The 277,560-nt window shown below is 53.4% G+C and overlaps 12 protein-coding genes and 4 non-coding genes across 22 annotated transcripts; 7 read left to right on the forward strand and 9 right to left on the reverse strand.

Annotated features, from left to right (window-relative positions):
• The first annotated feature begins 9,317 nt into the window (after positions 1–9,317).
• On the forward strand, positions 9,318–20,567 carry MYMK (myomaker, myoblast fusion factor). Its single transcript, XM_010372785.2, has 5 exons — positions 9,318–9,574; positions 14,321–14,435; positions 15,586–15,734; positions 18,973–19,089; positions 19,819–20,567. The coding sequence occupies exons 1-5, from the start codon at positions 9,440–9,442 to the stop codon at positions 19,966–19,968; spliced, it is 666 nt and encodes a 221-aa protein (XP_010371087.1). The 5' UTR covers positions 9,318–9,439; the 3' UTR covers positions 19,969–20,567.
• Positions 20,568–55,022: 34,455 nt separating this feature from the next.
• Positions 55,023–63,456, forward strand: SLC2A6 (solute carrier family 2 member 6). 3 transcript variants are annotated; one of them, XM_030920237.1, is made up of 10 exons: positions 55,023–55,540; positions 56,089–56,251; positions 57,244–57,450; positions 58,138–58,237; positions 58,863–59,074; positions 59,363–59,515; positions 60,397–60,505; positions 60,901–60,993; positions 61,251–61,396; positions 62,359–63,456. In XM_030920237.1, the coding sequence occupies exons 1-10, from the start codon at positions 55,449–55,451 to the stop codon at positions 62,512–62,514; spliced, it is 1,431 nt and encodes a 476-aa protein (XP_030776097.1). In that variant the 5' UTR covers positions 55,023–55,448; the 3' UTR covers positions 62,515–63,456. The 3 variants fall into 3 exon arrangements, with proteins under 3 accessions (XP_030776097.1, XP_010371089.1, XP_010371088.1); XM_010372786.2 differs by having other exon boundaries at positions 55,027–55,540; positions 60,901–61,086; XM_010372787.2 differs by lacking the exon at positions 60,901–60,993 and having other exon boundaries at positions 55,025–55,540.
• Positions 63,457–63,766: 310 nt separating this feature from the next.
• Positions 63,767–74,790, reverse strand: CACFD1 (calcium channel flower domain containing 1). The gene is made up of 5 exons (XM_010372788.2): positions 74,568–74,790; positions 70,933–71,005; positions 69,044–69,169; positions 66,475–66,582; positions 63,767–65,935 (listed from the first exon to the last, which is right to left on the reverse strand). Exons 1-5 carry the CDS (start codon positions 74,686–74,688, stop codon positions 65,845–65,847), a joined length of 519 nt encoding a protein of 172 aa, XP_010371090.1. The 5' UTR covers positions 74,689–74,790; the 3' UTR covers positions 63,767–65,844.
• A 582-nt stretch (positions 74,791–75,372) lies between these two features.
• On the reverse strand, positions 75,373–114,569 carry ADAMTS13 (ADAM metallopeptidase with thrombospondin type 1 motif 13). The gene is made up of 30 exons (XM_030919476.1): positions 114,208–114,569; positions 112,327–112,447; positions 111,444–111,510; positions 110,131–110,294; positions 109,005–109,088; positions 108,558–108,682; positions 108,275–108,421; positions 105,520–105,657; positions 104,546–104,708; positions 101,973–102,077; positions 101,131–101,282; positions 100,964–101,027; positions 98,226–98,352; positions 97,284–97,432; positions 96,815–96,935; positions 95,591–95,671; positions 94,509–94,690; positions 92,385–92,520; positions 92,176–92,305; positions 91,382–91,567; positions 89,876–90,065; positions 89,120–89,240; positions 86,004–86,133; positions 84,740–84,922; positions 80,126–80,330; positions 79,144–79,462; positions 78,532–78,678; positions 78,027–78,203; positions 76,668–76,840; positions 75,373–75,785 (listed from the first exon to the last, which is right to left on the reverse strand). Exons 1-30 carry the CDS (start codon positions 114,222–114,224, stop codon positions 75,579–75,581), a joined length of 4,311 nt encoding a protein of 1,436 aa, XP_030775336.1. The 5' UTR covers positions 114,225–114,569; the 3' UTR covers positions 75,373–75,578.
• Positions 114,570–116,776: 2,207 nt separating this feature from the next.
• Positions 116,777–129,052, forward strand: REXO4 (REX4 homolog, 3'-5' exonuclease). 2 transcript variants are annotated; one of them, XM_010372792.2, is made up of 8 exons: positions 116,777–117,250; positions 120,198–120,544; positions 122,289–122,432; positions 122,716–122,909; positions 124,136–124,224; positions 126,629–126,703; positions 127,942–128,016; positions 128,757–129,052. In XM_010372792.2, exons 1-8 carry the CDS (start codon positions 117,026–117,028, stop codon positions 128,874–128,876), a joined length of 1,269 nt encoding a protein of 422 aa, XP_010371094.1. In that variant the 5' UTR covers positions 116,777–117,025; the 3' UTR covers positions 128,877–129,052. The 2 variants fall into 2 exon arrangements, with proteins under 2 accessions (XP_010371094.1, XP_010371096.1); XM_010372794.2 differs by lacking the exons at positions 122,289–122,432; positions 122,716–122,909 and having other exon boundaries at positions 116,829–117,250; positions 120,376–120,544; positions 128,757–129,037.
• A 986-nt stretch (positions 129,053–130,038) lies between these two features.
• Positions 130,039–160,068, reverse strand: STKLD1 (serine/threonine kinase like domain containing 1). Its single transcript, XM_030919198.1, has 19 exons — positions 159,761–160,068; positions 157,200–157,286; positions 152,328–152,372; positions 150,517–150,591; positions 148,306–148,407; positions 145,970–146,040; positions 144,790–144,905; positions 142,036–142,154; positions 140,689–140,852; positions 139,139–139,269; positions 138,394–138,477; positions 135,889–136,005; positions 134,542–134,682; positions 133,417–133,551; positions 132,617–132,745; positions 132,396–132,524; positions 131,547–131,687; positions 131,148–131,227; positions 130,039–130,505 (listed from the first exon to the last, which is right to left on the reverse strand). Exons 1-19 carry the CDS (start codon positions 159,845–159,847, stop codon positions 130,416–130,418), a joined length of 2,043 nt encoding a protein of 680 aa, XP_030775058.1. The 5' UTR covers positions 159,848–160,068; the 3' UTR covers positions 130,039–130,415.
• Positions 160,069–160,152: 84 nt separating this feature from the next.
• SURF4 (surfeit 4) lies at positions 160,153–175,114 on the forward strand. 2 transcript variants are annotated; one of them, XM_030919196.1, is made up of 6 exons: positions 160,153–160,398; positions 169,061–169,347; positions 170,161–170,237; positions 170,808–170,851; positions 171,842–172,028; positions 172,806–175,114. In XM_030919196.1, exons 2-6 carry the CDS (start codon positions 169,242–169,244, stop codon positions 173,070–173,072), a joined length of 681 nt encoding a protein of 226 aa, XP_030775056.1. In that variant the 5' UTR covers positions 160,153–160,398; positions 169,061–169,241; the 3' UTR covers positions 173,073–175,114. The 2 variants fall into 2 exon arrangements, with proteins under 2 accessions (XP_030775056.1, XP_010371099.1); XM_010372797.2 differs by having other exon boundaries at positions 160,158–160,398; positions 169,161–169,347.
• Positions 175,115–175,403: 289 nt separating this feature from the next.
• SURF2 (surfeit 2) lies at positions 175,404–180,038 on the reverse strand. Its single transcript, XM_010372798.2, has 6 exons — positions 179,903–180,038; positions 179,523–179,677; positions 178,660–178,763; positions 176,435–176,614; positions 176,133–176,302; positions 175,404–175,511 (listed from the first exon to the last, which is right to left on the reverse strand). Exons 1-6 carry the CDS (start codon positions 179,978–179,980, stop codon positions 175,428–175,430), a joined length of 771 nt encoding a protein of 256 aa, XP_010371100.1. The 5' UTR covers positions 179,981–180,038; the 3' UTR covers positions 175,404–175,427.
• On the forward strand, positions 179,902–185,021 carry LOC104669726 (surfeit locus protein 1). Its single transcript, XM_010372799.2, has 9 exons — positions 179,902–180,173; positions 180,259–180,310; positions 181,938–182,071; positions 182,154–182,236; positions 182,933–183,124; positions 184,059–184,131; positions 184,215–184,377; positions 184,695–184,776; positions 184,855–185,021. Exons 1-9 carry the CDS (start codon positions 179,979–179,981, stop codon positions 184,922–184,924), a joined length of 1,044 nt encoding a protein of 347 aa, XP_010371101.2. The 5' UTR covers positions 179,902–179,978; the 3' UTR covers positions 184,925–185,021.
• A 364-nt stretch (positions 185,022–185,385) lies between these two features.
• Positions 185,386–189,260, reverse strand: RPL7A (ribosomal protein L7a). Its single transcript, XM_010372800.2, has 8 exons — positions 189,116–189,260; positions 188,341–188,461; positions 187,692–187,841; positions 187,345–187,485; positions 187,081–187,160; positions 186,668–186,798; positions 185,725–185,794; positions 185,386–185,547 (listed from the first exon to the last, which is right to left on the reverse strand). Exons 1-8 carry the CDS (start codon positions 189,116–189,118, stop codon positions 185,443–185,445), a joined length of 801 nt encoding a protein of 266 aa, XP_010371102.1. The 5' UTR covers positions 189,119–189,260; the 3' UTR covers positions 185,386–185,442.
• LOC115894066 lies at positions 186,178–186,245 on the reverse strand. The gene has a single exon (XR_004054118.1). It is a non-coding gene; the product is annotated as a small nucleolar RNA SNORD36 (small nucleolar RNA).
• LOC115894064 lies at positions 186,870–186,942 on the reverse strand. The gene has a single exon (XR_004054116.1). It is a non-coding gene; the product is annotated as a small nucleolar RNA SNORD36 (small nucleolar RNA).
• Positions 187,230–187,302, reverse strand: LOC115894065. Its single transcript, XR_004054117.1, has one exon. It is a non-coding gene; the product is annotated as a small nucleolar RNA SNORD36 (small nucleolar RNA).
• Positions 187,922–187,996, reverse strand: LOC115894074. The gene has a single exon (XR_004054124.1). It is a non-coding gene; the product is annotated as a small nucleolar RNA SNORD24 (small nucleolar RNA).
• On the forward strand, positions 189,246–196,482 carry MED22 (mediator complex subunit 22). 2 transcript variants are annotated; one of them, XM_030919197.1, is made up of 5 exons: positions 189,246–189,420; positions 190,584–190,744; positions 192,161–192,241; positions 193,080–193,288; positions 195,715–196,482. In XM_030919197.1, the coding sequence occupies exons 2-5, from the start codon at positions 190,622–190,624 to the stop codon at positions 195,902–195,904; spliced, it is 603 nt and encodes a 200-aa protein (XP_030775057.1). In that variant the 5' UTR covers positions 189,246–189,420; positions 190,584–190,621; the 3' UTR covers positions 195,905–196,482. The 2 variants fall into 2 exon arrangements, with proteins under 2 accessions (XP_030775057.1, XP_010371103.1); XM_010372801.2 differs by having other exon boundaries at positions 189,301–189,436.
• A 4,820-nt stretch (positions 196,483–201,302) lies between these two features.
• Positions 201,303–207,130, forward strand: SURF6 (surfeit 6). Of its 2 annotated transcripts, XM_010372802.2 has the most exons (5): positions 201,303–201,518; positions 203,255–203,464; positions 204,052–204,140; positions 205,103–205,315; positions 205,513–207,130. In XM_010372802.2, the coding sequence occupies exons 1-5, from the start codon at positions 201,425–201,427 to the stop codon at positions 205,990–205,992; spliced, it is 1,086 nt and encodes a 361-aa protein (XP_010371104.1). In that variant the 5' UTR covers positions 201,303–201,424; the 3' UTR covers positions 205,993–207,130. The 2 variants fall into 2 exon arrangements, with proteins under 2 accessions (XP_010371104.1, XP_030775059.1); XM_030919199.1 differs by lacking the exon at positions 205,513–207,130 and having other exon boundaries at positions 204,052–204,144; positions 205,108–205,304.
• Positions 207,131–277,560: the final 70,430 nt, after the last annotated feature.

The raw sequence follows: 277,560 nt of genomic DNA on the forward strand, positions 1-277,560 counted from the left end.
GCCAGGGCCAGGGCAGGGAGGCACAGGGATTCTGCAGATGTCCGGCACCAACTTGGCAGCCCCTGGCAGGCCAGGCCTGGAGCTCGAGCCCCTGTTCCTGCTGAGCCAGGGCACAGAGCAGAGCGAAAGTGGGTGGAGCGGCAGAGCTCCCCTGGGAAACCCCGGGCAGGCCCCAGACTTTGTGAGGCTTTCCTAAAGCAAGGCTGGGCACCTAGCCTCTGCACACCAGCTTCCCCAGAGCCCATCATGGGCAAACAGAGGCACCTCCAAAACGGGGAGGAGGAGGAAGCTGGGGCATCGTTCCATCAGGTCATCTGTGTTTTTTCATCCTTGCCCCTGCCTCAACGCAGCAGATGTCCTGGACCCACAGCGGTGCCTGGAAGACCCTTCTCCTTGCCTCTGTCCTCCCGGCTGGAATAACCTTGTGAGTTCCTTCAGCTGCCTTCTTGAGAAAGTTCTGCCCTGTGTCTGACCACCCACCAGAAAGGCTGGGAAGAAAAGCCACCAGTGATGTAGTGAAAGCGATAATACCCTCTGCCCTCTGCCCTCTGCCCTCTGCCCGGCTTGTCCTACGGGCCCAGACCTGTGAGGCCAGCATCCACCTCTATGATCTGCATTTCACAGGTGGAGGAACTGAGTTTCGGGGGCCGAGTCACTTCTCCAGCAGGCAGGACTGGGATGCCAGTGCTCCTGGGAGCCAGGTCTTCTCCTCTCCTGGGTTCTTTAAGTTCCTCTCCCCGGGACCCTCGGGCAGGCAGGTCTTATTCATCTCGTTCCACCTCTGGGGCCACTGGGGTACATGGTGGCTGCTCCTAGTCACAGAACCAGGACTAACCCTAACCCTAACCCAGGCCCACACTGCCCCCTGGGGTCGCTATGCTGAAGCACAGACATGGTGGCACCTGTCACCCAGCACACACACACACACACACACACACACAGGCACACACACACACAGTCCCTCTCACATGACCGGATTGCACTCACTCTGGGAGCCTCTACCATCCCGTTCCTCTCTCTTCTGGTGACCGCCAGGCCTTGCACCCCTTGGCACAGTCCCTGAACTCTGCTGGCGTTTGTGGCCTCACATCCAGCCAGCGCCAGGGTGACTAATGGTTTCCCTTGGGAGGCACCCCACAGCCTACCAACACAAACACTCCCAGTGTCTTCTCTTGGCTCAGCAGGACGGCACAGGCTGCAGGCTGGCCACCTGGGAGACGAGTTTGTGGGGCCAGCCATCCCCTGGCTCTGTGACCTACTGCAGGCATGTGACCCTCCAGGCCCCAGCTCCCCTGGCCAGCCACGCTTCCACACCACCCCCACCCCTCACCCCAGAGCTCCCAGACTTGAGGCCTGGAGGGAGTCATGACTGTCACGTAGCATGTGCTGTGGCAGCTCCTGATGCCAGGGACTCCTGGCACCTTAGGGAGTGCTGTTGAGGTGAGTCCTCCACTCTCCAGGCTCCCTCTTTGGCCTGCAAATTCCTGGCCTCCCATGGCCTCCCTCATGTAGGATGGTCTCAGCACACACCCACCGGCACTTGCAGGGGTGTTGCAGCTGTATGGCCCTGGTGCTGGAGACACCACCTGCCTTCAGAAGGGGATTGTTGGCCAGGCGTATTGGCTCATGCCTGTAATCCCAGCGCTTTGGAAGGCTGAGGCAGGTGGATAACTTGAGGTCAGGAGTTTGAGACCAGCCTGGCCAACATGGTGAAACCCCGTCTCTACTAAAAATACAAAAATTAGCTGGGCATGGTGATGGGCACCTGTAATCCCAGCTACTCAGAAGGCTGAGGCAGGAGAATCGCTTGAACCCGGGAGGCGGAGGTTGCAGTGAGCCGAGATCTCGCCGCTGCACTCCAGCCTGGGCGAAAGAGTGAGACTCCATCTCAAAAAGAAAAAAAAAAGGAGAGGATTGTCTCCACTTGTGTTTTCCAGATATCTGAAAAACTTAGAAACAGGACAGCAGGAATATGTGGAGGGGATGCCCAGGAGGGTGGGGTTCGAGGGAAAACAAGGCGGGGATGGAGAAGTAGGCTTGGGGCAGAGGGGCCGGTGGGCCATGGTCGACCATTTTGGAGGTTCCCTGGGGATGGTGTTAGGCGGCCACAGTGGGAGCAGGGCCTGTCCTCACAGCAAAGTGGCCATGGCAGGTTCAGGAGTTTAAGGACGTGGCCCAAGCTGTGGGAGGTGGGTCCCCTCTCTGGCACCCAGAGGCCTAGCAGGCCTAGCAAATTTATGTGTATAGTGTGGTTCACCTGGCTGATAGGGCTGGCCGGCCACGGGCTTGAGAGTGGCCCACCAATACCACCTTCCCTGGTATCCTGGTGCTGCCAGCCCAGGACCCAGAACATCCTAGGAGCCTCCTGGGCAGACCCAGCCAGAGTTCTCACATCCAACTGGGATGGGGCCACCAAGGGACCATGTGGCCAGCTGGGAGGTGGCTGGAAAGCCAGGAAGAGGACCAGGACTCACAAGGCAGCCCCAGGGGAAGAGTGAGGGGGCCTTGGCAACCCCAAGGGCCATCCCTCTCCCTGAGCTTCCTTCCTGGCCCAGGATAGAGGCCAGCTGTCCCTGAGGCCCCCCGGGGCTGGACATACGGGAAGAGCCTCCCCCGCCTTCCCTAGCTAGTCCCAGGTCCATGCACCATCACTGGCTGGCCAGGTCACTTCGGGCCAATTGTCCCTGACAGGCCTGGTTTCCTGATCTGTTGCATAAGGTCAAGGTCCTTTTTTAGCCCCAGACATCTTACAGGCACACTCAAGAGACAAGTGAGACAAAAGCAGAGATGAGGGCTCCTGCCTCCCCTCTTCTCCTCAGCAGCCCTGAGGCCCCTTCTGGGCACCAGGACTCCTGGAGGTGTCATCTGAAAGCTGGTCAACTGGAAGAACCCCAGCCCCCGGCAGCCCCTCGGGGGCTCTGCTCGCACACGGCCATGACCTCCAGAGATGCTCCATGTCAGGGACATCTGCTGGGGACAGGAGGACGTCACCCAGCCAGTGAACTCTTTCTCCCATGCCACCCACAGTGACCAGGGGTGGGCAGCCACTGGTGTCACAGCCGGGGGAAGCAGGAAACCCAGGACCTTGGATCCCGACACTGAGAAGGGCCCCGTCTTAGAGGCTCAGCATGCAGGCTCAGCATAGGAAGCAGCAGCTCTTCTGATAGCACGGCAACGGCAGCGTCACATGGGAGTGCCTGGAGCCAGACTCCTTGGGTTCAAATCCTGACTCTGTCTCTCTCCAGCTGGGTGACTTTGGGTGAGGGCAGACACTTCTCTGTGCCTCAGCTTCCTGACCTGTGAAGTGGGGGTGAGAAGGCACTCCCTATGCTGGACTCTCGGTGAGGCTGAAATGAGTCCGTACGGGAGAAGGGCCTGGGATGGTGGTGGAGAAGGGAAGGGCTCTGCACGTGCTTTGCTCTGAGCCCAACAGGTAGCCCAGGACCTGTGTCTACTCTGCTGTCATACTCCATCCTGACAATGCCACATCAAGTGACACTGTCACGCCCAGACAGAGAAGGAAGCTGAGACCAAGGCTTGGACCCTGCCTGTCTGAGGCCAGAGTGGACTTTCTCAGCCTGGTCCATCTCAGCCTGGCCAACTTTCTCAGATTGTCTCTTGAGTGTGCCTGTGAGATGTCTGGGGCTAGGATGGGGTACCTGTTATTGGTCCAGGATGGAATGCACCTGGGTCCCAGGAGAGCCCAGAACAGCAGGACGTGCTCAGCCTGCCCGCCAGGACCAGCAGCGGGACCCTCCCCAATAGCCTCCACTGCTGTTCCTATAGTCCAGAGCCTTGTGAGCCCTGACTCAGCTTCTCCTTTCCCTGCAAGGGGCAAGAGAGCCAAACCCAGGGATGTAGTGCCCAGGAGGGGCAAGTTTCCATGTAGAGAGGCAAGCTGGGGCAGACAACAGGCTGGGACCAACAGGGATGCAAGGCCTGCAAAGAGGGTAGGAGCAGCCTTTGGTTCACTGAGAGGTACGGGTCTGGGCTGGCTGGCTCTCCGTCCTCCCGGCACACACACAGGGCTCCAATTCCCCTCTGGGAGTACTCCCTGCCAACATCAACCCTGCCGTGGCTCAGCCCACAGGTGGTGAATGGACAGCCCTGGGTGGTACCCCTACACCCCCAATCAGAGCCTGCCCTGAGGAGGTGACTGCAGTCCCCGGGGTGACCAGCTGGTGCCAGACCGCAGAACTTGTTTCTCCTCCTCTTCCTTCTCCTGAGGAGGCGTTTTCTGTCAGGCCAATGCTGAAAGCTCGAGTTGGGGGAGCTCAGGCCTGTGGCTAGCAGAGATTGCTTTAGGCCATTCCTGGTCTGAGACTCTAGGAGAAAGAGGCTCCTCTGTCTCCAGATCTGGAGCACAGATAGGGACCAGCCCTGGTGTGGCCTTGGCCTGGGGTCGGGCAGAGCCCTGCTGTCTGGGAGACAGCTCTGGGAGGAACCACAGCAAAGGTGAAAGGCTTCCCAGCAAGCCTGCAACCTGTCCACAAGGGCTGCCCAACAGTATCGCCACCAGCTGCAACCCTGCCACAAGTCTCGTTCCCAAGGGCAGGCTAGGTCCCAGGAGCTGAATTTTCAGGTCCCCAGAAGAAACTGTGTGCTGGGGCTGCTGCTGACCCAGGTGTGGCTGTCCCCTCTCAGTCACACTCAGTGAGTGGCATTTGCCAGGCACCATCCCACAGCCCTGCAGAAGGGAGCAGGTAACAGATGTGCAGTTTGGGCAAGCCCAGGTTCGAGCCCCAACCCCTCTCCTAGCTCCTGGGTCTCTGTAAATGGAAGATGGGTCTCCCCGCCTCAGAGGGTGAGGAGTCCCTGGTTCACAGAACAGACATTAGAGAGCCCTTGCCAGAGACCGGGCTGGCAGCTGAGCTGTTCACATCTGTGCATTCTTCAGCCCCTACAGCAACCCTGGAAGGTAGGCATCCCTCAAGCTCCATTCTGCAGACGAGGACACTGAGGCTCCCAGGGCCAAGGGCACACAGAGGTCCCGGAGCTAGGATGGGCTGAGCCCCCCGCCTGGCTCACTTGGCAGGTGTTCAGAAGCTGGGGGTGGTGTGCTGCTCATCTTCAGCCTGCAGCTGAGGACAATGTCGGATTGCTCATCGCAGCCCTGGCCGCAGAGGCACACGCAGAGCCATGTCACGCTGCACGGAGGAGGACCCTGAGTGGCAGTCCAGGCAGGCATGGGGACCCCGAGGAGCAGGCGGAAGGCAGCAAAGCCTGTGCCCCTCCCAACAATTGTGGGGGAGCCTCCGTGGGCCCCATGGAGAGCCCAGGCACAAGGATTGCTGTGCTTGGGGTGACCCAGTGCTGTAGGTCAGGTGTTCAAAATGTAGAGGACGTAAATGCAGCTGCCAGCCAGCCCTCCTGGGCCGGGCAGACAGACAGCTGTTGGGAGGCGGGAGCTGCCTAACATTCCAGGCATTTCAGGGCCTCTATAAAGCAGGGGCGCTCCTGCGGCTGTGGGGGCGAGGGAAAGGGAGTGCGGGGCGGCCCCACTCCCCAGTGTGGCAAAGGACCAGCCCGTTGGAGCCCATTGGGGCCTGCCATCTGCTGGGCAGAGGAGGGCTGCTGCCGCTCCCTGGGCCTCAGTCTCCTCCTCTGTAAAATGGGGAGAACAGAGGCCTCCACCCCACCTCCCGGCTGCTGGAAGGGCCCAACGAGAAAGGTATGAAGAGTCCTTGGTACATGGCCAGTGCCAACCAACCGTCCGTCTGTGGACATGATTGGTTTTCAAGACACATTCAGTGCCATGGGGGTTCTGAGCAGGGAGAGCCCACACCCCTCTGGGGGCTCAGGAGAAGCTAAGGCTACACAGGGAACCAGGGGAGGGTCTCCTGGCAGAAGGCCATGCAGAGGCCCAGAGTCTGGAGGGCATGTGGCTGTGGGGATCCAGTTTGGCTGAAGCCTGGAGCAGGTGAAGCGTGAGGTAGATGCTGAGGACTCCTGAATGGTGGGCTGGGAGGAAGGGGCCATGGGAGGCTTCGGGGTGGGAAGGACCAGGGGTGCCAGCTCACGTCTGTGCTGGCTCAGAGCCTGTCCAGGTTGAGCAGCTCCTGGCCTGGCCCAATCCTGCACCCCCCCACCCTGTGTCTCCTGGGGCAGTGACACCCCCCACAGCAGCCGGTCTGGCTTTTCCACTCTGCCTTCCCCTCTCCCAGCTCCCCAGGCCAATCGCTTCCCCTGTTCCAGGGAGAACCGAGGGTCATTTCAGTCCTGTTCAGAGCTGGACGCCTTCCCCAGAGCCAGCTGGTCTGCGTCCAGGCGGCCAGGGCTCAGATGGGAGCCACACACAGCCCGCCTCCCCTTCACCTCCGTTCTGCACTCCACCGCCTCCCTCAGAGGGCAGCTCACGTTCCAGCCTTTCTGCAGGGGCTCCTCGGGCTGCCCCAGGCCCAGCCACCTGTCTCCCTGCTTTGGGACTGTCCCTCCCGGCCCCCACTCTCCTTAATCGCTGCAACACATGTGTGGCTCCGCTCCCCTCTCCACCTCCTCCCCCTTCGCTTTTTCCCTTCCCCAAGCTTACAGCCCTGGCCCTGGAGTTTACAGCTGCAAAAAAACACACACACACACTCATGCACAAAACCAACTGTGGAATGTTTTCCTGCTTTCGAGCGGGGTTTATGGCTCCAGAGAGCTCTCTCCTCCACTGCCTCTCATAGCACCTGACATCGAATTGTATTTCCTCACCACTCTTTTCCACTCTTACTGAAAGCTGGGCTAGGGGCTGGCGACTAGGGCCCAGTACGAGCGGGAGCAGAGGGGCCGAGAGGTGAGGATCAAGGAGGATCAGGGCCCCCACCGTGACAGGCCCACAGGGGATCGTGCGCCTCCTACCAGAGCCGCACACACAGCAGGTCTGGTTTTCCCATTTGGAGAGGGAACTGGGCTCCTCAGAGGCCAGACTGAAGTGTGCGGCAGCCCCGCCTCCTTGGACTTTCATTCATTCTTTTAACAAAGTCATTCATTCAGCCAGTGTGTGCTGAACACCACCATGTGCCAGGCTTGGGCATCGGGGGCGGGGCAGGGAGCCAGCCAGCCAGAACCCCGGGCCCTGGATCCTGCAGTCCAAGGGGGCCACAGTCCAGACAACCCAACACCAACATCTCGGCTGAGGTGGCTGCTGCTAGGTCAGGAACGACGTGGCACACAGGGCACTGCGTGGAGCCCCTCAGCTTTCCCTGGGGGCGGCGGGGGGCGGGTGCTGTTCGTCACAGAAGCCTTCCCCACAGACAGGCTGTCTAGGCTGCAGGCAGAGGGAGCAAGGCATTAACCAGAACAGGCGGGGCAGGAAGTGCCTCCCTGCAGGGGAGGTGGGAGGCTGGGAGGAGAGGAGGCAGCGTCTTGAGAGTGTGCATGGGGGCTGGGGGGACGGGTCTGGGCCGTAGATGGCCTGGTGGTCTCTGTGAGCACTTGGACTTCACCCTTCGGGCTGTGGGAGCCTCAGAAGAGTCTTAAGCAGGAGAATGAGACATATCAAGTCAGACGTTTCATTGCAAACAGCAGAAATGGGCTCCAGCCAACTTAAGACAAGAGAGATTTCTGGAAAGGTCTGTGGGAGCTCCCACATGGAGGGAAAGGTGGAACAGCCGAGCCTCACAAGGCAGGACTGGCCCGGCAGCCTCTCTTGGAGTGGCCAGTGCTGAGACGGTCCTTGGTCTTGCTGTCCTCAGATTCTAATTTCCAGGAGAACAAAGGTGCAGGAATACTACACTGGACGCCACCCACCAGCAACCAAAGGGACCGCCCACCAGTACGACAGGGACAAATCGCATAGACATTACATTGTGAGCAAAAGAAGCCAGATCCAAAAGAGTCCATGGTCTATTTGTAGTTCTAGGACAGGCAGTCAGGTATGGGGGCAGAAATCACATCAGTGGCTGTCTCTGCAGGGAGCTCACTGGAAAGGGCTCAGGAGAATATCCTGGGTGGGGAGGACGGACACTGTGGTGGTTACAAAGGTGCATTTTCATCAAATTATACATGTAAAATCTGTGCATTTTGTCCTATGTGAATTACATCACAGTGAAAAAAGAGAATGGAAGTAGAAGCTGTTCTTTTGCGAACAACAAATCAATCAATCAATCCAGGGAAAGAGAGTCTGCCTGGGTAGCTCAGACCACACACACCCATCATTCCTTGGCCAGGGGATCGGGGGCACCCTGCCAGGCAGCTCCCCCAAGACCTCTTACAAGGAGGGAAGGTAATTTCCAGAAGGCCAGCCAAAGAGCTGTTGTCAATGGAAGACGGAAAAAACACCCAGAGGGCAAGCACCGGCCTGGTGCTTGGAACACTAAAAGAGATGGTCCCCGGTTGTTTACTTATAAAGTGAAACAGTGTAACCAAGTAGAAAAGAATGTTGGTTTCATTAGTCTAGCCACCAGGGAAACCTGTGTGGGGCAAGAGCTGATGAGTGAGAAGTATATGTGGGCTGGTAAGGTGGGAAATTTATCTACAAGGTCCTTTTCATGATTCGAATTGGCGAAATCTTGGGTTCTCTCACCTCAGGCCGCCCATGGACACGTGACCCAAGCAGCAGCATCCACCAGGCTTCTCATTCTGGGGGGAGGACCGGGATGGAAAATGTCTGGAAGGCAGGGATTGTCCTATTGGGGACTTTTCCCCAAGGTTGTTGCCTCAGATAAAAGAAATATGGTCTCCCTGAATCCTTGAATTAACTCCTCTGGCCTCAGAAAGAAAGAAAGAAAGAGAGAGAGAGAGAGAGACAGGAAGGAGAGAGAGAGAGAAGGAAGGAAGGAAGGAAGGAAGGAAGGAAGGAAGGAAGGAAGGAAGGAAGGAAGGAAGGAAGGAAGGAAGGAAGGAAGGAAGGAAAGAAAGGAAAGAAGGAAGGAAGGAAAGAGAGAGAGAGAGAGAGAGAGAAAGAAAGAAAGAAAGTCGGTCAGGTGCAGTGGCTCATGCCTGCAATCCCAACATTTTGGGAGGCCAAGGCGGGCGGATCACCTGAGGTCAGGAGTTTGAGACCAGCCTGGCCAACATGGTGAAAACCTGTCTCTACTAAAAATAGAAAACTTAGCTGGGCGTGGTGGCAGGCACTTGTCATCCCAGCTACTCCAGAGGCTGAGGCAGGAGAATGGCATGAACCCGGGAGGCGGAGGTTGCGGTGAGCTGAGATCACACCACTGCACTCCAGCCTGGGCCACAGGGCGAGACTCTGTCTCAAAAAAAGAAAAGAGAAAATCAGAGCAAGTGCTGGTCACGTGGCGCATCAGCTGTCAGCCCTCTCCATGTGTTGCTTGACATATGCACGCACATCCCCGCCTCCATCCAGGGCATTTAAACCCTCTCGTGGGTGCTCCCCGCAGCTGCCATCAGAGCCCTGCCCAAAGGGAGCTGGCCTTCCCCCTTCGTGCTCCTGTGCTGGGGACCCAGGGCGCCAGCACCCACCCGGCCCCAGCCAGTGCTTTCCTCCAGGCCTATGGGGACGCTGGTGGCCAAGCTACTCCTGCCCACCCTCAGCAGCCTGGCCTTCCTCCCCACTGTCAGCATCGCGGCCAAGAGGCGGTTCCACATGGAGGCCATGGTCTACCTCTTCACCCTGTTCTTCGTGGCGGTGAGTCTGGGGGCCAGGAGGAAGACCCGCACATGGCCCATTCTGGAGCTAGAGGAGAGGCTCTCTGTCCACAGCGTTCTTGTATAGAGTGATGGGCAGAAGTGATTTGAAAATGAAAGCGCAAGCCCAGGTGGGGTCTGGAGACTGAAGAGAGAGGACTAGGGGAGTCCCTTCCCCTCTCTGGACCTCAGTTTTCCCATCTGTGCCAGGAAGTTGCTCTGGGATCACTGCCTGTGTGAGACCAAGCCCGGGGTGGAGCAGGGCCGTTGAGTTGAGGGTAAGCCCTTCCAGGGTGCCCCTTTTCTCAGCTGCTAATCAATGCCCCCACGGCTGCCCATGGGCCACCTCTGCTCCCTACCTCTCTTCCAGCTCTACCCATAGGCCACGATGGAGCAGAGATGGATGGGGCAAGCCAGGCCTGGGAAAGGGTCTGTGGGGTTTAGGGAGTGTGAAGGCTGGGGTGAGTGAGTCTGATTTCCAGAATCCTGGAGCTGCCCTGGTTCCAGAGGGCCTGCTGGTCTCTCCCTCTTCTGGGGCCTACTTCTCTCTCTGTGGGTCCGTCTTTTTCTATTTATATGTCTGGCTGGCTGACTGTCTCCGCTGTCTCTCTCTCTCTCTCTCTCTCTCTCTCTCTCTCTCTCTCTCTCTCTCTCTCTCTCTCTCTCTCCTCTCTCTCTCTCTCGCTGTCTCCTGCTCTCTGTCTCCTGGTACCTGTCATTGGGTGATTTTATCCGTCTTTCAGTGGAGCGCCCAGAACCCCATCTGTCTTTGTTTCTGAGGTCCCTGTTTCTGGGACCCCTGTCTCCCCTGTCTTCCCTCTCTGGGTCTCTTTTACTCTGTGTTTCTCGTATTGGTTTTCTATGTCTAGTTTTCTCTGTTTATCTTTTTTTCCTTTCTCTCTGTCTGGTTCTCTTTTGATTTCTGGAACTCGATTCCCATGGAATTCACTCTCTCTAAAACTCTTGATCCCACCCTCACTGGTTTTAGTCCCCTGACTCTCCATGTGTCTCTCTGGTGTCGATCCACCTCTCCAACTTCTCTCTCTCTATATCTCTCTATCTATCTCTCTATCTACCCATTCATCTACCTATGATCTATTCGTCTATTACCATCTCTCCATTCAGCCATTATTTATTTATTTATTTATTTATTTATTTATTTATTTATTTATTTATTTTGAGACGGAGTCTCACTCTGTCGCCCAGGCTGGAGTGCAGTTGCCGGATCTCATCTCACTGCAAGCTCCACCTCCTGGGTTCACGCCATTCTCCTGCCTCAGCCTCCCCAGTAGCTGGGATTACAGGCGCCCGCCACCTCGCCCGGCTAGTTTTTTGTATTTTTTAGTAGAGACGGGGTTTCACCGTGTTAGCGAGGATGGTCTCAATCTCCTGACCTAGTGATCCGCCCATCTCGGCCTCCCAAAGTGCTGGGATTACAGGCTTGAGCCACCGCGCCCTGCCTCAGCCATCATTTATGTGTCTCGGTACCCCCTGCCTTCCTGCCTCTGGGTCTTTCTGACTCCGCTAACATGCCCTCACTGCTGGACTCCTACAAGTGGTGCCCCACCTCTTGCTCTCCCGAAACCTTCATTGTTCACCTTCCATCAGACCCCTCCTTCAATGACAGCCCAATCCCCAGCACAACACCTGCTCTGGGGAGGCAAGCATCCCACCAGCCTCCTTCTTGGGGCAGTGCTGGGCCCAACCTGTGAAAACTCCACCTCCTCTCCCCAGACAGCCTCCTTCTCCAGCAGCAGGGCCTCTATGGGCAAGAATGCCAAGTGCATGTGAGTGCACACAGGCAGTCCTGAGCCGGTGAGGCCCGTGAGCTCACACATGTGTTTGCAAGCATGTATTCACATGTTATACCTGCATCCTGAATTGGTCAAGTCCAATTTTGCCTGCAATGGCAGAAGTTGAGTGTGTGTACGTGCACTGGGAGCAAGGCATCCCCTCCAGTGTGTGCCGCCCCTAAGGGTGACAGTGGCCTGGGGCAGGCTGGGTCCTTTGTTGAACCAGCCCTGGAGCTTCTGATTCCACCTCGAGAGCCAGCGCCCAGGGTAGGGGACTGGGCGGGGCTCTATGCACAGCATCTGATTCACCTCCCCCACAAGCCCAGGATCTTGATTCCCATTTGGCAGATGAAGAAACCGAATCCCAGAGAGGCAGAGTCACTTGTGCCACTGTGAGATCAAACTCTTCAGAGCTCCCGACTCACCCAAATGCCACTGCATTCACTCCTCTGGGACTCCAGCCTGGGCTAGGGCTAGGAAGCCTCTTGGACAGATGAGAGACTGAGGCCCAGAGCAGAGCCAGGATTTCTCTGCAGGTCCTAGGGCCTTAGCACAGGGAGAAAAGCTGGGGTCTTATTCTCAAGACTCCTGTTAGACCTGGCCCAGCAAACCACAAGCACCCACCAGGCCACCCCTCCCTGCCTGGGCCTCGGCTGGCCCCACAGCTGCCTCTGCACTGGTCTCAGAGGCCCCACCCTACCCCACCCAGAGTGGCAGGGGCAGCTGCCTCTCGTGACAAATGTCCTCCGGCCTCAAAGCCACACTCAGACCCTCTCAAAGCTCTGCCGTCCGCATGGCGTCCCTTCCCTTCCAATCAGGCCCCTCCCATGACAATCTCCATCTCTGTGCCAGACGCCTTGCTGTGGGTGCAAACCCCACAGAGACGGTGTGCTCATCCCCATACAGCAGAGGAGGCTCCCCCTGCCAGCCACTCACCTGAGCTCCCACTGGGAGCATCTGTGAAGTCAGACTCCCAAGCCTGAGCTCTGACCCACCGGGCCCCCAGCCACACCCACCCCGCCAGTGCCCCCAGCTGGGCCAGGTCTACCCCTGCACTGCAGGATGGGAAGATGCCAAGCACTGCTCTGTTTCACCTCTTTGGGCAGGCAGTGCTGCTCTGAAGTTCACTTTCCCCACCTGTCAAACAGAACTAAGTTCCCACAATCGGGAGGAGACAAGGGCCTAGTGGCAGAGGCTCTGGGTCCCCAGGGTGAGCCAGCTCTCCTTCAGGCTGCTCAGAGCCGGGCCTCCCCACCCCTGAACACACACAGCAAACACTCTATGCTGGGAGCCATCCATGCAGCTGGGACCAGACAGAGCCATTCCTGCTCCTGACGGGGCAAAGGAATCTCACAGTGAATGCCTTAATCACACGTGACGAACTGTGCTACAGGGAGGTGCACAGACAGCAGGTGATGGGGCTGGGGTGGGGGATGGGAGGGAGCCAGGAGAAGAGGAGAACAGCCTAGGGCCGGAGTCCTCCTCACTCCTGTCTCCCACAGAAGTGTAAGCACCTTGATCAGGCCCCTCCTGAAGCTTCCCTGTCCCCAAGGTAAACAGTCATGTCCACCGCTGGTCACCCTCCTCTAGCCGCATCTTTGCCAGTCTCACTTCAAGAAAGGTGCGCCACACACAGTTCAGCATAGTCTTCTGGATGAACCTGACAAGAACAGAGAGAAGCAGGGCTGCCTCCTCCCTTGTTTTAGATGCTGGATCTCTATTAGTGCCTCCTAGGTGCACCTTCCCTTTAGGCTGTGTACAATTGCCATTGGTAGGAGCACTCCACTTTGACCCTGACTTGCCCGCTCCCCAGATCACCCAGGGCCCCCGCTCCGTCTGTGGTGTCCCTGTCGCCTCCAGACACGGGCTGCTTTCCAGCATGCCTGCTCCTCCTGCTGAGCTGGGCTGACCAAGAATCCCCCGTGCTGATTCCCAAGCTTGTTTGTGCCAGTTGAACCTGTCAAAATAATTATGTCATGTAATTAAATATTACCTAAAATGATGAAATGCGAATGCAAAAGGAGAGAGAGTTGTTTTCCATAGAAAAGTAGTTAACTGCTTGAAAAACACTCCCTTATAAGCGTTTTGCTTTAAAAATTGCCATGAAAGTGGGTGTTGGGGAGGCGACTACGAGAGTATAGGGCAGGGATGGACGAGCCTAGGGGGCTGTGTTCAGCTTCTGCGAGGGGGTCTCCGAGATCTTCATCCACATTAAAGCAACAGAAACCAAGAGCTGCAACCCGGCTTTCAGTGTGGGCCCTGCCAGCCGCAGCAGTGCCACAGGGAATCTGTTCAAAATGCACGTTTTCTGTTGAACCCAGCCCTCCCGAATCAGCAACTCTTAGGCAAGGCTCAGCAACCTGTGTCTAAACCAGGCCTCAGGTGTTCCGATGCCCACTCAAGCCTGAGAACGCTGCTGCAGTGTAGACCAGTCACCAGAGGGGTAATGTGTGCAAGAAAAGGTCCCAGGAGCCCCCGAAGAGCAAAGGAGCCCCCAGAGAGGCTCTGGCCTCACATCCGAAGATTGGCGAATGAACTTGCAGCTTTGTGCTTCCAGGAAGCGCAGATGCTGAAGGTCCAGGGAGAGCCATGTAGGGTCCCCCCCAGAGACCGCCCCACCTAAGCGGGCTTCACCTGAGGGATCACTCAGTCTCCACCCAGTCCTGCCGGTGCAGACGAGCGAATTCTGCTGAGGTGACATTCAGTGAACCCTTGGCACACCCCAGCCCCTGAACACCTCACTGGCATGTGCCACTTAATCCCCACAGGACCCTCTGAAGGAGTGCTCAGCAGTACCCCCATTTTTCAAATGGGGAGACTGAGGCACACAGTCATTAAGTGACACCCCGAAGTGACTTCTCACAGCCAGCACATGGCCTGGCGCTCTGGGGGCCGTGGCTCGGGGACCAGCCCCGGCCTCTTTTTGCTGTGACCGCCTGTGGGTTTTCTGGCAGCTCCACCATGCCTGCAACGGACCCGGCTTGTCTGTGCTGTGCTTCATGCGACACGACATCCTGGAATACTTCAGCGTCTATGGGACAGCCCTGAGCATGTGGGTCTCGTTGATGGGTGAGTGGCCACCCCCTGCAACCAAGCCTTGTGGAGGAGGACCGGCTCCCCAGTGTCCACATGCCCACCCTCAAACCAGCCCCGTCCCAGCCCTCCAGCCCCACTCACCCCCATCCCCAGGAACCTCTTCCCTTGTCTGGGTTTCAGGGTTGTGTTTAATCTATGAAAAAGAATATACACCTTTTAAATGCCTTGATGCCGATGCTCATATCCATTTAAAATGACTCATTTAGTAAAAGCTTGTTGTGACACATTTCAGCAGCAGAGGCAGACAAAGGAAAAATTATAAGTGTTCCCTCCTGTCGCTCCTTCCCTGGGAGGACCGCTGTTCACTGCTCAGGGAGTTGGCTTCCCAGACTTTCATACAGACATCCACACACACGGGTGATATCCAGCCTGGGAGACAGGACCGTTCATAAGCCCCCCGACCCACCATGTTTTTTTCCACTTACTGTTGTCTGTGGCAAGGTCCCCATGACCTGAAGGCTCCCTGCCATCCAACCAGGCCTGTGAGGGGCTTCGCTTCTTCTCGTGAATCTTCGTGTCTTTGTCCTGCGATCCTGTGGGATAGATTCGATCCCATTCACTTTGCATAGTGATTATGGATTTTCAGTCACAGGGTCTCACTCTGCCACTCGGGCCGGAGTGCAGTGGCATGAGCACAGCTCCCTGCAGCCTCGAACTCACAGCCTCAAGCCATCCTCCCACCTCAGCCTCACAAGTAGTTGGGATGACAGGCATGCACCACGACACGCACTGAATTTTTTGTGGAGATGGGGTTCCCGCTATGTTGCCCAGGCTGGTCTCGAACTCCTGGTCTCAGACGATCCTCCCGTCTCAGCCTCCCAAAGCACTGGGATTGTAGACCTGAACCACCACAACCAGCTGTGGTCTATTTATTAAAACAAGGTGCTGGGAGCACAATCCAAGCTGTTGTGTCCATGGGGGAAGCAGCAGGCTGCCTGTCCTCTCAAATTGGCTGGAATTCAGACCCCCTCAATGACCAGGTTGGGCCTCAGGGTCTCGCTGGCTGAGGGAATGCCGAGAGAGGGCACCTATAATTTGCCTCCTGGGGGCTGGGGGGTGGGGGGCAGCCAGGAGGAGCGAGAGGGACCACTCACCTCCCCCTGTGTCTCCCTGGCCCCTCCAGCACTGGCTGACTTCGATGAGCCCAAGAGGTCAACATTTGTGATGTTCGGCGTCCTGACCATTGCTGTGAGGATCTACCACGACCGCTGGGGCTACGGGGTGTACTCAGGCCCCATTGGCACAGCCATCCTCATCATTGCGGCAAAGTGGGTGCGTACTGTGTGAGCCTCGATGAACGGGGACCCAGGAGGCCCGTCACCTCTCCCCTGTCTGACTCCTCCTGCCTTGGATCTTCATTTACCTCCTGCCTCATAGGCAAATGGGTAGATGCAGGAATTCAGTGAAAACACATAGAAAATGGCCATCAGGTGCTCCGGCTGTGCAGTGTGTGACTCTTGTCTGTACTCATCAGCTCCAGACTGAGCCCAAGTTATCCAGCCTCTCACCTCCATGCCCGTACCTGTAAAGCAGGTGTTGTCATTACAGCCCCCTGCCTATCTCATGGGGTGGTTCAGGCACCTGAAGTCCTGGCAGGCAGCCTGGCTTCCAATGTGCTCCACACACAGGAGCTGTTTATTATCACTCTCATCATCACTCTTACTACCAGCTGCTTTAGAGATATAACATTAACTTGGAAAATGGCCTGGGGTAATCTGGGAAGACTTCCTGGAGGGAGTGAGCCTTGACTGGGCTCTAGCCAGGAGGGAGAGTGTGGTATGAGAGGGAGGAAGCCTGGGCCAGAGCTTCTAGCACAGACAGCCTCTTGCAGAGCAGCGAGGCTCTGGCACCCATGAGGCCCTCACACAGTCCTCAGTGCTCCCTGCTCCCTCCGTCCTATCAAAGCCCTCCTGGCTCAGGACCAAACCCCACTCAAACTCGCCCAAGCTAAAGAGAGATCCTAGGGCAGAATAGACCCGGGTTATCTCCTGGGACCCCAGAACAGGAGGGACCTCACCTTTGCAGGGGTCTCGCAGACCTGGGGGGCCAGCAGGCTTCAGCCTGAGCCTGCCCTCCAGGCCTGCCACAGCCCAGGTACCACCTGAACATCCGTCTGCTGCATTTCACCTCTTTGGATGCCACCTGAAGTCTCAGGGTCCCAGCTTCAAGTGCCATGAAAGGACCTGGCCTGGTCCAGCCCAGCCACACTGCCAGCCCCAGCCAGGACCACAGGGCACCCAGCAAGCCAGAGGGCAGCTGTCAGTGCAGGAGGGCCCACGGCTGTGAGGAGAGCAACCGAGTTCTGGCAGGCAGCTTGCAAAAAGCCTGTCCCAATCCTCCCCGCAGCCAAGGAGCACAGAACTGATTTGCCATTTGGCCTATGACGAAACAAAGGCATAGAGGTCTCAGCAACTTAACAGGACATCATGGCAGGGCAGTCGCTGGGTCAGGACCTGACTTTTTTTTTTTTTTTTTTTTTGAGACGGAGTTTCTCTCTTGTCACCCAAGCTGGAGTGCAATGGCGCCAACTCTGCCTCCCAGATTCAAGCGATTCTCCTGTCTCAGCCTCCTGAGTAGCTGGGATTACAGGCACCCGCCATCATGCCCAGCTAAGTTTTATATTTTTAGTAGAGATGGGGTTTCACCATGTTGGCCCGGCTGGTCCTGAACTCCTGACCTCAGGTGATCTGCCTGCCTTGGCCTCCCAAAGTGCTGGAATTACAGGCGTGAGCCACCATGCCTGGCTGGACTTGACTTTTTGAGCAGGAGACAGAGGACCTACTTTCTGTCTCCAACTTGAGGAAGCAGAGCTAACCCTGGGCTGACCCAGAAGGCCCCTGGGAGTTGCCTGGCAGGGAGAGAGGGAGCTCTGGGCATCAGTGGCCTGGACCAAGGTGGGTGGCGGGAAGGAGCATGCTGAGGCCCTGGGCCCTGGCCACCCACCTCTCGCCTCCTTCTGCCCCCGAAGGTTGCTCCTCCCGCTGGTCTTGGCCAGGTCTGAACTGGGCTGAATTGTGATTGGCCAGAAGAGAATTCACTGGTGGGTTTCCCACCAAGAGCCACGAGACCGCCCAGGCCCTCAGACTGCAGATCCGGCCACAGGAGCCCAAGATGGGCCGCCCGCCTCCCCGCATCTGGGACTCAAATTGTTGTTTTCTAGACCATTTATTGTGGAGTTTATTTTAGATTTTCAAGGGCAATTGTTTCCTGGAATGAGGGTGGATTTTTCTCCCTGAGCCTCGTCCCCTCTTGGGAGGGGTTGAGCAATGACAGTCCTGGAGGAAGAAGGAGGGAGGGTTGGGTGATGGTGCCCTTTCAATAGTGCCAGGCCCGCTGCGTGACCTGGGGCAGGCACCTCCCTTCTCCCTGGTGTTACCACTGCAGGACTGGCCCGAGGTGGGCTGGCAGCCCTGGTCACTGCAGCCAGGGTCACACGGTCCAGCTGTCTTCACGCTACTGCGCGACTGCAGGTGCCCAATTCCTTGTTGGCAATGGAATTCCAGAAAACGGAAAGCCGGGCATCAATTCATCATTCACTAGGTGGCAAAACCTGACCTGACCCAGCATAAGGCTTTTCGTGCTCTTTGCGTAGGCCACTCAGCAATGGGTGCAGTTAGGGGTGCTGCCCCCACCCCCAGGGGCTTATGCCACATGCTGTGTGTCTGACGGTTTATCCTACTGAAATCTAAAGCCTCCTGAGTGTACCCCATGGGCCTGGCCCACTCTGAGGCTGCCAACACCCAACCCTCCCTCCTTCCTCCCCCACAAGGCTGTCGTTCCCCAGCCCCTCCCAAGAGGGGACCAGGCTCAGGGAGGAAAAATCCACCCTCATTCCAGGAAAAAACTGCCCTTGAAAGTCCCAAATAGACTCCATGTAAAGTGGTCTAGAAAACACGAGGCGGGTCCCAGGGATGTGGCCCCACACTTCCCGCATCTTCCTCGGAATGCAAACCCCTCTCTAAGTGGAAATGGCCACGTGAGCCTTCCTAAGCACTGGGACCTGAGAAGCAGCACTGGCCAAGTTTGTCTAATGAGGACTGAGATAGGTCCTTTAACTAGGAAAGCAAACGATGCTTGTCCGTGGCTCAGGGACCACCACAAGTGCCACTCCCATGGGCCACACTGGGCTGGCAGGTCCAGTACCTTCCTTGGTAAGCAATCATAGAGTCTAGTCCCCCTGGGGCTCCCCTCTGGCGGAGAGGAGACATGCAAGGGTGGCATTGTCACATCCCAAAGAGGCGGGAAGGCAGCAGGGTCCTCACAGGGCACATGGCCCAGAGGCTCCCTTCCCAGCCATCCCGTGTGGGGTCTCTGCTGGGTCCCACCGTGAAGGGCCCTGTCCAGCAGAAGCCATCTGAGGCTGGGTGCGGCGGGAGGCTCCTGAGCCTCCTCTCCTGCCGGGAGAGGGCTGGGGTGAGCCTGTGCAGGGCCGGCTCTCGGGCTGGTTTGGGAAGGGGCGTTCCCGAGTGCTGTGACCTGAAAGCTTTGCTGTGGCCTCCTGTCCCTGCAGCTGCAGAAGATGAAGGAGAAGAAGGGCCTGTACCCAGACAAGAGCGTCTACACCCAGCAGATAGGCCCCGGCCTCTGCTTCGGGGCGCTGGCCCTGATGCTACGCTTCTTCTTCGAGGTACCAAGCCCAGCGGGGAGGTGTCCTGTGCCCCAGAGCCCACTTGGCGTGGCTCTGCTCAGCTGGGAAACCAGGGCTGTGCCCACGCTGGGGGGACTCTGACAGCTCCAGGCCAAAGTCAGGCATTAGTCCCTGCTCACTAACCCTTCCCAGGGCTATGTTGGGGGCACTGCCGTCCCCGGCACCACCAGCACCATGGCCTGTGTGGACCTGGAGGCCACAGAGAGACCAAAGCCGGCCGCCTACAGAAAGCTGGCATCTCAGATGGCAGCACAGCCTGAGAGAGGTCTGGGGCAGGTGCCCAATGCCTGGGGCAGGTGCCTGACACCTGGAGGAGGGGGGGAGGGAGGGGAGGAGACAGGGAAGGAAGGAGGGAGAAAGTGGAGAAGGGAGGGAGGAGCAGGGGAAGAGGGATAAGGAGAGAAAAGAGGGGAGATGGAGGAAGGGAGGGAGGGTAGGAAGGAGAGAAGGATGGAGGAAGAGAAGGACAGCAGAGAGAAGGGATGGGGAGGAAGGAAGGAGTGCAGCCTGGAGAATGGCACAGGCCCTCACTGCTCTGGGGTTAGCTGGAGAGAAAGGCCACCGCGAGCGCGACCGTGGGGGAGGCTTCCTGCAGGTGTCCCAGTGCCCAGGAAGAGGCGCGGGCCTCAAGGGGCTCGGCTGGGTCTTGCAGAGGGAGGAGCCTCGGGGAGGGGCTGAGGCCCCAGACTGACCGCCTGCCCCCCGCAGGACTGGGACTACACCTATGTCCACAGCTTCTACCACTGTGCCCTGGCCATGTCCTTTGTTCTGCTGCTGCCCAAGGTCAACAAGAAGGCTGGAGCCCCGGGGGCCCCGGCCAAGCTGGACTGCTCCACCCTGTGCTGTGCTTGTGTCTGATGCTGCGCCCAGCCCGGCTCTGAGCCCCTGCCCTCCCCAGCTCATGCTTGGCCAGAGTCCCAGACAGTTTCTCCTCCTGCAGCTCCTGCTGTCCTTCCCTGCCCCGGAGCATCCAGGAGAAACATCTCTTGCATACCCTGAGAGGCCCCTGGGGGTCTGTGAAGGGCCCATCACGCTGCACTAAATGCTTCTTAAGAACCCACTTATTTCGTTGTGACGGGGTGCACAGCAGCAGAACCAAGCTGGAAAGATAAGAATGTTCTCCTCCCAGGCCTTGTCACGACCCATTGGCGTGTCTGGTGGAGCCCTAGGTCTGGCGTCTGCCCACCCTACTGCTGGCCAGCGGCCCAGGAGTCCCAGCTGGGTGCCAGCCATGACGGGGGGGCTCTCATGTCTTCAGTTTTCTCCTGGAAACTGCTATCACCATCTCTGTCCTGTGTCTTCAGGCTCCGAGCGACCCCATTTAGGAAGCTGGGACCAGCGGGGCCAGCTGGATCCCTGGCCCAGGCCACTCTGGCCCCACCCCTTCCGCTGGGTCCCTGAATCAAGCCGTTTTCATAATTACAACCAATAAGAAGTGCCTCAATGTATCAACCTCACTGCATCGCAGACACTTTATATACGTCCTAACCCTTAAAACAAGACTCAGCCAAGCGTCATCCCACCCCCACCAAAAGCTTGTTCAGGGCCCGGAGAGGGGGCTGCCTCTCTACAGTGGGCAGTGTGGGAGGTGTGAGCACCGCTTCTGGTCCTCAGCACCCAGATGCTGGCTTTTGGCCCTGCACGCCGTCCCCAGCGTGGAAAGGTGATGGATTTGGGTGCAGTGCCCGTGAGCAGAGGCCGCAGGGCCCAGATACTGGGCTCCCTCGGCTGGGCCTCCCTGCTGTGCGGTGGGCGGTCCTGTCTGTGAAGGACTGCGGGGGTGGCGGCAGCAGGTCCCAGACATCACCTCACAACCTGCGTCCCCCGGCACCCAGCGATTCCAGGCCCATCTGTCAGGCAGGAAGTTACCTACACCTGTCTGGGGCCTGTTTGTGTTTCCAGACGGTGCCACCGGCTTGGGAGTGGTTGCCCAGGTCCACTGCCCATGGAAAGAGGGCGGTGATTTGTCCTACAGTCACCCCCTGCTCGCCTCCAGGGCTGGGAGAGAGCTGGCTCAACTCCTGGGCTGGGGACAGGGCGGCCCTCTAGGCTCCTCCCCCATACGGTTGCTCTGACTCCCTGGCCTGGTGGCCCCATCTGCTGCCCTCCCTGACAGCCTGGCATCCCCCAAGTCTCAGGGGCCCCTGGCCTGCCCCTTCCTCACACAGCGACCCTCCTGGCCTCGAAGGGCAGGCATAGAGGACAGCCAAGCTCAGCCCTTTCTTGGCCCTGGAGTCTTTGAATACAGAGCAGCCCACGGCTGGTGCTCTCTCCCCAGCTCTCAGGGTATGAGCAAGCTGAGGCTCCAGCATCCAGGGCTCCAAGCCCATCCACCCAACAGGGGGGCAGGGACATGTCCTATGTGTCCCCATTATAGGGCCAAAGACACCCAGCTTCTGTGCCCTGACCTGGGGTTGGGGGACAGGCATGGCGCTGCCTCTGTGGGCTTCCAGTCCATCTGAGGAGGTGCACACATGCGTTTACACACACCACACATACACACACTCACGTGCACACATGTACACACTCCATACACCACACATATGCACGTGCACACATGTACACACTCCATACACCAGACATACACATGCACACATGTACACACTCCATACACCACACACACCACAGATACACACACATGCACACATGTACACACTCCATGCACCACAGACCACACATACATGCACATGCACACATATACACGCCATAAACCAGACATACACACCACACACACACGTGCACACATGTACACACTCCATACACCACACACACCACACATACACACCACACATACACGCACATGCACACAGGTACATGCTCCATAAACCACATGTACACGCATGCACGTGCACACATGTACACACTCCATACACCACACACACGTGCACACATACACACACTCCATACACTACACACAACACACATACACGCATGTGCACACATGTACACACTCCATACACCACACACACCACACATGCATGCACGTGCACACATGTACACACTCCATACACCACACAAATGCACACACATGTGCACACATACACACACTCCATACACTACACACACCACACATGCACATGCACACATGTACACACTCCATACACCACACACATACACGCACATGCACACACGTACACACTCCATACACCACACACATACACACATGCACGTGAACACATGTACACCATACACCACACATACCACACATACACACACGTGCACATATGTACACACTCCATACACCACAAACATACACACACGCACATGCACACGTACACACTCCATACACCACACATACACACACGTGCACACATGTACACACTCCACACACCACACACATACACACACGCACCTGCACACATGTACACACTCCACACACCACACACATACACACACGCACCTGCACACATGTACACACTCCACACACCACACACATACACACACGCACCTGCACATATGTACACACTCCATACACCACACACACCACAATACACATGCACGTGCACACACGTACACACTCCATACACCCACACATACATGCACCTGCACACATGTACACACTCCACACACCACACACATACACACACACACCTGCACACATGTACACACTCCACACACCACACACATACACACACGCACCTGCACACATGTACACACTCCACACACCACACACATACACACACGCACCTGCACACATGTACACACGCCACACACCACACACATACACACACGCACCTGCACACGTACACACGCCACACACCACACACATACACACACGCACCTGCACACATGTACACACTCCACACACCACACACATACACACACGCACCTGTACACATGTACACACTCCACACACCACACACATACACGCACGCACCTGCACACATGTACACACTCCACACACCACACACATACACACACCTGCACACATGTACACACTCCATACACCACACACACGCACCTGCACACATGTACACACTCCATACACCACACACACCACACATACACACGTGCACACACGTACACACTTCATACACCACACACATACACACACGTGCACACATGTACACACTCCATACACCACACACACCACACATACACATGCACGTGCACACATGTACACACTCCATACACCACACACACCACACATACGTGCACACACGTACACACTTCATACACCACACACATACACACACGTGCACACATGTACACACTCCATACACCACACACACCACACATACACATGCACATGCACACACGTACACACTCCATACACCACACACACCACACATACACATGCACGTACACACTCCATACACCCACACATGCTGCACACACTGAGAAAAGAGAGGGCGTCCTTGAGCCAGCGTCTTCCCCTCTGGCCCGGTGTGGAGACCACATGAGCCTCACACCAAGCATTGTCGGGGACAGGCTCTGGGGGCCCCGCAGCTGGAGAGCCCTGGACATCCCTGCAGAAGCAGGCACCTGCACGGTGGCCACCCCACCTCCCTCCCCGCCACAGCTAGCAGCCAGCACCCCCCCTTCCCGCCCAGCAGCAGCAGCACATGGAAAGTTGGAGGCGTCAGGCCACTCCGAGCAGGGCGGCGGCGAGGGCCTTGCCAAGCGCGAAGGGTCACACTGGCAGGCTCCTCGCTGCAGCGATTTACGAAGGCCGTCCGGAGCCTGGCCAAGTCTGTAAGTCACGGACAATTAGGAGGCGCGCTCCAGCCCTCAGTCCCTGCCCACCGCTGCAGGCTCCCGGGCTCCAGGCCCAGCCTCGCTCCTCCCGACGGGGGCAGCCCCCTCCTCTACACAGGCAACCCCTCGGGGACCCCAGGCCACAGTCCTGAGCCCAATTTGCTAATAAGGATACCGAGGGCCAGGGATGTCACACAGCTCGGGATGGTGGCTGCTGGGTGGGAGACGGTGCCAGGATCTTGCCAGTCCCCCCAGCTGTGTCTCCCTCCCATGGCCTCAGGCACCATGGCCTACTTTGACATCTTGGGGGCTTTGACCAGGGAGCCAGGTAGGGAGTACCCAGGAGGGGGCCACCCTGCTCCCTTGACACCAAGAATGGTCACCCCAATACTGCAAGATAACAAGAAAGAAACGTCATGGCCTGCAGATGCAAACACCTCTGAATCCCTGTGTCTGCCAGCCCCAAGGGTGTCGTGTCCCTGGAATCTGAGAAAGGGCCTCCAAGGCCGCCCCAGCCAGAACTCCTCCCCGGCCCTGATCGGGAGACCCGGGGACTGTGAGTCCAGTGCTTGGAGCAGTAGTTCTAGATGTCACTAGGAGCCCCCAGATAGCACTGGCCAAGAGAACTTGCTTTAGTGGTGGGGACGCTCGGGGCTGCCCAGCACGCCTGGTGCCTGGGCATTTGCAAAGTGGCTGGTACAACCAAGAACCCGGATCTTTAAATGTTAGCTCATTTTAAATAATTTAAATTTAAATAGTCACATGGATCCGGCCAGGCGCGGTGGCTCACACCTGTAATCCCAGCACTTTGGGAGGCCAAGGTGGGCGGATCACGAGGTCAGGAGATCAAGACCATCCATCCTGGCTTACACGGTGAAACCCCATCTCTACTAAAAATATTAAAAAAAACAAAAAACAAACAAACAAAAAAAAAGTCACATGGGTGGCATTGCAGATGAAATACAGGACGCCCAGTTGCGTTTCAATTTCAGATCTATAGCACTGGAGAGACACTTGCATGAGACACACCTACACCAAAAAATGATTCATCGTGTATCTGAAATCGACTTTAACTCAGAGTTTTCTGTTTGATCGGGCAGCCCTGTCCATGTGGCTGGTGGTTACTGCACAGGATGGTGCATCTGCTGGAAACAAAAGGGATGGGACAGCTCTGAGGACTCTTGGTGACTGAATGGCCATGTGCTTCCCCAGCTGGATCATTTCCCACTCTGGGGGGATGGGTGGGCACACACCCAGCAACAGCCTCCCTGAACCTAGCAGCAGACACAGTCTGGTCCTCACCCATCACAGTGCCAGGGTCAGCCACACCCCAGCCCCATGCCCCGGCCCCGGCCTGCCCACGCTTGTGCCCCACGCTGGGGCACACACCACACCCCCTCCTGGCACACATAGCAGGAGCCCAGCTCATGGGAGAGTGCGGCACACCTAGGCAGCACCAACGCGGAGACCGATTCTAAACACTTAACAGCAACATAAACAGAACAGGCACCTTCACCTCCCCGCAGCTGGTGTGAGGCTGGCACGGCACGGGGCAGTGCTTGGGCCCCCCGCCAGGCCGTCCTCTGTTTGCACAAGCGGAGGCGGTTTTTGTCTGAGGGCAGTCTGCGTGCTGTGGCCTTTGTCGTGTCTGCTACTGAAATTTCCTGTCTCTGTTATTCTCTTCTCCAGTAAGACGATCTGAAACCCAAAACTTTTATTGCCCCTTTTAAAAAGGCTTTACAGCTCCCCATCTACTTCATAGACTGTCCTGCTCTGGGATTGTAGTTAGGGCAAGCACACACTGGACTCCGGGAAAGGAATTCACCCTGGTCTCAGCCGCAGGGGCTTGGCTGGGAGGACATGGAGGAGGAGGAGGAGGGGGGCAAGGGATGTTTCTGCGGAGTCGGCAGGAAGCCCCGGGGTGTAAATCTCCTTTGCCGGTGAGCTGGTTACCAAAGCTAGCAGCCTAAGGTGGTTAGAGGCAGCAGAGAGTGCGTACAGCCCTGGGGCCCCCTGCCAGGCCACCTCTCCGTGTCTAGATGACCTTGAGGCCATTTCTGCCCAGCTCAGCATCCGGATTCCCCACCTGTGAATGGGAACAGCAGGCTCGCCCTGCCGACCATACAGGTCCCTTTGAGTAAATTAAGTCAGTGGCTGGCTGGCTGGAAAGGTGGCAAAGGAGTTTAAAAGGCAGAAGAGGCAGGAGGCAGATGGGGCAGGTCAGGACCCCAGCTCTCCCTCTATGAGCTCAGGCAAGTTCCCTGCATTCTCTTGGCCTTGGTTTCCCCTTTTGTAATAGTGCCTGCCTGGTATGGATGCTGTTAAGATTAAATGACACATTTATTATAAAGCATCCAGCACAGTATTTTTTTTAAAACTTTTTTATGGCGATCATTATTATTTTCATTATTATTGGTCAAGGGCAAAAAAATGAATCTATCTATCTATCTATCTATATATATATATTTTTTTTTTTAAGACTGAGTCTCACTCTGTCGCCCAGGCTGGAGTGCAGTGGCTCAATCTTGGCTCACCACAACCTCTGCCTCCCGGGTTCAAGCGATTCTCCTGCCTCAGCCTCCCAAGTAGCTGGGACTACAGGCGTGTGCCACCATGCATGGCTAATTTTTGTATTTTTAGTAAAGACCGGGTTTCACTATGTTGGCTGGTCTCCAACTCCTGACCTTATGATCCACCAGCCTCAGCCTCCCAAAGTGCTGGGATTACAGGTGTGAGCCACCGTGCCCAGTCAAATCTCTAGACTATAACAGGGGTATCTATCCTCACCATCAGGGAGTATTCACTGCAGTTAAGGCACCAAATACCCACATTTGCCAAGGAAACAAATTGCTTCATACCAAATGCCCAGGAATTAATTATGGATTAAGAAAGTAAGGAAGGAAGGCTGCCTGGAAGAGGAAGGTTGGAGACTGAAACTAGAAAAGCAAAGTGGACTGAACCGTGTGAGCCTGCAGATGCCCAACTCTCAGGCCATGTCTATGATGGCTTCTTCATTCCATGGTTCTGAGTCTAGCCATGGCCCTGTGCCCCGAACCTCCCCAGATCTGCTGTACCCTTCCCATCGGGGCACCAAGACAGCCGCCGCTGCCCACGTGGAGAGAACGGTGCCAGCAGGAAACCATGTGTCCATTGCTGGCTTCTGTCCCAGGACAGGGAGACAAACTGAGTCTGGGGTGTGTCTGTCCTGTGTTCATGGTCACCTGTGGCCAAAGGCGGAGGAAAAAGGTGACTTTGCTGGGCTTTTCTACTGCCCTCCCTCAAGGGGGAGGATTTGTGGCCAACTGAGCCCATGAGCAGGACTTGGGAGGCAGACGCAGGCTGGCCTCGTGGTGTGGCCTTGCGTGTGAAAGTACTGACAGGTGACCGTTCCCCTCCAACCACCTCAGGTGAATCGTGCCCTGTGTCACATCACCAGCTCTGTCCTGGGCTTTCTGTGGCGCCCCAACACCTGAACTGAAACAGCAGGAAACAGGGGGCTCGGTCCCAGGGCCCAGTTTAAACGTCACCCCTTCCTGAGTGTCTCCATGTGCTGCACAGCTTTCCCAACCCCAAGGAATCACACGAGTCCAGCAGACCCAGGCTCTGCCTTCCGATGGTGCACAGACTGATGGGGGAGGCAGACCCAGAACTGAGCCATTGCAGGGGGTCAGGGGAGTGAGGCGCTGGGTCAGAAAGGCTGCCCAGTGCGGGTGCTGCTGGGAGACCCGAAAAAGAAGGGGCCAATGGACCAGGGAGAGGGAGAAAGATCTAATGGGGTTTGTCTGGGAACTGCAAAGCTGGGCATCAGTGGGCAGGTCCTGAGGATGTGAGGGTTTTAGATGGGGGAGCCTGACAGTGGGGTCTGGCTTCCATGAAGAGGTGGGCAGTGGCAGAAAGAGACCAGGAAGGCTGCTGCCCATCAGGAGGGAGCCAAGCCCACCAGGCAGGAGTGTGGGGAGGAGGGAGGTGCTGGGAGAGCGAAGGTGGCATCAGCAGGGCTCGCTGGGGGTCCACCAGTGCTCCAGCTGCTTTTCCAGTGGTACAAAATCCAGTCACCAGTCACTGGTGGTGCCTGGGACATGTGTCCCTCCTGCAGTTCTCAGCCATGGCCCCCAGTCTGCAGGGAGCTGCCCTGGTCTGGAAGGGGTATTGAGGCAAACTGGTGCTAGCACTCATAGCTCAAAGCTTTTGGACAGCCGGCTTGTTTCTTTTTTTTTTTTTTTTTTTTTTTGAAACGGAGTCTTGCTCTGTGGCCCGGGCTGGAGTGCAGTGGCCGGATCTCACCTCACTGCAAGCTCCGCCTCCCGGGTTCACGCCAGTCTCCTGCCTCAGCCTCCCGAGTAGCTGGGACTACAGGCGCCCGCCACCTCGCCCGGCTAGTTTTTTGTATTTTTTAGTAGAGACGGGGTTTCACCGTGTTAGCCAGGATGGTCTCGATCTCCTGACCTTGTGATCTGCCCGTCTCGGCCTCCCAAAGTGCTGGGATTACAGGCTTGAGCCACCGCGCCCGGCCTCCGGCTTGTTTCTTAAAGCCACACAGAGTCAAGGTCACCCCCAGTTGCCTAGTCATTCATTCCCCTGCAGCCTTTGCACGATGGGGGTGGCGGGAGAGCCGTCGCTCAGGGCCCAACCTACATTGCACAGGCCAAGACCATGCCCAGCAGGCCAGGGACGGATGTGCTCCCATGAAGCCTGGAAGCTCAGCCCAGGCTGGGAGTGTCTCGATCAGCATCGCGTTCCCGCGCTCCGCCTGGCGGGCCGTAGGCAGGCACTTAACAAATATTTGTCAAATGAATGGATGAGTGGATTTTTCCATATCTGTCTTGGCAAGGGCAGGTTTATGCCTCCCTGACAAGTCCACATGCAAAAACAGTTAGTCAGTGACCACAGAAGGCAGCCTTGACCCCGCTGACCTGCACACTGGCCGCAGGCGGGAGCAGGCCATGAACCGGAAAGGAACTGGCTCTGGAGTACCCACCCTGGGGCTGTGTGACCTTGGGCAAGGCCCTTCACCCCCCAAAACTTCTAGCAGTGACACCTGCTTATCCTGCCGGGGCCATCCAAGGGAACACCACCAGTGAAAGGACCAGCCCCACCCACCCCGCCACTGAGAACCTGGCCTGGGTTCAGTCCCGCCCCGGGCCGGGAAGGCAGCAGAGGTGCACAGGCCCCTCAGTCTCATCAGCAAACTGTACCACGTTGTGAAGATGCCATCCTGTCTAGGGTGATAGGGACATGGCCCCCACACCCCTCACCCGCACACACTGTGGAGAAGCAAAAGAGACAAAAGCTGCCTCCTGCTCACAGGGGAACCCCGTTAGCCCAGGGGGCTCAGTTTCACCCCAGGAGGAGCCCCGAGGAGCCAGCAGACGGCCGTGACCACCCCAAGCTCAGGGCCAGTGGCCGGGCCTGGCCAGGGCTTCTGCCCGATCGCTCCCTTCCCTTCCGAGAAGCTGGGCCCCTTGGGCCTTCGTTGGGTTTTGTTTTTCTAACAGCTCGGCTAACAGGAGCCTGCTGGCCTAGAGCCCCGGCTGGAGCCAGGCTATCGAGTAGCTGCGGCCACATCTGGAAGACGTTTGGGCAGAGTTCGCTGCCCCCACCCCCACCCCACCACAGCAGACTGATAAGCGTCTGCTGCTGGCTTGGAAGCCGCAGCCTCAGACCCCCGGCCCTGGCTGCCTGAGCCTTCCAGAGGTGGGAGAGGAGGGGTAGAGGAAACTGGGGCGTTCTCTGGCCCCTGGCCTGCCAGCCCATTCCAGAAACCACAATGGCAGAACCAAAGGATGTCAGCACAGAAGGCAGCCTCAGAGGCCCCAGAGCTCCACTTGTCCCTCCTGCAGACACCTGCTCTTCTATGCTGGGTCCCGTGGTGCCTTCGTCCTGCCAACTGTCATGATCATTCCCATCACGGTCTTTGGGCCTGGACCAGGCTCTCGTACCTGGCACCACTTCCTCATCACCATGCATCTTAGTCATCTTGGCTTCCCCATTTCACCGGCTGGAAAACCAAGGATCCACCGAGTGTCCGCACAGGTGAGAACCCGCGCTGACAGAGCCAGGACACAGCCCCAGGTTTGGGGTCTCCGAGTCCTATGTGCTGTCCACTGCACTCACAGCCTCCTTTGTCCTGCCCTGTTCTGCCACTGGATGGCCCAGTGGAGGTCTTCACTGTGGACCATCCAAGCCCCTAGGCACTGCCTCCTGAGCTGTGAGCACTCAGGGATCTTGGCTGTTGGGCTCATCACAGTGCATTGGGACAGAATTCTGGGCAGCCAAGTGCCTGACTGATCCCACAGATAGCACCCAGCAAGTTAACAAGTACATGAACCAGAAAACAAGTCACGAAGGAGGGAGAGGAGGTTGAGTCACCCGTCACTGGCTCTTGCAGTGCCTGCCAGACACTGTTAGAAGTGCTTTATGTGCTTGAGCCCAGGAGTTCGAGACCAGCCTGGGTAATCTAAGGAGACCCTGTCTCTACAAAAATAATAATAATGATAATAATGATTTTAAAATATGGGCTACGTGCAGTGGCTCACGCCTGTAATCCCAGCACACTGGGAGGCTGAGGCAGGTGGACCACCTGAGATCAGTAGTTTGAGACCAGCCTGGCCAACATGGTGAAACCCCGTCTCTACTAAAAATACAAAAATTAGCGGAGTGTGGTGGCACACACCTGTAGTCCCAGCTACCGAGGAGGCTGAAGCAGGAGAATCGCTTGTACCTGGAAGGTGGAGGTTGCAGTGAGCCGAGATCATGCCATTGCACTCCAACCTGGGCAACAAGAGCAAAACTCCGTCTCAAAAGTAAATTAATTAATTAATTAATTTAAAAAATTAAGAAGTGTTTTATGGATAGCGGCTGTTTGGTCTCTCAACTGCCCTGTGAGACAGGTACCACGACTGCCCTCCTAATATTCATTATGATGTCTTCTTCCTTAATTTGCAGATAAGGGGGATTTCAAACTATTTTATCGCCATCATCATTATTGTTCTAACCAGTACTGAGGTCGGTCAGAAAGCACAGTCTCCGAGACGGCAAGCCTTCACAGCGGCTGTCTCTCTCTATGGCCCAGCATGTGGTCAGCTTCCATAACAGCCCCATGTAGTCCTGCCCTTGGTCTTCTGTGTGAGTCCGTCAAGTCAAGCTTCTTGATGGTGCTGCTTACATCTGTCGTTACCAAGTATTTGCCTACTTGCTGTCAACTCCTGAGAGAGAGGTGTAAAATCTCCCACTCAGGCTGAGGGCAATGGTTTATACCTGTAATCACAGCACTTTGGGAAGCTGAGGTAGGAGGATTGCTTAAGCTCATGAGTTCAAGACCAATCTGGGCAACATAGTGAGATCGCATCTCTACAAAATAGATTTTAAAAATTAGCCGGGTGTGATGGCACACACCTGTAGAGTCAGCTACTCAGGAGACTGAAGCAGGAGGACTGCTTGAGCCCAGGAGGTCGAGGGTGCGGTGAGCCACGATCTCGCCACTGCACTGCAGCCTGGGTGACAGAGCAAGACCCGGTCGAAGAAGAAGAAGAAGGAAAAGGTAATAGAAAAAAAAAGAAAAGAAAGGAAAGGAAAAGAGAAATACCCCACTCTGCAAAGGACAGCCTTTAACACAAATAATGCTGGAACAAATGAATGTCCCGAGGCAACAAAGTGAACCTCAACCTTTTCTTCACACCCCACCCCAAAATTAACTACAAAAACTAAAAAACTTCTAGCAGAAAACATAAGAGAAAATCTTTGTGGCCTTGGATTAGGCAAAAATTTCTGAAATATGACACCAAAAGTGTGATCCATCAAAGAAAAAACAAACTAGACCATCAAAATTATAACATTTACCCTTCAAAAGACATCCTGAAGAAGCAGACTGGGAGGAAACATATGTAACCCTTTAAAGGGTTAGAATGTATACGCTAATTCCATTCTTTTAGTGCTAGTTCATCAAAGTCTGTAATAAATTCATATCTTTACTCTCCCCTTGAACATCACAGGACCATAGAACGTTTTAATTCCAATTATTTCCCTCTTAACTTTAAGACCATTATTACCTTGTATTTTTCTTTTCTTTTTTTTTTTTTTTTTTTTTTTTTTTTTTTTTTTTTGAGACAGAGTCTTGCTCTGTCGCCCGGGCTGGAGTGCAGTGGCCGGATCTCAGCTCACTGCAAGCTCCGCCTCCCGGGTTCACGCCATTCTCCTGCCTCAGCCTCCCGAGTAGCTGGGACTACAGGCGCCCGCCACCTCGCCCGGCTAGTTTTTTGTATTTTTTAGTAGAGACGGGGTTTCACCGTGTTAGCCAGGATGGTCTCGATCTCCTGACCTTGTGATCTGCCCGTCTCAGCCTCCCAAAGTGCTGGGATTACAGGCTTGAGCCACCGCGCCCGGCCGTATTTCCCAGTTCTTTATCTTTCAGGAGTGCAACTTTCCTAATTTTCTTTTGCCTTATCCTTCAGTTCATCAATTCCTTCTCTAGTTGTGTCTAAACTGTGGTTAAACTATCTTTTGAGGTTTTCATTTTGATTGTCATGTTTTTATTTCTAAGAGTAAGCTTGGTTCTTTTTCAGGTATGCTTGTTCTTCATTAATATATTCAATCCTCTTTTATTTCTCCCATAAAACACATTTATTTTCCAGTCCTGATATTTTTAGTATCTAAATATTTGGCTGATCTGATTCTACTGCTTGTTGTTTCTGTTGACTTTCCATCATGGTGTCTTGCTTTCTTGTATATTTAGTGATTTTTTTTTTTTTTTATTCTGAACTGCTCATTTGCTGTGGAACTTTATGGAAATTTTCTGAGGCCTGAGGTAAAGGCAGAGTCCTTTAGAAAGTAATTGTAGTTACTTCTGTCAAACAAATGAGGCACTGCCAATCTGAGACTCCTTTAAACTAAAATTCCGTATTTTGGATAATTGAGGAAGTGTGGATTCAGGCTACATACACACACATGAAGGTCAGGTTATAGTTATTAATTCTTAGAGAATACTTTTCCTCCTCCACTTGGCACCAAAGTGTGCTGCAGGCAGTGTTGATGTCGTATCCAATGGGGAAACAGATTTTCTAGTTTCCCATGACAGTGAGGTGGAGCCCATGCAGTCCCACACTGAAGGAAGGGTCTTCCACTAGACTCTCCTGCATGGCCAGGCTCTGTGCTTTGTCTTCTGACCTCTAGCCACAAAAGTAGTCAAAAAATGATGCTCAGGTTTGCCTATGATAATAAAAAATTTCAATTCTCCAACTTCAAAAAGAAAAGACAGGTTGTTGTCTGGCCGCAGCAACAAGCAAACACCAGCATTATGTCCATCTCAATCTAGTAGTGACCACTTTCTTTGATCAAGCAACCAGCAATAGCCCCTCTCCAATAACTAGTCTCCCTCTGTTAAAGATCAATCAATCCCTAAGCTCTCCCACTTCTGAAAGCTTCCTATGCCTGAACTCTACTCTTCCTGAAATGCTATGAAGGCCAGCAGTTTGCTTTGTTTGGGGAGTCTGACCCTTACAATTATAGCTCTCCCATGCTTAACAAGCCATAAGTTCAGCTTTTTGTTTCAGAGATGGAGCAGTGGCCACATCTTTCCATACCTCCCAGCAAAGCCAGCTTCAGTGTCCACCTTCCTCTCTGGGTCCCATCTTTTCTCCATCCTGGCCTGAATACTCCATACTTCCTAGTCAGCTCAAGATAATAATCAACAAGATAGGCATTTTTCATTCTATCCACAATTTCTAGCTGCTGTTAGTGAGAGGGTTTGTACAGGTTCTTAAGTGGCCATACTGATAAGAACAGAAATCTTTTGACTTTATTTTACAGATGAGGAAACTGAGGCATGGAAACATTACACAAATCACTTAAAATTATGGAACCAGTGTATCACAGATTCAAACTTTGGAAGCCAGGCTCTAAGGTCTGTGACCTGATGCTCTACCACACCCAACAAGTGAGTCAGTAATTAGTAAATTCATCCATCCATCCATCCACCATTTATTGAGCTCCTTCTACCAGCCAGCCACAGCTTGAGGCCTTGCACATTGTATTAGTCCATTTTCACACTGCTATAAAGATACTACCTAAGGCCAGGTACAGTGGCTCATACCTGTAATCCCAGCACTTTGGGAGGCTGAGGCGGGTGGATCACAAGGTCAAGAGATCAAGACCATCCTGGCCAACATGGTGAAACCCTATCTCCACAAAAAACACAAAACTTTGCTGGGTGTGGTGGTGCACTCCTGTAGTCCCAGCTACTCAGGAGATGGAGGCAGGAGAATCACTTGAACCCAGGAGGAGGAGGTTGCAGTAAGCCAAGATCGCACCACTGCACTTCACCCTGGGGACAGAGTGAGACTTTATCTAAAAATAAATAAATAAATAAATACTACCTGACACTGGGTAATTTATAAACAAAGAAGGTTTCATTGACTCACAGTTCCACAGGGCTGGGGAGGCCTCAGGAAACTGACAATCATGGTAGAAGGGGAAACATGCACCTTCTTCACAAGGCAGCAGGAGAGAGAGTGAGCACGAGCAAAGGAAAAACTGCCACTTTTAAAACCATCAGATCTCATCAGACTCACCCACTATCAAGAGAACAGTGTTGGGAAACCACCCCCACAATCCAATATTTTCCCTCCCTGGACACACAGGGATTACAATTCAAGATGAGATTTGGGTGGGGACACAGATCCAAACCGTATCACACAGACAGCCAAATGAGAAGGGCTGCATTCTTGCCTTCATACTGTGTACATTTCAGGGGGAGCCAGCACAAGAGGGCGTGGAGGATGCCTCGGAGCCCCTCGGAGTGTGCAGAGGCACCAGCCTTGGAGCCCCTCGGAGTGTGCAGAGGCACCGGGAGGAACCTGCAGTCAGGATCAGAGGCAGCAGCCAAGGGGACACACAGCTGCCATTCAGGCCGGGTCTCCAGGTCACGACCCCTCCACTAAGTCCCCAAGACAGATCCCATATGCCCCTGGGAGGCAGCCACAGGGATGAGCTCACAGAACCCACGCGAACCCGGAGGCACAAAGGTTTGCAACTTTCCCAAAGTCTGTGGCCTGGCCAACATTTGAACACAAACTCACAGGTTCTCCTCCTCCCTTTGAAGACAAATGCTCCAACAGGGACTCAGGGAGGAGCTTCTGGGCCAAACACCCCTGGAGTTAGGGAGGGCAAAGGTAACAGTGGCTTCTCTCTGCCAGTAACCCTGGAGGTGATGATGAGGAAGTCACAGTCTGTCTCATTAGAAGCCAGGCCCTTCCCTGACTTCACAAGCCTGAACGTAGGGCATCTCGTGGAGCTGGGCTGTAGACAAACCTTCTTAGCTATTGATATCCCCCGAGGCCTTTAAGAAGTCAACACATTTCCCCAAACTCTGCAAGCCAAGCAGGTCTTGGCCTCTGTCCTGTTACCCTAAGGGTCATGGGTCGCCAAAAAGGCTCCCACAAGGTGACGGATGGTCGGCAGAGATGCAGAGGAGGGGGCGGGTTTTCTACACTGTCATTTGGGGAACAGCTGGGCACAGCTGTGTCCTGAGGACACTGCCCCAGCCCCGCTGGGAACACAGGGTCAGATGCCATTCCCAGCATGGACCCCACACCAGAGGCCAGACCAGGGGACAGCATGTCCTGGGGCTCGGCTGGCCCCATCTCAGCCTGACAAAGCAGCCTCCCCTGACTCCAGGCCCAAGCCGGAGGAACATGTAAGCTTTTTCTCTTAGGTCTTCCCAAGCTGGGTGCTGTCTGTCCAGCAGGGACAGGGTACTGGTGTTCTCCCAGAGTGGCAGGGGTCCAGCTGGATGGGGCTTTGAAGCGTCTGGAACCTGCACTGTGGCTCTCATCAACCTGCTTTGGAGCCACTTGGGGGAATCTGGGGACCTAGTGAGGGGTGTCCCGGGACCCACACATGCCAGCGTGAGCCAAGGCTCCCCTCTGGTTAGAGAGAGCTATTCAGGGAGACTGTTCTCCTGCCCCGCGCACAGCAGGGCCCCATTTGCCTCAACCTGCAGCCCCAGCTCCAGAACCTCTTACAGCACCAGGCATCCCCTCCTGCCACCACTGTGCTGACCCTGGGCACCTTCCAGCAGGCTGGCCTCCCTGCCCTCCTCCCACCTTGTCTTTCATCAGGTCTCAACTCCAGCCCCAGCATGCACCTCTTCCTTCTGTGTGCACACACACACAAACACACATGCATGGATGCATACACATGAATCCACTCACACACCTGTATGCAAGCACAGACATGAGTGCACACACACAAATGCAAGCACACACATGAATGCACACACGTGTGCATGCACACGTGAATACAAGCACGCATATGAATGCACACACACACAAATGCATGCACACACATGCGAATGCATGCACACAAGAATGCACATATATATAATGTATGCACGCACACACAAATGCACACACTATGCAAGCACACACATGAATGTACACACACAACTGCATGCACTCCAGTATGCACGTGCACACATGAATGCACACACATACATAAATGCATGCACACACAAATGCACACGCGCACACACATATGCACTGTTCCCTGCACCTGGACACCTTTGTGTGTGCCTCTGCTCCCTGCCTGTCGAAACCTTACCCATCCTCCAAGACCTGGCTCAAAGTCCACCTCCTCTACAGCCCCTCACTAGCCCCTTCAAGTTGCCCTCTTCCGAGCCCTCCCTCCACTCAGCCCTCACCTTGGGGAGCATCCCACCTCCACAGGTGTGTCTCCCCCACCTGACAGAGCCCTAGGGAGCCAGGACCAGCCCCACTGACTCGGTCTCCCCTCCAGCACCTCAGCACTGCAATCAGGTGCTACCCCGCCAGTGTGTGGTGGGTTGAGAGCTTTCAGATGTTTCTTATTTTTATTTTTACTTTTTTTTTTACCCCACAAGCAACACATGGGTCAATGATGATTCTAAGTTTGTTCAAAGCAACCATCTACCTTTTTCAAAATTACTCCAGTCATTCGTATAAGTTGTAGAAACATTCAAACATGCAGATAAACAAAATGAAGACCATTAAAATCATCGGAAACTGTAGACATTTGTCTCTGTGGTCACTTATGTAGGGCTGGTGATCTAAGTTTGTTCCACGTATTGACTCATTTAATCTGCGCAATACCCCTGAGTGACAGGTGTGGGCATCATCCCATTTGGCAGCTGAGGGCACTGAAGTGCGTGGCTGTTTGGCAACGTGTCCAAGGTCAAGGTCATCTGGAAAGTGACAGAGCTGGACTTGAACCCTGGCAGCAGGCTCCAGTGCCCACAGTCTTGACCGCTGTGCCCTGTCCTGTGCATAATTAGGATCATACAGCACTGTCTTCTGTAAGTAACTCCCCACCTGCCATGTCTTAGCATGCAGTCTCTCATGAACACCCTCCAGGCAGGATCACCACATCATTTTTCAAGCCTGTCACATCCCAGACCTCCAGGTCAGCCCACGCTGAGACAGGGTGGACAGGAACTCCTGGGAGGGCTGCACCCTCAGTCCATCAGTCAGAGCCCTCGAGTCCCTCCCAGACACCTGGACACTGCTCCACCCCCAGCCCCCAGCTGGCTGGTGAGAGTCGTGGATTTCAGCTCCCGATGGAGGAAAGGCCAACTCGGCAGCAGCTCAGCTTCTCAGAGGCCAGGGGCCGGCTCCAGGTCATCGAGTCTGCATTTCAGGCCAACCGGCTTCAGGGGGAGAGTCGGGAGGCCCTGAACAGCGAGAGCGCCACCCTCAACTTATGCAGACACTGTGGAAACGTCTAATCCCATGAAGCCTCCTCCTGCCTCACCCTAAGGACCACCGTAAGTGCATGGACGTGTGCATGGACACGGGACAGACGGGAGAAAGCATTGGCTTCAACAGTGGACCCGGCTCTCAGAGCCTCAGACACCAGAGAGCCTCCCTAGCTCAGGCAAAGCTGCCGGGGGGGGGGGGGTGCGTGCCCCCGCCACGGAGAGGCTCCCCAGCCATCATCTGGAGAGCTACAAGTTTTGAAATATCAGCCACCCAGAGAGAGGTGTGGGGCTGGCTCCCCCAGATCTGGGGGGTCTTCCCATGAGCCCCTTGTTCCAAGTGCATCTGGGGGAGATTTCAAAGCCAGAGTGTCACTGACCCAAAGACCACCTGCCTGGCCATTTCAGGGCTAGACCCCAGGCGTGGCATGCCTGACTTAGACACATCATGTCCGGACTTTCAAAAAGAAGGAGGGAGGCAGTCTGGGGACGACTTCCATTCCTCAGGAAGACCAGAGGGGCCCGACGGGCACTCACCTTCTGTTCTGATAGGAAAGAGTCTTGTGGAAAGAGAAGACGCAACAGGACGGTTGAGCCCTGGGGGCTCCAAAGTGGTGGAGGCAACGGCATCCCTGATGGGCCACATGAAACACAAGCATCCATGGCTCTAGCCTCAGCCACAGATGCAACGCGGACCCCGACTCGCTGGGGTACTCGCTGGGGACGGTGCCCAGCAGTGGGGCTCTGGGGCTGTGCACATGCACACATGCATGTTTGCACACACACACATACACACAAGCTCACAAACACACAAGCCCACACACACACACACAAGCTCACACACACACAAGCTCACACACACACAAGCTCACACACACAAGATCACACACACAAAGCTCACGCGCACACACGACACAAGTTCACGCACACACACAAGCTCTCACACACACACACAAGCTCACGCACACACTCAAGGTCACACACACAAGCTCACACACACACACACAAACTCATGCACACACACAAGCTCACGCACACACACAAAGCTCACACACACACACGACACGTGACACATAAGCTCACCCAAAACACAAGCTCCCACACACACAAGCTCATCACACACACAAAGCTCACACCCAAAGCTCATACACACACACACAAAGCTCAGGCACACACACATGACACATGACACAGAAGCACACACGACAAACACATAAGCTCACACACACAAGCACACGCACACACACACAAGCTCACACAACACACAACACAAGCACACACACGACACATAAGCACATGCACACACGACACATACGCTCACACACATACACAGGCGCACACATAAGCTCACGCACACACACACAACACAAGCACACACATGACACATAAGCTAACACACACAAGCTCACGCACGCACACACATAAGCACATGCACACACATACATAACCTTGCACACAGGTAAGCTCAAGCGCACACACACACAAGCACACATACACACATGACACAAGCTCATGCACACACACAAGCACACACACACGAGCTCACACAAGCACACACACTCACGCGTGAGCTTACTTGAGCGCACACACTTGTACACACAGGCTCACCATCCCCTGGGGTCCTTGGGGCTTCTCACTAGGTGAGGCCCATTCCACAGACAGAACGAGACAGCCCTGATTGTTGTCCCGACATAATCCAGATGAAGAAAACACAGAAAGAGAGCCAGGCAGTGTCTGCACACTGAGGTGCCTGCTCTGGCCCTGAAGGGAGTCCAACCGCACGCGTAGATGGGCCACAGGCAACAGCCAAGAACTTCGCCCGACTCACCGCATCACCACAGCTCCTGGGGCTCCCACCAGGGTCCACAGGAGCACACTGAGGCCATGTTCTGCCCAGGCCAGGGCTGTCAGACCTCCGTGCAGGGGTCCTGGGGAGACACAGCTGGAGGTGTCTGGAAGCTGCGTTCGTGTGGTGAGCCCATCTTTTTCACTCGGATGGTACATTCATAAAGCCCCTGCCCACACAGGACCCAGGAAAACAGGGCCAGGAGCTGGAAGAGAAAAGGCCACATAGCCACAGCGTGAGGCCGCCAGCCTGGGGGACGCAGGGGAGGCCGGGGCTGGGTGAGTTCAAGGTCGGTTCGTGTCCCAGCCATGGGGGCAGGACACCCCTGCAAGCTTTCCAGCCCCCGCTCTACCAACTGAGCCTACAGGCCTGTCCCTTTCAGGACAGCAGAACCCTGTACCCATCCTCCAGACGCGAGAAGCAAACCCCACTCCTTATCTGCAGGAGGAGCCGGGCTTCTGGGTTGATATGGGCGGGGTTGATATGATCAGGCAGATATTCCCATTCTTCCAAGATGAAGCTTTCAAACATTTTAGGAGGCAGGCAGGCACCCCATCTCCTTCTCCCCCTGAAATCCCAGATGTAATTACAATACATGTGGCAACCCAGGGCAACAGGACCAGCGGGAAGCTGGACCCTGGCCATGTGGACACAGGTACGCGAGACACGCAGTGGGCACACACACGCAGACAGCCACACGGCCCCTGCAAGCATCGCCCACACCCAGGCCAGCACTGAGCCACCCAGTCTGGAGTCTGCCTTGGCAGGCACCAGGCAGGTGCACCTGCCGCCAGTGACCCCAACACCCATCCAGGGCCACCTCCCTCCCAAGTACCTGGGGCAGCCTCGCCCTGCGTAACCTGATCCCCTAGCTGGCCCCACACTTGTGTTTTCACTGAGCTCAGGCATCACCTCCTCCAGGAAGCAGACTGTCCCTGCTCTCCTGTGTCTGGGTGCCTGTGCCCCTCTGCCATGCCCCGGCTCTCCTGTGTCCGGGGGCCTGTGCCCCTCTGCCCTGCCTGGGCTCTCCTGTGTCTCGGTGCCTGTGCCCCTCTGCCCTGCCCCGGCTCTCCTGTGTCTGGGGGCCTGTGCCCCTCTGCCCTGCCCCGGCTCTCCTGTGTCTGGGGGCCTGTGCCCCTCTGCCCTGCCCCGGCTCTCCTGTGTCTGGGGGCCTGTGCCCCTCTGCCCTGCCCCGGCTCTCCTGTGTCTGGGGGCCTGTGCCCCTCTGCCCTGCCCCGGCTCTCCTGTATCCGGGGGCCTGTGCCCCTCTGCCCTGCCCCGGCTCTCCTGTGTCTGGGGCCTGTGCCCCTCTGCCCTGCCCCGGCTCTCCTGTGTCTGGGGCCTGTGCCCCTCTGCCCTGCCCCGGCTCTCCTGTGTCTGGGGCCTGTGCCCCTCTGCCCTGCCCCGGCTCTCCTGTGTCTGGGGCCTGTGCCCCTCTGCCCTGCCCCGGCCTGCCGAGGGTGTGATATTTTCAGTTTGTCCCCCTTCTGGACCTGGGGTTCCCTTGAGGCAGGGTTGCCCTCCATCGCAGTGCCTCGTATGAAGCTGGGCCTGAGCTTCCTCAAAAACGTTTGATGCACAAGTGGACGTGGTGACAATACCCAGGAAGGGCCACCCTGAGCCTGTCGGATAGGAGGCGGTGTTGCTTTGCTGAAGTATGGGAATGTGCACAGGTGTCTGAGCATAAGCCCTGGCCCTGGACCGCCCCGTTCACCCAGGCCCTTGCTGGTCCTTCAGGCCCGAGAACACGACATCTGCAGGCTCCCAGGAACTGCAAGCGAGCAGAGTGACTGGGAGCCGTGACCCCAAGACAGTAGCTGAGCAACAAGGGGCCCTCAGCAGGTCAGGCAACCCAGGCCCCCAGGTGACATGTCCCCTCGCCCCAGGCACCCCTCACCCTGGCCACGGCCAGCGTAGCAAGCCACTGCCATGAAGCCTGGGGGGCTCCAGGCGCCCTGGGCCAGAGGGAACTCCAGAATGGCTTAAGGTCCTGGCAGTGACTCTGGAATGGAAGTTCCAGGGAACAAACTCCAGCACCACCCCTTACCCATGACCTGCAGGGCCGTGAGCAGGCAGGAAGCCCCCTTGTGCCCAGGTTTCTTGAGGGTACCATGGTTTCATGGCAGCATCTGCCTCCCAGGGCTGCTGCGGAGGGAGAGGAAGGGACACGGAGCGCTAGAGAGGTGCTGCTTGCCAGTGGGACCGCAGTGGATGGAGAGAAGTCTCAGGATAGCCCCCTCTGACCTCCAGCCTCCCCCCCAACCTCCTCCTGCATCCCCCCGGCTGCCAATTGGGCAATTCCCATGAGGGTGAACAGAGCAGCCAAAGCCCGAAACACAGACATTTAATTTAGGAAAGATCTGATTGCTTCGGACCCCCCGCCTGCCCCGGGCAGTGAGAAGAGGGCCTGGGCAGACCCTGCCTTGTTCCCCGTGGCCTCCCCAGCTCCCCGCCCCTGCCATCCCTGAGCCAGGGAAATCCTTCTGGGCTGGAAGTGCGGCAGCCCACAGAACAGAGAGTGCAGCCTGGGCATGCCCTCGGCCCCTTCCCTGAACCTGTTTCTTCTTCTGTCAAGTGGGAGAGAAGGACACGCAGAGTTGGCAGAGGGCACAGGGAGCATGACCACCAGCCGAGCATACTGTGCCTGTGGGAAGCAGCCAGTGGCAGCTACAAACAAGCAGGCTCCAGCTCCCCCGTCCTCCCCCTTCTCATCAGCAACCCCAAAGGTCTATTCCGGGGACCCGGCCACAGCTGGGCTCCCGAGCCCCACATCCCCCACCCGAGGTGCCCTCAGGTCTTCCAGTGGAACATTTTTGACATAGTCTAAACCATCAGCAAAACAAGATGAAAATTCAGTAATTGCTTTTGGCAGGGAGTCCATGGGCCAGCACAGAGGCCAAAAATAACCCCGGGGAAGTTTCCTGGGCCACCTGCAGCCCTGCGGGCCCGATCTAGGCTCCGTCTGAAAACAGGCCAGAACGGGTCTCGGCCTGGCCCTGCCACGCCAGCCTGGACAAAGCAGGGAGGCGGGCAGGGACTCGGGGGGCAGCCGGACAGAGTGAGACTGTCACTTAGCACACTTCAGGCCAGGAAGTGTCCGGCCATCCGGAAAAATGTAATGTCATACTTTAGCAAGAAAAGCAGCTGTCATGCTACTTAGCAGCCTACAAATAGTTGGCTGAGTCCTAGAGAGGGTGTTAGCTGAGCCTGGGAGAGCAGAGATGCCAGGCTGGCAGGGCGGTGCGGGCCTCGTCCGGCCAGGTGGTATTCCCTCCCAGCTCCTCGCTCCCCCAGTCTCCCCCAGGCCTGGCCAGTCCCCAGCAGGCTGTGGGGGACGCGAACCCCTCAGGGTTACAGCCCAAGGACACTGCACATCTGGCCAGGGTAGTGGGACCTGGTCTGACCCCTCCCTTAATGCCTGCTGGGGAACCCCGGAGGGGGCAGGAGCTCACTTCACTGGGTCAGAATCAGACCTCCCACCCACATCCTTTCCTCCGGGCCTCAGGGCCTCATCTGTAAACCGAGGCTGTCGAAGATGGTGGTCCAGGTAATAGAAACCCATTAAGTAGCCAGACAGCCAGGCTCAGGGCTGACCACCGCGCCCTCCTCTCACCATTTTACAGATGAGGAAACGAAGGCTCACGGAGGGAAGACCACACAGCGAGGATTCAAGCCCGGGTGGGACCCCAGGAGCAGCGGGGGCAAGGACAGCGGTGTCCCTAGGAGGGGCTGATGTCCAGCAGAGGGGACGGGCCAGCCTCACACTTGCCTCGTCCAAGTCTTTCTTCCTCCCCCTAAATGGGATGCCCAGAATCCCCCTAAATGGGTTGCCTGAAGCCCCTTGAAAGGCCCCAGAGTGTCGGATGGGGGGTGTCCAGCCAGGTTTTTGGTTGAAGGAAAAGACGGGGAACCCACCAGAGCACAGCCCCAGGCGGGCTTCGCCTGCAGGAGGAGCCCCGCCCCACGCCGTCCTGGTGAGGAAGGCAGGTGACACCTCTGTGCACCTGGCCGCCTGCTGTCTGCGTACCTGCTCCTGTCCCGTCTGAGTGTCACTGGGTGTTTTTCATTCTCACCTTCCAGAGGATACCGAGGCCGGAAGAAGCACAGTGACCTGCACAGGCCCCAGGGTCCTGGGTTGTACTTGGTCTCGGATGAACGCACGACCTAAAGCCACCCACCTCTCTGGGAACCTCCTTCTTCTCTCTCCTTTTCCTCCAACTCCTCCTCCCCCCGTCCTCCAGCTTTTCCTCCTCCCCCTCTTCCCCTCCAACTCCTCCTTCTTCCCCCTCCTCCTCCGACTCCTCCTCCCCCTGTCCTCCAACTTTTCCTCCTCCTCCTCCTCCCCCTCCAGCTCCTCCTTCTTCCCCCTCCTCCTCCCTCCGTCCTCCAGCTTTTCCTCCTCCCCCTCTTCCCTCTCCAACTTCTCCTTCTCCCTCCCCTCCTCCCTTTCCTCCTCCCCCAACTCCTCCCCCTCATCCTCCAGCTTTTCCTTCTCCCCCTCCTCCCTTTCCAGCTTCTTCTTCTCCCTCCTCTTCTTCCCTTGCCTCCTCCTCCAACTCCTCCTCCTCCCTTCTCCAGCTTTTCCTCCTCCCTCTCTTCCTTTCCATCCTCCTCCAACTCCTCCTTCTCCCCCTCCCCTCCTCCTCCAGCATCTCCTCCCCCTCTTCCTCCTCCTCCAGCTCCTCTTCCTCACCTTCCCCCTCTCCTCCTCCTCCCTGCTTCTCCTTCTCCAGCTCCTCCTCCCTCTCCAGATCCTCCCCATCCTCCTCCTATAGCCTTGAAGCAGCAGGGCCCAACTGTCTCGAGAGCACCCCTGCACACCTCTGAGGATTATTCCCCAGTGCCCCTCAGGGTGTGGCAGTGAGGAGGGTGCCTAGATCCAGAGCACACCCATGAGCCAGCCCCGTCCAGCCTCCAGGTCCCTCAATCCCCAGGTGAAGAGAGGGTGACATCAGGTGTCCAGCAGGAGTGCATGAGGCTGCAGCAAACAGAAGCCAGCCCCATCACTCCACGTGGACATCCAGACACCAGACACTGCCTGAGAGCCCCTGCCTGCGTCCTTCCCCGGCAGCGTAGCCTGGCTCCCACCCTCCTGCCTGGGTCTCGGCCTCATGACTGGGTCTCACCCTCATGGTTACCAGTGAGCAGCTGTCTCCCCAGGCCACACGATGGGATTCCAGGCAGGAAGAAGAGGGTAGGACCCAAAATGTTTTCCAGTGAGACTTTACCTCTCTAACCAGGAAGAGCTGCCCCAGACCCTCCCGTCTAGCCCTTATGACCTGCACCGACACGTGGCCACCTGGCCGCAGGGAGGGCTCATTGCCACCCCCAAGCAAAATTAGGGTCCTTTTGGAAGGAAGCAGAAAAGAATGGAGGTAGCAGTGTAGATCCACAGCCCCCAGTGACTGACCTGGAGGAAGAATAACTTTCCCAAAGCCACTCAACTAGGGAGTGCTGGAAATATGGGCTGGATTGGAGCCCATCGTGGAGCCCACGCCCGCTCTCTCAGCAATGGCATAGAGTAGCCTCTTCCCTGAGCGGGGAGCTTGCCTTGCCCCTCTATGGGCCACTTTAACCTGACCTTGCAAATACCCACCAGCCCACAGCCAGGCTGGTAGAAAGGATGCCAGTGTCACTCCATACCCAGCTTCCTGGCTAAAGACACACATCCATACACACAAGACACATGTACACATAAACACACACATATACACATGCACACACACAGGCACACACACATGCACACATAGGCACACATGCAAACACACATAGACACATCCCTACACACAGAGACACACGCACACACTCTAGTGGGCTGCCTGCTCTCACACCTCTTTGCAAACCAGCTTGAGCTGCAGTCCCGCCAGCCCCACCCCAGAACTCTCTGGCCAGCTGAGGCCCATCCCCAGGCCCACCCTATCACCCTTTGCACCGTCTAGCCCAGCAAAAGCACATACTTTCCTAACCTCAGGCATCTGGCTGCCCAGCAGCCCCTGGAAGGTGGGGAGTGGAGGTAGGAGACAAGGCGGGAAAAACCCCAAGGTAGAACCACAATGTTGATAAAACGGGTCGCTGAATTACACAGAACAATATTTTCCTTGCGGATGCGATTCCTTCCCAGCCAAGCTGCACGCAGATGCCTGCTCTCGCCCCAGGCCCTCTCTGTGAGGGCTTGGCCTGCAGGAGCCACCAGAGCTAGGCGGGTGGAATGAGTTGGCCCCTGGAAATGCATCGGAAACCAAACGGCCTTCTCGTGGGCGCTGGTCAGAAACACAAACGCACACAGCAGGCACATGCTGCCCTGGTCGGCCTGCGTTTCTCGTTAGCACCTGGCCTGCAGGCAGGGCTGAGGCCCAGGGTGGCAAGGACCAGAGGCCATCCTCCCACTGCCCTGCTCCAGGGCAGACACGGGCTCCTCAGCCTGCGTACCTGGTCTTCCCTGCAGCCCTCGTGCCCAGTCCTGACGGCTCCTGGACAAGGCTGGAAGCCACTTCTAGGAGTGCGAATGCCTGGAACTTTCGGACCTGATCTCAGCACTTGGGAGGAAGAAGCCGCAGGTTCTGCCTCTGCCTTGAGCAGCCTCTGAGGGGGTGCGAAGAGGGACGTGGGTTTGGGATCTCCCACAGCCCAGCCCAGACCACCCTGGCAGACTCTAACAGCCTATACTGTGAGTTACTAACACCACCCCCCAACCTCAGAAGGTGGGTCTCAGGGTCTCCATTTTTCCTTTTTTTTTTTTGAGACAAGGTCTTGCTCTGTCGCCTATGCTGGAGTGCAGTGGTGCGATCTCAGCTCAGTGCAACATCTACCTCCTGAGTTCAAGCGATTCTCCTGCCTCAGCCTCCTGAGTAGCTGGGATTATAGGCATGCGACATCATGCCCAGCTAATTTTTGTAATTTTTTGTAGAGACGGGGTTTCGCCATCTTGCCCAGGCTGGTCTCGAACTCCTGGCCTCAAACGATCCACCTGCCTCGGCCTCCCAGAGTGCTGGGATTACAGGCCTGAGCCACTGCACCCAGCCTTCGGGGTCTCCACTTGATAAGATGCATTGAGGGGTGATCACGGAGAGGCAGAGAAAGCTGGGGCCGAGTGGAGCTGGGGGAGTCAGGCACCTGCCTGCAGCCACTTTCCTCCGCCAATAGGGAGGGGACGTGACAGCAGGAGCAGAGAGGAGAGCCCCCAAGCGGCACCTGCTCCCTGGGCAGAAGGCCAGAGGCTCCGGGGCCGTGCTTCTTACCTCCCCCAGGCCATGTGCTGCTTGGGGCCATGAGGAGCCTGACTCTGACTCTGTAGCATCCCCCATGTAGGTGTGTGGGACAGGGAAGAGGCTCATAGAGAGGCTTGTTGGGGGAGGCAGGGAGGATCAGCCTCAACATTGCTCTGCCAGGAACCAGCCTCCCTCCTTCCTCCAGGTGTGCCCCTCCTGTAGCAGGCAGGATAGTCAGGGAAGGGAGGAGCCTCCATGGCCCGCCCCCATGTCCTGTCCTGCGCAGGACGGCTCAGGGAGGCCCCGGTTTAGCCTGCAGGCCTTTGCTCTCTCAGTTCCCCCACCTGAAAGGCCACCCCACTGCTTCAGGAGGTCCCCCAAACCTCCAGGCTCTACCTCCGTCTCCCCCTCTCCACGACACCTCTAAAGCCCCCGCCTGCTTCCCGGCTTGGCTTTTCCAGAGCAGCGGGGACAGCCTGCTGGACTATGGTCCGCCCAGAGACAGAGACAGAGGAAGCATACAGCCCCCCCAGCTGCCCCCTCATGGATACTGAGGTATGTACTTTGGCTTCGGGAAGCTGGAGGAGGGAGAAGAGCCCCACCTACAGGGACCCCGGGAAGGACAAAGCTTGGTTTGGGAACGTGGAACCACAGCCTTGCCGCTCACTCGCCCCTTCACGGTGACTGCTTCACGGAGGCTCCAGAGGGCTACGGTTCCCCGAGGGGAGCAGTAGCTGGTGCAGAAGAACAGAGTGGCCTCTGAACTCCCCACAGTCTGTTCCTCTGCCTGGAACAGCCTCCCTGGCGATCCCGGCCCTGGCCCACTCCTCCTATACCCCAGAGCTCATCTGCCCCTTCCTGCAGACCCTGCTTACCCAGTCCAGCCTCAACGCGCTGCAGTGAGCCAGCTTTTCCCATTCCCAGTCAGATCCCAGCTCCTTCGGGGATCCTGTTTACCCTGTTTCCCCACAGGGGCTGGCACACAGTAGAATTTATTTATTTATTTATTTTTTATTTTTATTTATTTATTTATTTTTTTAATGAGATGGAGTTTCGCTCTTTTGCCCAGGCTGGAGTGCAATGGCACGATCTTGGCTCACCGCAACCTCCGCCTCCTGGGTTCAAGCAATTCTGCCTCGGCTTCCCGAGTAGCTGGGACTACAGGCGGCCGCCACCACATCCAACTAATTTTGTATTTTTAGTAGAGACAGGGTTTCTCCATGTTGGTCAGGCTGGTCTCGAACTCCTGACCTCAGATGATCCGCCCACCTCGGCCTCCCAAAGTGCTGGAATTACAGGCATGAGCCACTGTGCCCAGTCCACAGTAGAAATGTTGACAAGTACTTGTTCCGTGAGAGACGGGGGGTCTTGGAGCCTCCAGGAAACCTTCCAGCCCGAAGGTCTCCCACACTCCTCCCAGCCCTAAAAATGCTTCCCTGCTTCCTATGTCGAGGTCAGGGATGGAACTGTTGTGGGGCAAGAAAGCACCAGGGCCCTGGGCCAGGGCCACAGGCAGCATTGTCTGACTCGAGAGCCCGGCTCACAACTTACCTCCGCCTATGATTACCTTTTGTTAGGGAGATTATGAATATGGAGATGGGGAAAGAAGATAAATAGACAATGTTAAGAATCTGTTCTCTCTGGGTACCAGGATTTGTGCTTATCCACAATCTCAAAATGTTCTGCATCAAAAAATAAAAAGCCTTCAGCATTTCAGCCCTGGCCTGGGCTACCCAGAGGGGACCATGCAGGAGACAATGCGATTCTGTCTGTAGCCACCAGGTGGCGGCAAAGACCACAGCATCCTCCTGGCCCAGACCCAGAGTCCCACAGCACCTGCCTTCCCAACAGGGCCCAGAAGTGGGTATTGCGAGTCCCATTGGATGACCAGGGAAACCAGGATCTAGGTGGGAAAAGGCACTTGTCCATGTCACAGCCCAGCACGGGCAGAGCCTGTACTAGAACCCCCATCTTCCAATTCACCTGCTCATTTCACCAATACCTAGGGGTCACTTGGCTTTATCTGCAATACCCAAAAGGACCTTGCAAAGATTCAGACAGGGCCAAGGCCCTGCAGCCAGCCTGGAGAGGAGGTGGATTTGAGCCCGATCTGCCTGAGCACTGGGGCTGCCCGAGCCTCTCAGCCCAACATCCGGGGTCATCCCCAGATGCACGCTCCCTGCCTTCAATGGCAGAGTCTGGTGCCACCCAGGGTCCCACTGGGGAGTCTTGGGGTCCCGCTGTGGCTGCTATGGAAAAGGGTGGAATGGAGCTGGCCCAGGGTGTCACTGGGAAGCCCGGCTGTGCCTCCCCAAATCTGTGCCAGGCCCGGGCCTCAACCCTGCCCTGGAGCCCACATTAGCAGCAGCCTTGGCAGGGCCCGCCCCACACCAGCCAGGCCGAGAGCAGGAGGAACAGCAGGATAAGGGCTGCAGCCAGGGTCATGGAGGGCACCAGGTCCGAGTCTTCAGGGCCAGGGATGACATCACCAGGGACATCTCTGGGGACATTGGGGACACCGGACAGCCGGGCACCAGAGACCTTCTCCCCTGGGGGCCCTGGGCGGCCCATCTGTGGGAAGGAGGAGGCAAGGGGCAGGCCCTCCTCGGGGAAGGGCCCCACCTGCCCACCTGCCCACCCTCTGCTGTTCCTCTGGTCCGCTCCCTCAGGAAGGCCTGATGTGGGGGGCATAGGCCAAAGCAGGGGTTATGAGGTGACCCAGAAGTGACCCTGGGCAGCAGCTCTGAGCCTCAGTCTTCTCCTCTGTAAAATGGGGTGAAGGAGACCCCAAGGGTTGGATGAGCACCCCCGGCATCTGCTCCCCGCCTCCTACCTTCCCAAGACACCGCAGCCCTACTGTCCCCTCGAGACCTCGGCCCTGGTGTCAGGTCCTGGAATGCAGCTCGGCCCGTTCCCAGGGAATTGGGAAGCTGTCAGACTGGTCTGGGGGGACCTTTGTCAAACCGCAGGGACTGCATCAACGCAGCCAGCTGCCCTCCCCCCGCACGGCAGCTGTGAGGTGGGCACAGGTGACATCCATCCTACAGATGAGAAAAGCGAGGCTCAGCGGGACCAGTGGTTCCTGAGAAGCCCCAGAGATTGGTAGAGGCCCCTATAGCAGCCCCCATGGAAACCTGGGAAACAGCTTCCAAGTGCCAGGCCTCAGCCCCTCCCCTGCAACAGGGCAGAGTCTGGACCAGATCCTTTAAGACCCAGTGCCCTGGACCAGCAAACCAGCACCAGGGATGCTCTGCCCAGCCCCCTCCAGATCCTGCCCCCAACCTGAACTCCAGGCCCCTCCCTCTTAACCCACCTGGGTATGCAAGGCCCGGTCACCTTCCAGCCACGGGGGTCCCACGTCCTGGAGGGGCCTGCCCTCAGCTGCCGTGCTCCCCAGGGACAGGCGGCGGACAGTGGCAGCTGAGTGCACCTCCTCGAGCTTTCCTCTACAGGACTCACCCCCCTGGGGCCTTCCTCGGGGAGGGGCCTAGCAGGAATGACAGGAAAGGAGGGAGACCTCGCTGTGGGTGTGGCCAGCACAGAGAAAGGGGCAGTGGCTATCCCAGGCACCAGAGCAGAGCCAGGGTCCCCCCAGATCAGCTCTCTTTCTGCTGCTCTGAAGTGAGATTCCTGCCTGGGGTGGGAGGCCACGGAAGGGGAGAGGACTCTGAGTTCAAGTCAGCAAGGGGCTTCCAGACACCCTTTGTGTGCTCAGCACTATGGATTGGGGGGTGCCTCCACACCCCCTCAGAGGCCAGGTCCCTGGCAGCCTGTCTGCCACAGACCCAGGAGAGAAGGACAGGAGGAAGGTGAGCTTCCCCATGAGAAGGTTAAAACAGGCTTTAGAGGTCACAAAAGCAGTCCCTGCGGAAAGAAATCATTCTTTAAAAACAAAGATGTTCATCATGTTAATAATGTCTTTTTGTTTTTTTTTGAGATGGAGTTTCGCTCTTTTGCCCCCAGGCTGGAGAGTGCAATGGCGTGATCTCAGCTCACCACAACCTCCGCCTCCTGGGTTCAAGCAATTCTCCTGCCTCAGCCTCCCAAGTAGCTGGGACTACAGGAGCCCACCACCACGCCCAGCTAATTTTGTAGTGTTAGTCGAGACAGGGTTTCTCCATGTTGGTCAGGCTGGTCTCAAACTCCCAACCTCAAGTGATCCTCCCACCTCGGCCTCCCAAAGTGCTGGGATTACAGGCGTGAGCCACCACGCCCGGCCCCATCATGTTAATTTTAACAGCAAAAATGGTTTGTTGGGGTTCAGACCATGATCCCCACAAGCAGGGTGCCTGGCACGAGGATTCAGGACTAAAGGAAACCAGAAGTCCTCTGGTGCATCCCAAGTCTTCGGCCAACCTTCTCCTCCTCTCCTGTCTCCCGCCCTCTTTCTCCCCTGCAGCAAGTCACAGAAGCCAGAATTCCTCTTTCCCCAGGTGGGTCATGGACAGTAGAGCCCCTCTCTCCCAAAGCCAGCCATGAGACCTAGACACATGACTCGAACCCTCCCTGCCTTTCTGGGGAGGAGATGGCCATGCCCACCTTGTCTGACTGTGGGTCATAAGACCCTTGCTCCGGGGGTTCTGCCCCATCCCCGGGGGAGGAAGCACTGCACAGAGAGGTCAAGGGGGATCTGCACAGCTGGCCTCGCCAGTCTCCCCACAGTCCATCCCCACAGGCATCCCATGCCGTCTGACACCTGTCCACACGGCTGCCCGTTCTCCACTGACTCTAAGCACAGGAACCCACAGGAACCATCCTCCCTGGGTCTCCGAGACTCCACTTCTGATGGCTCCCTGTCACCTAAAGCTTTGATTAAATAAATCTGGTGTGCTTTTCTCTTGTGAACCTGCCTTTTGTTATAGAACTGTCACCCATGGCGCTGATGATGATGAGACCATCCCTATAAACTTTATAAAATTAATCAAGGAGGAAGAGAGGAGGAGAAATGAGAATAAACCAGGCTTGTAGCACATTCAGCATCGATCACTAGGTCTACTTGCTCACTGACCTCCAAGTTTTTTGGTGCCCGTTGCATTAGAATCACATAGACTCTGTTACAAGATTGCAGCTCTCCCTCACTACCCTATAGATAACTTGAACACTACAAAGGTTTCCTTTTTTTTTTTTTTGAGACAGAGTTTTCCTCTGGTTGCCCAGGCTGAAGTACAATGGTGCGATCTCGGCTCACTGCAACCTCCGCCTCCTGGATTCAAGTGATTCTCTCGCCTCAGCCTCCCAAGCAGCTGGGATTACAGGCACCTGCCACCACACCTGGCTAATTCTTTGTATTTTTAGTAGAGGCGGAGTTTCCCCATGTTGGCCAGGCTGGTCTCGAACTCCTGACTTCAGGTGATCCGCCCGTCTCAGCCTCCCAAAGTGGTAGGATTACAGGCGGGAGCCACCACTCCCAGACAAAGTTCCCATTTGAGATGTTCTTTTGGGTCCTGTGTACCAATGAAACGACTGACAGCGGCCAGGCACGGGGTCTCCTCCCATCTCCTTGCTCAGAGCCCTGCAATCACTAAACTCTTCCCTGCTGCGAACCCTGCTGCTGTGGGGTACTGGTGTGCCACGGAGTCACTGCGGAGCAGGCACGTGGATCTGCTGGTCTTGTAATAATGGGTGAGGAAACAGATTCCACCTTTTCTACCCCTACAGTTTGAAACAGCTTTGATGCCCATGACAGAAGATTCATTACAAATTCAGGTTCATCCACCCAACCTTTAACGTTAAAAGGCTGGTAAACAGGGCCGGGTGCGGTGACTCACGCCTGTAATCCCAGCACTTTGGGAGGCCGAGGCAGGCGGATCACGAGGTCAGGAGATCGAGACCATCCTGGCCAACCCAGTGAAACCCCGTCTCTACTAAAAACAAAAAAAACTAGCCGGGTGAGGTGGCGGCGCCTGTAGTCCCAGCTACTCAGGAGGCTGAGGCAGGAGAATGGCGTAAACCCGGGAGGCGGAGCTTGCAGTGAGCTGAGATCCAGCCACTGCACTCCAGCCTGGGCGACAGAGTGAGACTCCGTCTCAAAAAAAAAAAAAAAAAAAAAAGCGTTAAACAGGGTTCTGTGCAAGAAGGCTCACACCGGCTCATTCTTTTAGCAAAAAACTGTGCTACATCCGTAAAACACTACACTACGCGGCTGCAAAACAGGACACACCACTGAAAAATCGGCATATGGATAAATCTCACAAACATGCTAAAAAAAGAAGGCAGACAAAAGAGTACTTCACATAGGTTCTCTTTATAAGACCACTCTAATCTATTGTCACAGAAAGCAGATTAATAGTTCACTGGTGAGCAGGGAAAGGAGGTTGACTTCAGAGAAGCACAAAGAAACCTTCTAGAAGGGTGGAAATGGGCTAGGCGCGGTGACTCACACCTGTAATCCCAGCACTTTGGGAGGCCAAGGCGGGCGGATCACCTGAGGTTGGAAGTTTGAGATCAGCCTGGCCAACACAGTGAAACCCTGTCTCTACTAAAAATGCAAAAATTATCCAGGTGTGGTGGTGGGCGCCTGTAATCCCAACTACTCGGAAGACTGAGGCAGGAGAATCACTTGAACCCGGTAGTCGGAGGTTGCAGTGAGCCAAGATCGCACCACTGCACTCCAGCCTGGGCAACAGAGTGAGACTCCATCTCAAAAAAAGATAAAGAAAGAAACGGTGGAAATGTTTTATATCTTGATTGGGGGTGTTCGGGGTTATACAATTGTCAAAACTCATCAACCTATACTTAAAATGGATTCATTTTACTGTATATAAATTGTAGCTTAACAAAGTTGATTTTTCTTGTATTTTATTTTTTCAAGAAGGCTCTCCCTCTCACTCCAGCACACAACAGGCTGGAGTGCTGTGGTGTGATCACAGCTCACTGCAGCCTCAAACTCCTGGGCTGAAGCAATCTTCCCACCTCTGCCTTCCGAGTAGCTGGGACCACAGGCACTCGCCATCACACCTGGATAATTTTTTTTAGTTTTTTGTAGAGACAGGGTCTCACTTTGTTGCCCAGGCTGGTGTCAGACTCCTGACCTCAAGCAGTCCTCCTACCTTGGCCTCCTAAATGCTGTGACAGGCACACACCACTGTGCCTGACCTAAAGTTGATTTTGAAACAAAAAAAATACATTTTAAAAAAAGAGAAGGCCAAGTGCAGTGGCTCACACCTGTAATCCCAGAACTTTCTGAGGCTCAAGCAGGAGGATCACGAGGTCTGTAGCTTGAGACCAACCTGGCCAACATGGTAAAACCCCGTCTCCACTAAAAATACAAAAATTAGCTGAGTGTGGTGGCACATGCCTGTAATCCCAGCTACTTGGGAGGCTGAGGCAGGATGATCACTTGAACCCAGGAGGCAGAGGTTGCAGTAAGCTGAGATAGCACCACTGCACTCCAGCCTGGGCAACAGAGCGAGACTCCGTCTAAAAAAAAAATACATATATATGTTTATATGTAAAAACACATACATATGCTTATATGTAAAAACATACATATATGCATGTATGTAAAACAAAACATGTATGCATTTATGTAAAAACAAACATGTATGCATGTATATAAAAACATGCGTGTATGCATGCATGTAAAAATACATGTGTGTATGCATGCATGTAAAAATACATTCGTGTATGCATGCGTGTAAAAATACATATATGCATGCGTGTAAAAATACATACATATATGTATATATAAGGCCATGAGGACTGTGCAGCCTGATCACCATACCGGGTGTGCCTGAGTCCAAAGCCTATAATCTTTATGGGAAGAAAACGATGATGTAAAGGGGCTACAGGATTTAATGGGGGCCCCAATAGCAAATACGCAAAATAGGCACATGGGGAAAAGACTGGAAGGAAAGAGGCTAAAATGCCTTCAAGGTCAGGCTGACGGGAGATGGATGTGATTCTCCTTATTGTTCTATTATGGTTTTATTTCAATCATAATAAGGGGAATTCTAACTTTTAAAAACGCTTTACTACGTTAATAGCTAAACATGGGAAATGACCCAAATACTCAGCAACAAAGGATCCGTTTAAAAGCGTGTGTGGCACGTCCATCCAGCAGAGCAGGGCGTGATTTCGTCCTCTTCCCGAAAAGGCCCAAAGGGAGAGGTGGAACTGCTGTGGGATTTTTTGAGGACGGGCTTCCCGGGAATTTTCCATTTCTGCTTTTCTTATTTTTCAATGTTATCTTACTACCTGGGTGACGTGTCACAAGTTCAGGTTATTTCTACCATCAGAGCCTGGGGTGGAGGATACAGACCTCGCCCACTGCAGCTGCCCACAGCGCCCCGCCCGGCCCCTCCTGCCTCCTTCGTCCCGCACATCCGCTGCTGCCCTGACACACCGCGATTTCCTGGTGCCAGGGAGAGCCAGGGCAGAGGTGGCCCTGAGACGCCACGCAACAGGGAGGGCTAGAGCATAAGGCGGAGCGAGGTGCGCACTCGCTGTGACCTGGCAAACGGCTTCACCTCTCTGGGCCTCGGTTTCCATCCCGCGGGAGCAGGTACGACGAGGCCTGCGCGCATTGCCGCAGTCAGGCCTGCAAAAGCCGCCCGGGTGAGCAGCTCCCGGCCCTCCGCGAGGACCCCGGACAATCGGGCAGGGGCTCTGCCCTGGGACCCCCCCATCCTGTCTCGGGGGCGGGACCTTTGGGTGCGCACGCGGTGCGGGCCGCGCCCTGGGAAGCCGGGTCCGCATCCGAGCATTGGGACAGCGTGCGGCCGCCTCATTGGCCGGCGCGGCTCTGCAGGGCCCTCCCGCAGCCAATCGCGGCCGAGGGGCGGAGCCTGGCCGGTGGAGCTGCGGGCCCGGTGCGGCTGCTCCAGTCTGAGCGCCCTCCGCTTGCCCGGAGAGAGACCCGGCCATGCAGGAGCCGCTGCTGGGAGCCGAGGGCCCGGACTACGACACCTTCCCCGAGAAGCCGCCCCCGTCGCCAGGGGACAGGGCGCGGGTCGGGTGAGTCGCTGGGTTGGGGACTGGGGGTGAGGCCTGGGGGTGGCTCTGGTTCCCTGCAGCCGGCGGCACGCTCCCACCCTGGGCCTCCCCTGACCTAGTCGCCACCGAGGGGCCATCTGGCTCCCTCCTGTCGCGGACACGCTACTCCTATTTAAGGAACCCGTCCCCCTAAGGGAAGGAACGATCCACGGGAGTACCGGGCCCAGCCCCCTACTGCCACAGACAGGAAGACTGAGGTCCCAGCGAGCAAGGGGTCTGCCTGAGGTCACATAGCAAGCCTCCAGCCGCAGACCTGGGGGCAGAACCAGAGCCTCCTCTTCCGGAAAAAAGGCCCCAGCACCAGAGGCTCAGCCACCGCGATGAGCTAACAATGGCCTGGGAATTTCCCAGGGGAGCTGGGGCTCAGGCCCTGGGAACCTGAATGGCCTTGGACCCAGGCCTCCCCAGCACTGCCCGCTGAACTGGGCAGCCACTGGGTTCAGAAAAGGCAATGGTTCCTGGAGGAGGGACTCAGAGACCCTGGTCCTTTTGTCCGCCACCATCACCAGGGCCCTGCAGAACAAAAGGGTGTTCCTGGCCACTTTCGCCGCAGTGCTCGGCAATTTCAGCTTTGGATATGCTCTGGTCTACACATCCCCTGTCATCCCAGCCCTGGAGCACTCCTTGGATCCCGACCTGCATCTGACCAAATCCCAGGCATCTTGGTTCGGGGTAAGGACCATCCTCAGAGGAGGGTGGGTGCAGGGAGCAGGGACCTGCTGAGCCTTGTCTCCAGCTAGGGACCTCCCAAATTCTCTACCTTGGGAGCCCCTCCAGGGCCCTGGTCCCCCCTCCCCCAACCATCCAGGCCACTGGTGGGTGGGGTAAAGCTACAGGATTCCTCTGAAATGAGGAACTGAAAGCCAGTGGAGAGAGTGAAGGAGCAGGTGGGGAGGTGGCTGTCAGGGTCTACACTAGGTGGGGTTGAGGCTTCCCCAGGTCCCCACACCCACAGTTGGCTGGATGGGGGCAAGGGTATCAGGTGTCAGTGGGGAGACGCACTGGCTGGGGCAAGGAGGGTCTGCAGGACAGATTGTGGGCTGATGGAGAGGAAGATCCCAAAGTCCTAGAGTCTAGAATTACAATCTTAATAGTCTCAAATGTAGTTACAACATAGTAGTTAAGATAAGGTTTACTGAGCACTTCCTATGTGCCAGGCACGTGTTGGGCACTGAACGTTCATTGACTCCCAGGGCCAACCCCACGAGGTAGAACTTGTGCTCTCCCCGTAAGACAGCCCAAGAAACCGAGGCTCAGACAGGCTGGGCAATGTGCCCAGGTCCCACTACCAGTTAGCAGAGTCCAGAGGGGGTCCCAGTTGCTGCTGTACAGGGAACTTAAGAACCTCCAAATCTTAAAGCCCAGGGCCTTCAAGTCACAGAATTCTCCTGTATTAAAACATTAGACATTTAAACATCAGGCTGGACAGAACCACTGTGTATATGTGGCAGCGCCTCTTCCTTAGAGCAGAACTCCCTGTTTGAGCATCCCTAACAAATGGCTGTCCCTTGAAGACAGGAGGCTCCCTGCTTCAAGTGCATGACTTGGCCAAGTGCTTGACCAGCTCCTGGGGTCGGCCTAGGGAAGAAGCTGTCCCTGGACTCTGATGAGAGTGGAGTGTGCAGTGCCCAGACATATGTGCCCTGCACCCCCTTCCCCTGCAGTCCGTGTTCACCTTGGGAGCAGCAGCCGGAGGCCTGAGTGCCATGATCCTCAATGACCTCCTGGGCCGGAAGCTGAGCATCATGTTCTCAGCTGTGCCGTCAGCGGCCGGCTACGCGCTCATGGCGGGTGCGCACGGCCTCTGGATGCTGCTGCTTGGAAGGACGCTGACGGGCTTCGCCGGGGGGCTCACAGCTGCCTGCATCCCGGTAAGGCCAGGCCTTCCCACCCAGGGGCCCCAGTGCCTCCGTATTGGTGCTGAGCCTCCATCTGACTAAGGCCTCCCGGCCTCCATGCCTTCTGGGCAATGAGAATTGTTTGCCTTCCCTGCGGATGCCCTCAGCTCACCCCCAGCAGGGCAGCTAATTTGGGGGAAATTGTCTCCAGGTCCCCAGCTGCCCCCACTCTGGACTTTCCAAGCCTTCTACCCCATTTCTTGACTGGTCAGATGTATTACTCAATTGGAGAGAATCCGCATTGAGCAATGGGTAGGAGAGGGAAGTCCCTGCCCTACACCCTCCCTGAGACCTTCTTATCTTATCCGGTACTCCACACGGGGCCTGGTGAGCCCAGTAGAGGAGACAGAACTCACTGGGAGGCATGGACTCACCTGCTCAGCCCTGGAGCCTGGGAGCCCTCGGGCCTCCTTCCCAGCATCATGCTGCTCATTTCCAAGCTAAGTCCTTCCACCCACCTCACAGTTAGGGAAACAGAGGACAGAGGGAGATCAGGCAGGCCGCCCAAGGTCCTGCAGTGAGTCATGACCAGGACACAGCCCCACCAGAAAGCCTCCACTTCCCAGTTTCCGGGGTTCACAAGGGCTGCCCCTCCCATCTTGGCCGGGCCTTGGAACCTGCATTCTCAGCAAAACCTGGTGCGGCGGTTGTGTCTTGCAGGTGTACGTGTCTGAGATTGCTCCCCCAGGCGTTCGTGGGGCTCTGGGGGCCACACCCCAGCTCATGGCAGTGTTCGGATCCCTGTCTCTCTACGCCCTGGGCAAGTATGGCCCTGCACTCCTGTGTGCAGGCTGGCGGGAGGGGTGGGTGCCGCCAAGGTAGACATGGGTGGAAAAGGAATGATTTGCCCCAGAACAGATCCTGGGCTGAGAGGCAAGAGATCTGGCATCCCAGCCCCACTCAGCCAGCACCTTGCTGCGCACCTCCAGGCAGGGCCTGCCCCTCTAGCCACAGGCCCAGTCCCTAGCTGGGGCAGCCAGGGCTTCTCCTGGACCCACAGTCGCCAGACTATATTTTAACGGCAGAAAGCTTCCATCAAATGCCATCTCAGATGGGAAGTCCAGATAGAAAAGAAGTCACAGTGCATGCAGCTGCTCAGTTGAGGGGGCACGGAGGTCTTGGGTGGAGGCCCACGGCCTTGCCTGCCCAGCCTAGTCCTTCCTCATCCTGCCCTGGCCCTAAGACCTTCCAAGGACTTCCCACTATGTGCCAGGGGCTGAACAATACCTGCAGCCCCACCCTGCCTGGGGCAATCAGGGTAGGCTTCCTATAGGAGGTGGCCCTTGGACTAGACCTTAAAGGGCAGATGAGGTTATTCAGAGGCTCCAGAGGGAAAGGGCTCTGCCAGGCCTGGACCTGGCCCCTCACCCACTCCTCGCCCCCAGGCCTCCTGCTGCCGTGGCGCTGGCTGGCTGTGGCTGGGGAGGCGCCCGTGCTCGTCATGATCCTGCTACTCAGCTTCATGCCCAACTCGCCGCGCTTCCTGCTCTCTCGGGGCAGGGATGAGGAGGCCCTGAGGGCGCTGGCCTGGCTGCGCGGGACGGACGCTGATGTCCAGTGGGAGTTCGAGCAGATCCAGGACAACGTCCGGAGACAGGTGCAGGAGGGTGTGCGCACGAGCCTAGCAGGCCCGCCTCCCACACTTCAGCTCTGTGTGGCCATGGAGGCTTTTCCTAGAAGACAGGACCACAGTAGTTCCCACTAATCCAAGTGCCTGGGTTGGGGTTGGGGGGCTGTCCCCAGAGCCTGGGTGGCCTGGTAAGCTGGTTCTTTCCTGGAGAAGAGAAAAAAGGGGGTCTCCCACCCAACCCCTGGCAGTCCAGGGCAGGATGGCGCCTACTGGAGAGGCTGGCCCAACACCCTCAGTGGCGGCCTTGTGTTTCAGAGCAGCCGAGTGTCGTGGGCTGAGGTACGGGCCCCCCACGTGTGCCGGCCCATTGCCGTGGCCTTGCTGATGCGTCTCCTGCAGCAGCTGACGGGAATCACGCCCATCCTGGTCTACCTGCAGTCCATCTTCGACAGCACCGCTGTCCTGCTGGTGAGAGCCCAGCCTTGGCCGGCGCCCACCCATGGGGTACCCTGGAGGCTGGCAGGGCAGGCCCGGCTTTGGAGGCACGGCCTGCTCCTACATTTACCCAACCCCCGGCCTTATCCACACCTGCTCTGTGCCAGGTGTCAGGGATGCCACAGCAAGATCTGAGATCTGGGCCATGTGGAGACAGTTCCTGTGCCTTCACCTCTTCTCAGAATGTTTTTAAGAAAAGCTTAAATGTTTTAAAATAAAATACTGGCATAATCCCAACACGAGACTGAGGCAGGAGGATCACTTAAGCCCGGGAGTCTGAGACTCCAGCGAGCCACGATCTCACCACTGCGCTCCATCCTGGTGACAGAGCGATACCCTGTCTCTAAAAACATACAGAAATTTTTAAAATTAAATAAAATACATGGGATTACAAAGGAAACCAGCTTTATAGAAACGTGGACCCCTTGAGGCCATAGACCCCAGGTTCAGAGCCCTGTGGCATCTGCCACTTGATGAGGGAAGTCACTTTCCCCTCTGAACCTCAACTTCCTCCTCTGCAAGAAGATAGCAGCACATCTCCATAGGCCTGCCCCAAAGCTCACAGTGAGATGAGATTTGGAGATTAGTAACAGCATGGTTCGGCAAGTCATCATCACGCCTGGATTCTGTGCCAGCTGAGTGTAGTGGTGGGCAGAGCAGACGTGTGCCTGCCCAGGAGGCCCTATAGGCTCGGACAGTGTAGATGCCCAGCATGCTACAGGTGCCAGGCCACTCAGTCCTGCGCTGAGCTTCTGGCCTGAGCCCCTGCAGTGCCGGCAGGGACAAGCTGGGTCCTGGAGGGGGACGGGAACAGTAGGCAAGTCCTTCAACCCTGGTGGCCTCCCTCCCCATAGCCCCCGAAGGACGACGCAGCCATCGTTGGGGCTGTGCGGCTCCTGTCTGTGCTGATCGCTGCCCTCACCATGGACCTCGCTGGCCGCAAGGTGCTGCTCTTCGTCTCAGGTAAGCACCCTGCAGCCAGCCCTCCTGCCCCACTCCTCCGCATGGGTCGGGGCTGGGCTGGGTGTGCAGGCCTGCCTCGGGGTGGGGCTGTGTGTCTGGGAACTGCAGGGCACCTGCCTCCATAGCATCAGCAGGGCCCTGGCCCTGGCCCTGGCCAGTGGCTCCAGAAAGGTCCACTGGGGCTCCGAGTGGATACACTGGCTGTGACACTCCATGGTGGGCATGGTGGGAACCTGACACGTGGCTGGAGACAGAGCTTGCTGCCCTGCTAGGGGTCTCTAGTCCCAGACACGGGCTGGACCACGCAAGTATCAGGGGGCTCTGTAGAAAAAACTCTGAGAGAAACAGCTGGCTCAGAGGGTCCTGGCCCCACAAGGCCACCTGTCTGTCCACAGCGGCCATCATGTTTGCTGCCAACCTGACTCTGGGGCTGTACATCCACTTTGGCCCCAGGCCTCTGAGCCCCAACAGCACTGCGGGCCTGGAAAGTGAGTCCTGGGGGGACTTGGCGCAGCCCCTGGCAGCACCCGCTGGCTACCTCACCCTGGTGCCCCTGCTGGCCACCATGTTCTTCATTATGGGTAGGTGTGGCGGTGGCTCAGAGGGGCAGGCTGTCTCGGGTGTTAAGGGATGGGTGATGTGTCCGGGGTGGCTGGAGAAGGGGGTCTCCAGCAGCTCAGTGGAGACAGACACAGCCGCCTCCAGTCGCCCCACAGGGCCTCAGCCTGCCTCCTCCTCCGAGCAGGCTATGCCATGGGCTGGGGCCCCATCACCTGGCTGCTCATGTCTGAGGTCCTGCCCCTGCGGGCCCGTGGTGTGGCTTCGGGGCTCTGCGTGCTGGCCAGCTGGCTCACCGCCTTCGTCCTCACCAAGTCCTTCCTGCCAGTGGTGGTGAGTGCTCAGCCCTGGGCCCCCAGGCCCTCTCTGACTGACTAGGACCCTTCTCAGTGCCAGGGGCTATGCCAAAGCCAGCTCTGTCAGGCTCCTAACTCTCAGTGACCCTAGGAGATGAGCACACACCCCCTGAACTCAGAGGCCCCAGAGTGGTCACGCGACAGTCCGGCAAAGGCTCTTCATTACGAGAAACAGGAACAGGCTCAGGAGACTGTTCTGAGAAGTCAGGTTACCTCCCAGACCAGGGCAGGACATGGCCCAGAACCCTGCCAGGAGCCCAGGAAGACCACCTCCCCACCGTGCTCCATCTCCCGCCCTCCTGGGCACTGGGTCTCAGCCGCACCCCCACACTACCCCCTTCCCCTCCCACACGCTTCCCCAACCCCTCCCACTCCCCCTGCCTCCTGATTCAAAACTATGGGCCCTGTGACCAGCCAGAATCCGTGAGGCCCAGGGTAAGTTCCCATGAGGGAGAAGCTGGCTAGGGCAGCCCAGGCCAGTGCCTAACCTGTCCCCGCAGTGGTCCCCTCAGTGGGGCTGGGGGAGGGCAGGCAACCCAGAGTGAGTCCATCAGCTTAGAGGGTCCAAGAAGAACCTGCGTGCCTACCAGGCTGTGGGGCAGGCCTCCTGTAGGCTGCGGCGTGGAACAGCTGGGACGCCAGCGCTGGGTAAGGGGAGTGGAGGGGCTACCTGAGCTGAGGCCAGAGGGCCCAGCCTCTGAGGAAGGCTGAGGGGCAGATGGGATGCAGACTTCAAGGACCACAAACGGGGCTAAAGCCTTCAGATTTGTTCTGGGGGCAGTCAGGGAGCCCTGGTGTGGGGGAGCCGTCTCTGAACACAGGAAGGACCAGATGACGCCCCACACGGCTGGTTGCTACCAGCAGGGCCCATGAGCTCCTCCTGGGGCAGGAGGACCCTGGATCTTCTCCCTGTGACCCGGCCCCACTCTCCACCCACAGAGCGCCTTCGGCCTCCAGGTGCCTTTCTTCTTCTTCGCGGCCATCTGCTTGGTGAGCCTGGTGTTCACAGGCTGCTGTGTGCCCGAGACCAAAGGACGGTCCCTGGAGCAGATCGAGTCCTTCTTCCGCACGGGGAGAAGGTCCTTCTTGCGCTAGGTCAGGGTCCCTGCCTGGAGGGGGCCAAACCCCCAGTGGCTGGGCCTGTGTTGGCTGCAATCCTGCACCCTGGGACCAAGAGGCAGCAGTCATCCCTGCCACCAGCCAGAGCACAGGAAGAGCAGCGTGATGGGGCCTCAGCAGCGCGTGGCCCTGGCTCTGGACAGGTAACACTGCTGTCCAGCCACAGCCCTAGCTCAGGCGGCCCACAGTGCCGCACGTAGCCATGGGCCACAGGAGAGCACACAACCCTGCGTCCAGGGTCACGGCCCTGCTGGGTGACCTCAGACCTAGTCCTTTACCCTTGCGTGAAGGACACACCCCACAGAAGGCTACGGGGAGGACTGAGAGAACAGGGCTGGAGGCAGCCAAGTAATGTAGTCATATCGTCGCGTTCTGATCTGGTGGCATCTGGCTGTGCAAGGAAGACCCAGCTCTGACCGCCCCCCCCCCCCCCCAAGTCTTGTGGACACCACAGGGAACATCCTGGACTTCAAAAGCCAGGGCAGGCCAGGCGCAGTGGCTCATGCCTGTAATCCCAGCACTTTTGGAGGCCGAAGCAGGCGGATTACCCGAGGCCAGGAGTTCAAGACCAGCCTGGCCAACATGGTAAAACCCCGTCTCTACTAACAAATACAAAAAAGCCAGGTGTGGTGGCGCACACCTGTAGTTCCAGCTGCTTGGGAGACTGAGGCAGAATTGCTTGGACCTGGGAGGTGGAGGCTGCAATGAGCTGAGATCATGCCATTGCACTCCAGCCTGGGCGACGAGAGTGAAACTCCATTCCCCCTGCCCCCCCCCCCCCCGGACACACACAAAATGCCAGGGCAAAGGACCTGGTGTGGCCACTTCCTCCTGCCCCAGCCCAACCTCTGGGAACAGGCAGCTCCTATCCGCAAACTGTGTTCACCCTTTTATAAAAATAAAGGAACTGGGCCTGTAGCCCTAGCGAGGAAAGAGTGGGGTCTACTCCAGGAGGGAAGCCCCCACAGCAGCCAGGCTAGACCCGAACCAGCCAAGGTTGCCAGGGCCACTGACTGCTGATCCACAGCCAAGCAGGGCAGGGAAGAGGCTGCTGTGAGGGGAAGCCTACAGCGAGGCCCGCCCTTAACAGGCTCCTCTTCCTAACTGTGTGACCTTGAGCAGGTCACTCTGTGATGCCAGAGGCAGCCTCGGGATAGGACCTGTAGTTGTTTCCTGGGCCAGCGGCTCCTGCGTGGCTTCCACACACACACACACAGGCACCAAAGCAGAAGGGAGTAAGGACAGGCACGCAAGCCACGGCCGTACTTTATTGCTCAAGACGCACACAGAACCCAGAGGTGCAGACAAGGGGGAAAGAGCGCCACACACAGCCCAGACGAGGCAGGAGTGGCCCGGCCGCTGGAAGAGACGTTCCTTGCAAGGCAGGGCCCCTGCTGGACAGCACACTCCCTGGGAGACAGGGTCAGAGGCCCCAGGTCCGCACAGCTGCAGACTTGCTGGGAACCTGGGACAGGTGACCCACCCGCTCTGGCCTGTGGCTGAGGGCCTTCCACCTCTGCATCCAGCAGTGCACCCACCATTTCCCCACAGGGCACAGGGGCAGCCTTCCTTGATCCACAGCCAACCCTTCTCCTGCTGTCTCTGGCTGTCACTGAGGCCCCTCTGGCAGGGGCAGCAGCAGGCAGGCCAGGCAGAAGGGGACCCGGGGCCCCACTACCTGGGTAGGAATGAGCAGAGGGCGGGCAGAGCCCTTGCTTCTCGTGGGAGGTAGACAGGTCTCACTCACTGCATACATGGGACAAATGCGTGCACGCGCACACATACATATATATACACACACACAGCCCTTTGAGCCCAGCACTGGCCTGAGGAAAGTGGCCCCGGAGGAACCCTGAAGGCACGTGTCCACCAGGCTATAATGCCCCTGCCACCCCGGGGCTCAGCTGGCCAGACTCCCGGGGGTGGGGTGCTGCTGACCCAGGAGCCCACAGACAAGTCCCCAGGGCAGTACTGGGCAGGACCCAAAGAACCCCACACCCAGCCCACCAGCCTGCCACTCCCAACCTCAGACACAGATGGGCCCAAGAGGTGTTCCTGGGAAACAGTCCACTTAGCAAGACCCAGTACCTCTGCTCCTGAAGCTCAGCACAGGCCCAGCCTGGGGTCAGACCCAGATGGAATATCTTCCATGCCCTCCCACTTCTGCCAAGCCCCACCCAGGCTAAGCCAGGCCTGACCAGGCACCTGCCTGATGGCCAAGAGCCAGCCTCACAGTCAGGCCAGCGGGCTGAGGCCACGGGGCAGAGGGAATACGGGGATGCACTTCCTGGGCACCAGCTCTCTGTGTCCTCCCTGGGTAGGCCTGGCTCCAGATGGCCTGGCACCCGGGGCAGTGAGGACAGCTCTGTGTGGGGAGGTGACTGTGGCCTCTGCCCAGTTCTTAAAAGGCAGAGGCTCCCTGAGGGCAGGGCTTGAGCAGGCCGGCAGGAGAACCTGAGTGGGTGCTGAGGTCAGACCCACTGGCCCACGGGGCTGGGCTGCGGCTGACATGATGGGGCCACAACAGGGAGAGGGTGGGCACCCTCAGTGATGCCAGGGAGAGCCTGCTCTCCCCACTTCCTTAGCACCAAGGCCAGCGGGTGGGGGGGAGTGATGGGCAGAACCTAGGGGCCTTAGCAGGCCCAGGGAGCAGGGGCAGCTGCGGGGTCTTGGGGTGGCCTGTCCAAGGTTCCAGGAGTTGGCAGGGAGCATCCCCCACCCAGCTGTCCGGTCACTGCCAAGGCTGCAGTTCCAGGTACAGGGATGCACCTTAGGGGCCCTGTGGGCTTCTTGAGAAGGCGGGGTGGCAGTGGGGGCTGCACCCTAAGCAGCGGTGGGAGGTTGCTGGCAGTGGCAGGCTGTCCCGGACCCTGGGGCTGTACCTGCCAAGAGAGCTGGGGGAGGTCCCTCTGCCCAGTGTCCAGGTGGCAGGGTCCCACTTGCACCTCCCCTCAAGCCAGGACCAGCATCTCCAGGGGAGGCTGCTCCCAGGTCACTGGCAGCCCTGTCTGTGGTGTGAGGTCTGCAGACCCACCCAGTGGAGGAGCAAGGCCAGCTGGTGTCCACACAGCTGCTGCAGGCTCTGCTCGGCTCTGCCTCAAGTCCAGCAGCCCAGACTCTCACACCAGCAGCCAGGGGCTCCTGGCTTAAGCAAGTCTGGAGAAGAGAGCAGAGGACTCCAGGTGTAGGGGCAGGTGCAGAAGCCCCTCTCCAGGCTGTGCCTCAGTGTGGACAGTCCAGGCCTCACTTGGACTCACACAGAGCCAGAGGAGGGGGCAGGGAGGGAGGGGTGCCCAGCCCAGCCCTTCACAGCTCCCCCTCCAGAGTCTCCGCGAGCTTCTCCTCATCTGCCTGCTGCCTCTGCTGCTGGATCCTAGCGTAGGAGATCGCATCGCCCCTGGGGAGAGAGAGAGGCAGCGTCACGTGGAGCGCCAGCCCCATGCCCACAGCCCTCCTGACCACTGCCCGCTTCCTGCAAGTGACCCAAGTGTGACCTGCAGGCATTCTGATTTCCCCAGAGACAACTGCTGGGGTGGCAAAGGCCTGTCTTGTCCCCTCTGAGAGGGGCCCAGGCTTCTTGGGATGATGGGCTGAGAAGGAACCAGCCTCAGTCTGGGCTCTGCAGGAGAGGGTGGCAACTGACTACAATGCCCGGTGCAGACCCGGGAGGGGAAGGGGCTCCCACCAGTCATATGTCTGCTATCCTTGCTGCAGGCCGTGACAGGGCAAGACTGGGCCACGCAGAAGTGTTGTGAATCCTCTGTCTTCACCTGTTAGAGCTGAGCCCTGGAAGCACCGGGAGTCACTGGGACCTCTGCCTCAGTCTCCACTGGCTAAAAGGGGCCACTCTCAGACCCTCCTCACTGAGGGACTTCGGTGGGGGAGGCAGCGGGGGGAAGGAAGGCCCTGCCCAGGGGCTGGGCCCAGCAGACGCACTTTTTGCCCAGAGCAGAGAGTCCGTACAGCACCCCCGTGGCAAAGGCGATGGCGTTGCCCAGCAGCGTGGTCAGGGTCAGGTTGATGATGATGGGAACAACTGCCATCCTGGGGGGGAAGCAGAGGTCAAGGGGGGCTGTCCAGCCCCACAGCCACCACATCCTTCCCTGCTTCCCAGACTCGGCCCAGCCCCCTTTCTAGACACCCAGGGCACAGGAAGGATCCCAAAAAATCAACTGAGACACAGCTTCAGAAAGTCCTTGATCGGCCCTGAACTTGTCTGTAAAACTGTTCCATTCTGGGAATAGGATCCAACGCTTTCATCAGATTTTTGAAGGGGTCTGTGGTCCCAAAAAGGGCTAACCAGTAACGAGATGGTCCAGTGCCCTCACTATGACAGAAAGAGGCTGTGACAGAGAATCTGGCTTCCCATCCAGGCCCTACTAGCTTTGCGGGCAAGTTACTCAAAATCTCCACCGTGGAGAGGGGATCAAACTTTGTCTGAGGTCAGGCATGTTAACTACACAATGCTAAACACCACAGGCACTAAATAAATGCACTGAGTCCTAGAGTAACACCAGCTACATCGCCACAAATAAGGTCCCCAGAATTCAACCACATGGAACACAGGGTCTCATGATGGGAGGGTCTCATCATGGGAGGGCTGCAGGCTGCGGGGTCTGCAGGGTCAGCCTAGATCTTGCTGCTGTTTGGCATCACCTGGTGGCAGGGTCCACTGGGGCGTACGCATCCCCGGGGCTGATTCTCCATCCTGGCTGGAATTTCCAGGCCAGCAGCAATTCCTAGGCTAACTGGGCCAGGAGGATACCTGCAGGTTGGAGAACAGCACTCTGTCCTGTCGCCTTCCTAGAGGAGGCTGCCTGTGCGGGAGGACGAGACTCATGGCCAATTGCATTCTATCTGAATTTCCATTCTTGTAGACATGTGGTTGTGAGATTTTTGTCATTAAAAAACTTCAAAATGATAACATAATAATAGAAATTACAAAGAAAAAGAAAGACCACAGAGGGGAACCTTCTGACAAATAATTAAAGGCAGACAACAGGCTGGAAAAATAGTTGCAGGAAATACAACCAAGGATCATTGAATCTTTAATACAGAAAACACACTGAACTTGCTAAGCAAAACACTGAGGTTCCCACAGGTTAAAAAGGAAACTTGAAAATTTTCAAATCAGAAAATGCAATGGGAACATGCGGGAAAATATTTTTCCTCTTAGATAACAAATAGATAAATGCAAATGTGAAGTGGTGTGCAGCCCTGGGCAGGGGTGGGGGCGGGGGAGAGACTCAAGGGACCTCTTTGGAAAGCAACGTAGCCACGCGTCTTAAAATATTTTTAATGATCAGAATCTTTGACCCAGTAATTCCACACCTGAAAATAGATCTTAAGGAAATCATCATAAACACAGAAAAAGTTTTAGCAGACAGATGTTTACCACAGCTCGATTTACACCAGTTAAGAAATGAAGAAAATCATCCAGCTGAACGCACATTCCTGTATTGAAAGAATGTTATAAAATCTGTGGCGATGTTAAAATGCTTGTATCATTACACTACGTGAAAAAAGCAGGATACAAACTTATTCATGATGGTTATAACTGTATTAAGAGCAGGCTTTTAAAAAAATGCCTGCAGATAGGAAGCACACACATCAGAAGATTAGCAGGCAGTGGGCTTCGAGTAACATTGTTCTATTTTCCAAATTATTGTTAATGAATTTCCATTATGGCTAGCATTTTTAAAATAGTTTTTTAAACCCCTAGCGACATGACACTGCGTGTAGATAAGAGCTCTGTGATCCTGTGTCCTTCGTGATTTAGATACGGCAGAAGATGGCTCCACAAGTAAGCATGTGGCTTGTGCTCTTACCATCAAAACTACCAGGCCTCTCTGAAGGGAAAGCAAGCTTGCATCTAGACTTCTTTCTAAAGATAACCTAGACAATAATAAATACTGTTGCCACCAGCCTCCTATGCACTAGAGGCATTCTAGAAGCTTCCATGTATTACACTTATCCTGAAATCAGTTCCATCTTATGACTCAGAGAAGTATTACATATTGATTTCATTGTTAGAAATGGGAAAATTTTTAACGAGCGTATTTAGAGGGCAACCACATTTTCTGCTCTGCAACCTGCTTCTCCCCTTTCACGTCAGGACATCTAGATGAACCCACTCTTCGCAAAGGCTGCAGAGAAACATGTCCTACAGACCTACTATCATCCGGTTAACAACTCCCAGGGGATGGACCAAAATTCCAGACGCTTCCCATTTCTCTCAACTGCACGGAATGCTGCCACACATGCTCATATACCTCTGAACCTTCCAGTGACTACAGCACAGCGACAGCTGAGTTCCCGGGTGCAGCACCACTGGGGCATGTTTTGGCAGCTATCAGCAAATCACTGTGCACAAAGGCAATCCCAGTTTACACTTGTACAGAGAAGAACTGAATACACTGCCCACCCTCACCTGACTTTTGGGTCCTATTTTGCCAGTGGGGTTTTGGGGAACTGTGTCACAGGACCCTGCCCAGTAGCCCCTCACCCGCAGTAGAAGACAGCCTTCTGCCAGGAGCGCAGCCGGTCCACCTTCTCCGCCACCGTGTTTGCAAACTCGATGAACTGGCAGCAGAAGGGCGCCTCGCACAGCAACAAGATGAAGGCATTCATGCTGCAGGGACCAGGGTAGGAGAAAAGCAGCAACTGACAATCCCAGGAGGATGAGGGCGGCCCCCAGTGCCAGTGCCATAAGGAATGCCACCTCTCTCACCCTCCTGCCCTCATCCCTCCTCCTCTGGGAAGCCGCCCGGCTGCTCCAGGGCACCTGCTTGTACCCCTTGAAGAGCCTGTGCTGAAGACTCCAGCACTCCCCAGCTGCTCCTGCACCCATCTCCCCAGCTGAACTGAACACTCCTAGAGGGAAGCCCCTGGGCTTCAGCGTCCCTTTCTCCTCCTGTGTGAGAGGGAGGAAAGAGGACCCCACATCATGGCACTGCTGTAACACTGCAGCGGGTTCATACGCAGATGGAGCACTGGCAGCTGCGTCCTCTGTCTGCTGTTAGTATTATTGCCATGGCCATCAAGAGCCGTCAGTGGCACCACCACCAGGAAGGCTGCCCCACCAGGGAGGCAGAGAGCTGGAGCCATGCAGTCCCGAAACAGTCACGGAGAGCTGCCCACACACCCAATGCCACTGGCCCCAGGCTCAGGGACACCCAGGGGAAGCCCACGCTGGGAAGGAAGAACTTTAGCAAGTCCTTGCGTCCAGCCCCATGTTTGGGGTGGGAACAGCTACGCCACTGGTGATGGAGGGTGTCTGCTGTGGTCATGGTATTCTCTATGCGTGGGTAACAATCAGTTACCAGACACTGAGCCAGGCCCTTCTGTCTGTCCCCAAGCCTGGGAGAAAAGTGCCATCATTATGCCTGTGTAACAGAAATGCAGGCTCAGGACACCCAAGAGCCACCCCGAGCCCGGGGCAGGCACTCTCTTTGCAACTCTTAACCACTGCACCCCGCCCCAAGCCTCCCACACACCAGGCCTCCAAGCACTGGCTCACTCTGTGCTGGGCCAGCCCCTTCCACTTCAAACTCGGCCAGGCTCCGACTCCACCCCCTGAAGCTGGGCCACGCGCCTCTCTGTCCATCCCCTTTCCCTATCCACCACTGGCCAGCACAGGCGCTGGGGACCCCGCCACAGCAGGCCCCCGAGGCTCTCCACTGGCCATAGGTCTCTGAGGACGGGATCTGAATCGTGTCCAGCTCTGTGCCCCTCAAGGCACCAAGCCCCACGAGGACAGTCAATTCCTGGTTACAACCACTTCTCATGTGCCCCAAGCTGCATGGGCCTGCCCTCACCCCACCTTCCCTTCCGATGGGATGGCGCCACCCTGGCAGGAGGTGGGCATGGAACGCACATGAGGGTGTTCTGACCGCGGGTTCCCGTGACAACTCCGACCCGCCTTTCCCATCTATCTTTAGCACAGCTCCGACTTAGAGCGTCCTCTCCCAGCAGACCATCCAACCCAGTGCTCAGCCAGCCCCAACGAATGGCCTTCCCCACTCCAGTCCTGGGAGCTCCCAGAGGGTGAGGGCCCCAGTGTAGTGCACTTGGCATCTGCGGTCTCAGCGGATGCTCCAGAAATGTCTGGAGCACTGATGGCCTCGCCCCTGCACTGGATGAAGGCCAGGGTGGGCGTTCCCTGGGCCCTGACCTCTCATTAGGAAACCAAACATGGTGGGGATATGAAGGGAAAGAAGCCCATGCTGTGGCCAGAAACCCACAAGCCCTGAGGCGCCCAGGCTGGAGCCAGTAACCATGGCAACCACAAGGATGCCCACTCCCATGGCCCCTGCCACTCCTCTGCCCCAGGAGGCGCCCCACAGACTCCCGACCAGCGAGACCCCTGGGGCAGGACGGCCATGTGCTACTCACATCATCCACACGCCGGCCGCAATGTTCACAGGGTGGATGGTGATGCAGTTGAAGAGGCCAGAGATCGCGCAAGCTTGAAACAAGAGAGACGGGCAGGAGTCAGCAAGGAGTCAGGGGGAGCCTGCTGGGATGGCAGCCTCGGGGGATGACTGGAAAGGACGAGAGTCTCTGCGGATGCTCAGCACACAGTTCTCACAGCACCCAGAAGCCTGCCCTCTATCATCTGAGATAGGTGAGGAGATGCAGAGAGGTGCAGCAGCTTGCCCCAGGCCCCACAGCAAGGTGGCAGCAAGGTGGCAGGTGGATCTCACGGCACCCTCTCTCCGCTCCAGGGCTCAGAGGAGCTGGCCCTTTGACCCCAGCTACATCAATATCCACCTCAAAGGGAGGTGAGGATTAAAGGAGGATTAAAGAGAGAATGTCCCTCAAGGATTCAGGCCAGTGCTCCCCCAAGACTCAGCCTTTGGCAAGGGTCACTTGTCACCATTCACAGGGCCAGCCACATAAGAAGTCCTCTGACTCAGAAAATGTGGCTTGGATTTTAGTTGGGACAACGGGTACCTCTCTCAGAACACAGATGGGAACCAGGTAAGACCGAGCAGCAGTTCCAGCTCTAACTTCCTCACCAGCCCTGTGCCGCTGGTATGCTATCTTCATCTTCCGAGGCCCATTTCTCCTCTTGCACATGAGCAAGTCCCACAGCCCAGCCACACACTGCTACAATGCCATGAGGCCAGGAAGGGGAGGGGGCGTCTTCCTCCACCCCAGAACGTGGCTTCTCTGATGCCCAGATGTGCAACCTTGACTCCCCGCCTCCCTGCTGCACCTCACCAGCAGGGTCTCTTGCACCCAACTCCCTCCTCTACCCACAGCCTGCAGCCCGGCTTCACCAGGAACTCCAGGAGCCTTCAAGGAGGGTCCAAGGAGCTGGCTGCTGGGCAGGGAGCAAGCCCAGGCCATCGCTGAGGGGGGGCCTTGGAGGCAGCAATTAGCAACCAGCTCATTAAACTTGCAGCAGCTCCTCTGCACCTGATCCCTCCACCTGGGTCTGGAATTCTGCCGTTTTCCATTTTCCCAGGTAACCTTATGCAGACAGCAGGCAAGGAAGCCAGATAAAGTGAGCCGAACTGCAGTGGGACTGCTTCGTGGGCCCCAGGGTCTCCTTCTAAAACAAAGGACTCAAGCGTTGCACTGCTCCTCAGCACAGCCTTAGACATCTGCCTTCAGACAGCAAGGGGTTCCAGAACCACAGGTGCAAAGGGGCCTGCCTGCCCCAGCAGAGTGCCCAAAGGGCGACACGGCTCCCTGCCTCTCCGCTGTGCCTGGCCTCACCTGACAGCTCGGCTGTGCTTCCTGCTGCAGTCAGCATTTGGTCTCCAGCTCCAACCCTACCCCAGCTGTCCAACCCACAGTCAGCCTTGGGGGAGGACCAGGTGTCAACCCAGACCAGCAGGCTCCAGCCAGGAATCCTTTAGCAATAAAGGGCTGGAGGATGTCCACTTGGAGACCTCATTGCTGGTATCTTCCACATGAGGGGGCTGTCACCATACAATCCTGTCCCCTCCCAAGCTATCACCTCCAGATGCTCTCAGGACCCAGGGTAGACCCTCTCCAGCTCCTCTCTCTGATCCCCTCACCCTGGAGGAGGAAAACTTTACCCCAAGGACCAGCCAGGCACACAACCCTTGTCTGAAATCCTGCTGCATCTCTAAAACACGCTGCATTTTTGCATTCTACCCTGGAATACAGCATTTAATATTCACATAACTGTGCCCCCAAAATTCTGCAGATGCAACTGACAACTCAGGGCAATGCCACAGGTCTCTCCTGAAGCTTCATCTGTAGACCCAACAGAGCCCCACGTACTCCCGCGAAAGGCACAGGCACCTCACTTGGAGAGTCACAGAACTGGCCGGGTGCGGTGGCTCAAGCCTGTAATCCCAGCACTTTGGGAGGCTGAGACGGGCGGATCACGAGGTCAGGAGATCGAGACCATCCTGGCTAATATGGTGAAACCCCGTCTCTACTAAAAAAATACAAAAAACTAGCCGGGCGAGGTGGTGGGCGCCTGTAGTCCCAGCTACTCGGGAGGCTGAGGCAGGAGAATGGCGTAAACCCAGGAGGCGGAGCTTGCAGTGAGCTGAGATCCGGCCACTGCACTCCAGCCTGGGCGACAGAGCGAGACTCCGTCTCAAAAAAAAAAAAAAAAAAAAAAAAAGAACTGAATAAGACTCCAGGGCTAATCTGTGAGTCGGCAGGGTCACTGACCAAGAAGGAAGGAGGTGTGGCCTACAGGCCACAGTCAGGACCTTTCCTTTCTCACCACTAACCATGTCACCCCTCTGCACTGCTCACCCTAATCTGCGGGGAAAACAGCTAACCAGACATGAGAGGACTGGAACCAATGCCTAACTTCAAGCCCACCAGTGTCTCCTACACAGTCAAAAGTGTACTTGCCCTGAAGAGCAGTGGCACAAACCTGGGGCCTCTTTGTGATTGGGGGGTAGGGCCTGTCCAACTGTATCCAGTTGCCTCCGGATAAGGGCATGCGTAGCAAGGGCAGCACACTCCTAGCCCCGCACCCTCCTGCCTCAACATCCCTCCACCCTCAACCTCCTTCCACCCTCCACCCACCTGGAAAGGCTGTGGAACCCAAGGTGAAAAGATGGTCCTTCTCGCAGGAGAGCTGATGGGGTCTGCCCTGCCCAGGCCCAGATTTAGCCCTCTGCGCCAGTGTTTAAACCCTGCAGACATCCTCGACAGACATTCTATAAGACCTTGCCCACTCCAGTAATTCACAAGGTTGAGGGCAGACAGGAAAGGAAAGGATATCATTCAGACAGACTTGTCTTTCCCTGGAAGGCCAGCTGTACAGCTTCCATTCACTCCTGGAGCAGACCTGCCTCCCTCTTTGTCCTTTTCTGGCTGCGCTTAAGAGCCTAGCTTCCCTGGGAGCCTAACGTCAGGGTCTGTGCCTGGGATGCGTACGGAGAAGGGGAGGAGGGCCGGTGATAGGCGGCCAAGGCAGCAGCAACGGGGGAGAGCTGACAGCGGACAGAGGACCCAGGGAGAGGCCCGACCCTCAGCTCACTGCCCCGCGGCCCCCGGGGGCCACCTATGCCCTGACACCACCTGACCCTCAGCAAACTTCCGCCCAGTGGCTTCCTGCCAGAAATCTAGCTAGCCGTGCACCCGCCTCCCTTATAAACAATCCTCGCGCAAAGGTTAGCAACGTGGCTGCCGTCACCTACGCCCAAGTCAACAGTTGACGCTTACTACGGGCCAGGTGGGCATGCGCTCCATGAGCATCACCGAGAAAGTCTCACAAAAGCCCCTGGGGGGCGAGGGAAGGGCTCAGTCACGTGCCCCAGGCCGGTGCCCCCCGCCATGGGGTTTCTGGTCCCTCCAGGAATGTTCCCAGAAGCGCTAGCCCAGCCCAGGCTACCAAGGCGCCCAGACCCGAGCCGGTAACCATGGCAACCCCAGGACGCCGGCTGCCGGCGGCCCAGCCACTCCTCCGCCCCGGGAGGCGCCCGGCAGGCCCCCGACCCCCAGCGGGTCCTTTCCCCTGGGGCCGCCGGGGCGGGGCGCGCATGCGCGGCGGGGCCGGCCCATCTCCCGGACCGGGTACTCACAGACTGCCCCCAGCACCCCCGACAGGCGACACAGCCAGCGGTACCACCACGTCATGCCCTCTTCCTGCGCGGGCGGCGCAGAGCTGGCGGGCGCCGCGGGCGCACCACCTGAGCCGCTCATCTTGCCGCCGTCAGGCGCAGCTCACAGCCCTCACAAAGGGCTCGGTAGCCGGCCGCGTCCGAACCGGCGCGCTGCCTTGTGGGAGAAGGAGCATATTAGCATAGGGGGCGGGGCTTTCAGGCTGCGGCGAGGCGCGCCCGAGGGGAGGCGGGTGCTCATTAGCCTAGGGAGCGAGACCCTCAGGCCGCGGCTAGGTGAGCTCGAGGGGTAGCAGGTGCTCATTATTGTAGGGCGCGGGACCCGCAGGCTGCAGCGAGGTGCTGCGGGGCCGGGGGGAAGCTCGTTAGCATACGGGGCGGGGCTCGCAGGCATCGGAGAGGTGCGCCCGAGGGGGCGGGCGTCATTAGCATAGGGGGCGGAGGCCCGCAGTTTGCGGCGACTTGCTCGCGAAGGAGGCGGGCATCATTAGCATAGGGGGCGGGGTTTGGCGGTGCGCGGACACCTTAGCGGTCAGACCCTCACACCAGGACACACGGGTGGGGCTTCGCAGGGAGCTGGCAAATGCGCCAGCCTCGGAGTGGAATCCTGATTGGCTTTTCTTCCTGGATAGGAAGATGATAACTAGGGATGTCCAGCGGCTTGCGCAGATCAAGATAGAGCCAAGCGGGGCCAGCGAATCCCTGCTTTGCCATGGGATGGGTTTTCAAGCCAGGTCTGGACAGCTTATAAGAAAAAAAACGCCGGTCAGTCTGCATGTTTTATTTATTGGTACCCGAGGAAATGGGGGCTGCCTTTCCAGAATCCCTACCTCCAACCCCCTAGCCTTTTGGACATTGGAGAAGACTCTAAAGTAGATATCTAAGATTGGAAAAAGTTCGAATTGGAAAGCACTGAGACCAGAGGTCAACCCTCCAGGGCTGGCCAGACACGTAACAAATGTTCAATGACCGTCAGGTCCCTTCCTTTCCCTTCCAGGACGAGGGTCCTGGTCCTCCGGTTACCCATGATTGGAGGGTCCAGTACTGGCCCCGCAGGCTGGCCTGAGCCTTAAGGAAGTCCTCGCTGAACTCCATCTCAGCCTGGCTGCTCTCTGACTCCCAATAGAGCACCTGCTGCCCATGGAACGTTGTGGTCCTCAAGCTGTGGATGTCCCGGATCTGAGAGAAAAGGGGCAGCCCAGAAGGACCGGCCATAAGTGATCATTAGCACTCACATTAATTAGCCCTTAATGTGCAGAGGCTCACAGATTCCGGATCACATTTAATGCTTACAAAGCCCTCCTAGGAGTACGCTGTTACTCTACCCAGAAAACTGAGCTCCAGGGAAGTTACATCACTTCCCTGAGGACACACAGTCAGGGTGCCAGAGCGGGGCCAGGCTGCCTCGTCTGGGGAAGCTGATACCCTGCAGAACACAGTTCTCCCAGGACACAGGAAACCTTGGGGAGGGTGCAGGGTGCTCCTCTGTCCAAGTCATATCAGACTGTAAAATTATGCTTCAGTCCTGGGTTAGCTGTCAGTCTGCATCAGAAAGGTCTTTACCATTCTTTATCATTTTGCTTTTTTTTTTTTTTTTTTTGAGACAAAGTCTCACTCTGTTGCCCAGGCTGGAGTGCAGTGGTGCGATCTGGGTTCACTGCAGCCTCCACCTCCCGGGTTCAAGTGATTCTTGTGCCTAAGCCTCCCCAGTAGCTAGGATTACAAGCACACGCCACCACATCTGGCTACTTTTTGTATTTTTAGTAGAGACAGGGTTTCATCATGTTGGCCAGGCTGGTCTCGAACTCCTGACCTCAAGTGATCTGCCCTCCTCAGCCTCCCAAAGTGCTGGGATTACAGGTGTGAGCCACTATTTCACTCTTGTAGGTAGCTCAAAAAACATTTCTTGGTGAATATGTGGAGGAAGCACTCTTCTCCCATTCTTTCACTAATGATTTGGAGGGTTTGAGTCTGAGATAAACTGAAGGGGGTCTCCTAGTCCTGCCCCCGCTAGGGAAAGCTGTCCAGAATCACAGCACAAGTCCCCATGCTGGGCCTCACCGAGATGTAGCTGGCATTGGCTCCCTTGGTCCCATTGTCCATGTCGGTGGCCAGGGCATGGATAGCAATCCGGGCGTGCGGAGCCACATTAATGAAGAGCCGGCAGCCCCCTGCCTTACTCGTGGCTGGACTCACGATTTCACCCCAGGGCCCAAAGAGCTGCATGTCACATTCTGCAGGGGGAGCAAGTGGGACATAGAAACCCAGACAGACCGCTGATGCCACAGGCCAGGGCAACTCACAGCCAGGAAGCAGTGCAGGGCTGCATGGCACTGTGGTCAATATCGGGGTTCCCAGGCAAACCCTGCTGAACCCCACCTCTACCACTTCTTGGCCCAGTGACTTTAGGCAAAGGCTAAATGTTCTGGGCTCTGGTTCCCTCCTCTGCAACTGAAGGAAACAATGGCATGCACTGAGCAGAGTGGTCTTTAGGACTCAATGATGTCACGTGTGCAAGAGTGTTTCACACTGAACCTGGCACCAAGGATAGGCTCCACCCATGGCAGCCACTGCTGTTCCTCAGAGCTCACTAGAGCCACCACCTGCCTGTACCTCCTGCACCTCTTTCAAGGCAGGTGCCTGTGTGGGTGGGGCTGGGCTGGGAAGCGAGAATCAATGTGAACGATGACAGTGGGCTCACAGCCTTTTGGCAGGACCCAGCAGCGCCTGTGCACTGAGGCATGTACACAGCTCTCTGCCCAGGCAGGTGCTGGGGCAATGAGGAGGCGCACTAGGTCTCTGCAGAGGCTAAGCCCATTGCCGCTAAACCCCTGACACCTGAGGGAGCCGAGGAACCTCTGGAACCCACTAGGGAAGCCAACTTCAGCCAGCTTGGACTGTTGGGAGAGGGCAAGCCCCCCAGGACAACCAAGAGGGCTATCAGAGGGTATCTAGGGGGCCATGGGCAAGGCAGGGGTCCCTGAGGTGGCATCCTCTGAGGTGTGCTTGTGGGTGCACACACATGTACAAGCATGTGTGCTCACACCAGTGCACTAGAACAGGGCCGAAGGACAGTGGCTCCCACAAAAACTTAAAGGGCCTTGAAAGGCTGGAGGGTTGGGGGCGGGGTGGGTGGGTGTGGGGCAGAGGCCTGAGGGACTGACTGAGGATGTGGACCACATCCCACATCCATCCATCTTGCTGCACAGTCCCAAAGAGGAGGGATGTAGCACTCATCCTGTGACCTCTCCCTGGCATGTACAGACTGACACTGGCCAACCCCAGCTCCTTCCATCTCAGTCAGCTCCCTCTGTATCTTCCCACTACCCCACTGGGACTGGCCCTATCCCCAGCAGCACCCACCCAGCCTCCCTGCCAGGACCGGAGCACCCAGGGGAGGTGGAGAAGGCCTGGCCATACCTCTGTAGAAGGTTTCAGGAGCAAGCTGGCTCCCATACCGCAGCAGCACCCCACCTCCCGGCTGCCTGCAACGCTGCCTCACCACCAGCGTGTTGGTCTTGGAGCTGAAAGTCATGCCCAATAGCCTCCTGCACATCTTCCTCCAGGTGAGCCGGCCCCAAAGCAACAACATGTCCCCTAGGAAGCAGCAGGGCAGTGAGGGTCCAGCACTACCATGCCTGGTCAGCAGAGGAGTGGCTCCGGGGTAGACTGAGCCGAGTTCAAGTCCCGCCTCTCCTACTGCTGGCTATGTGACTCTAAGTAACTGAGCACGTCACTTAATCTCTCCTAGCCTCAGTTTCCTCATCTGTAAAATGCAGATCATCACTCCCCAGTCATGAGATGGAATGCAAACTAAAGTTGGGAATGTACATGGGGCTCCTGCCAGGAACAGAGCATGCAGCGTTGTGCTGGCTCCCGGCAGGGGCCATAACTGGGAGCATCGCTTGTGTGGCCCTAGACATACCCGCACTGCAGTTGAGAGAACTCTCAAGGATGCGGAGGGTCACCACCTCCCCAAGGGGCCGCCCAATGGCCACTGCACAGTCTGCCTGCCCTGGTCCTCGCATGTCAATGGTTCCTGTTGGCTCAAGGTGCTGCCTGCCACAGGCACCTGAAAAGGGAGCAGGAGACAGGTAAGCAGTGCTTCCGGGATTTCCAGCAGGGCAGGCTCCGGGGCTTCCAAGCTGAGGAAGGAGACCAGGAGGTAGGAGTGGACCCTGTCCACCAAGGCCCAGCTGGAAGCCTTCTCAGGACAGGGACGGGGGCTAGGTAGGTCAGAGCATCACCCTCAGGGCACAGGGCTGCTTCCAGATGCTCCGGCAAGCAGGGGCACATGCAGAGCAGCCCAGAGGCTAGAGGGCTCACAAGCTGGGTTCCTAACTTCAAGTTACTTCCCCTTAATAGTAGTAAAAGGGACGTTTTGCTTTGCCAGGGAGGAAGAGGGCCAGCCCTGATCCTGGCCTCCCAGGCACACATCCCAGGGACCAAGTTCTTGTGCCAGTCCTTCCCAGAGGAAGATGCCTTTGCCCACCCCTCCTACAGCAGCTGCCCGACAGGAAGGAGGACAGGACGTAACTGGACTGCGCCGAGCTTTCCTGGAGCCCGGGCAGGAGCCGCTGAGGCTGGGGAGCCGGGGAGAAGAGCAGGGCCCGGGCCTGGGACCACTCCAGGGAGGCACCAGCAGGGGTGGCTGTGGTCTGTCCTGGAGCAGTGGCTTCTTCGTGAGGCACCAGGTTGGGCGTCCCCTGTCCCACACAGGGCCCAGCCCAGCAGCCACGCACAGTCACTGGCTTGGGCAAGTGCTGGCAGAAATCAGCCGGCACAGGCGCCTGGGCCTGGGGTCCGAGGCAGGTGTCATGCCGGCGCTGAATGCCATCCCCACAGGAAACAGAGCACTGCCAAGAGAGGGGAGGAGGAGTCACAGCTGACCCTGCCAGAAAGTGACAAGGACAGTGGTAAGCACAGGCCAGGAGTGATCCAATATAATCTTTGTACAAGCTGGGAGGCAGGTAAGTGTCTCCATTTCACAGATGAGAAAACTGAGGTTCAGAGAGGGCACCCAGCACAGGTCATGTAGGTGGGAGGAGCTAGAATTCAAGCCTGGGTCCCTGTCACCCTCACGGCCTCTCTGTCTCTCCAAGCCTTAGAGCAAGCAGGCCTGCGGGGCTGCAACTCATCTCTGTCTGCTGTGCCTGTGCCCCCTCCACACCATGAGCGAGCCCCTCCAGGGGGCAGCCTGAGCTCCATTTACCATTGTCTTTCCTGCCCTGCCAGGTGTGTGGCACAGCTGGCATTCCGTCATCTGTATAGAACTGAGTGGCCTGTTGTTCATCTTCCAGTGTCCCCAAACCTAAGAGCCTCTTAAGTCCTAGCTGCCCACAGGTCTCTAGGCCTTCTGTGTATCTGCCTCTAGGTGCCCCCTCACCAACAGACCCAGCTCTCTCCTTCCTTTCTGGGGACACAATGAACCAATGCCCCCTAGACTCCCTCACACATAAGCAGCCACAGCTGATGCCCGCCCCAGCCCCATAGGGATCCCAAGCATCCGCTGTGCTCACCTCCGTCCAGGTCCCGACATACCAGCGGTAGGTGCAGTCAGCAATGAGACAGGGGACGCTGGCCTGGGGCCGCACCAGTGCTGCACAGGCCACCTCGTCCACCTCCACATCCTGGCCTTGGTCGAGCTGCACACAGGCCACCGAGCGTCTAGCAGTGCCAAGGCCACAGCTGGCCGAACATGGGCCAAGGGACATGACTTTCCACCTGCAGGAAGAGAAGACCCCAAAGAGAGGCTGGGTCTCCCCAGAAACGGTACTGCCCCATGCGGGCCCCTCTCCACCCGCGTGTCCTCGAACAGTTGCCTAGACAGCTTCTGTGGCCAGGCAAGATGGGAAGTGCAGCCACAGAGCCCCTCCTGTCTGGGGCCAGGGCTCACAGGCACAGGAGAGCTACCAAAAGGCCCTGGAGGAAAGAAGCTTCTTTTTCCCTAATTGCATATCCCCCTCTCATCGCCTTTCTCACAGAACACCTGTCAGCACCCCAGGGGCTGCCTATGGACCCAAGTAACAGCAACAGGAAGCGAGCCCCTGGGTAACAGGAGACAGATCTCACCACCCCACGTTCTACAAGGGGGAAGGCCGAGGACCTTAACCCTGCCCATGTTGATCTGTAATCATTCAATAACTAATTATGGCCCACGTTCTTCAGAGCCCAGACACGAACCCAGGCGCCTGCAAGGGAGCTGGGATCTTCATCACAATACTGTTCTCCCCCATGACCCTGCAGCGCTGCCTCTTGGACCCATGCCTTCTGTGGCCTGGCGCTGTTCTACATGACACTGGGAGGTGGCAGTGAACCAAGCCAGACCCCACCTCCTCTTGGAGCATGGATTGTTCTCCATTTGGGCATCACTGGCATGAGCGACTGGATGCTGCTTTGCTGTGGGGGCTGTCGTGTGCATTGCAGAAATTTTATATTTTAGTTTATTTTAATGGTTTTCTTTGAGACATGGTCTCATTCTGTCATCCAGGAGGGAGGACAGTGGTGCAATCATAGCTCACTGCAGCCTCAGCCTCCAGGGTTCAAGCCATCCTCTCACCTCAGCCTCCCAAGCAGCTGAGACTACAAGCGTGTGCCATCATGCCCAGTTAATTTTTGTAATTTTTGTTTGTTTGTTTCTGTTTTTGAGACGGAGTCTCGCTCTGTCACCCAGGCTGAAGTGCAGTGGTGCGATCTCAGCTCACTGCAAGCTCCGCCTCCTGGGTTCATGCCATTCTCCTGCCTCAGCCTCCCGAGTAGCTGGGACGACAGGCGCCCGCCACCACACCCGACAAATTTTTTGTTTTAGTAGAGACGGGGTTTCACCATGTTAGCCAGGATGGTCTCAATCTTCTGACCTTGTGATCTCCCCACCTTGGCCTCCCAAAGTGCTGGGATTACAGGCGTGAGCCACTGCGCACGGCCAATTTTTGTATTTTTTGTAGAGACGGGGTTTCACTATGTTGCCCAGGCTGGTCTAGAACTCCTGGGCTCAAGTGATCCTCCCGCCTTGGCCTCCCAAAGTGCCAAGCAGAGCGTCACAGGAGGGACGAGCGTGCCTTTCTGGACCGATGTTCAGGGAGGGCTCTGGGTCATTCTGGAGTTGTGGTGTATGAGCCAAGCCTCGGGGAGGGATATCCAGGGCCTCGAGGATATCCACAGAAGACATCAGGCAGCGAGAGCTAGCACAGAAGCCCTAAGTCAGGGGATTATCCCTGGAATGTTCCAGGACAGTGAGGCCAGGGTGGCTACAGCAACGTCAGAGAGATAGCCAGAGCTCATGTGGTGTGTGCCTGCATCCCAGCTACTCGGGAGGCTGAAGCAGGAGAATCACTTGAGCCCAAGAGTTCAAGTCAGGACTGGGCAACATTCAGAGATAGTGAGACCCCATCTCTGAAAAAAAGTGAGGGGAGGCCCAGTGGCCCAAGAGGCGGTCTGTAGAGAACAGGGCTACCTGGCAGGCTGTGCTAGGTGTGGGAGGTGAAGTTTAATCACCATGCAGGCAGCGTGCAGTGTGAAAAACCCTGCAATTCCCATAAAATCCCAGATCATCTCTAAATGTGATGTGGAAAAATAAATGCGACACACAGCCAAGGGACTTTAGCACAGGCAAAGAAATCAGGACACACTTGTGACACAGATGTTAAATGGCTATAAAGCTACAACATTTAAAACAATTTTTTATGGGCAAGACAATAGCTAGAAAAAAACACACAAAACAAACAGAAACTGGCAGATCACTTGAGGTCACGAGTTCAAGACCAGCCTGGCCAACATAGTGAAACCCTGTATCTATTAAAAATACAAAAATCAGTTGGGTGTGGTGGTGGGCACCTGTAATCCCAGCTACTTGGGAGGCTGAGGCATGAAAATCACTTGAACCCAGGAGGCAGAGGTTGCAGTGAGCTGAGATTGTACCACTGCACTCCACCCTGGGTGACAGAGAAAAACTCTGTCTCAAAAAAAAAAAAAAAAAAAAAGGAGAAGAAAAAAACCTAGTAGAAAGCCTAGACATAGATTCTAACATACACCAATACCACCAAGGAGCCACCTGGGGGCATCAGGGCTTGTTCAACAGATGCTGGTTAACAATTTAGAAAAAAAAAAAAACCCTTGATCCCTACTTTGCAAATACATTAGTACACGGTTTAAATGTAAGTAAAATTTTTTTTTTTTTTTTTTTTGAGACAGGGTCTCACTCTGTTGCCTAGGCTGGAGTGCAGTGGTGGTGTGATCTCTGCTCACTGCAGCCTTGACCTCCCAAGGCTCAGGTGATTCTCCTGCCTCAGCCTCCTGAGTAGCTGGGAATACTGGCATGCACCACCATGCCCAAATTTTTGTATTTATAGTAGAGATGAGGTTTTGGCATGTTGCCCAGGCTGGTCTCAAACTCCTGGGCTCAAATGATCCACTCACCTCAGCCTCCTAAAGTGCTGAGATTACAGGCATGAGCCACCACGTCCAGCCTAAATTTAAGTGAAATCTTATCTGTAACTGCATTTATTTAAAACTAAGGAGACTGGCTGGGTTCGATGGCTCACGCCTGTAATCCCAGCACTTTGGAATGCTGAGGCAGGCAGATCTCCTGAGATCAGGAGTTCAAGATCAGCCTGACCAATATGGTAAACCCTGTCTCTACTAAAAATACAAAAATTAGCTGGCTGTAGTGGTGGGTGCCTTTATTCCCAGCTACTCGGGAGGCTGAGACAGGAGAATGGCTTGAACCTGGGAGACGGAGGTTGCAGTGAGCCAAGATTGCACCACTGCCTGGGCAACAGAGCGAGACTCCGTCTCAAAATAAATAAATAAATAAATAAATAAATAAATAAATAAATAAATAAATAAATAAAGTAAGTGGACAGGAAGGAAACATAGCAGTAGGGTGCTATCTATTAAACCTGAGTGCTGGAACACACATGTCCGTTACATTCTTTTCTGGACGTTTCTATATGATGTAGAAAAGTACTTCTTTATTAAAAATGCAAACCTACAAAAAGAAACCATTAAAGAATTATAAATGAGGTAGGCAAATGTTGGCCCTTTACCACTGGGCTCTGGACCTCACGGACTTGAACATGATTCTGTCCCATGTCCAAGTGTGGCTGTGTGTGTCCCTGCAGGAACCTCCATCCCTCCCGTCTTCCACCTCAGAATGCTGGTGCTCACAGCTTCAGGCTCTGCTCAAATGCTGCCTCGTCTGTCCCCCAGGCCTCCCCACACCGCACCCTGCCTGCACGGTGCTTAAACTTCACCTCTCACACCTAGCACAGCCTGCCAGGTAGCCCTATTCCTTACAGACTGGCTCCTGGGCCACTGAGCCCCCCACCCCATCTTGTTTTGTTTTGTTTTTGAGAGGGAGTTTCACTGTGTTGCCCAGGCTGGAGTGCAGCAGTGTGATCTCAGCTCACTGCAACCTCTACCTCCCAGGTTCAAGCGATTCTCCTGCCTCCACCTCCCAAGTAGCTGGGATTACAGGTGTACACCACCACACCCAGCTAATTTTTGTTTTTTTGTTTGTTTGCTTTGTTTTTTGAGATGGAGTTTTGCTGTTGTTGACCAGGCTAGAGTCCAGTGGTGTGATCTTGGCTTACCACAACCTTGGCCTCCCAGGTTCAAGCTGTTCTCCTGCCTCAGCCTCCTGAGTAACTGGGATTACAGGCATGTACCACCACACCTGGCTAATTTTGTATTTTTAGTAGAGTGGGGTTTCTCCATGTTGGTCAGGCTGGTCTCAAATTCCCGACCTCAGGTGGTCCACCCACCTCAGCCTCCCAAAGTGCTGGGATTACAGGCGTAAGCCACCACACCCGGCCTAATTTTTGTATTTTTAGTAGAGATGGGGTTTCACCACGTTGGCCCGGCTGGTCTCAAGCTCCTGACCTCAGGTAATCCACCCACTTCGGCCTTCCATAGTGCTGGGATTATAGGCGTGAGCCACCACACCTGGCCCCATCTTGTTTTTTTTTTAGAGATGAGGTCTCACTGTGTTGCCCAGGTTGGACTTGCGCTGCCGGACTCAAGTGATTCTCCTGATTCAGCTTTCCAAGTAGCTGTGATTATAGGAGCACACCACAGCACCTGGCCTGGCATCTGCACACACCAGGAGCTGCCCCTCCCGTCACCGGCTGACTCACCTAGGTGGGCAGGGCTCCAGGCTGCAGGCCTCCTGGGGTTCTGGGCGAGGCAGCCCCTGGCATTGGGTGTCCAACAGGATCTCCTCCTCATCATCCTCCCCATGGGCCCGGGCACAATACAGGATCCTCCGCATGACCCCTCCCCCACAGCTCACGCTGCAGGCCGCCAGCTTGTACTGCCACCTGGAGCAAACTGAAGTCAGGAACCCAAACAGCCCCAGGGCCTGGGAACCCAGGGGAGTCAGGTCTCCCCCTTCATTTCCCCAGACCAGGAAGAGACAGGAAGCTGGGAAGGGCCTGGAGAGGTTCTCTTTCTGGAGGCCCCCTTGTGTCCTCACCAAGAGGCTTGGCAGAGTGGACAGAATATTTGGACAAACCCATTTTACAGAAGGGAGAGGTGAGGGCAAACGACAGATGTCGTATCCCAGAGACAGTGGGGACAGGGGTCCAGGCACCCAAGGGCCCTGCGTGTCTTTCTTGAACAGTGATCCCAGCACCACTGCCCTGGAGCCCACCTCGCTAGCTCTCCCCTCCTCCCCTCCTGCTGTGTTTGGCTGCATCACACTGAATACCATCCATCAAACTGCATTCCCCCTCTGTCCTATTATTATCTGTCCTCTTTTCCCCCTCCATTTGCTCCAGGAGGTCAGGGACATTTCTCTGCCTTGTTCTCTGCTGTGTCCCCTAGCTCCAGGACAGCCCCGGGGCCTAGGTGGTCCATAAAGAGCAGTTTATGAAGAAATATCCCAGCAACCACGTGTGCCCACAGCATCCCAGATCCTGTGCAATGTACTTTACACGCATTGCATCTAGCATGCATTTTACACTCTTTGTGTTTAGCATATACTTCACATGCATTTAATCCTTTCATTAACCCCCCCGCCAGTCTTCTGGGGGCACAATATGACCTGCTCCCACTGGTGAGGACACTGAGGGTCAAAAGATCCGGTTTGGAGGTGAGGGAAGAGCCAGGATGCAGACCTAGAACCCCCTGTCTCCCTTGGAAGGGCAGGGCTCTGGGCTGCAGTCTTCAAAGGGGCTGGGCCGGGGCTCTGGCCCGCACTTGGAGTGAGACAGGGGAATGGGGTGGCCATGGTCTAGCCTCACACAGTGCACAGCCAGCGGCACCTGCCCCCCTCCGCAGGTCACCGGGCATGGAGCCAAGGCTCGGGTCTCCCACCTGCAGGGAGAAGGCCAGCACTCTGTAGGAGGCCACATCCCAAGGCCAGACTTTCCCCTGCACAGTCTTGCTCCCCTCACTCACCGAGCAGGGCACGGGACAGCCTGGCAGACCTCCCGCCGGCTTCCAGGCTTGCTTGCCAGGCCACACAGCTCCTCCTGGACAGGCACCCCGAGTGCAGAGTCCATGCACAGGAAACGCAGCTCCATCAGGCCTGCGTGGACGAAGCAGAGACCCGGAGCCCCAAGGGGCGGGCTCAGCAAGGACTGCAGCCTGGGCTCACTGGGCAGCTCTAGCACGTAAGGCCTGCATGGGTTTCAGTCCCGGCTCTGCCACTTACCAGCTGTGTGACCTCAGACAACTGACTTAACCCTCTGAATCTTAAATTAAAAAAAAAGATAATGGCATCTACCTTGCAGAGTCATTTATAAAGATTTTTAAAAGGGGAGATGAAAAGTGCCTGGCACATAGTAGATACTTGACAAATGGTAGCTGTTATTGTTTATTGAGAGGCATTATAAGAATTGCAATATGGGCCGGGCACAGTGGTTCACACCTGTAATCCCAGCACTCTGGGAGGCCGAGGCGGGCAGATCACAAGGTCAGGAGTTCGAGACCAGCCTGACCAACATGGTGAAACCCTGTCTCTACTAAAAATACAAAAATTAGCTGGGTGTAGTGGTGCACACCTGTAATCCCAGCTACTCAAGAAGCTGAGGCGGAGAATCACTTGAACCCGGGAGGCAGAGGTTGCAGTGAGTCAAGATCGTGCCAGTGGACTCTAGCCTGGGCGACAGAGCAAGACCCCATCTCAAAAAAAAAAAAGAAAAAAATAAATCTCAATATGAAAATCTCTGTGTCTATCATAAAGATGTTATTAGGGCCAGTTTTCTCAAGTCTCTCCTTTAGGAATAGCCTCACAAGAAATAGGCAGGCTCAGTGGCTCATGCCTGTAATCCCAGCACTTTGGGAGGCCAAGGTGGGCGGATCACCTGAGGTCAGGAGTTTGAGTCCAGCATGGCCAACATGGTGAAACTCCCTCTCTACTAAAATAAAATACAAAAATTAGCCAGGTGTGGTGGCAGACGCCTATAGTCCCAGCTACTCAGGAGGCTGAAGCACGAGAATCACTTGAGCCCCGGAGGTGAAGCTTGCAGTGAGCCAAGATCGTGCCACTGCACTCCAGCCTCGGCAACAGAATGAGGCTCTGTCTCCAAAAAAAAATAAAAATAAAAAACAGAAATAAAAAGTGTTGGCAAGGATGGGAGGACATTGGAACTCTTATGCACCATTGATGGAAATGTAAAATGGTGCAGCCACTGGGGAAAACAATCCAGCAGTTCCTCAAAAATTAAACATAGAATTCTCATCTGACCCAGCTAGCACACTTCTGGGTATACACCCAAAAGAACTGAAAGCAGGAACTCAAACAGATATTTGCACACCCATGTTCACAGAAGCATTATTCACAATAGAATAGCCAAAATGTGGAAGGAAGCCAAGTGTCCACTGATGAATAAATGGATAAACATATAAAGGATACACTCACAGTGGAATCTTTTTCAGCCTTAAGAAGGAAACACACGGCCGGGCGCGGTGGCTCAAACCTGTAATCCCAGCACTTTGGGAGGCCAAGATGGGCGGATCACGAGGTCAGGAGATCGAGACCATCCTGGCTAATACGGTGAAACCCCATCTCTACTAAAAACTACAAAAAAAAAAACTAGCCGGGTGACGAGGCGGGCGCCTGTAGTCCCAGCTACTTGGGAGGCTAAGGCAGGAGAATGGTGTAAACCCAGGAGGTGGAGCTTGCAGTGAGCTGAGGTCCGGCCACTGCACTCCAGCCTGGGCGACAGAGCCAGACTCCGTCTCAAAAAAAAAAAAAAAAAAGGAAACACACATGCTACAACATGGATGAACTGTGAGGACATCACACTCAGTGAAATCAACCAGTCACGAAAAGGTAAATGCTATATGATTCCACTTCTACAGGGTCCCTGGAATTGTAGAATTTGGAGACAGAAAGGAGAATGGAGGTTGCCAGGGGCTGTGGAGGAGGAAATGGGAGTTTGTGTTTCACAGGGACAGAACTCCAGTTTGGGAAACTGGAAAAGTTCTGGAGAGGATGGTGGTGATGGCCGCACAACAATGTAACTGTGCTTTTATGTCACTGACGTGCACGGGGAGAAACAGTTATGATGGTAAATTGTATAATATGTGTGTTATACTACAATAAAGCAAGATTGGGAAAATAGAAGAACGCTGTGTATCTTTTTTTTTTTTTTTGAGACGGAGTCTCGCTCTGTCGCCCAGGCTAGAGTGCAGTGGCGCGATCTCCGCTCACTGCAAGCTCCGCCTCCCGGGTTCACGCCAGTCTCCTGGGACTACAGGCGCCCGCCACATGCCCAGCTAGTTTTGGTTTTTTTTTTTTTTTTGTACTTTTTGGAGAGACGGGGTTTCACCCTGTTTGCCAGGATGGTCTCCATCTCCTGACCTCATGATCCGCCCACCTCAGCCTCCCAAAGTGCTGGGATTACAGGCGTGAGCCACCGCGCCCGGCCTAACGCTGTGTATCTTAAAGCTAAGGTTTCTCTGCTCAGGTCGTCAACTGGGGCCCCCTCTGGCCGCTCTGCCGGGGCCATCAGGAACGGCTCTGGTGCCGCACTGCTCGGCACTGTTGTCTTTTCCTACTTTTCAGCCAGTCAGCGCTCACATTTGAAGTGGCTGTCAGCTACTATACTTGATCTCCTTGTATTACGGCGTGTTCCCGTATAGTCTGGATTTTCTGCAATCCACCTCAAATGCTCTTTAGAAGGAGGCAAGATGCGGCCGGGCGCGGTGGCTCAAGCCTGTAATCCCAGCACTTTGGGAGGCCGAGAGGGGCGGACCACGAGGTCAGGAGATCGAGACCATCCTGGCTAACACGGTGAAACCCCGTCTCTACCACAAATACAAAAACTAGCCGGGCGAGGCGGCGGGCGCCTGTAGTCCCAGCTACTCGGGAGGCTGAGGCAGGAGAATGGCGTAAACCCCAGAGGCGGAGCTTGCAGTGAGCTGAGATCCGGCCACTGCTCCAGCCTGGGCGACAGAGCGAGACTCCATCTCAAAAAAAAAAAAAAAAAAAAGAAGGAGGCAAGATGCAAGTGGATAAGAGAGTTACCATGAGTGCTGGTCCCCAGGAGCATCCCGGGGGCCCTCACCTCGCCCGCAGGAGACGGAGCACGGCCCTGCCAGAGGGGTCCACACGTGTGCAGCTTGAGCCCCTGTCCTGATGCTGCCCCATGGGGAGGGAGCCTCCTCCCCTGCAGAGGTGGCATCCAGCTGTGGGAAACAGCAACAAGTTCATGGGTCTGGGACTCCTCTGAGCACCCAGCGACCCCCGTCCCAATCTTCTTAGGAGGCAGCAGAGAGAGCAGGAAGTGGCATGTGCATACCGGGGCTCCCTCCCCTGCTCCCTTGGCTCCCCAGTCTCCCAGCGGGTGTCCTTGCTGCACACCCCACCTTTGCAGGCTCCTCAGCAGCACAAGTGCTCACTGTGGGCCTGGTTGAGAGCTGGAACCAAGAGTGGGACATGGGAGCATGACTGGCCCTGCAATCCTCCCAGCCATGAGGGGCGAGGGTTGCCAGCACCCAGGCCAGAGAGCAAGGCCAGTCAGCCTCCAGTCCCTGGACACCGGGCGGGAGCCCGGCAGCATTTCTCTGCACAGCAGCTACATTATACTCTCCTCAGATGCTTCTCTCAGCCCGGCTTGCAAGGGGAATGGGAGCCTCCCGAGGGGCCCTGAGCCCTCTTTCTAAGCTTCTTTTCTGAGCAGGGGTGGCCCTCAGACAGCATTCCCACAGAAGCAAGGTGTTTTCGCTCTGGCCTAGAGGACAATGGCGACGGGTGCTCTTCATTCTCTCAGCCAGGTAAAGGACTCAACAGCCCCAGCCACTCTCATGCCCAGGGCACTCACATGGCCCCAGCCTGGAGGGCATGACATCCCGACACAGGGTTCAGGGGCAGGCAGCTTCTCATCTATGGAGTCAGGCCCTTGAGTCGCTGGAGCCTCCAGGCCATCTGCCCCCGGCACACAGGTCTCATTCTGCAAGGCCGGGCCTGCTCCACTGGCTGATGTGCATGGGCTGGGCTCTGACATCTCCCACCTGAGGATGGCATGAGACAGTCATCAGGCCCTGCCTCTGCCACCCAGTGGAAGGTACAGCCCAGCTGCTAGGGGCAGGGAGGCAGAGGACATGCTCCCCAACATCCAGGAGCCCAAAGGGGGACCCCACAGAGAAGTGAAGCTCAGGGTCTCTCCCTGAAGCACTGGGTTCTCCATTCATTAGCCAGCAGGTTCCCATTCAACAAGCACTTGCTGCTCAGCAGTCAGGCACCCCACCTGCCTCCAGGGTGCAGAGACAGAACCTATCCTTGGCCGGGCGCGGTAGCTCACACCTGTAATCTCAGCACTTTGGGAGGCTGAAGTGAGCAGACTGCTTGAGCCCAAGAGTTGGAGACCAGCCTGGGCAACATGGCAAAACCCTGTTTCTACAAAAAATACAAAAATTAGCTGGGCTTGGTGGTGCACACCTGCCGAGGCAGGAGGCTGCAGTGAGCCAAGATCATGCCACTGCATACCAGGCTGGGTGAGCGAGCAAGACTCTGTCTTAAAAAAAAAAAAAACAAGAGAACCCATCCTTCCTACCCTCCAGAGGCAGAGACCGACCTCCAGCCAGGCAATCACTGACTCCATGCACCACAGCAGGTGCAGAGAAACAGGTGCCACATGGAATCGGACCACCAGGTTCAAGGGTGGCCAATGGGTTTCAGCTGTGAGTCAGCCCTGCGCTGGAGTGGCTGCCCGGAGAGCTGTGTTGAGAAGGATTCTGAGGCCCCATCTAGCCTCAGCGGGGAAAAGTGGTGATTGCTTTGTCTGCCACAGATGAGGGGGCAGGGAAAGGAGTCCAGAGCTATGAGTGGGCCACCAATGATCCAGACCAATCCCCTCCCACCAGACAGGTCACAAAACTGAAGCCCACAGAGGAGAGGACTTGCCCTGTCACTCAGCTGGTTAGTGGCAGGGCAGGATGATAAGCCACTGTCAACTTGGACACTGAGGGAATGAGATGCAGCCATGTGGGCACGGTGGAGATGGTGGTGATGAGCAAGTGATATCTCCCACTCCGTTCAGTTTGACCTCATCCTCGAAGCCACCCCCTCCCCAGGCAGGTCGGCCTCCCCATTTCAGAGCAGGGGCTCGGAAGCTCAGAGAGGGAAACGATGGGCCCAGGCTCTCCTGGGTAGTAAGGAACTCCGACACTGGCACTTACAACCACCAGGTGACACTGCCCATCACCCTGGATGGTGAGGCTCCACCAGAGGCCTCAGGAGGAGGGGATTCTCAGAAGGACTGGGGCTCAGCGCAGGGACGAACTCTGCCAGGGAGGCCCTCTCCCAGGCCCACCTAGCCCTGGCTCACCTGGCGGGGCAGGGCTGGGGGTTACAGATTTCCGCTGTCACAGCTGGCTGCTGGGCCCCTGCTCTGCACCGGGCTGGGGGCAACGTCTTCAGGAGGCTGCCCTGGGCCTCCACGCAGCGCACTGGCCGCTCCCGCAGGCCACCCCCGCAGGAGACACTGCATGGGCCGAAGTCTCCCACCGCCCAGCTGAGGAAGGAGACAGAGCGTTGGGGCCCTGGCCAGGTCCCAGGCTAACTTGGGGTGATGGGGTGGTGGGTGCTGACACACTTCCACTGGTCTGGGACAAGCAATGGGCACTAGGACCAGCCTAGCCTCTCCAGGTGGCTGAGCCTGAGGACACCCGAATCACATGCTGGTGGGCAGCTGCCCTGTCCTGCACCCAGCAGGGATGGCCTTGTCCCTAACAGTGTGCCCATCAGGTGCAGTGACAGCCAGGGGCTTTGCACCAGAGCTCCCCAAGTCTCCCCACAACCCTCCAGGTAGGCAATCACCTCCATCTCGCCATGAGCGCCTGAGCTCAAGAGAGGCCTCGGTGACCCGGACAATGGCAGCAGGTGTGGGTCCCACTGGGCTGACATTGTCACCGTGTCTGCCCTGAGCCTCAGTGTCCTCACCTGCAGAACGGGGCACTCACAGAGCCCCCTCACAGGGCTGTGAGCAGGCGTAGTGAGAGCCTGCACAGAAGCAGCTCAGCCCAGCCCTGCCACATGGGCCCTATAGGCCAGGAACAGAGCCCAGCAGCCCCAGCAGAACCCTCTCTCCCACCGGAGCTGCACAGATAGCACCACACTCACTACGGAGGGCAAGGTTCCAGCACGCAGGCCTCTGGCCACGCTGGTGGCTGCTGGCTCCCTTGGCACCGGGCAGTCTCCACCAACTCCTTCCTGGCCTGGTCCAGGCAGCTGTAGTTTACCCAGCGCAGCCCTGGGAGGGAAGCGGGAGGGCTAGGCTACCTCCCTGCAGGGGCAAGCCATGCTGTGGGCGAGCCTTCCCTGGGTCTCACCTGCCCCACAGCTCACCGAGCAGGGCCCACGCACAGCGGCCCACACCCAGGCCTGCCGTGGCTTAGGCTGGAAGTAGGTGAAGGTGATGTCTGGGCAGGTGAGGTTGCCATACTCCTCGCCGTACCGCCTGTAAACCTGCAGACAGACAAAGAGCTTCAGGCCTTGTCCGGTGGGTTCCCTGAGGGTCACTGTCATGGCCACCTCCCCTGGGAAGTCTCGCAACTTCTTCCATCCCTATAATCTTTCGTTCAACAAGCAGTCACTGGCCAGGCACAGTAGCTCATGCCTGTAAACCGAAAACTTTGGGGGCCTGAGGCAGGCAGATCACTTGAGCCCAGAAGTTTCAGACCAGCCTGGGCAGCATCGTGAGACTCCATCTCTATTTTTAAAAAAAGTTAAAAAATCAGCTGGGCATGATGGGGCATGCCTGTAGTCCCAGCTACTTGGGAGGCTGAGGTGGGAGGATCACTTGAGCCCAGGAGGTCGAGGCTGCAGTGAGCTGTGATAGTGCCACTGCACTGCAGCCTGGGCGATAGTGAGACCCTCTCTCAAAAAACAACAAAAACAAAAATAATGACAGGCAATCGCCGACACTGACCTGTACCAGGCTCTGGGTATAGCACAGTGCACAGGACACTAGCTAAGCCACAAGGAGCTCTCAGTGGGTTGGGATAGGGGGCTGGGGACAGGTAATTGGTAGGTTAGGGGATAGGGTATTCAGGCAGCACAGAGAAGGCTCCCTAAGCTGGTTGGGTAAAGGACAAAGTACAATGGAGAAGGCAGGCCCACCTTAGGCTGAGCTAAGGAGCCCAAGAAGGGCTAGGGCAGGGCCAGCACAGAAGGCTTCTGGAGCCAGAGTTGAGGCCTGTGGGGTTGGCAGAAAGAAACTGGATCCCTGGGGCCCTGGGGCCGGCTACTGGCTTAGGCCTGGCCTGGAGAGCACTGGGAAGAATTTCAGCAGGTTCCTGGGCCTGAGGCTCTTCAGGAGGGTAACTGGGTCCTGTGCCCAAGGCCAGCCCAAGAAAGAGGCCAGCCTGGAGGCCAGAGCCCAGGGCGAGGTGACATTCAGCACCTGCCCCCTTGATGCCCACATCTGGCCACTGCCGCAAGCCTGTGTTGGTTACAGTGGGGCTTCTCAGGCCCAACACAGGGAAGTCTTGATTCAGGGAATATGCAGAGGACCCAAGAATCTGCTCTTTTACACACCGCAGAGGATGATGGGAGAGCCACTCAGCAGCCAGCATCTGGAGACAATGTCCCAGGCAAGGGGAGGGCAGGAAGGGAGCCCTATTGGGGTAAGGGAAGGGATGAGCCACTCACAGGGGCTTGCTCTGGCCTGGCCTGGCCTGATACGGGGGAGGCCCTGCTGTCTCTGGCAGCTGTAGGGGCAGAGGATGCTGCCAGAGCAGCCAGCTGGGGCCGCTGAGACTGGGCCCCTCTCCCAAGGTTCTCAGGTCTGTTTCAGCCTGCGCTCATGTCTCTCCACCCTCCACGTGCCTTCCTCAGCAAAGCACCAATGGGGACATACAGGGGCGAGCACACATCACCAAGTACACACCTGAACAAGGCGTTCCAGTTCCCACGCACTCTACCCCAAAGAAGCAGTGGGAGCCAGCATCTGTTCTCAGCATCCTCAGCACCAAGGCCTGCTCCCCAGATGCCATTGCACCTGAGTCCATGCCTTCATCTCCCCACAAACCCACACAGTAGGACCTTCCTTCATCCCTCCCACAATGACACTGTTCCCTTGGCCATACGCTTCCCTCCCTGCTTGGCCCGGCAGTATCTGCTCATCTGAGACCTCAGCTCCATCACTCTTTCCCGGGGAGCCCCGGACCCCTGCCTGGGGCCCTCCAACCTTACCTGATCCCAGAACTACAGGGCCTTCTTCCACAGGCTCTGGGCACAGGCACATTTGGATATTTATTTGTGGGACCCTAAGCCCCTGGAGGAGCTAGCTGCATTTCACTTAGCACGGGGCCCAATACATAGTGGGTTCCCTGTAAGTGGCCACTGAATGAATAAATGAACAAATCAGGGAATGGATGGATGGACAAACGTGCAAGCAGCCATAGCCCCCAAGAAGAAGCCCCCACTGGCCTCCCCCAGGCTCTCCTGCTAACCTGGATCTCAGCATCTTCCTGGAGGGGTCCCCAGATGTGGATCTCCTCCAGGCGGGGCAGCCGGTCCTCGGTGAGGGCCACTCTATACTCAACACGGCCATCCTCCAGGAGGGAGGGGTAGATGGTGTTAGGGGAGATGCTCGTCTTCCCAGCCACGACGTAGCGCCCTCCGATCCTCACCGCTGTCGGAGAACCAGCCCTGTTAGCCCTGTGGAACTGAGCACCCATCCTCCTCACAGGCACGTCAGTGACTCTCCTTCCCAGGGTCCCCAGCCCTCCTCTAAGGAGCCGCAGGCATCTGAGCCAGAGGCTTCCCCACAGCGGAGGCTCTGTGCCTCTTTCCACAACCTGGTGAGTGCCATGAGCAAGTGCACTCATGCACAGAACTCGACAGGCTCAGGGCTCAGGGACCCCACGGCAAGGGCTGGCAACCAAGGCTTCAAAGGTCAGGTGCAGGCACACTCCAGAAAGAAAAACCCACTGTGGCCCTGAACAGCCAAGAAGCAGCCTTGCCGAGAGAGAAGCCCGGCCTTTGCTGTTGGCTTCCAAGAGGAGACACAGGTCACACCAGGCAGAAGTGTCTTCCTTTAGGGCGGGGGCTGGCTGTCCCAGAAAGACCAACTATGTGATTTAGGATAGATGCTTTGGGTCACCAGGAGACTGAGAGTATCCACGTGGTCAATTAGTCAATCATGTCTTTGCACTCAAATCCCAGTAAAAACTCTCACCTCCCACTCGGTGGGCTTTCTGTGTGGGCAATACTCCATGTGTATGGCCACGCTCCAATGCTAGAAGGGTGTCACATCCCTGAGACATCAGGCCTCCTGTTTGGACCCTCCCAGACTCTGCCTGCATCTCTTCCCTTGGACAATTCTACCCCAGGTCCTTCTGGAAGGAGCCACAGCCACATGCCACAGCTCTCAGTGAGCTCTGGGGGTCTTCCTAGTCAATTATCAAGCCTGAGGGTGGTTTGGGGAACCCCTTGAACTTGCAAGTGATGTCAGAAGTGAGGGCATCTTGGGGACAGTGTCCTGCATCTTTTCAGTCTAGCTAACTGGGTGGGAGTCCTCCAGTCAACTCACCCAAGTGTGTGAAGAGAGGCCTGTGGTTGGCAATGTAGACACTGGTCAGGTTGGGGGTAACCGTCAGAAATGTGACATATTCTAGAAAGAAAAAAAGAAGGAAAGATGCATGGACCTCACGGCCACCACATCACAGACAAAGGGAGCTGATCTTAGCTGGTCGGGAAAAACTGAACAATGCCATGGGGCTGGCTCCAGCAGCAGTGAGTCCCCTGTCATGGGGGCAATTAAAAGCAGGCTGGAGGACCACCTGCCAAGGCTCTGCCCTGGCTGGGAGAAGGGACCAGGGCCAAGGTTCTCCAGCACAGTGGGGCACGCCAGAGGGAGTCTCTGCTCCCTCAAGTCTCTACTCTCCATAGAAGCACTGGCATTTACAAATGATTTTTGACCTCGTATATACACCAAAGTCAAAGATTTTCCAAGTGTAACTACCATCCCTCTCATTCACTTGTGTCCCTCTCAGTGGGATTTCTTGAGCAGGAGAGAAGAGGCTAGCTGCTACAGAATGCACGATGTCCACATTATTATTATTATTTTTTTAGAGTGTCTCGCTCCTTTGCCCACTCTGGAGTGCAGAGGGATCTCCACCTCCCGGGTTCAAGCAATTATCCTGCCTCAGCGTCCCAAGTAGCCGGGACTACAGGCGCCTGCCACCACGCCCAGCTAAGTTTTGTATTTTCAGTAGAGACAGGGTTTCACCATATTGGCCAGGCTGGTCTTAAACTCCCGACTACAGGTGATCCACCCGCCTCGCCTCCCAAAGTACTGGGATTACAGGCGTGAGCCACCACACCCGGCCAATGTCGCTGGTAGATCAGGCACTGACATCCCATCTCTGAGTCTCAATTTCCCATCTGTGAAATGGAGATAATAGCAGTAAGCGCGGTCCTGGTCACTACAAGGATTCAGGGAGATAATCGGGAAATACCAAGTGTGTTCCTTGGTTCATAATTCTGTTTTTTTGAGACAGAGTCTTGAGCACAGCTACAGTGAGCCACCATTACTGAGGCACCACAGTCCCAGCAGCATCAAGGCCAAAATCTGAGCCTGCCACAGGAGGGTGGCGAAGTGGAAGAGGGAGCTGCTGACACAGCAGGAGGCATCCAGGACTGAGTGAGTGTTGCAGGCCCTGTGACCTGAGCAGCCCCTGCAGCAAGGCTCTGGGCTGTGGCCGTCTTGGAGGCTGGGGGAAGCCCAGCCTCTGCCCTGAGGGAGGCTGCCTACCTCTCACTCTTCCAGCTGTGAAAGAGCCGTTCCGTGGGCTGCACGTGCTGTTGTCCCCACCACACACCTGGCACACGTCCCGTACCTGCTGGGAGTCCATCCTGCCATCACAGCCAAATGTCTATGCAAAGGGAAGGACAGGGGGCCAGTGTCACTGGAGGGTGCTGGCCTCAATGACACTGCAGCCCTGCCAGCTCTGAGGTTCTGGGATCCATAAAACCAGCAACACTTCTGTAGCACCCCAACATCTACACAGGAAGCAAGCTTAGAGGGCTCAATGACTTGCCCAAGGTCACACTGCAGCCCTTAACCCAGGCTGACTCCAAGTCCAGATCCGTTTCCCCAGCACCACTCCCCTGCAGACTGCACTGCAGCTCCACTGGGGCCAGCACCCACCGACCTGCCCCCAGGAGCCTTCCGATAGGACAGGCAGGCCCCAGGGCCATCGCCAATGTCCACACATGCCTACCCTGCAGCTGCCCGACACGCACAGGCTTAGGGTCCCGTCCTCCCGGGAGCCACTTGGCACACACCGGGTCCCATCCAGGAAGCTGTCTCCACGCTTCATGATGAAGTTCTCGCCAATTGCCCGGCACATGTGCCTGCACAGAGCATCCCCTGGGAGGGCAGAGTGAACAAGGGGTCCTGAACTAAGCAGGAGGGGCAGGCCTCCCAGCCCCCACCCAGCTTCATCCTTTGCATCTGGGGCAAGGGTTTCTATCTTCCCCCCATCCTACCTCCTAAGGCAATAATCCTAATCACAATCCTAATCTAATCTAATAACTAATGGTATTGAATTATGAACCAAAGGCTGGGCGCAATGGCTCATGCCTGCAATCCCAGCACTTTGGGAGACCAAGGCAGGCGGATCATGTGAGGTCAGGAGTTCAAAACCAGCCTGGGCAACATGGTGAAACCACATCTCTACTAAAAATACAAAAAGAATTAGCCGGCGTGGTGGTGCAAGCCTGTAGTCCCGGCTACTCGGGAGACTGAGGGGCAAGTATCCCCTGAATCCCAGAGGCAGAGGTTGCAGTGAGCTGAGATCACGCCACTGCACTCCAGCCTGGACAACAGAGCAAGACTCTGTCTCAAAAAAACAGAATTATGAACCAAGGAACACACTTGGCATTTCCCAATTATCTCCCTGAATCCTTGTAGTGATCAGGGAGGGGCTTACTGCTATTATCTCCATTTCACAGATGGGAAATTGAGACTCAGAGATGGGATGTCAGTGCCTGATCTGCCAGCGAGGCCTGGCCACTATGTGATCCACGGTCTGTGGGACACCAGAGCCTGAGCCGCTTTGCCCAGTGCTGGAGGGATAGGAGGCCAACCCCCCACGACTCTACCCTGTCCAAGGGTCTCCAGGGCTGGCTCCTCCCCTGACCCCACACTCCGCAGGCCTCACCTTGGCTGTGTGGTACAGCAGCACCCCAGTGGTAGAAGGAGGCACCGCCAGGGGAGGAGTGCAGTGGCTGGCCGTCGGTCCTGGCGCACTGTTCCGACATGAACTCCAGCTGGGTCTTCTCACAGGCCTGGCCAGGAGGAGGCAGAGGACAGGAAGAGGAAAGGGATTGGGGGGTGTTGTCACTGGGAGACTGCATGGCACCCTGCAGTGTGGGATCAAGATATGGGTGTGGCCTCAGATCCAGGCTGTGCCTCGGTTCCCTGCTCTGTAAACCGGGGTGACAAAAGTGCCTGCCCCTCTCTATTGATGGGAAAACTCCGGGGAATCCATAAAGAACACAGGGCAGCAACGAAGAAAGCCGGGAAAGAGCATTATGCTCAGAGCCTCTGCTTCCAAGGCCTGAACTCAATAAAACAGTGATGGGGATGTATATTCTTTAGGTAGTGCACCTAGAGGCAGGTAGCCAAAGCATGGAGCAAAGACCTCACCACCGGAGCCTCTGCACTCAGGCAGGCGTCCTGGACTTTTATGCACTGACAGAAGATAATCGGAGTTGACTCCGTGGACGGGAGTCAGGGAGTCAACACTGACCACGCTGCCTCCACGAAATCCCACCACCCTCTGCTCTAGCCGAAGACCTTCCCCTTGCGATCTGGGGAGGTCTTGGGGACCCATTTGGAGAAGGAGGAAAGGGAGGGTCTCACCATACAGAACGCGTAATACATATAGGGCCAAACCTACACCCAGGGCCATCCAAGCAGGGGACAGAATTTAACTCAATGTAAAAAAAAATCTTTCTACCATTTCACACCACTAGGATGGCCAAAATCAAAAAACAGAAAACAGGCCGGGCACCATGGCTCACACTTGTAATCCCAGCACTTTGGGAGGCTGAGGTGGGCAGATCACCTGGGGTTGGGGTTCAAGATCAGCCTGGCCAACATGGCGAAAACCCATCTCTATTAAAAAAAAAAAAAAGAAAGAAAAGAAAAAAACAACAGAAAGCAGCAAGGACTGCAGTGGATGTGGGGAAACCAGAACCCTCGTGCAATGCTGGTGGGAATGCGAAATGGTTCAGGTACTATGGAAAATGGTTTGGCAGTTTCTTTAAAAGTCAAACATAGGTTGGGCGTGGTGGCTCATGCCTGTAATCCCAGCACTTTGGGAGGCCGAGGCGGGCGGATCACCTGAGGTCAGGAGATCCAGACCATCCTGGCCAACGTGGTGGAAACCCCATTTCTACTAAAAACACAAAAAATTAGCCAGGCGTGGTGGCACGTGCCTGTAATCCCAGCTACTCCAGAGGCTGAGGCAGGGGAATCACTTGAACCCGAGAGGCGAAGATTGCAGTGAGCTGAGATTGCACCACTGCACTCCAGCCTGGCAACAGAGCAAGACTCTGTCTCAAAAAAAAAAAAAGTCAAACATAGAATTCCCATATGATCCAGTAACTCCACTCTTGAGCATACTGCCAAAAGAATTGAAAACAGGGATTCAAACATGTACCAGCACGTTCATAGCGGCTCTGTTCACAGAAGCCAAAACGTGGAAACACCTCCAATGTCCATCAGCAGATGACTGGATGAAAATGTGGTCTATCCCTGCAGTGGAATATGATTCAGCCAGAAAGAGGAATGAGGCGCTGACAGGCTACAGCACAGGTGAGCCCTGAGGACGTGCCACTGGGGGAGGAAGGCAGGCAGGAAGCACACCTGTTGTCTGGCCCCAGGTACGTGGCATGTCCGGAACAGGTCAATCCACAAAGACAGAAGGGAGATCAATGGCTGCCGGGTGGCGGAGGGGAAATGGGGAGTGACAGCCTACCATATGGGGTTTACTCCAGAGTACTGGAAACATTCTGAAACTTTCACACCTGTAATCCCAGCACTTTGGGAGGGTGAGGAAGGCAGATCACGAGGTCAGGAGATCAAGGCCATCCTGGCTAACACGGTGAAACCCTATTTCTACTAAAAATACAAAAAATTAGCTGGGCGTGGTGGCGGGTGACTGTAGTCCTAGCTACTCGGGAAGCTAAGGCAGGAGAATCGCTTGAATCTGGGAGGCGGAGGTTGCAGTGAGCTGAGATAGCACCACTGCACTACAGTCTGGGTGACAGGGTGAGACTCTGTCTCAAAAAAAAAAAAAAACTCCTCTGCAGCCATGCAGCAGGGCACTGTACTCCTAGTGGGGAAGTTCTCCCTTCAAGATGTGCTCTGGAGGGCAAAATGACACTCAGGGAGGGAGGCGGGATACTTCAGGGGCTCTGTGGACATCAACAGGACTGGCCTGGTTTACGAACGGGGTTCCCAATGTCCTTCTCTCTCTTTTTTAATTTTTATATATTTTTTGAGACAGAGTCTCATTCTGTCACCCAGGCTGGACTGCAGTGGCCCAATCTCGGCTCATTGCAGCCTCCACTCCCCAGGTTCAAGCGATTCTCATGCCTCAGCTTCCTGAGTAGCTGGAACTATGGGCGCCCGCCACCATACCTGACTAATTTTTATATTTTCTGTAGAGACAGGATTTCACCATGTTGTCCAGGCTGGTCTTGAACTCCTGACCTCAGGTGATCCACCCATCTGGCCTCCCAAAGTGCTGAGATTACAGGTGTAAGCCACCTCACCTGGCCCCAAAGTCCTTCTCAAATGTGTCCTGGTGTGAACCACAGATGGTCACTTTGGCTCCCCCAGGGCCCGGTGCCACCAGCTGCCCCCTCCTGCCCCAGGAAGCAGGCCTACCTGAGTGTTGCACATCTCGGCCTGCAGGTCAGCACCAACACACGCACGGCCCCCAAAGGCAGGTCTGAAAATGCCCAGGAGACAGGAGGGTGACCACTGCCTTCAACTAGGGAATGTGGTGTGGCCACCCTCCCTGACGGAAGAGCACCCCTCCCTGCGGGCGGTACCTGGGGTTGTTGCACTGCCGCCTCCTGGTGACCACACCTCCTCCACAGGAGCGGGAGCAAGGACTTTGGGGACCCCAGCTAGACCAGTGCCCATGCACCGCTGCTATGGGGGTCAGCTCCACCAGGGAGCGGCAGCGACCCTTGGAGCACCACTGCAAGACAAGGACGGCTTCATCTCCCATCCCACGGCGACCCCACCACAGCGACACCCAACACACACAGAGAGTCCCCCAACATACTCGGGTCTCTCAGCACACACAGGGACCCTACCCACAGTGACCCCCAAACACACACAAGGAACTCACCCATACGGATCCCCCAACACACAGGGATCTCCAACGCACAAAGAGACCCCCCCAACACACACAGGTAGCCCAGCAACATGGATCCCCCAGACCACGGGGATCCCCCAATACCCAGAGACCCCCCAACATACACACAGAACCCCCCCAGGGACCCCTCGACACACAGGGATCCCCCAACATACACGCAAGGACCCACCCACAGGGGCTCTACCCTCACAGGGATCCCCTTACACAGGGATCCCACCCTGAGACACCCCATATCCACGAGGACCTTCACACAGGGACCCCACTCAAAGGAACCCCACACCCATGGGTACCCCCCATACAAACAGGCAGCCCACACTCCCATTCTGCATGGGAGCAAACGCTAAAGGAAAGAGTTCAGACCACCAACCCAAAGGAAAGTCACCAAGGCCAACTCCAAGGCTCTCTGCCCCATACTGGTCCTGCCTCCCCACCTAAGAATAGGGTGGTCTGGCTGGAGGCGCCCACGTGCACATGCTCACAGGAGCCCGCTCGTTCACTCTTGGCTCTGACCTTCTCCACGCCACATTCTGTCCCGTCCAGGAGAGGAACGAGGAGGCGGCTGCAGCTGCTTTGGTCCAGCGGGTCTGTGTGGCAGGAGAGGGCCTGGCATATATCCTAGGAGGATGGACAGGTGGCGAGCTCAGGGGCCACCAGGGCCTTCCAGGTCAGTGTCCGACCTTAACTGTCCCTCCCAGACCATAGGACACACTGACACAGCCAACACTCTGCGCTGTGGGCACTGGTGCCCCCAAAAGACAAGGCATGACCAACCCATCGATGGGGAACTGGGACCATGACCAGGTCCTGCCACACCTTTTGGAGCCCATGGAAATGTGGTTTTTGTGTCTTTTTTCTTTTTTTCTTTTTCTTGTCACTGACTTGAAGTTCACCAGGGAACTGTTTTAATTTCTTTTTCTGAGATGATTTCGCTCTTGTTGCCCAGGCTAAAGTACAATGGCGCGATCTCAGCTCACAGCAAACTCTGCCTCCTGGGTTCAAGCAATTCTCCTACCTCAGCCTCCCGAGTAGCTGGGATTACAAGCACGCACCACCATGCCCAGCTAATTTTTTGTATTTTTAGTACAGATGGCGTTTCTCCATGTTGGTGAGGTTGGTCTCGAACTCCCAACCTCAGCTGATCTACCTGCCTTGGCCTCCCAACGTGCTGGGATTACAGGTGTGAGCCACCACATCTGGCCTAATTTCTTTTAAAATCATAAGAAAAAAGGCCGGGCACGGTGGCTCATGCCTGTAATTCCAGGACTTTGGGAGGCCAAGGCAGGCGGATCACGAGGTCAGGAGATCAAGACCATCCCGGCTAACACAGTGAAACACCGTCTGTACTAAAAATACAAAAAATTAACCTGGCGTGGTGGCGGGTGCCTATAGTCCAGCTACTAAGGAGGCTGAAGCAGAAGAATGGCATTAACCCAGAAGGCGGAGCTTGCAGTGAGCTGAGATTGCACCACTGCACTCCAGCCTGGGTGACAGAGCGAGACTCTGTCTCAAAATAAATAAATAAATAAAATAAAATAAAATCAGAAGAAAAAAATGAATTCGACTGGGTGTGGTAGCTCATGCCTGTAATCCCAGCACTTTGGGAGGCCAAGGCGGGCGGATCACCTGAGGTCAGGAATTCGAGACCAGCCTGGCCAACATGATGAAACCCTATCTCCACTAAAAAATACAAAACTTATCTGGGCATGGTGGCACATGCCTGTAGTCCCAGCTACTTGGGAGGCATAGGCCCAGGAATCGCTTGAACCTTGGAGGCGGAGACTTCAGTAAGCCAAGATTGTGCCACTGCACTCCAGCCTGGGTGACAGAGTGAGACTCTGTCTCAAAAAAAAAAAAAAAAAAAAGATAAAAGAAAAAAAAATGAATTTAAAGGTTCAAATTAATGTTGTAATATATAATATTAATAGATTTGCTGGTCAGGCATGGGTGGTGGCTCATGTCTGTAATCCCAGGGCTTTGGGACGCCAAGGTGGGAGGATGGCTTGAGGCCAGGAGTCCTAGACCAGCCTGGGTAACAAAGGGAGACCCCATCTCTACAAAAAATTTTAAAATTAGCTGGACGTTGGGGCATGTGCTTATAGTCCCAGCTACTCCAAGGCTGAGGTGGGAGGATTGCTTGCGCCCAGGAGGTTGAGGCTACAGTGAGTTATAATTGAGCTACTGCACTCCACCCTGGGCAACAGAACGAGGCCCTGTCTCAAAGAAGAAACAAAAAAAAAAGACTTGGCCGGGCGCGGTGGCTCATGCCTGTAATCCCAGCACTTTGGGATGCCCAGGCGAGTGGATCACCAGGTCAGGAGATCGAGACCATCCTGGCTAACAGAGTGAAACTCCGTCTCTACTAAAAATACAAAAAATTAGCCCGCCACAGGCGCCTGTAGTCCCAGCTTCTGGAGAGGCTGAGGCAGGAGAATGGCGTGAACACAGGAGGTGGAACTTGCAGTGAGCTGAGATGGCGCCACTGCACTCCAGCCTGGGCAACAGAGAGAGACTCCGTGTCAAAAAAAAAAAAAAAAAAAAAAAAGAGTATTAAAATATAATTCTCAATTTTTTTTATGGAGGAAGGGGCCCGCCAAGGCAAAAGTGGCTGGAGTCCATGAATGTCCTATGCAACCCTGCGAGGAACTCTGTCTTTTGGGGTGCCTGCTCTCCTTCATCTCCCCTCCCCCTACCAGTCCCACTTCTGCCGTGGGTTCAGTTTGGACGCCACTTCCTCCAGGAAGCCCTCCAGGCTGACTCCAGCCACAAGAGATGGGAAGTCCTTGGTAACTGTTTAAGATTGGTGTCCTTACTCAGCCAGAAGCCCTTGGGCACAGGGGCCCTCCCAGGACTAGCTACATAATTTGTGGGGCCCAGTCAAACAAAAATGTTGGGGCTTTGTTCAAACATTTTAAATAATTTCTAGAGGCCACAGACAGCATTAAACTAAGCCGCCCTGGGGGTACCTCAGCCTAGCACTGCACCCAGCAGGTGCTCATGGTGCACGTTGCGGGGACATGAGTTGATGAGTTGGGTGATGCCGAGGAACCTCATGGCCAATCCCAGGCCACCGCCGGCAGACTTACCAGGTGCTCCCTGGCGAAGGTGCAGGCGACAGCCTTAGGGCCGAAGGCCACGCGGCACTGCTCGTTGGCGCTGTAGTAGAGGCCAGGCTGCGCCTCCGGCGGGCGCCCCGTGGACCCAGGCTGAGGCCGCGGGGGGTCCCACACGCAGCGGGCCCGTCCTGCGCTGCGACAAGGCCCGGCTCAGGCCCGGGGTGTACACCGGGAGGAGGCGGGACAGAGGAGTGTGCACGGGCATGGAAGCGTTTGGAAGCGTGGCCTTTTGTGAGTGGGAACAGGAGTTGTCGGCCCGAGCCCCCCACCAGGAGCCAGCTCTGGACTGGGACCAAGACTAAGGCTCCGGTCCACGCGGAGGTGGGTGGCCAGCAGAGGGAGCGGCGACAGAGGCACAGGTCAGAGTGGGATCAAGCAGATGCACGTTAGGCCCGGGAGCAGTACGGTCGGTGAGAAGGGGACGCAGGGGTACATGTACGCGGGCGGGGGAGATAGGGGTGTGGGGCTGATGGAGCATGGAGAGTGGACGGAGGGGTCGGCGCGGGTAGAGGCAGACGAAGCTTATGGTAAGGGGGTGAATTGAGGGGGTGGGCGCAGGAACCGGGTGGGTGCAGGAATGGGGTGGGCGCAGGGGGCCGAGATGGGGGGTGGATGGAGGAGGGTAGGATGCAGGGGTGGGTGCAGGCAAGTGGGAGAGAATGTGGACGGAAGGGTGGCCGCAGAGCGTGGGACAGCGCGGGGGGAGGCGCAGGGAGTTGGGCAGGTGGGTGGGACGGAGGGGTGGGTGCAGGGGTTGGGACGGTGGGGTGGGTGCAGGGGCTGGGACGGAGCGGTGGGCGCCGGGGTTGGACGGAGGGGTGGGTCTCGGGCGGGGACAGGAAGAAGTGCTGAATGCGGAGTGGGGAGGGACGTAGGGAGGGGTGGCGCGGGAGGCCCAGGGGGCTGGTTGGAGGCTCGCGCCCCTCCCGCGGGGCGGCAGCTACCTGAGCAGGCTCAGCAGCTGCCGGCGGCTGCAGGGGGACCAGGCGAGGCCAGCGCGGGGCGCAGCGCCGTCTGAAGCCATCACGTGTCCGCTGGGGCCGCAGCCGCTGCCGGGCGCGCCGTCGTGCTCCAGGCCGAAGCTGGTAGGTGGGGAGCTGCGCTAAGGCGGCCGGCTGGGGCGGGGGCAGGATCGGGTCGGCGAGTCCGGGCCTGGCGCCCTAGTGCCGCAGGGCCAGCGACTTTTCGGACCCGGGTCGACCCCTAACGCCGCCACCTGCTAACCGGGCGCAGTGCGGAGGGCCTTGTGCGCCCTGCGTCAGTTTTCCCCAGATGGGAGCGCTAGCCCAGCAGGGTGGTTCCCGCATCTTTTGCTAATAAATATCAAAAGGCTTTAAAAACGTGCAAGCCACATTAATTCACGGTGTTAGGAGTCTGTGGAGAGGTGGGGACTGGTCGGGGCCTTGAGGGGCTGCTCTGGCGACTGTTTACATGGATGTGTTGAGCGTGAAACTCACCCACTGTGAGTAAAGCACGACTTTAAAGTTCAGTTAAAATGTGCTTGCCCTTGGCCATTGTTTGCATTCCTAGGCCAGGAGGGTGAACCGTTTCCAAACTGTCACAACAGAGCTTGCTTTCCCCAAAGCAGAACTGATGGAGGACTACTAATGAGGTGGGAGAAGCCAGGCACCTGTGCGGTAGGAGGTGACTCCACTCTGGAGGCCCCGCTTGGACACCGGACCAGAGGACTAGCTAAAACAGGGAGGGGTGGGAAGCCCCCTTCCATAAGACAGGCCCACCAGTGGCCATGTCAGTTTACCATTGCCATGGCAACACCCAGAAGTTACCGCCCCTTTTCCATGATGAAAACCCGAAAAGTACTGCCCTTTTTCTAGAAATTTCTGCATAATCTGTTCCCTTAATTTGCATATAATTAAAAGTGGGTATAAAAATTATTGCATATAATTAAAAGTGCAGCCCTGCCTTTGAGCTGCTCTTTTGGGCACAGTATCTATGGGGTAGCCCTGCTTCAAAAGGGCTATGCTGCGCTGTACACAGTCACAGGGCTGTACACTCTGACCACTGCTATGTCAATCAAAGTTGCTGTCTAACACCACCTGCTTCCTCTGGAATTCTTTCCTGGGTGAAGCCAAGAACCCTCCCAGGCTAAGCCCCTGTTTGGGGACTCATCTGTTCTGCATCACAGGAGCAAAAGGAAACTATGCTCCCTGTGAGGGAGAAGGAGCCCTGCCTTGCCCCACACCCAGGAACCCTGCCTCAACCCTTCCAGGCTCAGAGGGGTTGAAAGGGGTCGGGGGCAGGGTTGGTGGGCAAGGAAGGTAGAAATTCACTTTTCAATTTAGAAATCTCTGCACTGGGCTGGGCGCAATGTCTCACGGCTGTAATCCCAGCACTTTGGCCGGCCGAGGTGGGCAGATCACAAGGTCAGGAGATCGAGACCATCCTGGTTAACATGGTGAAACCCCATCTCTACTAAAAAATACAAAAAATTAGCCAGGCATGGTGGTGGGCACCTGTAGTCCCAGCTACTCAGGAGGCTGAGGCAGGAGAATGATGTGAACCCGGGAGGCGGAGCTTGCAGTGAGCCGAGATTGCGCCACTGCACTCCAGCCTGGGCGACAGAGCAAGACTCCGTCAAAAAAAAAAAAAAGAAAGAAAGAAAGAAATCTCTGCACTGTTTGAATTTTTACAACAATTGGGTGTTATTTTCAGACTTAAAAAACTAAAGAAATGAAAAGAAACCCATCACTCTACGTAAATGGTTATAGGTAGGAGTGAAGGTTTGCACACAAGAATGTATAATGTTCACAACAGGAAGATGTGTTCAGGCAACCTAGACATCCCAGGAGAGAGGCCTGATTAAATAAATTATGGTACATAACTGTAAGAGACCTGGGATAATGTTTGGGATATATTACTACATAAAGAGCAGGTAAATCCTGCATTCATCCTAGGAAGAAAAAAGAAAGGCTGGACGCAGTGGCTCACGCCTGTAATCCCAGCACTTTGGGAGGCCGAGGCAGGTGGATCACCTGAGGTCAGGAGTTCGAGACCAGCCTGACCAACATGGAGAAACCCCGTCTCTTCTAAAAATACAAAATTAGCTGGGCATGGTGGCACATGCCTGTAATCCCAGATACTTGGGAGGCTGAGGCAGGAGAATCACTTGAACATAGGGGGCGGAGGTTGCGGTGAGCTGAGATCACGCCATTGCACTCCAGCTTGGGCAACAAGAGTGAAACTCTGCCTCAAAAAAAAAAAAGAAAAAGAAAAAGAAAAAAGAAATAGCAGGTAACAAAGCAATGAACAGCATAATCACAATTTTCCTTTAATTCAGGGATCCAAACTAAATCCCAATTTTGCAAATAAAAAATATGTGTGTGTGTGTATAAAGAAAAGACTGAAATTAAATACAAAACGTGAAGAGACGTTATCTCTAAATATTGGGATTTGAGATAGTTTTTACAGCCTGCTTTTTCTTTACCTGAATTTTCTACAGAAGTTATTTTCTACCTGCTAAAGGTGTTTTGCTTGTCTTTTGGAAAAAAAGTTTCTTTAATCAAACAGTATCAGGTTCCCATGTCCTCACACCCACCCTTCTGAGTCTATTGAGGTGAGGGGTACAGGCTCCTCTGGCGAAACTCTACAAGGACCCACTGTTTGCCAAGACCACCTCTGCCCTGGGTACCCAGGTCAGCTCCTTGCCAGAGCCTGGGGACAGCTGGTGGGGCTGCATACCTGTGCCCGATCTCATGGGCGATGGTGACTCCCAGGTCGAAGCCAGTGTCCTCGGTAATGAGGCAGCTCCAGGTTGGGGAGCAGGCACCACCCAGCTGAGTGACTCCCCGCACCTGCCGGTTACCATCAGGCAACTCCAGGTCAAACCTCGGTGAGAGAAAACAGTCACTCGGGTGGTGCCAAGGCACGTGGCTGCCCCAGGGTCACCTTTGTAGAGAGCAGGAGACCGAGGGTGCAGCCTTCCCAGGCTGGCTGACCAGCACCCATCAGAAAGCTCGGCTACCTCGTGATATAGAGGACCAGGTCAGCGTGGCCAGGATCTGTGTCGTCCTCGGGGTTGATGGTCCGGCTCCACCCACAGACGCTCAGCAGGGATGAGGTAAGGTTGGCTGTGATATTTGGAGCACCCTGCAGATCCACAGCAAAGCCTGCGTTTAGGACACCCCAACCAGGCATGGTGCTGACTGCGGTCAGTGTGTATCCCAGTTAGTCCTCATAACAACCCTCTGACTAGCCCATGTTAGGGGTGAGACAACTGAGGCTCAGAGTAGTCAGGCAGCCTATGCTGAGTGCTGGATAGAGCTGGGAGGGCAGCTGGTCCGTCTGGCTGAACGCATTCTGTGACCCATGCTACTTGGGGCATCCAGGACAAGAGGTTAAAGAGGATGGAGATACGATGACTTGGGCTTCCCGCTCTGTATGGCATGCTGAGCTCCAGCTCCATGCCTACCTCTGGCTCTGTCAGAATGACCATCTTCACCAGGTGCACCCGAAACTGAGCCCCCAGGGACGGGTCCCGAAGCAGTTCTGCCCCCTGTGGAAGGGCAAATGAAAGAGGTAACCTGTCGGGTGGGCATTGCCAGTCCTAGGCAGCTGCTGACTCCCAGGGTCCCCAGGGTGCGAAGGGCTGGAGAGCATGTGTGGGAAGCATGTGTGGGAAGCAGGGGCTCCTAAAATGCGATGCACAGTCAGCCGTGCCTCTGCTGCTCCTCAGCTCACGGCTCAGGAAGGCCAACTAATGCAAGGAAAACAAACTCCAAAGCAAGAGGATGAGAGCACACAGACGGTCACGAGTTGGATATTCCGGTCAAATGCTGCTCCTCTCAGACCACAGACTCCTCTCAGATTACAGGAGCCTGCCATCATGCCCAGCTAATTTTTGTATTTTTAGTAGATACGGAGTTTCACCATGTTGGCCAGGCTAGTCTTGAACTCCTGACTTCAGGTGATACACCCGCCTTGGCCTCCCAAAGTGCTGGGATTATAGGCATGAGCCACTGCGCCCAGCCTTGTTTGTCTTCCTGAGACAGCCGATAGTGGGGTAGTGCTTCCCTGCCCACCCTTCCCTTTCAAGTGAAGGGGGGCTGCAGGGGTTCAGGTGCTAGCAAGAAATTAAGGTGGCCATCTCCTTTGCCAGCAGTCTCTGTTTAGACTTCAGACTGGTGACCTGTCCTCGCCACTCTGAGAGAGAGAGGGCAGGGTCGGGGTACAGAGGGCAGTGTGAGCAGCCCACACCCTGTTTGCCAGGGTTGTGTTAGCTGAGCCTCCTGGGGGTCAAATGGATACTGAGGAAGAGGCCAGGCTTGAGGGTGGCCCCAGGTGAAGGGACTTGAGTAGTGAGAGGCTGCAGGGTGTGCGTGTGCTATGGAGCTGAGAGGGGGTGTGGGACCTCACCCACCTCCACCCAGGGGAGGGAGGGAGAAGAGGAAGAGCCCCGAGCCATTCTACCTGAGTTTAACCCACTGTATTCAGACCACCAGATACACCAGCCCACAGACATTGGTCACCAGCCCGGGCCATGGGGACCTGCACAGGCCAGCGCCATCCCTGGAGGTCGTTCCTGTGGGGGTACTCACGATGTTGAGGTTGGTGAGCACATAGCGCTCCGTGTCCTCCTGGTGAGCCTGGAAGACATCGGGGCCCACGGCCACCAGCAGCTCCAGGTGTAGGATGCTGCCTGCAGCCCTCCTCTGCCTCTGCCTCTGCCTCTGCCTCTGGAAGCCAGGGGAAGGAGGGCGGCCTGGAGGGGCAGGGGGAGAGCAGAGGGCAATGGTTCTAGAAAGCAAGTAGTGGAAAGCTAACAGGAGAGAGGCTGGCGGGTCTTGGAAGGATGGCCTTCCAAAGTCAAGACATTGCGTGTCACCCCCACCCCAAGAGCTGGACCCCGTTAGTGACTGGGCATGCAAAGGGCAGGGCCCAGGAGGAGTTGTTGGGCTACGGTGTCCTTTAGGTCACCCCATCAAGATAAGCTTCCTACTGCCCTGGTGGCTCTGCCCAAAGGGGAAAGCCCCTGCCCTGCCTCCCGGACCCTGCTCTGGGCACAATTGTTTCATGAGTAACATCATCGACCCCAACAGGAAACTGAACACAAGTGGAGCCCGGTGGTCTCTTGGGAAGCAGGGGCCCAGGCCAGCCCTCACTGTCCTCTCCCAAGGGAGCCCTTAGAGGGCCAGGGACCCTGGGCAATGATCTCCCAGTCCTTCAGGAGCGGCGGAGCTAGAAGGACCCAGGCTATGGGTACCCAGACAGCATCGGCTGCATCCAGCCCCCCGGGATGGCCCCAGGCACTGGTCAGTGTGCATCTGGCCTAGACCACAAAGAACCAGGTCACAAGATGGGCCTTGCCCTCCCGTTCCCCCTGACCACTAGCCCACCTGCCTCTGGCCCCCATCAGCCGTTAGTCAAGTTGTCAATGGCCCTACTGGGAAGGGGGCTCACACCTGGAGACGGTCACACACAGGGCCTGTGGGCAATGGGGACAGGCCTTTATCATAAGGAAATCCATGGCCTTAGGAGGGAGCCTGAGCCAGTACCTATCTTGTTTCCCACAGAAGGAATAAATATTTACATCCACGGCCAGAAACCACAAGAGCTCCTGAAAACCAGCCAGCTCAGCAGAAGCCATGGGGCAGAAGGGGCCAGCCAATCGGTGACCGTTCCCTTGTGATATTTAACAGAAGCTAGGGTGAGAACCCTGGCCTGGCTGGAACATCCAAACCAGCTTTTATCAACTTGGCCGGAAGTAACAGAGTTAATTAACAGGGGTGACAGCAGCTTCTCTGACCTCCTGCCAGATCCACCAAAAATCCCAGACCACTGACTCAATGGTGAGATACCCCTTGAAAGTCCTGAGACACTTCCCTGGGACAGAAGACATCAGGACAAGTACCTTTTAAGGGAGCACCAGGGCTCAAGTAAGAAGACACAGCCTGTGGCTCCAAAGCCTGAAGAAAACTCTGCAAGACAAAAAGAGATGGATGGGGCTGGGTGCAGTGGCTCACGCCTGTAATCCTAACACTTGGGGAGACCGAGGTGGGAGGATCACTTGACCCAGGAGTTTGAGACCAGCCAGGGCAACATAACAAGACCCCATGTCAGAAAAAAAAAGGAAGAAGGAGAAGGAGAAGGAGAAGAAGAAGAAGGACAGAAAGAGAAAGACAGAAAGACAAAAGGAAGGAAGAAAGGAAGGAAGGAAGGAAGGAAGGGAGGGAGGGAGGGAGGGAAGGAAGGAAGAAAGGAAGGAAGGAAGGAAGGAAGGGAGGGAGGGAGGGAGGGAAGGAAGGAAGAAAGGAAGGGAGGGAGGGAGGGAGGGAGGGAAAGAAGGAAGGAAGGAAGGAAGGAAGGAAGGAAGGAAGGAAGGAAGGAAGGAAGGAAGGAAGGAAGGAAGGAAGGAAGGAGGAAAGAAAGAAGAAAAAGAGACGGATGAAGAGACAGGAAGCAGGAGGTGGGTGAGGCCAACCAAGAAGGAGAGGGGGAAATCAGAGACAGGGAGCGGGAGAGGAAGGGAGAGGCAGAGAAGAGCAACCCACATAGTTTGGGACAAACTAGTATCTGTCTGTTCAGTTTCACTGGATGAGCAGGTCGTACTGAGACACCAACTCCCTCTTCAGTGAGCACACTTCATCCCCCAAAACCCCAAGTGCAGACTTCCCTGCCCAGCGCAAACCCCAAAGCTGATGTAGTCAGCTGTTTGGCACTCCCCTCGCCCCAGGTAGCTCAGAATACCCCACCGAGAGGCTCCCAGAATACCCCCGCTCCGCAAATGCGCCCACCTGCTGGAAATGGGAGGGTCCCCAGTAGCCCAGGAGAAAGCCACAGGCAAGGATTCCGGCCACACAGAGGGAAGGGCATCTTGCCCGGGGGTGATGCTGGCGCATCCTCAGGAGAGCCAGCCTGCAGAGTGGAGCAGAGTGAGAGGGGGCCTTGGTGACTGGGAATCTGGCCAGCGTGGAATGGACAGGCCTGCTCGCTGGGCGGGACGATTAGGCAGTGTTTACTCTTGGAAGCTTCCTGCCAGGGCAGGGCCATGGCTAGGGTGGGCGGCCTGCAGCTCCTCCTGCTGCAGCCTGGACCTTGCTCTAAGATGGCTGCAGTTCAGGGTACCCCACAGCCCAGTCCTGGACTCCAGAGAGCTCTCTGGATGTGCACGCCCACCTCAGAGGAGGCCTAGCCATCTAGAAGGGACACTGGACCAGAAACCTGCTGACGGGGGTTCACGAGGATGCCAGGACCTTGGGCTGGCTCTCTCTCTAGGGTCCCCGCTCCCATCTGACAGATGAAAGGCTGTGCCAAACACATCGCGGTTCTGGCTCAACTCTCCGCCTACTCTGTGCCTGTGCCTGATGGGGAGAGTCGCAGAAGCAGGCTGCACGGCACCAGATCTTGGCATCATCACAAACCGCCTGGCAATCCCCCTCACCTCCTGGAAGGCTCTCTTCACATGCTCCAAACCACTCTTTTACACCCCTCACACCCACACAGCCGCACAAGCTGATGACCATCAGGGGGATTCACCTTGTGTTTCCACCCCTCAAAGTGCAACCTCTCTCCTCCTCGGCACTCAGGGAGGACGCACCTACACTCCCTGCCAGGCCCTGGCTCTGGATCCCTTCCCAGCTCTCTTCTCCTGCATCGTTAGTTTCTGTCCCTCTGCTAGAGCCATTCATTCATTCCTTCAGCCAACAAATGTTTCACTGAGCCCCTGAAACAGGCCAGGCTCTGTGCTAGACACCAGGAAAGCAGCCACAAGCCAGGCAGACAGCAGCGTCGGCCTCTCACAGCTTAAATGCTAGGAAAGAGAGCAGACAGCACAGTTGCTAGACAAACACGTGTTGCGTATGTACTCTGTTCAAAGATGGTAAGTGTCATGGGGAAAAATACAGCAGAATAAAGGAATGGGGGGCTGGAGGGGAGGGTGTGCTTCCATGCAGGAAGGTAAGGAGGCTCTTGGAGAAGGGGGCATGCTTAGATGTCGAGATCCTAGTACCTGGCTCACCCTATCAGCATACATGATTCTGCTGTCTCTTTTTTGGTTTTTGTTTTTTGAGACAGAGTCTTGCTGCGTCACCCAGGCTGGAGTGCACTGGCACGATCTCGGCTCACTGCAGCCTCCGTCACCCAGGTTCAAGTGATTCTCCTGCCTCAGCCTCCCTCGTGGCTGGGATTACAGGTGCCCGCCACCACGCCTGGCTAGTTATTGTATATTTAGTAGAAGTGGAGTTTCACCATGTTGGCCAAGCTGGTCTCAAACTCCTGACCTCAGGTGAGCTGACTGCCTCGGCCTCCCAAAGTGCTGGGATTACAGGCATGAGCCCCAGCACACCCAGGCACACTGGTGTCTCTTGATTACAATCAGCAACCTTCCCTTGACCCACACTGTCCTCCCACCATAGCCCTGTTTCTGGCTTTCTTTAAGAACTTGGAAACATTATTTTCAGTAGCTATCTCCACTTCCTTGCCTCCAATTCCCACATCCCACTGAAATTAATCTTTAAAAGGTCACCAATAATTTTGTGAACCCTGAAAGAGCCAATCCTTCATGATAGTTCCCAAGTCACTAACTGGGTCTAAATTCAAAGTAGGACCTAGAAGCCATTTGCTGACTAGGGTCACACACACATTCTGCATTCTGGAAAGCCCCCACTCTCGCTTACCTCTGGGATGGTTTCATAGCTTTCTGTTCCTATTTATGCCACCAGAATCAACCCATCGACTGTGACCCACATCGACCAATCTGAACTCGGTAAGTATTAACCAGTCAGAACTAAGCAAGTGTGCCTTCCTCATTTGCATAAGTGACCAAAGTGGGAACCTGAGCAGAAGTTCTCTACAAAAGACAACCTATTTCTTTGTTCTCTTTGTTCTCTGGAATGCACCTTTGTACAGAAGGCTGCATCGCCCTGGTTTGTAAACTGCTGGAACAAAGTTTTTTTCCTTTTTTAAAAAGAAAACCCGGGCCAGGTGCGGTGGCTCACGCCTGTAATCCCAGCACTTTGGGAGGCTGAGGCAGGCGGATCACAAGGTCAGGAGTTCGAGATCAGCCTGGCCAGCGTAGTGAAACCCCATCTCTACTAAAAATACAAAAATTAGGCCAGGTGTGGTGGCTCACGCCTGTAATCCCAACACTTTGGGAGGCCTAGGCGGGTGGATCACCAAGGTCTGGAGATCGAGACCAGCCTGGCCAACATGGAGAAACCCGATTTCTACTAAAAGTACAAAATTATTCAGGCATGGTGGCACATGCCTGTAATCCCAGCTACTCGGGAGGCTGAGGCAGAAGAGTCACTTGAACCCGGGAGGTGGAGGTTGCGGTGAGCCGAGATTGCACCATTGCACTCTAGCCTGGGTGACAAGAACAAAACTTCGTCTCAAAAAAAAATACAAAAATTAGCTGGGCATGGTGGCATGCACCTGTAGTCCCAGCTACTCGGGAGGCTGAGGCAGAAGAATTGCTTGAACCCAGGAGGTGGAGATTGTGGTGAGCTGATACCACACCACTGCACTCCAGCCTGGGCAGAGAGCCAGACTCCATCTCAAAAAAAAAAAAAAAAAGAAAAGAAAAAAGAAAACCCTTTTCAGTGGACTTGTTGACAATCTCAGTGCCATATCTGCTTCCCATCTCTCTGTCCCCGTCTTTCTCAGCCTCTCAGCAGCATCTGACGTGGTTTATTCTCCCCCTGGATTCTCTAATGCCACTCACATCCACCTCTCCTCCCACCACATTGACTGCTCCTCCTCAGCCTCCTCTGCTGCTTCGCCCCTGGAGAGCCCCAAGCACCTGCCATCTGGTCTTAACCCTTCACTCCCTATATTGGTACTCTCTCCTTGGGTGAACTAACCCAGGCTCATGGTTTCAACACTAATTATATGCTGACGATTTCCAAATTACATCTCCAGCACTGACCCTTCTCTAAGCTTAGGAATCTTAGATCCTGCTGCTGATTAGACGTCTCTCGTTGGTGACTGAAGGCCCACTCAAACTCAGCAAGTGTGAAAAGGAGCTCATGGCTCCACTCCCATACTTCACCCTGCCTCTTGCAGACATTTATTGAGAAGATAAATGGCCACACCCAGTTGCTCAGACCAAAATCCTAGGAGCCTCACCTCCCTGTTACTCCATCAACCTTTGCCTGTTACACACGCACATCGAATCTATCCACTCCCAGCCGGGCACGGTGGCTCACACCTGTAATCCCAGCACTTTGGGAGGCCAAGGCGGATGGATCACTTGAGGTCAGGAGTTTGAGACAGCCTGGCCAACATGGCGAAACCCCAGGTCTACTAAAAATACAAAAATGAGCAGAGCATGGTAGCATGCACCTGCAATCCCAGCTACTCGGGAGGCTGAGGCAGGGGTATTACTTGAACCCAGGAAGCAGAGGTTAAGGGAGGAGACCACCCCTCATATTGTCTTATGCCCAATTTCTGCTTCCAAAGAAAGAAGTAAAAACTAAAAGGCAGAAATAAAATCCACAGGCAAACAGCCTGGCGCTGTGCCCTGGGCCTGGTTAAAGACTGACCCTTGACCTAACTGATTGTTATCTATATATTTCAGACATTGTATGGAAAAGCATTGTGAAAATCCCTGTCCTGTTCTGTTGCTTTCTGATTACAGGAGCATGCAGCCCCGAGTCACGTGCCCCCTGCTTGCTCAATCATCACGACCCTCTCACATGACCCTCTCACACGGACCCCCTTAGAGTTGTAAGCCCTTAAAAGGGACAGTAATTGCACACTCGGAGAGCTCGGTTTTTGAAGACCTGAGTCTGCAGATGCTCCCAGCTAAATAAAGCCCTTTCCTTCTACAATTCGGTGTCTGAGGGGTTCTTGTCTGCAGCTCCTCCTGCTACACAGTGAACTGGCGGGAACGCCTCCCTGTGCCTGGGCCTCAGTTTCCCCACTGTATATAGAAGATGAGCCGCTGTGAGGCTAAGCATGGAGCAGCCCGAGGCGGGAAAGGCCCGAGAGTCCAGGACGCAGTCCAGGGACCAAGCCCAGCTCTCACTAGCCCGAGGGCCCAGTGCCCCCACGCGCTGCTGCCCCACCCGGTGCTACACACACAGCGGCCCACCAGTTCCCTTCTGGCGTCCGCATCTCTCATCCCCATCCCGGATCTTGGGGAGGTCCTCGGCTAGCCCAATCAAACTCGAGGTCGATGACCCCGGATGCCGCTGGCTAACGCGGCGACCCAAGTCCGGTGCGGGCGAACCGCCCAGGCTGCGCGGAACCAGAGGCGGGGGCCCGGTTTCCAGCCGGTTGCGGAGAGACAAGCACTTCCGGGGACTGAAGCGTGCGCGCTGAGGCATGCTGGACGTGTGCGGGGTCTCTTCCGGAGTCTTTTCCTGGGCCAGGTCGCTGAGGTGAGTGTGTTTCGGCCTGGCCTGGGCAGGCCCTTGTGCTGCCGCGGCGCCGGGCCCGGGGAGGCCGGGGTGTCGGGCGGCCGCCGGCCCAGGCGCTGGACCGCGCAGCAGGATGGTGAAGGCGAAGGTCCCCGCCTCCAAGCGCGCCGCGAGCAGCCCCGTGGCTAAGCCGGGTCCTGTCAAGACGCTCACTCGGAAGAAAAACAGGAAGAAAAAAAGGTTTTGGAACAGCAAGGCGCAGGAAGTAAGCAAGAAGTCAGGAGGCGGCCCTGGTGTTGTGGTGCGACCTCCAAAGGCACCAGAAGACTTTTCTCAAAACTGGAAGGCGCTGCAAGAGGTGAGGCTTGAGCGGGCCCGGGCGGAGCGCTGCGCAGCTCATTCCCGCAGAACGCGACGGAGGGAAAGACTTGGGTAGCCCCCAAAAGGACCTGTAAAGGCAGATTTAAATCGAAATCTTGTAAACGCCTTTTCACAAGAAAGGTGGCCTGTTGAGGGAGGTCTCGAACTTGTTTGCATGAAATTGATGAATTATTTCAAGTACAAAAAAGCAGATAAAACCTTGTACCTTTTGCATAATGAACTAACTAGAATAGATTTTACAAAGAGAAATTTAGCTTAAAATCCCGAAAGCAGCCCAGGCGCGGGGCCTCGCGCCTGTAATCCCAGCACTTTAGAAGGCCGAGGCGGGCGGATCCCCTGAGGTCAAGAGTTCGAGACCAGCCCGGCCAACATGGTGAAAACCCATGTCTACTAAACAAATGCAAAAAATATTAGCCTGGCGTGATGGCGCGCGCCGGCGCAGCTACATGGGGAGGCTGAGGCAGAAGAATCGCTTGAACCCGGGAGGCAGAGGCTGTAGTAAGCCGAGATTGTGTCACTGCACTCCAGCCTGGGCAACAGAGTGAAACTCCGTCTCAAAAAAAAAAAAATCCCGAAACCAGATGAACCACCCAAGGACAGTGAAAAGAACACACTCGTGGCTGGGCTCGGCGGCTCACGCCTGTAATCCCAGCACTTTGGGAGGCCGAGGCGGGTGAATCATTTGAGGTCAGGAGTTTGAGACCAGCCTGGCCAACATGGTGAAACCCTGTCTCTACTAAAAATACAAAAAAATTAGCTGGGCGTGGTGGCGCGCGTCTGTAGTCCCAGTTACTAGGGAGGCTGAGACAGGAGAATCACTTGAACCCGGGAGGCAGGGGTGCAATGAGCAGAGAATGTGCCACAGCACTCCGGCCTGGGCGACAGAGCGAGACTCCATCTCAAACAACAGCAACAAAAGAACACACTGGTCTGTGTAGCAAGACAGGGAGAAAGAAGATCCCTGTGTAGAGGTGAAAAGCAGATAGCAGACATGTGATAGAGAGGGTTCTAGCAACACTTATGATCTTGAAATAAAAATTGAGCTCCTAAAATGTGCACTCTACCATGTGCTCTGTGCCGTGTGTGTTGCAATCCCCACAATAAGACTGTGAGGTGGACACTTTCATCATGTCTATTGTACAGGTGAGGAAATAGGCTGGAAAAGGTTAAACAGATCGTCTAAGATTGCGGCTGGGAACCAGGTGGCTGACTCTGGAGTCCATGCTTTAAGACTGTGTTGTACCTGCTGTCTCTCTAGTGACTGGTGCTTCTCTAGAGGTTGCCTGCTCTCTCCCAGACACTCTTCCGCATGTGTCGCTCGTACATTCTTACCACATCCCTTGGAGCTCCCTTGAAGCTACTGTTAGGATCGTAGCTCACTGCTGCCTGGGCTCCAGTGATTCTCCTGCCTCAGCCTCCTGAGTAGTGCATATCTGTAATCCCAGCACTTTGGGAGGCCCAGGCAGGAGGATCACTTGGGCTCAGGAGTTCAAGTCCAGCCTGAGCACCATGGTGAGATTCTGTCTCTAAAAAAAGTAAAAAGTAGTTTTTCAAAAAAGAAATGTGATCCCCAGTGTTCGAGATGAGGCCCATAGGAGGTATTGGGTCATCGGGGTAGATCCCTCATGAATGACTTGGTGCTCTCCCCTCAGTAATGAGTAAATTCTCACTCTGCTAGTTCATTCGAGAGCTGGTTGTTTTAAAAGAGCCTAGCACCTTTCTTGCTTGCTCTCTCGCCATGCGACACACCTGCTCCCCCTTCACCTTACACCATGATGGGAAGCTTCCTGCGGCCTCACCAGAAACAGATGTTGGCACCATGCTTCTTGTACATCCTGCAAAACCATGAGCTAAATAAACCCGTTTTCTTTGTAAATTACCAAACACAGGTATTCCTTTATAGCAGTGCACAATGAACTAATACAGATGGGGTTTCACTTTGTTGCCCAGGCTGGTCTTCAACTCCTGGTTCAAGCAGTCCTCCCACCTCAGCCTCCCCGAATGCTTCTTGAACCTCCTAATACTCTGCACAATATCTCAGTGCAGGCTTTCCTAATGATTTTCCTGTCTTGACACACGGGACCAGTCAAATTCCCATGGGCAGCCTCAGGGTTCTGTGGGATTTCTTGAACACCAACTCTTCTTCTCCCAAGAAAGAAAAGCAAAATAAGTGAATGGAAGGGATGTTTGCTATAGGGAAACTTCTGAGTTTTTTCTAATTCATCCAAAAAAGTCAGCTCTTCAGTTCTTTACCTATCACAGGAACAGGTGAGTAACACCCTCCTCATCATCGCACTGTGGTGGAGCCCGTTCCAGCTGGGGATTTGAACTTAGGGAGGAAGCTGGGCTCTAAGACCGCAGGAGCCTCTGCTTAGATGACAGCCAAGCTGTGGCTGCCAGCAGTTCTTCAGCCACTCCAGCTTGACGGAAGCTTTTCTTTTCGTTTATCACACCCCCCACCTCCCTGAGACCTTCACAGCAGTAGCAAACCAGGGAATCTTGTTAAAAAAAAAAAAAAAAAAAAAAAGTGATTTCTGTGTAGCAGGGTGTTGGCCCAAGCTGTGAGGGAAGTTAACTCCAAAATTCTTTCTAGATAAACTAAGAAGGGAAGTGGTCTGCGGTGTCCAGCCACTCAACAGGTACCTAAGGTGTGGAATGAGTTTGAAATTTTGTATGCCTGAAGGAGCAGGTGTAAAATGCATTATAAGATAAGCAAAGAAACAGTATTTCACCACAAGTGACTCATGAGAATGAAAAAGCTTTTTCCAAACTGTTTGAAAATGAATTTCAGTGATGCGAATGGGAATTGTATAGATGTGATTGGTGTATATGTGTGTATATACATACACATGTAAGTTTTTTTTCAATCTGCTGTGTGTAATTTCCAAATTCAAATGTAGCATGTATTTTATTTTGGGTCCTAGTGGCTGCTGAAACAAAAATCTCAGGCCCCAGAAAAGCCTCTTGTCATCTCTCAGATGGGTTCCAAAAAGAAGCCCAAAATTATCCAGCAAAACAAAAAAGAGACCTCACCTCAAGTGAAGGGAGAGGAGATGCCGGCAGGAAAAGACCAAGAGGCCAGCAGGGGCTCTGTTCCTTCAGGCTCCAAGATGGACAGGAAGGCGCCAGTACCTCGCAGCAAGGCCAGTGGAGCAGAGCACAATAAGAAAGGAACCAAGGAAAAGACAAATGGTGATATTGTTCCAGAATGGGGGGACATCAAGCATAAGAAGCGGAAAGCTAAGGAGGCAGCCCCGGCCCCACCCACCGAGTAAGTACGGGCCACCTCACCACTGAGAACCGAGGCGCAGCGACCTCACCAAGGCCTGCCTCCTTATGGAGGCTGGTGGCCTCACCGCAGTCTCTCCATCACCTTACCCTGATGTCGTCTGTTCCTTGTTTACTTGCTCTTACTTGTATTCCCCTAGAGTGTGGGCATGATAAGGCAGGGCCTGCTTCTTCCAAGCGTTGACCAGAGCTCAGCATTTAGTGGGTGCCAGTACACGTGTGTGGAAGGAAAGCATGCTGAAGCCAGAAAGACCCCACTATGAGGCCTGTCCCTGCTTCTCGCCAGTTGGGTGGCTTGAGGCAAGTTTCTGACGTCCTCTGTGCCTTGTGTTAGTCCTGGTGGCGTCACAAGGAGATTGCGAGGTTGGCTCTCTTGGCTCAGTGCCTGGTGATTACTTCAACCCTGTGATGGAGCCAGGTGTGGTGCCTGTTGCCTGTCGTCCCAGCTTCTCAGGAGGCCAAGGTGGGAGGATCACTTGATCCCAGGAGGTCGAGGCTGCAGTGAGCTGTGATTGCACTTCTGCCTCCAGCCCGGGTGATGGAGCGAGACTCAAAAAAACAAGTGAAAAGAATAAACCCTGTGCTGGCCACCCACGTGGGGTGGACCAGGAGTCAGTGGCTATCTCTGAATGGTTCAACTGGAGGTGACGTGTTCGTAAGTCACAGCTGGCTTCGTGTCGCCTGGGTGTTCAGGACATGGTCGCTGACGGCTGAGGAAGGAGCCATTGGGGGGCCTCCCTGTGTTGTGCTAGGCAGGCTGTCTGGGATAGAGTTCAATGAGGCGGGCCCGCTGCTTCCTTTTGAGGCTTATTATCAAGTGCGGTAGACAGACTGTACACGGCAGCTGTTGCCTAAGTGTGGTCAGGATAAATCTGGTGAGGAGAAGGTGTTGGGAGCCTGGGACAAGGGGGACGTGTCCATTCAGTGGGGCCAGGAAGGGCTTTTCTAAGGAAATGACATTTAACCTTAGCCTAAGAGACAGATTCCCCAGGCAGGTGTTATGTACCTGCGTGAGCATCCGAGTATGGAGGGCAAAGGGTTCTGTGTTTCCATCTTACAGGCATTGTGTCTGTCTGTGTTTCCTAAGTGTTTGATAATGAACCCGTTCCTTTCATTATTAAAATGCTAGCACTCATTACACCTGGGTTATATGTTTCTGTTTTATATTCTTTGTGCTTGTCTGTGTTCCTAAATCTTAAATAATGAGTGTATTTTCTAATTAGAAAAGAAATGAGGCCGGGCACTGTGGCTCACACCTGTAATCCCAGCTCTTTGGGAGGCCAAGGTGGGCGGATCACTTGAGGTCAGGAGTTCAAGACCAGCCTGGCCAACATGACAAAACCCTATATCTACTAAAAATACAAAAAATTAACCAAGTGTGGTAGTGGGCGCCTGTAATCCCAGCTACTAGGGTGGCTGAGGCAAGAGAGTTGCTTGAACCTGGGAGGCAAAGGTTGCAGTGAGCCAAGATTGTGCCACTGCACTCCAGGCTGGGTGACCCAGTGAGACTCCATCTCAAAAAAAAAAAAAAAAAAAAAAAAAGGAAAATGTCAAGATAATCAAAATAGCAGAAGCAGCAGGGCCAGCGGTCGGGGTGTCTGGGGCCAGCCTGTGGGAGAGGCAGGCTGTGCCATCGCTCCACTCACCGGCACAGTCAGCCGCACAGCCCCGCCCCGCCAGTTGCACTAGGCCCTTCTGGTGATCAGCTTGTTACCTTTGCCTTTTAGGGAAGACATCTGGTTTGACGACGTGGACCCGGCGGATATCGAAGCTGCCATAGGTCCAGAGGCGGCCAAGATAGCGAGGAAACAGTTGGGTCAGAGCGAGGGCAGCGTCAGCCTCAGCCTCGTGAAAGAGCAGGCCTTCGGCGGGTATGCTGGGCTCAGGGAGCAGGATCTGCTGGGGATGCTTAGCCGTAGAGGGTGGGGCTTCTTCAAGGAAGAGGATACTTTCCTCTCCCCGAGGTGAAGGGAGCAAGCACCTCCCAGGGTCCTGCTAAGAACCAGGACCAACCACACAGAGCTTGTCACATGGGTGCAAATGAGTGAGGGGCAGAGAGCTTGCTGACATTTTGCCCATGGATCCCTGGGGCTCTGACCTGGAGCCCTGTGTCCTGCTGTGTTTATTAAACTAGAGCCTTTGGTTACCCTTCAGCCTGACAAGAGCCTTAGCCTTGGACTGTGAGATGGTGGGCGTGGGCCCTAAGGGGGAGGACAGCGTGGCCGCCCGTGTGTCCATCGTGAACCGGTATGGGAAGTGCGTTTATGATAAGTACATCAAACCAACTGAGCCCGTGACGGACTATAGGACAGCGGTCAGTGGGATTCGGCCTGAGAACCTCAAGCAGGGTATGTCATCTGCAGCTCAGGAACTTAGAAGGGAAAGTCGTAACTGTGGATGCATTTTCTCCCTTTTGTTCCCTTTTCCTTCTGAGACCACTCACTGTAGCTAGTTTCGATGCGTCTTGTCTCCTCTTGGGGCAATGGGTTTTCAGATACAAAGGGCATTCTTAGACGGCTCTACACCCATTTCTGCCTTGCACTTCATTGCCTCCTGTCCACCAACTTGAAGACCAGGTCAGTAGCCGGGCATGGCGGCTCGTGCCTGTAGTCCCAGCTACTCAGGAGCCCAAGGAGGGAGGACTGCTTGAGCCCAGGAATTCAGGTCCAGCCTGGACGACATAGCGAGACCTCGTTTCTAAAAAAAATTTTTTTTTTTTTTTTGAGATGGAGTTTTGCTCTTGTTGCCCAGGCTGAAGTGCAATAGCATAATCTCGGCTCACTGCAACCTCTGCCTCCTGGGTTCAAGCGATTCTCCTGCCTCAGCCTCCTGAGTAGCTGGGATTATAGGCATGCGCCACCACACCCAGCTAATTTTGTGTTTTTAGTAGAGACAGGGTTTCTTCATGTTGGTCAGGCTGGTCTCGAACTCCCAACCTCAGGTAATCTGCCTGCCTCGGCCTCCCAAAGTACTGGGATTACAGGCATGAGCCACTGCGCCTGGCCTTGTAAAAACTGTTTTTAAAAAATTAGCTGGTCCTACTTGGCTCGGGCCAGCCTTGGTCTAGTCCGCCCTGTTTGGGAGTACACGTGGGGTTGGTGGTGGGGTGGTCACCAAAAGTAGGCAGGGCTGCCTCTGGAGCCCAGGGCCTAGGGCAGCACATCTCTGCCCGTTTTTGTGGGGGCAGTTTTGTTTTTATTTCCATTAGGAAAATTGTCAAGTAAATTATGAGGTTGAATAGGCAGAACCGTGCTGCCAGGCGGCTCTAAAAGTTTCTTAGTGCCTACACTCAACATATGCTCTCCTCCAGCCACGAGCCGACTTTGCAGACTGTGAGGAGCACTTTACTCCTCTCCTCAGAGGTGGTCCTCGCAGCCACCCCTGCCAGGGGCCCGCAAGGCACTTCTCCCAGGGGGTGGGTGGGTGTGGTGGCTTCGAGTCACCCTCTGCGGTGGCGTTGCTGGCCTGACCCTTTGTTTTAGGACTGACCAGAGGTGGGAGCGGGGCTGCCTCCTCAAAGAATGATGGTGATGTGTGTGTTGCAAAAAACCGCTGCTTTGTGTTGATTTTCCAGGAGAACAGCTTGAAGTTGTTCAGAAGGAAGTGGCAGAGATGCTGAAGGGCAGAATTCTAGTAGGACACGCTCTGCATAATGACCTGAAGGTACTGGGTTCCCTCCTGGGGACTCAGCCCGCCCCTGCTCCGTGCGTGTTACACTCACCCCCTTGTGCTGTGTTGTGGAGTTTTTAAAAATGGTTGGGTTTGTGCCCTGTGTTGGGAATACTTTGGTAATAATATCAGATACCACGTGCTGAGTTCTTACTGTGTTTTAGGAACCATGCGAGGCTCTTGTTTTGAGAGCCTCCAGCAAAACTGGGGTTCCCGTACCAGAGCGGCTGGCAATCCCACCCTAACAAGAAATGAAGGTGCTGATACCTCTTTTACCTGGAGGAGGGCCTAATGCCCAGTTGTCCTGTCCGTGACCAGGGTCCCTCTGCAGGAAACTAGTTTATCCTGGCAGATGCCCTGTGGCCCGTGTTCAGGTTACGCCTGCCTGACCATCACTCTGGCCCTGGGAGTTTGCCTTTGCCTTCTTCCTGGCATCCCGAGGAAAATCCCGCCTGAGGCAGCCCCTGGTTGTTCAGATGGAAGGTGCAAATTCAGACACCAGCACTGTGGGAAACAAGTTCAGAGACATATACAGACCCTGGGCAGGGCAGGCCTCATGGGTGGGGAGGGCAGCCTGCCATCCCCTGGTCATCCGAGGCAGGAATGAAGAGTCAGGCAAAGCGAGTATGCGTATATTTACAGGAGAACAGGGTGGGGGTCACTTTGAGTTTATGGGCAAATGCCTGGATGTTGGTTTAAAGGACACAGTGGGAACAGCGGGGAGGCCAGTCTACTAGATGGGAGAGATACTTCTTAAGTTCTCACCTCTGCCTACCGGCTTGAAGCACTTGGGTGTGGTGAGGAACTTGAGGCCGTTCAGAAGGAAGTGGCAGAGATGCTAATGGTCAAACAGCAGCCTTTGCGGTCGTGCTCCCGTTGTGGCACTACAGAGATCTCTTGAATCCATTAAAGATGCCAGAGGTGTTCATGCTTGTTTATAGAGGGTGAAACTGAGTTGAGAACCATCCGGGCAATATCCTCACAGAAAGTCTTGTGTGCTCCTGTCATATCCCCTCAGAGACTGCCACTGTGGTAACTTGTCCTTCCCTCCTGACTCTGGCTCCATCCCTGGTAACTTGTGCAACACATGTTTAAGTCTTTCTTGAAGATTATGCTAAGGACCAGACACAGTGGCTCATGTCTGTAATCACAGGTTTTTGGGAGGCTGAGGCTGGAGAATTGCTTGAGGCCAGGAGTTAGAGACCAGCCTGAGTAACGTAGGGAGACCCCATCTCTATAAAAAATTTTTAAATTAGCCAGGTGTGGTGGCATGTGCCTGTTGTCCCAGCTACTCAGGAGGCTGGGGTGGAAGGATCAGTTGAGCCCAGGAGGTCAAGGCTGCAGGGAGCCATGATTACCCCATAGCACTGAAGCCCAGGTGACAGAGTGAGAGCCTATCAAAAAAAAAAAAAAAAAAAAAAAAGGCTAGGTGCAGTGGCTCACTCCTGTAATCCTAGCACTTTGGGAGGCCGAGGCGGGAAGATCATGAGGTCAGAAGATCAAGACCATCCTGGCTAACATGGTGAAACCCCGTTTCTACTAAAAAATACAAAAAATTAGCCAGGCATGGTGGTGGGCGCCTGTAGTCCCAGCTACTCAGGAGGCTGAGGCAGGAGAATGGCGTGAACCCAGGAGGTGGTGCTTGCAGTGAGCCGAGATCGTGCCACTGCACTCTAGCCTGGGCGACAGAGCAAGACTCTTGTCTCAAAAAAAAAAAAAAGATTGCATGCTAAGATTGCAAGATGAGCTGTTAAAATGTGTTATTTCCAACTTCCTGATGTGCAGAACCAACTCAAAATACAAGTATAATATAGGAATAAGTTGGTTGCTGGTTCATTGTTGACTGTTTTTCTCCTACTTCCTTGATTTCAAGATTTTGTTTTTATTGTCTCTGACTGTTGGGCATCAGCTTAAGTCAGTGTGATAAATTTCCTCATGGAGTTTAAGTTCGTATCAATGCCTCGTTTCCGTGTGTGTGTGACATACTTGGATTCCCTACAAGATGTTACTTGCAGGGCAGCCACAGTGGCTCACACCTGTAGTCCCACCACTTTGGGAGGCCGAGTCAGGTGGATCACCTGAGGTCAGGAGTTCGAGACCAGCCTGGCCAACATAGCAAAACCTTGTCTCTACTGAAAAATACAGAAATCAGCCAGGCGTGGTGGCGGGCACTTGTAATCCCAGCTACTTGGGAGGCTGAGGCAGGAGAATCCCTTGAAACCTGGAGGCGGAGGTTGCAGTCAGCCAAGACTGAGCCACTGCATTCCAGCCTGGGTGACAGAGCAAGACTATGTCACACATACACAAAGATGTTACTTGTAAAAGGTGGCGGGGGGAGGGGGTTCTGCTACTATAAACCAAAAATGAAAATTATTATCATTATATTTTCTTTTTCTAGGTACTGTTTCTTGATCATCCAAAAAAGAAAATTCGAGACACACAGAAATATAAACCTTTCAAGAGTCAAGTAAAGGTACTTAAGACGAGTGTGACTCAAGATACCGTATTTCTGTTTTGCTGGTCACTTCATTGTTTCTGGTCACTGGTGGCTGACTTGTTGGTTAAAGGGTTTTTGTTTTTCCTTTTAACCTTTAAAACTAGAAGGAATGTTTAAAAACAGAGTTCTGAGGCCGGGCGCGTTGGCTCAAGCCTGTAATCCCAGCACTTTGGGAGGCCGAGACGGGCGGATCACGAGGTCAGGAGATCGAGACCATCCTAGCTAACACGGTGAAACCCCGTCTCTACTAAAAAAAAAAAAATACAAAAACTAGCCGGGCGAGGCGGCGGGCGCCTGTAGTCCCAGCTACTGGGGAGGCTGAGGCAGGAGAATGGCGGGAACCCGGGAGGCGGAGCTTGCAGTGAGCTGAGATCTGGCCACTGCACTCCAGTCCGGGCGACAGAGCGAGACTCCGCCTCAAAAAAATAAAAAATAAAAAAAAATAAAAAAAAATAAAAATAGAGTTCTGCTAATTGCTGACCTTAAAAATGATTGCAACGGAGGGCAAGTTATTTCCACTGTAACCTCTGAAACAGGGTCACTGACTAAGGGCCTGGTGCCACTGTCGTATCTACTGTAGAGGGTGCCAAGGGCACAGCTGTTCTTCATCCTCCTTTTTTTTTTTTTTTCTTTCTTTTTTTTTTTAGTCGGGGACTTGCTCTGTCACCCAGGCTGGAGTGCAGTGGCATGATCTCGGCTCACCGTAACTGCCGCCTCCCAGGCTCAGGCAATCTTTCCACCTTAGCCTCTAAAATAGCTGGGACTGCAGGCATATGCCACCACCCCTGACTGATTTTTTCATTTTTTTGTAGAGATAGGGTCTTGCTATGTTGCCCTGGCTGTTGTCAAACCCTGGGCTCAAGTGATCTGCCCTCCTTGGCCTCCTAAGTGCTGAGATTACAGGTGTGAGTCACCGTGCCTGACCAGAGCTGTCCCTCTTGAAATCAGAGAGGCCTCAAGATGGGAGATGGGGATGCTGATTCCTCCCCTGGCCCTCTCCCTTGATTGGCTGATGGGGTGTATCACCAGCCCATCATGCTATAAAGAGGTTGCAGCTGGTGGCTGCCACCCTAAGTGCCATGAGCGCTTCCACTGAGAGGCAAACTGTAGGTCGCTTGGGTGAGGTTCAATAGCCAACCCCTCCCTGCTGGGTGCGGTGACCCTGTGTGGGCAGAGCCTGCAGAGGCCCCCACCCGCCTCTTCCCCCTTTGCAGAGTGGAAGGCCATCTCTGCGACTACTTTCAGAGAAGATCCTTGGGCTCCAGGTCCAGCAGGCAGAGCACTGTTCGGTGAGTGTGTCCTGGGGGGCAGTCCATGGGGTTTGGGGTGGTTTCTCACCAGGAACCAGACATAAGTCACCTCACACAGACATGGGTGAGGAGGGGCCTGGGCACCTACTTTTCTTACAAGGCTATTGGTCCAAAAAAAAAAAAAAAAAAAAATGGCAGAGCAGAGTTACGGAATTTTGGTTAAATTCTAAATATGCACATTTAACGAATTTAACACAACACAAAAGAACTGCATTCTCATTATTTGGAGAAAAAGTTGCCAAATAATTACAAAGCCCTCCCACCCCAGCCCTCCAGCCCTGCCCTGACCCGCCCGCTGAGCAGCTGGCTCCGCCTCTGTGGAGCAGCCACTCCCTGCAGCGTGGCCTCAGCGCTTTGGGCCCTTCGTGCCCGTCTGCTTGGTCCTTGTGCCCCTGTGCCCGGCGCCCAGCCTGCCATCACCCTGCACTCAGAAACCTAAAAAGGCAGCGTGTTTGTTGCTTCACCTCTTTCGGTTCCCCTTTCTTCTCCTGGGAGGGGTGTCTGAGTCACAGAAGTGTGGGGACCATCAGGTCGTTGCTCCCTCTGCTTCTGTTGTGTCCTCCCTCCCCATCTCGGTGACATTTTTTGGCCAGGTCCACATCTCACTCAGTACGTCCTGTCCCTAGCAGAGTGGCTAGTGAGAGGGCTCAGTCATTGCGGGGTTGACTGTGGGCCGCAGCTATGCCTTGTCACCTGCTGGGATGTTTCGTGTCGTCTAGATTCAGGATGCCCAGGCAGCAATGAGGCTGTACGTCATGGTGAAGAAGGAGTGGGAGAGCATGGCCCGAGACAGGCGTCCCCTGCTGACCGCTCCAGACCACTGCAGTGACGACACCTAGCAGCCCTGCCCTGCTGCTGCTGCTGCCCCCCTACAGAGGCAATGTGACCAGTCACAGGGACAGATCACATCTCCCCACAGTGTCTACTCTGGTGAAACCTTTTCAGAATCATGGCAGGGGGCATGGCATGGTGTTACTGAGAATGTCCTCCTTCCTCTTGACTTCGTGGTCTGAAACCTGGTCTTACTGTCCATGTGTGTTCGGGCCCGGATGGTCGGGGTGGGGAGCAGGGAGGAAGCCAGGATGTGGACAGCAGGGGCTGCCATGAGCATGCCTGGCCATGCTTTACCAACTGCTGACTGCCTGTGCGAGGCGAGGATGGGGCCTGTGGGCTGCCAGCTTGTACAGTGCTGTCACCGCCCATCTTCAGTGACCACTCACCCTGGGGTGAGGTGCTCAGCACCTTCCTCTTGGGGGGCCACATTTTCCTCCTTTGTCTTAGGGGACATAACAAGCTCCGCTGGGCTTGAGGGGCCCAGACCTGGTGTCTGCAGTCAACTCCTGAGGCACGGCTGGCCGGCACAACAGGTGTTACATCGGGCTTCTGTGGCCATTTGGACTTTGAGCGTTTATCTAAATTGGCCCAGGGTTGGCTGGTGGGTCACCCAGCAGAGGCTTCTCCCCATAGCGTAAGGATGTGTCGCCTGGGCACGGTGACCACGGTTATTCCTGGAGGTCGGCAGACGTACCGACCTTGGGCTATTTGAGCTAGAGAAGCTATGTGACGCTAGCTGGTGGCTTGCTTGGCTAGGCCCCGGTTTGAGACTCCCCTGGGAACTAGAGTCAGGAACAGCCAGTGGCACTGACTAGGGGATGGAGTCCAAGGCATTATTGGGCCACCTGACAGCTGGAAAGAACAGGTGCAGATGCACCGAGGATGTGATTTAAAATAAACGCAGCCCGGGCGCGGTGGCTCAAGCCTGTAATTCCAGCACTTTGGGAGGCTGAGACGGGCGGATCACGAGGTCAGGAGTTCGAGACCATCCTGGCTAACACGGTGAAACCCCGTCTCTACTAAAAAATACAAAAAAAGCTAGCCGGGCAAGGTGGCGGGTGCCTGTAGTCCCAGCTACTTGGGAGGCTGAGGCAGGAGAATGGCGTAAACCCGGGAGGCGGAGCTTGCAGTGAGCTGAGATCCGGCCACTGCACTCCAGCCCGGGCGACAGAGTGAGACTCCGTCTCAAAAAAATAAATAAATAAAAAATAAAATAAATGCAGATGTTTACTTTGAATGGAACCTAGGAGGCTCAGTGTTGACTCTCATCTAGAATGGTCTGGAAGGACTTCCGTGTCCAGGGCGAGGTCTATAGAGACTGCAGAATTAGGTACCCCACTGGCCAGTCACGGCGTCTTGCCAGAAAAGATTAAGGCAGAAACTGGCCTTGTATTAGTCACCTAAGAGGAGTGTGAGGTGTGCCTTCTGGTCCCAGACGACCCTCCCCCCCCACCCCAAGGGAAACAGTGGCCCATGGAAAGGAAGGGCAGGGAGAGGGCACACGTGGAGGAGGGGCCTGTGGGGTGTCTGTCTTCTCCCCAGCATCAGGGCTGAGCTGCTGCTCCACCCGGGGGGCTGGGAGAGGTGGCCGCCTCCAGCCTCAGGAGCACTTTTTCTGCGTAAGAAACCAGCTCCTGGAAGGAGGAAGCAGGCAGGTCAGTTTTCATGGACAGTCCCCGGGGTCCAGGAGCAGTTACTCATGTGACTCAATCCAGTAGTCATGGACAGGAAACTCTTTGGAGAGGTCTGATTACCCCTCCTGTTTACGATTGATTTTGGCCCAGTCATAGAGACAGGATAATAGGCAGGCAGGAGAGCAGTCTTAAAAACTATACATGTGGCCGGGCGCGGTGGCTCAAGCCTGTAATCCCAGCACTTTGGGAGGCCGAGACGGGCGGATCACGAGGTCAGGAGATCGAGACCATCCTGGCGAACATGGTGAAACCCCGTCTCTACTAAAAAATACAAAAAACTAGCCAGGCGAGGTGGCGGGCGCCTGTAGTCCCAGCTACTCGGGAGGCTGAGGCAGGAGAATGGCGTAAACCCAGGAGGCGGAGCTTGCAGTGAGCTGAGATCCGGCCACTGCACTCCAGCCTGGGCGACAGAGCGAGACTCCGTCTCAAAAAAAAAAAAATATATATATATATATATACATGTGGAGATCAAGGTCAGTTCCATGCAATCATCTGTTCCAGGCCCCCAGACGTGGTGCACCCCGGCTGGGGGCTTCCACCTGGAGGGAGGCCTGGTTTGCTGAAGGCGCTGCTGTCACTCACCAGGCTGGAGGTGAAGCGCTCCTTGATCTCCTGGACCAGGGCCTTCATACTGCTGGACACCAGCTCCGGCAGGATCTCCTCTGCGGGTGGAGTAAGGAGGTCCTGAGGCCAGAGCCCCTCCTGTGCCTCTTGCCAGGAGCCCCAGAAGGACGAGGGTGGGTCACAGTCCCTTTGGGCTTGGCATGCACAGAGCCACCTTGCAGTTCCGGAGCCCCATGCGTCCCCCTCAGCCAGGACAACCCCTGGTGTTCAGAAGATGCCAAATGTGTGGGAAGTTTCAGAGGGCTGAGAAGCGGGGTTGAGCCTGTCTTCTGTGCGCTCCTTCCCTGTCAGTTACAGGGGAGCAGGCACCCCTGACCACTGGGCTCTAGGGGGTGTGATGCGAGAAGGGGTTCTCACCATAGGAAGCCAAGTGAACCAGCAGCATGCCCACGTTCTCTACCACCTCCGGGTCATCCTTGTGGAGCTGGTAGGTCTCTTTGACGAGGCTGAGGCCACTGCCACCCTCCTCCTGCACCACCACCTTGAAGGCCGCCAGCTCTGGGGGATGGGTGAGAGTGGGTTCATGCCCCACTGTTCCCCTGAAAGGGAAGAGCCTTCTGCCCAGGACAGGGGATGGTACCCCAGAGCTCACACACAGGGGGCCCCATCAGCTTGGACGGGCCAGCAGGATGGCATGGCCTGAACAGGGCCACACAGGAACAGAGGAGGCAGCCGCCCAAGAGCCAAAGGAGTTGTTGTCACTCTGAGGAAGGCTGGGTAGTACAGAGGGCAAGACCATGAGCCCGGAGTCGCTAGGCACCAGCTGGGGTCTGGGCCGGGCCCCAGGTGCTCTGCGAAGGACTGTGCTGTGGGTCGAGCCTCGGTTGTGCTGTGCTCAGCACCGGGCCCAGCCTATCTTGCTGAGTAACAGGCAGGGTTTGTGTTGTGGGGAATTGGAGACACCGACTCCAGAGCTGTTTTGATCAGTCACGGTGTGCCTACATGTTGGGAAACATGCAGATGTGATGTGTTTATGGACAGAGAGGGTCACAGGGTAGCATAAGGCAGAGATAGAATTTATCAAGTGTGCATGGAAGTCTTGATGGTGATTTCTGGATGACTGGACTTTAGATCGTTTTTAATTTATTTTCCTTTTTGATTTCTTGCTTCTGTTTTTTGGTTTGTGGCACCTGGCAGATGTAACTGATGGAGGCTGATTCTTGTCCCCACCTGTAGGTGGCAGCCTCGTCCTGTCCCCAGGCTCACCTGACACCTTCACCAGGCTGGCCAGTCCCCGGTAGGCATTGTTCACCAGTAGGACTCTGTTCTGGCACAGCCGGATGCTTTGCAGGAGCAGTGCCACCACTTGTTCAAACTGCCGCTCCTTGATGCAGCCTGCAGAAAGGGGCCAGGCTGCCTTGTACCTGCTGTGTGCGCGAGGCCCACGGCTCCCAGCCCCAGGGGCCCAGGGCGCCCACCCAGCTCACCCAGTAGGGACAGCAGCCAGAAGACTCCGCAGCTGGCTTCCGCCATTTCCCCATCCGCAGGGTAGGTGGCCAACACCTGGCTGATGAGGTCCGGGACCTTCTCCAAAGGGGCCTTGTTCACAATGATACCTGGAACCAGGACAGGGATGGACGGGGACACCCAGGCCTTGGTTGTGTGCAGGGGGGCCTTCCACCCCCAATCTGCTGCCTTCCTCCAGCTAAGGACAAGAGCAGAAATGGGGTGGGAGAGGTCAGCTGTCCTCAGAGAGTTGCGGGGATTAACCCAGGAGAGGCTTGGAGAATCCCACACTTTGGGTGCTGGCAGGGTTGTTGGGTTTCCTGGGCTTTCCATGGTTTGGAGCTCTCTTTTTCCTGGGGCACTGGAGTGCCAAGATGTGGTCTAGAGGAGGGGAAGCAGCACAGGCCGGAGGGCCCCCCTACTGTGAATCAAAAATCAAAACAGGGCATCCAGCACCACCGCTGTCCCCTGGAACCAGGACTGCCTGGAAAATTCCAGGACGTTTCCCTGGGCAGGAGGCACTTAAAACTGAGGGGTCTGCCCATTGGGCAAGAAGTCCTGAAGCCTGGCCTCTGTGAGAAGGCCTTTCCTCCCCCACCTTTTTTCTCTCTGCTCCTTGATTTTCTTCTGTTGCAGGCTCTCAGAACAGCCTTTCCCAGACCATGGCTGTCGTGCTTCGGGGACAGGACATGGAGGTCCTCAAAGGCACTCAGGGGCAGTTGGGGAGCGACTAGGGGAGGGCTCCCAGCCCCGGTGGGACAGCAGGAGGAGGGCCCCTCACCATCCAGCAGGAGGGCCCAGAGCAGGCCCAGGCCACTGACGCAGACGTCCCTGTTTTCGAGGGAGCTGTTGAGGTGCTCCAGGATGTGCTCCAGCAGCCCGGCGTTCTGCAGCTCCTCTGACACTGACTCTGACTCTGTGGGTAGGCCAGAATGAGGGCCCCAGGGCCCCTCCCTCCAGGAAGCCTTCCTGCCTCTGTTGTCCTTGGGCACTGCAGTCCCATTTGACCTGCAATCTGGGGGGTGCCTGCTCTGGGCCAAGTCGTGCACTCAACGGAGCCCTGAACAGGAGGACATGGGACTGGCCCCAGAGGAGTCTGTCCATCTCATGGGCCACCAGTCCCAATAGCTGCCATCCCACTAGCAGGCTGGGTCTGACCTCTGTAGCTTCCCATCCAGGGGGCCTGGCCCTGCCTCCTGGGCCCACAGAGCCAGACTGTGCCTTCCAGGATGGAACCATGACGGGGCCCTATCCTGTTAGGATGAACTGACATCCATTTTGCCTGATGGTTCCAATTGACATCTATTCCTAGTGCCTCCTTTCACTCCCAAAAGTGAGATCAGTCGTGTATGATCAGCTATCCAGTCTATGCAGTAAAGAGGGTGCTGGGACCCAACCCTGACCCGTGCTGCATGGGACTGCTGGCGGCTGTCCTTAGGCTCTCTCAAGGCCCAGCTTCCTGTTGGGGAGAACAGTGCCCACCCAATTTGTGGGTGAGGCTGTGAGCGCTTTGTGTGGCTCTCTCCTTCCCACAGTCCTGGCTGGCGGCTTCAGAAGCCTACTGGGCCCTATGGAATGGAGACGGGGCATTTGCCCTCCAGCCTCCCAGAACGGGCAGGAAGTGTGGGAAATAGATGTCATTGGTGTGAAGCCCACAGCCGCGCCTGGCATGTCTGTAGAGGGAACCAGTGACTTCAAGAGTGGAAGCTTGTCATCAAGATGGAAAAGGATGCGACCAGCATTTGGGGTGACCGAATGAAGATGGCCAAATGCCGCTGTGCATCTCAGGAGGAGGCCCAGCCCTGTCCTGTCCAACCCACCTGTACCCCAAACCAACCCTTCCCGAGACCCCTGGGAAGGGCTGTCCTGGAGTGTGGGTGGGGCAGGAGGTGGCTGGCAGACACACCCTGGGTTGTGGTGATGGCTAGCAGGCTGTAGACCAAGACAAGGAGCGACTCCTCCTCGGGGTAGCTCCGAAGAGCACTCAGCACGGCGGAGGTGATGGCTTGGTTACAGGGAGCCTTGGCTTCTGGGTGATGCACCAGCGCTGCTCGGGCCAGAGGAAGACGCCTGGGGTTAGCCCCACACCTGGGGCGTGGGACGAGACACACGAGGCTCACAGGCTGGGGGATAGCATCTCCACTTTGCATGAAGGAAACCGAGGTCTGCCTTGTTCTCCTGGCCTAGAGCAGGCCTCCGTGAATCTGTGTGCCCTAATGGAGTAAAGGGCTGGAGGGGAGCCCTGCCTGGCCAGGCCACCCATCCTGGTCCCTGGGAGCCGGCCAGGCAGCACTGAACACAATTTCAACATTGTATGGAACTCCAAACTTCAACAGTGAAACTGGAAAGGTGGGCGGGCATGGTGGCTCATGCCCGCCACTTTGGGAGGCTGAGGCGGGTGGATCACGACATCAGGAGTTCAAGACCAGCCTGTCTGACATGGTGAAACCCCTCTACTAAAAATACAAAAATTAGCCAGGTGTTGTGGTGGGTGCCTGTAGTCCCAGCTACTCAGGAGGCGGAGGCAGGAAAATCGCTTGAACCCGGGAGGTGGAGGTTGCAGTAAACCGAGATCGTGCCACTGCACTCCAGCCTGGGTGACGAGCAAAACTCCATCTCAAAAAATACACAAAAACTAGAAAGGTAACTAAATACTTTTTGTTTTAAAAAAAATCATCAAAGCTAATTCAACTTTTTTAACAACCCAGGTCTCTCATAGGAGGTTCGGACTGTCAGCTCCAGCCTCTTCCATCAGGGCAGTGAAATCAACTCAGCACTGTCCTCCTACCAGCCCTCTTCAGAGGATGCAGCCCGTCCTCCCTGAGGGTCACTCCAGAGGACCTCGTGTCCAGCTCCTTGCTTCATAGCTGGGAAACTGGCGGGAGCAGCAGGAACTTGTCCAGGGTCACGGAGCAGGCAAAAGGCAGGCGTGGGTGGGATCCGCATCTCTAGGCTCCTGGCCTAAGCCCTCTGCCATCCAGGATGGGGTCCAATGGGCACAGGATGGCATGGACTGTCCAGAGGGTCAGATGCCAACCAGGTAACAGGTGGGGACGGAGCTAGGCCACCAGGAGTGTCTCCCCCACCTGGCCTGGCCCTGGCATCCACCTTGGCCTAGAAGGTGCAACAGCAGGGAGCAGGGCATGGATTCCCCCAACCCACCCGGCCTGGTGCCCACCTTGGCCCAGGAGGCACAGCTGCAGGAAGGAGCACACAGCCTCCCTGACCCCACCTGGCCTGGTTTGGCACCCACCTTGGCCTAGGAGGTGCAGCAGCAGGGAGCAGGCACACAGCTGGATGTCAAGGACCCTGTCATGCAGCTGCATGGTCGTGACCACCACCTCCACCAGCTCTGGAGACCACTGCAGACCTGGCAGAGTGGGCGGCACAGGGGAGACTCATTTTGGGCCAGGTTGGGGGCGTATAGAGCAGACCAGGGCCCCCAGAGGCTGGTGGGAGCCTGCAGGACCCTAGGTGGATGAATAGAAGGGGGAAGGACAATGAGGATTAGTGCTAGCCCTGTGGAGTGCATGCCATGCACCGTCTGCCACGGGTGCATGTTCTGTGCTGCCCACAGCCCTGTGAAGTGGCCCCTCCTGGGCCTGCCCTCCTTGTGCAGATGAGGAACCTGGGGTCAGTGGGATGAAAGCACCTGCTCTCCAGCAGTTTGAAACCAGCCAGTCTACTCCAGAGCCCTTGGCTGCAACTGCCTTGAGGGTGGGCATGGGTGGGCTCCATCCACCCTGCCACTGTGCCAGGAACTGTTGTGGGCTGGGGACTGGGTGAGGGGCAGTGGCCAGCCAGCCATCCCTCCACTGTAGGCTCATGAGAGCAACAAGGATGAAGTCCTGGCACCCGGAGTGCGGAGCGAAGCAAGCGCCCCTCCCCACCTTTTTTTTTTTTTTTTTTTTTTTTTTTTTTTGAGACAGAGTCTCACTCTGTTGCTCAGGCTTTTCTGTGGCATCATCTCAGCTCACTGCAACCTCCACCTCCTGGGTTCAAGCGATTCTCCTGCCTCAGCCTCCTGAGTAGCTGAGATTACAGGCATGCGCCACCACATCTGGCTAATTTTTGTATTTTTAGTTGAGACAGGTTTTCACCATGTTGGCCAGGCTGGTCTTGAACTCGTGATCTCAAGTGATCCGCCCACCTCGGCCTCCGAAAGTGCTAGGATTTCAGGCATGAGTCACCGTGCTCAGCTGCAAGCCCATTTCTAAGCAAGACGTGGAGGGAGGTGTGGTTCCGGGTGGTGGGAACGACCTACCCTTTGGGATGGGGCCCAACAGCTTCCCTAGTTTCCCCAGGGAGGCAAAATCTGTCTTCCCAGCGTCTCTGTCCTGGTCACAGCTGAGCTACAAAAGGGGTCGAAGAGGAGGAGGGGAGGGAGGGAATGGTAAATTAGGCCCATGTGAGGCCTCTGCCACCTACTCGAAGGCCAGGGCTGGGCCTTGTCATCTCTGAGGCCTGAGCCACTGCAACAAACCTCAGTGGATTCCTAATCCAGGTCTGATGGATAGATGGACGGATGGATAGATGGATGGATGGATGGATGGATGGATGGATGGATGGATGGATGGATGGATGGATGTGTGAAGGTAATGTTCAGGCAGGTGAAAAAGGTTGAACGATTTTATGAAAGTATGTTGTGACACAAATGTTTTAAAAAGTGGCCAGGCACGGTGTCTCATGCCTGTAATCCTGACACTTTGAAAGGCCGAGACAGGCAGATCACTTGAAATCAGGCATTTGAGACCAGCCTGGCCAACATGGTGAAATCGCCTCTCTACTAAAAATACAAAAAATTAGCTGGGTGTGGTGGCATGCACCTGTAGTCCCAGCTACTTGGGAGCCTGAGGCAGGAGAATCACTTGAACCCAGGAGGCGGAGGTTGCAGTGAGCCAAGATCACACCACTGCACTCCAGCCTGGGGGATAGAGCGAGACCCTGTCTCAAAAAAAAAAAAAAAAAACCCACTGCTTTTCCCAACACTCTCCATGAATGAGTAGTAACAACCTTTTTGAATTTGGTTTTATTTTCTGAGACAGGGTCTTCTAGGCTGGAGTGCAGCGGCACAAGCATATCTCACTATAGCCTCGATTCCCTGGGCTCCAGCAATCCTCCTGCCTTAGCCTCCAGAGTAGCTGGGACAACAGACCTGTGTCACCACACCTGGCTAATTTTTTTTTATTTTCTGTAGAAACAGGCTCTCCCTTTGCTGTCCAGGCTGGTCTCGAACCCCTGGGCTCAAGCAGTCCTCCCGCCTTGGCTCCTCAAGGTGCTGGGATTACAGGCGTGAGCCACTGTGCCAGGCCATGCATTCTTAATAGGTGGGCAAGTTGCTGTATCTATGAAAATTTAAAGTATTCACACCCTTGAACATCTACGAATCTGTGCTACAGAAACATAAGCGCACAGATACATATACACCAGGGTGTCTGTTCCAGTATCATTCATAATAGTGGAAACTGAGAAACAACTCACATACCCCTCATAGAGACAGTGGGGTAGATGGGATGTCTATGGCTCCATTAAAATCATGTGAGGGCTGCCACGCCACCCATTCCCCTTCTCTGCTGCCTTCCCCAGGCAGATAGCAGAGACACAGGACACTTCTGGGGACACATGCACACCTCCACGCTGCACTAAAGCACTGGCAAGGAGAGCCCAGGGTGAGGGCCAGCCCCAGCTCCCCACAGGCCGGACCATAGCTTCTGCCCCTAGGGGAGCAGCTGGGAAAGAGGTGCAGGGTGAGGCCTACCTAGCTGATCTGCAGGCATTTTCAGAAGCCTCTTCATGGCCCTGAACTGGACTTCGGGCCAGCCAGAGAAGTTCTGCATGACCTCTGCAGGGACAGGAAGGCAGGGGAGGGACCTTTCTGAGGACCAGGGCCTCAGGGCCCTGTCTCTGGGCACCACACTGGCCTGGCTGCTGTGTGTGCATACCCTCCTCGGATCTACAGGTTCAGGATGAGAGGGAGGGGCTGTTACCATCCCCACTTTACAGATGAGGCCACTGAGACGAAGCGACTTTCCCTTAATAGAACCCAAGTCTCTGTCTTGGAACACACAAAGAGTGGCGCGCACTTCCGCTCATCCTGGGCACATAGGAGGCACACAGGGAGTGGTGCTGTGTGAGGAAGACGCCCCGGGACCGCTGTGTGCCACCCAGGCTGTGGAAGCAAAAGCAGAGGGTTGTGGGAGGCGCGGGCAGTGACTAGGCCACTGAACTACATAGAGGATTTGTGTAGCAGGAGGGGAGGGAAAACAGGTGGGGGCCAGGCTATGGAGAGGAACTTTGTGTTATAGGTAGTTGGGAGCTATGGAGGGTATTTGAGCAGAGCAGTGTCCTGGGCAGTGTGTAGGGATGGATAGAGGGGAACTGTTCCTACCCACTGGTTGTACGTGTGGAGCAAGGCCAGGGGCATAAATAATGAACCCTCTGGAACTAAACAATAGGATGCCAAGGCCATGGACAGGAGCTGTCTGTCCCCAGCATCACATCACCTAAAATGCTGGCCACGTTGCCTTCTAACAGCATGTCGGTGATGGACGCAGGCACCATCTGCCGGTACAGGGTCAGAGAGATGCACGAGGACTTGAAGGAGCCGCTCACGAAGGTGATGTGCACCACGTCCCTAGCAGAGGAGCAGAGAGGGCTGAGTAACCCAGCAGCGCCCCCTGCCGCCTCCCCGTGGGGCTCTCCCTCTGCCTCTGGCTCCAGGCTGCCCATTGGTGCGGACGCCGGACACTGACCTCCCTGTTTTGGGATCCATTTGGCAGGGTCTCTCATAGTGTTCCCAGTGTGTCCGGCAAGCACTCCAGCAATTCCACACCCAGGGAAGTACTCCATGGAGGCAGGGCCTCAGCCCATAGAGCTGGGGGACAGTCCCGGGCCCTGGCATTTTTGCCCTTGTGGTCCCCTGCCTCCATGGAACCATGAAAACCCAGATTTTACAACTGCATTGGTATAAAGATGGATACGACCCAGGCTGGATTCCTTGCTATATTGTTGGGGGTTTTTTTGTTTTGTTTTTTTGTTTTGTTGTTGTTGTTGTTTGTTTGTTTTTTGAGATGGAGTTTCACTCTTGTCGCCCAGGCTGGAGAGCAGTAGCACGATCTCGGCTCATTGCAACCTCCGCCTCCCAGGTTCAAGCAATTCTCCTGCCTCAGCCTCCCGAGTAGCTGGGACTACAGGCGCCCGCCACCATGCCCGGCTAATTTTTTTTCTATTTTTAGTAGAGACGGGGTTTCACTCTGTTGGGCAGCCTGGTCTCGAACACCTGACCTCAAGTGATCCACCCACCTCGGCCTCCCAAAGTGCTGGGATTACAGGCATGAGCCACCATGCCCGGCCTGGATTCTTTTTTATTTTTGAGATGGAGTCTCGCTCTGTCGCCCAGGCTGGAGTGCAGTGGCACGATCTTGACTCACTGCAACCTCTGCCTCCTGGGCTCGAGCGATCCTCCTGCCTCAGCCTCCCCAGTAGCTGGGAACACAGGCATGCACCACTATACCCAGCTAATTTTTTTGTATTTTTAGTAGAGACAGGGGTTTCACCATGTTACCCAGGCTACACTCAAACTCCTGAGCTCAAGTGATCTGCCCGCCTCGGCCTCCCAAAGTGCTGGGATTATAGGCATGAACCACCGCACCCGGCCAGTGTTACGTATTTACTTTTGTCTTCCGATTTTAACACAAGTTAGAATGAAAAATTTAAAGGTGACCATTGTCTTTAGGAATTTTTTTTAATGTAGAATGAAAATTTTTTTCTGGAACCCTAAAAGTGTCGTGGGTCCTGGAGGCTGTGCCTCCTGTGCCTTCTGGGAGTCAGTTTGCTCACTCCAGTGTTCAGAGAGGTGCATTTGGGATCACTCGCCGCAGCATGGTTTGGGAGCGCCAGAACTGGGAAAAGCCCAGCAGTGCAGGGATAATTAGGGCATCCGTGATGGAGTTCTTTGAGGTGTTACAGAGCCAACTAGTTGTGCTTGTATTAGGGTGGAGAGGTGTTGAAAGATAAATCCATAGGGTAAAATAAACCCCAACCCTGAGCTCACTTTATCGTTATTCGATCCGAGGGGTCGATCTGGAGCATCCCGGGCAGAAGATTCCTGAAGATTTCTGCATCCGGGATCTGCTTCTCCTCCATTGTCTTCAGGACGGTCTTCAGGCTGCCCGGGCTCTGGCGGAGGGACTTCCGCAGATACATGGCTTCTGTGCTCTGCACGGAGAGAGGACAGCTCTGTGCATTACCTTAAGTAAATGGAAACTAGGCCCCAGCATGGGCAGAGGGCAACCAGGGACCAAGAAATCCAGGAGGAGACCAGGGAGAGCCAGGTGTGGCCACGGCCTACAAGAATGCCCAGAGACCCCAGGGGCCCTGAGCTCTTCCATAAGAAGAAATGGAGTTTCGGAGAAGCCAACGGGTTGTCTCCCAGGGTAGAGTCCTGCCAAGAAAGCCCCTGATCTAGACCCAGCCAGTAAGACAGCATGCCCATTTCACAGAGTGTGAGCGTGTCCAGGGTCACGCTGCCTGGGCTGGGGCTGGAGCTCAGGCTATTTCCAGGATGTCACACAGCCTCTATAGTGGGAAGGCTCTCATTTCCCTGGGAGTCTTCCAAAGGAAGGGAGTGGCAAGGTGCTTCTCAGAGGTGAGTCTGGGGGTCTGGGAGAGCATGAGGAACCTGGGCCCAGCCAGTTGTCTGTCCTTTCTGGGGCCCTTGGTGCCTGCAGGTGGCGCTGCGGAGAAGGGGAGCTTCCTTGTTTGGGGCATGGCAGGCCTTCCCCACTTTCTCTTCTGCATATAGAGGATAGGAAGCAACAGGCTGGACTTTCCTGCCTCCCTGCAGCCAGAGCGACCTCGGAGTGCTCACGGGGCCAGTGGGGCCCTCTGCCTCCCCTCCTTCCTGCCCACAGGCTGTGGCCATGGTGCAGGGGCCCCAGCAGGGATGAGAGAAAGAGGTACGTGCTAAGGATGTGCAGGAGGAGAGAAGGCACCTCCACACCAGCCTGGGGCTTGTGCATGAGGCAGCCGGGTGTGTTCAGGCCCACGCTGGGTTTCCATTGCTTGCAACTCCGTGCAGCCTTCATGCTCACAAGGGCACCTGAACTTGGCTTTTTTCCATTAAGAGTCAGTGACACCACCTGGAGGGCTGCTGCAAGGGTCGCGTGGGATGGTCTGAATATTACCACTGCTGTCATCCTGCTAGAGCCCAGCAGGTGCTGCATGCTGGGGGGTTCTGAGGAGGGTAGGCCCCCCACAGGTGGAGGAGGGGGCTCCATGTGGCCTGCAGAGAGCCAGGGGAAGGGATGCAGAGGGGAGGCAGGGTGAGGCCAAGCCTTCTCCCCAGGCCTCGGTGCATGGGGAACAGCATGTGGGGTGTGGGGGAGGGAGGGCAGCTCACATCCATGAAGGAGCAGCTGGTCATGTCCAGAATGATGCAGCCCAGGGACCAGATGTCTGATTTCTGGCTGAAGGAGAAGTTGAGGGCTTCAGGGGCCATCCAGGACTTATGAAAGGGGTCTGTTGGTAAGAGCAAGGTGGGATCCCTGAGTCCTTCGCTCCCTGGGAGCAGGGGCTTGACAGAGTCATCCTGCCTAGCATTGTATCCCCTGTGGTGGCCCCTCACAGGCAGCTTGAAACACAACATGAGCCCTGCAGCTCCTCTTCTCAGAAGAGGTGGAGAATATTAACTGTGGGGAGGAAGAGGCCCCAGTCAGCAGGAGCTTTGCGTTGATCTGGAGCCACTGAAGCTGTCCATCTTGGCGGGTGCCCACCAGGTTGGCCCATATGGGTGGTGTGTCTGTGTGCCCAAGATGGCTGTAGAAGGAGATGGAAGAGGCACGTGCCAAGAAACTGTGCACCCCTCTAAACTTCTTGCCCCTTCTAAATGTCAGGACCTTGGGGGCAAAGTTACAGTTGCTCTGCCCTACCTTCTAAACTGGAACCCCAGACAGGGAGGCAAAAGAGCAGACTCCTCCGAGTCCATCAGTCCCTGGCTGGCCTTAGGCAGCCCCTCCTTCTCTGGACCTCCATTCCCCAGCCTAACAGTAAAGAGCTGGACTCCAAGGACGCGTGCCATCTACACCTCCAATAGAAACAACCATCTGCCTGTCTGTTCACCCACCCATCCACACACACCCCATCCATCCATCCATCCATCCATCCATCCATCCATCCACCCACCCACCCACCCACTCATTCACTCACTCGTCCACCCATCCATCCATCCACACACCCACCCATCTACCCACACACCCACCCATCCATCCATTCATCCATCCACCCACCCACCCACACATCCATCCACACACGCATCCATCCATCCATCCATCCATCCATCCATCCATCCATCCATCCACCCATCCACTCACCCACCTACCCACTCATTCACTCACTCACCCACCCATCCATCCATCCACACACCAACCCATCTACCCACACACCCACCCATCCATCCATACACCCACCCACCCACCCATCCATCCATCCATCCATCCACCCATCCACTCACCCACCTACCCACTCATTCACTCACTCACCCACCCATCCATCCATCCACACACCAACCCATCTACCCACACACCCACCCATCCATCCATTCATCCATACACCCACCCACCCACACATCCATCCACACATGCAGCCACCCACACATCCATCCGTCTACCCACCCAACCATCTGTCCACAACTCATGCACTCACCCATCCGCCCACACACCCACCCCTCCAACCACACACCCATCCACCCATCTATCCATCCATCCGTCCACTGACCCACCCACCCATCCATCCACTCACCCACCCACCTGCCCACCCACCCATCTACTTACCCACCCTCCCATCCATCCATCCATCCATCCATCCATCCACTCATCCATCCACTCACCCACCCACCCACTCATTCACTCACTCTCATCCACCCACCCATCCATCCACACACCCACCCATCTACCCACACACCCACCAATCCATCCATATACCCACCCACCCACCCACACATCCACCCACCCACCCATCCATCTACTCACCTACCCAACCGTCCACAACCCATGCACTCACCCATCTGCCCATACACCCACCCATGCAACCACACACCCATCTACCCATCCATCCATCTACTCACATACCCACCCATCCTCTCACCCACCCATCTATCCATCCATCCATCCACTCACCCACCCACCTACCCTCGTATCCATCCATCCATCCATCCATCCATCCACCCACTTATCCATCCATCCATCCACCCACTTATCCATCCATCCATCCACTCACCCAGCCCACCCATCCACCCACCCATCCATCCACTCACCCACCCACCTACCCTCGTATCCATCCATCCATCCATCCATTCACCCACCCACTCACCTATTCATCCATCCATCCACCCACTTATCCATCCATCCATCCACTCACCCAGCCCACCCATCCACCCACCCATCCATCCACTCACCCACCCACCTATCCATCCATCCATCCATCCATCCATCCACTCACCCACCCACGCATCCATCCATCCATCTATCCACTCACCCACCATCCATCCAGTCACCCACCCACCTAACCACATACCCACCCATCTATGCACCCATCTACTCATTCATCTTCTGTCTACCAAGGACAGAGTGCAACCAGCCACTGCCACCCTGGGACTCTGGACTCCGGACTCCTCCTCTGTGGTTACTCTCTCCAGCCTCCTTTCTCCGGCCATCTTTTTGGAGGAACGAAAACTCGTCTCCCCTTGCCACCCACCCTGTCATCTCCTGGGTTGTTTTAGGACTCAGTGATCTACACGCAGTCAGTGCGTGGCACCCACAGACCCTCCGTCCTGGGCATTTTCATATCCTTCCTTCCGAAGCTTTCTTTTCCCTCCCTGAGAAGCAACATTTTCTGGGGTACCACAAACAACCACGACTTTGTTTCTCTCAAATGTTGGGTATCTTTGGGGCCCTGCCTCTGCCCCTGGTGGTGGCACGCCTGCTCAGTTACAACCCAAAGGGCGTCTCTTTGGGGTCCACACAAGGCTAGGGCTTTGTGGGGACCTTCTGAGCAAACAGCTGTTTGATGTTGCCTCACTCCACACCCAGAGTGGCCACCACCGTCTGGATTCTAGGCGCCAACCCCCTCTCCCACGACTTAGGGGAGCCCCTGCCACCTTCCTCCGCACGGATATTCCATTTGGCTTTGTTCGTCATTAGCACGTTGGAGCTCAAGTCCTGCAGTTTGCAGTGGTCACTGCTGACGAGGATTATGTTGGAGGGTTTGAGATTCCTGAAAAAAGAGGGGGGTTCGCCTCTGGGTGCCAAGGGGCCACCTGGGCAGCCACCACCCCCGACCCCAGGTGGGACCAATGTGCGTGCTGAGCCTGATTCTCTGCTCCCTGCCCCACCTGGTTCTGAGGCAGCAGCCCACACCCTCCTCCCCTCCACAAAATGCCCCATCTCAGTCTACTTTTTAAGCAGTTGTTTCCTATGTGCAGAAATGTACTCAATTATTTTAAACCGAGGGAAGAATCTCCAACCACAAGTAGGAACACACCCAACACCCGGAAAAGGTCCCTTGGTTGACATGTTCACCTCCTTAGATAGCCCAGCTATGCATTTGACCGGGAATTGATTTTTGGCCATTGTGCGATGTCTAGTGACATGACACTGAATGTGGAATGTGAAGCATTCCCTTTGTACATATGGTCTGCATGGTGTGTGTGTGTGTATGTGTGTGTGTGTATCTGTGTGTTTTAAGTCAGGGCTGCCCAGGCTGAAGTGCAGTGGCACGATCATAGCTCACTGAAGCCTCAAGCTCCTGGCTTCAAGCAATCCTCCCACCTCAGCCTCCATGTTGCTGGGACCACGGGCATGTGCCACCACGCCCAGCCACATGGTTTCCCTCTTCCTCTTTAAATAAGATATTGGTGTTCAGAATTGGAGCCATCTCCCAGCCCCTTCAGACCATGGATTCTCCAGCCTGATGCTGTGCCGCTGGGTGGTCAAAGGCTCAGCAGGGCCCACTCAGCCCACACTGGCCCCACGGCAGGCAGCCCGGTCTCTCTTCCTGGCAGGGCTGTTGCCTCCTTCCTTTCCATGGACTCTAGAGCAGCCCGCCTGAGTAGCGCACACCCCATGCAGCTGTGCGTGTGCACACGGCTTGAGACCACTTGGAAGAGCCTCTTTTGAGCCCGGGAGGAGGTCTGGAAGGTCCCCATCCTATCCTGGCTGCACTGGCCCAGTGCGCCTTTCTCCCCAGATCCTGCCCACGGGCACTGGCACCCGAGTGGCCTCAGTGCCTTTTCTCCCGAAGCAGCCCACCAGTCCAGGGAGGTCAGGGGCCCCACTCACCTGTGGATGATGTCCAAATGATGCAGGTATTCCAGCGCGTCCAGCACCTGGCCCAGCACATTCTGCATCCACTGGGGGAGAAGCAGGGGGTGCCAGGATGAGAGGGGCGCCCTGTGCTGCTTTCAGGGGGGTGACACTCAGAGCAGCCAGCAGGATGGTGGTGTATTCTCTCCCTGCATCTTGAGACAGGCCTGAAGCCAGCCAAGCGCTCAGGGTGGAGGAGGCTTCAGTGTGGTGGCTCTCCATATGGTAAAGCCGCAGCGGCAGCCAGAAGGACCAGAGTTTCCAGACTCCACACTGCTGTCTCCATACCAGAGGCCCCGGGTGCTGCAGGGCCCCATCCCTGCACCCCACCCTGTGGCCCGCACTGCCCCACACTTGCCAGGAGCTGGAGGCAGATTGGCCTTGCGGGTATGGGAGGGGTGGAAGCCTTCAGTGCCTACACGAGCTCGCTCCTCTAAGTCATTCTAATGAAAAGAACCCTGAGAGAGAATGTTGGGAGTGTTCGGCGTCAGAGACAAGCTCCATCAAGTACCCAGGGCGGTGGTTCTGAAGCTGGGCTCCTAGGGTCCCTGGATTCAGGGCCACCCTGGGGTGTCAAAGAGGGGCTGAGGGGGCAGGACGTGGGCATCCTCTCACTCTCCCCAGTTAGAGTAGGTCTGCTGCACTTACTGGGTTTCTGGGAACATTTCGTGTTTTAAGGGCTTCACTCACAAAGTCTGAAACCCACTTCGGGCCTGCCTCTGAGGCCCACGGTAAGAGAAGAGCTGTGTACCCCGAAGAGCCCCTCAGGGGCACATGGTCCCACCAAACACAGTTCTCAGGGCAAAAGCAGGCAGCATTCTTCTGGGGGAGATGAAAGATCTAAATGCGAAGGCAAAAACGACCAAGCTTCCAGAACGGAGGAGAGTATCTTCATGACCTTGGAGCACAAAAGGCTTCCTAAACTCCGAAGGCACTAACCATAAGAGACAGCATTGGGAAAGCGAACTTCATTACAGTTAGGACTTTCTGTTTTCAAAAGACATCAAGAAAGTGAACTGGTCGGACGCAGTGGCTCACGCGTGTAATCCCAGCACTTTGGGAGGCTGAGGTGGGCAGATCACTTGAGGTAAGGAGTTCGAGACCAGCCTGGGCAACATAGCAAAACCTTGTCTCTACTAATAATATAAAAATTAGCTGGGTGTGATGGTAGGCACCTTTAGTCCCAAGTACTTGGGAGGCTGAGGCAGGAGAATCGCTTGAACCGGGAGGTGAAGGTTGCAGTGAGCCAAGATCGTGCATTGTACTCCAGCCTGGGCGACAGAGTGAGACTCCATCTCAACAACGACAACAAGACTGACACAGTGAAGCACTGGCCGCCACATGGACCAGGAATGCTCACAACTTGTGAGAGTAAACATAGGGCCAACCAAATCATGTTGGAAATCTGTTTGGAGCATCTACTAAAGTTACACACACACCTACTCTACGACCCAATAATTCCACTCCTAGGTATTCATCCCAGAAAAGTGAGTGCCGGCCGGGCGCGGTGGCTCAAGCCTGTAATCCCAGCACTTTGGGAGGCCGAGACGGGCGGATCACGAGGTCAGAAGATTGAGACCATCCTGGCTGACACGGTGAAACCCCGTCTCTACTAAAAAATACAAAAAACTAGCCGGGCGAGGTGGCGGGCGCCTGTAGTCCCAGCTACTTGGGAGGCTGAGGCAGGAGAATGGCGTAAACCCAGGAGGCGGAGCTTGCAGTGAGCTGAGATTGTGCCACTGCACTCCAGCCTGGGCGACAGAGCGAGACTCCCATCTCAAAAAAAAAAAAAAAAAAGTGAGTGCCTTCCAGCAATGCTCATAGCAGCCTTATTCACAATAGCCCCAAACTGGAAGCAGTCCAAATGCTTATCCACATAAGACTAGGTATACAGCCCGCCGGGCAGCCAGGCAGCAGAGTGGCAGCAAGCAATGAGCACAGATGCTTTGCTGGTGCATGCAGCAGCTGAAGGAAGGAGACCAGACAGGAGCAGCGGCATGCCGGAGGAGTCCATTTACGTGAACTTCAGGGACCAACCGGCAGAACAATGTGGAATCACGGTCACCGACTGGGAAACTTCTGTGGTTAGGAATGCCTTCTGCCTTGATCTGGGTGGAAGTTGTATGAGTGCATCAAACTGTGCACTTAAGATCTACACACGTCCTAGGGTGCAATGCCTCGAGACATACATTTAAGAAAAAAACAAGGCTGGACTCCATGGTGCCTGCCTTCCTGCTGTCACTTTGCCCTGTGCTGCAGGGCCTGTGTCACAGGTCTAGGTGGGCCCCAGGCCTGATGCCAGAGGATCTTACCTCAGAGTCAATGATTTCCTTGGCCTTCCTCTTATCCTCAATGACCTCGTGGAAGCTGAGCTTGTTGAACTCCATCACCAGGCAGAGGTACAGAGAAGAGATCTGCTGGGACAGGAGGCCCTTATCCAGGGGATGCCCAGGCCCCCATGCTTCTACAGGCTCGCCTGCTCCAGGTCCTCCCTGCACTCAGCTGCCATCCGCAGTGGTCGTGGGAGCACTGCCCAATGGAGGGGGCTACAAGCCCCTCCCGCCCCACCTTCAGTTTCCTCTCTCTCCTCTCCCCATTCCCAGGCCCCACCCCCACTCCACACTCCATCCCCACCAAGCTACTTGGACTTCCCCGAAAGCTGCACTTGTCCCCTGGCCACTGCACACCTGGACCCCTCTGCCTGGACCACTACCTACCCCCTTCACAGGGATAACTACTCACCCTTTAGGGCTCAGCTCAGATCCATTTCCTCTGAGGAGCCTGCCTTGGCCAGAGCCCCAGCAGACCAGGTCAGGGCCCCCAGTTCTGTGCTCCCTCCCATAGGGAGATGTCCTCTTGGCTTCTCTGCACCCTCCTTGAGAGCATTAGTGGGTGCTCAGAAAAGTCTTTGGGAGTGCATGCTGTGAGGTCCCCTCCCCAAGACCCAGCTGGAGCAGAAGGAGCATGTGAGGGGTCTTTCCTGCTCAGACCCGGGATTGTTGGCCCCAGGTGGGAACGCCAGTGTGGACATCTCATGCAGGCTGGCGCCCGGCAGAAGGCTTCTCGGCCTCTCTTTACCTCCAGCACCCCTTGTGCCTTCTCAGCCTCCCGCTGTCTGCCTCAGACACATTGGAAGTGACTGGAAAGCTCCCGGCTCCTTGTAAAGACAAGAAGTCATCCAGCCTACAGGACCCGCCTGCCGGACCTGAGTCTCCATCCCCAATCAGCTGTTTACTAGCTTTGTGGCCTTGGAGAGCTCCTGAACCAGAGCCCTAGGCCCCATCAGGAGCCCAGGGACCGTGCTTCCTGCCCTGCAGCCCTCCTGGCACGTGATGACGGATGTGGTGCTGGTCAGTAAGCTGCACAGGGGCTGCAGGAGGAAGGGGCGCACAGGCCCAGGACAGCACTTGCATCGGGTGGCTGTGGAGATGGGGGTCAACTAGCTCCTTCCATGAAAGTAGAAACTCTGTCATCAGAGGCACAGGCTCACCAGGACAAGCTCTGTGGCTGTGTGCAGAGCCCGGGAATCAGGCCCACCTCGCCTGGCCCTCTGACTTGGTCACATACTAGCTGGGTAAACTGGAGCAACTTGTTTCTGTTAGCCTCTGTCTCTTCTTCTGTCAAATGGGTTAAGAACCCCTCCTGGGGCCAGGCGCGGTGGCTCAAGCCTGTAATCCCAGCACTTTGGGAGGCCGAGACGGGCGGATCACGAGGTCAGGAGATCGAGACCATCCTGGCTAATATGGTGAAACCCCGTCTCTACTAAAAAGAAAATACAAAAAAAACTAGCCGGGCGAGGTGGCGGGCGCCTGTAGTCCCAGCTACTCGGGAGGCTGAGGCAGGAGAATGGTGTAAACCCGGGAGGCGGAGCTTGCAGTGAGCTGAGATCCGGCCACTGTGCTCTAGCCTGGGCGACAGAGCGAGACTCCGTCTCAAAAAAAAAAAAAACAAAAGAACCCCTCCTGGCCAGGCGTGGTGGCTCAAGCCTATAATCCCAGCACTTTGGGAGGCTGAGGCGGGTGGATCACTTAAGGTCAGGAGTTCGACACTAGCCTGGCCAATATGGTGAAACCCCGTCTCTACTAAAAATACCAAAATTAGCTGGGCGTCATGGCACGCACCTGTAATCCCAGCTACTTGGGAGGCTGAGGCAAGAGAATCGCTTGAACCCGGGAGGCAGAGGTTGCAGTGAGCCAAGATCACGCCATTGCACTCCAGCCTGGGGGACAAGAGCGAGACTTTGTCTCAAAAAAAAAAAACAAAAAAACAAAAAAACAAAAAACAAACAAACAAAACCCTCCTAATGAGGTTGTTGGGGCTCCTATGAGACTACACACGGAAAGCCCCCAGCATGGTACCTGGCGCCAGTGAGTGTTAAGTCAGGTATGGCCACGTTTAGAGGCAGTGCCATTGCCACACGAGCTATTCTGATGGTGGGGGGTGGGCGTGCTCTGGGCTCACTCGGCTTGGTCCCACAGCCCACCATGCGGCGGCTGAGCCCGTAGATGTCAGCTCTGACCCACCTCCCCATTCCACGTGATGAACAGCTCCCGGTACACAGAGATGTGGGCGTGCCGCAGCTTCAGCAGTGGCATCAGCTGCCAGGATGAGAGCAGAGGAAACGGAGAAGTCAGCGCCTCTTCTCAGCGCCTCTTCACGCCTTTCTCAGCTCCGGCTTCTCTGTCACACATCCCAACAAACATGCAAGCCTCGGGCTCCGAGCCGGGCCGGGGAGCGGGCTCAGGGAGGCTGCACGGTAGTTAGGAGCCAGGCAGTCCAATGTGAGTCCTGTCTCCAGCATGTGCTGGCTGTGCTGGGTGACTGGGCCTCATATTGTCATCTGAAAATGGGGGTCCCAGTGGAATCTGCCTCACAGGGATGCCACGGGGACTGAGTGAGCTGTGGCAGGCAGTGCCAGGAAGGTGGGGATCAGCCACAGCCAGGGCTGGCTGGAGGAGGTGGTACAGCCACCGGGAGGTGGGCCCACAGAGAGGTCCCAGTGCCCCCTGCCCTGGTGGAAAGTGCTTTGAAACATGCCCAAACAGGAGCAGACAGGGCTGCCTTAGAGACATGGAGCCAGACAACTGCTTGTGGTGGAAGGTTGGGTGTGAAAGCAGCTGGCCTAGTGGGCCGTGGAATTGAATCGGCAACGTGAAAAGCCATGGTGGCGTGGGGCTCTGGGTGGGCCCCCATGCTCTTTCTTCCCATTTGTTACCGAGTAGCCTGGGCCCACCACTGTGCTTCAGTCACACTATACACCGAATAATGTTTGCTGGCCAAGCTGCAGAGCCAGCAATTCCAGAAGACAAACAAGTGACCATGAGATCCAAAGGGACACCTTCAAGCTCATGGGAAATTCAAGAAACACAAAGAAAGGCTACTCAGAGGCGTTGCCAATCAAACCAAAGTGGAGCTGTTATTGCTATTATTGTAAATGACTATGTTACTGCTGGGCAGCTCTGAATGGTAGAATGAAGGATAATTTACATTTGCTTTGTTAAACAATTCTGGTATGGGCGTGGTGGTACATGCCTGTACCCCAGCACTTTGGAGGCCGAGGTGGGAGGATTGCTTGAGCCCAGAAGTTCAAAACTAGCCTGGACAAAATGGTGAGACTCCATTGCTATGAAGGAAAAAAAAAAAAAAAAAAAAGGGTAAAAGCAAAAGAAAACCCAATTCTGTATTTAAAAAATTTTCTTCTGAAATTAATAATTTTATATTGAAGAAAAAATATTTAAAAAATAGTTACTGGTAGATTAACCTAGGGACCTGGCCAATATTTATTTATTTTTGAGACGAAGTTTTGCTGTGTTGCCCAGGGTGAAATATAAATGATGTGATCTCGGCTCATTGCAACCTCTGCCTCCCAGGTTCAACCGATTCTCCTGCCTCAACCTCCTGAAGCAGCTGGGATTACAGGCACCCACCACTATGCCCAGCTAATTTTTTTGTATTTTTAGTTGAGACGGGGTTTCCCCATGTTGGCTAGGCTGGTCTTGAACTCCTGACCTCAGGTGATCCACCCGCCTCGGCCTCCCAAAGTGCTGGGATTACAAGCGTGAGCCACTGTGCGCAGCCCAATATTTAAACTTTATGTTCTCTGGGAATATATGTTCTAAGTTGTTGGCACCTGCATTTAGCAGTGAGTGTTTGGGGCACGGCCTCCCTTCACGACCTGGGGCTGCTGGCTTCACAGCTGAGGCAAAACTGGTGCTGATGCTCTATCCCTCCCTCTAGACTTTCCTTCACCCAGGCACTCAACAAGAAGGTACAGAACACAGTCCGTGTGTGCTCCATTGAGCTCTTCCAGAGGGGAAACCACCCTGAGAGTTACCTCCTCCAGGGCCTGACTGGCGTGATGGTCATCCATGCATTCCACCTGCAAGGGCACAAGAGCATGAGCTTCATAAACATGTAGCAAAGCATCCCCATTATCACCACCATCACCACCACCACCATGACCGTTACCATCATCACCACAACCACCACCTCCACCGCAACCATCACCATCATTACCACAACCACAACCATCACCACCATCACTGTCACCATCACCACCATCATCACCATCATTACCATCATCACCATCACCGCCATCACACCACCACCACTACCATTACCACCATCACTCCATCACCACCACCATCACTGTCATCACTATCATTAACATCATCATTACCACCATCATCACCACCATTACCATCACTGCCATCATCACCATCATTACCATCATCACCACCATCACCACCATCATCACCATCACACCACCACCATTACCACCATCATTACCACCATCACTCCATCACCACCACCATCATCATAATTAACGTCATCATTATCACCATCATCACCACCATCACCATCACTGCCATCACCATCATTACCATCATCATCACCATCACCACCATCATCACCATCACCACCATCATCATCATCACACCACCACCATTACCACCATCACTCCATCACCATCACCATTACCACTATCATCACCTTCATAACCATCACTACCAAAATCACCATCACCACCATCATCAGCATCATCACACAATCATCACCATCATCAAAATCATTACCATCATCACCACCTTCACCATCATCACACCATCACCACCACCACCACTATCATTACCACCATTATACCATCAACACCACCGTCATCATCACCACTATTATCCCCATCATCATCGCCATCACCAATATCATCATCATCATTACCATCACTATCACACCACCACCACCATCACCATTACACCATCACCATCATCACACCATCAACACCACTGTCACCATCACCACTATCATCACCATCATTACCATCATCACCACCATCATCACCATCATTACCACTATCACCATCATACCACCACCACCACCATCACACCATCACACCATCACCACCACCATCACCATCATCACATCACCACGACCATCACCAGCACCACTATCACCATCACACCATCACCATGACCACAATGACCATCATCACAACCACCATCACCACCATCATCACCATCTAGCTGCTACCACCATCACCACCACTACCACCATCATTGCCACTGCCATCATCACCACCATCATCATTATTTAGCAGGAGTGACAGGCTCCCACCATTCCTGCCCCCACCATATGGCACAAACGGAAGATATTCCTAAGGCAGAGATCTAAAAATACTTAGAGCAATGAGAACATCTCTGCTCCTGTTGCAAGGATAAGTTTAGGACAGCATAATATAAATTCCAAGAAATCAGTTAAAGGATCCATTTTCAGACCATCTTTAAACAGGAACATCTTGTTCTGGTTGGGAAAGCATCAATTGCACCACTTCATTCCTTACCCACATGGGGAAGGTTGTCTCCATGCATGGAATGTGCGGTGCTCTTCTCTCTTTCCTGTGCCTTCTCCGGGTGGAGGTGGGCGGGGGGGGGGGCATGGAAAGGGAAGGGTACCCAGTGGCAAGGGAAGCACAGAGCTTTGAGTCTGCAGCATGCTTGGTGGCACAGGCCCTAGGTGTATACTACCACTGGCTCTAATACCAGATCTTCACCCAGAATGTTCCTCAAAAGACTTATGAATGAAGTACTCTTATAATGGGGTGATTGCAGACCATCATGTAAAGTTAGTGAATTGTTTCCAGATCTATAGAGAGACCTGAGATGCCAGTGGCACTGTCCCATGGAATCCAGGGCAAAGACACTGCGTGAGCCTTCCTGTCTTCCTTTCCTCCTGTCCCAGGGGGCATATGAGGAGGTGAAGTTGGCCAAAACATATAGAAAGGCTTAAAAATGTTACATCATGGCTGGGCACAGTGGCTCATGCCTGTAATCCCAGCACTTTGGGAGGCCAAGGCGGGCGGATCACCTGAGGTCGGGAGTTCGAGACCAGACTGACCAACATGGAGAAACCTTGTCTCTACTAAAAGTACAAAATTGGCCGGGCACGGTGGCTCAAGCCTGTAATCCCAGCACTTTGGGAGGCCGAGACGGGCGGATCACAAGGTCAGGAGATCGAGACCATCCTGGCTAACACGGTGAAACCCCGTCTCTACTAAAAAAATAAAAAAAAACTAGCCGGGCGAGGTGGCGGGCGCCTGTAGTCCCAGCTACTAGGGAGGCTGAGGCAGGAGAATGGCGTAAACCCAGGAGGCAGAGCTTGCAGTGAGCTGAGATCCGGCCACTGCACTCCAGCCTGGGCGACAGAGCGAGACTCCGTCTCAAAAAAAAAAAAAAAAAAAAAGTACAAAATTAGCCAGGTGTGGTGGCACATGCCTGTAATCCCAGCTACTCAGGAGGCTGAGGCAGGAGAATCACTTGAACCTGGGAGAAGGAGGTTGCAGTGCGCCAAGATCATGCCATTGCACTCCAGCCTGGGCAACAAAAGCGAGACTCCGTCTCAAAAAAAAAAAAAAAAAAGGCTGGCTGTGGTGGCTCATGCCTGTAATCCCAGCACTTTGGGAGGCCAAGGCGGGCGGATCATCTGAGGTCGGGAGTTCGAGACCAGCCTGACCATCCTCTCCATGTTAGTGGAGAAATCCTGTCTACTAAAAATACAAAATTAGCCAGACGTGGTGGCACAGGCTTGTAATCCCAGCCACTCAGGAAGGCTGAGGCAGGAGCATCGCTTGAATCTGGGAGGCAGAGGTTACAGTGAGCCGAGATTACACCACTGCACTCCAGCCTAGGCAACAAGAGCAAAAGTTCATCTCAAAAAAAAAAAAAAAAAAAAAAAGTTACATTGTATGACCCAGAAATCTCACTCCTAGGAATTTTTCCTAAGGAAATCATGGATGCCAAAAAAAAAAAAAAAAAAAAAACCCATAATGCTATAAGCATCTTTATCAGAGCTGTTTACACAAAGAGAAAAATTGAGAACAAGCTCAATGCTCAGCCCGTGTGATAGGGATGACTTGGGTCAGCTACAGCACATCAAGCAAGACGGGAGGCCACACAGCTGCCAGAGCCAGGAGAGGAGGAGGCTGTGGGAATGCTTGCAATATAAAAAGCATGCTATCAACTTTAACAATACCATTCTCCTAAATCCAAAAAAATTTACAAACTCTCAGGAAAAAAAGACTGGAAGAATCCATAAACTCCTACCTACACTCTCCTTCCCCAATTTTTATTTAGAAATAATTGACTGATATTTTTATTTTTAATTTAATTAATTAATTTAGACAGAGTCTGGCTCTGTCACCCAGGCTGGAGTGCAGTGGCGCAATCTCAACTCACTGCAACCTCCGCCTCCCGGGTTCAAGTGATTCTTCAGCGTCAGCCTCCCAAGTAGCTGGGGTTACAGGCACTCATCACCATGCTCGGCTAATTTTTGTATTTTTAGTAGAGATGGGGTTTCACCATGTTGGCCAGGCTGCTCTCGAACTTCTGACCTCAAGGAATCCACCTGCCTCAGCCTCCCAAAGTGCTGGGATTACAGGGATGAGCCACCGTGCCTAGTCACGGCTGCCATTTTTAAAAGCTCCTCAGGCTGTGTGCGGTGGCTCACGCCTGTAATTCCAGCACTTTAGGAGGCCGAGGCGGGCGGATTGCCTGAGCTCAGGAGTTTGAGACCAGCCTGGGCAACACAGTGAAACCCCGTCTCTGCTAAAATATAAACAATTAGCCAGGCGTGGCAGCGTGTGCCTGTGGTCCCAGCTGCTTGGGAGGCCGAGGCGGGAGAATTGCTTGAACCCGGGAGGCAGAGGTTGCAGTGAGCTGAGATCGCACCACTGCACTGCAGCCTGGGCGACAGAGCAAGACTCTATCTCCGAAAAAAAAACACACACACACACAGAAAAAAGCTCCTTAATTGCTCAGAGAGCAGTCAGCCACCCTGCCTCAGTGGCTTGTGAGATAAGGGGGCCAACCCCACAGACATCCAGCAAGGGAGCAGGGCAGGGGCAAGGACTCCACGCCCAACCATTCAGGGTGAGGCTGCGGAGCTGCACAGACTGAGGCCTGGCCCGGTAGCGGCTTCTGACAAGGCTCCTCCTGCGCAGCCAGCCCTAAATCTGCTGGGTCCCTGCCACCACCACAGAGAGGAGGGTGTGCCAGGGACTCTTGCAGCAGCTCTCTCACCCTAGTCCCTCTGTTGATCTGGACCTCCCTGTCTCAGACACACAAAGGGCTGTCCTCCTGCAGGCCTACACCTCCCTATGCCCTGCTAGCCCTGGTGAGGAGTGCGGTGGAAGGGCTCAGGGCCTGGTGTGTGACCTTAGCCCTGTGTGACCTTGAGCCAGTCCCCATCCTCTCTGGGCCTGGCTCCCTTTTGGTAAAACTGGTGACCCAGCACTGGGTAGCATGGTGTCCCCCAGTGAGGTGGCCTGAATTCAAATCCTCTGGGAAATTGTGTGACCTTGGCTAGTCTGGTGCTGCCTTGAGCCTCACTGTCTTTGGCTACAAACACGGTCGTTGTTTCTGCTTTACAGGGTTGACGGGAGATGAAGTGAGTCGGTGCCTGGCATACAGCACGTGATGTGTAAATGGTAGGAGGTGGTGGTGTTGGAGTAAAAATTAGCATTGCTTCCCCATCAAGGTGACAGAGCTACACGCACCCCCACGTCTACCCCAACCAGATTTGTCTCTGTGAGTGCTGGCAGCGAGGAATCCAGCTGCCGCACCAGGAAGCTTCTCCAACATGGGAAGAGCTTGTATTGGGGAAAATCACAGCCACAGAGCCACCTGGCATGGGATGCACAGGCTTGGCCTCTTACCTGCTTTATCACACGCTTGACTTTGGTTTCCATTTCCTCCACCACCAGGTTCACCCCCAAGGCCCCAGGAATCAGCTGGTACAAAACCTACCAGCAAGGAAGAGAGAAGCTTTCAGGAAATGCACACAAATCATCCCTTTCCAGAAGCCCAGCTCCAACTCCTTTTCCAGCCCCGGTAACTCCCGTCAGGCTGGCAGAGCAAGTGGCTCCACCCCATCTTGCAATAGAGGAAATGGCCCAAGGAGGGCAAGAAGCCTTCCAGTGGCAGGACTCTGATCTCACCTATTTGGGGCTGATTCTGGAGCTCTTTCTTCTACAACCCTGTATCCCTCCCCCCAAACTGCAATGAGGACCAGCTGGGCACTCAAAAGCAAGAACCTCCCAGAGGAAAAGGGCTTATTCACTCTCTGTAGACCCCTGTGACCTCAGCTTCCAGCATCCACCTCCAAACTGGCTTCAAACAAGAAAGTAACCAGTCTTGTGGCTGGTACAATCAGGAAGCCATTGTGTGCCTGGCATGGTGCCAAGCACTTCACAGCCACCCTATGCAGTTGACACCATTGCTACCTCTGTGTTTACATTGGGGAAAACTGAGGCACAAGGAGCTAGGTCCTTGCCTGAGGCTATGTCACTAGAAAGCAGGACACTGCCTGGGGTAACTCTGGGGGTCTGACCTTAGAGCCTGTGATTTGAGACAAATTTGCAGAGAGATGGCCACCAAGTCAGAACTCTGTGCAGAGACCAAGTGCTATGGGGCAGGGGGCTGGGCCGGAGATTGCTGGAGGCTAACATGCATCTGAGGATTGGGGGAGGGAGGGCAGGATCCAGAGGAGGAAGCCTGAGCCTAGGGACTCTCGGAGCCTATAAAAGATTCAGGAGTCTGTAATCCAGCCTTGTGAGCAGCCTGCTGGATATTCTAAGCTGGGGTCCCCAACCTAGTCTGTAACCTGTTTAGGAAACCAGGCTGCACAGCAGGAGGTGAGCAGCAGGCAATGGAGCAAAGCTTCATCTGTATTTACAGCCGCTCCCCATGGCTCGCATTACCACGCAAGCTCCACCTCCTGTCAGCTCAGTAGCAGCGTTAGATTCTCATAGGAGTGTGAACCCTATTGTGAACAGTGCACGTGAGGGATCCAGGTTGCACACTCCTTATGAGAATCAAATGCCTGATGATCTGTCACTGTCTCCTATCATCGCCAGAGAGGATTGTCTAGTTGCAAGAAAACAAGCTCAGGGCTCCCACTGATTCTACATTATGGTGAGTTGTGTAATTATTTCATTATGTATTACAATATAATAATAGAAATGAACTGCACACTAAGTGTAATGTGCTTGAATCATCCCGAAACCATCCTCCCGCCTCCGTCTGTGGAAAAATTGTCTTCTACAAAACTGGTCCCTCGTGCCAAAAAGGTTGGGGACTGCTGGATTGTTTTGTTTTGTTGTATTTTGTTTCTGAGACAGAGTTTTGTTCTTGTTGCCCAGGCTGGAGTGCAATGGCGCTATCTCGGCTCACCACAACCTCTGCCTCCTGGGTTCAAGCAATTCTCCTGCCTCAGTCACCCGAGTAGCTGGGATTACAGGCATGTGCCACCACGCCCGGCTAATTTTGTATTTTCAGTAGAGACGGGGTTTCTCCATGTTGGTCAGGCTGGTCTCGAACTCCCAACCTCAGGTGATCCGCCCGCCATGGCCTCCCAAAGTGCTGGGATTACAGGTGTGACCCACCAAGCCTGGCCGGGGACTGCTGTTCTAAGCCACAAGAGGCTGAGGGCAGAGCTGGTGTGAGAGCGTTCAGGCTCAGGCAGCAAATTAAACAGTAAAATGGACCCGTATCTTGGATCAAGTCTATTTTTTTTTCCAAAAGCAGGTATATTCCTGAAAGATCTATTTTTTTTTCTCCAAAAACTAACTTTATTTTAAAAATTATCTGGCCACCAGAAGCTCATCTGTGTCACCGCTGGCAACGCCCTACAGTCCTCTCACACAAAGACAATTCTTCCCAAGTGACAAAAATCTAATCCGCAAACTGTTTCCAAGCAAATACGTTTTTCACAAATGCTGAATCTAACATTTAATAAAGTTTACATATCATGTATAGAAGCATTTAATTAAACATTCACTTTTATTTTGCAGCTTTCCTTTTGTGTTTTGTAAATTTTTCAGGTCTCAAATACTTTCAAAGACCCACGCTGCAGGGGTGTTTTTAGGGGACTGGGGGCTCCCAATTACGTACTCGGGATGTTTTCGGGGGTCCTGCCTCGGTGGACCCAAGCGCCCAGACCCCGGGCACAAAGGATAGAGGAGCTGCCCCACGCCCTCAAATACTCAGCCAGGGCTGGAGAATCCTTAGTCAATTCACAAAGGGGGAAACTGAGTGGCAAAGGGCACCCAGGAGGTCACCGTTGGAGGCCCCTCAGGTTCAACCTAGGAGCTGGAGGCCAACACTGACTAGGGGGCGGGTCCCTCGCCGCCCTCGGTCGGAACCGCCGGCCGCAGCACCAGGGTTGGCGACCGTTACCCCATGGAGCCCCCGCCTCCCCGCAGGGAACACTCGGCACCTGGTACTTGTCCATGGGCTCTCCGGGGTACCCTGGGCCTCGCTCCCCCTGCGTGGGGCGCCTGCCATCGGACTCTGGTCCAAGCATGTTCAGTAGCTACCGCGTACGGGCGAGCGTCCACCCCTGGCCCCACCCCGTGTGGGTCATTGGGACCCGCGAGACCCTCCCCGCCCGAACGGCGTCCTCGAGGCATCCAAACGTCCCTCCCGCGCGCTGGCCCCAGACCCCCAGGCCTGCCCCCTCAAAGGTGACGCGTTCCGCCGGGCTGGGAGGTGCCGCAGGGCCTGCGCGTGGTGGGCGGGGCCTCCAGCGTGAGAGGCGTGGCGTCGAGCGCGGCGGGGGTGGCTTCGAGCGGACCCGTCGGGAGGCTGGGGACGGTGCATGGCCCCTTTAAGACGCGCCGGGGCGGACCCGGGAGGCGCGCGGCCCCTTTAAGGCTTGGCCTACGTGGCAGCCGCTGGAGTCGCAGCCGACGCGGAGCGAGGCCGGCCGCCGGGCACTTCCTGTGGAGGCCGCAGCGGGCGCGGGCGCCGACGGGCGAGGGCCAGCGAGCGAGCGAGCCGAGCCGAGCCCAGCCTCCCGCCGTCGCCATGGGCCAGAACGACCTGATGGGCACGGCTGAGGACTTCGCCGACCAGGTGCGGCCTGCGGGCCCCTCCCCCGGCCCCGACCCAGGCCGCGCGGGCCGCTCCGGAGTCGGCCTCCCCGCAAAGGGCGCCAGGCCCGGGCCGCCCCCCGACTCCTTGTTCCCGCAGAGGGACCCACCGCCCGGGCCCTCCGACCCGGCCTGGACACCCCCAAACCCGGCCTGCTGGCCCGGTCTCCCCTGCCCGCCGGGCCGCTCCCGGGGCCCGGGCCAGCCGCCCCCACCCTCCACCTGGGACGCGGGGCTGTGGGGGTTTCCTCGCGGGCCGGCGGCGCGAGTTCTAGGGTTGGGTCGGGTCTGAGGCTCGCGGGGAGCGCCTCGGCGTTTGGAGCTGCTGGGTGTTCCCCGCACGTTTTTCCTCTCAGTGGGTCTCCTGGAGGCGGGCTGGGAGCTCGGGGACGAACGGGGGCCGGGGGTCCTCCCAGAGGAAAGGGGGCGCGCTGGCGTGCGCCCCAGCTACAGGATGCCACAGCACTTTTTCTCTTTCCCAGATGTGCTGGACTCTTGGGGTCCCTTTGACCCTGTCTGCATCTCTCCCTCGCCGTTTGGACTCTGCCCTGAGCTGGATTGAGTGGGGACCTGTACACAGCCTGGGAGGAGGGGAAGGTTATCTCCCTGATGGTTTCCTTCCAGAAGTGTCCAGGTGGCATTCTGAGCAACAGGGAAGCCCTTGAAACAGGCAGTTGGGTAACTGTTGAGAGCATTCGGAAACGGGGTGGACAGGATCCGATCCTACAAAGTGAAGGGACACGCAACTCCCTTCCCTCTTTCTTAATTAAGCTTGGCAAAAAAAAAAAAAAAAAAAAAAAAAGGTGGTGCTGGTTACGCAGATTTATGCCTTTTACTTCTAAAAGAATCCCGTTATGTCGACAAATTAACAGGGAGAGCCTTCTGTGGCCCACTTGCCGTTCTTTCCTCGGTTTACTTAATGTGTGTGTGTGGCTTTGCTAGAGTTTTAAGTAGTGATGGTTAAATTTTTAAATTTTTCTGGAGGTGGTAGTGAGTCATCAAACTCTGAGGCCTAGACTTATTGGAAGGCTTGTGTATGTGTGGTTTAAAAAAAAAAAAAAAAAAAAAGAGTAAGTGACCGTTTTCTAATCAGCTATCGAGCTTTTCCGTTCCTCCTGAGGGGTGATCTCTTTCTAGTGTGACCTCACCATCGGTTCTCATTGCAACACTGTCCTGTGAGCCAATATTTTAAATTTTGGGGGAAAAAGTGTATCAACTTGACGAAGCAGTTTTTTCTAAGGTCCTGATTTTGTGCTTAAATGTACAATTTTATTTAAAAAAAATTTTTTTTTGTTGTTGTTCTTTGAGACAGTGTTTCCACCTTGTTGCCCAGGCTGGAGTGCAATGGTGCGATCTCAGCTCACCACAACCTCCGACTCCCGGGTTCAAGCGATTCTCCTGCCTCAGCCTCCCGAGTAGCTGGGATTACAGGCGTGCACCATCATGCCCAGCTAATTTTTTTTTTTTAGTAGAAACAGGGTTTCTCCATGTTGGTCAGGCTGGTCTCGAACTCCTGACCTCAGGTGGTTCGCCCGCCTCAGCCTCCCAAAGTGCTGGGATTACAGGCATGAGCCACGGCGCCCAGCCTTTAAAGACACAGTTTTAAAACTGTGTCCCTTACAAAAACGATTCCTATCAAAAGCCCTCAAGAACCAGGTAGACCTTTTAGGTTTGTCAGTTTTCATTGACATCATTTATAGTGACCCATTTATATTTCTCCAAGTCACAACTCTCTAAGAAGAAGACTCCTCATAGCTGAGGGAAGGATGACAGTTACATCCACTCACTCTTTGTCCTGGAAAACCTGGGATTTGCAAGTGAATTTCATAATCAAATCTAGATCAAATGTCTCCAGTCAAGCTGGTGCCCACTAGCAAATGACAGACTCTCCTCCTGACAAAAAAAAGTTCCCAGTCTCTTCATATACTCCTTTCTTGATGATTTTTTTTCTTTTTTTTTTTTGTTTTTTTTTGAGACAGAGTTTCACTCAGGCTGGAGTGCAATGGCTCAATCTTGGCTCACTGCAACCCCCACTTCCCGGATTCAAGCAATTCTCCTGCCTCAGCCTCCCGAAAGCTGGGATTACAGGTGCCCGCCACCATGCCCAGCTAATTTTTTTTGTATTTTTAGTGGAGATGGGGTTTCCCCATGTTGGCCAGGTTGGTCTTGAACTCCTGACCTCATGTGATGCTCCTGCCTTGGCCTCCCAAAGTGCTGGGATTACAGGCGTGAGCCACCCCGCCCAGCCTTTTCTTCTTGTTTTGTTATTAATGGTTTTTTTTGGAGACAGAGTCTCACTTTGTCACCCAGGCTGGAGTGCAGTGGCACTCAGCTCACTGCAACCTCCACCTCCCGGGTTCAAGCTGTTCTCCTGCCTCAGCCTCCTGAGTAGTTGAGATTACAGGTGTGCGCCACCACGCCCAGCTAATTTTTGTGTTTTTAGTAGAGACAGCGTTTTGCCATGTCATGTTGTCTAGGCTGGTCTTGAACACCTGACCTCAGGTGATCCGCCTTAGCTTCCTAAAATGCTGGAATTACAGGTGTGAGCCACTGCGTCCAGTCTTCTTCATGTGTTCTGTTATGTTTTAAATGAAAGAAGCAGTAGCTTGGAACTGGAAAGGCTCTTCAGGGGGCACAGAGTCAACCTCTCCTAGGTTACTGAGAGGAGGCCAAACCCACTCAGGCTCCTAGACTTGCCTGTGGCCACTGAAGAAAAGCCGGGTCTTGGTCCCCAGCGCCCCTTGCCCCTGGTGTTGCTCTTCTGGCACAAGTCAAGGGAAGAGCACTCGCGGGTGAAAGGGCTGCTCATATACAACACCCAAGTGGGTTAGGACCATGTCTGTAAGGCAGCGCAAGCTGCCGCTGTCAGATGATCTCATTAGAGTCCGCCTGGGTGGTGGCAGAGCATGGCTGCAGGAGCTTCCGTGCCCTTTTGCCGGCAGCTTGGGAGCGCAGCGACTTGTATTCACCCAAACCCCAATCAGATAGACACAGGCAGGTTAATAGGGTTTGAAGTCAAAATATGGCTTCTTATGGAGAATCTGACCAAGCCCAGGTGGGGCTTTGTTTCTATTTATCCACATAGTATTTAAAGCTGCCAGACCAGGCTTTTACATCAAAATGACCTAATTTGAAGCCAATAGGGGATTACCATGGAAGTCACTGATCAGATAAAGTGACATATCCACTTTTTCTCATTTTCAGAAAACAAGAGCAAAGCCGAAGTGACAAGATTTGACCAGAAAGTGTGGGCTGCTGAAAGCAAGACCTAAATAAGCTTAGTTTCCCAGGCCCAGTGTCTTCCGATAGTATGACAATGACATTAAGTCTTTCACTGGGCCAGGTGCATGATAGACATTCCTTGTGTGACCTTCCTGACTGCAGGAGGTGGACCAGAGCGTCTCCATCTTCGGATGGGCAGAGGGAGGTTGGCTGGCTGCACTGGCTCGTGGTGGGCTGGAGACTGAGTCCACATCTTTTTACCCCAAAGGCTGGGTTCCTCACTGCTTGGTGGACTGTGACCTTTCCTTCTGGTCTGCAGAGGCTGGTCCACGGGGACGAGCAGTCCGGTTAGTTTCTGCTGGCAGGCTCCCCGCAGCTGCATCTCTTGTCTCTCTGCCTCTGGCATCAAGCTCCTTGCTCTGGCAGCCAGGGACAGTGTCCTCTTGCTCCCAGGAGCCATGTTCTGTAGAAACTGCTGAGACATGCTGTATGCAGGAGCTGGGCATTTGGAAGCCATGGGAAGGGGCCAGAAACTCTAATGAACTCAGCAATCCAAACTAATGTCCATGCCTGCAGCTGCTCCTCATTGCCTATTAGACCCTCTGCAAAATGTAGCTTCTAAGCAATTTATACCCATAAACAGCAATATTAGCACTTAATGGGTTCTGCCTGGTGGCTCATCACCAAGGTGACAGAAAAGCTGCATGGGGCCTTCCTCTCCAGTGTGGCCTTTGGTGTTTTTAACCTGTCCTCAAGAGTGGCAGAGCTAGTCCTGGGCCTTGGGAGCTGGCCTTGGCCCTAGCTGAAGTGCTGGGGAAGCGAGGATGGGCCCGAGGACACCTGAACCCACAGGTGGCACAGGCACTGCGAGGCTCCCAATGAACACTGTGCTGGTGGCTGTCTGGCGTGGCAAGGTCCTGTGACAGTGGCAGGCTCTGTCATATCCTGCCCTATACCATGAAGGAGTGGGGAGAGAAGGCAAAGAGGAGCTGACTCACTTTTCTTTGTGCGGTGATCTTAACGGGAGGTTAAAACACAGCCACCTTGCTCTTTAGGGGAGTGCGGGGGAGAAGCAGGGGAGGTTGTGGTTAGCGAGGCTCCTCCCAGAACATGGGGCCCAGTCGTTCTCAGTTACGTCTTTCCTACAATTGGGATTTTGATCACACAGTTTTTTAGTAAAGCCAGGCCATCATCTCCCACATTGGGCTGCCGACACCCTTTCTGGCCCTGCAGGGTGCGGTGTGAACCTATAGAGCAGCACGGGAGGGAGGCTTGGGGAAGTTCTGGAGCTGCAGTGAGCCAGTGAGCTGGAGCCGGCTCTGACAGGCTGATGTGAGGGAAGCCGCTGGGCCGCAGGTGCTCGTGTCTAGGATGTGTGGGACCTGAGTTGGGCTTTGAACGAGGCAGCCCCAGTCCTTGGTGATCAAGTGCCTTTTTCCTCGATGTTCTCATTCACCACTAATTTGCAAGCCGCTTTCTGTCCTGAGTGTGAAGAGAAAGTGGAGTTTTGTATGTGGCGTGGGAGCTGCAGGTGGCTGTGATAGTGATCACTAGATGCCCACGAAGTCATCTCTCAGGGTGGATATCATTAATTACGTTTCTAAAATCCCCTTCAGTCGTCTAAAATAACCACCCCTTTGAGAGAAATCTCAGTCTTCCTGTTAAGCCCCTCAGATGCTGTCACTGCTTATGAACCATATCCTGCTTGATGGCGTGGTTCTCGGAGAGACTTAATGAGAAGCTTGGCCACAGAGGTGAGCTAACTGTGTCATCTCCTTCCTGCAGCCTGCCAGGTCAACAGCCACCTCTGGCTCTGCTGTCACAGTTCTCTGGCAGGGGGGGAGGGGGACTGTCACAGGTTTTATGTGCTTGCCATGTTTACACAGGTCACCTGTGTGCTGGCTACCAGCAATGGCCTGAGTGCCTGCAGTGTGGCTGCTCTTGTCTGTCCTGGGGTGCTGTGTGTCCTTCCTGTGTTGGGGGCTCTTCTCTGCTGTGCTGAGGGGACACTGGCTTTGGGACATGTTCTAGAGTGGCATGACATGGTTCCAGTGTCCAATTTGAAGTAGTTGTGACCAACATGCGTGTAGGAAATAAGGTTAATGTTGGGCCCTGGTCTTTAAACATGGCTTTTTCAGTGTTCAGTCCAAACAGATGCTCATTAGATAGTGGTTGGTTTTTTTTTGTTTTTTTGTTTTGTTTTGTTTTTTTGAGACGGAGTTTCGCTCTGTCGCCCAGGCTGGAGTGCAGTGGCCGGATCTCAGCTCACTGCAAGCCCCGCCTCCCGGGTTTACGCCATTCTCCTGCCTCAGCCTCCTGAGTAGCTGGGACTACAGGTGCCCGCCACCTCGCCCGGCTAGTTTTTTGTATTTTTTAGTAGAGACGGGGTTTCACCGTGTTAGCCAGGATGGTCTCGATCTCCGACCTCGTGATCTGCCCGTCTCGGCCTCCCAAAGTGCTGGGATTACAGGCTTGAGCCACCGTGCCCGGCCGATAGTGGCTGGTTTAAAGGAAACTGCATCAGCCTGACTTACAGCTAGTCAGCCTTCAGTCTAGACCAGGCTTGCCTTTGAAAACCAGAACAGCCAAGCAGTAGATGTGCTCAGTTCAGAATGCAGTACCTACATTTTTGCATATTTTTCCCCACAGCCAAGAGCTGTGTCTCTCTCCTCACCATGCTCGCGCAGGGAAGGAGGTGTGAATTGCCTGTCCCACCTTCTCTCCCTTTTTTGCTTTTTAATCCTCTTGACCCAGACACTCCAATTAAGAGTCGCAGACTCATCAAAGAGACTTTTAAACACTGCCTCAAATCTTGTGGGCTGTGCACGTAGCAGATGAGCATGTTAAATGTGGGTCCTGCAACTGGGGGAAGTTTAGACCGCAGCCCATGGCTGGGCTGGTTTGCTCATCTCGGGCCAGTGAGTGCCTCACAGCTGTCATTTTAGAAGCAAGTCAGGACACCTCTGGTATCTGTCTTAGGTGTGGATTGCAGTCTACCTCTCTGCTGCTGTTGGGGTCCCCGCCCCACACCCACACCCCACCCTGGGAGTCCCGCCACGGCTCCGTCTCATCTCAGAGGTCTGCACAGCCTCTTGTTGAGCTCTTCCTTCCCAGTGGTTGCTTTTCCCTTGGTTCAGATGAGGTAAAGGCCTGTGTCCTTGCTGGGGCTTCCCAGCTGGGCCACGACGTGAGGCCATTACTTGAGAGCAGTGGCACATTGCGTGCCGTGGTGGTATGCTTTATTCTTCCACGGAATATGGGTGATTACACTGTTGCTGGGCATTTAGAGAGCAACGGGGCCATGAGGCAGAACCTGGGGAGGGTGTGTGGCGTCACCTTTCCCACCGCCCAGTGCGATGCGGGTTGCTTACCCTGTGCACACGGGCATCTTGTGCTGGTTCTCTGCATTGGCCCTAAAATTCACAGGGGAGTATTTGGGGCCTTTTAAAAAATGAAAAGTGAAACAAGGTTTTCCTCCTAGTAAAGCTGGAAAGAATCTTACCAACCATTAGTTCAGCTGGCCTCACTTTACTGTAGGATAGTAGAGACGCTCTCAGAAAGGGCGTGGCCAGGTCACACAGTGTGCTGGCTGGACGGTACCAGGGCAGGGTGAGATCACAGGGCCTCAGAGCCTCCGCCTGCGCTTCATCTCCCGAACCCGCTTGGTGATTCTCTGGGTATCTGTCGGTCACTGTGATTTCTCCCATCACTTCTGTGGAGTCAAAGGCTGAGTAAATGAGTGTAGAACTGACAATGCAGGGCACAGTGGATTTGGGGAGAATGGCCACCTGGCTTTGTAATCTCTGCCTTTGCTGTCTGCCACATGGGAGCCAATCCACAGTGCTGACCTAGCCAGGGCCCCACCTGACAGGCTGGAGGGTGATCTGAACACCCAGGGGCGTGGTAACAGATGGGCAGCTTCAGCAGTGTCTAGGACTTTGAAGCAACTTTAAAAAATGCTGAAAAGTAAGAAACACGCACATCTTCCTTTGTTCCAACAGTAGGTTTAGTCAGCCCTAGGAGGCCTGTGCAGCTGACTTTCGCTCACCTCCCGTGGGGGTCAGCCTCTTGGGTGCTCTTTAGACTCTGGCTTCCCAACATGCATTCGTGGGTGGGTCCCCTGATCTTTCTCCAAAGGACTTGCTGTGTTACAGGATTTCTTTCACTTTGTATCTCAGTTTTGCATGGGTGATAAGAGAGAAGTGCATGGGGTAAAGCTGCGTGACATTTGTACCTGGCATCGGTAGTGCATGTTGGCTACCTAACCCAGCCGTCATAAATGACCTGACTCATAGCACAGCAGGAAGTCATAAATGTTTTCTTTCCCTTTGACATTTGACAGTGATTTCACGCACTTGCATTTCATTGCTGTTGAAACAGCTGTCCATCCTATTTGTTAGTGTGTTTTAATTTGCTCGAGATTATGCAGGCTTTGACAAAATCCCAGTGCTTTCTAGCCATTAGCAGTACCAGCTTCATACTGTGCTGACAGTTGCTGCACACACAGTCCCCAAGTCAGATCCTGAGCTTGCAGGGGAGAGCTCCGTCAGGGGCGGGGAAGCACTAGCCCTGGTTTGTAACAGTACACATGCGCTGTCCAGAGCCTGGGGCTTCCTCCTGCGCTCTGGAGATTCTCGGATAACTGGAAACACGTGATGTTACTATTCAGTCAGCCATGTGGCCATCTAGGCCTGGCACCCTGGCTGTCACCTAAGCCAACCCTTGTTCTGTCAGGGTACTCTGGGCGTCACTGGGCAGGCTGGGAGGTCCAGGCCCTTGGCACCTCAGCCATGTGTGACCTGCAGGCTGGGGTCAAGTCTTGGCATTGCACCATCAGGTCTGCGAAGCCGGGGGAACCCCTTCCTGCTGGGTTTCATATGCCCATTTGTAAGGTGAGGGGTTGGACCAGAGCAGCAGAGATGCCTGGCAAAGTGTAGTGGTGCCTCAGTAGGGAGGCTGCTGCCGGCATGTCGTGGGCAGAGGCCAGGCTTGCTGCGTCATAGCCTGCAGCACCCAGGATGACGCACGGCAGAGTGGCCTGGCCTCAGATGCCGGTAGTGCTGAGGTGCAGAAGCCCTGGATAGATGACCTCTAAGTGCCTTTTCAGATGTCATTCTGTGATCCCAACTTGTAAGTGCCTTTGACCGAAAAGAGCAGCTCTGTGTCTTGCTGCGGTGCCACCTTCGATGACTGTAGTTGCCTGCCGAGGCACCGGGGGAAATCACAGTGGCAGAGTGTTAGGGCTGCCGCCCTCTGGGGTCTGCCCCAGAGGGTCTAATGTCAAGTCATGCATCTCCGGGACTGATCCTTGGATTGTTGCATGCGTCCATACTCACAGGGTAGTGCTCAGGAGCAAGCACTGAGAGCCCCCTAGTCTGCCCTGGGAAGGCACCGAGGCTGACAAGAGCTCTTGCCTTCCGCAGCGTCTGTTCCTCACGCACACCCCGTCCAAGGACATGCCCGGCAGCGGCCTGGTGCTCCCCGCCGCAGCCACCTCACCCTTGGGTTTCTGTGGCCCTGCAGTTCCTCCGTGTCACAAAGCAGTACCTGCCCCACGTGGCGCGCCTCTGTCTGATCAGCACCTTCCTGGAGGACGGCATCCGCATGTGGTTCCAGTGGAGCGAGCAGCGCGACTACATCGACAGCACCTGGAACTGCGGCTACCTGCTGGCCTCATCCTTCGTCTTCCTCAATTTGCTGGGACAGCTGAGTGAGTGGCTCTGAGGGTGGTCAGGATTCACTGGGCGTCTTGTTCTGTGATCGTTAGCAGTTGGGAGGCTGTGTGTGAGCTCGGGGGTCTCCTGAGACTGCTGTCCCCCGTCCATTCCCCTCTTCTCCAGCTCAGCTGTGCCAGGCCAGGAGTCTGGTTCTGCAAGCCTTGGCAGGGACGCTCAGTCTCTAGCCCTGGGCTCACTGCTTTAGGGCTTGCTAAGGAAATAGGACATGGTGTCTGTCAGGGACCCAAAGCAGGAGATGCTGGAGTCTGACTGGTCTGGGTGGATCAGAGAGGAACTAAGGCTGTCAAAGACAAAGGTGTCTACAAAGGATAAGTAGATTGAGGTAAATGGAGAGGGGAGAGCATTCATGAGCCCAGAATGAAGCTCGTGTTGGCTCAGGTCTGTCTTATGGCCTTGGTGGACCAGCTTCTGGTGGCAGTCCTCCCTCCTTTGTACATTACAGGCCAAGGGATTTGCGCTTCCCCCCTGTTCAGAAGCGCTCCACAGTAGAGCAGTTAATTGCCTGCCTCAGGTAGGCGGCTGATTTGGGAGCTGACTGTGGGAAATGGCCCGTTCTTTATTACGGCAAGGGCTCCACTTTCTGGTGTTTGTGATAAGTCTAGTCAGACTTACCATGTGTGGTCCTTGCCTATCATTAATTCTCCCAGAAGTTGCCTTTTGCTTGGATAGGTGGTTTGGCTGCCTCTGGATGAAAGGGCCAGGTGAGATGGCAGTGTACCGAGACAGTGCTCCCCCCGGCCCCGGCACCCACCCTCAGGCCCCCTAACCCTTGTCCTTCCCTCCAGCTGGCTGCGTCCTGGTGTTGAGCAGGAACTTCGTGCAGTACGCCTGCTTCGGGCTCTTTGGAATCATAGCTCTGCAGGTACACGGGCTGCGTGGTCGGGGCTCCCTTCTCTTTGCTCTCGTGGAGCAGAGCTTCTGAAAAGACATCCTTGAGGGTTCATTGTCACTCCCCCTTCAGCCCCTTGCATGTCTCTGACTGCCTGGAGCTCCTTTCTCTTCTGGGGAAGTCGTGAGCCCAAGCAGGGCTGTAGAGGCAGGTCATTCGGTACTGGACCATCTTTTGTCCCATTCCTATGATTACCGTGACAAGGGAAGTCCCGAGCTTGGTTGCAGCGAGGATGCTGTCTTGTCATCACGTTGCTTCATAAAGAAGAATACCTGGTTATTCAGAATGAAATGCTGGGAACAGAGTATCTGAATCCATATCAGTGGTCTCAGAATAACTTTGTTCTCTGGAACATCATAGCACATTTCTTGAGAAATACAGAACCACATTTTTGAGCTTAGATTTGTCCTTGGTCTCCTGTGATGGTTTTGTGTGTTTTAGACTCCAGCTGACATTGGAGAGACTGTCTAATGTATTATGAAGTCTGTGGAAATGCCTTTGGAAAGGCCGAGACTCAAGTGTCTCTCTCTTCTTTCCCCTCAGACGATTGCCTACAGCATTTTATGGGACTTGAAGTTTTTGATGAGGTATGTGCATTCTGGTTGGTTTTAGTTGGTTTTAGTATACGCTGCTCATACAGGTTGAGCATGGCAAATCCAAAGTCTGAAATGCTCCAAAATGGCAAAAATCTTGGGCACCAACATGACACTCAAAGGAAGTGCTCATTGGAGCATTTCAGGTTTTGGATTTTCAGATTTGGGATGCTCAGCTGATAAGTATATAATGCAAATATACCAAAATCTGAAACACTTTGGGTCCCAAGCATTTCAGGTTAGGGATACTCAGGGATACTCACTCTGTAATTCTAAACTCAGTTAACTATTGGTTGGAGTAGACTTCTTTGGGTCCAAACCAAGCTTGTCCAGCCTGTGGTCCACGGGTTGAATGCGGCCCAACACAAACTCATAAACTTCCTTAAAACATTGACAGCTTTTTTGCAATTTTTAAGTTTTATTTTTTAGCTCATCAGCTATCATTAGCATTAGCGTGTTTTATGTGTGGCCAAGACAGTTCTTCCAGTGTAGCCTAGGGAGGCCAAAAGATTGGACCCCCTGGTCTAAATTCCGCCTCTTAGAAACAAGTTCTAAAGAGGATGTTGCAGAGCCCCTATAATAGTAGAGACTGAAACCGTCTCTTCTGACCCCTTATTTCACGGGCATGGGGACTCAGGGTCTGAGTGGAGGACAGGCCTGCCCACGGGGACCCAGCTGGTCAACACTGAAGCTGTGACTAGGACTCGGTTGTGTGTGTGTTCAGGTAGCCCATTGCTGTCGAGTTGTAAAGCCATCTCTGTCTCTTCAGCTATGTAAGGAACTATGTAAGATTTTACATGGGTGTAACTTGAGTCTGAGGTCCTGTGCGCATGCCTGCCTGGTCCTGCTTGGCAGATCACTGGGTCTGGAGAAAGGGAAGTAAGGGCCTTCCAACACTGGCAGCAAGTTCTCCCTGCACCTGGTCTCACAGACAGGCCAGATCCTGGTGAGGCTTAGCTTCCAGCCCACATATCTGTTCCTCAGGAACCTGGCCCTGGGAGGAGGCCTGTTGCTGCTCCTAGCAGAATCCCGTTCTGAAGGGAAGAGCATGTTTGCGGGCGTCCCCACCATGCGTGAGAGCTCCCCCAAACAGTACATGCAGCTCGGAGGCAGGGTCTTGCTGGTTCTGATGTTCATGACCCTCCTTCACTTTGACGCCAGCTTCTTTTCTGTAAGTATTCCTACTTGCCTGAATGGGTCTGGTTTCTTGTCCTTCAGAGAGAATGCTGTCCGTCCCCCACCCCTTCCCTGCTCACCTCTCCCTGGTTGGGTACTAACCACAACCTGGGGGAGCTGCTCAAATGGAACAAACTTTTTGATCCCATTAAAACAGACCAAAACATCATCAATCTCGTGTGTCAAGCCTTCCTTCCAGCAAGTGAAGGCCAGAACCTCTGACCTTGGTGGAGTGTGCTTGGCCGTTGGTAGGGCCAAGGCTCTCCACCCAGGCTCCCCTTACTCTTCTTTCTCTCTTCCCTGTTCATATCTTAAGTAATTCCTGTGTGTCAGGTGTCAGAGGCAGGCCTACAGGAGCTTCCAGAGCACATCTCTGGAGCTGACTGAGAGCCCTGGCTAGACGGTGTCCAGGAAGAGCTCCTGGTGCCATGGGGAGAAGAGAGAAGATGTTTCTGGCCTGGATGGCTGGGTGGGCCAAGAAGCACTTGGGAATTTAGTTATGGATTAGAGATTCATCTTGGTAAATCACAGCCTTTTACTAGTTGGGAACTTCAATCTTCCCCAAACGTTCCACATTTCAAAGCTGGTGCTTTATTGCCTCCTGCCTCCTCCTAGCTTTTATCTCCCCTCTTGCACCAGCAGCCGTCTCAGCAGTAACTACATCAGCCTGATGGATAGAGACTTCATGATATGCAGCAGCTGGAACTTTTGTTTATAAAGCATCTCTTTTCCTCACGTTTATTTTGAATTTCTTACGTTTCAACCTATGCAGATTGTCCAGAACATCGTGGGCACAGCTCTGATGATTTTAGTGGCCATTGGGTTTAAAACCAAGCTGGCTGCTTTGACTCTTGTTGTCTGGCTCTTTGCCATCAACGTATATTTCAACGCCTTCTGGACCATTCCAGTCTACAAGCCCATGCATGACTTCCTGAAATACGACTTCTTCCAGACCATGTCGGTGATCGGGGGCTTGCTCCTGGTGGTGGCGCTGGGCCCTGGGGGTGTCTCCATGGATGAGAAGAAGAAGGAGTGGTAACAGTCACAGATCCCTACCTGCCTGGCTAAGACCCGTGGCCGTCGAGGACTGGTTTGGGGTGGAGTCAACAAAACTGCCAGCTTTTATGTATCCTCTTCCTTTCCCCTCCCTTGGTAAAGGCACAGATGTTTTGAGAACTTTATTTGCAGAGACACCTGAGAATTCATGGCTGGTCTGCTCTGGAGCCACAGTCTGGCGTTTGACCCTTCAGTGCTGGCCAGCCTGGCAGTTGGAGGCCTCCCCCATGCCAAGGCTTTGGAGTGAACAGCCCGCTTGGCTATGGCATCTCAGTCCTATTTTTGAGTTTGTTTTGTGGAGGTGCAGGAGGGCCTTCAGGCTGTGCTGTGAGCAGACACATTGGTATCACCATTCAGAGCAACAACCTCCCTCTTATTTTTAAGTTTGTTTTTAGTGAAAACTACTAAATGATTTTGGGTGGTTCAGCCAAACTTCAGAACGGTTAAATCTCCCTGGTTTAAAATCACACCAGTGGCTTCAATGTTGTTCCTGCCCCTGTATTGTAGTATTTTATAGGAACAGTGAAAACATTTAGGGACACCCAAAGAATGATGCAGTATTAAAGTGGTGGAAGCTGCTGTTTATGATAAAAGTCATCGGTCAGAAAATCAGCTTGGATTGGTGCCAAGTGTTTTATTGGGTAACACCCTGGGAGTTTTAGTAGCTTGAGGCAAGGCCGAGGGGCAAAGGAGTACTTGGGAAGCTGCTGGTCTGGGTGCTGCTGGTCTCAGAGCTGGCAGTGGGGAGGGCTAGTGAGACCACACACGGGGTGGCCCCAGCAGCAGCACCCCGCAAGCCAACCTGGCCAGCTGCTCCTCGGACCAGCTTGGGGAGCTGCAGCCGCTGTGGGCAGGGGGTGTGGCGGGAGCTCCCAGCACTGGAGACCCACGGACTCAATCCAGTTACCTCACATGGGGCCTTTTCTGAGCAAGGTCTCAAAAGCGCAGGTCACCCTGGCTGAGCAGCATCCTCCTTTCCCAGCTGCACTCGCCCTGTGGGCAGCCCGACACGCCACTTTCCCGAGGCTGTTGCTCACTCAGATTGTCCGTTTGCTATGCCGAATGCAGCCAAAATTCCTTTTTACAATTTGTGATGCCTTACCGATTTGATCTTAATCCTGTATTTAAAGTTTTCTAACACTGCCTTATACTGTGTTTCTCTTTTTGGGGGGTTTAACTGCTTGTTGCTCCCTGTCGTCTGCACCATAGTAAATGCCACAAGGGTGGTCGAACACCTCTCTGGCCCCTAGACCTATCTGGGGACAGGCTGGCTCAGCCTGTCTCCAGGGCTGCTGCGTCCCAGCCCCAAGCCTGCCTCCAGCTTGGCCTCTTGTCCGTTGGCTCTGCAGGGCAGCGGTGAGGGAGGTTTCTGCTCATAAGTGCTTTTGGAAGTCACCTACCCTGAGGAGGGGACACCTTTTTAACACAGCCGAGCTAGTCCCAACACGTTTGCAAATCTTCCCCTGGTGGAAGATTTTACCCCCTAATATTGGTAAGATCAAGCAACGGCTTCAGGACATGGGTTCTTTCCTCCTGTGACCATTCAAGTGCTCACTGCACGAAGACTGGCTTCTCACTGTTTCAACCTCACCAGGGCTGTCTCTTGGTCCACACCCTACTCCCCATCAGTGCCGTATGACAGCCCCATCAAATGACCTTGGCCAAGTCGGGGTTTCTCTGTGGTCAAGGTTGGTTGGCTGGTTGGTGGAAAGTAGGGTGGACCAAAGGAGGCCACGTGAGCAGTCAGCACCGGTTCTGCACCAGCAGCGCCTCCGTCCTAGTGGGTGTTCCTGTTTCTCCTGGCCCTGGGTGGGCTAGGGCCTGATTGGGGAAGATGCCTTTGCAGGGAGGAGAGGGTAAGTGGGATCTACCAATTGGTTCTGGCAAAACAGTTTCTAAGATTTTTTGCTTTATGTGGGAAACAGATCAAAATCTCATTTTATGCTGTATTTTATATCTTAGTTGTGTTTGAAAACATTTTTGATTTTTGGAAACACATCAAAATAAATAATGGCATTTGTTGTATGTAGTGTGATCCTACAGTGTTGCCCAACCTGACTGGGGCTCCCCTCAGGATGCCAGTGGGCGAGGCTGCTGCTTTGAAGACCACTCAGAAGCCATGTCCAGAGAGAATTAGTTCCTCAGAGTCCCTGCTGCTTCCTGGGTGTGGGGGACAGACCCCCTCAGCTCTGCCTTAGAGGGCAACAGATGTCATGAGACAAGGATAAGTAGGAAGAGAAGACATGGGGACAGCCAATCATTCAGAGGACACGCGACTTGATGAGGAGTGGGGGAAATATCTGAAGGCTTTCTCGAAACTTCACGGCATGTGCTTTTATTAACCTGGCTGTTTACAGGAGCTGAAGCTCTTGGGTTTGCAGTGATGACTCTTGAACTTCTTTTTCAACGAGCCCAACTGCTTCTGTGGGATAAACAGAATTCTGATTACTGAGCCTTTCTGATCCCATGGAGAAGGGGGCCCCGGAGTGCAGGGCTTTCCCCACCCGTACAGCCTCGGAGGTGTTGGTGTCAAATACCCACAGAGGCTTTCTCCACCCCCGTTTCCTTAACAGCTGCAGGATTAGACTGCGCTCAGCAGGGCCTTAGAGGAGCATGGTGCAATGCCACACGCTAATTAGGACCTTGACCTCTTATAGCCTTGGTCCTGCTTATCTACCAAAGGCGGGGAAGTCTCTACTCCTGCCCTGATGGCGAAGGCAAAGGTGGTGGCTAGTCATCAGGTCCCTGTGCCCAGAGGTAAGGACAAACAAGCCACAGCTCATAGTCTGAGGTGGGAGGGTGTCCTCACAAACCACTGGTCTTGACCATGGTCCATGGAGCCTGGCTTCCACAAGGGGCTGGCTGGGAAGCAACGGTAGCCACTCACAGCCTTCCGCCAGCCAGCGGCCTCGGCTTCTATGGTCCTTGTGTGTTGTTGGCATGGGATTTCACTTGTGAAAAAGGTTTTCTTTTTTTAAACAAATGGAAAACCATCACTAGAGGAAGCCACTGCCACATTAACAGAGTAGAGGTGACAGCTCACCTTCCCACGCTTCTGGACCAGTCCTCGGTACACGGCTGTCTCTCTCCTGCCCTCATCAGTGACCTTCTCTCTTGGGGGCTTTGCCTTCTCATCCTCTTCATCTGTCAAAAAGTCATCAGTGCCATCCGCGTCCTCTGTGCTTCCAAGGTCCTTTCTGGTGAATAGCTCAGCTGGGAGGAACACGGATTGGCTGACGGTTATTTTAGGCTGAGTTCACCACCACCTTTGCAGGGGACGCCGCACCACAGTCTGCTCCCTGCTGACAGGAGAGGGTCAGGGAGAGGCAGGGGTCGTTCGCTTACGTGGGTACAGGTCTGTCATGCTGTCGTCACTTGGAGCTCCCCCTTCATCACTGGATGTGGGCTCCCAGAAGGCTTCCCGCGGGCTAGGCCCGTCACCGTCCATCTGGTCCTCCCTCCTCCTCCTCCGGTGCAGCAGGCAGGCAGGGACGTACTCCACCCCTTGCTTCTGACATTCTTCATCTGGGAGATAAGCCAGCACACGCTGGGCACCTCCACACCCCCCACGGTCCTCTGGGCCACAGCTAACCAATGGGGCCTGCACTCGGCCAGGGCCCCACAGCCCCACTGCCCTGGACAAAAACCAAAGCAGCTGCTGGGCGCCTCAGCTCTGTTCCAACCAGGCATGCAGGGAGGGCGGTGGGGCAGGGCTGCAACCAGGAGGCAAGAAGATGGTACAGGTCTACTGGGCCTTGACCACTTATCCCGGATCCAGCCAGGCCTAGGAAGCCATGACTAGGAGGGCACTGAGGAGGCCCAAGGCCAACTATGCCCCAGTTAGGTTGGCATGGCCTCTCAAAGGCAGCGTGGGCTGGCAGTGATGCCACCCTCTCCCCAGCAGCCTGAAGCCCTCCCTCAGCACATGGGAGGGGTCAGTGGAGGTTGGCTGCCTAGCCTTTGCTGCCCCTTAGTGGGTGAGAGGCTTCCATGGAAGGACCTCACTGGAATCACCACCGTTGTCCCCTCGTATATTAGAGGGTCTGCTGGGGCTTGCCCTCCAGTCCAGTGCAGCTCCCATCATCATCCCTCATGGGCTGCACAAGCCCTGCTGGGCCCTAGCCTAGCCTAGCCTAGATGGCGGCCCATCTCCAGGGCTCTTTCCCTCCTTGTCTCTGGCACCCACCCCCATGGCCATGCAGCAGCTTTGTCACCACCAGAACTTGAAGGCAGAGCCCCCTCACAGCCACGTTCGGACTTCTCTGGACCACTGCCTTGTAGGGACCTCAGCGCCCCAGTCCCGTCTCAGCTCCATGGTCCATCATAACCACTCTTCATGGGAACCCCGTGGCCCCCTGTAGTTAGAACCTTCCTGCCCACCCCTCGATAGCTAACATACTAGCTGGAAAAACTCCAAGCCCCAGGCTGGGAGCCTTCATGCCTGTAAGGCCTCTGCAAGGTACCCACCTTCTACTTGAGAAACCCTAGTCCTGCCTTCTCAATCCACGCTCATGCTTGGGAGGGCTAGACCGCCTCTCCGAAGACTCATCAAAAACCTGTGGATGCATCTTCCCATCCACAAGCCAACCTGAATCTGTCTGCTCCAGCCTCTGTCCATTTCCCTCCTTAGCTAGACTCCAGAAAGGCCTTCTGGTGACCCAGGACATGCCTAAGGCCAGACACTGCCCTCACGGGCTGCAGCCTACGCTCCACTCTAGCCAGGTGTCCCTGCCAAACTTCGGGTGCCTCACCAAGGTTGCTAGGGGCCTCCACGTTATCAAATACATCATTTGTCCTCATCTTCCCTTCAGTAACACGGGAGGAATTCCATCCTCTTCCTGAGGCTCAGGACCAGTCCTCTCTCCCTTCTCTAAACTCTCGCTGGGTGCTCTCAGCATGAGTGTTCCTGTTTCAAAAGCTCGATACTTCCCTAATACACACCTTTCCTAATACAGCTCAAGCTTAAAACCTTCAAAGGGACTCTGAATTCTTCCCCCAAAACCCACCGTCTTTTCCTGGATGGCCACAGTCAAGGGGCCCTCCCTTCTCAACCATGCACACTGTCCATGCAGCCACTGCAGCGCTCCTGGCCTGGCCTCCGGGCCATCCCTGCTGTGCACACTAGCCCAGCCTGTCCTTTGGAGCCTACCTCAGCTAACACATTTTTGCCTCAGACATCCATGGACCCTGGCTTCTCCCTGGGGTGCTGTTCCCCCTGATCCCACTGCTACCACATCCCTCCAGCCTCAGCCTCAAGCGAATCCCTCAGCAAGCCTCCCCAGCCCTCCTGTCTCCGCAAGCCCACCCCACATCCCTCGCCAGGTTTCTTCCACACTTTGCATCGCCACGTGCACTCACTCCCTCCCAAGCCTGCTTCTGGCTCTGCGCCTGCCTGCACTAGAAGCTGTGGGGTCAGGGGCCATCATCCCTCTCTTCATTGTGCCAAAACCAGGAATGGTGCATCAACACGGATTGCTGAAGGATGACCTGCCTTCAAGCACTCTCCATTTGGGGCAGGGCGGGCATGCACTCAGATGGCGATGCAATGATGAGGGTTCACTGGGACTTACATTTACACAGAGCTCGCTGGTACCGCCGGCCCTGGGTGTGCCTCAGCACGTGTTCTGGGCACTTGTTGATGTGCCGCAGGGTGAGTTTGCAGAACAACTGGTGCCTACAGAGCAGAGAGACCAAGTTTGTAGGGACAGTTCACAGCAAGGATTCAGACTGGTGGCTGTGTCTTGGACTCATCCCTGGACGGTCTACCGGGGACAGTGTACCATGCGGCTTGGGCATAGGGCTTTTAAAGGCTTCCAGAGCAATTCCACTCTGAAGCTGGGCGGGGAACCGCTGACCCAGGCCGACTGCTGCCTCTTAATGTTTACCGGAAAAGTAGGCATGGCAGCCTTGCTGACTGCTCCAAGATGAGTTCATGCAAGAGGACGACTCCACCTGGCCAAGTGCTCAAGGAATGGAAAGATCTCATCTCTCTTTTGACGGTTATTACCAACCCTAGTTCCCAGGTAAATCAAAGATCCCTTCTGGGGTCAAGAGGAGAACCCAACGCTGTTCACAACCTCAGGTGACAAAGCACAAGCCTCTACTCCTCTGTGAAGCAGCCACACCCCACAGGACAAACCTCAGGTTTACCGAAAAGCAAACGAGCTCACCGAGAGGCCTCGCCAGGATCGCAGGTGACTCCAGCACCCGGGCGCCCACCTGGATCCCAGGGCTCCCAACTCTGAAAGAGTGGGGGCTGCAGCACTGGCGGAGTCCTCAGGAGGAGGGAACTTTGGGGTTTACCACCCAGGACCTGTTCTCAGCCGAGCCCTCCCGGGAAGCTCCCTTAGAGGGGGCTCAGGCACCGGGGGGCACCAGCGGAGGGGCTGTCCTAATTGCCCTGGGCCTCCCCAAGCCGCCGCGGACCACCTACGGGTTCTTGGTGCTGGGCACGATGTGCGGCTCGAACTCTGCAAAGTCGAAGGCCGGAGAGGCGCGGACCAGCCGCTGGTACTTTTTGCCGCGGGTGTACACCTGGAGCTCCGGCAGGCGGCAGGGCAGCTCGTGACCAGTCAAGATGCACCTCACCTGCGGACGCATGGGCAGGCGGTCAGGAGGGCCGGGGCTCCTGCCACGCCCGCTCCCCGGTGCCCCCTCCGGCCGCGCCCCCTTCCCTCCCCTCCCCCCACCTCGCCGCGCCCTTTCTCCTGCCCTCCCCTCTCCCCTGCCCTCCCCTCTCCCCTGCCCTCCCCTCAGCCCCTCATCCCAACTGCGCCCTTCTCCGTCACTCCATTCCCCTCCCGCGCCGCGAACCTTGCGGGCGTCCGGCTGGAGCCGCAGGCTCGGGTGCTCGCGCAGGAAGGCCTGCACGTCGGCCGGCAACTCGCTCATGGCCGAGGCGCCCGCAGACCAGGCCGGCGAAAGCAGCTCCCAGAACGTGGGGCCGGGAGCGGGGCTCTGGGCGGGACTCGGCGGCGACCCGGAAGCAGATGCCTCCTGCGTCCCGGAAGAGCCCGCGGGGCCGGGTGCGATGGCGGCGGTGGCTGCACGGCAGCTGGGGCTGCGGGCGGCGGGGCTGGGACGGGTGAGCGCGAGGCGTCGGGGACAAGAGGGCGGTACAGGGCGAGGGGAGGGGTCCCGGAGCTCAGCCCGCCCGTCCGTGTCCGCAGGCCCCTGCCAGCGCCGCCTGGAGGAGCGTCCTCGGGGTCTCCCCGCGCCCAGGTGAGGGCCGCAGGCCGGGCGGTGATCTAGGCGCCTGGGCAGAGCCACCTGCTGTCTGCCCTGCGCTTTGAAGGAGTGTCGTGGGGATTGAAATGAGCCAAGTGCCGGCTGAGCGGAGGTTCCCTGGGAGTGACAAGTTCCATATTAAAATGCTGTCAGTGGAACTGTGGTCGTGTGCCGGGCATGTAGCGAGCGCTTTGTCTTCACAACAACGCGAGGGGTAGCTCCTTGGTCGTTCCTGTGTTACAGAGAAGGCTCGAGAATTACTTCCTAACGTCCCATCCAGCTAATGGGTGGCCAGCCCAGGCTGAAAGCCCAGGGCTCTGAAAGTAAAGCGCATCTAAACACTGCGGCTTACGTGTTCCTCTCAGTGTGCAGCACAGGTTATTTTGCCGTTTGTAGAGTGCTGTGCAAGCCTGCCGCAGACCTGCATTTTTTTTTTTTTTTTTTTTTTGAGACGGAGTCTCGCCCTGTTGCCCAGGCTAGAGTGCAGTGGAGCGATCTCGGCTCACTGCAAGCTCCGCCTCCCAGGTTCACGCCGTTCTCCTGCCTCAGCCTCCCGAGTCGCTGGGACTACAGGCGCCCGCCACCACGCCCGGCTAATTTTTTTTTGTATTTTTAGTAGAGACGGGGTTTCACCGTGTTAGTCAGGATGGTCTCGATTTCCTGACCTCGTGATCCGCCCGCCTCAGCCTTCCAAAGTGCTGGGATTACAGGCGTGAGCCACCGCGCCAGGCCTTTTTTTTTTTTTTCAATTAATAGTATCCGCAAGGCCCCTGGTGCTTTTCAGCGGATGGGACTCACCCTGTGAGAGCTTAAAGGCACCTTCTGTGTACGTTCTTCCATCTTTACATTTACGATGAGTTGTAAAAATGGAAAGCTGTTGAGAGAGCTCTGTGAGCCCTTACTCTGAGTTGCTATGTTTCTCTACATAACACAATAACCACTAGTGCCTGGCTAAGCTACTTAGTAACTGTAGCTGCTTATTTATTTATTTTTTTTATTTTTTGAAACAGTTTTGCTCTCGTTGCCCAGGCTGGAGTGCAGTGGAACAATCTGCTCACGGCAACCACCTCCTCCCGGGTTCAAGCGATTCTCCTGCCTCAGCCTCCCGAGTAGTTGGGATTACAGGCATGTGCCCCCATGCCAGGCTGATTTTTGTATTTTTAGTAGAGACGGGGTTTCTCCATATTGGTCAGGCTGGTCTCAAACTCCTGACCTTGTGATCCACCCACCTTGGACTCCCAAAGTGCTGGGATTACGGGCGTGAGCCACCACGCCCGGCCAACTGTAGCTGTTTATTAAATGCATTTTGAATGGATGAATGGTGCATCTTAGTGCAGTGGAATACATCTATATTCTTGAGTAAAAAGGCATGAGTTACCCAGGGTCGTGGTTGGTGGCCAAGCCAGCACTGAGCCCTAGATCTCACTCAGTTGGCAAACATACTCAGTGTGTGCCATGTCCCAGGCACCGGGTTAGGAGCTGGGCTGGATACAGGTGCTGCTAGTTGGCTCTAGGAAGCAGGTTTTGATTGGTAGTACTGGAGTCTATCTTGGAACTGGCTGCTCCAGGTATCTGTTCAAGGGCTCCTGGCCCCATGTCAGTGTTGTGAAACTTTCTCCAGGGGTGGCCTGGAGGCCAAGCAGATGTGGCAGTTCTGCAGCAGAAGCATCTGCCACAAAAGCGGAAGATGACTCCTTTCTTCAGTGGGTCCTGCTCCTCATCCCTGTGACTGCCTTTGGCTTGGGGACATGGCAGGTAAAGACTGGCATCTGGTGTGCATAACTCTGGGCCCTTGACCCTGCTGCCATCTGCTTGGGTTTATGCTCTGTCACTGTAGGTCCAACGTCGGAAGTGGAAGCTGAACCTGATTGCAGAGTTGGAGTCTAGAGTTCTGGCTGAGCCTGTCCCTCTGCCAGCAGAGTGAGTGTGTGGCTGCCCCCCAGGGCCAGTCTCACTTGAGTTCAACAGTGGAGCCCTGGCTTCTGATGGCCAGCCTGCCCCTTTTGGCGGGACTTTTAGTCACTGCCTTGACCTCAGGTGGGAGCTCTCATTATCAGTCATCCTGTTGGGTTTGCTCTGGACACGTGACTGCCCTTGTGCAGCTACCTGAGGCCACGTCCTGACATATGGAGGAAAGTCTTATTTTGCATCCTGGGTGTCACCCTTTTTTCAGGTGTAGTGAACTTATCCTCCACAGGGCCCAAGGCTCTGTGGCTGAGGACAGGGAATGTAGGTCTCACTGAGGGTGGTCTTTTGTCTGCTCTCTCCCTAGAATATGCCCTACAGAGACAGGTACATTCAACCACATTTGCCATTCAGGGTAGCAAACAGTATGCCAGATTTGGGTTGCAGGTGGGATTTTGGCCCACCTGTTTTTTAAAATTTCACTTATTCATTGAGGAGTCCAGATTTTTAGCTTCTCTTGTAAAGCTGGACTCTGGCAGTGCAGATCCCCATTCCCACATGGCACGAGGGCGACTTCCCCTTTAGAGAACATGCCCTTTGCCTTTCTCCTTTACTTGTCTGGCCCTGGTGGGCTGTGTCGTCTGCCACCCTCATTAGGGGATTCGTTTTCCAGCCAAACCTTGCTCGGCCACTGTTCTTATCTCCATGCAGCCCAATGGAACTGAAAAATATGGAGTATAGACCAGTGAAGGTCAAGGGGTGCTTTGACCACTCCAAGGAGCTGTATATGATGCCCCGGACCATGGTGGACCCTGCCCGGGAGGCCTGGGAGGCCGGCCGCATCTCCTCATCAACTCAGAGTGGGGCCTATGTGGTCACTCCCTTCCATTGCACTGACCTGGGGTGAGTAGGGTATGTGGGAGCTGGCTGTCCTGGCAGAGGCGGTCGGGGTATACTAATTTACATCACTATTTCCTTCACAATCCCTAACCTTGGTAAGACCCTGAGGAACCCAAGGTACCCAGAAGATTCAATTCCTTGCATCGTTTAAGTCCCTAATTGTGACATTGACTTAACCTTCTCAGCTGGCTCATTTATGACTGGGTAATTTCTATATGTTGACCTCTGAAGGGAAAGGAGGGATTTGTGAAACAGGGGCCCCTCCTCTGGAGAACTGTCCAGTTGCCCACACATTAGATGATGGCGGATATGAAGAGAGGCCAGTTGAAAGGAATTCAAGAGAAAGGACCTCAGCTCTACCTTGAGGGAGTGGAGGCAGGGATGGTTCCCTAGGGGGCGTTAAGAGATGGGAAGAACATTCCAGGCAAAGCAAATGATAGGTACAGGAGCACCTGTGTGATTAACTGGGGAACTGGAGGATTCACGTACAAATGAAAATACCTGGGGCTCTTGTTAACCCATGGATTCCTGTTTTAGGCCTGGGATAGGGCCCAAATGCTCATCTCCAGCAGGCTGGGGTGACAGGGTTGCTCCTCACGGCTGCCCTGGTTATGAGGGATTGGAGACAGCCATTACCACAGTTCAGGGGAGAGGTGTGGGGTCTACTCGGATGGCAGTGTTGCTCACCAGTTGCACACTGTAGTGGGTAGACCACAAGATGCAGAGAGGGGGAAAGCCGCATTTTTCAGGGAGGCTTTTACTGACCATGAAGGGGCCTCAAGAGAGGAAGACTGCCTGTGTGGCACTGCCAGGGCTCCACTAAGCCAGTCCTGTTTTAAAAGCCTTCCTTGGTGCTCTAGTTGTTCCTATGGGTGCCTGAGTGACCGTGTTTATTCAAAAACCCTCCCCACCTGACGTAGCACTTTCATTACCCTAGAACCACCATCCTGGTAAATAGAGGGTTCGTTCCCAGGAAGAAAGTGAATCCTGAAACCCGGCAGAAAGGCCAGGTAAGGGACATGGACTCTTCCTACTTTAGAGAAGGCTCTGGGAGTCCGCCAGGCTCTGTGCAGTCTCACACCTTCCTTTATAGATTGAGGGAGAAGTGGACCTCGTTGGGATGGTGAGGCTGACAGAAACCAGGCAACCTTTTGTCCCCGAGAACAATCCAGAAAGGAACCACTGGTATTACCGGGACTTGGAAGCTATGGCCAGAATCACAGGCGCAGAGCCCATCTTCATTGATGCCAACTTCCGTACGTTGTGACCAGCCCACCCCGGGACAAGTAGCTTTTGTGAATAACTGTCCTTCCTCCTAACTCTCATTGCCCAGTCACTGCCATGGCTTATGTTGTCGCATGTGTGTATGGGGGGTGGGGGGTGGGGGGTGGGGGGTAGCAACTCAGCAAAGAGGAACCTAGTCAAGCACTTAGCAGACAAGGCCGGGGGTGGACACCCAAGGTAAAGGCCATACAGGACTTCCAACTGGCCACGCAAAAATGACAGCCACTAGGAAGTAGTGCAGAGGCTGGCAGGCAGCAGAGGGTAGACTTCAAGTCTGTTGTCTCCACAGAGAGCACAGTCCCTGGAGGACCCATTGGAGGGCAAACCAGAGTTACTCTGAGGAACGAGCATCTGCAGTACATCGTGACCTGGTGAGTCCCCAGCGACCCTCTGGCTCCCTCCCCTTCAGCCCAGCAGCCTGCTAATGCCGGCTTTCTTTCAACGCCAAGGTATGGACTCTCTGCAGCTACATCATACCTGTGGTTTAAGAAATTCCTACGTGGGACACCTGGCGTGTGACAGATCAGCTGCTAAAGCCCTGTCCCTGAATAATGAAGTAAAAAGACTGCCTTTATACTGGATCATGTGGTATAAAGTTCTGGCCTTGTACCTTAAATGAGCTCATGACTGGTTGATCATAAAATCCTGGCTTGGTTTCAGTCCAAAGAACTTTCCCAAAACTTGACACACAAGTTACATCTCTAGGAAACAAAACGCCTGGTGTAAGAATGTGTAAGGGCGGGAAGGACTGGGTGCGGTGGCTCACTTGAAGTCAAGAGCTGAGACCAGCCTGGCTAATATGAATCAGCCAGCCACTTGGGATGCTGAGGCACCAGAATATCCTGAACCTGGGAGGTGAAGGTTGCTGTGAGATCACACCACTGCAACTCCAGCCTGGGTGACAATGAGGCTATCTCAAAAAAAAAGCATACTTCTTAGCCCAAATAAGATTCAATCAAAGATACTCAACAGATGCTGGCTGAAGGAAAATTTGTATTTTAATTATTTTTATGTACAGAAAACTCAACAGTGTACATTTAACCCAGCTTAGTGGCAAGTTCTTTAGCCTTTGCCTTTTCAAGCTTGGCGATACGAGCCACAGACTTGGGACCCAGGACGTTGCCGCCCCAGTGACGGCGGATCTGAAAAGACAGAAAGAGGCGGTCAGCTTGACTTGTTTTCTGATATTTTCAAGGTTATTAGTTGCGTTATTCTGTTGGACTGTTAGAAGCTGATCGTCAGAACTTCTCATAAGTTAAGCCAGCCAGTTATTTGGTAAAATGATTTGTGTATGACAATATTTTGTGTAAAGCTCTTACCTCATCGTATCTGTCGTTGTAATTGGTCCTGATAGCTTCCACCAGCTTAGCCAAAGCGCCTTTGTCTTCCCTAAAAGGCAGGAGGAAAAACAAAAGTGGGGCTTTTTTTCATCTTAGTTTCCCTTTTAGAATGCAGAAATACCTTCAGTTTTAGCTCAAGACAATTTTTTTTTTTTTTTTTTTTTTGAGACGGAGTCTCGCTCTGTCGCCCAGGCTGGAATGCAGTGGCCAGATCTCAGCTCACTGCAAGCTCCGCCTTTTGGGTTCACGCCATTCTCCTGCCTCAGCCTCCCGAGTAGCTGGGACTACAGGCGCCCGCCACCTCGCCCGGCTAGTTTTTTGTAGTTTTTAGTAGAGACGGGGTTTCACCGGGTTAGCCAGGATGGTCTCAGCCTCCCAAAGTGCTGGGATTACAGGCTTGAGCCACCGCGCCCGGCCAGCTCAAGACAATCTTTTGCCTCAGATGCAATGTTGACCACACGGTTTATTCAGGTGAAGAAATTCTTAACCATCATTGGCAAAAGTTCAGATAAAGGTTTTCATTTTTTTTTTGAGAGACAGTCTCGCTCTGTCGCCCAGGCTGGAGTGCAGTGGTTTAATCTCGGCTCACTGCAAGCTCTGCCTCCAGGGTTCATGCCATTCTCCTGCCTCAGCCTCCAAGTAGCTGGGACTACAGGTGCCTGCCACCACGCCTGGCTAATTTTTTTTTGTATTTTTTAGTAGAGATGGGGTTTCACCGTGTTAGCCAGGATGGTCTCGATCTCCTGACCTCGTGATCCACCCACCTCGGCCTCCCAAAGTGCTGGGACTACAGGCGTGAGCCACTGCATCCGGCAAACGTCATTTCTTAAACTAAAAGATTGGCCTTTAAGGCAAAAGGAAACAACTGTGAGGCATGGATTAAACGAGCCGGGGGAGGTTTGGGGCTAGGCTGTGTACTTACGAGTTCACCTGTGTGAAGGCGACAGTGGTGCAGGTCTTCCTGTGGACTAGACGACCCAGTCTGGCCTTCCCCTTGATAATGCAGTAAGGGACCCCCATTTTACGACACAGGGCAGGCAAGAAGACAACCAGCTGGAAGAAAGCATTAGCTGAAGAATATATTTTGACCAAAAGCAGTAAATTTCAGAGTTCGCTTGGTAGCAATTGCTCAGGGTTAAAAAGCTCATGGATTTGCACTTCAAGGTTGAATTCAGTGAGAGATTCACATCATTGCAAGAGCTACACATGTGCTGGATCTGTGTCAGTACCGTCCTCACCCACTTCAATCCCACCACTGACTTGGCATTAGGCCTACTCTCTCTTCCTAATACTGACACAGAAGCCCTTGGGTTAGCCATCAACAGGCAAACGCACCTCGATGGGATCCACGTCGTGTGCAATCACCACCAGCTGAGCTTTCTTGTTCTCCACCAAGGTGGTGACGGTGTTAACTCCTAGAACACACAACCACTTCGTGAGCAACCATAGGGCCTGCTCCCATCACAAGCTGCTGAGCTCAGCTGTTGGCTCAGTGTTAAAAAGCTCGGTTTTACTCTTCACAGTAATTTCAGGTGAAGAAATTCTACATCACTGCAACAGCCTGCCCCCAGTGTTCACCCTAAGGTGGGGCCTACTCACCTGCTCGAAGGACAGGTGGTCTCTTAGTGGGGACATCCCCTTTGCCAGCAGCTTTCTTCTCGGCCCGGGCCAACAGCCTCTGCTTCTTCTCTTGCTTTGTCTCTGGTCTGTACTTGTGGGCCAGCTTAAGCAGCTGAGTAGCTGGAAAAACACTCTTCAGTTTAGGCTTGCAGTCAAGGTTCTAATCCTTGTCACTTAATACAAATGCTAGACCACTGTCCTGCTATATGATGACTATAATTTAATGACAGATGCAGTTCAAGAAACCTAAGGCCATCCACCTTCATGTTCTGGATGAAGTAAGGAATCCTTGCCTGAGAACCTCTTTCCACGCCACAGAACCTCACCTGTTTGGCGGTCCAGGGCCTGGGTGAACTGGTTAATAGCAGGAGGCACTTTCAGCCGCTTATAGAGGATGGCTCTCTGCCGCTGCAACCTGATATAGCGAGGCCATTTCACAAAGCGGGTGAGGTCTCTTTTGGGCTGGATGTCCTGTCCTGAGAAGTAAAAGGTGACATCGAGTGAGGTTCAAATCCCACGTCAAGTTCACGTCTGGGGCCACCAAGAAGGGTGTTGGTGCATCAGCGATCTTGGTGGTTTAAAACGTCATCACCATCTTTCAGATAGCAAATATTCTTTTACATCATCTGCACACAAACACCTGAGAACACGACAGCACGATGCTTTCCCTCATCTAACAAGCCAAGGTGCCACCAAGTACAGCAGAATTGTTCTAGTGTCTCGCCGTGACAATGCTACTGTACTTGTTTCCGGATGGCTAAGCTGAATCCAAGGTCACTGCCCTATTGAGCTGAATGCTCACTCAGCAACTCTCAATGAAAGCAAGGAGCATGTATCATCATTGCCCCGTCTCTAAGGGACACGGGTTAAGGACTGCGACCACTTTACACCCACTAAAACCTACAAAATACGACACAACCCAATTACCATTTTCCCTTGGGAGAAACAAACCGTTTTCATTCTGCCGTTACTCACCAATGCCAAAATTCTTAGGTCTTTTCTCAAACAGGGGATTCACCACTTTCTTGGCCTCCTGCTTTTTCACGACAGCAGGGGCCGGAGCCACCTTCTTTCCCTTGGCCTTCTTTCCTTTCGGCTGGGCAAAGAGAAAACGTCAGTTAAACCGCTGCCTCCACTCGCTTCGTCCGGGGTAAGTCTCAGGCTGGCTCCTCCAAAACAAGGGGCGCCGACAACCCCCGCCTGAACTAGGCCGGCGAGCAGCGTTCTGCAGCCCCCCAGCACCACCCTTCGACAGGAGCGTCTCACATCAGCCGCACGAGCACGCAGCCCCAGGAACCCCGAGCGGTCGGAGCCCGGCTAAGCCCGAGGCCACGCTCTCTTCGCGTCGCCAACCCAGGAGACGCCCCGAACTCATGACCCCTCCGGGTCGCGGCCTCGCATGTTCTAGAAGCAACAGGGCGGGCTCAAAATTCGTCGCTCAAGACCTCTGGAGCGGCCCCCAGGAAGCCCGGGAGACGCTAAGGCTCCGGGCGCCTCGGCCCTGTCCACTCCCAGCCGCGCATTGCGGCGCTCCAGGCCCTCCTCCCCCAGCCCAGCAACACCGAGATCAACGCATCCCGCTCGCGGCCGCCCGGGGCACTAGTCCATCTCAATGTCTCCGCGCCACACCGGGTAGGGCTCTCCTAGCGCCAGGCAGAGCAGGAGGCCCTCCGCGGCCGCGCCTGGAGAAGGATGGCAGCGGATACACTGGAGACCCGGCTACAGTGCCACAAAACTACCACTCACTCACCATCTTGGGCGGCGGGAGGAGAAAGAAAGAAAAGGGAATTGTGGGTAATATGTATGCGGCCTTGGAGATCGCGAGAGTTGATACCGGCACGGGATTTCAGATTTAAAGCAACAGCACTCTTATAAATGTAAAAATCAAGGCGGGGCCGAGAGGCTGCGGCGGCGGACTAGGTTTTCCGACTGCGGCTCGGCGGGGAAGAGAGACTGCGGCTGGCGGGCCCGGCCGGGGGAGAGACGGGGGAAAGTGCGGGTCCCAGAGGCACTTGTCCACCCCGCCCCAGGCCGACCCAGCGGACGCGGCGTCTGGTGCGCGGGCGCTGGGGTGGGTATGAGGGTGTGGTGGGGAGTGGGGATGGAGGTGGGGTGGGTGTGTGGGTGGGTGCGTAGGCGCAGAGATCGGAGATCCACTTTCCTACGTGTGACTTAATTCCCCCACCCCATCAAAAATGGGCACAAACAACGCGAGTGCTTCTAGGAGTGTGCTCGGCCGTGCGCCAGGCCGCGAACCTAGGGGGCCCCGGACCCTCCCTGAGCACCGCGCGCAGAGGCCCGGCCCGAAGGCCAGGCAGGTCCAGCGCCGAGGCTGTCCAGTGCGGCTTACGGCAGAGGCCGAGAGGCGCGCGGGGCTTGAGCCCCTTGTCCCAGTGGAGGAGCCATGAGGGATGTTAAGCGAGGGAGTGGAATGACCCCCCCGCCTTGTTTTTGTGAGACGGAGTCTCCCCCTGTCGCCCAGGCTGGAGTGCAGTGGCGCGGTCTCGGCTCACTGCAACCTGTGCTTCCCGGGTTCAAGCGATTCTCTTGCCTCAGCCTCCGGAGTAGCTGGGACTACAGGCGCCCACCACCACTCCCCGCTAATTTTTGGATTTTCAGTAGAGATGCGGTTTCACTATGTTGGTCAGGCTAGTCTCAAACTGCTGACCTCAGGTGATCCCTGCCTTGGCCTCCTGTGCTGGGATTACAGGCGTGAGCCACCGCGCCCGGCCGGAATGACCACTTTTTAGGACCTCTTCTCTGCCGCGCAGAGACTGGAGGGAGCGGGGCAGCCGAAGTGGGAATGGAAGGAAAGCGTGGATGTAGGCGGTGCAGAAGGACTCCTCGGATGGGAGGGCGTGGTGAGGGTGGCGGCGGGCTAAGAAGTTATGCCAGGGGCTGGTGTTGAGCTTGCAGGCCTCTCTGGGACACTGTGGGCCTGGATATGAAGTCTGGACTGCAGCCCTGGACAGGGCTTGGAGGGCTGGCCAGGAGTTCCAGGATGAGCTTGCTCTGGCAAAGGCGAGGCCAGAGGAGAGTCCTGGAACTGGAACCCCCTGCAGTGCCTGCTGATGGACTGAGTTCATCTGTGTTTCAGTGATTGACTTTATTTGGCAGAAAGGGAATCCCCAGAAATCTGCATGTTCTGCTAAGGTTGGGGCATAGAGGGTGCCTGGGTTGACTCTGCCTGCACTCAGAGGTCTGTGCTGCACTCTAAGGTCCCAGGTCTTCCCGCTGCGCTGCCTGAGGCTCGGCCATGGCCCAGCAGAGAGCCCTGCCCCAGAGCAAGGAGACGCTGCTGCAGTCCTACAACAAGCGGCTGAAGGATGACATTAAGTCCATCATGGACAACTTCACCGAGATCATCAAGACCGCCAAGGTGGGGATGGGGGGGACCACCAAGGGGAGCAGGGTTTGGGAAGAGATGGAGACAGGAGAGGCCAGGGGCTGAGCAGTGTGAGTGAATAGTGTTCCAGGCAGGAAGCATCCAGTGCACAGGGAGCTGGTCAGTAGATACACCAAATAATGGCACGTCCTGGCAAAGCAGCGCAGGGGACTCTGGCTGGACCGCCGCAGCCCCACGTCCAGCCCTTACTAACAGTATGGGTTTGGGTGGAGATTTCACTTTTTAGTGCCTCAGTTTCTCCTGCATTGTGGGGTCCTTATGATGACCCCACAATGACCTTATGGCTGGTGAGTTTACCTGTGTAAAACAGTTACTTTGGGCACAAAGCCAGTGAGCAGGAGAAAAGCAGACTGAGGGGAGAAGGGGGGGGCCCTCCAGGCAGGTGGAGCAGTCAGCATTGGGGCCTGCAAGCCTGCTGACTGCTGCAGCTGCACTAGATTGGGCTGGATCCCTCCTGGCTGCTGCAGACCTGGCAGGCTCCATAAGCGATGATGATAAGTATGGACGCTAGCATGTACTAAGTGCTTGCCATGTGTCAAACCACGTTGTGAGGCTGTCTGTGCCTGTTCTGCTGAATCTTCATGAGGACTCTGTGAGGTGGGCACTGTTGTCCTCTTCATTTCAGGAGGAAACCCAGACCCAGGAGACTTAGTGATTTGCCCAAGGTGACTCAGCTCATAACTGGCTGAGCCCGGATTTGAACCCACAAATCTGGGTCTTAACCACTGAGGGTACCTGACACCCACCCCGAGCTGAGCCCTTGCAAGACCTGCTGGGAAGCCCTGTCCAGGTTAGCTGAATGCACTGGCTGGGCTCCTGGCCCCTCTGTTCACCATCTGAGACTCCTTGACCACACCAGTCTGTCCCAGCCTCACTTGGCCACCTATAAACCAGGGGTGCCAGGCCAGGCTTCTGTGAAAATGTCATGGGCTAATGGTGGTCAAGTGCGTGACACAGCCTGGCACCTGGGAAGTGATCAGGAAATGGTCGCTGAAAAAAAAAATACATCATCCCTTCACTCATCCAGCAGTTTACCAAATGCCAAGCAAGTGACGAGGGTTCCTACCAGACAGGGCTCCCACAGCCCAAAAAGACTGGTCCGAGATAAGCCCCCATCCCTGCATCTAGCACAGCAAGCACCGTGAGTTGCCTCCATTTGTTGCAAGGTGCCTGTTGTCTCCCATGGCCAGAACAAGAGAGGGTGGAATTGAACCTTGCCAGAGGTCTGGCTGACAGCACTCAGGTCTGTAGACAGCACCACAGACAGGTTATGGATAGTGTGGGCATCTTGGGCAGATGACAGTTACCGTAAGCTGGGCTGGGCTGGGCCGGGCCAGGGGTGCGGATGCCTTGACTGGTTTGATTCTAGGTTTTCTTGTTTGCCCCCAGATTGAGGACGAGACGCAGGTGTCACGGGCCACTCAGGGTGAACAGGACAATTACGAGATGCACGTGCGAGCCGCCAACATTGTGAGTGGCCAGGGTGGAGGGCACGGCCTGGGCTCCAGGAGCATCAGTCCCGGCTGGGGTTTCCTGGGTGGAGTGTAGGGGATTCTGGGGCTGGTCTGCTCTTCTTCCCCTGAGAAGGAGCAGAAGGAGGCAAATGTAGAGATGCTTTGGTTTCACCACTCAGCAGCTTTAAAGAATGAGGTGGGGGCAAATCATTTCTCAGGAGACTGTCCTCACGTAGGGCACTTGGAGGAGGGCTGGGCAGAGAGCCGCCCATACCCATCCTGTAGCTGTGCAGTGGCCAGGAAGAGGGCAGCCCTTCCTGCTAACTCACGAGTTCCTAAGGTCAGTTGTGAGTGAAAAGACAAATAGCCGAATGGAACTGTAGGCGCCATTGGATTCCTTCGGATCACAGGAGAAACACAGTAAGCAGATATTCCCACAGGTGCACGTCCAGGGCTCAAAATGCACGGCAAAAGGTCTCACAGGAGCTCTGCTCAGCTGGCAGCCATGTTACCCCTACCCCGGGGCAGGAGGCAAAATGGGATCATAGTTTTATCTGTGGGGTTTGAGTTTTTCATGAGCAGGATGTGCACCTGCATAATTGGACTGGAGGTCAGTCCTGCAGGAGTGGAAGCCAGAGGCTGAGGGAGGGGAGGGCCTGCCCTGCAGAACTGACATCCTAGTTTTCTCACTTAATTCTCACAAATGAACCTGTGGAGGTCAGGGGTAGAGTCTCACTTTGCAGATGAGGAGCTGAGGTTCCCAGAGAGGCCATCCCTTGCCCCACATCAGCCACCTGCAGGCAGGGCCGCTGTTACCCCTCACCCTGTGCCCGTCCTGGTTCTGATGGCCACAGGTCCGAGCCGGCGAGTCCCTGATGAAGCTGGTGTCCGACCTCAAGCAGTTCCTGATCCTCAACGACTTCCCCTCAGTGAATGATGCCATCGACCAGCGCAATCAGCAGCTGCGTGCGCTGCAGGAGGAGTGCGACCGGAAGCTCATCACGCTGCGAGACGAGATCTCCATTGACCTCTATGAGCTGGAGGAGGAGTATTACTCGTCCAGGTATAAATAGCGCTGGACTCCCCATGCAGAGCGGGAGCCCGCCTACCTGGGCCTAGCCAGCAGGCAAGGCTGCCTTCTGCTTTTTCAAATTCTTGCTGGTCTTGGCAGTGGAGCCGTGCCTGGGTTTCAGAGCAGAGCTTCTGACCAGAGCATTTGATCGACAGACAATTCACAACCATCTGCCAGGGCCCTGGGCCTTTCCCACAGTGCAGTGTGATGAAAACCACAGGACTCAATGCCAGTCGCATAGGCCAGGTCTGGAGAAGGGAGGCGCCTGGCTGTATCCCCCGCAGGGCCTCTTCCGAGAGCCTTCCTCCTCAGGCAGTGCCTTCTGGGGCTGTGCTGCTCCTGTTAGCTTCTGAATCCATATGTAGAGATTTCAGCCAAGGCTGGGCCAGCCCCTCTTGGGCAGTCAGGTCCACACCTATGTCCAGGGCACCAGGGTTACAATTCCATGTGGATGTCACCAAACCCCAGTGTGGAGGCAGGGACAGTCATAGGAGTGTGGGGGGGTGAAGCCCAGGCAGGGAATGAGGGAATGGCCTTGAAAGCCGTTGGAGCTCCAGTTTCTGACCCTCTCAGCCTCATCCACCGAGCTGGAGCCAACCTGCATGCCAGGCCTCGTGCTGGGCCCCGGGGATGCAGAAGGGTCAAAACCCATATCCTGACCCCCGTGGGGCCATGTAAGAAGCTGAAACCTTCGGCCGTTTGAGCTGGAGGGGGCTTGAGAAATCAGAGTCCACGTATCATTTACCTGGGGTAAACTTAGGCTGGAGACAGGGAGGCCCTCCACTCTGCCCCATTAGCTTAGAAAATCAAGATTCAGTACAGCAGGCGCAGTGTCTGTGTCCATCTTGTGCCTTCTCCTGGACAAACCTTCCTGGTGGTGGATTTAAAATGCCCTTTTCTGCCCAGTGGCCATGCTGGGAGCCACAGCTGTCCAGAGCCAGCATGACCTGGGACTTGGTTTCCCTGTCCTGGGCTCAGTGGCACTGCTCAGCTGCAGCAGTTCTAGAGTTTTCCAGGGCGTTCTGGGGAAATTTTGGTCCTCAGTACTCATTAACTCAGCAGATACGAGGCAGCATTTCCTCCACACTAGTGGCTGAGATGGGTCCTGGGGTGTTTCACACCCTTCTGGGTGTCTCCTTCCACAGCTGTTCGGTTTGTCTGTCTCTTTGAGGCAGCCACTGTCACTGAGGACCCCTGGACAGAGCAGCTGTGGGCCTGTAATTCAGCCTGCCTGCCTTGCCTTGGGGCAGGGAGAGAGGGAACCTGCCCACGGCCCTGCAGCAAAGCAGGGGGCAAACCCAGGACATGTGTGCCAGGCTTCCCATGCCCTCCCCCAACAGTCCCTTGGCTTCACCCAGAGGGGCTTCCAGGCCAGCCTGTGTCTCCTCCCACAGGCATGCTGTCCACACCAGCGCCCCGGGGGGGCCCTCACATAGCTCCTGTGGCAGAAGCAGTTGCTCCCTCCTCTGTACATCTCCTTTAAGCGACAAGGGCTGGGCTGAGTTTCCTCTGTCCCTTCCTGTTGGTGCCCCAAAGGGCGCTCCACTCCCCACCCCATCCCGCATGAGCTGTGCCTCCGTGCTCGCCTGCCCCCTCTCCGCTGTTCAGTTGCTCTTTCTGGCTCTGCCTATCCTCCGCTTTCCTCAGGATGCCACTCTGTGCCCAGGACGGTTCTGAGACTGAACACTGAGGGCAGGAGCAAGAGAGGAAGCCAGGGGCGAGGCAGGCCGCGGGAAAGCCAGGGCCCCTGCCTGCAGGTTAGCGCGAGGCGAGCATGGACTGTCACAGCTGCGGGCATGGGAGGGGCTAGCTGTGCTCTTCACCTGCATCCTGGCTGCCGCGAGGATTCCCTGCGTTAGAGGTGGGGGCGCCTGCTGGAGGCCACCTGGCTGATGTAGCACTACCCGGAAGTGCCAGGGCCTGTGTTCCCAGCTGTCACCCCCTTCAGGCTAAGTTTCAGGCAGCGACCGACCCAGAAAGAAGACACAGTCTCTGCCCTCCAAGAGCTCTTTGCAGTGCAGTGACATTGGGGTTTCTGCAGTCAGGGAGAAGGGAGGGCTGCCAGCCTGACAGCTTCTTGCAAGAGGAGGGGGACCAGCACCAGCTGGGAAGCATAGGCTAGGACAGGCCCACGTGGAGGCTGGGCAGGAAGGGCTTGCTAAGGTCACACAGCTGTTGGTGGTTGGGCCAGGGCAGCTTCCTCCTTTAAGAATGCTAGGGGGCCTCTCAACGCTGGCCCCCTCTCTCTGCCAGGCCTGCCGACTCAGGGGTCAGATGGAGCAGGAGTGGAGAAAGGGAAAGGCAGGTCTCGGGTGTGGTCATGTTTTCTTAACTCTGCTTCTGTCTCGCTCTCCCCTCCCTTGGCTTTCCTCTCTGCCTGCTCCTGTCTCTCCCTGGGGTTTCTGGTGGTGGAAAAGCTCAAGCCTTTGCGAAGCTAATGACCTGCCTCTGTGCGAAGCTTACGGGAGGCTGGACCTCGACACAGACTCTGCTGATGGCCTCTCGGCCCCTCTGCTGGCGTCCCCGGAGCCCAGTGCTGGCCCCCTACAGGTGGCAGCCCCTGCCCACTCTCATGCTGGTGGCCCTGGCCCCACTGAGCATGCCTGAGCCTCCGGGGCCACCCTTCGTTCTCAGGAACAAAACCTGAGGCTGCCCTCTGGATGGGATGCCGCCATAGCCTTGCTTCTCTCAGCCTAGGTTCCCATTTGGGGACTTCCTTGGGAAGCTTGTTAGCCCAGGTTGGGTCCAGCCAGGACAGTAGGGAAACAGTTGTTTCCCTAGCCATTTCCGAACAGCACATCATTCCCTGAGTCGTCATCTCTGTTTCCTGCCTTCCTGGCCGACCAGGTGAAAGGAGGTTTCCAAGCTAGGTCTGGCATGTTGGGGATCTCAGCAGTGGGGCAGGAGGGCACGTGATTTCAGGGGAGTTCTGACCTGAGCCTGTTGTCAGAGTTGAGAGAGGCTCTGAGCAGTGTTGGGCAGGCTGGGTTTCCCATTCCGAGGCCAGGGTTCCTGTGCAGAGCCCCACCCACTGGTTTTTGCCCTGAGCCACGTCTGTGCCATGGGCTGAATGCCACGACAGGTGCGTGTGACAGCGGCTGCCCACACATGTGGAAGCTAGGTGGGACTCATTCCTAATTCTGCCTTTGTAATGAGACTTGATTAAAACACCACCACCCTTTTGCGTTGCTCCTCTTTCTTCCTCATTCCTCGTCAGTTCAGGACCACCCTTGGTCTCCCAGCAGCTATCCGAGCAGCAGCTCCTCAGCTCTGCCTGGACAGCCTGGCCTGAAGTCACCCTCTCCCCATTGGCACCTGGTAGGTCCCCAGTATTCAGTGAATGGACCTGCTGCCATCATTGTACATCCAGGCACCTGTGCCTCTGCCGGCATCTCATCACTGCCACCGGAGCCGGTGCTCCTAGTGCCGATATTTCAGAGAGGAGAGAAGGGGTGAGGTGTACCCACAGCCACAGAGCTAGGAAGTGAAGTGGCAGAAATCAGAACTTGAACCTGATGGAAGTCTAGACCCAGTGTCTTTTGGTGCCAGGCTCACCTTAGAAATGTAGAAGTCACAGCACTGGGCAGGAAGTGTGAGGGGAGCACACCTGTCCCCTAACTCCCCCACCCCCAATTCCTCCACCACCATCCATGTGCTTCGTCTTCTCATGGGGAGGCCATCGTCTTCCCCGATCTGTGAATGAGGTGACAGCCCAGGATCCAGCCTTAGGGACAGGTAAGAACACAGCTGACCCGTCACCACGTGAACCAGAGAACCTCAGAGCCAAGCAGAAGGCACTAGACAGACAGGAGCCTGAGGCCTAGCCCTGACTCTGGGTCTGGCTTTTGGTGTGGCCTAGGGAAGTTGCTTCCCCTTTGAGGGATTATTTCCCCACTGATATGTGTGGTGATCTCCTGCACTATTTTAGCTGTGGAAATGCCTTGTACTTAACCACTAAGGAAGAAAAATATTACAACCAGATGGAAGCATATATGAAGGGAAAGCCCGGAAGGAACTGGCCAGACTTTGTGGTGGGATCCCACTTGTCCTGCTCCTAAAAACCTGAGCAGTAAGACCTTCTGCCGTCAGTTTTGTTTTCTGCTCGACCAGGACCATCATTCACATCAAGTCGTTTCTCCTTAGAGCCAAGCCGCTCTGCTGACCCCGTTTCCTCTCCAGCTCCTGGCCCTTGGCAGCAGAGCTCCATGGGGAAGCAGCTGATACCCGTTTGCGGTTCTCTCTTGGGCCTGCGTCGGACAGGTTTTGTCTCCATGACTCTAGCAAAACTATGCGTATTAAGGTCACCAGTGGCCTCCATGTTCCTAAGCCCTGGCCCATCCTCAGTCTATGTCACTCTTTTATCCCAAGCTTTTTATTTTGAGGGCAGTTGAGCTCATGGAAGTACTTGTCAGTTTGCCTCTCTGAGCACATTCTCCTTCTCCCATCACCACAACCAAAATGGATGATGATTCCATATCCTCTAGTATCTAGTCACATTCAGATTTCTTCAATTGTTCCCCAAATAGTTTTTTTAATGCCTTTTTTTTTTCCTATTCCAGAGGTCTTTTGTCTTTTTTTTTTTTTTAACACCTATGATGCCATGAATTCATAGGGAAGAGGTTCCAGCAGCTCAGGCTCCTTCCCAGTGGTTCTCACAAAGGGCGCTTCTGTGGGTGGAGCAGGCTGGCGCTTCAGTTGAATCCGGGTACCTTTCTCTTTGGCTTCCTTCTTTTTCTGATCGTTTTCCTTCACGCGTTTCAAGAAGCCATCTCGGCTCTTAGAGTCCTTCATGTGCTCATTACACATATTAATTCTCTTGGCAAGAATCTTGCCCTTGTTTGTTTACAATGCCAGCAGCATGCTGGGGAGCACTGTAGACTCAGTTGAGCCATGGTAACACTCGTGGGCCATTCCTTTTTGAACAGTCCCCATTCCCTTAACGTCTACAATATTACCCTTCTCATCGATTCACATATACGTGGCCAAAGGAACACCTGCATGTTTTCCAAAAGGCTTAGAGAACATGGATCAGGTACCTCTCCTCTTTCCCTTTGTGTTCGTCATTTTGGCCAGTTACTGGAAGATGGCGGTTCCAGCTGAAAAGCTTTTATGCCTGTTTTTATTGTGTGTTGCACTTGGTTGTTATTTTGGAGTCTTAAAATGTAAAACAGGACCAGGTCAGGCATGGTGGCTCATGCCTGTAATCCCAAAACTTTGGGAAGCCAAAGTGGGCGGATCACTTAAGGTCAGGAGTTTTGAGACCCGTCTGGGCAACATGCCAAAACCCCGTCTCTACTAAAAAAAAATATATAGAAATTAGCTGGGCGCCGTGGCTCACACCTGTAATCCCAGCACTTTGGGAGGTCGGGGCGGGCAGATCACCTGAGGTCGGGATTTCAAGACCAGCCTGACCAACATGGAGAAACCCCGTCTCTACTAAAAATACAAAAAATTAGCCGGCCGTGGTGGCGCATGCCTGTAATCTCAGCTACTCGGGAGGCAGAGGCAGGAGAATCGCTTGAACCCAGGAGGTAGAGGTTGCAGTGAGCCGCGATCGGGCCACTGCACTCCAGCCTGGGCAACAAGAGCAAAACTACCTCCAAAAAAAAAAAAAAGAAGAAGAAGAAAGAAAAAGAAATTAGCCAGGCATGGTGGCACGTGCTTGTAGTCCCAGCTACTTAGGAGACTGAGGCAGAAGAATCACTTTAACCCAGGAGGTGGAGATTGCAGTGAGCCAAGATCATACCATTGCACTCCAGCCTGGGAGAAAGAGTGAGACTCCCTGTTTCAAAAAAATAAACAGGACCAGAGTGGTGGTGAGATGGGAGTGAGTCCAGTCGGATTCTGGAGGTGCTCTGAAGGCACAGTTGACAGGATTTGCTGAAGCATTGGATGTGGGGAATAAGAAAGGAGTCAGTGGTTTCAAGGTCTGGCCCAAGCACCTGGAAGGATGGAGCCACCTTAACTGAAAAAAGGGTTGGCAGTTAGAGGAAGAGGTGGGGCTTGGGGGGTCAGATGCCCATTCTGAACTCAGTAGGTGATGGTGTTAAGATACCCAGCAGTTCAGGGGAGTCATCAGCAGCATCACACTCATCCTCCATGCAACATCACCTCTAGCCTGGTCTGAATGGCAGTGGGATGTCAGAACTAATTAACCTTAGTATCATTGTAGTTGGCATTTAACCCCCATACTGCTAAATTTGACTGCCTTTTTTAAAAATGAAAAAAGTATGTTTCTTGAGACAGCCTGGCACTTCAGGCTAGAATGCAGTGGTGTGATCTTGGCTCACTGCAACCTCTGCCTCTCGGGTTCAAGTGATCCTCTCTTCTCAGTTTTCTGAGTAGTTGGGACTACAGGGGCTGGCCGCCATGCTCGGCTAATTTAATTTTTTGTGTGTGTGGAGACAGGGTTTCACTATGTTGCCCAGGCTGGTTTCCAACTCTAGGACTCAAGTGTTCCTCCCGCCTTGGCCTCCCAAAGTGCTGGGATTACAGGCGTGAGCCACTGTGCCCGGCCAAAAAAAATTTTTTTAATCACCTCATGGCAGAAGTTAGGAGAAGAAAGTTTAGTTCTGTTTCAAATACAACAGTTCTTACTGTTTCTAATATATATACATTAGCAGCCACCTTTTCAAATTGTAATTTAAGACTCTTAAGTTCTCCCTTCTCGACCAACAGGGTGGCCCTGGAAGGCGCTCTGGGTCCTTAACGAGCCTGTAATTTTCCAGTGCAGGAACTGGGGTGTGGTGGTCCCAAGCCTCAGACCATGACCTCTCCTTTCTCCTGCCCCTAGTGAGTTATTATAAAGGCCACATCTTGTGTTAAAAATCGTAGTGTGGGCCAGGCACAGTGGCTCATGCCTGCAATCCCAGCACTATGGGAGGCGGAGGTGGGTGAATCACCTGAGGTCAGGAGTTCGAGACCAGCCTGGCCAACATGGTGAAACCCTGTCTCTACTAAAAATACAAAAATTAGGCCGGGTGCGGTGGCTCACGCCTGTAATCCCAGCACCCTGGGACACCGAGGCGGGCGGATCACGAGGTCAGGAGATCGAGACCATCCTAACATGGTGAAACCCCGTGTCTACTAAAAATTACAAAAAATTAGCCGGGCGTGGTGGTGGGCGCCTGTAGTCCCAGTTACTCGGGAGGCTGAGGAGAATGGCATGAACCGGGAAGGCACAGCTTGCAGTGAGCCGAGATCGCGCCACTGCACTCCAACCTGGGCGCCGGAGCGAGACTCCATCTAAAAAAAAAAAAAAAAAAAAAAAAAAAAAAAAAAAACCTAGGCGCGGTGGTACACGCCCGTAATCCCAGCTACTCGGGAGGCTGAGGCCAGAGAATTGCTTGAACCCGGGAGGCGGAGGTTGCAGTGAGCCTAGATCTCGTCACTTCACTCCAGCCTGGGCGATAGAGCGAGACTCCTTTACCGGGGCGGAAGGAAGATCGTAGTGTGTAAGTCTATTTTTCAGAGCAAAAGTCACTGCGCAGGGGCTCTTCCTTGAATACGCCGGCTCCCTCCCGCCCAACACTTCTCCCTTTTCCCCCTGGGGCTTTCTTTGGCGCTGCCCTCAGCTGACAGTCACACGCTTGCCAGGTTTATCAGTCACCTCTACGGCAGACACTATCCAAGAACACATCTGTGTGTGTGACCCACTGTTTGTGTCCCCTAGGACTGAACCTAGGGCCTGCCACGTGCCAGGCGCTCAGTCTGCGTCCGCCTGAGACCGGAAGCCCCCCACTCCAAAGGACTGAATGAATGTACTGCTGACCATTCACTCATTTCGTCCCTACTCAGGAGCGCCTGCCGTGCCGGGTGCCGGGGTGAGGGGAGCGCAGGGACACGTGCGGGACGTGTGATGGAGGTGATGGAGGCGCTGAGGCCCGGCCTCGGGGTCCCCTGCTGCACCGCCTCCGGGCGGAGATTGGCTGCCCTCGGCCCACAATGCTGTGCGCCCCGCCCCGCGCGCCGCTTCCGGCGGAGTCAGGTCTGACTAATCCAGCGCGCGGGCTGGCGGCTCGGCGCTCGTCTGGCGGCGCCTGCCCGTGTGGTGGTTTCCGGCGGACGTGGTGAGAGTCGCACGCGCAGCGGGGAAGGTGTGAGTTGTGAACGGCCCGGGTCTCCGCCATGGCCTCTCTACTCGCCAAGGACGCCTATCTGCAGAGCCTGGCCAAGAAGATCTGCTCCCATTCGGGCCCGGAGCAGCAGGCGCGGACGCGGGGTAACGCACATGGCCGGGCTGGGACTGAGGGGCCTGCGAAACGGGGACGCGGCCGGAGCCGGTGTAGACGAGTCTGTAAAGTACTAGAAAAAAAAAATCCAAGTGACTTGTGAAATTACCGCCGTTTCCCTTGCTTTTTTTTTTTTTTTTTTTTTTTTTTTTTTGAGACGGAGTCTCGCCCTGTCGCCCAGGCTGGAGTGCAGTGGCCGGATCTCAGCTCACTGCAAGCTCCGCCTCCCGGGTTCAAGAGATTCTCCTGTCTCAGCCTCCAGAGTAGCTGGGATTACAGGCGCGCGTCACCACGCCCAGCTAATTTTTGTATTTTTAGTAGAGAGAGGGTTTAGTAGAGACAGGAGTAACGGTCAGTCCGTGGTCAAAGACCCTTTCAGTCCCTTCACTACGGACATGGTGCGGTGTGGGGAAGAGGAGGATGGCAGAGGGCTCCTGCGCTTAGGGTTCTCATGGCCTGGTGACCAGGCTGCACAAGGGAAGTAGATAATCGGGCGGGGAAGCCGACAGCGGGGACTTGTCAGTGCTGTCTGGGCCCAGGAGGAGAGGAGAGCAGCAGGGTCTCTGGACCCACCAGAGGTTAAACGGGGTTTCCTTTTTATTCAAGGACGGTATATTGGTGATAGCAAATCCAAAATCTTGTGAATTTTCTCATTACTCAGTATGTCTTCCGTCTGTCTTTCTCATCCTTTTTCAAGTTTTTTTTTTCATTTATTAAAACGATTCAGCTCCTACTTTACATACTGATTTCTCCCATTTAAAAAGTAAACATTGTCGGGGTATGGGGCCTCACGCCTGTAATCCCAGAACTTTGGGAGGCCAAGGCAGGCGGATCACAAGGTCAGGAGATCGAGACCATCCTGGCCAACATGGTGAAACCCCGTCTCTACTAAAAATGCAAAAATTAGCCGGGCACAGTGCTGGGCGCCTGTAATCCCAGCTACTCGGGAGGTTGAGGCAAGAGAATTGCTTGAACCCGGGAGGTGGAGTTTGCAGTGAGGAGAGATCGTGCCATTGCACTCCAGCCTGGGCAACAGAGCGAGACTCTGTCTCAAAAAAAAAAAGTAAACATTACCCCCAGCAGCTAAAATGAAAGCCCTTGTCATTGTGTTTGATGGCAACGTGGTAGCTTATTGTGAAGCAGGGTCAGAAATTGTTAGTAGAGGTGGATATTCAGGTTTTTCTAATTTTTCACTCAATATGATGAACGTCCTTGAAGCCTGGTCTTTGTGCATGATGGATTCTCACAAGCAGAACTACTCGGTCAAGGTTGTGGTTCGGAGCTCTAGGATCAGTGTGTCTCTGGCTCCCAATCCTGATCCTCTTTCTGCATCCTCCTAGGATCAAAGCCTTGGTGAGCCTTTCCTGCCTATTGAATGGGCCATGAGATTGGGATGGCAACTTTTTTTTTTTGAGATGGAATCTTCTTCTGTTGCCCAGGCTGGAGTGCAGTGGAGTGATCTCAGTTCACTGCAACCTCCGCATCCCAGGTTCAAGCTATTCTCCTGCCTCAGCCTCCCAAGAGGCTGAGATTACAAGCGCCTGCCACTACGCCTGGGTAATTTTTTGTATTTTTAGTAGAGACGGGGTTTCACCATGTTAGCCAGGCTCCTCTCGAACTCCTGACCTTGTGATTCGCCTGCCTCGGCCTCCCAAAGTGCTGGGATTACAGGCGTGAGCCACCGCGCCCGGCTGGGACAGCAACTCTTTCTTATTTTGCATTTCAGCTGGCAAAACTCGAGGCTCAGAAGCTGCAGGGCCCCCAAAAAAGAAAAGGAAGAAAACACAAAAGAAATTCCGGGAGCGGGAAGAGAAGGCTGCTGAGCACAAGGCCAAGTCCTTGGGAGAGAAGTCTCTAGCAGCCTCTGGGGCCAGGAGGCCTGAGGCAGCCAAAGAGGAAGCAGCTTGGGCTTCCAGTTCAGCAGGGAACCCTGCAGGTGAGAGGCGTCAGGACATGTTGGTTCTGTGCAGGGCAGGGCTGGGGCTGGGCTTGGGCTTGGTCCCCTCTGCTGTTAAAAAAAAAAAAAGCATTGTCAGGCACACAGGGATAGCACAAGACTTCCCCAGGAGCAAAGATCGCAGGAGCGCTAGGGTGGATGGGACCGAAGGAACTGTATGGCGTTCCAGGCCACATGGCTAGCAGGATGTCAGGGGGCAAGCCCATGTCTCTCTGAGGACCTGGAGCAGCTTGACTTGAGCTTCACTGCCCTCAGGTCTCTGCAGGGGCGTCGTGAGAGCCAGCTTGTTCTGGGGCGCAGGCTACAGAATGTGGAGGAGGTGGTCTGGCTTGCACCATAGGAAGTGTTATCTCATACCACAGTGACCTACCTTGCAAGGCACTCAGTTACCTGTCGTGGAGGATGTTGTAGGAACCAGTCTAGGTTGAAGTGGTGGAGTAGAATTTACTGAAATTGCCCTGCAGATCCATGAGTGGCCACAGTGGGACAGGGATTTGTGGCCCTAGGGAGAGAGGGAAGGGGAGAGGGAGAGAGCGCCCCCTGCAGTCCTGTCTCCTTCCCTGCAGATGGCCTGGCCACTGAGCCTGAGTCTGTCTTTGCACTGGATGTTCTGCGACAGCGACTGCATGAGAAGATCCAGGAGGCCCGGGGCCAGGTAGGCAGGCAGGTTTGCTGGAGTGCTGTCACTGCTCTGCCTGTGTTCTCCCTGGGGTCGGCTCTCAGCAAGGGGCTGTAACCCCTGTTCTCCCCTCTGCAGTGAGTCTGCCAGGGCCCCAGCAGCTGTGCCCTGGGAGAGCAGTTATTTTCTTGGAGAACCTCAGTCACCAAAGTTATCGGCCTCTTTCCTTCTGGGAAGCTGCCTTTGCTGAACTGACACTGGGATAGGCACCTCCTGTGTCAGTTTCTCCGAATGTCGTGGTAGTCCTGCGAGTTGAGCAGGGACCTGAGCTGAGTGGCTAGGCACAGGAATCGCCAGTGCAGCTCTTTGTGCTGAATAGTGCTGTCTCCTCTGTGTTGGCCCCTACCCACCCTTTCCCTGGGGCCCTTCCTTAAGGCCTCATGCTGTGTGGGGGACAGTCCCCAGCTACTCTCCTCCGCCATCCCAAGGTACAGTGTATGGTTCCTAAGAGGCGATCAAGGCTCCGGGCCCTTGTTCCTGAAGCACAGGCCTCATTTGGGCTGGTGTAGGACTCTTGTTGGCCTGGGGATGGGAAAGGCCACTGGGGAGAGCTTAGTTTGGGTACCTCGTAAACAGAATAGGCAGCGGTCAGGACAGGTGTTCAGACCCCAACTCCAAGTTCTAGGCAGTGGTGTTGACCCTCCTCATCTATGAAACAATGTATTACATGTGGAACCATGTTTGTAACGTATCCTGGCACGGGGTAAGCACCTGGGAATTGGAAGCCGTGATTCTTATTTGGGGGTTCCTTCTCCCTTTTGGGGTCATTTGCATTTTTGAGGAACATCCTCTGTTGTGGAACATTGAACTCCGTGGGCCCCTTGTTCTGCGTGAGGATTTCCTCACCTGCCTTCCAGCCCTGATTCTTCTCAACCGTGGGCCAGGCTGGGGGACCCTGGGGTCGAGAGAACTTTAATGAGTGGGCGCCTCTCCCCCAGGGCAGTGCCAAGGAGCTGTCCCCTGCCGCCCTGGAGAAAAAGCGGAGAAGAAAGCAGGAACGGGACCGGAAGAAGAGGAAGCGAAAGGAGCTGCGGGCGAAAGAGAAGGCCAGGAAGGCTGAGGAGGCCGCGGAGGCCCAGGAGGCGGTGGAGCCAACGCCAGAGGGGGCCTGCACGGAGCCGCGGGAGCCACCGGGGCTGATCTTCAATAAGGTGAGTGGGAGCTGGGTCCTCGGGCGGGCTGGGTCGGCTTCAGGCCTCAGCATTGCCCCTTGTTAGCTTCATGACCTCCCTCCGGACCCCATCGCGTCTGTAAGGTGGTGACAGGGACAGCGCAGGTCCCTTAGGGTGCCGGCCAAGACGGGCCTAGTGTGGGGCTGGCATGAGCTCATGTCATACCTTCTTCCCAGGTGGAGGTGAGCGAAGACGAGCCGGCCAGCAAGGCTCAGCGCAGAAAGGAGAAGAGGCAGAGGGTGAAAGGGAACCTCACGCCGCTGACCGGGAGGAACTACCGGCAGCTGCTGGAGCGCCTGCAGGCACGGCAGAGCCGGCTGGACGAGCTGCGCGACCAGGATGAGGGGAAGGCGCAAGAGCTGGAGACCAAGATGAAGTGGACCAACCTCCTATACAAGGCGGAGGGCGTGAAGATCCGCGATGACGAACGCCTGCTGCAGGAGGCCCTGAAGCGGAAGGAGAAGCGCAGGGCGCAGCGGCAGCGCGGGTGGGAGAAGCGCACAGCCGGCGTGGTGGAGAAGATGCAGCAGCGCCAGGACCGGCGTCGGCAGAACCTGCGCAGGAAGAAGGCGGCCCGCGCCGAGCGCCGCCTGCTCAGGGCCCGCAAGAAGGGCCGCATCCTGCCGCAGGACCTGGAGCGCGCAGGCCTGGTCTGAGCCTTTCCCACCGGGGGTGCCGTCTCTGTCCTGGGAGGCTCCAGGGGACCCTCTGAGTCCTTGATGCAGGCTCTGTCCCAGGATCTCCACAGACCGCGGCCTCTGCGTGTGAGGGGGACACTGTCGTGCTCTGCTGAGTTGTGAGGGCTCAGATCACGTGTGTGAAAGAGAATGTTTCTGCGTCATCCTTGAAAACAGGGTCTGGGGCCTTCAGACCCAGGGAAAGGGCGAGCCACACTGGGGCCCAGCCTGCTTTCCTGGGCCCGAAAGCTTCCCCGAGGTTTGCAGGGTCAGGGAGGAGGAACGGTGGGGGTGGGCAGTCACTGCCCCTTCCCCCCTGCCTGTGTTCTCAGGGGCCACAGGACAGAAGAGGGTGGCCTCTGCTGCCGAGCCACGTTAGTCCGCAGCTGACTAGAACAGAGGACAGCCCTGAGGTGTGGCGTGTGGGCACCTTTCACTCGGGAGTGGTGGGAGCACGTCCAGGCGTGATGCGTCCTGGGGCAGAACGCCACGTCTCCTCCCCCTTCTCTTGGCTTCTGCCTGTTGGGGTCTCATTCCTTTCTGTTCCTCAGTGCCTCTGGGCGGCATTTCACCTCCGAATTCAGAGGGAGGGAGGGAGCAGTACCTTCCCAGAGTCCACGCGTGTGAGTTGGGTCAAGTGCATTGGCCCAAGGGAAAGACAGAGTAAAAGCTGGAGAGAGTGAAGTGAATGGAAGATACAAAATGTAATGGAAGAATTAAATCCAAAGCTCCAGGCAATCAAAATGAATGCAGGTTGAATAAACTCAGGTGAATTTTAGTGGCACGTGGATGATAACGCTGTAAATAAAATTCTTTTGATGAAACTCTCCAGTTAACTAGACGAAAATTGTAATCTAAAGGGAGCTGGTGTGACTTTTAATAGTGTCTACTGATGAAAAAGCCCTGTGAAAGATCAGATGTGAGATGGGTATGAGCTTGAGCCTAGGAGACAGACACAACAGTATCTGGAAAGAATACATAGTCCTTCCAAGCGTATATGGAACATGGATGGGAATTGACCACCTACTTTGTCTAGAAAAGAAGTCGTAAGATATTTCAAGGAATCAGTGTCGTTACCTGACCATATCCCAATGTCGTTAAAAAATTTTTGAGCTAATTCTTTTTTTTTTTAGACGGAGTCTCTGTTGCCCAGGCTGGAGTGCAGTGGCAGGATCTCGGCTCACTGCAACCTCCGTCTACCAGGTTCAAGCGTTTCTCCTGCCTCAGCTTCCCAAGTAGCTAGGACTACAGGCACCCGCCACCATACCCTGCTAATTTTTTGTATTTTTAGTAGAGACAGGGTTTCACCGTGCTAGCCAGGATGGTCTCAATCTCCTGACCTCAGGTGATCCACCCGCCTCGGCCTCCCAAAGTGCTGGGATTACAGGCGTGAGCCACTGCCTCCAGCCTAAACTAATTCTTAAAATTTCATATTTGGAACTTCTAAAACATAGTTACAAATTACCTATGAGTTAATTCCTAATGGATGTTAGAAATATTTGGGACTAAAAGATAATGAAAATGCTGTGTATTGAAGTTTGTGGAGCAGGGCCTGGCACGGCGGCTCATGCTGTTAATCCCAGCACTTCGGGAGGCGGGTGGATCACTTTAGGTCAGGAGTTTGAGACCAGCCTGACCAACATGATAAAACCCCATCTCTACTAAAAATACAAAAATTAACAGGCATGGTGGGACATGCCTGTAGTCCTAGCTGCTTGTTAGGCTGAGGCAGGAGAATCGCTTCAACCCGGGAGGTGGAGGCTGCAGTGAGCCAAGATCGAGCCACTGCACGCCAGCCTGGGTGACAGAGCGAGACTGTCTCAGAAAAAATTTATGGAACAGGATTAAAGCAGCATAAGCCGGGCGTGGTGGCTCAAGCCTGTAATCCCAGCACTTTCGGAGGCTGAGACGGGCGGATCACGAGGTCAGGAGATCGAGACCATTCTGGCTAACACGGTGAAACCCCGTCTCTACTAAAAATACAAAAAAACTAGCTGGGCGAGGTGGCGGGCGCCTGTAGTCCCAGCTACTCCGGAGGCTGAGGCAGGAGAATGGCGTAAACCTGGGAGGCGGAGCTTGCAGTGAGCTGAGATCGGGCCACTGCACTCCAGCCCGGGCGACAGAGCAAGACTCCGTCTCAACAAAAAATAAATAAATAAATAAAACTTAAAAAAAAAAAAAGCAGCATAAAAAACATTTCATAGCCCCTAAATGTATGTGCATCTACAGATAGATAAATAGTGCCATTCGTACACGTATATGCTGTATGTCTGTGTTTTTAAGGGCCAGAGATAAACATGCAGCTTAAGTTGGAACAACTCAAAGTAAATGGAAGAAAGGTCTCCAAAACTGACCAATGGAAAGCCTGAGTTGTAATCACTGATGAAATGGAATCAGTAGTTAAGAATGTTCCCCTAGACAGTTACAGAGAAGTTCCATGAAATAGAGAACAGGTAATTCCAGACTTAGACAAATTCTAACAGAATCAAATGAGAGAACACTTCATGAATTTAACTTTGTTACCAAAACTAAACAAGAAAACTAGGTAAGAGGAAGGGAAGTTACCAAATACCAATGTCAAAATTTTAATGATAATAAACCAAGTTTAACAAAGTGCCACGCTGGATTTAACTCAGAATTGCAAAGCGGTTTCCACGCCAGCGAATCGCGTGTAATTCACATCAACAGATTAAAGGAGCAAAACCCACATGACCATTGCAATGATTGCAGAGCAGGCACCCAGTAAATGACCCAACTGCCATTTATAACAAGAGTTCTTGGCAAACTAAGAGTTCAGGGGATTTCCTTACTCTGACAAGGGGATTTGGAGCCAGGCGTGGGACTCATGTTGAAACCACATTCTGGGTCAGGCAAATGTAGATGTATGCGAGGGAAAGACGTCCCCATGGGTTCCCGACAGGTGAGGTCATCTTCATAGTGAACTAAGGGGCCTGTGAGGGTCTGGAAAAGGCCACGACCATCACCTGGCCATGGAGACCAAAGGGGCAAGGGGGTCTCGTCCTGAGCGGAGACAGGACAGCTGGATGGGTCAGTGAGGGCTGCAGATGGAGGGAGCTGAGAGTACAGCAATGTTTTACTGTCACTGGATGTCTGTGCAAGGCACCTATGCCAGCCAGGGAGGTTGAGAGCGAGGCTCGGTGGGGACTGGCATACTGAGTGGATGCAGTCATTCGGCAATGCATGTCATGCATGGCGTGGGCCATCGCCGTGCTGGATGAAAGTTTCAGGAGCGAATGAGACCCAGCCCTAGCTCTCAAGGAACTCACAGTCTCATTGATAGTGGTCCTGCAAAGTGGGCAGGGGAAGGATCAGGGTGTAGGGCCCTGAGGTCACATGGAAAGTTGTGAACGTTGCCGGTACCAAAATGGAGTCACTAATGTCAAACTCTAAAACAGTCGGAGGTGATGAAGCAGCCCTCATGCACACATTCCTGTAATAGGACTTACCACAAGACATTTCTACAAACAGACCAATAACAGGACTCACTGCAAGATCATCCTCAACCGTTGTGGTATTCCAGATAAGCTGCTATTCCCAAATCCATTTATTTTAGAGAGTCTATCTCTGGATGTCTTCATTGGTTGACAGTGTCATGTAGGATTCAGTACAATGAACAAAGATTGGGGAAAGGCAGCCCCCAGGCAGAAGACCAGAGGCAAAGGGGACAGGCAGGCATTTGTAAGGTCTAAAAAGTTGAGTCTGCTTTCGTGATACCAGACGAAGTTTAATATGTTGTGTTTTCATTCAGTTCAAAATACCTGCTAATTTCCCTTTGATTTATTCTTTGACTTACGAGTTATTTAGAGGTGTGTTATTTAGTTTCCAAATATTGAGGAATTTGCCAGAGATCTTTCTGTTAGTGATTTCTAGTTGAATTTCCCTGTGGTCAGAGAACATACTTTGTATAACTTGAGTTCTTGGCTGGGGCATGGTGGCTCACACGTGTAAATCCCGATACTAGGAGGCTGAGGGAGGAGGATCACTTGAGCCTGGGAGATTGAGACCAGCCTGGGCAATGTAGTAAGACCCTGTCTCTACAAAAAATTTTAAAAATTACCCTGGGGTGGTTGCCCACGCCTATGCCTATAGTCCCAGCTACTCAGAAAGCTGAGGTGGAAGGATCACTTGAGCCCAGAAGGTTGAAGATGCAGTGAGCCATGTTCCTGCCACTGCAGTCCAGCCTGGGCAACAGAATGAGACCCTGTATCAAAAAAACAAAACAAAAACCACTTGAATCCTTTCGAAGTTAACAGGGTTTGTTTCATAACCCAGACTGTGGTCTCTCTTGGTAAATGTGTGTGTGCTTGAGAAGAATGTTTTCTTTTTTTTTTTTTTTTTTTGAGACAGAGTCTCGCTCTGTCACCCAGGCTGGAGTGCTGTGGCCGGATCTCAGCTCACTGCAAGCTCCACCTCTTGGGTTTACACCATTCTCCTGCCTCAGCCTCCCGGGTAGCTGGGACTACACGTCGTCCGGCTAGTTTTTTTTGTATTTTTTAGTAGAGACGGGGTTTCACCGTGTTAGCCAGGATGGTCTCGATCTCCTGACCTTGTGATCCGCCCGTCTCAGCCTCCCAAAGTGCTGGGATTACAGGCTTGAGCCACCGCGCCCAGCCGAGAAGAGTGTTTTCTGCTCTTGTTGAGTCAAGTGTTTTAATGTCAGGTCCAGTGGAGTTCAAGTTCTATGTCCTTGCCAATTTTCTTTCTTTCTTTCTTTTTCCATTTTGAGACGGAGTTTTGCTCTTGTTGTCCAGGCTGGAGTGCAGTGGCGTAATCTTGGCTCACTGCAACCTCCGTCTCCCAGGTTCAAGCCATTCTCCTGTCTCAGCCCCCTGAGTAGCTGGGATTACAGGCCTGCGCCACCACGCCCGGCTAATTTTGTATTTTTAGTAGAGACGGGGTTTCTCCATGTTGGTCAGGCTGGTCTCGAACTCCCGAACTCAGGTGATCTGCTCGCCTCGGCCTCCCAAAGTGCTGTGATTACAGGCGTGAGCCACTGTGCCTGGTGCCAGTTTTCTGCCTACTCATTCTGTCAATTATTGTACTTCATCAGAAATTAAAAATTAGGAACACAGATGAAAAGGTTCACAATGGGAGATGATATTTGTAAAACATACAGTATAATAAAGGACTTATGGCCGGGCGCGGTGGCTCACACCTGTAATCCCAGCACTTTGGGAGGCCGAGACAGGTGGATCATGAGGTCAGGAGTTCAAGACCAGCCTGGCCAACATGGTGAAACCCCATCTCTACTAAAAATATAAAAATTAGCCAGGCGTGGTGGCACGCCTGTAATCCCATCTACTTGGGAGGCTGAGACAGGAGAATCATTTGGAGATGAAATGATTGTTTTCACGGGAAAACAGGAGGTTGCAGTGAGAAATGGAGGTTGCAGTGAGCCGAGCTGTCGCCACTGCACTCCAGCCTGGATGACAGAGCAAGACTCCATCTCAAAAAATAATAAATAAATAAATAAAATGGCGTAACTATTTTGAAGGTTCATTTGTTTTTGCATAAAGATGTCCAGTGTTCCGGCCGGGCGCGGTGGCTCAAGCCTGTAATCCCAGCACTTTGGGAGGCCGAGACGGGTGGATCGCGAGGTCAGGAGATCGAGACCATCCTGGCTAACACGGCGAAACCCCGTCTCTACTAAAAAATACAAAAAACTAGCCGGGCGAGTTGGCGGGTGCCTGTAGTCCCAGCTACTTGGGAGGCTGAGGCAGGAGAATGGCGTAAACCCGGGAGGCGGAGCTTGCAGTGAGCTGAGATCCGGCCACTGCACTCCAGCCTGGGCGACAGAGCGAGACTCCGTCTCAAAAAAAAAAAAAAAAAAAAAAAAGATGTCCAGTGTTCCAGCACCCGTTGCTGAAAAGACTGTCTTTGCAGAATTGCCCTTGCATCTCCATCTGAAATCAATTGGCCATAAATCTGTGTAGGTTGGCCAGGCGCAGTGGCTCACGCCTGTAATCCCAGCACTTTGGGAGGCCAAGACGGGCGGATCACAAGGTCAGGAGATCGAGACCACGGTGAAACCCCATCTCTACTAAAAATACAAAAAAATTAGCCGGGCGCGGTGGCGGGCGCCTGTAGTCCCAGCTACTCGGGAGGCTGAGGCAAGAGAATGGCGTGAACCCAGGAGGCGGAGCTTGCAGTGAGCCGAGATCGCGCCACTGCACTCCAGCCTGGTGGACAGAGTGAGACTCCGTCTCAAAAAAAAAAAAAAAAAAAAAAAAATCTGTGTAGGTCTATTTCTAAACTGTGTGTTCTGTTCCCCCGAACCTTTTGCCAATGCCACACCAGCTTGATCACTGCAGCTCTGTAGTAAGTGTTGACGTCAGGTAGCATGAGTCTTCCAACTTTGTTCTTTTTGAAATTGTTTTACTTCACATTTACTGCATATAGTCACTACTTGATCAGCATTCTTTGCTTTTAAAAAATATAGCTTTTCTAGTTTTTAGGAAGGCTTGATTTTTTTTGGTCTAGTCGTTACTTACTGTTCATATCCTTAAATAATACCTTTAGTCCCCTCAGTTTTTTTTTTTTTTTTTTTTTTTTTGAGACAGAGTATCGCTCTGTCGCCCAGGCTGGAGTGCAGTGGCCGGATCTCAGCTCACTGCAAGCTCCGCCCCCCAGGTTTACGCCATTCTCCTGCCTCAGCCTCCCAAGTAGCTCGGACTACAGGTGCCCGCCACCTCACCCGGCTAGTTTTTTGTATTTTTTAGTAGAGACGGGGTTTCACTGTGTTAGGCAGGATGGTCTCGATCTCCTGACCTCGTGATCCGCCCGTCTCAGCCTCCCAAAGTGCTGGGATTACAGGCTTGAGCCACCGCGCCCGGCCTAAGTCCCCTCAGTTTTTAAATGAGATCTAATAGTTCCCTACTATGAAATAATTTGTAAACCTTTCCACTCTCTCCCTTCTCTCTCTTTTCTACCACCCATGTTTTTTTTGAGACAGGCCTCTCTCTGTCACCCAGGCTGGAGTGGAATGGCACCATCTCAGCTCACTGCAACCTCCACCTCCCAGGTTCAAGCGATTCTCCTGCCCCAGCCTCCCCAGTAGCTGGGATTACAGATGCGCGCCACCACGCCTGGATAATTTTTGTATTTTTAGCAGAGACAGGTTTCACCATGTTGGCCAGTCTTGTCTCGAACTGCTGACCTCAGGTGATCCACCTGCCTCGGCCTCCCAAAGTGCTGGGATTACAGGTGTGAGCCACCATGTCTGGCGCACCCATTTTTAATTAATGCTATTATTTTTCTTAGTATTTGCCTCTGTCCTCTTTAATATACTAAACTTCTCAGTTTGTCAGCATTAAGTGATGTCTTTAGAATCCAACTAAAATATGAAGCAAGCAGCAGGGCAACTTTTTTTTCTATCCTCTCTCTGCCTTCTGTCTCATAACATTTTTGTTTTTGTTTTGAGACGGAGTTCCACTCTTGTTGCCCAGGCTGGAGTGCAATGGCTCGATCTTGGCTCACTGCAACCTCCACCTTCCAGGTTCAAGTGATTCTCCTGCCTCGGCCTCCCGAGTAGCTGGGATTACAGGCATCTGCTGCCACGCCTGGCTGATTTTGTATTTTTAATAGAGATAGGGTTTCTCCATGTTGGTTAGGCTGGTCTTGAACTCCCGACCTCAGGTGATCCTCCCGCTTTGGCTTCCTAGAGTGTGGGATTACAGGTGTGAGCCACCATGCCTGGCCTTGTCTCATACTGTTATAGCTGCCACCATAAAATGTTTTTTTTACATGTTCTGTTACCTTTATATATGAGTTTGCTAGGGCTGCAGTAACAAAGCACTGCAGGGCAGCTTAGGTGAGAGGAATTCCTTGTTCACAGTTCTGGAGGGCAGGGATCCAGTCCAGGCATTAGCAGGGTTGGTTTCTTCTGAGGTCCCTGAGCAAAGGCTGTTACCGGGCGCTGTCCTCGGCCTGCAAACAGCATCTTCTCATCTTCCCTCTGTGCCTGTCTGTCTGTGGGTCCTGATTGCTTCTTCTTATAAGGACACCAGTCACATTGGATTACAGCCCACCCCAGTGACTTCATCTTTACTAATAACATTTGTGATGACCCTATTTCCAAACGAGGTCACGTTCTGAGGTGCTTGGGGTTAAGACATCAGTGTGTGGATTTGACAGGAGACACAGTGTACATAGTACCCATCACAACTTGCTGCCGTTGTTGTTTTGGTCCTTGTCCTCTAGTTGACTATGTGAGTGCTCACTCCCCGTTCCTCTTACTAGCTGTGATCATCTCTCGGTTAACTAAAATTCATCCTCTAGTACAGTGGTACTTTTGACCAACCTTTTTTGCCCCAGTGACTGGTTTCTTGGAAGACAATTTTTCCATGGACAGTAGGGGCAGTGGGAAGGATGGTTTGGGGATGAAACTGTGCCACGTCAGATCATCAGGCATTAGATTTTCATTAGGAGTACGCAACCTAGATCCCTTGCATGCACCGTTCACAGTAGGGTTTGTGCTCCTATGAGAATCTAATGCTGCTGCTGATCTGAAAGGAGGTGGAGCTCAGGTGGTAATGCTCTGCTTTGATTCCTTTGTTTTAACGAAGTTATTTGGACTTCTACCTTGGAGTCTGTCCTGTCTTAGCTCTGCCCTGCCAGCTGGGGACCTGCCACTGCCTCCCCCGCCGCTGCCTCCCCTGCTGCTGCCTCTCCTGCCTGCTTGCTCTGCTGCTGTTCGGCCTCTTCATGTCCCTGTTTCATCCTTGCTGCACTTTCTGCAGCATCTCTAGACTTATGTCCGTGGCCTTTGCTTCCAGTCTTTCCTGAGTTCCACAAGCACCTGTCCACCTGTCCTCTCTGGGGTTGCAGAGTCCGCCATGGCCATTGCCACTGCAGCCGCTCCTCTGGCCGCTCCCCCAGCCACATCCTGGGGCTGCCTGCTGGCTCGCCACTTGCACTCTGCTTTGTGGCAATGGTTTTCTCTGCGTTTTCTTCATCTGCAGGGAAGTCTTGCTGTTCTTTTTTGTTTGTTTGCTTTTGAGACAGGGTCTTGCTTTATTGCCTGGGCTGGAGTGCAGTGACATGATCACCAACTCACTGCAGCCTTGACCTCCTGGGCTCAAGCGATCCTCCCGCCTCAGCCTCCCAAAGTGCTGGGATTCAGGAGTGAGCCCTGCACTGGCCACCCATTCCTTTCAAGTTTCTTTTTTCCCTTCTGGTATCTTTGGGTGGATATTGTTACTCATATTTGGATGAATTGGGTTTCCTGGATTGGGAGGGTGGGGCAGGCAGAGCCCAGAGTATAACTGTTCTGGTTTTGAGCCCACCCCTCTCCTGATGTGCAATAGCCTCTAGTACAGGCTGCCTCTGTAGCAGGGCAGGCTGAGTCCCGGAGCCCAGTAGGGTCAGGAGGACCTCCACCGTCATCCACATGGTCCCCCCTCATCTGGAAGTGGAGCGTCCACCCAGCACCCATGCCCCACTTCCGTGTGCGTTTCCACAGCTCCACTCCCTGCTGGTGCTCAGCCCCTTCCCAGCAGTCCAACTTGGGGTGGGGCCTTCTCCCTTTGGGGTGCGACCCTGAGGGTTTCCTGTTCCCACCTCCTCCTGGCTTTCTCCACACTCCCGTTGCCTCCCTGACACCTGTTCACCCTCGGGACTCCATGCATAGTCTGCTTGTCTTTAAAATACAGTAATTATTTTTCAGACACAGTGTCTCCCTACGTTGCCCAGGCTGGAGTGCAGTGGCTATTCACAGGTGCAATTATATTGCACCACGGCCATGAACTCCTGGCCTCAAGCGATCCTCCCACCTCAGCCTCCCAAGTAGCTGAGACTACAAGTGCATGCTATTAAGCCTGGCTTAAAAAACAATGTATTTATTGAAAATGTGAGGTTCAATAAGTCCACCAGATCAGGAGATAATTGCCATTGAAAAGATAGTTTGCTACAGTTTCCAGGAGAAGGGGTACCCCATGCCACACAGGGCCACACAGGGAAATGCTGGAATCTGTCAGGAGGCAGGAGAGGGCAGAACTGTGGGTGAGAGCCTGTAGTGTGGTTTCCATGGGAAGGAGTGGGCAAGGCAGTAGGGAGGCTTAGGCTTGGCTCATTTGAATGATTTCAGCGCGCTCTGGGGTGGAACACCTGCCTGCTCAGTGAGCTCGGCAAGGAATGCCCCGCATCGCTGCCGTAACTCCCGCATACGCCGTGTGAGGGCTGCGTGCAGGCTGCTGTGGACCTTCTGCAGCTCAGTGTGGATGGCTTCTCCAGGGTCAGCCAGAAGCAGTGGGGTCAGAGCGAAAACCAGGGCTTCCTGGCTGTGAGGCATGTGCCTCCAGCTCACTGAGCTGCCCTGCTCACCCCACAGGAAGTGGGAAGAGGTCAGAGAGGGCTTACTGGGGAAGGTGACCATCGACCTTGACCCCGAACGATGGGAAAATTAGGATGGCAGAAAAGGGCATTCTAGAAAGGAAGAATTGGCTGGGCACGGTGGCTCATGCCTATAATCCCAGAACTTTGGGAGGCAGAGGCAGGCACATCACCTGAAGTCAGCAGTTCGAGACCAGCCTGGCCAACATGGGGAAACCTCATCTCTACTAAAGACACAAAAATTGGCCGGGCGTGGTGGCTCACGCCTGTAATTCCACCACTTTGGGAGGCCGAGGCTGGCGGATCACGTGAGGTCGGGAGTTCAAGACTAGCCTGGCCAACATGGTGAAACCCTGTCTCTACCAAAAATATTTTAAAAAATAGCTGGGTGTGGTGGCGTGCGCCTTTAATCCCAGCTTCTCAGGAGGCTGAGGCAGGAGAATCGCTTGAACTAGGGAGGCAGAGGTTGCAGTGAGCTGAGATCCCTCCATTGCACTCCAGCCTGGGCAACAAGAGTGAAGCTCCATCTCAAAAAAAAAAAAGATACAAAAATTAGCCGGGCATGGTGGCACGTACCTGTAGTCCCAGCTACTTAGGAGGCTGAGGCAGGAGAATCGCTTGAACCAGGATGGGGAGGTTGCAGTGAGCCAAGATCACACCACTGCACTCCAGCCTGGGTGACAGAGTGAGACTCCATCTCAAAACAAAAAAAAAGGAAGAATTATATATATGATTATTACATGATATATAATATATACATATTATATATCATGTATATAGCTAGAGAGATGATATATAGATACAGATCTATAAAGAGATGGGATCTTGCTGTGTTGGCTAGGTTGGTCTTGAACTCCTGGCCTCAAGCAATTCTGCCGTCTCAGCCTCCCAAAGTGCTGGGATTTCAGGCGTGAGCCACTGCTCCTGGCCAGGAGAGGAAGAATTTTTTGTTTTCTCAAACAAAGAAGGGAAGATTCTGACACGTGGGGAGTTTCCTCTTGTGAGGACAACCGGTCTGTGCAGAGCCTTGACTCTCAGGCCAAGGACTGACATGTCCCTAGAGCAGAAGAACTGTGTCTGAGTCCCCGATGAGGGTTGTGACGCACAGGGCAGAGGACAGAAGACTCAAGCCCAGCAATACAGGCTGGGGCAAAAACACAAATGGGGTGGCCAACTGCGGGGCAGAGATCAGCGGGAACTGTGGCTGTGCTGGCAGGATCCACTAACTACATAAAGTCATCAGTAAACATGGACAGTACTTTTTTTATTTTTATTTTTTTGAGAAGGACTCTTGCTCTGTCACCCAGCCTGGAGTGCAGTGGTGTGATCTCGTCTCACTGCAACCCCTCCGCCTCCCGGCTTCAAGCGATTCTCCTGCCTTAGCCTCCTGAGTGGCTGAGATTACAGGTGCACACCACCACACCCAGCTAATTTTTTTTTTTTTTTTTTTTCTGAGACGGAGTCTGGCTCTGTCGCCCAGGCTGGAGTGCAGTGGCCGGATCTCAGCTCACTGCAAGCTCCACCTCCCGGGTTTATGCCATTCTCCTGCCTCAGCCTCCTGAGTAGCTGGTACTACAGGTGCCCGCCACTGCGCCTGGCTAGTTTTTTTTGTATTTTTTAGTAGAGACGGGGTTTCACCATGTTAGCCAGGATGGTCTCGATCTCCCGACCTCGTGATCCGCCCGTCTCGGCCTGCCAAAGTGCCAGGATTACAGGCTTGAGCCACCGCGTCCGGCCACACCCAGCTAATTTTTATGTTTTTAGCAGAGACGGGGTTTCACCATGTTGGCCAGGCTGGTCTCAAGCTCCTGACCTCATGTGATCTGATCACCTCAGCCTCCCAAAGTGCTGGGATTACAGGCGTGAGCCACTGCACCTGGCCCATGGACAGGACATCTGTGGGCTGGTGGGAAAGGGCTTGTCTTGGGTCTGTGCAGCTCCTCAGTTTCTCAGTCCAGTTATCATCGTGATCCTTGGAAAAGAGAAGATCCAGGAAACAGTAGAGAGATGGCCTGGTTCCCCAGTGTCAGGAAGGCCGAAGTGGCAAAGGGAGCAGAGATATTCAGCGGTTCACGGGCAGAGCCAGGCCATGGGGAAAGGACCTTCTAAGACAGCCAGAGGCTGTGAGTCCACCTGCAGGGCAGTGACTCACGTGCTCGACTCAGACTTTTGGGTCCTTTCTCTGCTGCAGTGTCCATACCTGTGAAAGGGTACACTCAGGGACCCGCTGTGAAGGGCTGTGCGGTCTCATGAGATGACACCAGCAGTGTGCTGAGACTCACACCTGGGACGTGGCAAGATCTTGGTCATGCTTAGCTCCTGTTTCACGAAGAAAGCTCTGCGGCCTGGGCCTGCCATACCCAGGGGGTGACTGCTCTTGGCTGATGCTCCAGTGAAAGGGGAGCACCTGGGCCCAGGGCAGATGCAGCAAGGTTCCCAGCGACCAGCAGCCGGAATGATCCTTCTGAGCACTTCTGCATTCAACAAACCTGGGCCAGGCTCAGCACAGGCCAGGCGGGGAACTTCAGGCACATCTGTGGAATGAGTGAACGAAGCTCCCCAAACACTCAGGCCTGAAAAAGGAACAACAAGAAAGGAGTGAAGGAGTGGGGAGGCGGCAGTGAAGAAACTTCCTGAGTGCCTCCCCATGGCAGGGCCTGCCATCCATCGTCTCTGACCCTCACAGAGTTCTGCAAGGAAACCACCTCACCAAGCACGTGCTCCACGGTTGGGACTTCTGCCTGTATTATTCAGCAATGAGGCCACACCCAGAATGGTGCCTGGCACATAGTGGGCATTCAGTAATTGTCTCTCTCTTTTTATTTTGAGATGAAGTCTCGCTCCGATGCCCAGGCTGGAGTGCAGTGGCAGGATCTCAGCTCACTGCAAACTCCGCCTCCGCCTCAAGCCATTCTCCTGCCTCAGCCTCCCTAGTAGCTGGGACTACAGGCGCCTGCCATCACGCCTGGCTAATCTTTTTTGTAATTTTAGCAGAGAAGGGGTTTCACTATGTTAGCCAGGATGGTCTCGATCTCCTGACCTCATGATCTGCCCGCCTCGGCCTCCCAAGGTGCTGGGATTACAGGTGTGAGCCACCGTGCCAGGCCTTTTTTTTTTTTTTTTTTTTTTTTTTTTGAGATAGAGTTTCGCTCTCATTGCCCAGGCTGGAGTGCAATGGCGCGATCTTGGCCCACTGCAACCTCCACCTCCTGGGTTCGAGCGATTCTCCTGCCTCAGCCTCCCAAAAAGCTGGGATTACAGGTGCCTGCCACCATGCCCAGCTAACTTTTTTGTATTTTTAGTAGAAACGGGGTTTCACCATGTTGGCCAGGCTGGTCTTGAACTCCTGACCTCAGGTGATCCACTGGCCTTGGCCTCCTGAAGTGCTGGGATTACAGGTGTGAGCCACCATGTCTGGCCAGCAAATGTCTCTTGAATGAATGAATGAATGCCTGTGTGATCAATCCTGAAGCCGTGATGAACAAGGATGTGACACATCTGACGTCGCAGATGGTGAACTTTCACCCCAATCCCACTGCAGGGCCTGTGTCTGCCATGGATTTTTTTTTTTTCTTTTCTTTTCTTTCTTTTTTTTTTTTTTTTTTTTGAGACAGAATCTCACTCTGTCGCCCAGGCTGGAGTGCAGTGGCACAGTCTCGACTCACTGAAACCTCCGCCTCCAGGCTCAAGTGATTCTCCTGCCTCAGCCTCCCGAGTGGCTGGGACTACACGTGCATGCCACAATGCCTGGATAATTTTTGTATTTTTGGTAGAGACAGGGTTTCACCATGTTGGTGAGGCTGGTCTCGAACTCCTGACCTAAAGTGATCCGCCTGCCTCGGCCTCCCAAAGCGTTGGGATTATAGGCGTGAGCCACCGCACCAGGCCCCTTTCCCTCTTACTGGTCTTCTTTTGAATTTAGTTTTTAAAACAATCTTTTCAGCTTATTGTTGTCTTATTCACTGACAGTCTTGTTTGTTTGTTGACTTTAACGGGTGCTTTAGGGTTTATAGTATGTCTTTAATTTATTGCAGTCTACCTTCATCTAGTATAAGAACCTTACAGCTGGGCACAGTGGCTCATGCCTGTAATCCCAGCACTTTGGGAGGCTGAGGCGGGTGGATCATGAGGTCAGGAGTTCGAGACCAGCCTGGCCAACATGGCGAACCGCCCCCCACCCCCACCCCCCCGCCCCATCTCTACTAAAAATACAAAAAAACAGCTGGGTGTGGTGGTGCGCGCCTGTAATCCCAGCTACTCAGGAGGCTGAAGCAGGAGAATCGCTTGAACCACCAGGCGGGAGAATCATGTGCTACTACCATGCCTGGCTAATTTTTATATTTTTAGTAGAGACGGGGTTTTGCCACGTTGTCCAGGCTGGTCTCAAACTCCTGACCTCAAGTGATCCGCCTACCTTGGCTTCCCAAAGTGCTGAAATTACAGATCTGAGCCACCGCACCTGGCTCTTATTTTATTCTTTTACACTTTCTTCCAAAATTACTCTGAGCTTAATTGGAACAATAATAACAGCAGGTGGCATCATTGAGAGTTTTCTGTCAGGTGTATCTTGCTGAGCACTGCCCCTTTGCTCTCAGCTTTCATCTGAGGGTGTTGATAAGGTCGGAGAGAATGGGGAGTGGTGGAGGCAGAAACCTTTGCCCCAGCTCAGCAGAAGACTTCAGCACACAGATCACATTCCCCAGTCGGAGCAGGAGGTGAGCGGTACCCAGCACTGCCCCTGGCAACCCACAGGGTCTGATCCGGGGCCTCTGCCCCCTCAGGGCCCCTCCAGTCGAGGCACCTCAGTGGCACAGTTTGCCCTCAAGGCTGCCAGGTGCTGAGTGTTGTAGGAGGGGCTGAGAGGGGCCTCCCAGTAGGTCTGTCCACCTCCCCAGCACCAGAGCTCTCCTGGGTGGGAAAGGGAAGGCCCTAGACTGGGGTACAGGCTGCTCGGCCAGCTTCCTGTCTTTTTTCTAACAGCATGTCTTGTGTGGATGCAGTGACATAGATGTGTCACCCACCTGGGACCGAAGGAAGCCACAGGAAGGACACCCAAGGGCCTTGTGGCATCTCTCCTGCACCCTGCACTTCACCGGGGCCAATGCCAAGGGCAAGGCCCACCATGGCGGGCAGCAGCCCCTCTGCTGGACATGCCGCCTCCTGCCCCAAGGCTGGGGCTCCAAACTAGGCCCCCCACTGGGCATCCGATTTCCTCAGTCTCCCTCCGAGGGCTCTGGGACTTGACCTCGAAGTTCCCGCCTGCCTGAGTCTGTGTGTTTTAGGCCTGCGTGGCCTTCCCTGTCTGTGCCCTGCGTCCACCCGGCCGCTGCCATCCTTCAAATCCCAGCCCAGTCCCACCTCCTGGAGGAGGAAGGGGCCCTGCCCGCATGGCCTCCGGGGTGTCTTGGGCCAGGGCAGCTGCAGCAGTCCCTGCATGTCCCTGTCACAGGTGGGTGCCTGTCCTGAAGGAGCCCAGTCATCCTGACAGGCCTCGGCCCTCTCTGGCCACCCAGACTCCCTCGCCCTTCCGGGGCTCAGCAGAGGCTCTTAGGGCTCAACTGGGCTGAGCGGAGTCGCGGGTGGTGGAAGAGAGGGGCACTTGGCCATAGGGGCCCAGGGCGTGGCAGGGGGCCCAGGGCGCATTCGTGGAGGGCCTCCTTCCCAGGAAAGGTCGCACTGTGTTTGTGTTCCCACTTGCTCTTCTGCCTGAGTTCCTCCGAGGCCCTGGCTTATCTGAACACAGGACCCTGTGTGCCACAGCATGCACCATGTCATGGTGAATGTCACACAAACAGGAACGTGCCTGGAGGCCGCCTGGACCTGTCTTCCTGCCCATCAGCTGCCAAGGTGATGCTGTGGACATGGCTGTCCCTATCTGCTTCCCCACTCATGGAGCTCCTCACGGGCTCAACACCCCCCTTCCAGAAGGCTGATCCCTGGAGGGGAGTGGCAGGCAGTGCGGCCGGCATGGGGTCCATGAGCCAGGGGGTGGAAGAGGCCCCGTGACACGGGGAACACACTAAGCTCCTAGCCTAGCTCCTCTCCTGGAGGACCGGACGCCCTCGCTCTGCAGCTGGGGAAGGAGTGTGCAGGGGGCTTGAGGCCAGCACAGGAACAGTCCTCCAAATCTTACTCCGGGATCAGCACTTTCCTGGAAGATCCCAGGAGTAAGGAGAAGGAAGAGCAGCGGGGAGGGAGGGAGGGAGTCCCAAGCCAGGTGCCATAGAGAGGGGGTGGTGTGACCCTGTTCAGGTCACCTCCTGGGAAATTGAGTCCCAGCCAGGCAGAATCAGGTCTCCTGGTCCCAGATACCACCCGCCACTCAGGCAGCTGCTGCCTGGAAAGCTGGAGATGTCACTTTGTTGCCCAGGCTGCTCTTGAACTTCTGGGCTCAAGCAATCCTCCTGCCTCCACCTCCTAAAGTGTTGGGATTGAAGGTGTGAGCCGCCACGCCAGGCATTGCTTTTTCAGAGCATATATAACTTACCCATGAGAAAGACAGCAGCATTTTTCAGCAACAACAAAAGGAAGAGAGGTGAGAGAAAGGCCCCGCAGCAGAGCCGGGCCAGGGTTGGGGGAAGAACCCGGGGCAGTGGGAGCAGCGACTCCAAATTCAGCCCCGGGCCCCGCCTGCAGGCCCGGCCACCTCCTGGCAGGGTGGCCCCACCAGGGTGAAGGGCGGCTGTCCGCGGCCTCCACGTCAGCAGCAGGGCCTGGCTTATGATCTATGAACCCCTGCCCCATCTAGAGACTGGGGCTCTAGACGGGGAGGGGATTCGGTTAGAGAGGGCAGGGTGGAGGAGAGCATAGAAAGGGACCAGGGAGGTCCAGGCCCAGTGGGGGCTGAGCTGAGCGGGGGAGGCGGGGCCGAGATGGGCGGGGCCGAGGAGTGGGAGGAGCGTGGTTGGGGCAGGTCCAGTGGGGCAGGGTCAAGGCTGTGTTGAGGGGCGGAGTGGGCGTGGTCGGGGCGGGGCCGGTAGGTGGGACCCGGCGGTGCGGAGCTGCACCCAGCCTGGAGCTGGGCAGACAGGCTGACCCAGGGATGCTGACCACCTACCTGAGCTTCCACTCAGCTTCAAGGCTGTGGGGATCGTTTCTTAGCCAAGGTGAATGGCCCTGAGCCCTCCAATGGGCTCTGAGAGTTTGAATGTTTATTCTAAATGGGCTCCAACACGGAGTGCTCGTGCGCTCAGGAACCAGCTGGCCAGGAGCGCCTTCTCTCCCCAGTCACCCAGTGAGACAGATCTGGAATGTTCATCAGCCGTCTTCCCAGTCGTCCTCTCCTGAGCACTCTGGGCATGGAGTTGGGGGACTGGGCACGCTTCTTCAGTGCGTGGTACTTTCTGTCCCTCCCAATGACATTGGTCTCTCCCAAATTCCCCAGGCATAGGAACAGCCACAAGAGCAACTCACATTCCCAAAGCCCTCTGGGGGCACAGCAGCGCCCTTGGCAGAGGGGAGACTTGCCCAGCTCAGCGGGTAGAAATCCCAGTGCTTCTTTCCGTGACCCCAGGCTCGATGATTGCCATACTTACCACCTGGGGGAGCTGGTGAGCACTGCCAGTCTCCAGTGTCCACGCTTACTTACCCTGACGCAGTGCTGCTTACAGCACGGGGACTCCGAAATGCAAGGAGTTAAAGGCACACGGATCCTAGCACTTTGGGAGGCTGAGGCGGGTGGATCACTTGACGTCAGGAGTTCGAGACCAGCCTGGCCAACATGGTGAAACCTCGTCTCTACTAAAAACACAAAAAATTAGGTGTGGTGGTGGGCACCTGTAGTCCCACCTACTTGGGAGGCTGAGGCAGGAGAATGGCGTGAACCCGGGAGGTGGAACTTGCACTGAGTCGAGATCGCACCACTGTACTCTAGCCTGGGCGACAGAACGAGACCCTGTCAAAAAAATAAAAATAAACAAAAACTTTTACAGCTGCGCATGTGTGTAAAAACAGGACGCAGCGCTTCTGCCGCCCCATGTGCCGGTAATGCTCAGACTCCTTTACTCCTCATTCCCAGGCCAGGGGCAGGCTCTGCTGTCCTCTCCATTTTACAGGCAAGGAGACTCAGGCTTGGGGTTAGAGACAGAGATGGCCTGTAGTGAGTGGGTCAGGAGCCTGCGAACTTTGGTTCCAGGGTGCCACATTCCCCCCACCTACACTCCCAGGTAGAGGAGCTTTTGGGGATGGGTGGTTACTTTCTGCTCATCTCCTTCCTTTTTTATTTTTATTTTTATTTTATTTTATTTTATTTTATTTTGAGACATTGTCTAGCTCGGTCCTCCAGGCTGGAATGCAGTGTCCTGATCACGGCTCATTGCAGCCTTGAACTCCCAGGCTCAAGTGAACCTCCCGCCTCACCCTCCTGAGTAGTTGCGACTACAGGTGAGTGCCACCACACTTGGCTAAATTTTTTTTTTATTTGCATTGTTTGTAGAGATGGGATTTCGTCATCTTCCCCAGACTGGTCTCAAACTCCTGACCTCCAGTGATCCACCCACCTCAGCCTCCCAAAGTGCTGGGATTACAGGCGTGAGCCACCGCACCCAGCCTGTCTTCTACTATCTGACTTTATTTTTCTCCCGTGAGCACTTATTACTCTTTTAATGATGAAGAAAAAGAGCCTTCCTGGTTGGAGTCCAGTCAAGCAAGGAGAAGGGAGCATGAAGGAGGAAAGCGTAGCTGGGGAGCAGTGTGTGAAGCTTAGTGACCACCCAGTGAGCGGGGGCGCCCCAGCCAGGCAGTTGCTCAGAAGCACAGCTCCAGGCACAGGGACCCATTCTTTCTAGAACCTTCCCAGAGGCCTGTTGCTTCCAGCGGGAGGTACTTGTGATTTGTATGAGACATGAGTTGTCCATTTCCTCTTCCTCATGACCAAATGTGTCTTTCCAATTACAGTTATTGTAAAAATGAAATGTGAGTGAACACAGTGATTCCAGGGCAATGGCTGTCAACTGTGGCTGCTCTGTAGAGTCATCAGGGAAATCTCAAAAGATACTGAGGCCAGCCGGGCACAGTGGCTCATGCCTATATTCCCAGAACTTTGGGAGGCCGAGGCGGGAGATTGCTTGAGCCCAGAAGTTAGAGACCAGCCTGAGCAACATAGTGAGACTCCATCTCTACAAAACTTTTAAAAAATTAGCCAGGCATGGTGGCACGTGTCCGTAGTCCCAGCTACTCAATAAGTTGAGGTGGGAGGATTTCTTGAGCCCAGGAGTTCAAGGCTACAGTGTGCTATGATTGCACCACTGCATTCTAGCCTGGGCAACAGAGAAAGACCCCATCTCTTAAAAAAAAATACTGATGCCTGGGCCAGACAACTAAATCACAATGTTCAAGTGTGGGGCCTGGCAAAGGGAATTTTAAAAGCACCCCAGGTGACTCTAATATGCAGCCAAGGTTAAAACCGTTGTTTTCTAGAGAGAGGGGAACGTGGAGCAGCAAAGAGAACAGATTTGTTTCGCTTGTTCTTTCACTATTTCTTTAGGTTCATTAGTCAGAAATGCTTGGATACAAAGAGAGGGACAACAGATACCGGGGTCTACTTGAGAGTGAAGCGTGGGAGGAGGGAGAGGATAAAAAAAAATACCTATCGGGTATCATGCTTATTACCTGGGTGACTCAATAACCTGTACACCAAACTCCCGAGACATGGAGTTTAGCTATGTAACAGTCCTGCACATGCTCCCCTAAACCTGAGATAAAAGGTTTGTTTGTTTGTTTGTTTGTTTGTTTTTGAGATAGAGTTTTGCTCTTGTTGCCTAGACTGGAGTTTAATGGCGTGATCTCAGCTCACTGCAACCTCTGCCTCCCGGGTTCAAGTGATTCTCCTGCCTCAGCCTCCCAAGTAGCTGGAATTACAGGTGATCACCACCACATCTGGCTAATTTTTGTATTATATATAAAAGTTTTTTTAATCAAGAATACTTCGCCTAGTTTATCTTCGTTCCAGATATTGCAGTTCATTTTTCCTGTTCAACATTTCTACAGATCTTTAAATAAAAACAGAGCAAGAAACAGGCACCTCAAGGGATGGCCATTGTTACAGCGTTCGCCTGAGACTGCCACTTCTGTTGAGAAGTCATAGAAACCTCCACCCAGACAGGTACCGAGAACAGCAGACCCAGTGATGATGTGATGAGTGGTAGCTCCAGAGGCTGCAGAATCTCTTTCAACCTCTGAGCAGGAGCCCAAGTCACCACCCTCAGTTGACACAGGAGGAAAACCAGGCTCAGAAGGTCCAGTGGCTCAGGCAGCAGCAAAGCTGCAATTTCAAGGCTGACTTGTTTCCAAAACCCCAACTTTTAACCATCCTGCTATAGGACACCATGCAGTCCTCCAGATTCATTATATTTAATTAATTAATTAATTAATTAATTAATTAATTAATTAATTTATTTATTTTCGAGACGGAGTTTCCGTCTTTTTTGCCCAGACTGGAATACAATGGCAGGATCTCGGCTCACTGCAACATTCGCTTCCTGGGTTCAGGTAATTCTCCTGCCTCAGACTCCCGAGTATCTGACATTACAGGCGCCTGCCACCACACCCTGCTAAGTTGTTGTATTTTTAGTAGAGACGGGGTTTCGCCATGTTGGCTAGGGTGGTCTCGAACTCCTGACCTCCGGTGATCCGCCCACCTTGGCCTCCAAAAGTGCTGGCATTACAGGTGTGAGCCACCGTGACGGACCAGAAATCAGTTTTCTACTCTCCATGCCTGCTTCCCCGCGCCGCCGCTTCTTCTCCGGCCACGCAGAAGGCTGGGAGCCCCCCAGCAACAAGAAGCCACACTCCCTGGCGATTTTGCCCCTTTTTTAAATGTTGCTCTGGTCTTGGTCGATGTTGACGTGGCCAACGCTTCATTATATTTCTTTAAAGCCACTAAAAATCATCTCATCTTCTAGCCATATAACAAAATGATCAAAGAACCCTTTTAGATCACAAATTCCAAACCCAGTCAAAAGCACGTAGCCATTGTCTGAAATTCCAAGTCATTGGTTCAGATGTAACCCGGGAAGCTAAAAATCCACTAAATCCCATTTTTAGGAAGAAGAAAAAACCACCCTGCCACAAACCAGCAAACTAATCCTACCTGTATGGTCACAGGGATGTGATGTGCAAAGCAAACCCTGACGTGTGAAGGCAGCTAAGACAAAGAGCTGGCCAGGTCCCTGCCCAGCCATCCCCTGTCACAGTACCTGCTGAGGCTGCAGAGCAGAGACACAACGCACAGACACCCAACATGCAGGCCACAGGCGGGGCTTCTGCCCCAAACCAGCTGTACCAGGCACCATCCTGACACCTGCCCACCCTGACAGCTGCCCGCCCAGGAGAGCAGAACACAGTGGGAGATCCAGGGGCTTCCTCGGAAGAGCACCGGGAGATCCCCTGTCTCCTCCGCAGGCTCCCTCTCTCCAGGTCAGGCCTGCCCTTCACAGCACAGAGTTCACCCTTGGTGTCCCCAAGGCCCTGCACTTCTTGGGTGGGCTGATGTCTCTGTGACTTTCTCCCTTTGGGTTTTCCGGTAACCCTGGCCCTCCAGGGCAGCTCTGGCACTTGGGGAAGCCTCTAGAAAGACCGTGGGCAGAGGCAGCGATGACCCAGGCCCACCCAACCCCAGAGAGCCCTGAGGACATGCCCTGCCTTCCGGGAGAACTGCCTGGTGCCTCCGTCAAGCAGATCCTGGGGGCCCTGTGTGGGGGTCAGATCCCTGTCCTCAAGGAGCCCCCTTGGCTCTGGGGAAACCAAGTGTGGGTGGTCAGCATCAGCCATTGCCCATGTTGGGACACTGAGGACCAGAGGGGCATATCCAGTCTGGAAAAGCCAGACCACGTGAAGCTCTTGGCATTGTCCTCACCTGCTCCGTCAGCAATACCATCCCCCCGGGGGACAGGTGGGTGACCCCATCTCACAGCAGGGCAGACAGGGCTTCGAAAAGCCCCTGTACAAAGCAGAGCTGGGACTCAAGGCCACCAGATTTGGTGCAGAGGAGAGAGCTTGGATCCAGGGACAAGCTCTGCCAGCAGGGAGGACAGGACTGGGTGATGGGAGCTTAGTTTTGGAATAAAAATCTGCAGAGGAGCCATCTGTCCAGAAAGCGCCACAGAAACAGAGCTCTCAGTGGCAGCCACCATTCCTTGAGGGTCTCTCATGTGTTCAGCACTTTCCAGAGTGTTCTCTCTGATTCCTCCACACAGACCTAGCAGGGACAACAACTGCAGGGCCTGGGCTGCGGTGCTGGGGCTGGGCTGCAGTGGTGGGCTGGGCTGCAGTTTGGGGCTGGGCTACAGTGGTGGGGACTGGTGTGCAGTAATGGACCCGGGCTGCAGTGGTGGGGCTGGGCAGCAGTGATGGGGCTGGGTTGCAGTGGTGTGTCTGGGTTGCGGTGGTGTGTCTGGGCTGCAGTGTGGGGCTGGGCTGCCGTGGTGGGGCCGGGCTGCAGTGGTGGAGCCGGGCTGCAATGGTGTGTCTGGGCTGCAATGATGGGACCGGGCAGCAGTGGTGTGTCTGGGCTGCGGTGGTGGTGCCAGGCTGCAGTGGTGGGGCCGGGCTGCAATGGTGTGTCTGGGCTGCAATGATGGGACCGGGCAGCAGTGATGGGGCTGGGCTGCGGTGGTGTGTCTGGGCTGCAGTGGTGGGGCCAGGCTGCAGTGGTGTGTCTGGGCTGCAGTGCTGGGGCCGGGCTGCAGTGCTGGGGCCGGGCTGCAGTGATGGGGCTGGGCTGCAGTGGTGTGTCTGGGCTGCAGTGGTGGGGCCAGGCTGCAATGGTGTGTCTGGGCTGCAGTGATGGGGCAGGGCTGCAGTGATGGGGCCGGGCAGCAGTGGTGGGGCCGGGCTGCAGTGGTGTGTCTGGGCTGCAGTGGTGGGGCCGGGCAGCAGTGATGGGGCAGGGCTGCAGTGGTGTGCCTGGGCTGCAGTGGTGTGCCTGGGCTGCAGTGGTGTGCCTGGGCTGCAGTGGTGTGCCTGGGCTGCAGTGATGGGGCAGGGCTGCAGTGGTGTGCCTGGGCTGCAGTGGTGTGCCTGGGCTGCAGTGGTGTGCCTGGGCTGCAGTGGTGTGCCTGGGCTGCAGTGGTGGGGCTGGGCTGCATTGGTGTGTCTGGGCTGTGGTGATGGGGCTGGGCTAGCACTTCAAGTGTGGGTCTCTCAGGCCTGGTAAACCAAATGCCCTGCGCCAAGGAGTCCACATAGGAGCCTGACAGAGGTGGCTACTGATGGCTCAGGCTTCTGCACCACTTGCCCTGGGATGTGGGGGCTCCATGTACCCTAGTAGTGTTACCAGAAAGGAGTCCCAGTCCATACACCAAGACAGGGCTTTTGGATCTTGACTGAGTATAGTTATGGTTATTCTTTGATTATATGCTAAACAACGGGTGGATTGTGAGTTTTCCAAGAAAAGGGAGGGGATTTTTCTGAACTGAGGGTCCCTCCCCTTTTCAGACCATATAGGGTAACTTCTGGACGTTGCCATGGCATTTGTAAACTGTCATGACGCAGGTGAGAGTGTCTTTTAGCAGCTAATGCATTACAATTAGTGCATAATGAGCAGTGAGGACAGCTGGAGGTTACTTTTGTCGCCATCTTGGTTTTGGTGGGCTTTGGCCGGCTTCTTTACTGTTTCCTGTTGGATCAGCAGGGTCTCGGTCACTTGTATCTCGCGATACTAATCCTGCCAACCTCCTATCTGATCCTGTGACTAAGAATGCCTAATCTGAGAATGCAGCGCAGAAGGTTCAACCTCATTTCACCCAGCCCCTACTCAGCATGGAGTCGCTGTAGTTCACTCGCTGTGACAGCGATGATCTGTCCTTTACTGGGGCTCAGCCTTCACCCACTGAGGGACTCTGGATGGGAGAATGTGTTTGCTTGGTGGGGATGACCAGCCGAATTTCCCAGCCCCTGTGACCCAGAGGCTCTTCCAAGACACTGAGACTGGAGAGGAGTGGGGGCCCTAGATGGGGGTGGACACGAGAGGCTGGTGATGGCTTCTTTTTCAAGAGCAGAGGGGCACACTTGCCAGGAAGAGGCTGAGTGCAGCAGAGAGCAGCGGGAGTGACGTTTGAGGCAAGGTTCCTGTGGAGGGAGGAGGGAAGAAGCTGGAGAGTGATCCCTGGAGGCCAAGGTGGCACCACTGGGACCTTCCACAGCTCCTGGGGGGAACCTGGGATAGGCCCAGGTGAGCAGGAGGGAAGGAAGGGTATACCCTGGGAGTGCACGGTGGGTGCTGGTTTGAAGTGAGGACCTGAAGAAGCAGGAGAGGTTAGGAGAAGGACCACGCTGAAAGTGAAACCGGCTTTGCAAACTCTATCAATGAGAAAAATTGTAAGAGTGAGCTGAGCTAAGGCGCCCCCCATCTTTCCTTTCCCTTAATGATTCCTGGGCTTTTGGGCTGAGCTAACTTTGGGGGACATTTAATTTATGGTTTAAATAACAACAGGTCTCCCCCAAAACTCTTCTGCCTCTATAAAGCTAATGAAAACTATGAGACTAGAGGGAAGAGCTAAGGTGTAGACGGCTCTAGTAAAATACACAATTTCCCCTACTGTAGATTGGTCTTTTGAGGTATCTTTTCAGGTTTTTTGCATGTCTGGTTCCCATGGCTCTACCTGGACCCGCCAACCTCACTCCTGTGGCACCACCCTAAGAAGCAATTTAGCCTGCAGGAGGATAGCTTTGACCCTCTATGGGTTCATGTCTGCCCCAGCCAATCAGTACCTGTTACTTGGCCATCTCTGACCCCCCAAACTGCCTTGGAAAACCCCTACCTACGAGCCTTTGATGAAATGATTTGAGTACAAACTCTCTCTCCCGTGTGGTGTGGCCTGCCTGTGTCTATTAAACTCTTTCTTTACTGGAATGCAAGGTCTTTATTTAGGAAGGGAGCAGGAGGAACCCCTTGGGTGACTACAAAAGAAAGGATGAAATCCCTTTGAAATGAGCAGTACAGAACTCCAAAGGAAGAGGTGGGGTCTGTGTGTTTCTTCTGTGACCTGAAATGAATAATGGAAAGGCTCAAAATCCAATGTTACAGAGTTTATCCTAAGTTTGAGGACCACCACTCAGAAAATACGGACTCTAAAGGAATGGGCTCAGTGCTCTGAGGTGGAGGGATTAGGGCTTCACTTAAATGGGAAAATACAAGGAGGTTTAGCACGATTACGTTTTCCACAGAAGATTGGCTTATGAGTTGCAGCAATTTGTTTGGTTATATCTTGTTCCCTTTGGGAAAAGTATATTTAACATACTGTCTTAGGATATTTGATAGGCACGGTGTCTTTGGTGCCATCTGGTCTGAGTTGGGGGCAAGAAAAGAAAGAAGGAAGTTAATCTATAATGAAAGGTCAGTAAGGAAGAGAAGGAAGGGGTCTTACATCTGGTGCCATTTAGTCTTTCATAACATTTTTCAAATCAAGAAAGGAAGAGCATCAATCTATAATTGGAGAAGCAAAGTTCACAGTGACTTGCAGATTGACCAGGGTCTCACAATCACATTCCTTCAGGGCTCAAAGTAACTTAAAGTTCCAACAGCTTTAATTTGACGAGCTTATTGTCAACAAAAAGAGTCAAACTCTGCAAAATATTTGAAGAGATTTATTCTGAGCCAAATCTGAGTGACCACGGCCCGAGACACAGCCCTCAGGAGGTCCTGAGAACATGTACCAAAGGCAATCTGGGCACAGCCTAATAGTATATGTTTTAGGGAGACATGAGACATCAATCAAATACATGCAAGATACACATTGCTTCCGTCCAGAAAGGTGGGACAACTCGAAGATGGAGCGGGGAGGTTCCAGGTTAGAGGTAGATTCAAATTTTTTTTATTGGCAATTGGTTGAAAGAGTTATTATCACTAGAAAGGAATGTCTAGGTTATGATAAGGGATTGTGGAGACCAAAGTTTTATCACGCAGAGGAAGCCTCCACATAGCACGCTTCAGAGAGAACAGATTGTAAATACCTCTTATCAGACGTAAGGTCTGTGTTGATGTTCCACGCTGGTCAGCCTTTGCTGAATTTTAAAAGGGAGGAGGACATAGATGAGGCATGTCCACCCCACCCCACCTTCTCTTCACAGCCTGAACCAGTTTTTTAACTGGTTAACTTTGGGTTGCCCTGGCCAAGAGGAGGGGGCCATTCAGATGGTTGGGTGAGTGGGCTTAGAATTTTATTTTTGGTTTACACTATTTTCTTTTTTCTTTGAGACGGAGTCTCGCTCTGTCGCCCAGGCTGGAGTGCAGTGGCTGGATCTCAGCTCACTGCAAGCTCCGCCTCCCGGGTTTACGCCATTCTCCTGCCTCAGCCTCCCGAGTAGCTTGGATTACAGGCGCCCGCCACCTCGCCCAGCTAGTTTTTTGTATTTTTTTAGTAGAGACGGGGTTTCACCGTGTTCACCAGGATGGTCTCGATCTCCTGACCTCGTGATCCGCCCGTCTCGGCCTCCCAAAGTGCTGGGATTACAGGCTTGAGCCACCGCGCCTGGCCGGTTTACACTATTTTCAAGCTTCTAACACCATGAGCCACCTTCTGCCAGGTGTGGCCCTGGGTTGGGGCCCCTTACCATGTGACGGGAGGTGCTACCATGGCTAGGCAGCTACTCGTCATCAGGCCACAGAAGAGTCTCTTGGACCTGGAGAAGGACCTGTGAGACTCTGTGAAGAGGAAAGGTCAGTTTTGAATCAAACCCATTTTATAAATAAGAAAAATTAGAAAGCTCTTTTCTGGGGGTGGGAGAGAGGTCAGTGGCAGAGGGGGACGCAGGACACCTAAAGGCCAATTCTTACTAGAGTCATTAAATTTTAACTTAGATTTTCTAATGTTGAGAATAGACTTAATTCTCCATTCACAACTTTTAAGAGTTGCTAAACATCGTTGGGTGCGGTGGCTCACGCCTGAAATCCCAGTGCTTTGGGAAGACCAGGCGGGTGATTCACTTGAGGTCAGGAGTTTAAGACCAGCCTGGCCAAAATTGTGAAACTCCATCTCTACTAAAAAATACAAAAATTAGCTGGGTGTGGTGTTGGGTGCCTGTAATCCCAACTACTCAGGAGGCTGAGGCAGGAGAATCGCTTGAACCTGTGAGGCGGAGGTTGCAGTGAGCCCAGATCTCACCACCGCACTCCAGTCTGAGTGTCAGAGTGAGACCCTGTCTCAAACAGAAAAACAAAAAAACACACACACAAAAAAAGAAGAAAATTTAAGATGGCTGAATAGGAACAGCACTGGTCTGCAGCTCCCAGTGAGACTGACACAGAAGGCAGGTGATTTCTGAATTTCCAACTGAGGCACCCGGTTCATCTCACTGGGACTGGTTGGACAGTGGGTGCAGCCCACGGAGGGCGAGCCGAAGCAGGGTGGGGGCCTCACCTCACCTGGGAAGCACAAGGGGCGGGGGAAGTTTGCCCCTACCCAAGGGAAGCCGTGAGGGTCTGAGCCTGAGGAACTCCGGCAGGGATACTGCACTCATCCCACGGTCTTCACAACCCACAAACCAGGAGATTCCCTCCTGTGACTACCCCATCAGGTCCCTGGGTTTCAAGCACAAAACTGGGCGGCCAATTGGGCAGGCACCGAACTAGTTGCAGTAGCTTTTCTTTTTTCCATACCCCAGTGGCGCCTGGAATGCCAGCGAGACAGAACCGTTCACTCCCCTGGAAAGGGGGACTGAAGCCAGGGAGCCAAGTGGTCTGGCTCAGAGGGTCCCACCCCCACGCAGCCCAGGAAACTAAGATCCACTAGCTTGAAACTCTCGCTGCCAGCAGAGCAGCAATCTGAGATCCACCTGGGAAGGTCCAGCTTGGTGCAAGGGTGGGGCATCCGCCATTGCTGAGGCTTCGGTAGGCGTTTTTACATCCACAGTGTAAAGAAAATTGCTGGCACGTTTGAACTGGGCAGAACCCACTGCAGCTCAGCAAGGCCTCTGTGGCCAGACTGCCAGGTTGCTCTTCTCTGGACAGGGCATCTTTGTGAAAAAGGCAGCAGCCCCAGTCAGGGGCTTACAGCTGACTTAAACGTCCCTGCCTGACGGCTCTGAAGAGAGCAGCGGACCTCCCAGCACAGCGTTCGAGCTCTGTTAAGGGTCAGTCTGCCTCCTGAAGTGGGTCCCTGACCCCTGTGTATACTGACTGGGAGACACGTCCCAGTTGGGGCCGACAGACAACTCATACAGGAGAGCTCTGGCTGGCATCTGGCAGGTGCCCCTCTGGGTCGAAGCTTCCAGAGGAAAGGACAGGTAGTAATCTTTGCTGCTCTGCAGCCTCCGCTGGTGATACCCAAGCAAACAGGGTTGGGAGTGGACTTCCAGCAAACTCCAGCAGACTGGCAGCAGAGGGGCCTAACTGTTAGAAGGAAGAGAAACACAAAAGATTCGGATGTCCACTCAAAGACCGCATCAGAAGGTCACCAGCATCAAAGACCAAAGGTAGATAAATCCACAAAGATGGGGGAAAAACCGGTGCAAAAAAGGCTGAAAATTCCAAAAACCAGAACGCCTCTCCTCCTCCAAAGGATCACAACTCCTTGCCAGCAAGGAAACAAAACTGGACGGAGAACGAGTTTGACAAACTGACAGAAGTAGGCTTCAGAAGGTGGTTAATAACAAACAGCTCCAAGCTAAAGGAGCAAGTTCTAACCCAACGCAAAGAAGCTAAGAACCTTGAAAAAAGGTGAGTTGAATTGCTAACTAGAATAGCCAATGTAGAGAAGAGCATAAATGACCTGATGGAGCTGAAAAACACAGCGTGAGAACTTCGTGAAGCATACACAACTATCAATAGCCAAATCGACCAAGCGGAAGATAGGATATTGTAAGGTTCTCATACCAGTTCGAACCCCAAGACTGCGTCAACAGACAACATGAGGCGGTGTGGACCAACACGCTGTTTTAATGAGCGCCTGGGTGCAGGTGGGCTGAGGCCTAAAACGGCATCAGCCCCAAGTGAGGATGGGGCAAAGGTTTTATAGTCCTCTGTAAACAGGAAGTGTCCCAGTCTGACGTGACTGTTCCGTTGTATCCGGATGACCTCTTCCTCGATCTTCAGGGGTACGTGTCTTCCCGCCAGGGTAGGTGTCTTCCGGCTGGCTCTCTTCCTGCTTCTGTGATCTTGCTGGCACAGGCTGCTGGCGCAAGTTGTGCCTTGGGACTGGGACTGGGAAGGGAGGAGTAAAATCATCCCCTTAAGCTTTCAGGCCATGGGGAGAATCTTACATTCCTATTTGGTTATAGAAAAGGGAAAAGGGACGTCTTTCTCAGTAACTACTTCAGGCGTAACATAGGGGGTGGCGAGGGCACCTTGGAAAAAGAAAACCTTAATTTTTGGGGTATTCTTGATAGACGGGTTGATATCTATTGTGTCATTGAAGCAGGAGCGTCTAGATTGGCGGTTAACTGTAGTTTCAACAAGAGTTTTAATGCCTTTCATTATTAGTGGGATAACACAGGGGAGAAACAGGAGGGACCTAACGATGAAGATTACTGCCCCTACCAGCGTTTTAAATCCTTCTAAATTGGAGAACCACCCTCCTAGAAGGCTCGTTGGGTCCCATCCCTTCCAGATTTGGACTGGTACATGGCCTACTTTTCTGATGTTTGAAGTGATTTCTAGAACGGCTTTTCCATTATCATCTATGTTAAGAGAGCAATTAGAGATATTAAACTTACCACAGACTCCACCCTCTTCTGCCAGTAAGTGGTCTTGTGCTAGCCTGTTTTGATAAATTGCCGCTCGCATTTGGTTTTGTTGTTGTGCGAGCATTTCCAGGGCTGAGGCAATTTGGTTAGTGATTATCTCTAGAACCACCTGCAGTCTAATTATTCTTGAGTAGTCTAATTAGTCTATTATTCTTCACGAAGTTCTCATGCTGTGTTTTTCAGCTCCATCAGGTCATTTATGTTCTTCTCTACATTGATTATTCTATATATTTAGCAGATATATGGGAGTGCAATAACCCCATGAACCATCCTCTGCCCAAGTGGCAGGAACGTAATATTTGAGGATCTGATGCGGAAGCCAAAAGAATGGCTTCCTTCTACCTTGAAGGATCACTTTTCTCTGTTTAAGTTATCATACACAGGGACTCTGAGGGTGTTGCCCGCTGATACGTTTTGGAGGAAGGAGTAGCCTTGGGGGTGAGCTTGACCCTGGTGCAATGGACCCAGCTGGGGAGTCCGTGGACTTTCACTGCAGTTGGCGAGCTGAGTGCCACAGTGTAGGAGCCTGTCCACTTTGGTTGTAGCTTTTTGTGAGGATTGGTTTGGCAGATAAACACGTCTGTGCCTGCAAGACAGTTATGTTGAGAGGACAAGGAGGTGTCGGCAGGGAGAGGCATGGCCTCATTCGCCCCTTCACAAATCAAAGACCGTGTCTGGATTAAGGAGGGGAGCTAATTCCCAAGTGGCTTAGAGGCTGGTAAGGGTGGAGGCGCTAAGACAAAAGTTGGGTCGTACGTGATTTCAAAGGGACCATAAAAAAGGGTGCTTTTGGTGTTGTGCAGAGTCTCATGAGGACGAAAGGGAGATATTTTTTGTCCACAGCTGGCATGTTTCTAGAGCCAGCTTGGTGAGTCAGGCTTTAAGGACAGAGTTGACCTTTTCAACTTTGCCTGAAGATTGAGGCCTGTAGCGTGTGTAGAGAACCCATTTTATTCCCAAGGATGTAGAGACGCCTTGGGTAATTTGGCTGATGAAGGTGGGCCCGTTATCAGACTGGATGGATGCTGGGAGTCCGAAACGGGGAATTACATGCATGATGAGAGTTTGTGTGATGATACGTGCACCTTCTGAAGTTGTCAGGAACGCTTCTACCCACCCACAGAAAGTACAGACAAAGACCAGAAGATAGCGGAGCCATTTATTGCGCGGCATGTGAGTGAAATCTACCTGCTAATTTTGCCCGGGTACCTGGGCCTGGGCTTGGTGGGTAGGAAAAGGCAGGGACCGGAGGGAGCCCTGGGGTGACACTGAGTAGCAGATAGAGCAGGACTGGGTAATTTCTCGAACTTGGCTGGAAAGCTGAGGACGAGTGAGAATACGGCGGAAAAGTTGCAATAGAGGTTTGTAACCAACATGGAAAGAGTTGTGGAGCCTTTGGAGGATAGGAATTCTTTCAGAGTGAGGAAGAGCGAAGCGCCCTTCCTTGACATACCATGGTCCTTGCTTTTGAAGGTTTTGGGCTCAGAAGTCCTCCTTTTCTTCTGAGGAGTGAAGAGGAGAGAACAAGGACAGGGATAGAAACTGGCCTTGCATGGGTAGTAGGGCTACTTGTTTGGCTGCCTGATCTGCTAGCTCATTTCCAGCTGATACCGGATTGTCTGGGGTTTGGTGGCCACTGCATTGAACGATGGCAACTTTCTGTGGGAGTCTGGCAGCTTGAGGGAGCTTGCTAATGAGACAGCCATTTATGAGAAGAGTGTTTTTTGCAGTTAGGAAACCCCATTCTTTCTAGATGGACGAGTGCGAGTGCACCATGTGGAACACATCATGAGAATTTGAATATATGTTGATCTGTTGTCCAGCTGCTAGAGTGAGAGCTCGAGTGAAGGCGATGAGTTCGGCTTTTTGGGAGGTGGTGCCCAGGGGGAGCGGATTGCCTTCAATAATGTGGCGGGCGATACTATATCATAGCCAGCATGCCAGCACCCTTGATGCAGGAAGGAGCTGCCATCTACAAACCAAGTAAAGGAGGCATCTGGAAGGGGTTGGTCTGTTAGGTTTGGAAAAGGTATAAGAAAGGTTTGAACAGTGTTCACACAGAAGTGTGCAGGGTCTTGGGCGGTTGTAGCTTTAGGTGGGAGCGTGGCTGGGTTTAGATAGGAGCTGGTTGGCACAGTGATTTGGGGAGTTTCTATGAATAGCGTATACAATCGGAGGAGCTGTGGGCAGAGATGAGACTTAGTACACTGCAGGGAGCTAGCATGTCTTTGATGTTATGGGCTGAATACACAGGTTTGCATGGAGAGATAGTTTTAGGCTTTCAAGGGTGAGAACAGCAGCTACTGCCAATGCTCGGAGACAGGCAGACCATCCGAGAACTGTGGCTTCAAGCTGTTTGGAGAGGTGGCAACAACCGGGAGGGTGGCTCCCTTAGACTAGGGACCAGGAAACAACCAGGAGGGTGGGTCCCTTAGACTGGGTTGGAACACCTAGTGTAACTCCATGCCGTTCACTGGTATAGAGGGAGAACCGTTTGGCGAGGTCTGGGAGGGTGAGGACGGGGGCTCAGGTGAGAGCCTTCTGGAGTAGACGGAAAGGTTGGGTAATAGGCTGTGGAGGGTTTAAAGGCTCATGGAGAAGACCTTTAGCGACTTGGTATAACGGTTTGGCAAGTAGAGTGAAGGAGGGAACCCAGAGCCCAAAATATCCCACTAGTCCTAGAAAAGAGAGAATTTCTTGCTTAGTTTGCGGAGGCGGGAGGGGCTGGAGGAGGGATATGCAGTTGGTTGTGAGCCCTCGGGTTCACGGGGTAAGAGCTAGGCATAGATAGGTGACTGAGGGGGTGCATATTTGTGCTTTCTTAGGGGAGGCCCAATACCCTCGTTCTGCCAAGAAGTTTTAAAGAGAGAGATAGTATGGGTGTTGCAGTCTCTTTGAGAGGGGCTACGCAGGACCAGATCATTAACACATTGAAGGAGAATGGACAGTTTTGGGATAAGGTACAGAGGTCGCGAGCAAGGGCCTGTCCGAAAAGGTGGGGGCTGTCTCTGAAACCCTGAGGTAGTACGCGCCAGGTGAGCTGACATGAAAGGTGGGTGTCAGGATTTTCCCATGTAAAGGCAAAAAGGCCTTGGGAATCACGGTGCAAAGGAGTTGTGAAAAAAAAGCATCCTTTAGGTTTAGAACAGAAAAATGGGTGGTATTGGAGGGAATTGCAGAAAGTAAAGTATACGAGTTAGGGACTACTGGACATACTGGGAGTACAGCTTGGTTAATGAGCCTGAGGTCCTGGACTAAGGGTTAAGTTCCATCTGGCTTTTTAACGGGTAGAACTGGTGTGTTAAAAGGGGAGTTTGTTGGGCGGAGGAGGTGACTGGCGAGGAGGCGAGAAATGACAGGCTTTAGGCCTATGAGAGCTGCTTGGGGGATGAGTTACTGCTTCTGTGATAGGAACTGGGTGGGGTCTTTAAGAGTAATTCGGCCAGGGGTGTGGTGTTCTGCGACTGAGGGTGTGGAACTATTCCAAACAGTGGGGTTAACTACGGATGGGGGATAAGGAAAAGTTGCATGTTTTAAGGTGGGAGGTTGGAGGAGTAGAAGAAAGTTAGATGTCCCGGAGGGGTCTGGGTGGATGTGTTGCGTACTATGGGGAATGTGGAAGTGGAGAGTGGTGTGGAGTTTTGAAAGGATGTCTCTGCTAGGAGCGGAGTTGGACATGAGGGCAGGACTAAGAGTGGGCAGGACTAAGAGTGAGTGAAGGAAAAGGAGTGAAGGGAGCAGAAGAGTGGGGGGGGGGGCTCGGTGTTTGGCGACTTGTCCATCAATTCCCACAACAGAGACTTGGGAGGACTGGGTGGATCCTGAAAAATTAGGTAAAGCAGAGTAGGTTGCCCTGATAGTAATTAAAAAAAAAAATACTGGCCTACCTGCCACCACCAGGGTTACCCTTGGCTCGGATGAAGTGATGGTAGCTGCCAGGGCATCTGTTCCAGGGCACTGTTAGTCTTCAGTGGTAAGGCCAATGAGATCCGAGTAGGAGGTTTTGGCCGGCTCAGGAAGGGATGGGGGCGGTCCTTGTGGGGGCCACTCACAGTCCAACTTCCAGTGGGGTCCTCCACAGAAGGGGCACGGCCTGGTGGGCTTACCTGGGTTTGGGCATTGTCTGGACCTGTGGCCTTCATTGCCGCACTGGAAACAGGTGCCAGGTGGAGGTGGATTGCTAGGAGGCTTCTGTGTGGAGCTGCAGCTCTGTGGGCCTGCAGGACCCCTGATGGCAGAGGCAAGCATTTGAAACTGCCTGTTTGTGCCTTTTCCTTTCCTCATCATGATTGTTAAAGACTTTGAAGACTAAATTAAGAAGGTCTCGTTGTGGGGTTTGAGGGCCGTCATCAAGCTTCTGAAGCTTGCACCAATTATCAGGGGTGGATTGGAAGATGAACCAAAGGTTTAAAATAGTGGTTTCTTCTGGGCTGGCTGGGTCTAGGTTGGTATATTTTCTCATGGCTTCAGGTAAATGATAGAGAAAAAGGACTGGGTTTTCATCAGGACCTTGGGTGATTTCTGAAAGTTTTTCATAGTTTCCTGCGTTATGGGCACCCTTTTTGAGACCTGCAAGGAGAAACACAATCATGTGGTCTCCATGACGGCCCAGAGGCCCTGTCTGGGCAATCCTAGTGGGGGTCCTGGTTGGGACTGCCTCTGCGCCAGTAGGCTGGGCAGGAGCTTGGTTATGAATTGTATCAGCATGTGCCTAAACTAGGGTCCAGATACAGTCTTGGTCTTCTGGGGTGAGAGTGGAAGAGAGAATAGCATAGAAGTCCTGCCAGATTAGTTCATAAGACTGGGTGAGTTACTGAAACTCTCTAATATAAGAGGTAGGGTCTTCTGGGATGAACCGAGTCTTTTGTTAATTTGAGATACATCAATGAGGGAGAAGGGAAAAAGACTGCTAAAAATATCTTCAGTTCCTGCTACTTCCTGAAGAGGGCACTCTAACACAGGCGCTGAAGTAAAGGTGGGGCTGGGCCAAAGATGGCAGCCGAGTGAGTGTGGGTGGGAGAGAAGGAATGAGCCCTCAGTGATTCCTGCTGAGGGTTTGAAGGGGGAAGGGGGGTTGAGTTGATAGGCAGTGGAGGATAGATAGGGGTGTAAAGGGCGGGATGGTTTTATAGGCTTTAGGAGAGGGCAGTGAGGAAGGAGAATGAGTACAGGCAATGCTAAAGTTGTCCTGAGGAGAGGATGGTGTAGGAAAAGAAATGAGTACTTTTGGAGGTGATGCCGGCTGGGAAGATGGCGGCTGAGAAGACAGCAACAGGGAAGATGGCGGCTGGGATAGATGGCGGCTGAGAAGACAATGAGGAGGCTTGAGGGGGTTAAATAAGACGGTTGAGAGGAAGAGGTAGGGGCTGGGAAGGGTGGACAGCAGTCTGCTCGATTTAACGAGGAAAGAAGTAGGGTCGGGAAGAGAAAGGCAATCAGGGTGGTGAGAATGGAGAAGGATTTGAAAAGGTAAGAATTGCACAGGTCAGGTTGTGATCTGAATACAAAAAGGCCTGGACATAAGGAATTTCTCCCCATTTCTCCAGGTGTTGGCAATAATTGCTGAAGTCAGTTAAAACTGTAAAGTCAAATGTTCCATCTGCGGGCCATTTGGACCTATTGTCCAATTCGTATTGTGTCCAGACTGAATTGCAAAAAACGACAAGGCACTTAGGGTGGATATCTTGCCTGAGGCCTAAGGTTTGCAAGTTTTTTATGAGGCAGCCTAGAGCACTATTTTTTGGAATGGAGGACTGGGAGTTTCCCATAATGTTCAGAAGAACAGGGAAAAGGAGACTGTCCTGGATGGCCGGAGGGAGACAATAAAAGGAGCAATTGTCACCACTGCCTTTTTCATTCCCGGAATGGGATCAAATGACTTAGAGGCATCCCCCTAAGACCAGATGATCAGTGAGTGCCTGGCACACACTGGAGCCTTCTTGGACCAACATTGGATTTTCAGACCAGAGAAACTAAGAGAGGCTGTGTGGATTTTCCCCTGTTAACAGGGCTTCTGGGGAAACTTACCAGTAGGCAAAATCAGTGATCGATGTGCATGTGCAGAGAGGTGACTGGAGGCTGAGGAGCTTCCTTTGTCCAGCTGCTGTGGCCTGCACTCTGGGGTGGAGAAGTACATCTATGGGGGATGTGGACCAGAGCCCCTCTCGGATTTCGGCACCAGATGTAAGGTTCTTGCATCGGTTTGAACCCCAAGAGTGAGCCAACAGACAACACGAAGCAGTGTGGAGCAACATGCTGTTTTAATGAGCAGCTGGGTGCAGGTGGGCTGAGGCCTAAAATGGTATAAGCCCCAAGTGAGGACGGGGCAAAGGTTTTAATAGTCTTTTGTTAACAGGAAGTATCCCAGTCTGACGTGACTGTTATGTTGTACCTGGATGGCCTCTTTCTCGATCTTCAGGGGTATGTGTCTTTGGCCAGGGTAGGTGTCTTCCAGCCTGCTCTCTTCCTGCTCCTGCTATCTTGCTGGCGCTAGTTGCACCTTGGAACTGGGCCTGAGAAGGGAGGAGTTATTCATCTCCTTAAGCTTTCAGGCCCTGGGGAGAATCTTACAGATATCAGTGACTGAAGGTCAACTTAATAAAATAAAGAAAGAAGACAAGATTAGATAAAAAAGAATAAAAAGGAATGAACAAAGCCTCCAAGATACATGGGACTTTGTGAAAAGACCAAATCTACATTTGATTGCTGTACCTGAAAGGGATGGGGAAAATGGAACCAAGTTGGAAAACACTCTTCAGGATATTTTCCAGGAGAACTTCCCCAACCTAGCAAGACAGGCCAACATTCAAATTCAGGAAACACAGAGAACACCACAAAGACACTCCTCAAGAAGAGCAACCCCAAGACACATAATCATCAGATTAACCAAGGTTGAAATGAAGGAAAAAAATATTAAGGGCAGCCAGAGAGAAAGGTTGGGTTATCCACAAAGGGAAGCCCATCAGACTAACAGTGGATCTCTCTGCAGAAGCCCTACAGGCCAGAAGAGAGTGGGGGCCAATATTCAATCTTCTTAAAGAAAAGAATTTTCAACCCAGAATTTCATATCCAGCCAAACTAAGCTTCATAAGCAAAGGAGAAATAAAATCCTTTACAGACAAGCAAATGCTGAGGGATTTTGTCACCACCAGACCTGCCTGACAAGAGCTCCTGAAAGAAGCACTAAACATGGAAGGGAACAACTGGTACCAGCCACTGCAAAAACATACCAAATTATAAAGAACATTGACATTGTGAAGAAACTGCATTAACTAACAGGCACATTAACCAGCTAGCATCATAATGACAGGATCGAATTCACACATAACAATATTAACCTTCAATGTAAATGGGCTAAATGCTCCAATTAAAAGACACAGACTGGCAAATTGGATAAAGAGTCAAGATCCATCAGTGTGCTGTATTAAGGAGACCCATCTCACATGCAAAGACACACATAGACTCAAAATAAAGGGATGGAGGAATATTTACCAAGCAAATGGAAAGCAAAAAAAAGCAGGAGTTACAATCCTAATCTCTGATAAAACAGACTTTAAACCAACAAAGATCAAAAGAGACAAAGAAGGGCATTATTACATAATGGTAAAGGGAACAATGCAGCAAGAAGAGCTAACTATCCTAAATACATATGCACCCAGTACAGGAGCACCTAGATTCATAAAGCAAGTTCTTAGAGACCTACAAAGAGACTTAAGACTCCCACACAATAATAATGGGAGACTTTAACACCCCACTGTCAATATTAGACAGATCAACAAGACAGAAAATTAACAAGGATATTCAGGACTTGAACTCAGCTCTGGACCAAGAGGACCTAATAGACATCTACAGAACCCTCCACCCTAAATCAACAGAATATACATTCTTCTCAGCACCTCATCACACTTATTCTAAAGTTGACCACATAATTGGAAGTAAAACACTCCTCAGCAAATGCAAAAGAATGGAAATCATAACAAACAGTCTCTCAGACCACAGTGCAATCAAATTGAAACTCAGGATTAAGAAACTCACTCAAAACCGCACAAATACAAGGAACCTGAACAACCTGCTCCTGAATGACTACTGGGTAAATAACCAAGTGAAGGCAGAAATAAAGATGTTCTTTGAAAACAATGAGAATAAAGACACAACATACTAGAATCTCTGGGACACATTTAAAGTAATGTTTAGAGGGAAATTTATAGCACTAAATGCCCACAAGAGAAAGCAGAAAATATCTAAAATTGACACCCTAATATAAAAATTAAAAGAACTAGAGAAGCAACAGCAAACAAATTCAAAAGCTAGCAGAAGACATGAAATAACTAAGATCCGAGCAGAACTGAAGGAGATAGAGACACAAAAAACCTTTCAAAAAATCAATGAATCCAGGAGCTATTTAAAAAAAAATCAACAAAATAGATAGATTGCTAGCCAGATTAATAAATAAGAAAATAGAGAAGAATCGAATAGACTCAGAAGAAAAAAAAAAAAAAAGATATAGGGTATATCACCACTGATCCCACAGAAAACCTTCTTAAGCTGATAAGCAACTTCAGCAAAGTCTCAGGATACAAAATCAATGTGCAAAAATAACAAGCATTCCTATACACCAATAACAGACACACAGAGAGCCAAATCATGAGTGAACTCCCATTCACAATTGCTGCTAAGAAAATAAAATACCTAGGAATATAACTTACAAGAGATATGAAGGACCTCTTCAAGGAGAACTACAAACCACTGCTCAAGGAAATGAGAGAGGACACAAACAAATGGAAGAACATTCCATGCTCATGGATAGGAACAATCAATATCGTGAAAATGGCCATGCTGCCCAGAGTAATTTATAGATTCAATGCTATCCCTATCAAGCTACCATTGACTTTCTTCACAGAATTGGAAAAAAACTACTTTAAACTTCATATGTGACCAAAAAAGAGGCTGCATAGCCAAGACAATCCTGGGCAAGAAGAATAAAGCTGGAGGCATCACACTACCTGACTTCAAACTGTACTACAAGGCTACAGTAACTGAAACAGCATGGTACTGGTACCAAAACAGATACATAGACCAACGGAACAGAACGGAGGCCTCAGAAATAACCCCACACAGCTATAACCATCTGACCTTTGATAAACCTGACACACACAAGCAATGGAGAAAATACTCCCTATTTAATAAATGATGTTGGGAAAACTGGCTAGCCATATGGAGAAATTGGACCCCTTCATTACAACTTTTACAAAAATCAACTCAAGATGGATCAAAGACTTAAACATAAGACCTAGGACCATAAAAATCCTAGAAGAAAACCTCGGCAATACCATTCAGGACATAGGCATGGGCAAAGACTTCATGTCTAAAACACCAAAAGCAATGGCAACAAAAGCCAAAATTGACAAATGGGATCTAATTAAACTAAAGAGCTTCTGCACAGCTAAAGACACTATCATCAGAGTGAACAGGCAACCTACAGAATGGGGGAAAATTTTTGCAATCTATCCATCTGACAAAGGGCTAATTACCAGAATCTACAAATAAACAAATTTACAAGAAAAAAACAACCCCATCAAAAAATGGGCAAAGGATATGAACAGACACTTCTCAAAAGAAGACATTTATGCAGCCAACAGACATATGAAAAAATGCTCATCATCACTGGTCATTAGAGAAATGCAAATCAAAACCACAATGAGATACCATCTTACGTCAGTTAGAATGGCGATCATTGAAAAGTCAGGAAGCAACAGATTCTGGAGAGGTTGTGGAGAAATAGGAAAGCTTTTACACTGTTGGTGGGAGTGTAAATTAGTTCAACCATCGTGGAAGACAGTGTGGCAATCCCTCAAGGATCTAGAATTGGAAATACCATTTGACCCAGCAATCCCATTACTGGGCATATACCCAAAGGATTATAAATCACTCTACGATAAAGACACAGGCACACATGTATTTATTGTGGCACTATTCACAATAGCAAAGACTTGGAACCAACTCAAATGTCCATCAGTGATAGACTGGATTAAGAAAATGTGCCACATATACACCATGGAATACTATGCCGCCATAAAAATGGATGAGTTCATGTTCTTTGCAGGGACATGGATGAAAGTGGAAACCATCATTTTCAGCAAACTATCACAAGATCAGAAAACCAAACACCGCATGTTCTCACTCATAAGTGGAAGTTGAACAATGAGAACACATGGACACAGGGAGGGGAATATCACACACAGTAGGATGCAGGCCTGTTGGGGGGTGGGGGAAAATGAAGGAGAGGGATAACGTTAGGAAAAATACCTAATGTAGTTGATGGGTTGATGGGTGCAGCAAACCACCAGGGCACGGGTATACCTATGTAACAAAACTGCACATGTAACCCAGAAATTAAAGTATATATATATAAAAGGAATGGCTAAACATTATTTTTTAAATCACGGCCATTTCAAAGCCCTTACTTCACCGGATTCTCAGCCAGTGTTGCCCCCAGAGCAGAAGGCAGCTGTGGGAAGTATAGGGGTGGCCCCACCTCCACCTGGAAGATTCCTGCTCAGATCCTGGGTCACCTGCCCCACTGATGATGCCCCAGCTGCTCCTGCTGGGAAGCCGAACCCAGAACCCCCTCAGGTCTGGTCCCCACTCCGCCCCCAGCACCCCTAGTGCAGCCACGCGGAAGGATGGGGCCCCCGAGGCTGCAGGGGCGGAAGCGGGTGGGTCAAGGCTCGACTCGCCCCACCCTCAGGTGTTGGTGTTTGTTTTTTAAACCAAACAGAGCGCAGAGGGGCGAGGAGGCAAAAGTGACTCAAACTCTGGGCGAGTCAGAGCCTGCGGAGGCAGCAGCAATCCCTGTGCTGGGCACATGCCCAAGGCTGACTTTGGGGTCAAAGAATAATCAAAAATGACACTTTGGGCCTGTCCTCTCCCCAGCTCTCCTGGGCAAAGTCGGTGCATCTGAGGAGTCAGCCTAGACTCGAACCTCTGACACCCAACCGCTGCTGGCCTGGTGCTGGGACCCGAGGGGCCCGAGGACGCAGGGAGGGGCATGGAGGGGGAAAGCAGCCAGACTCCGCCCAAGCAATTTAGGCGCCTGCCTCGTCTGTGGTCCCCCACACCCCCAGCTCACCCAGTCACAGGACAGCCCCTGGGAATCCCCAGGGAGGCAGGGTCCAGGGATTGCAGCGAGGCCCAGGCCGGCTGCGGCCCTACCTGCAGGAAGAGTCACTGCAGTGCCTCTGGGCTGGTCCACGTGCAACCACGGTAGGACGAAGGGCATCTCCAGTGAAACGCAGAGGGAGGAAGGGTGTGCCTCCCTACTCCTTCCCCACCCTCGCGGGGAGGGGCGGTTGCCCTTAGCAACGGGATGCCCACGTGGGATATTGGAAGTCTCAGCCTACCCCACCCCACCCCTCCAGGCCCGCCGGTTTCTCCTGGGCGCAAGGGGTTACTTCAGAGCTGTCGGGCCTCCACAGTAGCACATTAAATGTTCTGGAAACTAGGAGATGTGGCACTGCTGTACAACGGTCAGGAACAGCCATCCTGTCCTCCTGACCGGGTGAAAACCAACTTCTGCTGGGAAGGAGCGTGGGGTGGCGCCTGGCCTTTGGAGTCAGGAAGAACCAGGCTTAAGTAACAGAACTGCCTGACCTCCAGCTTGTCACTTCAGCTCTCAGGTCCATGCTTCACTTGGGATGATTGGGTGGGGCACATAAGAAGCTGCCTTCATTCTTTCCTGACCATCAGAATTCCTGTGCTCTCAGGGTGCTGGGTGCTGTTTCAGGTCCCAGTACACAGCGCAGAGGGAAGAGAGTGCCTGATGGCATGGTGATTGGTCTTAGTGGGGACAGCTAGACACTAAACCAGGAGTTCTGTCATGCCAGTTGGTGATAAATTGACTTGAAGAAATTTCCACTTCCATGCAAGGTAGAACAGATGCACCTGTCCCCATGCCCTATACTAAGGACAGTTAAAATCCCTGTATATTTCCCTGAATATTACACATATGTATATAACTGTATACATACATTTATGTATATCAAACACTGAAAGGTGGAGAGAAGGAGGCAGACCAGGTAGGGACCTTGGGACCTGAGGAATGACGTGACAGGAGTTCCCTGGGTTTTCTTTCTGCCTCATATATCTGTGACTGCGTACTGGAGAAGCCAGCAACATGAAACACCAAAAGGCACAGACAAACAACAACAACAACAACAACAAACCCAACAAGTCGGCTCTTAGCCAAAATAGCTAGGCAAGAGGAAGAAATAAAAGGTATCCAAATTGGAAAGGAAGAAGCTTAAATTGTCCCTGTTTACGGATGACATGATCTTAAAGAAAACCCTAACGAGTCCACCAATAAGCTGTTAGAATAAATGAAATCAGTAAAGTTGCAGGATATAAAATGAACATACAACAATCCGTAGCATTTCTTTTTTTTTTTTTTTTTTTTTTTTTTTTTGAGACGGAGTCTCGCTCTGTCTCCCGGGCTGGAGTGCAGTGGCCGGATCTCAGCTCACTGCAAGCTCCACCTCCCGGGTTTACGCCATTCTCCTGCCTCAGCCTCCCGAGTAGCTGGGACTACAGGCGCTGGCCACCTCGCCCGGCTAATTTTTTGTATTTTTTAGTAGAGACGGGGTTTCACCGTGTTAGCCAGGATGGTCTCGATCTCCTGACCTCGTGATCCGCCTGTCTCGGCCTCCCAAAGTGCTGGGATTACAGGCTTGAGCCACCGCGCCCGGCCAATCCGTAGCATTTCTATTCCCTAACAAAGAAATCAAGAAAATCTCATTTACAATAGCTGCAAAAAAGTGAAATACTTGTGAATAAATTTAGCCAAGAACACGAAAGATCTGTATATTGAAAACTGTAAAACATTTGTGAAAGAAATGGAAGAAAATACAAATAATTAGAAAAATATCCCATCCCATGTCTGAGATCAGGGACAAAACAAACAAACGGGCAAAACAAACAAAACAAAACAAAACAGAAAAAACAACAAAATCCCATGTTCGTGAATTGGAAGAATTAATATATTAAAATGTTCATACGACCCAAAACAATCTACAGAGTCATGCAATCCCTATCAAAATATCAATGAAATTTTTCACTGAAATAGATAATTCTAAAATTCATATGGAACCACAAAAGACCCTTGAATAGCCAAAGCAATCTTAAGTGAAAAGAACAAAGCTGGAGGAGAACACTCCCTGACTTCAAAATATACTACAAAGCTATAATAATCAAAACAGCATGGTAGTGGCATAAAAAACAGACAGACTAATGGAACAGAATAGAGAGCCCAGAAGTGAATCCATGCATTTACGCTCAACTGATTTTCAACAAAACTGCTAAGAATACACAATGGATAAAGGGCAGTCTCTTCAATAGATGGTGTTGGTGCCAGGTGCAGTGGCTCATGCCTATAATCCTAACACTTTGGGAGGCTGAGGTGGAAGGATCACTTGAGGCTAGGAGTTAGAGACCAACCCAGGCAACATGGTGAGACACCACCATCTCTATTTTTTTAAAAAAAGGAAGGAAGAAAGAAAAAAGAAATGGTATTGGAAAAACTGGATAGCCACATGCAGAAGAACAAAATTAGACCCTTCTATCATATTGTGGCAAGCTAGGTTTCCATTAGCAACCAGAGCAGTCAGTTTCCATTAATCCTTTACTATAACTCTGATGAATGTATAAATTAAATATTAAATAACTAGAGAAATTGGTGCCTGAGTATGAGGGCTGAAATGTGGAAAGAAACCCATTAAGACCTCTCGTAGGTGTTCGCAGATCCTACCTGCAATTCGTCTGATAGAAGAATATAAGCATTCCAGCCCAGTGCAGTGGCTCATACTCCAGCACTTTGGGAGGCTGAGGTGGGCGGATCACTTGAGCTCAGGAGTTTGAGACGAGTCTGGGCAACATAGCAAAACACCGTCTGTACAAAAATATGAAAAATAAACTGGGCATGGTCCCATGCACCTGGGGTCCCAGCTACTTGGGAAGCTCAGGTAGGAAGATCATTTGAGACTGAGAGATGGAGGTTGCAGTGAGCTGAAATCATGCCATTGCACTCTAGCCAGGGAGACAAAGTGAGACCCTGTCTCAAAAACAAACAAACAAACCAGGTACAGTGGCTCAGGCCTGTAATCCCAGCACTTTGGGAGGCCAAGGTGGGCAGATCACCTGAGGTCAGGAGTTTGAGACCAGCCTGCCCAACGTGGTGCAGAATAAATGGTCTCTACTAAAAATACAAAAAATTAGCCCGGCATGGTGGCAGATGCCTGTAATCCCAGCTACTCCAGAGGCTGAGGCAGGAGAATTGCTAGAACCCAGGAGGCGGAGGTTGTAGTGAGCCAAGATCGTGCCACTGCACTGTAGCCTGGGCGACAAGAGCTAAATTCCATCTCAACAACAACAGCCAAAAAAAAAAAAAAAAAAAAAAAAAAAAAAGAAGGAAGGAAGGGAGGGAGCCGGGGTGGGGGAGGGCTGGGCATGGTAGCTTAGGCCTATAATTCCAGCACTTAGGGAGGCTGAGGTGGATGGATCACCTGAGGTCAGGAGTTCAAGACCTCCTGGCCAATAATGGTGAAACCTCATCTCTACTAAACATACAAAAAATTAGCTGGGCATGGTGGCGGGCGCCTGTAATCTCAGCTACTCGGGAGGCTGAGGCAGGAGAATGGTGTGAACCCAAGAGGCGGAGCTGGCAGTGAGTCGAGATCCAGCCACTGCACTCTAGCCTGGGCGACAGAGCAAGACTCCGTCTCAATAAACAAAACAAAACAAAAACCCCCAAACTAAAAAAAATACATGTATATTTCTTTTTGAGAGAGACCACATTCATGTAACCTTTATGACAGTATATTGTTTTTTTTGTTGTGGTTGTTGGTTGTTTTTCAGATGGAGTTTCACTCTTGTTCCCCAGGCTGGAGTGCAATGGAGCAACCTCAGCTAACTGCAACTTCCTCCTCCCGGGTTCAAGCGATTCTTCTGCCTCAGCCTCCAGAGTAACTGTGATTGCAGGCACCCATCACCACGTCCGGCTAATTTTTTGTGTTTTTAGTAGAGACGGGTTTCATCATGTTGGCCTCGAACTCCTCACCTCAGGTGATCCACCCGCCTCGGACAGTATATTGTTATAATTGTTCTATTTTATTATTAATTATGGTTGTTAATCCCACCCTGTGCTTCATTTATAAATTAAACTCTATCATAGGTATGTGTGTATAGGAGAAAACATGCTCTCTATAGGGTTTGGTACTATCCATGGTTTCAGACGTCCACTGGGGATCTCAGAACATATCCCCTGCAGTAAGAGGCGACTTCTGTTTTCACAAGGGCAAGGCTGAAGGGCGTCTATCTCCCGGCCCAGTTCCTATTCCTTCCCCTGAAATCAGTCCCTTTCAACTAATTCATCTGTTACTTCTTATCTTATAATGCTTGTGTGTATTTACCTCCACCTTTCTAAATCCTATGACCATGAAACAATTTATCTCGAATAGCTTCCTGAAACAGAAACGTAGGAGGAAACATTTGAACTTTACGTGTCCTAAATTATTTTTACCATTTTTGTAGTTGGTAAATTGTTTGGCTGTAGGGAAATCTCAGCGGAAATAATTTTCCTTCAATTTGGCAAAAATGGTTCCATTTTCAAAAATTTTGAAAATCAACTTCATTTGAGGGATAACTTACATCCAATGAAATGTACTTACTTTAGATGTACAGTTTTGATGAGTTTCACACAATGTAGGTACACGGGTAATCACCACCCCAAACAACATATACACATTTTCATCACCCCAGTAAGGTCCCTCCTGACCCCGGCAACCACAGATCTGATTTCCTGGCGTTTCCCATAAACAGAATCATCTGACACATGCTCTTTTGCGTTTGGCTGTATCACACGGCCTGCTGTTTTGAAGATTTCCCTATATTGTCACGTGTATCAATTGTTCGTTCTTTTTTATTGCCGAGAGGCACGCCATTGTTAATCCCCCACAATTCATTTATCCTGCCTCTTATTGACAGACACTTCGGTTTTTTCACTGTTTGGGGCCACTAGCAACAAAGCTTCTGTGAACAGCCATGTGCAGGTATTTGTGGACCTGTGTTTTCGTTTTCCTTGAGTAAATACCAAGGAATGGAAAAGACGGGTCATATGGTAAGTATATGTTTAACTTTGTAAGAATCTGCCACACTGTGTTCCAAAGTAGCGATTGAATTTTCCATTCCCACCAGCAATGTTCAAGCCATCCTCTCCCTTCAGCCTCCCGAGTAGCTGGGGAAACAAATACAGGCAACCATGCTCAGCTAATTATGTTTGGTAGAGACAGGGTCTAACTATGTTGCCCAGGCTGGTCTCAAACTTCTGGGCTCAAGCAATCTGCCCACCTTGACCTACCAAAGTGCTGGGATTACAGGCATGAGCCACAGTGCCTACCCTGTATTGCTGTTTTAATTGTATAGGCATTTCTCCTAATTTGGTAAATTATTCTCTAAGTATTTCATGTTTTATGATGCTACTTTAAATGGAATTTTAAAAATTTCATTGTTCAATTGACTATGGCAAGTATTATAGAAATACAATCGATTTATTCTTTTTCTTTTCTTTTTTTTTTTTTCTGAGACGGAGTCTTGCTCTGTCGCCCAGGCTGGAGTGCAGTGGTGTGATCCTGGCTCACTGAAACCTCCGCCTCCCGGGTTCAAATGGTTCTCGTGCCTCAGCCTCCCAAGTAGCTGGGACCACAGGCGTGTGCCACCACACCAGCTTTTTTTTTTTTTTGTAGAGATGGGGTCTTGCCATGTTGGCCAGGCTGGTCCCAAACTCCTGGCGTCAAGTGATCTGCCTGCCTTGGCCTCCCAAAGTGCTGGGATTACAGGCGTGAGCCACTGCACCCAGCCTGATTTATTCATTGACTTTGTATCTTGAGACCTTGCTAATGGGCTCACAGCGTACGTATATATAATATATATGACAATAATAGCACAGAGAGCAAGGAGGCAATGAAGTCATTATATATACTGGAACAAGGAAAGGTCACCAGACAATAACTTGAATATACAGGAAGAAATCAAGAGTAAAGTCAGTGGTAAATATACAGTGTAATATAAAAGACTTGAAAAGTGTTTTTTCTCCTTGTCTTACTGAATTGAAAAGAAATAAGATTGTGTGAAACAATAATTATAACACCATATTGTTGAGTTTATCACATATATAGATAAACATATATGACAGTAATACCACAAATCACAAGCAAGGAAGGAGGAAGTGGAGTTATATTAAAGTTTCTGTATTTTACTAAAATTAGTATTAATCTAAAGTAGATCCTGATAAATTAAAATGCGTATTGTAATCCCTGGAACAAACACTAACAAAATAACTTAAAAATATATACTTAAAAAGACAAAAGGAATTTAAATGGTACACTAGAAAGTATTTACCAAAAAATATTTAACAACAAAAGAAGGCAGTAAAGGGTGAAGAGAAGAACAAAGAGGCATGAAACATAGAAGACAAACTGTGAACTGATGGGTAGAAATCCAACCACAACAAAAATAACATTGAATGTGAATAGACTGAACATGCCAATCAAAAGGCAGAGTTCGTTAGACTGGATTTTTTTTTAAAGCTTTGATTATAAGCTGTCTATGAGAGACACACTTTAGAAACAAAGGTACAAATAGGTCAATGCAAAAGGATAGTAGATTTGCTATGCAAACAACCACAAGGGAGCTTGAGGAGCAATACTAATATCAAGCCAAAAAGGTTTTTTTTTTTTTTTTTAATTGAGACAGAGTCTTCCTCTGTCGCCCAGGCTGGAGTGCAGAGGCACGATCTCAGCTCACTGTAACCTCAGCCTCCTGGGTTCAAGCAACTCTCGTGCCTCAGCCTCCCGAGTAGCTGGGATTACAGGTGTGCACCACCACGCCTGGCTAATTTTTTTGTATTTTTAGTAGATATGGGGTTTCACCATGTTTGTCAGGTTGGTCTCGAACTCCTGACCTCAGGTGATCCACCTGCCTTGGTCTCCCAAATTGCTGGGATTACAGGCGTGAGCCACCGTGCCCAGCCAGATTTTTTAAGGTGAAAACATCTTACTAGAGATAAAGAGAAACATTATGCAATGATATAAAGTCAATACATCAGGAAAATATAACAAGCAGAAATATATACACACCTGCCAACCTAGCCCCAAAATACATGAAGCAAAAACTCACAGAATTGAAGGGTGAGATAGTCAATTCAACCATAATGGTTGGGCAGGGCATGGTGACTCATGCCTGTAATCCCAGCACTTTGGGAGGCCGAGGCGGGTAGATCACTTGAGCCCAGGATTTCATGACCAGCCTGGGCAACATGGCAAAACGGTCTACAAAAAATACAAAAATCAGCCAGGCATGATGCTGCTTGCCTGTAGGTGCAGCTACTCAGGAGGCTGAGGTGACCTGAGCCTTGTGGGGTGGGGCCGCAGTGAGCTGTGATCATACCACTGCACTCCGGCCTGGTGACAAAGTGAGACCCTGCCTCAAAACAAAATCCAAAAAACACTAATTGGACACCAAAATCCTACCCCACTCTCAATAATGGATAGAATAATTAGAAAATCAGTCGATACAGACGACTTGACATCACTAGACACCAACTGACATCTCTAGAACACGCCAACTGGCAAGAGCAGAAGTCACATTCTCCTCAAGTGCACATGGAACAGTCTCCAAGGCCAATCGTAGGCTGGACCATGTGGGGAAAAGAAAGAGCGATCAGCCTGTTACTGTGTCTACATAGAAAGAAGTAGACATAAGAGACTCCATTTTGTTCTGTATTTGAGATGCTGTTCATCTGTGACCCTACCCCCAACCTTGTCCTTGCAAGAGACATGTGCTGTGGTGACTCAAGGTTTAACGGATTTTGGGCTGTGGAGGGTGTGCTTTGTTAAACAAGTGCCTGAAGGCAGTATGCTTGTGAAAAGTCATCACCATTCTCTTAATCTCAAGTACCCAGGGACAGTCCCTGCCAAAGATCGCAGGGACCTCTGCCTAGGAAAGCTAGGTATTGTCCAAGGTTTCTCCCCATGTGATAGTCTGAAATATGGCCTCGTGGGAAGGAAAAGACCTGATTGTCCCCCAGCCTGATACCCGTGAAGGATCTGTGCTGAAGAGGATTAATATAAGAGGAAAGAAGGCCTCTTGGCAGTTGAGACAGAGAAAAGCATCTGTCTCCTGCCCATCCCTGGGCAATGGAACCTCTCGGTGTAAAACCCAATTGTATGTTCTATTTACTAAGATGGGAGAAAACTGCCTTAGGGCAAAAGGTGGGACTTGCTAGCGCAGTGCTGCTCTTTATGCACTAAAAAGGTTTATGGAGATGTTTGTATATGCATATCAAGACACAGCACTTTTCCTTAAACTTATTCATGCCACAGAGATCTTTATTTATATGACTTACTGCTGACCTTCTCCCTACAATGATCCTATTATCCTGACACTTCCCTTTTTCTAAGATGGTAAATATAATGATCAATAAATACTGAGGGAACTCAGAGACCGGTGCCAGTGTGGGTCCTCTGTATGCTGAGTGCCGGTCCCCTGGGCCACTTTTTCTTTCTCTATACTTTGTCTCTGTCTCATTTCTTTTCTCAAGTCTCTCGTTCCACCTGACGAGAAACGCCCACAGGTGTGGAGGGGCAGGCCACCCCTTCAGACCATAAAAGAAGTCTTGAGAAATTCAAAAGGACTGATGTCCACAGTTTCTTCGCTAACCACAGGGAATGAAATTAGAAATTAATAAAGGAAATCTGGAAAATCTACAAATACGTAGAACCTAAACAACACACTTCTAAATAAGCAATGGGTCAAAGAAGAAAATCAAAAGATACTCTAAGCTGAATGAAAATGTAAACACAACATACCAAATCTAGAGGATACAACTAAAACTGTGTTTCAAGGGAAATTTAGAGCTATAAATGTCTAGATTAGAAAAATAAACCTCAAATCAGTGTGTAAGCTTCTATTGTAAGTAACTACAGAAAGAAAAGACAGAACAAATTAAACCCAAAGTGAGAAGAAGGGAAATTAATAAATATTAGAGTGGAAGCCAATGAACTAGAGAACAAAGAGAGAAAGAAAAAGATAAAGTAAAAAAAAAAAAAAAATCAAGTATCAATTCTCTGAAAAGATCAACAAAATTGACAAAGCTTTAGCTAGATTGACCAGAGATAGAGAACACAAGTAACTAAAATCAGGGCTAAAAGAGGAGACACCAATTCCGATCTTACAGAAATTAAAAGGATTTCAAGGAAATATTACAAATAAGTGTTTGCCAACAAATTACACAACTTAGGTAAAATGGACAGATTCTTACATATAAACTAGAAAGCGGTTAGAAGAAAATATGATTCAATTTTTGTAAAGTTGGATTAAGATTTCTTAGATATGACACCAGATGCACAATTAATAAAAAATTAGTAAATCTGAATGAATCAAAATGTAAAGCTTTTTGTACTTCAAAAACACCAATAAGAAAGTGTTAAGACAAACTATTGATAGAATGAAAATATTTGCAAATCATATATCTGATACTGCATATTCAGAATATGTAAAGAACTCTCAAAACCGAACAAAGGAGACAACTCAAAGAAAATTTTTTTTTGGGACAGAGTTTCACTCTTGTTGCCCACGCTGGAGTGCAATGGCACCATTTCAGCTCACTGCAACCTCGGCCTCCTGGGTTCAAGCAGTTCTCCTGCATCAGCCTCCCAAGTAGCTACGATTACAGGTGCACACCACCACACCTGGCTAATTTGTGTGTGTATGTATTTTTAGTAGTGATGGAATTTCACCATGTTGGCCAGGTTGGTTCTGAGCTCCTGACCTGAGGTGATCCGCCCGCCTCAGCCTCTCAGAGTGCTGGGATTACAGGCAAGAGCCACCGCACCTGGCTCAACTCAATTTTTAAAAAGGCAAAAAGTTTCACCAAAAAAAGGCATTTCACCAAAAAAAAAAAAAAAAAAAAAAAAAAAAAAAAAAAAAAAAAAAAGGATATACAAATAGCTAATAAGCACAAGAAAAGATGCTCAACATCATTTGTGATTAGGGAAATGTAAATTAAAACTATAATGTGATACCACCTTATACCCACAAGAATGGTGTGTGTTACTGCAGATGTAGAAAGTAGAAAGTGGAAGAAACCTTCAGCCAGGTGCAGTGGCTCACGCCTGTAATCCCAGCACTTCGGGAGACTGAGGCAGGTGGATCGCTTGAACCCAGGAGTTTGAGACCAGCCTGGGCAACATGCCAAAACCCTATCTCTACCAAAATAAATAAACAAATACATAATAAAAAATAATAATATAATACATAAATAAAAATTAGCTGGATGTGGTGGTACATGCCTATAGTCCCAGCTACTCAGTAGGCTGAGGTGGCAGGATCGATTGAGCCTGAGAGATTGAGGCTGCAGTGAGCCAAAATCATACCACTGCACTCCAGCCTGGGTGACAGAGAAAGACCTTGTCTCAAAAAAAGAAAAAGAAAAAGGAAATCAGAACCGTTATACACTGCTGATGGGAATGCAAAATGGGGCAGTCACTTTGGAAGACAGTTTGCTAATTTCTTAAAATGTTAAATGTATATTTCCTGTATGACCCAGGAATTCCACTGCTGGGTATCAACCCAAGAGAAATGAAAACATATGTCCACACAAAGTCTTGTACACGAATGTTCATAGCAGTGTTGTGCAGTTGAAAATAGCTAAAAAAGCGGAAACAGTCAAAATATCCTTCAATTAAGGAATGGATAAACAAACTCAGGTCTATCCGTACCATAGATTGTTCAGCAATAAAAAGGAATTAAATACTGATACATGCTACAACATACATGAATCTCGGAAACATTACTCTAAGTGAAGGAAGTCAGATGCAAAAGACCGTGTAACATAGGACTCCATTCATATGAACTGTCCAGAATAGCAAAACTCCACAGCTTATATACCTTCTAAGCTATATGTCTATGTGTAATGTGCGTTCATCTAAAGACATAAGTGATTAACTTCTTTTCATCTATAGCAAGGTCTGAGTCCTAAAGATCTTCCTCTAGAGCCTCAGTAAATTTACTTAATCTAAATGGATCCAGGAGCTGGAGTGATTACCCTTATCTTGTCTCCTGTGCACCTTGTAGCACAGGCCTGCTTGTTCTCATTCGTGTTCAGCCAGCATTGATTGGATGACTAAATCAACATGAGTGAATGTGGGTAAGCTAAGAATGGGCACTCATTTGCCAGGTTTCTCAAAAGACCTAACTTCTTAGTCTTCAAGATGTTTGTCTTGGATCCAGTCATGGGCCAGACCCTATGCCAGAACCCCAGGGGTACCAACTGTCGAGTCCCTGGTCCTCCAGGCTCCCTGATGTGAGGCCAACTAAGACGGCATAACCCGTGGGGGCAGGACGGACTCCTGGGGTGGCAGCTGTGTTCATCATCTTGACTGGGGGACCCTTCCACAGGTGTGTACATGGGTCAAAACGTATCCAACTGTACATTTTGTGTGCAGTTTGTTATATACATCTGTTGATACATATTAAGAAGACAAAAGGGAACAAAAAAATAAATAAATAAATAAAAGACCACAAAGGAGGAATAGGGAAGAACCCGGAACGCGTTGGCAGCACAGGGAAGAGGCAGATGTTGCCACACCTGAGTCCCAGGCCCCACTCAGCTCTTCCTGCCTGGGAGCAGGGCAAAGTCCCAGATACCTGTAAACCTGTTTTCCTGTGGGCTAAAGAACAACTGTTCCTTCCTGAATACTCCGCGGTAATGAACACAGTGCTGCCTGAGTAAACACTGACAAATGGTGAGCATTGTTGAGGGCAGGGCCTCGGCCTACCACCACACTCAGTTTTCTTCTTGAATTTTCTACTCCTCTGCCTCCTGCACCTCCGGGGCAGGAGCTCTTTCCAACTCAGGCCTTGCCATGCCTTATCCCCCACCTGATTCCAAGTCAAAGTCAAATATTTATCTCCCCTAATGTGTACGTAGTTTAAGGGCTGTGTGCTGGCTCTCCCTGGCCTTTGGCACTGGGGTTCACTGGCTTGCAGCCCCGCGCCCCCTGACCCTGCGTTCTGCATCCCTCCTTCTGAAGCGAGGTCCTTGTCTGCGTAAATACCTGATTCGTCTTCTGGCGCCAAAAAAATTAAGGACAGAGACACACACAAGGAGTGAGCTTAGAAGCAGAGGGTTAATAGGCAAAAGAAAGAGAAAGCAGAACAGCTGTCTCTCTCGTGAGAGAGAGGAGGCGCCCCAATGGGAATTCAGGACTACAGGGCAGGGCACTGGATTTTATAGATAGGCTTGAAGAGGGAGTGTCTGGGTTACATAGGGCCCCAGATTGGTTGGACCAGGTGTGACCGTCTACATAGCACGGGGAAGGCTGGCCATCCCACCCTAATTTATTATGCACACGGACTTTCCACTTGGCAGCGCCCGGTTGTCAGCGCCTTACTGTACACCCGGCTGTCAAAGAGAAGGGAAGATGGAGTTGCCATGTTGAACATGCCTAGTCCCGGGTAGCCTTTTCCTGTTGGCGTAGCCCCCGGCGTTCACCTGTGCACGATTCCACTTTGCTTGTCTATGTCTGCTGCTCAATATTACCGGCTGCTCATTGTTAGAAAAGAACATGATTTGGGGGCTGCTTTTTATTAAAAGGAAGCCTTACCAAGGACTCCAGTATCCTCATTTTCTGCTTAAATAATTTCTTCTTAACTCCTGTATCACCTGAGCGCCCAGGGCGCAGTCCCTCCGTTACGCTTGGCATTGAATTTGACCACCTCGCCTTCCCGAGGCGCCTCCGCGTTTAGGGTATGGAGGCTGTTCCTGGCCAACCCGGGTGTCTGGCCGCCGTGCTCGAGAAGGACTGGGGGGCGGGTAGGGCAGCCCAGAGCCTCTTCCTTGTCCAGGGTCGGGCGGTCGGTGCTGAAAATCGCAGCTCATGGAAGGCGCGGAGCGTGGAGGGGCGAGGAGAGGCTGGAGATCGCCACGGCGTCGGGGTACCCCGCTCTCACCAGGACCCGGGGACCCGGAGACTAGTCCCCGGCCAGGCCGCGACATCGCACCCATCCTGCCTGCGGGTCCCAGGCACCCAGAGCGCGGCCGCGCCTACCTGCCCGCCGGCTCCCCAGGACCCAGAGCGCGGCCGCGCCTACCTGCCCGCCGGCTCCCCAGGATCCAGGGTCTCGGAGGCTGGGGCGGCGGCCGGCCTGAAGCCTCGCGGCCCTGAGCGCCCCCAACCCCCGGCCCGGCTGTCGGGTGCACCCCGGATTGCCGGCCGCAGCCTCTCCCTCGCGGGCACTCGGCGCAGAGACCCGCACTCACCGGCCAGCGTCCGTAGCAGCTCGGCCATGGCTCCGCGTCTGGTCTAGGCCGCCGCCTTCCGCCAGCAGCCCTGGGGCGGGGTGAGCCCGAGGCCCCCCTTCCCGGCCCGCGCCGCCCGCCGCGTCGACTTGCCGAAGCCGGTCCCCAGGGACCCCTGCTAGGAAGGGACGGCCCCTCCTCGCGCTCGCCCCCGATGGCACCGGCGCGCCCCATCGCAGCCCTGGTCCCCTGGGGCCCTGTCACTGCATCCTGCCCGAGGCCGAGCCGCTCCGCGTGTCTCTGAAGCCCCACCTCCGGGGGGACCCCTACACACCCTGTCCCCGGGGCGGGCGTGGGCAGGGACGACCCCTTGACATCCTGCTCCCCTGGGGGCGCGGGGGAGACGAACCCCTGAAGCCCGGGACCCAGAACCCACGACCCCTGGCTTCCCGGCTAGCGCGCACCGCAGCCTGTAGCCCTCCAGCCCCGCAGGACCCTGTGTCCCGCGCCCGCGACGCCTCCCTGGGCAGAGTCCCTCCCCTGGCCCCTGCCCGCGGCCGCACGGAGCTCTGCGCCCCGCTGACTGAGGATCCTTCTCGTCCCGCCTGTGGTCGAGTCCCCTCTGGCGTCCGCCCCGGGCCCTGAGGCCCCTTCGTGCGTTCCACGGACTGAGCCCTGCTCTGCTGCTCTATGAACCCCGCTCCGCCCGAGGAAGCCAAGGAGACGGCGTTTGGCGGCAGGGACAGGGGAGACCGCGCCCCGCTGCTAAGAGGAGGAACCTCCCGAAGGCTCCAGGCGGCGTCCCAGAGGCTTCTTCCAGCTTTTGCGGGTATCTCTCAGAGGGGTTTACACTGATACCCCGTTCACAGGACCCTGATCCCGTCCAGCCCTCCCGGGGCACCGTTCTCATCTCCATGAAAGCTGAGGGCATCTTTTTTTTTTTGAGACGGAGTCTTGCTCTGTCGCCCGGGCTGGAGCGCAGTGGCCGGATCTCAGCTCACTGCAAGCTCCGCCTCCCGAGTTCACGCCATTCTCCTGCCTCAGCCTCCCGAGTAGCTGGGACTACAGGCGCCCGCCACCTCGCCCGGCTAGTTTTTTGTATTTTTTAGTAGAGACGGGGTTTCACCGTGTTAGCCAGGATGGTCTCGATCTCCTGACCTCGTGATCCGCCCGTCTCGGCCTCCCAAAGTGCTGGGATTACAGGCTTGAGCCTCCGCGCCCGGCCTGAGGGCATCTTTAATGCTTCCTTTCCCTCCCACTCAAAGTCCAGTTCGCCAGCTCCGAGACGTGTCCCTGGTGCAGGCGCAGGGAAAAACAGTGCGGCAATTCTCCAGAACATTCAACAGAATTACCGTACGAGGCCGGGCGCGGTGACTCACGCCTGCAATCCCAGCACTTTGGAAGGCCGAGGCGGGCGGATCACTAGAGGTCAGGAGGTAGAGACCGGCCTGGCCAACATGGCGAATCCCCCGTCTGTACTGAAAACACAGAAAGCAGCCGGTCATGGTGGCTGTTGCCTGTAATCCCAGCTACTCGGGCAGCTGAGATAGGAGAATTGTTTGAACCTGGGAGGCGGAAGTTGCACAGTGTGCTGAGATCACACCACTGCACTTCAGCCTGGGTGACGGACCGAGAGTCTGTCTCAAAAAAAAAAAAAAAAAAAAAAAAGGCATTTAACGGGGACTTAGGAACTGAAGTCTTGCCTGTGTCTGGGGTGGCAGAGATGAGATGCATCCCTGGCCGTTAGCCCCAGACCCAGGTCTTATAGACTGTAAGGAAAGAGCACATGTGCTGCAGGGAGAATGCCTAGCAGTTTGCCTGAAGGGCAGGATTTACGTTAAGTACTTGCTCTTACACAAGGAACCATAACCGGAAATCTCAGAAGCCTCCCCAAAGCTGGGGGTCTTTGGAGACAGTGGCCAAGAGGGCACAGCCCCCCATGGTGATGCTTGGTCTCCACCAATCTCCCCTCTCTCTGGCTCTCTCTCCCTTCCCCGTCCTCTGGTCTGGTAATATGAACGGAGGCTTCACTCGCGCTACCCCATTGGTCACAGCCCTTCACTGCGTCCGTAAATGGGTGTTAATGTTGTTAGTGTTACTGGATAGAGATGGAGTCCTCCAGGTTCTTGGTGTGTTGAACAAAGAATTGAACAAAATGCACAAAGTAACGAAGAAAGAACGAAAGGAAAGAATGAAGCAAGAAAGACAAAGCAACGAAAGACCCGGAAAGCACAGCTTTATTGAAAACAATTCACAGGGTGGGAGCGGCTGGAGCAAACGGCTCAAGAGCCTCCTCAATTAGGGTTTTTATGAAGCTAAAGGAACCCAGCAACACCCTTCGGTGCCCTTTAGTGGCCTCCGATTGGCTGCCATCTGTCTTGCTGCTATCTGTCACCAAAATACGTCTTATTTTAGCAAGAAGCGGAGCATAACCTCATTATCCAATAGCCTTGCGCTGGACTTTGAGGATTTTTTTTTTTTTAATTTTTGTTTTTTTGCTTTTTTTTGAGACTGGGTCTGGCTCTGTTGTCCAGTGGTACAATCATATAACTCACTGCAGCCTCCAGCTCCTGGGCTCAAGCAATCCTCCCACCTCAGTCTCCCAAGTAGCTGGACTACAAGGCATGTGCCACCACACTCTGCTAATTTTTTTGATTTTTATTAGAGACAGGGGTCTCACTATGTTGTCCAGGCTGGTCTTGGACTCCTGGCTTTAAGTGATCCTCCCACCTCACACCTGTCAGCCATCGTGCTCAGCTGTTAGAGGTTTTATAAAAATGACAAATGTCACATACTGTTTTTTCCAGAAAGTTCATTGGCACTAGTAAGGTTCTGGGGAGTTGGCAAACTCTGGTGTGTGATGGCGGCGGGTAAAGCTCTGACAGGTGACTGAGGGTGGCGGGTGAAGCTCTGACTGGTGAGTGACGGCGGCAGGTGAAGCTCTCACTGGTGAGTGACGGCGGCAGGTGAAGCTCTCACTGGTGAGTGACGGCGGCAGGTGAAGCTCTGACTGTTGAGTGACGGTGGCAGGTGAAGCTCTGACTGGTGAGTGACGGCGGCAGGTGAAGCTCTGACTGGTGAGTGATGGCGGCAGGTGAAGCTCTCACTGGTGAGTGATGGCAGTGGGCAAAGCTAGTCTTCGAGTCCCTGCAGGTTGTATCAGCAGCCATGAGTAAAACTGGCCTCATCCAATTGGCTAAACCCTATGAAGGATTGACCTGCGACCAATCAGAGGCTGAGGTGGAGACTTGACGCGTGATCATTCAGCAGCTGGAGACTTGGCCCACGGTCATTCAGAGGCTGAAATGGAAACTTTTTTTTTTTTTGAGATGGAGCCTCGCTCTGTCACCCAGGCTGGAGTGCAATAGCGCAATCTTGGCTCACTGCAACCTCCCCTTCCAGGGTTCAAGCGATTCTCCTGTCTCAGCTTCCCCAGCTGCTGGGATTACAGGTGCCCACCACCAGGCCCGGCTAATTTTTTTTGTATTTTTAGTAGAGATGGGGCTTCACCATGTTGGCCAGGCTGGTCTCAAACTCCTCACCTCAGGTAATCCACCTGCCTTAGCCTCCCAAAGTGTTGGGATTACAGGCATGAGCCACTGCAAAGCGCGACTTGAAGTGGAAACTGCTGTCTTGTTATCACAGGAGTGAGGATGTGGCCTGTGTATTGCCTAGAACTGGCTGCACCTGCTGTCCTTCTGCTTCTGCCTTAACCCCCATGACTCTAATTCCCTATTCTTCTGCCTCCTTAGTTCCTGCTGCCTGTAAGCAGAAGATGAGGCTGGGCTTGAGCCACCTCCCAGCCTGACCCCCAGGGGCCAGGGTCAAAGTGGACCTACTCAGGCGTTTCAGGACTGTTAGACGCTGGGTCTTAGAGAACCCCAGTTCCTGGTCATGGTGTGCCTGGTTTGGCTAGGCGTACCTTCATCCAATTTTCTGAACACTGAGAGGAAGACCTTCCAATTGGGATACCCTTGCCTCTGTTTCTGGAAATGTTTCTCATATGATGCTCTTGGGAGTTTCCTCCCACAACATCACATCCGGACTTTCTGCACTTAATGTGCACCACACCTAAGAGGTATATATAAGGGCTTCTGGATCAACTCTTTGCTTTTCTCAACTTTTCTTCCCTGTTGTCCATATTGTATTTTTAAGTTACTCAAAGGAAGCAGTGGGAGTGGAGAAAGAACAAAGAAATCTGTTGTGACCCGTAAGTTATATACACTGCGGCACTGGTACCAACCAGCCCCCCTCAGTCACATCCTATTGTCCATTGTTGCCTCTGTCCACCAGGCTTAGGCTCTTCTCTGCCACCAAAATACAGCATCTGCTGTCCTTGCTTTTCTGCACATCGGCTCCCAAATGTAGGCCAGAGAGGAGTGTGCTTGGCTGAGCCTGGAGTTGGGAGGGGAAGGGCAGAGCATCCTCAATGTCTAGACTTGGAGGCAGCTCCTACCTCCCACCAAGTCTCACCAGGTGAAGAACTCTCCATATTTTCTCATCTTTTCTTCCAGTGGTCTATCTCCTATTGGCCACTGCTACTTCTAGAAATGAGGTGTTCTTGATGACATCTGTCACCAAAATATGTTTTCTGCTCTCCAGGCACACTACCCACAGGAAGCTGGAGACCCGGAAGCACTCCCAGTTGCGAGGTGAATGGTTGAATCTGTCACTCACGCTGAGGACCGAGTGAAAGGCTCAGTGGGTAGAGGCTGGATGCCAGGTAGGAGGGTTGTGTGGAACCCAGATAAGGGTCATGTTTATCTTCACACCTCTGAGCAGTGAGCCTGGCACCTATAAGTGCCTGCAAATCACCAGGGAGAAGAGGACAGTGCTGGCTGGGAGCCTGTGTCTCAGCCCTGCCCCGTCGAATGATGTGACCTGTGGCCAGGAATATCACCAACTGTCCCTCAATTTCCTCATCTGCAAAATGGGGATAACAATGCTGGTCATTCCTTCTTCCGGATCACTGACGTGGTCCAAAAGTCCTAAACAGTGTAACTAAGTAAGGTGAAGTCTAATAAGTCAAAAATCCCAGCCTGCCATAGCGACCTGAGAGCTGCTCCCCTTCTCCTTCCCTGTGGAAGCTGGGACATAGCAAGGAGCAGGTCCAGGCAGCACCAGGCTTCATGCTCCTTCCCCAGCAGCCTGCAGAGAGGACACTGGGGTTACCCAGGGATGGTTACTTGGTGCCCAAATCACCTTGTTGTGGCATGTGCCAGAATTGGGCACTGGCCAGTGATGACCTCATGGTAGCTCCAGTAAAATGCCCCTCTTTCCTTTGACCTTACAAGGAAGGTGGGTTACACCTGTCCTGGAGCCATAATTCCTTTTCTTTCCTTTGTCTTTACAGGGAAGGTGGGTTATACCTGTCCTGGAGCCATAATTCCTTTTCTTTTTTTTTTTTCTTTTTTTTTTTTTTTGAGACAGAGTCTTGCTGTGTCACCAAGGCTGGAGTGCAGTGGTGCAATCTCAGCTCACTGCAACCTCCTCCTCCTGGGTTCAAGCGATTCTCCTGCCCCAGCCTCTGGAGTAGCTGGAATTACAGGTGCCCGCTACCAGCCCAACTAATTTCTGTATTTTTACAGCACACCTGGCCACTAGTTGATTTTTTTGTTAATTAGGAGCCTTATTTTCCTAGTAATTTAACTTTTTTTTTTTGTATTTTTGTATATGTGGTAGAGATGTGGTTTCACCATGTTGCCCAGGCTGGTCTCGAACTCCTGAGCTCAAGTGATCTGCCCACCTTGGCTCCCAAAGTGCTGGGATTACAGGCGTGAGCCACCGTGCCCAGCCACACCTAGTAATTTTGGATTGGATGCCAGGCATTGTGAATTTAACCTTGCAGGATATTTTCCCCTTTCTTTAAAACTTCTTGTTCTGCGTGCAGTGAAGTTACCTGCTAATAGTTTGATTCTTTCCAGGCTTGATCTCCAGAGTTGTTGGGCAGGGCTGGAGCAGCTGTCCTAAGGCTAATTTGGAACCACAACTGAGGCTATACCCTTCTTTCTGATTACCCAGATACTGTGAGATGTCTCTAGGCTGACTGGCAGAACTATTTCCAGCCCTATGGAAGCTCTGGGGTTGCTCTTCCTGCTTCTTGTCTTGTAGTCTTTTCCCTGGCTTTCAGCATTTTTTTTTTTCTTTCTTTCTTTTTTTTTTTGAGACGGAGACTCGCTCTGTCGCCCGGGCTAGAGTGCAGTGGCCGGATCTCAGCTCACTGCAAGCTCCGCCTCCCGGGTTTACGCTGCCTCAGCCCCTCAGCCCCTGGAGTAGCTGGGACTACAGGCGCCCGCCTAGTTTTTTGTATTTTTTTAGTAGAGACGGGGTTTCACCGTGTTAGCCAGGATGGTCTCGATCTCCTGACCTCGTGATCCGCCCGCTTCGGCCTCCCAAAGTGCTGGGATTACAGGCTTGAGCTACCGCGCCCGGCAGCATTTTTTTTTCTTTTTCATCTACCCACTTCTCCAGCAGACCTTCAGTGTTCTTCTCAAATCAATACTCAGGTGATCAATACTCAGGTGAAGACTCAGAGTGATCAATACTCAGGTGAAGACTCAGAGCGATCAATACTCAGGTGAAGACTCAGAGCGATCAATACTCAGGTGAAGACTTGAGAGGAGATTTGCAGAGCCTCCCCCCACTCCCCAGCCCCCCACCCCTCTGGGGAAGCTCTCTCCTCTCTGGTTCTTTTTTCTGCAAAACTGATAAGCTTTGGCCTCCTTGAATTCTCAACTTGTCTCCTCAACTCAGAGACCGCCAGGTTCTTTTGGGTTCTCCCTTCCTGCGCTGTGGCCCAAAAACTCTCCAGACAGGAAGATGGGGCAATCATAAACCTCACCCGGTTGGTTTGTCGTCTCCCAGGGATCACTCTCCTGTGTCACCTGTTGTTTAAGGCCTGTGAATCATTGTTCCATACACTTTGGTGGGGTTTTTTTAGTTGTTTAAAACAGAGCAGTAAATCTGATCCCCATTACTTCATCATGGAAGGAAGATAGGTATTATTTCATTTATGAAGTGATCCTAATTTAAAAGTGATCTTAATTTACATGAAATTTGCTAATTTTATAAATGAAATAGTCACATAGAAATTAGTAAATTTTGTTTAAGATCACTCTTACTTTTAAAACATTTTAACTTTAAATCTTTCTGCCATTTAAATTCCTCTACTTTTTTTTATTTTTATTTTTATTTTTAGTAGAGACAGACAGGGGTTCACCATGTTAGCCGGGCTAGTCTTGAATTCCTGGCATCCAGTGATCCTCCTGACTCAGCCTCCCAAAACACTAGGATGGCAGATGTGAGCCACTGCTCCTGTCCTTTCTGCCCATTTTATTTTATTTTTATTTATTTATTTTTGAGACAGAGTCTTACTTTGTTGCCCAGGCTGGAGTGCAGTAGCATGATCTCGGCTCACTGCAACCTCTGCCTCCCAGGTTCAAGCAATTCTCCAGCCTCATGCTCCGGAGTAACGGGGATTCCAGGCACATGCCACCATGTCTGACTTGGTCAGGCTGCTCTCGAACTCCTGGCCTCAAGTGATCCACCCATCTCAGCCTCCCAAAGCACTGGGATTGCAGGTGTTAGCCACCATGCCTATCCTTTTTGTTCATTTTAAAACTGGGTTATCTTCTTGTTGAATTGTGAGAGTTCTTTATATATTCAGTTCCTTTTATATATATTGATTTGTGATCTTTGTTTTTTTTTAAAGTGTAGGTGTTTATAGGTATAAATTTCCCTCTGAACACTGCTTTTGCTGCATTCCATAAATTTTGATATATTGTGTTTTTACTTCCATTTAGCTTAAAGCATTTTTTTCTTTTCTTTTCTTTTTTTTTTTGAAACAGAGTCTCGCTCTGTTGCCCCGGCTGTAGTGCAGTGGTGTGATCTCTGCTTACTGCAAACTCCACCTCCTAGGTTCAAGCAATTCTCCTACCTCAGCCTTCTGAGTAGGTGGGATTACAAGCATGCACCACCATGCCTGGTAAATTTTTGTATTTTTAGTAGAGAAGGGGTTTCACTGTGTTGCATAGGCTGGTCTCGAACTCCTGGCCTCAAGTGATCCACATGCCGTGGCCTCCCAAAGTGCTGGAATTACAGGCATGAGCCACTGTTCCTGACCTGTCTCAAAGTGTTTTATAATTTCTCTTGTGTTTTCCTCTTTGACGCACTTGTTTAAGACAGTATATTGTTTGATTTTCACATATTTGTGAATATTCCAGTTTTTCTTTCTTTTCTATCTTTTTTTTTTTTTTTGAGACGGAGTCTCACTCTGTTGCCCAGGCTGGAGTGCAGTGGTGCGATCTCGGCTCACTGCAAGCTCCTCCTCCCAGGTTCACGCCATTCTCCTGCCTCAGCCTCGCGAGTAGCCGGGACTACAGGGGCCCGCCACCACGCCCACCATTTTTTTTTTTTTTTTTTTTTTTTTTTTTTTTTGTATTTTTCAGTAGAGACCGGGTTTCACTGTGTTAGCTAGGATGGTCTCGATCTCCTGACCTCGTGATCTGCCTGTCTTGGCCTCCCAAAGTGCTGGGATTACAGGTATGAGCCACTGCGCCCAGGCTTTCTTCTTTTATTGACTTCTAGATTCGTTTCATTGTGGTAGAGAAAATACTTGGTAGAATTTCAATCTTTTAAAATTTATTAAGTCATATCTTGTTGATTTACATATGGTTTGTGCTGGAGAATGGTCCACGTGCATTTAAGAAGAAGGTCTGCTGTATTATTATTATTTGAGATGGAGTCTCACTCTCTCCTCCTGGCTGGGGTGCAGCCCCAAACTCCTGAGCTCAAACGATCCTCCCACTTCATTCGCCGAAGTAGTTGGGATTACAGACATGCACCACTACCCCAGGCTAATTTTTAAAAATTTTTGTAGAGAAGAGTCTCACTATCTTGCCTAGGCTGGTCTTGAACTTCTGGGCTCAAGCTATCCTCACACCTCAGCCGCCCAAAGTGCTTGGATTACAGGTATAAACTGCCACACTCAGCCTTATTATTATTTGTATATATGTACAAATATATACAAATATATTTGTATATATGTTTGTTGTATATACATTTGTTACATCTGGTTGGTTTATAGAGTTGTTCAAGTCCTCTACTTCCGAATTGATCTTTTTTTTCAATAAAACTTCTTTAAAGGACTTGCTTTATGCCTTATTGAAAGTGGGATATTTAAGTTTCCTACTATTTTGTAGAACTATTTCTCCACCTTTCTGTCAATTTTCAATTTATATGTTTTGGGGCTCTGTTGTTAGGTGTGTATATGTTTATAATTATTATATCTTCTTGATGGATTGAAACTTTATCAATATATAATGTCTTCTTTGATCTCTTGTAACAATTTTTGGCTTAAAGTTTATTTTGCCTGATATTGATATAATCACCTCAGCTATCTTTTGATTACTACTTGTGTGAAATATGTTTTTCTGTCCTCTTTCAACTGTTTGTGTGTGGATCTAAAGTAAGTTTTTTGTAGATAGTATATCAATGTATTATTTAAATAATCCATTGTAGGCTGGGCACAGTGGCTCATGCCTGTAATCCCAGCATTTGAGAGGCTGAGGTGGGTGGATTACTTGAAGTCAGGAGTTTGAGACCAGCCTGGCCAACATGGAGAAACCCCATTTCTACAATGCAAATAATTAACCAGGAATGGTGGCACACACCTGTAATCCCAGCTACTCAGGAGGCTGAGGCACGAGACTTGCTTGAACCCGGTAGGCGTAGGTTGCAGTGAGCTGAGATGGTGCCATTACTCGCCAGCCTCGGCGACAGAGCAAGACTCCACCTCCCCCGCCCCCCCAAAAAAAAGATCGAGACCATCCTGGCTAACATGGTGAAATCCCCTCTCTACTAAAAATACAAAAAATCAGCCAGGAGTGGTGGCGGGTGTCTGTATTCCCAGCTACTTGTGAGGCTGAGGCAGGAGAATGGTGTGAACCTGGGAGGAGGAGCTTACAGTGAGCCAAGATCGCACCACGGCACTCCAGTCTGGGTGACACAGCAAGACTCCTTCTCAAAAAAAAATAAAAATAAAAAAAATAGGCTGAGCATGGTGGCTCATGCCTTTAATCCCAGCACTTTGGGAGGCTGAGGTGGGTGGATCACCTGAGGTCAGGAGTTTGAGACCAGCCTGTCCACCATGGTGAAACTTCATTTCTACTAAAAATATAAAAATTAGCTGGCCATGGTGGTGGGTGCCTGTAATCCCAGCTACTCAGGAGGCTGAGGCAGGAGAATCACTTGAACCTGGAAGGCAGAGACTGCAGTGAGCTGAGACTGTGCCATTGCACTCCAGCCTGGGCAAAAGAGCAAAACTCTGTCTCAAATAATAAAATAAATTTAAAAAAAATAAAACAAAATAAAATATTCCATTCTGCCAATGTCTGTCTTTTAACTGAAGTGTTTAATCAACTTACACTTAAAGTAATTACTAATAAGGAAGGACTTCTGCCATTTTCTTATTTTTAAAATTGCCTTATACTTGTTATTTTATTTACTTTAAGTTCTGGACTACATGTGCAGAATGTGCAGGTTTGTTACATAGGTATACATGTGCCATGGTGGTTTGCTGCACCCATCAGCCCGTCACCTAGGTTTTAAGCCCCGTGTGAGTTAGGTATTTAGGTATTTGTTTTTCCCCTCTGTTCCTCCATTGCTGCCTTCTTTGGTGTTTAAATGGTCTTTTGGTAGTGAGTCATTTTGTTTCCCTTTTCATTTACTTTTCTGTACATTTTCAAGTTATTTTCTTAGTGGTAACCACAGGGATTACAATTAACAACTTAAATTTATAAAAATGATTTTACATTTATACCAACTTAGTTTCAATACTGTACAAAAGTTCTACTCCTGTACTTCTCTGTCCTTCCCCCTTTACATTGTTAGTGTCATATATTACATCCTTTTATGTTCTGTGCCCAGCAACATACATTTATGATTATTGTTTTAGGTATTTGTATTTTTTTTTTTTTTTTTTTTTTAAGACGGAGTCTTGCTCTGTCACCCAGGTTGGAGTGCAGCAGCACAATCTCGGCTCACTGCAACCTCCACTTCCCAAGTTCAAGTGATTCTCCTGCCTCAGTCTTCCAAGTAGCTGGGATTACAGGGACCTGCCACCACGCCTGGCTTATTTTTGTATTTTTAATACAGATGGGGTTTCACCATGTTGGCCAGGCTGGTCTTGAACTCCTGACCTCAAGTAATCTGCCTTCCCCAGCCTGCCAAAGTGCGGGGATTATAGGCATGAGCCACCATGGCTGGCAACATTTGTCTTTTAAATCATATTTTAAAAAGAGGATTTACAGCACAGTGGCTCACACCTGTAATCCCAGCACTTTGGGAGGCTGAGGTGGGTGGATCAGAAGGTCAGGAGATCGAGACCATCCTGGCCAACATGGTGAAACCCCGACTCTATCAAAATACAAAAAACTAGCCGGGTGTGGTGGTGCGCACCTGTAGTCCCAGCTACTTGGGAGGCTGAGGCAGGGGAATCACTTGAACCCGGGAGGTGGAGGTTGCAGTGAGCCGAGATCGTGCCACTGCAATCCAGCCTGGCAACAGAGCAAGACTCCATCCCAAAAAAAAAAAAAAAAAAAAAAAAAAGGCTTTACAAACTAGAAGTACAACAATACTGGCTTTCATATTTATTTATGTGGTTACTTTTACCAGTGTTCTTTATTTTCTTCTATGGCTTAGACTTATTGACTTACTGTTTGTTATTCTCCATTTCAGTTCAAAGGATTTCCTTTAACATTTCTTACAGGGCAGATTGGCCAGCAATGAACTCAGTTGTCTTCTGTTTACTTATGAATGTCTTAATTTATCCTTCATTTATGAAGGCTAGCTTCTCTGAATGTAGGATTCTTGGTTGATAGTTTAAAAAAATAATTTCAGGCCGGGTGCAGTGGCTCAAGCCTGTAATCCCAGCACTTTGGGAGGCCAAGACGGGCGGATCACGAGGTCAGGAGATCGAGACCATCCTGGCTAACCCGGTGAAATCCCGTCTCTACTAAAAAACATACAAAAAACTAGCCAGGTGAGGTGGCGGGCGCCTGTAGTCCCAGCTACTCGGGAGGCTGAGGCAGGAGAATGGCGTAAGCCCGGGAGGTGGAGCTTGCAGTGAGCTGAGATCTGCCCACTGCACTCCAGCCTGGGCACCAGAGCCAGACTCCATCTCAAAAAAAAAAAAATAATAATAATAATAATTTCAGTACTTTAAATATGTTATCCCACTGCCTTCTGAGCCCCATTGTTTTTGATGGGAAATTGGCTGTTAATCTTATTGAGGATCACTTATATGTGACAAGTAACAGCTCTCATGCAGCTTTCAGGATTGTCTTTGACTTTGCCTTTCAAAAGTTTGAATATGTAATGTGTCTTGGTGGTGTTCTCTTGGAGTTGACCCTGAAATCACCTTTGCAAAATTATGATTGAGAGAGTGAAAGAGACTTAAACTAACTGACTATTTTCGTTTTAATCTTTAAGTTGTCCTTGTTCCTTCTTGGGGGTAGGTTGAACTAACTTTGGGAGGAAATTAGTTTATAGTTTACAGTTTAAAACAAAGACAATAATAGCCCTTTCCAAAAAGAAGCTTCTTTCTTGTTTGGGGACTAGACTGTCTTTGTAGGACTAACAAATTAGCCACAAGATTAGAAATTATGGTTTAGGAGTCATGTAGTTGGAGGCTACAAGTTTCTGACCCTTCCTAAATTGTTCTTAAGATCAGTGTTTGAGATATTTTGCAGACTCTGTACCTTATGGATCAGTTGGTACTACCCAGATTGATAAAATTGGCTCATCTGACCTTGTGGCCCCCACCCAGGAACAGTCAGTGCAAGAGGACAGCTTCAATGTCCCACGATTTTTTCTGTTGCCTAATCAATCAGCACTCCTGGCTCACTGGCTTCCCCTGACTCACCAAGTTGTCCTTAAAAACTCTGATTCTCGAATGCTCCAGGACACTGATTTGATCAATAATAAAACTCCAGTCTCCCACACAGCCAGCTCTGTGTAAATTACTCTTTCTCTATTACAATTTCTCTATCTTGATAAATCTATTCTGTCTAGGCAGTGGGCAAAGTGATCCCACTGGGTGGTTACAGATTTAGAGGCTCATCGGGATTGCCCTTATAGCTACCTGCATGTGGTTTGGTAGCCCCTCTCCAGCGATGGATCCAGAGGCTAGCCCAAGCATCTGCCTAGTTCTCTTGGACTAGGGGCTGACTTTGGTACTCTCTACTGGTGGGGTGCTGCCAACCCAGGGTGCATGGATTTGATTGCAATGGAAAAATAGTCCTGGGGCGATGTCCCTTAACTGTAGCCCTATTACAGGGTGTCTGTCTGTAGCTCTATGGTGAGGTGTCTGTTTGTAGCCCATTGTGGGATGTTTGGGTTGATGGGCATCCTAGGTACTGCCAGTGCCCCATTCCTTCTCGTGACTGGTTCTGTAGCCTCCTGGTGGGGTGTCTGTCTGTCTGTAGCCTCATTGTGGGGTGTCTGTCTCAGTTTGGCTCCTAGGGGATCTCTATTGGCTTTCCCTAACTAGTAGGAAGAATCTTGGTTGGGGAGACTTCTCCTCAATCAAGAAGATTTTGGGGAGATTTCTCAGACAGTGAATAGGAGGATAGTTTGGGAGGGATACTCTTGAGTTCTTTGTTGGGGATCTGATTTGGAAGGCCTTCTGTCTGTCTTGTCTTTGTGTGTGTTTGTATATGAGGAGGGGATCTCAGAAGAAATTGCTGATGGATGTCCAGCAGGCCTAACTTGGAGAATCCTCCTTATTTGTCTGGTCACGTTTAGTGAGTCCTGAAGAAAGCTCAATAGGCTTTTCTCGGGGTGACTACTGGCTCTTCGTCTTGCCCAGAGACCCCATTGTGAATTATCATTTGGAGGTCATCCCTCCCCACCTGAAATGGATCGGAGACAACAGGGCCCATCTGGAGAAAGTTTGAGTTTTGCCAGGTTGATATTGGGTGCTGAATGAGGTGACTAGTGTCTGTCTTCTTTTGTCTGTTTTGCTGGGATGGAAAATGTTCATTCAGGTCACCATGCAGCCCATTGCGCAACATCTTGCAAAATTGAGAATCTTTTGCCTATTGTTCCATAAAACAGAAAAGTGTGATTTTCTTTTGTAAAGTGACTTGAACCCCACAGCTATGGCACAGTGAGCAGGGTCATCAGAAGCTGTTCCATTCTTCTGGAAGCTGCAGAGAAAGGGAACCCAGAAACGTGGTATGCCAAAGAAGGATAAGAAATTCTTACCAGCCTAGTTTCTGGTCTCTCTTTCTCTGTCTGCATAAATGGTAAATGTCACTGTTTATCTCCTCTGCAAGAGTTTGATTAACAGAGAAATGGATTTGTAAGACTGGTCTTAGGCTGTAGCAAATCTGGTGTATTTGCAATAAAAATTTTTCTTTCTATGTTCTGTAATGGAGAAAGGAGTATCACAGGATACAATGTGGGTTTAGGACCCCTATAAGCCCATTTTCCAAGCTAACCCAGCAGACCGGTCAGTTACAAACTATGCTATGGGTCCCTGAAAACAATACTGGGTAAGATTGGTCTTGTTTCTTGTCCTTAAGAGCTTAACCTTGTGACCATGTGGGGATACTTTCTCTTGGTTTCTGCCATCCAGAGGACAGGAATTTTGAGGTTCATGTCACAGCCCTAAGAATTATCTTGAGCAGGCTGGGCGTGGTGGCTCAAGCCTGTAATCCCAGCACTTTCGGAGGCCAAGACGGGCGGATCACAAGGTCAGGAGATCGAGACCATCCTGGCTAATATGGTGAAACCCCGTCTCTACTAAAAAATACAAAAAAACAAGCCGGGCGAGGTGGCGGGTGCCTGTAGTCCCAGCTACTCAGGAGGCTGAGGCAGGAGAATGGCATAAACCCGGGAGGTGGAGCTTGTAGTGAGCCGAGATCTGGCCACTGCACTCCAGCCTGGGTGACAGAGCGAGACTCCATCTCAAAAAAAAAAAAAAAAAAAAAAAAAAAAAAGAATTATCTTGAGCAGTTAAAAGCCTTCGCAAACTCAAAATTGGCCTCTCCAGGCTCCTTTTGGGAAAAGCAATAGAAACTGCTCAATGCTGTACAGTTCAGTAACTAAGCATTTATCTTTAGACAGTGGTGGCCTGGGTTCAATTCTTGGCTTCTGGAATGATTCCTTTCTGGTTTGTTATGTGTGTAACTTTGCCATTTATTTAGGTTTTTATGGATAGCTTCTGATTTATTCCCTTGAATTTTTCTTTCTCTGAACTACCTTAAGGAGATTCTAAATCTTGTAAAAAAGAAACTGCTTACCATGCCTTTGAAGCACGTGGGAGGTTGGTTACTTTTGGTAAAGTTCAAAAGCCAGAAATATTGACTGCATGGCTAAAGTCAGGTAATCAGAGATGTGAAAGGATTTTTTTAAAGAGCACTATGGTTAAAAGTCAACTTAATTAAAAGTGCATAAGCAAGCTATAGATATCTTTAAACGGCCTTTACATTTTTCTTTTCTTGGATCTTGTTTTGCTAGAAAAAGTTTTTTTTTTTTTTCTTTTCAGTCAAATGAGTTATTTTTCTCCATTTTGTCTTACCACTATTAATGCACACATGAGAGGCCCTAAGATAACTTCCGTTAGCCTGAGATTCCTTGGGAAAAACAGAGGAGGTGCCACAGACCCCATTTTGGGGAAAAAAACCCTCTGTTTTCCTCATGAAACTCCAGGAATTAAAAGCAGATAGGTCCCCCTCAAAATCTAAGTCTCTGCTGTGTTTTGTATTGTGCTATCTAATGGTTTTCAGCCTTGGCGGTATCAGAAATTGCTTTGCATTATAGGAGAGCTTTTAGCCTTGATATAAAATAACTAGGTGAAAAACATACTTTAAGAAATGGCTAATGTCAGTTATGAAGACATACTTAGCTCTTTGCACGCTTGGCTCAGAGAAACATGCTCTTGGCCACCTGGAAGATATGGAAACATCCCCAACCCCCCGTGAGAGATAAGACTCCCACGGGGGATGGGCTGATTACAAAATGGGCTGATTGTCTTTGGGTTTCCTTGCAATGACATATGCAGTGGAAGCACTACACTGTCTTCTCCCGTAGTATCTCTCTCCTTTTTAGGGATCCAGGATACGTATAGAATGGCACCCTAATTTTGGGGATCTGTCTCTGCCTTCCAGTTGTGCCTCCTTATTAGGCCCCAGAAACTGCATGGTTTCCTGGCCCTGTTCCTCCACCCTGAAGCCACTAATCCAATTAAGAAACTGGCAAATAAAAAATCTTACAAGTGCGAATCTTCTGTCTATCTGTCTGTATTCATATGTGTTGTGTGTGTAATATTTATATAAAAAAGAGCTCTGTTTAATTGGCTTAAAAATAAATGCTGAAATCAAATATTTTGTCAGAAAAAGAGAAACTTTAATGCCTTTTGTTCATGTGATTTTAATAATCTTTTGGAAATAAAGACAGTTTTAGAAACTATTGGTAAAAATAAAAATGTCTTCAAAATTTAGACATTTGGTCTAAATTAAGGTCAGATATCAGATTTACTAAATGTTTTACGGTCGTAAGCTATTTCTTTGACTTTTGAAAATTGTTTAATTTGCCTCCTTTGGAAAGAGTCAGACCTTATCTTCACTTCTGTCTGATGTCCTAGACTCCAAACCTAGTACATAATTAAAATCACTTACTTATTAGGTTTTCACCAAAAATAAAAGTTGCTAAGAGTTAACATTGTGACACGTAATTGAGACTACTGGAGAAACAGTTTTACATACAAGGTGTGTAAGGAAAGTAAAAGATTATAAGAAGGCATGGGAATATGACTTTTATTAAAGGGAATGTGGCCAGACACGGTGGATCACGCCTGTAATCCTAGCACTTTGAGAGGCCGAGGCGGATGGATCAAAGGTCAAGAGATCAAGACCATCCTGGTCAACATGGTGAAACCCCCTCTCTACTAAAAATACAAAAATTAGCTGGATGTGATGGCGCATGCCTGTAGTCCCAGCTACTCAGGAGGCTAAGGCAAGAGAATCGCTTGAATCTGGGATATGGAGGTTGCAGTGAGCCAAGATTGTGCCACTGCACTCCAGCCTGGTGTCTAGTTCAGAGGGCTTAAAGATTATCTTAACCTAAAAGAGTAATGGGACAAAACTGAAGGTTTAAACAAAGTGAAA

This window comes from Rhinopithecus roxellana, chromosome 16 (genome assembly GCF_007565055.1).
Source record: "Rhinopithecus roxellana isolate Shanxi Qingling chromosome 16, ASM756505v1, whole genome shotgun sequence".
Lineage (NCBI taxonomy): Eukaryota > Metazoa > Chordata > Mammalia > Primates > Cercopithecidae > Rhinopithecus > Rhinopithecus roxellana.

What these genes read in the sequence shown, in the direction of transcription:
- MYMK (XM_010372785.2), top strand. Translation starts at nt 9,440, where the DNA reads ATGGGGACGCTGGTGGCCAAGCTACTCCTGCCCACCCTCAGCAGCCTG. An exon ending in TCATCATTGCGGCAAAGTGG is followed by an intron (nt 15,735 to 18,972) that starts GTGCGTACTGTG and finishes CTGTCCCTGCAG; the next exon opens with CTGCAGAAGATGAAGGAGAA. An exon ending in TGCTACGCTTCTTCTTCGAG is followed by an intron (nt 19,090 to 19,818) that starts GTACCAAGCCCA and finishes TGCCCCCCGCAG; the next exon opens with GACTGGGACTACACCTATGT.
- SLC2A6 (XM_010372786.2), top strand. Translation starts at nt 55,449, where the DNA reads ATGCAGGAGCCGCTGCTGGGAGCCGAGGGCCCGGACTACGACACCTTC. An exon ending in GGGGACAGGGCGCGGGTCGG is followed by an intron (nt 55,541 to 56,088) that starts GTGAGTCGCTGG and finishes CACCATCACCAG; the next exon opens with GGCCCTGCAGAACAAAAGGG. An exon ending in AGTCCTTCCTGCCAGTGGTG is followed by an intron (nt 61,397 to 62,358) that starts GTGAGTGCTCAG and finishes CTCCACCCACAG; the next exon opens with AGCGCCTTCGGCCTCCAGGT.
- CACFD1 (XM_010372788.2), bottom strand. Translation starts at nt 74,688, where the DNA reads ATGAGCGGCTCAGGTGGTGCGCCCGCGGCGCCCGCCAGCTCTGCGCCG. An exon ending in GGGGGTGCTGGGGGCAGTCT is followed by an intron (nt 71,006 to 74,567) that starts GTGAGTACCCGG and finishes TCTTGTTTCAAG; the next exon opens with CTTGCGCGATCTCTGGCCTC. An exon ending in CTCTCTGCTCTGGGCAAAAA is followed by an intron (nt 65,936 to 66,474) that starts GTGCGTCTGCTG and finishes CTCTCTCCCCAG; the next exon opens with GGGCGATGCGATCTCCTACG.
- ADAMTS13 (XM_030919476.1), bottom strand. An exon ending in CGGCAGTGCAACAACCCCAG is followed by an intron (nt 101,028 to 101,130) that starts GTACCGCCCGCA and finishes GGGCATTTTCAG; the next exon opens with ACCTGCCTTTGGGGGCCGTG. An exon ending in CTGGAGCCCTGCCCACCTAG is followed by an intron (nt 80,331 to 84,739) that starts GTGAGTCAGCCG and finishes CTCTTCCTGCAG; the next exon opens with GTGGAAAGTCATGTCCCTTG.
- REXO4 (XM_010372792.2), top strand. Translation starts at nt 117,026, where the DNA reads ATGGTGAAGGCGAAGGTCCCCGCCTCCAAGCGCGCCGCGAGCAGCCCC. An exon ending in ACTGGAAGGCGCTGCAAGAG is followed by an intron (nt 117,251 to 120,197) that starts GTGAGGCTTGAG and finishes TTTGGGTCCTAG; the next exon opens with TGGCTGCTGAAACAAAAATC. An exon ending in CTTTCAAGAGTCAAGTAAAG is followed by an intron (nt 126,704 to 127,941) that starts GTACTTAAGACG and finishes CCCCCTTTGCAG; the next exon opens with AGTGGAAGGCCATCTCTGCG.
- STKLD1 (XM_030919198.1), bottom strand. Translation starts at nt 159,847, where the DNA reads ATGCTTGGACCAGAGTCCGATGGCAGGCGCCCCACGCAGGGGGAGCGA. An exon ending in AGCCCATGGACAAGTACCAG is followed by an intron (nt 157,287 to 159,760) that starts GTGCCGAGTGTT and finishes CCTTGCTGGTAG; the next exon opens with GTTTTGTACCAGCTGATTCC. An exon ending in CCAGTCAGGCCCTGGAGGAG is followed by an intron (nt 150,592 to 152,327) that starts GTAACTCTCAGG and finishes TCATCCTGGCAG; the next exon opens with CTGATGCCACTGCTGAAGCT.
- SURF4 (XM_010372797.2), top strand. Translation starts at nt 160,351, where the DNA reads ATGGGCCAGAACGACCTGATGGGCACGGCTGAGGACTTCGCCGACCAG. An exon ending in CTGAGGACTTCGCCGACCAG is followed by an intron (nt 160,399 to 169,160) that starts GTGCGGCCTGCG and finishes GTGGCCCTGCAG; the next exon opens with TTCCTCCGTGTCACAAAGCA. An exon ending in TTGACGCCAGCTTCTTTTCT is followed by an intron (nt 172,029 to 172,805) that starts GTAAGTATTCCT and finishes CAACCTATGCAG; the next exon opens with ATTGTCCAGAACATCGTGGG.
- LOC104669726 (XM_010372799.2), top strand. Translation starts at nt 179,979, where the DNA reads ATGGCCGAGGCGCCCGCAGACCAGGCCGGCGAAAGCAGCTCCCAGAAC. An exon ending in TTCCATTGCACTGACCTGGG is followed by an intron (nt 183,125 to 184,058) that starts GTGAGTAGGGTA and finishes TCATTACCCTAG; the next exon opens with AACCACCATCCTGGTAAATA. An exon ending in AAACCCGGCAGAAAGGCCAG is followed by an intron (nt 184,132 to 184,214) that starts GTAAGGGACATG and finishes CTTCCTTTATAG; the next exon opens with ATTGAGGGAGAAGTGGACCT.
- SURF2 (XM_010372798.2), bottom strand. Translation starts at nt 179,980, where the DNA reads ATGAGCGAGTTGCCGGCCGACGTGCAGGCCTTCCTGCGCGAGCACCCG. An exon ending in GTGCCCAGCACCAAGAACCC is followed by an intron (nt 178,764 to 179,522) that starts GTAGGTGGTCCG and finishes TCTGCTCTGTAG; the next exon opens with GCACCAGTTGTTCTGCAAAC. An exon ending in CCAGCGAGCTCTGTGTAAAT is followed by an intron (nt 176,615 to 178,659) that starts GTAAGTCCCAGT and finishes CTTATCTCCCAG; the next exon opens with ATGAAGAATGTCAGAAGCAA.
- RPL7A (XM_010372800.2), bottom strand. An exon ending in ACCACCTGTCCTTCGAGCAG is followed by an intron (nt 187,161 to 187,344) that starts GTGAGTAGGCCC and finishes TGTGTGTTCTAG; the next exon opens with GAGTTAACACCGTCACCACC. An exon ending in GCCTTCACACAGGTGAACTC is followed by an intron (nt 185,795 to 186,667) that starts GTAAGTACACAG and finishes CCTGCCTTTTAG; the next exon opens with GGAAGACAAAGGCGCTTTGG.
- MED22 (XM_030919197.1), top strand. Translation starts at nt 190,622, where the DNA reads ATGGCCCAGCAGAGAGCCCTGCCCCAGAGCAAGGAGACGCTGCTGCAG. An exon ending in ACGTGCGAGCCGCCAACATT is followed by an intron (nt 192,242 to 193,079) that starts GTGAGTGGCCAG and finishes TGATGGCCACAG; the next exon opens with GTCCGAGCCGGCGAGTCCCT. An exon ending in GAGGAGTATTACTCGTCCAG is followed by an intron (nt 193,289 to 195,714) that starts GTATAAATAGCG and finishes GTGGTGGAAAAG; the next exon opens with CTCAAGCCTTTGCGAAGCTA.
- SURF6 (XM_010372802.2), top strand. Translation starts at nt 201,425, where the DNA reads ATGGCCTCTCTACTCGCCAAGGACGCCTATCTGCAGAGCCTGGCCAAG. An exon ending in GCAGCAGGCGCGGACGCGGG is followed by an intron (nt 201,519 to 203,254) that starts GTAACGCACATG and finishes TTTGCATTTCAG; the next exon opens with CTGGCAAAACTCGAGGCTCA. An exon ending in TTCAGCAGGGAACCCTGCAG is followed by an intron (nt 203,465 to 204,051) that starts GTGAGAGGCGTC and finishes CCTTCCCTGCAG; the next exon opens with ATGGCCTGGCCACTGAGCCT.